Source organism: Homo sapiens, chromosome 12 (assembly GCF_000001405.40).
Source record: "Homo sapiens chromosome 12, GRCh38.p14 Primary Assembly".
NCBI classification, from domain to species: Eukaryota; Metazoa; Chordata; class Mammalia; order Primates; family Hominidae; genus Homo; species Homo sapiens.
This window is the reverse complement of record NC_000012.12, coordinates 128,776,405-129,013,078: the sequence shown is the minus strand read 5'-3', so window position 1 is coordinate 129,013,078 and position 236,674 is coordinate 128,776,405. Positions and strand designations below refer to the sequence as shown.

General features: G+C 46.4%; 2 protein-coding genes, 3 long non-coding RNA genes and 2 pseudogenes across 22 annotated transcripts, besides 29 other annotated features; 5 read left to right on the top strand and 2 right to left on the bottom strand.

The window, feature by feature from the left end:
- Positions 1-28,110: 28,110 nt before the first annotated feature.
- GLT1D1 (glycosyltransferase 1 domain containing 1) lies at positions 28,111-159,601 on the bottom strand. 12 transcript variants are annotated; one of them, NM_001366889.1, is made up of 13 exons: positions 159,430-159,601; positions 137,017-137,165; positions 124,335-124,440; positions 113,792-113,843; positions 106,125-106,172; positions 100,619-100,655; positions 98,090-98,146; positions 86,625-86,720; positions 85,925-85,974; positions 67,710-67,753; positions 65,621-65,741; positions 55,436-55,534; positions 28,111-30,150 (listed from the first exon to the last, which is right to left on the bottom strand). In NM_001366889.1, exons 1-13 carry the CDS (start codon positions 159,495-159,497, stop codon positions 29,989-29,991), a joined length of 1,089 nt encoding a protein of 362 aa, NP_001353818.1. In that variant the 5' UTR covers positions 159,498-159,601; the 3' UTR covers positions 28,111-29,988. The 12 variants fall into 12 exon arrangements, 9 of the variants coding, with proteins under 9 accessions (NP_001353818.1, NP_001353815.1, XP_011536259.1 ...); XM_047428371.1 differs by lacking the exon at positions 28,111-30,150 and adding an exon at positions 35,421-35,554; XR_001748588.2 differs by lacking the exon at positions 28,111-30,150 and adding an exon at positions 57,937-58,027 and having other exon boundaries at positions 55,448-55,534.
- Positions 36,018-36,522: an enhancer, noted in NCBI's record as "H3K4me1 hESC enhancer chr12:129461102-129461606 (GRCh37/hg19 assembly coordinates)". NCBI's record gives its function as "activates a minimal SCP1, AML or CMV promoter by ChIP-STARR-seq in primed H9 embryonic stem cells {active_cell/tissue: H9 hESC(primed)}" and the evidence as "EXISTENCE:reporter gene assay evidence [ECO:0000049][PMID:30033119]".
- Positions 40,356-40,855: an enhancer, noted in NCBI's record as "H3K4me1 hESC enhancer chr12:129456769-129457268 (GRCh37/hg19 assembly coordinates)". NCBI's record gives its function as "activates a minimal SCP1, AML or CMV promoter by ChIP-STARR-seq in primed H9 embryonic stem cells {active_cell/tissue: H9 hESC(primed)}" and the evidence as "EXISTENCE:reporter gene assay evidence [ECO:0000049][PMID:30033119]".
- Positions 40,856-41,357: an enhancer, noted in NCBI's record as "H3K4me1 hESC enhancer chr12:129456267-129456768 (GRCh37/hg19 assembly coordinates)". NCBI's record gives its function as "activates a minimal SCP1, AML or CMV promoter by ChIP-STARR-seq in primed H9 embryonic stem cells {active_cell/tissue: H9 hESC(primed)}" and the evidence as "EXISTENCE:reporter gene assay evidence [ECO:0000049][PMID:30033119]".
- Positions 55,252-56,451: an enhancer, noted in NCBI's record as "BRD4-independent group 4 enhancer chr12:129441173-129442372 (GRCh37/hg19 assembly coordinates)". NCBI's record gives its function as "activates an origin of replication core promoter dependent on BRD2, P300/CBP, MED14 and CDK7 cofactors, and independent of BRD4, by STARR-seq in HCT116 cells {active_cell/tissue: HCT116}" and the evidence as "EXISTENCE:reporter gene assay evidence [ECO:0000049][PMID:35650434]".
- Positions 67,783-70,980, top strand: AK3P6 (AK3 pseudogene 6; annotated as a pseudogene).
- Positions 96,464-96,583: an enhancer, noted in NCBI's record as "active region_7342". NCBI's record gives its function as "activates an Ori minimal core promoter by ATAC-STARR-seq in GM12878 lymphoblastoid cells {active_cell/tissue: GM12878}" and the evidence as "EXISTENCE:reporter gene assay evidence [ECO:0000049][PMID:35858748]".
- LOC124903084 (uncharacterized) lies at positions 141,364-145,481 on the top strand. Its single transcript, XR_007063603.1, has 3 exons — positions 141,364-141,481; positions 144,328-144,473; positions 145,341-145,481. It is a non-coding gene; the product is annotated as an uncharacterized LOC124903084 (long non-coding RNA).
- Positions 158,620-159,271: an enhancer, noted in NCBI's record as "H3K27ac-H3K4me1 hESC enhancer chr12:129338353-129339004 (GRCh37/hg19 assembly coordinates)". NCBI's record gives its function as "activates a minimal SCP1, AML or CMV promoter by ChIP-STARR-seq in naive H9 embryonic stem cells {active_cell/tissue: H9 hESC(naive)}" and the evidence as "EXISTENCE:reporter gene assay evidence [ECO:0000049][PMID:30033119]".
- Positions 158,620-159,332: a biological region, named in NCBI's record as "H3K27ac-H3K4me1 hESC enhancer GRCh37_chr12:129338353-129339004".
- Positions 159,133-159,332: a silencer, noted in NCBI's record as "silent region_5089". NCBI's record gives its function as "represses an Ori minimal core promoter by ATAC-STARR-seq in GM12878 lymphoblastoid cells {active_cell/tissue: GM12878}" and the evidence as "EXISTENCE:reporter gene assay evidence [ECO:0000049][PMID:35858748]".
- Positions 159,523-159,622: a silencer, noted in NCBI's record as "silent region_5088". NCBI's record gives its function as "represses an Ori minimal core promoter by ATAC-STARR-seq in GM12878 lymphoblastoid cells {active_cell/tissue: GM12878}" and the evidence as "EXISTENCE:reporter gene assay evidence [ECO:0000049][PMID:35858748]".
- Positions 159,984-163,908, top strand: LOC100128276 (uncharacterized). The gene is made up of 3 exons (NR_148996.1): positions 159,984-160,003; positions 160,727-160,886; positions 163,619-163,908. It is a non-coding gene; the product is annotated as an uncharacterized LOC100128276 (long non-coding RNA).
- A 696-nt stretch (positions 163,909-164,604) lies between these two features.
- LOC124903089 (uncharacterized) lies at positions 164,605-168,701 on the top strand (annotated as a pseudogene).
- Positions 182,559-182,668: an enhancer, noted in NCBI's record as "active region_7341". NCBI's record gives its function as "activates an Ori minimal core promoter by ATAC-STARR-seq in GM12878 lymphoblastoid cells {active_cell/tissue: GM12878}" and the evidence as "EXISTENCE:reporter gene assay evidence [ECO:0000049][PMID:35858748]".
- Positions 183,239-183,308: an enhancer, noted in NCBI's record as "active region_7340". NCBI's record gives its function as "activates an Ori minimal core promoter by ATAC-STARR-seq in GM12878 lymphoblastoid cells {active_cell/tissue: GM12878}" and the evidence as "EXISTENCE:reporter gene assay evidence [ECO:0000049][PMID:35858748]".
- LOC124903083 (uncharacterized) lies at positions 183,633-189,135 on the bottom strand. The gene is made up of 2 exons (XR_007063602.1): positions 187,189-189,135; positions 183,633-185,410 (listed from the first exon to the last, which is right to left on the bottom strand). It is a non-coding gene; the product is annotated as an uncharacterized LOC124903083 (long non-coding RNA).
- SLC15A4 (solute carrier family 15 member 4) lies at positions 189,121-219,885 on the top strand. 7 transcript variants are annotated; one of them, XR_007063044.1, is made up of 9 exons: positions 189,121-189,681; positions 198,009-198,304; positions 202,968-203,136; positions 203,606-203,683; positions 204,123-204,291; positions 212,070-212,225; positions 213,662-213,820; positions 214,045-218,212; positions 218,723-219,885. XR_007063044.1 is itself a non-coding variant. In NM_145648.4 (8 exons), exons 1-8 carry the CDS (start codon positions 189,136-189,138, stop codon positions 218,881-218,883), a joined length of 1,734 nt encoding a protein of 577 aa, NP_663623.1. In that variant the 5' UTR covers positions 189,121-189,135; the 3' UTR covers positions 218,884-219,885. The 7 variants fall into 7 exon arrangements, 3 of the variants coding, with proteins under 3 accessions (NP_663623.1, XP_011536197.1, XP_047284239.1); XR_007063043.1 differs by having other exon boundaries at positions 214,015-218,212; XR_007063045.1 differs by lacking the exon at positions 189,121-189,681 and adding an exon at positions 193,072-197,701 and having other exon boundaries at positions 214,015-218,212.
- Positions 189,211-189,370: an enhancer, noted in NCBI's record as "active region_7339". NCBI's record gives its function as "activates an Ori minimal core promoter by ATAC-STARR-seq in GM12878 lymphoblastoid cells {active_cell/tissue: GM12878}" and the evidence as "EXISTENCE:reporter gene assay evidence [ECO:0000049][PMID:35858748]".
- Positions 190,851-190,930: an enhancer, noted in NCBI's record as "active region_7338". NCBI's record gives its function as "activates an Ori minimal core promoter by ATAC-STARR-seq in GM12878 lymphoblastoid cells {active_cell/tissue: GM12878}" and the evidence as "EXISTENCE:reporter gene assay evidence [ECO:0000049][PMID:35858748]".
- Positions 190,991-191,110: an enhancer, noted in NCBI's record as "active region_7337". NCBI's record gives its function as "activates an Ori minimal core promoter by ATAC-STARR-seq in GM12878 lymphoblastoid cells {active_cell/tissue: GM12878}" and the evidence as "EXISTENCE:reporter gene assay evidence [ECO:0000049][PMID:35858748]".
- Positions 194,326-194,435: an enhancer, noted in NCBI's record as "active region_7336". NCBI's record gives its function as "activates an Ori minimal core promoter by ATAC-STARR-seq in GM12878 lymphoblastoid cells {active_cell/tissue: GM12878}" and the evidence as "EXISTENCE:reporter gene assay evidence [ECO:0000049][PMID:35858748]".
- Positions 195,076-195,155: an enhancer, noted in NCBI's record as "active region_7335". NCBI's record gives its function as "activates an Ori minimal core promoter by ATAC-STARR-seq in GM12878 lymphoblastoid cells {active_cell/tissue: GM12878}" and the evidence as "EXISTENCE:reporter gene assay evidence [ECO:0000049][PMID:35858748]".
- Positions 200,874-200,943: an enhancer, noted in NCBI's record as "active region_7334". NCBI's record gives its function as "activates an Ori minimal core promoter by ATAC-STARR-seq in GM12878 lymphoblastoid cells {active_cell/tissue: GM12878}" and the evidence as "EXISTENCE:reporter gene assay evidence [ECO:0000049][PMID:35858748]".
- Positions 202,178-202,277: an enhancer, noted in NCBI's record as "active region_7333". NCBI's record gives its function as "activates an Ori minimal core promoter by ATAC-STARR-seq in GM12878 lymphoblastoid cells {active_cell/tissue: GM12878}" and the evidence as "EXISTENCE:reporter gene assay evidence [ECO:0000049][PMID:35858748]".
- Positions 209,646-210,145: an enhancer, noted in NCBI's record as "H3K4me1 hESC enhancer chr12:129287479-129287978 (GRCh37/hg19 assembly coordinates)". NCBI's record gives its function as "activates a minimal SCP1, AML or CMV promoter by ChIP-STARR-seq in naive H9 embryonic stem cells {active_cell/tissue: H9 hESC(naive)}" and the evidence as "EXISTENCE:reporter gene assay evidence [ECO:0000049][PMID:30033119]".
- Positions 210,146-210,647: an enhancer, noted in NCBI's record as "H3K4me1 hESC enhancer chr12:129286977-129287478 (GRCh37/hg19 assembly coordinates)". NCBI's record gives its function as "activates a minimal SCP1, AML or CMV promoter by ChIP-STARR-seq in naive H9 embryonic stem cells {active_cell/tissue: H9 hESC(naive)}" and the evidence as "EXISTENCE:reporter gene assay evidence [ECO:0000049][PMID:30033119]".
- Positions 214,716-215,915: an enhancer, noted in NCBI's record as "BRD4-independent group 4 enhancer chr12:129281709-129282908 (GRCh37/hg19 assembly coordinates)". NCBI's record gives its function as "activates an origin of replication core promoter dependent on BRD2, P300/CBP, MED14 and CDK7 cofactors, and independent of BRD4, by STARR-seq in HCT116 cells {active_cell/tissue: HCT116}" and the evidence as "EXISTENCE:reporter gene assay evidence [ECO:0000049][PMID:35650434]".
- Positions 215,281-215,575: an enhancer, noted in NCBI's record as "tiled region #7648; HepG2 Activating non-DNase unmatched - State 15:Elon, and K562 Activating non-DNase unmatched - State 15:Elon". NCBI's record gives its function as "activates a minimal TATA promoter and a strong SV40 promoter by Sharpr-MPRA in HepG2 cells, with weaker activity in K562 cells {active_cell/tissue: HepG2 | K562}" and the evidence as "EXISTENCE:reporter gene assay evidence [ECO:0000049][PMID:27701403]".
- Positions 215,569-215,798: an enhancer, noted in NCBI's record as "active region_7332". NCBI's record gives its function as "activates an Ori minimal core promoter by ATAC-STARR-seq in GM12878 lymphoblastoid cells {active_cell/tissue: GM12878}" and the evidence as "EXISTENCE:reporter gene assay evidence [ECO:0000049][PMID:35858748]".
- Positions 217,796-217,935: an enhancer, noted in NCBI's record as "active region_7331". NCBI's record gives its function as "activates an Ori minimal core promoter by ATAC-STARR-seq in GM12878 lymphoblastoid cells {active_cell/tissue: GM12878}" and the evidence as "EXISTENCE:reporter gene assay evidence [ECO:0000049][PMID:35858748]".
- Positions 220,711-221,211: an enhancer, noted in NCBI's record as "H3K4me1 hESC enhancer chr12:129276413-129276913 (GRCh37/hg19 assembly coordinates)". NCBI's record gives its function as "activates a minimal SCP1, AML or CMV promoter by ChIP-STARR-seq in naive H9 embryonic stem cells {active_cell/tissue: H9 hESC(naive)}" and the evidence as "EXISTENCE:reporter gene assay evidence [ECO:0000049][PMID:30033119]".
- Positions 221,000-221,159: an enhancer, noted in NCBI's record as "active region_7330". NCBI's record gives its function as "activates an Ori minimal core promoter by ATAC-STARR-seq in GM12878 lymphoblastoid cells {active_cell/tissue: GM12878}" and the evidence as "EXISTENCE:reporter gene assay evidence [ECO:0000049][PMID:35858748]".
- Positions 221,210-221,299: an enhancer, noted in NCBI's record as "active region_7329". NCBI's record gives its function as "activates an Ori minimal core promoter by ATAC-STARR-seq in GM12878 lymphoblastoid cells {active_cell/tissue: GM12878}" and the evidence as "EXISTENCE:reporter gene assay evidence [ECO:0000049][PMID:35858748]".
- Positions 223,364-223,463: an enhancer, noted in NCBI's record as "active region_7328". NCBI's record gives its function as "activates an Ori minimal core promoter by ATAC-STARR-seq in GM12878 lymphoblastoid cells {active_cell/tissue: GM12878}" and the evidence as "EXISTENCE:reporter gene assay evidence [ECO:0000049][PMID:35858748]".
- Positions 225,757-226,257: an enhancer, noted in NCBI's record as "H3K4me1 hESC enhancer chr12:129271367-129271867 (GRCh37/hg19 assembly coordinates)". NCBI's record gives its function as "activates a minimal SCP1, AML or CMV promoter by ChIP-STARR-seq in naive H9 embryonic stem cells {active_cell/tissue: H9 hESC(naive)}" and the evidence as "EXISTENCE:reporter gene assay evidence [ECO:0000049][PMID:30033119]".

Genomic DNA, 236,674 nt, shown 5'->3' with positions numbered 1-236,674 from the left:
AATAATAATAGACAATCTCAAAAGGTTATGTACCATATGATTCCATTTCTATGATATCCTCAAAAAAAAAAAAAAAAACTATAGTGATGGAGAACAGATCACAAGGGCCAGAGGTAAGGGGTGGGGGAAGGAGTGTGTTACTACAAAAGGTTAATGTGAGGAAATTTCCAGTGCCCTGATGGTGGTGCCAGTTACACCAATCTATACCTGTGTAAATGTCATGGAACTACACAGAGACAAGATGTCAATTTTGATAAGTGGTAATTTTTTTAAAGTAAATTGATTTTTAAAAGTAATCATATATGTACAATGCTGCTGTGACCATCCATATGACACCCAACACAAGGAGATTGCTCTAGGGCAGCCTATAGGAAGAGAGATACCAAGTCACAGGTTATCACATCTTTGATTTCAATATTTTCTGCCAATCCCCTTGAAAGCAGCTACACAGATGGGCTTTTTTTTTTTTAATTAGCAAATTTTGTTTCATATATTTGAGGTTCACAATGTGATGTTTTGGGGTACATATAGATGTTAAAAATGGTTACTGCAAAAGAAATAAAACAAAAAAAGAGACAGAAAATAAAATAAAACAATTACTATGGTGAAGCAGATTGACATGACCGTCGTCTCACATGGTTCCTTTTTTGTGACAAGAGCAGCTAAAATCTACGTATTTAACAAAACCCCTAATACAACTTTGTTAACTTTCGTCCGCCTAATGCACCCTGGACCTCTAGACCTGTTTATTTGGCATATCTGCTCATTTGTATCCTTTGACCCACATTGCGGCATTGTAACATAGTCACAATAACCAAGACACAGAAACAACCTGAATGCCCATGAGCGGACGAATGGATAAAGACAATGTGGTTCCGTAGAGGGAGAGAATGGAATAGTATTCAGCCTTTAAAAAAGGGGCTGGGCGTGGTGGCTCAAGTGTGTAATCCCAGCACTTTGGGAGGCCAAGGCAGGCGGATCATGAGGTCAAGAGATCGAGACCATCATGGCCAACATGGTGAAACCCCGTCTCTACTAAAAATACAAAAATTAGCTGGGCGTGGTGACACATGCCTGTAGTTCCAGCTACTTGGGAGGCTGAGGCAGGAGAATCGCTTGAACCAGGAGGCTGAGGTTGTGGTGAGCCAAGATCACGCCACTGCACTCCAGCCTGGGTGACAGAGTGAGACTCCATCTCAGAAAAAAAAAAAAAAAAGGAGATCCTGCCGTGTGCCACAACATGAATGAACCTGGTGGACATCATGCTAAGTGAGATCCAGACACAGAAAGACAAATCCTGCATCATCTCACTTATATGTGGAATATTTTCTAAAGAGCTCAAATATGCAGACACAAAGAATGAAACAGTCATTACCACAGGTGGGGTCTGGGGAAACGGGGAGATGTGGGTTAGGGGATACAAAGCAGAGACGTAGCATGGGCTTTTCTTAAAGGCAACATGGCCTCAGGGATAGTTCCTGCTATGGACTCTATGGGGGACCTCAACAGAGAAGTGAAAATCTATATATTAAAAATCCTCAATATCCCCAATCTATTTTCCAAACTGCTGTCCTTTCTTTTTACTGGGGTAGATTCACAATGCAGGTACAGAATGAGAAATAAAGCAGAAAAAGAGGAAATCAGAGGAGGAGTTGAGAACTCAAGTACCTACAGGGCCCAGCTGGTAACATTAAAAAACAATTATTATCATAAGTGTAGCAAACATTGACAGAGCTCTTTCAAGACGTCAGGCACTGGCTGATATGGTTTGCCTCTGTGTCCCCACCCAAATCTCATCTTGAATTGTAATCTCCACATGTCAAAGGAGGGACTGACGGGAGGTGATTTGATCATGGGGGTGTTTTCCCCCATGCTGTTCTCATGATAGTGAATTCTCAGGAAATCTGATGGTTTAAAAGCGTGTGGCTTCCTTCACTCTCTCTCTCTCCCTCCTGCCACCATGTAGACTGCCTTGCTTCCCCTTCACCCTCCGCCGTGATGGTAAGTTTCCTGAGGTCTCCCCAGCCATGCAGAACTGTGAGCCAATTCAACCTCTTCTTTATAAATTACCCGGTCTCAGGTAGTATTCTTTATAGCAGTGTGAGAACAGACTAATTCACTGGCCAAATGACTTTCCACATCACAATGTATTTGATCCTCACAACACACCTCTAAAGTAGGTTACCTTCATATCCCCCATATTACAGGTGAGGAAACTGAGGCACAAAGAGAGTGAGCAAAATACCTGATATTACAGCTAGAAAATAGCAGAACTCAATACAAGGCAGTTCAGAATGCATAACCGTAAGTGGATGAAATCAGCCAGGAGTTAGAATCCTGACATTCCATATTGCATTTTCAACACCGCACCTGACAACCAGAGTGAGGATCAAGGACGTGAGGGCAGATGTGGCAGGCAGCAGCTCCACGCGTGGCTGTCCTTGGAAAACACACCCTCAGCATCAACAGATATTTCATCTTTTTGTGGAAAGAGCTCAAACTTGGGATTTCTTTATAAAGTGTCTCAATTTTAAAATATGGACTCGGCTTATTGTAATAACTGTAGATCATCTTATGATCTGTGAATTAGAACTAGATAATGTTGTGTTGACACAAATTGCCAGCCCTCTGTGATTCATTTAGACCAGCTTGAGGAGCTCACCCAAGGATACCCTCTCTTTATCTATGATTGCATCACAAAACTAAATAACACACTAAATCTTAGTGACTTACAATGAAAACAGTTTGCTTATTATTATGGTTTATTGATTGTAATTTATTATGATGGTTTATTAATTACTATAACTATTGCTCATGAGTCTGCAGTTCTGCTGACCTAAGTCATGCTCGGCTGGTTGTGACTGGACTCACTCATATATCTGTGGTCAGATGCCTGGTCGGCTGGGGGCTGGCTGGTCTAGAATGGCACACAAGACACTGGTTCTACTGCATGCTGTTAACAAAAGCAAGTCAAGCGACCAGGCTGTGTTTTCCACTTAGGCATGAGGAAATAGACAACGAAGTCCTAGGCATGGAGCCCAGGCAGGGGAGGTGATAAGGCTGCAAAAATAACCTCACTTCCTTGCCACTGCACTCATTTTGTGGCCTTACCCCCTCCTCTGCCCCAGCTTTGCACCTAGGACTTTGTTGATTGCTTCAATAAAAGCCAAAGGCTAGAAAGGAACAATTAAACTTTCACCAGTGCTATTAAGTGAAATTATTCATTGACATCTGATAAATTCAAACTATTCAGGTCCAATTTTATTGTTTGCTCTTATTCCCATTGAAACAGTCATCAAAGGAAGCTGAAGTTAGAAGTTGAACCCTGTCAGGAGTTAATTCTATGGATTGCATACCTTAAAGGTAATAGGAAAAAAGTGAATAAATAGCCTTAGCTGAGGCGGAAGTTCGGCACTATATGAAGACCATCACCCTCTCAGAAGGCTTTTCCCACCTTCCTCCTAGAATGTGTGGAGTTGTGTGAATCTAACATGTTAACATGCAGAACAGTGCTTAGAACAAAGGGAGGACAATGTAAGTGTAAACTATTACTCTTATCATTTCTAAGTCCCACCATGTTTTACTAAGAACCTACTTAGTGCATGATGTTGTGATAAATGTGTGTTGTGGGATTTAATAAATGCTCCCTGAATTGAGAGCAGCCTGTCACTTTTGTTTGCTACTTGACTTTCTTTCCTTCCTTCCTTCCTTCCTTCCTTCCTCCCTCCCTTCCTTTCTCTCTCTCTCTCTCTTTCTCTCTTTCTTTCACAGAGTCAGGCTCTATCACCCAGGCTGGAGTGCAATGGTGCCCAGCTCTCTGCAACCTCTGCCTCTGGGGTTCAAGCGATTCTCGTGCCTTAGCCACTCGAGTAGCTGGGATTACAGGCACGCACCACCAAGCCCGGATAATTTTTGTATTTTTAGTGGAGACAGGGTTTCGCCATATTGGCCAGGCTGGACTCGAACTCCTGACCTCAAGTGATCCACCCACCTTGGCCTCCCAAAGTACTGGTATTATGGGCATGAGTCACCACCCCGGCCACTGCTTGACTTTCTAAGTGAGACATTCACATTCTGGACCTGCAGTAAACAGATTTGCAAAAGCCAGGAATGCAGATGAATAAGGTTAGTTCCATGTTCTTCTCCCCCTCCACACACACACTCTTTAGATTATGTGGTAAATATACAATGACACCCCGGAGATGTCCACATCTTAATCCCTGGAACCTGTGGAGGTGTTACTGACATGGCCAAATGGATTTTGTAGGGGTGACGTATTAGTCTGTTCTTGCACTGCTATAAGGAAATAACTGAGGGTGGGTAATTTACAAAGAAAAGAGGTTTAAATGGCGCACAGTTCTGCAGGCTGCACAGGAAGCCTGGTAGCATCTGCTCCTGGGGAGGCCTCAGGGAGCTTTGATTCATAGCAGAAGGTGAAGTGGAAGCAGATATCTTACATGGCAGGAGCAGGGCCAAAGGTGGGTGGAGGTGCCACACACCTAACCGGATCTCATAGGAACTCACGCACTCACCCTCCTGAGAACAGCATGGAGACAATGGTGCTGAACCATTGATGAGAACTCCGCCCCCATGATCCAATCCCCTCCCACCAGGCCCCGCCTCCAACCCTGGGGATAACAATGCAGCAGGAGATTTGGGTGGAGACACAGATCCAAACCACATCAGGTGATTATGTGAGCAGATCATCTGGGATTATCCCAAGAATCAAAATGTTTATAATAGGGAGACAGAGTCCCAGAACAATAGGAGATGCAAGGACACGCAGAGGTCAGAGAGACCTGAAGACGCTGTCCTGCTGGCAGTAAAGATGGAAGAAGGGGCTGTATGAGTCCATTCTCGCACTGCTATGAAGACATACCTGGGACTGGGTAATGTCTAAAGAAGCGAGGTGTCATTGGCTCATGGTTCTGCAGATGGTACAGGAAGCAGAGTGGCTTTGGCTTGGCTTCTGGAAAGGCCTCAGGGAGCTTTCAATCATGGTGGAAAGCAAAGGGAGAGCAAGCACTTCCCGTGGGTGGAGCAGGAGGAAGGGGGGAGGCGCTGCACACTTAAATCACCAGATCTCAAAAGAACTCACTATCACCAGGACAGCACCAAAGGCGATGGGGCTAAACCATTCATGGAGGATCCAAACCCATGACCCAATCACCTCCCACCAGGCCCCACCTCCAACATCGGGTATAACCATTCTACATGAGATTTGGGCAGGGACATGGATCCAAACCACGTCAGCGGCCACGAGGCAGGGAATTGGGCAGCCTTTAGGAGCTGTAAGAGGCAAGAAACTGATTCTCCCCGAGTCCTCAGCAGGAAGGGAGCTCTGCCAACACCTTGATGTTAGGACTTCTGACCTCGGAACTGTCTGATAATAAATGCATGCTGTTTACAGTCACCAGATTTGTGGTGATTTATCACTGCAGCAGTAAGATACTAATACAGAGGGATATGGGGGCAGCATACCCTCATCAGTTCTCAGCCTCCCCACTCCCGTCAAGAAAGAGCCCAGCACAGGGGCTGTCCTCAGGGTCTCTGGGACCAGCCTGCCTGTGTGAATCCCAGCTCTCACACAAGCCATTTGAATCCCCTGTGTCTCAGTTTCCTTACCTACACAATGGGCATAATACAAACTCATGCCTCATAGCGCTGATAGAAGGATTTACCCAATTAATACATGAAACGCGTTTCCAGTTTCCAGCACATATAAAAAATATGTCCTGATTTCTAGGGATTGGAAAACCAGTTTGAGAAGAAAGACAGTTCTTGGTGTTAATATTATGTATCTCCATTTCTAATTAAATTCAAGGAGAGAAGAAAAGAAACAACTGCTTCTGCAAACCTGGGTTTGCAGCGTTTCTCCGTGCAAGCCTTAGAGATCTGTGCACAAGTGTGTGTTGTGTGGGCCTGTTAGCATGTGTAACTTTTGACGGATCACTTATCTTAGTTATTGCTTTCTATTTTATTTCCCCTGGACCCCAGTAATAACTTGGGCCCTTCTATGGTATGAAAGATCTCTGAAAATAATTCAGACCCTGTTGGATGCCTACTAAAACATGATTGAATTAAGCTTAAACTTCAGATGGCCTTTATCTAGAGGGGTAACACAAGTAAAAGATTTTTTCATGTAAAAGGCTAGACATCACATTGGTTGCCATCTCCCTAAAGCCCTTGTAGACCTAGAAACATTAAAAAATAAATAAATAAATAAAATAAAAACACCTCGTGCATCTCGTTGATGCCCATCCTTCTCTATGGAGAAACATGCATTTGCTGGAATCCAGGAAGAGCCCACCATAGTGTCCCCCTGTGTTGCCCTCTGGCGCTTTTCTCCTCACCCCCACCCGGGTTCAGGTGCTCTGTGGTCAGTGCTGTGTGGAAGGCTGGAATGGAAATCGCCCAGATATTGTACCTATGCAAATGGAGTGACCAGTTGATTTGTAATGGTCGTTATGGTACAAATACATTTCGTCTGGAACATTTCTTGAAGGACAGTCCTTGTTATTTGGCTTTGCAAGCTCATGAGGAAAGTAATTTGTAGGACATGAAAAAGAGATTTGTTTCTTATTGTGTGGCAACAGGATTAATAATTAATCAATGAGTTAGCCCTAAGCTCCATTCATGTGTATGTAAGTATCTATTCCACACCTCTGGATGGGTACCTAAAAGGCACCTGTAACTCATTCTAACCACACGGGTTCTTGGTTTTTGTTCTACTGTTCATTCCTCCCCCTAAGAGTAGACTCAGCAGCACAGAACGGAAATCACAAAATAACAGCTGCATAAACATAACGGGCCTTATTCTCCCACATAAAAGGCATTGAAAGATGGACAGCTCAGGCCTGACACAGAGACCCCATGAAGTAATCAGGGACCAAGGCTTTTTCTACCCAAAGGTCACAAAGTGGCCCCTGAAGCTCCAACTACCATATAGCCATTCCAGGTAGCCGGAAGGAGAGGTAAGAGGTGGGCCCCTCTCGGCTGAGCCAGAACTTTTAAAGGCCCTTCCTGGAAGTTCCTTCCGAAGATGCCACTTTTATCTGATTGGCCAGGACTTAGTCACATGCCTAAACCAAACTGCCAGGAAAGCCAGAAGGTGCAGACTTTTTGATCTCAGCAAGTTGCCACCCCTGAGAAAGGCCGGGCTCTGAGGCCGAGAGAGGACAAGGGAACACCAGTGGGGCAACAGCAGTACCAGCTACCCCTCCAAACCGCTCTCTCAGCTACCTCCTCCAAACTGCTCCTCCCTCAGCTACCTCCTCCAAGCTGCTCCTCTCTCAGTTACCCCCTCGAAACTGCTCCTCTCTCAGCTACCCACTCCAAACCGCTCCTACCTCACCTACCCCCTCCAAACCGCTACTCTCTCACCTACCTCCTCCAAACTGCTCCTCCCTCAGCTTCCCCCTCCAAGCCACTCTTCTCTTAGCCACCCCCTCCAACTGCTTCTCTCTCAGCTCCCCGCTCCAAGCCACTCCTCTCTCAGCTACCCACTCCAAGCCACTCCTACCTCACCTACCCCCTGCAAACTGCTCCTGTCTCAGCTACCTCCTCCAAACTGCTCCTCCCTCAGCTACCCCCTCGAAACCGCTCCTATGTCACCTACCCCCTCCAAACCGCTCCTCTCAGCTACCCCCTCCAACCCGCTCCTCTCAGCTACCCCCTCCAACCCGCTCCTCTCAGCTACCCCCTCCAAACCGCTCCTCTCTCAGCTACCTCCTCCAAACCACTCCTACCTCACCTACCCCCTCCAAACCGCTCCTCTCTCAGCTACCCCCTCCAAACCACTCCTCTCTCAGCTACCCCCTCCAACCCGCTCCTCTCTCAGCTACCTCCTCCAAACCACTCCTACCTCACCTACCCCCTCCAAACCGCTCCTCTCTCAGCTACCCCCTCCAAACCGCTCCTACCTCAGCTACCCCCTCCAAACCGCTCCTACCTCAGCTACCCCCTCCAAACCACTCCTACCTCAGCTATCCCCTCCAAACCGCTCCTCTCTCAGCTACCTCCTCCAAACCACTCCTACCTCACCTACCCCCTCCAAACCGCTCCTCTCTCAGCTACCCCCTCCAAACCACTCCTCTCTCAGCTACCCCCTCCAACCCGCTCCTCTCTCAGCTACCTCCTCCAAACCACTCCTACCTCACCTACCCCCTCCAAACCGCTCCTCTCTCAGCTACCCCCTCCAAACCACTCCTACCTCAGCTACCCCCTCCAAACCGCTCCTCTCTCAGCTACCTCCTCCAAACCGCTCCTCTCTCAGCTACCTCCTCCAAACCACTCCTACCTCACCTACCCCCTCCAAACCGCTCCTCTCTCAGCTACCTCCTATAAGCCACCTCTCCCCAGACTTGCCCACCTCATGAACGGCACCCCCAGCTGCTCCAGCCAAAACCACAGCAGCACCTCTGGCTCACTTGCCTGCATCCTCCACACCTCATTGAACAGCAGGATGCACCAATTTTCCACACCCAAAATACATCTATTCCTGCCCACGTCTCTCTGCATCCCCGCTGCTACCCTACCCCCGAGACGTTACAGTAAGTGTAAACTATTGCTATTATCATTCCTAAGTTCCACCGTGTTTTGTTAAGAACCTACTGACCGGATGTGGTGGCTCACGCCTCTAATCCCAGCACTTTGGGAGGCCGAGGTGGGCAGATCACAAGGTCAGGAGATCACGACCATCCTGGCCAACATGGTGAAACCCCATCTCTACTAAAATACAAAAAAAAAATTAGCCAGGTGTGATGACACGCACCTGTAGTCCCAGCTACTTGGGAGGCTAAGGCAGGGGAATCGCTTGAACCTGAGAGGCGGAGGTTGCAGTAAGCAGAGATCGCGCCATTACACTCTAGCCTGGCGACAGAGTGAGACTGTCTCAAAAAAAAAAAAAAAAAAAAGAACCTACTTAGTGCACGACGTTGTGATAAATGTGTGTTGTCAGATCTAATAAATGCTCCCTGAATAGAGAGCAGCTGGTTACTTTCGTTTGCTGCTTGACTTGAGACCCAGCTGCTCTCACTTTCCTATAACCCACTGTCCACAGAGCAGCCACTCCCCTACTTAGACCTCTCCTATGGCGTCCCACGACAGGTAAGTTAGAAACACAAACTGGCCACTGCCATCCAGAGCCCCCATGGTCTCAGCTCCATAAGCCCTGAGCACTTGTCCTGCCTCCACACCGCTCACTCCTGTCACAGGGCAGGCCCTTCTTCTCCTGTTCCTCCAACAGCCCAAGCCCTTCCTGCCTGGGGCTTCTGCACTTCCTCTTGCCTGTGTCTGGACAGCTTCATCTCAGCTGTGCGCATGCGACCTCATGACAATTCCACCTCAAAGCGATGCCCCTCCTCACAAGCACCCGCTCCCATCACCTGAGACCAAGTCTCACCCCACTCTTACACGCCCGTCACTCTGTAGCCCTGTTTTGTGTTTTTAATTATTATTTATTATTATTTATTTTCGAGACGGAGTCTCGCTCTGTCGCCCAGGCTGGAGTGCAGTTGCACGATCTCGGCTCACTGCAAGCTCCGCCTCCCGGGTTCATGCCATTCTCCTGCCTCAGCCTCCCGAGTAGCTGGGACTAGAGGCGCCCGCCACCACGCCCGGCTAATTTTTTGAATTTTTAGTAGAGACGGGGTTTCACCGTGTTAGCCAAGATGGTCTCGATCTCCTGACCTCGTGATCCGCCCGCCTCGGCCTCCCAAAGTGCTGGGATTGCAGGCGTGAGCCACCGCGCCCGGCCAGCCCTGTTTTATCTTCTTTACAACATGGCCGGGTGCAGTGGCTCACATCTATAATCCAGCACTTTGGGAGTCCAAAGCAGGAGGATCACTTGAGCCCAGGAGTTCTAGACCTGCCTGGCTAACACAGCGAGACTCTGTCTCTACAACACAGAAAAAAAAAAAATTAGCTGGGTATGGTGGCGTGTGCCTGTGGTCCCCAGCTACTTGAGAGGCTGGGGTGGGAGGATCGCTTGAGCCCAGGAGTTTGAGTCTGCAGTCAGCCATGGTCACCATGGCACTCCAGCCTGGGTGACAGAGCAAGATGCTATCCCAAAATAAATAAATAAAACCTATCATTACCTGCAATTATCTTTTTTTAAATGTACTGGCTTACCGGTTCATAGTTCGACTCTACCTGTTAAAACACAACCCCCCATGAGGACAGGGAGCCTGCGTTTCTTGATGTCAGATTCCTTAATGTGCAGAAGTGCATTTGATGCATAATAGGTGCTCAAAAGCTGTTAAATAAACAAATGACTGGAGGAGTGAACCCTTCTGAGGCAAGCATGCATGAGATCAGAAAGGATGGGCGCTGGAGAGGTGGAATGGGCCTGGGGATAATAACCCACCTCCCTGGGAAAGAACAAACCATGAAAACACCGACAAGTCAACCAAGACCAAAGCAGGAGACAACGAATGCTCAGAGTTCACGCCAAGAAAGCTGCCCGGCCACTCAGCAGGACACCAGATAGAGCTGTTGACTTTCTCGTGACTTTGCATCTGACCTGAAAGAACAGGAGAAAGAGGGATACTTCCTGGAATGATGAAATTACACCGGACAAGTTAATGAAAAATTCTCAGTTCCCACTGAGGCATTAAATAGTTGATTTCCACATGGAAGCCTCCATCGCTTGTGACAAACTGTTTCTTTATTTTTTCCACAGAAATGTTAGAGACGAAAAAGATGAACCAAGAAGACCTCCCTTGACTGCAGCCTTGCCAGTGAGCTTCATTGCTCACCAGTGAAGATTCAGCCAGCGGAGGAAGAACAGGAACATCCAAAGATGGATTATGCTTTCGCTTCCAATTAGAATGGGCTGTTAATTACATGTTTTGAATTGACTTGAGTTATAAATTGCTCATAGAGAAAGAGAGCTGTTTTCCTTTTCCCAAGTAATTCAGCATTGCCACCTTCCATCGGCAAAAAATAAAGTCCTCTCTTGAGAGATTTTCAAATTTCAGTAACTGAGGTTGTTAAACAAGAAAAGGCAAGTTTAGCTCTGAGAGCTCAGAAGTAATTCACATTTGGTTAATTTGGGACTCTCAGGCTGGCCATTATGTCTTTAGATCACTCGGGTTGACTCTGAATTAAAGCTGGCATCCCAAATCGCTGCAATTAATCTGCTGAGTACACTCGCCACCGAATGTCAGGATTTCACTCTGTAGGGCCTTCAAAAAACTTGGCATGGCTGATACACTGACAGCCGCAAAACAGCTAATTTCAACTGAGTTAAGAACTGCAATGGCCATATTGATCCGTTAAACACCATGCCATATTTGAGTGGGAGGTTACTCCCGATCTCCCTCTTAAAACCCTCACAGATTAAAGTCATGTGCCCGTCTGTGTATGAAATGAACATTTCAACGTTTAATCCTGGAGCACTGTATTTGAAGTGTGCCCGACCTTTATGTCCAACTCTTTCTTTCTGCCATTTCATTAAGTACTGGCTAGAAGACCAAAACACAGCCTTAAGCCAGAAGCCCAGGAAATACCTACACAACACATGTTTTGAGCTTTGGATCAAGATTTCATGAGGTTTTAGGATGAAATATCTCCAGTGAGACGCCGGGGAAGAAGATGGAAAGGTGCCCTTCATGTTATGCCATGCCTTCAGCTAGTTCACTCCAGAAATGACACATTCGCCCCTCCTGTTGGCATTTGGACCTGGTAGGAACCAGAGACACAGTCACTGAGGGATGAGTCAGAACTTAGTAATTATGTTTTCTGCTTCATTCCCTTAATTCATTTTAAAATATCATGTTTTAATCTACCAAAAAATGCTCACTTTGGAAAACCTGAAAAACTACAAAAAAAATGCATAAGAAAATAAAAATTACTCATAACCTTATCACCCAAATACACACGTGCATACCACTACAAGCTCTGGTTTATGCATATGTATGCATCATTTCAATAAATATATATACATGTTTACCTATTCTATATAATAAATATAAAATATATATATGTGTGTGTATGTGTGTATATATATATATATATGTATATATATATATATGTATATATATATATATATATACCAAGTAGTTCTAAAGAAAGCTTGTGCCAAACTACCAATGACAATCCCTCTAGCAGCACGTGAGAGCTTGGTGATTTTAAGGTGTTTGCGTCTTTAGCCGGCACTTTGATGTCTTCCTTTCTTCCACCAACCTGCCTTCTAATTCCACAGGGCAGAGAGCAAATGCTCTGACTGATTTCATCAGTATTCGGTGTAAAATGTCCCCGCTTCCCATCCTCTCGCCCCCACCCCTGCTATAGCAGTGGCTAATTGCCTAAGCAATCCACATAGTGGACAGCTTATTCGTGCAGGGGGCCCAGGTGCGTTGAGAAGCTCTGGAGGGTGACATGCACATTTTATTCTGGAAACATGGAGGTCCTGGGTTGGCACATAAATGGATGGTCTTAGCTTGGCTAAAATGTATCTGCACTGGTGTAGTGGGTTGAATCGTGGCCCTCCAAAGATATGTCTACCCAAAACCTAAGCATGAGATCTTATCTGGAGCACGTATCTTTGCAAATATAATGAAGGCAAGAATTTTTTTTTTGAGACAGAGTCTTGCTCTGTCACCCAGGCTGGAGTGCAATGGCACGATCTCAGCTCACTGCAACCTCCGCCTCCTGGGTTCAAGAAATTATCATGCCTCAACCTCCGGAGTAGCTGGGATTACAGGCACCCACCACCATGCCAGACTAATTTTTGTATTTTTAGTAGGGACAGGGTTTCCCCATGTTGACCAGGCTGGTCTCGAACTCCTGGCCTCAAGTGATCAACCTCAGCCTCCCATAGTGCTGGGATTACAGGCGTGAGCCACTGCACCCAGCCAAGGTGAGGATCTTGAGATGAGGTCATCCTGGATTTGGTCCTAAGGCTGAGAATGAGGATCCTGACAAGAGAGAGAAGAGGAGAAGACAGAGAGACACAGGGAGGAGGCCACGTGAACACAGAAGCAGAGATAGTAGCAATGCGGCCTCAGGCCAAAGAACATCTGGAGTCAGCAGGAGCTAGAAGAGGCAGGAGGGAGCCTCCCCTAGAGCCTCTGAAGGGAGCACAGCCCTGGCCATCCCTGATTTCAGATTCCAGCCACCAGACTGTGGGGTGACAATCTCTGTTGTTTTAAGCTTCCAAGTTGTGATGACCTCTTTTTTTTTTCTTTTTTCTTTTTTTTTAAGACAGAGTTTTGCTCTTGTCGCCCAGGCTGGAGGGCCGTGGTGCGATCTTGGCTCACTGCAACCTCTGCCTCCTGGGTTCAAGTGATTCTCCTGCCTCAGCCTCCTGAGTACACTCCACCTTCTCTGTCCCTCAATGAGCCTGTGGCCCCTGCAGACGCCTGTCCCACCTTCCCTGTCCTGCATGCTGCGCCAGGGACTCGCTTGTAAGGATGGATGAGCCGCTTGCTCATCCAGTGGCTTCTAGGTATGGGGAGTATCAACAGCCAAGCAGAAGGGGGAGGAGAGTGGGTGTCCCTCCCTGCAGGGGCCCCACTGGGGCTGGGACCGGAGAGGCTGCACCCCTCCACACAAGGCTGCAGCTCCTATCAAAGCGCCCTCTCCACACAGCTTTCTCTCTCCAGGTATGGGAACCACTCCCACCCCTGCTCTTTGGGTCTGTAGATTTGAAGCTTCCCCCTCTATTAGTCCCAGAGATGCACCAACCCATGCGATGTTCCTAGACTCTGCTGCACCTGTGTAAGTAATCCTTGTATGAAACTCTTCTCAAAGTTGGATGGGGGCACCTATTTCTGTGGCATGGTTACATGAGTATATCATGATATTATTGCATGCTTTATGTATGTTCAGAATTCTCCATGACAAAAAGTTTAGAAAAATGTAACAGACTTTTTTTTAAAAAGAAGGCTGAGGCAGCAAACTGCTCCAATCTCCTGCAAGATGGTCCAGCTGCCACCTCCCTACCTCCTCATGCTTGCAAGATGGCTGTTGGAGCTCCAGCCATCACACCTGAGTTCTGGACAGGAAGAAGGGATAGGCAAAGGGTAAAAGGCATCTGTTTCTGGTAATGTCACATCTAGTAAATTCTGTTTATAACATATATGCTGGGACTGTGACTCATGGCCACAGGCAGACTGGAGGGATGTAGTATTGTTACCTGAACACATCGCCTTCTTTGAACAAAACTGGGGTTTAGTTGGTAAGAAAAAAGGAGACAGTAGGTACTAGGTATGCAATTAGCATTCTCTGCCACTGAGGGTGAATTCACGCAGAGGAAGCAAAAAGATTACCAGTGAGAAAACGTCACCAGTGAGAAGATCTCACAGCAGGTTCAGAGAGGCATGAGAGCACCCTCAGTCACAGCCAGAGCAAAACTCACGGATTTAGTGAACAGGATTCACCAAACCCTAAGCTTGACTGCACTCAGATGGAAGCTTTTACCTTTGACCTGTCAGTGCCTTGGACTAATCCCATTCCAGACTTCCAAATAGCCTCATTCACCAACAGCTTTCAAGTAATTATAAGCTGCTTTCATTGCAGTCCAACCCATACTAACGTAAGCAAAAAGCGTAATTTATTTTAAAGGTAAGAGGGGTCAGTTGGAACCAAAAGATAAGAACTATCTCAGGAACGACCAGAATCAGGGACTGGAGTGCCTTTGGATCTCTCCCTCTCTCACATTCTGCTTTTTTCTGTACCCTTTATTATATTTTCCTCTCTCCTTTGTGGCTCCAAATTGTCAGGGAAAGATTCCAATTGCCTGTTATCTTGAAACAAGCATTTACTCCTGGTCCAACAAACTGTGACCAGAGGAAGGGTTCTGAGGAAGAGGCTGTATATGATATATTATTAATAACCATATTAGTCCATTCTCACAGGCTATAAAGAACTGCCTGACACTGAGTAATTTACAAAGAAAAGAGGTTTAATTGACTCACAGTTCCACATGGCTGGGGAGGCCACAGGAAACTTGCAATCATGGTGGAAGGGGAAGCAGGCACGTCTTACATGGCGGCAGGTGAGAGAGAGTGTATAGGAGGAACTGTCAAACAACACTCATAAAATCATCAGATCTTGTGAGAACTCACTGTCACAAGAACAGCACGGGGGAAACCACCACCATGATCCAATCACCTCCCACCAGGCCCTGCCCTCAACATGTGGGGATTATGGGAATTATAATTTGAGATGAGATTTGGGTGGGGTCACAGAGCCAAACCATATCAATAACTAAATATATATATATACATATATTCTTGATTATAATTCAGACATTTTAAACATTTGCAACATTAGATATTAAAAATGATCTTAGTCAAATGGTGATGCAAATGATTTAGACCAGTCAACCACAAAGATTATGGCTTTGATTGGTCTTATCTGACCGTTTTTGAAAACTTCACTGAGCATATAGACATTGGTGTCTCAATCTTCTTCAAACTGACTTTGTTTTCCACTGATCCCCTCATTAAGGTGTTAAATGAAACTTAACATAGTTTCATTGGTAGAATTATATTTTTAACATTTTGAAATTTCTATTTGTAACATTGCTTATGTGGTAATCTTCTACCTTCTGTAAAATTCATGCTTTAACATCTGCCCTCTAAGCATATGCTGGGCACTCCTGGTTCTGGACAGGACGTCTAAGGTGCTTAGGTTACCTCGCCTTGTCTTGCCTCCCTCATTCCCTAACCCTCACCACCACTCCCCACCACTTAGGAGCACTTTTCAAATACAAACCAACCAATCCAGAGTCCACATCTACAACTACCTTCCTTATCAGGCTTTCATACCCTAGAGGTCAGTATCCACCTGCCCAATCACCCCAAAGCCAGGTACCAGACAACTAGAGGCAGCCCCTATGCTCAGAGCCCACTGAAACTATTCAAGCGAGTCAATACTAAGCCTTACTTGTTCCTGCCCATGGAAACCATAATAAAGGGTCTTCCCTGCATATTCCTCTCTCTGTGTCTCCTGAGCAACCCTGGTGCATCACGTGGGGTGAGAAGTGTCCCCTCCTCTTGGGAACTGTGAGTGACAGATATCATTTGAATGGCAGTCATCTCAGATCTGTTGGTCTTGCCAGAACCAAAATTTCCTATTAATTCTCTGTACTTGAGAACAGACAGCACCAAGATCATCTCTTCCTCTCTTGCCACAAGGTCACTGGGCCCAACACCTCCCCCAGCTGTGTCCTCTACTCTCAGATCACTGTGTTTAGTTGATCTCAGGGAGGGTGACAGAGGGGATGTGGCACACACCCTGCCCCTCCTGCATCCCACTCCCGGCTCCCACCCTCGCCCCTATCCCAGCCTGGGCCACCTTCTCATAGACCCAGGGGACCTGATTCATCTATTTTCTTTCCAATCTGGTAATTAAGGCACAGACGTTAAGCCTGAGTCCTTCAGGATTTTGAGTCCAATACCCATCTAGACCTTGCATTTTGAACATTAAAATCATTCTCTCTCAAAAAAACCCTGCTTTGCCATTCAATAGCTTTGTTTCTCAAGACTATTGTTTCCTCTCTCATAACATTCAAAAGCCTCCTCAGGCACTCAGAGCCAAGAATTTGACTCTTGATGACCTGAATTTGGTTGTGTTGATGGCCACCTCCACCCTCAAACGCAGTAAGCTCAGAATGGTCTAATTTTCATAATGAATTATACATGCATGTATGTGTGTATGTGTGCAAAACAAAATACTTACCAGTTAATATCTGAGTTTATTATTCTGCCACTAAAAAACAGAACAAACGTTTACATACAGGCAGTATCATAGCTTATGAGGTTTATCCAAAGAATAGTTATTTCTAGACTACTAAAGACATTCTAAAACCAATAAAGTCTCATTGTGTTTAGAACCCAATAATCAAAATTCCCTCTCCGTGCCTCTTATCAACAAATAACAATCCTTAGGTCAGAGGCGTTTGAACCAGTGCAACTCCATCTTGAACAGGGGCTGGGTAAAATGAGGCTGAGTCCTACTGGGCTGTATTCCCAGGAGGTTAAGGCATTCTAAGTCACAGGATGAGATAGGAGGTCAGCACAAGATACAGATAATAATGACCTTGCTGATAAAACAGATTGCATAAAGAAGTCAGCCAAATCCCACCAAAACCAAGGTGGTGACGAGAGTGACCCCTGGTCGTCCTCACACGGCTCATTATACGCTAACTATAATGCATTAGAAGGCTAAAAGACCCTCCCACCAGCGCCATGACAGTTTACAAATGTCATGGCAATATCAGGTAACTTCCTGACATTACCCTATATGGTCTGAAAGGGGGAGGATCCCTTAGTTCTAGGAATTGCCCCCCCGCTTTCCTAGAAAACTCATGAACAGTCCACCCCTTATTTAGCATATAATCAAGAAATAACCATAAAATAGCCAACGAGTAGCCCATGGTGCTGCTCTGCCTATGGAGTAGCCGTTCTTTATTCCTTTACTTTTTTTTTTTTTTTTTTTTTGAGATGGAGTCTTGCTCTGTCGCCAGGCTGGAGTGCAGTGGCATGATCTCAGCTCACTGCAACCTCCACCTCCCAGGTTCAAGTGATTCTCCTGCCTCAGCCTCCCCAGTAGCTGGGACTACAGGCACGCACCACCACTCCTGGCTAATTTTTTGTATTTTAGTAGAGATGGGGTTTCACCATGTTGGCCAGGATGGTCTCAATCTGCTGACCTTGTGATCCACCCGCCTCGGCCTCCCAAAGTGCTGGGATTACGGGCATAATCTGTGAGCCACCCAGCCCGGCCTATTCCTTTGCTTTCTTAATAAACTTGCTTTTGTTGCAGGACTTTTCCTTAGTTCAGCTAAAGACAGGGTCCTTGTCACATGGCCATGAAAATTTAGGCTCACAGACTATTTGAAGGGTGAGTAGGGCAGGGTTTTATTGGGTGAAAAGGAAGAAAAGAGGAAACAGGGACCCTCCACAAAGCCAGAGTCCCTGCTGGGGCTCATTACAGAAGAGGAGCCAGGCTCTTCCCTGCTGCAAACAGCGCAGACTTCGATGGCTCCACCCCAGTGTGCACTCCTCCCAGTATGCAGGCCAGCTGGAGTTTTGCCAGGGAGGCCTTCCCACCTGTCTGTCTCACTGTATTTCTTGTGCAAGAAGAAATAATTTGTGCTCCAAATTATTTCTTGTGCAAGATCCAACAACCCTCTCTTGGGGTCTGGATCAGGACCCCTTTCTGGTAACACTTATACTATGCACCTCATTCAAAGTAAATGTGAGAATATTAAAACTAATGGTTTCCTTTGGCCTGACTTGGACATTTGTCTAGCCCATGTGCAAACTGGATATCATAGGGTACAGCTGGCAACTGTATGAGGGAGGAGAGTTGCGGGAGAAAGAGACAGAGACAGAGAGAACCAGAGAGAGAATGAGAGAGCACAGTAGGCTGGGGGCCATGGCTCACGCCTGTAATTTCAACACTGGGAGGCCGAGGTGGGTGGGTCGCTTGAGGTCAGGAGATCAGCCTGGCCAACGTGGTGAAACCCCATCTCTACTAAAAATACAAAAATTAGCCAGGCATGGTGGCGCACACCTGTAATCCCAGCTACTCAGGAGGCTGAGGCAGGAGAATCACTTGAACCCAGGAGGCGGAGGTTCCAGTGAGCAGAGATTGTGTCATTGTACTCTAGCCTGGGCAGTAGAGTGAGACTCCGTCTCAAAAAAAAAAAAAAAAAAAAAAAAAGAGAGAGAGAGAGAGAGGCTTCCCAGCTCCCGCCCTTCCTCCCCCTGTCTCAGGTGCTTCCCAGCTCCCGCCCTTCCTCCTCCTGTCTCAGGTGCTTCCCAGCTCCTGCCCTTCCTCCCCCTGTCTCAGTGCTTCCTAGCTCCCACTCTTCCTCCCCCTGTCTCAGGACCAGGTTCAGGGCCTTGGCTTTCTCACTTGTAAATGTATGGGGTGGTTTGAGGATTAACTGAACTATTGTGGATAAGACACTGTCCAATAAGAAGCAAATCTGGACTCTGGAAGGGACTTTATTCTAACGGATCCCTAAGGGGGCAGGAAGGGAAGATGGCAATGTGGAGAGAGGGCTCTAACTGTGAGCTCTGCCAGTATCCAGGGTCAGGCAGCCTGGACTTTCCTTTTTTGGGGGGAGGCAAAAACAAGCTAGGAAGAGCCAGTACAGTGTGAGGAGCTGGGGCGAGGGTGGCAAAAACCAGACAGCAGATCCAGAGTTTTGCCTTGGAGCCATCTGCTCCCAGGAGGATCTGCTGGGGGCCATCTGCAGCTCAGGCTGGGGAGTGGCGCAGGCCTGGGAGATGGAGAGGAGCTTTAATAAAGTTTGGTTCACATGCCTTTTTTTTTTTTTTTTTTGAGACGGAGTCTTCACTCTGTCGCTCAGGCTGGAGTCCAGTGGAGCGATCTTGGCTCACTGCAAGCTCCGCCTCCTGGGTTCACACCATTCTCCTGCCTCAGCCTCCCGAGTAGCTGGGACTACAGGCGTCCACCACCACGCCCGGCTAATTTTTTGTATTTTTTAGTAGAGATGGAGTTTCACCGCATTAGCCGGGATGGTCTCAATCTCCTGACCTCATGATCTGCCCGCCTCAGCCTCCCAAAGTGCTGGGATTACAGGCATGAGCCACTGTGCCTGGCTAGTTCACATGCATTTTATTCTGGTCCACCATGGGGGTACAGTTCAGCTCAGTCACTGATGAGGCAAAGATTGAGATTTTGAAGGGGCTGTATCTGGCCTTGTCACAGGTAAACATAAGGGTATCTGTGAGTCTCCTCCCATTCGGGGAAGGGGCTCTTTGCAGTGAGGGGTGTCCTGACCTTTGCTGTCTTCCAGGTGTCAGCAGACAGGGAATATCTCCAGGGACTGTGGGAAATTAATCCACTTGAGCATCAGCCAGTTTTACAGTCTCCTGCCCCACAGCCTGTTCTTCCCCAAACCCTGGGTGGAATGCGGACACCTTGTTGGTTGGAACCCTCTCCTGACAGCCCCAGTAACTTATAGATGAGCCTGACTGAGCCTTCCTCAGTGCCACGCTAGAGCCTCCATCCCAGGGGCAGCTACAGCTTCATTACCATCACATGTGACCTGTGCTGACATGAGACTCACTGTGTCTTTGCAGCTGGGGCCCAAGCTCTACATGCAATGACATACCATCTCCCCTCTCCCCGACCCCATAAGCCCTCCTGTCACTTCCCCCCACGGAGACGCTGCTTTGAGGAACCCTCCCAGGGCTCTCCTTACTTCAGTCAAGTAGTAAAACTCCTATTGATCAAAACCCACATTGTGATGGAGTCATTTGTAACTCGCCAGGTGAATGAACCCAGGTATTTTTCAGGCAACACAGAGCTCGGGAAGTTCAATGTTGTCAGCACTGAGCACTGCCTGGCACAGAGTAGCTGTTCAGTTAATGTTTGCTGTGGTGGACAGAAGTGGAGCACTGTCCCCATCTGACGGTGTCTAATTCATAAACACGGCTTTGTTCCAAATCCTCTCATGACTGGCAGTTGTTTACAGAATGGCTGAGCCCTTGAGTGCATTTAGACGTCGGGAGAGACACGACAGAGAATCACAGAGAGGGACACTTTCTTCACAGAATCCAAATCCAGCAGGTCATTAGACTCTGTAAGCTATTTTTCCATATATTTTTAAAATCAAGGAATTTACACCAAATACTGAGTCAGAAACCTATTATAGTTGACTGTACTATCAATGACCGGCCTGTGGCCTGTTAGGAACGGGGCTGTGCAGCAGCAGGCGAGTGAGCAAAGCTCCGTCTGTATTTATAGCCGCTCCCCATTGTTCACATTACCACGATCCACCTCCAGTCAGATCAGCAGCAGTATTAGATTCTCACAGAAGCATGGACCTCATTGTGAACTACACATGTGAGGGATCTAGGTTGTGTGCTCCTTATGAGAATCTAATGCCTGATCATCTGTCACTGTCTCCCGTCACACCCAGATAGGACCATCTAGTTGCAGGAAAACAAGCTCAGCACTCCCAACGATTCTACATTATGGTGAGTTGTAGAATTATTTCATCATATGTTACAATGTAATAATAATAAAGTGGACGATAAATGCAATGCACTTGAATCATCCCCAAACCACATCCACCCCCAACCCCAGTCCATGGGAAAGTTATCTTCCATGAAACCGGTCCCTGCTGCCAAAAAGTTTGGGGACCGCTGAATTATACTTCTTGGCACCCCGATCTCTGGATTCTTGTAAACGTCTGGCTATTAACCTTTCTACCATATTTTTATATTAGATGGTAAAATGAAAATACAGATGCTAAAGACAACAATCTGTTTTCAACGAAGCATGACTGTTCTACTAGTTGAAGCTTTCCAAAGTGCTTAGGGTGATTTTAAAGGCCTCTAATGAAAAAGGCATGACTATGGTTGTTTTTTTTTTCTTCTTCTTTTCTAAGGAGAAAGCTTTTGAAGCTTTTGTAATTTAGCAGAATGATGTTATATTTTAGGAGGACAATTCTCTCAGCCTAAATTTTTAAGGACTATTTATGAGTCTGAAAGAAGTAAATTATAAAATAATCTCTTTAAAATAGATTGTGGCCGCAGAGGCAGATGAAGTCATTCCTTTCAATAAACCCCTCCCCCTTTTTTGTATTCATTTTTCCCAGAAATTCCTTTACTCTACAAAGATTCTCTTAGAAATTACTTGCAGCCTCTTGGATGTGGTTTTTATCCTGAAAAATTGTTGAGGCTGAATAGCTCTTAGGTCATGTTCTCAATGACTTTTGATCCTACCTTCTTCATTAGAGATGACTCTGTAACATTATGGAACACTTTCCATGAGAATGCATTAATGCTCAACCTGTAATCTCAGCACTTGGGGAGGCCAAGGCAGGTGGATCACAAGGTCAGGAGTTTGAGACCAGCCTGGCCAAGATGGTGAAACCCCATCTCTACTAAAAATACAAAAATTAGCTGGCATGGTGGCAGGCACCTGTAATCCCAGCTACTCAGGAGGCTGAGGCAGGAGAATCGCTTGAATCTGGGAGGCAGAGGTTGCAGTAAGCCAAGATCATGCCACTGCACTGTAGCCTGGGTGACAGAGCAAGACTCTGTCTCAAAAAAAAAAAAAAAAAAAAAAAAAGGAGAATGCATTCTAACACGATTTAATTAATACTAATTGTGAAGCACCCCTGCAAGGTAACCCCAGCCCCCAAAACACAGCCTGAGCCAATTATTCTAATAAAAATTTGTAGAATGAATGAATGAATGGTTATATAGCCACTGTCAAACAGGATAAAATAAACCCCACAGGAAAATGGGAATATTTCCACATTTCCTGCTGGAGACTCAGTTCTGTACCTCAAAACAGAATGGCTTGGAGAGTCAGACAGTCAGAGGTTGACTTTCTTCCACTGAGCTCAGGGGCTGAAAATCTTGACTGTGCATAGGATATGATGTGCAGGGCTGTACATATGCGATCAGACGTGCCGTGCGTGTGGGGAGTTTTCAAGGAGAATGTTGACTATACGAGATTTTGGTTTTAAATGCTACCTCTAGAACCTACACTCTGCACAAGATGGAATTCCATTTTATCTCATTTTTAATGTCAATTCTTGATTTGTTTTAGTCAAGCTCTGACTCATGGATCCCTTCAGAAGAGATTTCTATTTCCCAAGACCCTCCAACAGGAACAACAATGTACTTAGTCATTCAGGGTAGTCATAAAAACATTTACAAGGGCCAAAATTAGGCCGGGTTCAGTGGCTCACACCTGTAATCCCAGCAATTTGGAAGGCCAAGGCAGGAGGATCATTTGAGGTCAGGAGTTCGAGGTCAGCTTGGCCAACACAGTGAAACCCTGTCTCTACCAAAAAACACACAAAAATTAGCTGAGCATGGTGGTGCCCACCTGTAGTCGCAGCTACTTGGGAGGCTGAGGCAGGAGAATCACTTAAACTCAGGAGGTGGAGGTTGCAGTGAGCTGAGATCATGCCATTGAACTCCAGCCTGGGTGACAGAGTGAGACTCTGTATAAAAAATAAAAATAAATAAATAAATAAAAGCCAAAATTATATATAGTCGATACATTTAATTGTGTTGTGTTTTCCAGGATTGTGTCTCACTTAACACGGAGGGACATCTGAGGAGATTCAGATGAAAACCCCTGCACTCTTTCACTCTGAGTTTTTAATTTAGGAGCTGCAGGGTTTGAAGCACTAATCAGTAGAAGCAGTTGGCTGAGGACTCATTTTACAAATGAGGATCTTGGGGAAGAAAGGTGAGCTGTGTCACAGTGGACTCAAAGGCTAAATTAAAACCTGCTGGAAAACAGTTTTCTTGGCATTAAAAGGTATTTAGTGATTAATAAAAAGTAGGATGCCTGTAACTGCTGCAGACACTAAAACCAGTTTGTCTCAATAGCAGCTGCAACTTCAAGCTGCCCCTAAAGTATGCATTCTCCCTTTTTTTGTCATAGATCCCAGCTTTTCAACCAGGCACATGGCTGCTCAGAATACCCTGCATTTCCAAAATTCCCTTGCAGCTAGGTGTGGCCATGGGATGTAAGTGGAGGTGGAGATTGTCCTGGAAGGAAGGAGAGAGATGTCTTCATTCCTGCCTTCCATTTTCCTGCAGCCTGGAATTCAGGCATGATGCTGGAGCATGGGCAGCCACCTTGCACCATGAGGTAGAGACAGCCACAAACTGAGGATGGAAGAACAGGATGGAAAGAGCCTGGATCTTTGCCCCATACCTGCTCGGTGAATCTCTTGAGAGAGAGAAAATATGCATCCTCTTTTGCTTAAGCCACTGTTTATTATGGATCTTATGTCTGTTTTAACCAAATGTCATCCTGATACCCTCCCACTCCATAGCAGTGTCAAGTCGGTCCCTCCTCCTGACTCTTAGGTGTGTAAAATGTTTAAAATACTAACAGGATGTAAATACACTGAAAAGTAAAATTGCAAAGGTTGCAAAAGATGCAGGATTTGCTGAAATTGGTGAAATCGATGTTGGAGAATTACTTGGACCACAGGCACGTGAGGCTCTGGCAGTGCTGGAAACCGGCTAACAATTGAAGAAAAACCCAGAAGGAGGATAAGGGGGACAGGACTCGCGGAAGAAAACTTCAATTTCAAAGGAAGGAGAGAATCTCTGGGGGGTATCGATGAGGTACTGGCATGTTGTTTCTTACTTAGTTGTATGAAATATCTCTTGGCCTGGCTGGGCACAGTGGCTCATGCCTGAAATCCCAGCACTTTGGGCAGCCGAGGTGAGCAGATCACTTGAGGCCAGGAGTTTAAGACCAGCCTGGCCAACATGACAAAATCCTGTCTCTGCTAAAATACAAAAATTAGCCAGGCATGGTGGTGCTTGTCTGCAGTCCCAGCTACTTGAGAGGCTGAGGCAGGAGAATCGCTTGAACCCAGGAGTCAGAGGTTCAGTGAGTCGAGATCACACCACTGCATTCTAGCCTGGGCGACGGGGCGAGACTCCGTCTCAAAAAAAAAAAAAAAAAAAAAAAAGAGAGAAAGAAAAGAAAAGGAAAAAGAAGTATCTCTCAGCCTTATAAGGTCTTTAATGTCTTTTTCTTTTCTTTTCTTTTCTTTTCTTTTTAAATAAAGACAGAGTCTGGCTCTGTCACCCAGGCTGAAGTGTAATGGGGCCATTATAGCTCACTGCAACCTCAAACTCCTGGATTGGAGCAATCCTCCCTCCTCAGCCTCTGGAGTAGCTGGGACTACAGGCACGCGCTGCCATGTCTGGCTAATTTTTTGCTATTTTTTATAGAGATGGGGTCTCACTATGTTGCTCAGGCTGGTCTCAAACTCCTGGGCTCAAGCGATCCTCTCACCTTGGCCTCCCAAAGCACTGGGATTACAGGCATGAGCCCCTGTATACTCAGTTTCTATTATGCCTGCGTAAATAAATTTTATTCAACATAGGACAGATTTAACCTATTTTCATAATTTTGGGCTTCATTTTTCAGTATGAAGTCACAATCCAACCTTTTCTTAGACTGTCCTTGTTTTCCATGAAACTCTGGTCCGTATTCGAAGGGATGAGGTAAGTCAGCAGTTGTCAGCTTCTGCTGCACACTGGGTCACTGGGGTGTTTCGGGCCTGGGTCTCCCCTGAGAGTCTGATGCCTTTGGTCAGGGACACCACCTGAGCATCCAGATTTCTCAAAGACAAGGCTGGGAGCCACTGTTTCAAGTGGTCCTGCCAGGTACGGCTGATCCCAGGTACGGGGATCTCTGCTCACAGCATTCCCACATCAGCTCCTACCAATGACTGACCCTTTAAAGTGACATTAGAATCAGAGAGGGGAAGTGAGGGTGGGGACTGGGAAGATGCAAGGAAACAAAGAAAGAAGGAGAGAGGGAGGGAGGTGAGGAAGGAGAAGACAAACGTTTCTTCATCAGAAAATGGATAAGAAGAGCTAGCTCTCCCGTCTCATAAGAAGCTCCAGATAAATGCTAAAGAAGACAAGTTCAACCACCAGGGACCCTTCAAGGGAAGAGGTCCTGTAGCTCCATGCAAAGTACTACTGCAGAGGCCAAAAGAGGAAGGCAATTAACACGACACCAAGACACCTGCTGTGAGCTCAAATGTTTTCAAAATTCCATCCTTAACCGTACACAGGGAGTGCAGTCTTCACCACATTTTCCAGATCTGTGGGGCTGGCAAGGGGTCTGGCTGTGCCCGTGTAATCCCATTGACAAGGGGAGCCTATGCAGTCTGGTTTTTTAAACTTTAAGATGCACGATGAACCTTTGAAGGTGGAAAAGGTACTCTGTCTTACTGCTTTACTGTGAGAGTGTGGGAAAGGGCTGAACACTGGTATTTAAGGAGAAGCTGTAAGCCTCAACTCATCACTCGGACCTTCAGCCGAGTGTCAGCAATGCCTCTCTGCTACACGACACTAAGTTATTAGAGATATATATATACACACACGTGTATATATAATATAAACACACGTGTAATATACACACATGTACATATACACACATGTGTAATAGACACACGTATATACACACATCTATATATACACACATGTATATACACACATCTATATATACGCACATGTATATACACACATCTATATATACGCACATGTATATGTGTATATATCTCTATATACGCACATGTATGTGTATATATCTCTACGCACATGTATGTGTATATATCTATATATACGCACATGTATGTGTATATATCTATATATGTGTATATATACATATATGCATATCTTATATTGTGTGTATATAGTGTGTATATATGTATACTTACAAATACATATATGTATATATACATATGTGTATTTATATATACACACACACATATGTATATATAGTTTGTGTTTTGTTTTTGTTTTTGTTTGAGGCAGTCTTGCTCTGTCACCCAGGCTGGAGTGATGTGGCATGATCTTGGCTCACTGCAATCTCTGCCTCCCAGGTTCAAGCAATTCTCCTTCCTCAGCCTCCCTAGTAGCTGGTATTACAGGCATGTGCCTCCATGCCTGGCTAATTTTTGTGTTTTTAGTACAGACAGCGTTTTGAACCATGTTGGCTAGGCTGGTCTTGAACTCCTGGCCTCAAGTGATCCGCCTGCCTCAGCCTCCCAAAGTGCTGGGATTACAAGCATGAGCCACTGCACCTGGCTTAGTGTTATTTTTATTGAAAGTATTTCCCTCAATATGTAAAGGTTATAGTATCTCAATTTTATCCTGAAATGTATTTTTGAGTCATTCAAACCTGTACGTCAGCAAACTAAAAACTACACACAAAATGTCTGAACATTTTACCCAAAGGAAATCATTATACCCAAAAGACACCTGTGCTCATATGTTTATTACAGCACTATTCACAATAGCAAAGATCCAGAATCAACCTAAGTGTCCATCAATGGAGGACTCAATAAAGAAAATGTGGGGGCCATGCGCGGTGGCTCACGCCTGTAATCCCAACACTTTGGGAGGTCGAGGTGGGTGGATCACCTGAGGTCGGGAGTTCAAGACCATCCTGGCCAACATGGAGAAACCCCATCTCTACTAAAAATACAAAATTAGCCAGGCATGGTGGCATGTGCCTGTAGTCCCAGCTCCTTGGGAGGCTGAGGCAGGAGAATCGCTTGAAGCCGGGAGGCAGAGATTGAGGTGAGCCGAGATTGTGCCATTGCACTCCAGCATGGGCAACAAGAGCAAAACTCTGTCCTCCCCCGCCAAAAAATGTGGAATATATACACACAATGAATACTATTCTGCCATGAAAAGGAATGAAATCATGTCTTTTACAGCTACATGGATGGAAGTGGAGGTCATTATCATATTCACTGATACAACTTAGAAACAGAAAGACAAATATTGCAAATTTTGCCTTGTAAGTGGGAGCTAAATTATGTGTACACGTGGATGCAGAGTGTGGAACGCTGGGCCTTCGAGGGCTCAGAGGGAGGAGGGGAGGATGAAGGTTGCTTGGTGGGTACGATGTGCATTGCCCAGTGATAGATGCCCCGAAGACCCTGACCTCACCACCGTGCAATATATCAACAGAGCACAACTGCATGTGTGCCCCATGAATATATACAAATAAAAATAAATACATGTTTAGGCTGGGCGTGGTGGCTCACACATGTAATCTCAGCATTTTGGGAGGCCAAGGCGGGTGGACCACTTGAGGTCAGGAGTTCGAGACCAGCCTGGCCGACATGGTGAAACTCCATCTCTACTAAAAATACAAATAAAAATACAAATACTATATATAAATAAAAATAAATAAATGTTTAGGCCATGTGTGGTGGCAGGCGCCTGTAATCCCAACTACTCAGGAGGCTGAGGCAGGAGAATCACTTGAACCCAGGAAGCAGAGGCTGCAGTGAGCTGAGATCGCACCACTGCACTCCGGCCTGGGTGACAGAGCGAGACTCTGTCTCAAAAATAATAAAAATAAATAAATGTTTAAACATAAAGTGAACCAAGTATGAAACTAACACCTGTAGAACCCTCATGGAAAAGCCCTGGTTTTACATCTATACTTGGGTATTAAAATAGTGGCTGCATTTTAACCCCCTCTTAACTAGATGCTTGAGTGTCTGTACTTCCTTTGAAGACGCGGGGCCTGGCGGGTGGGGAAGGGGCCTGCTCCTTGCAGAACACTGCTCACCGTGGGAAGAAAGAGAGGCTATTTTCGTATGGCTAATGGTGACACACTTTATTAATTTAAAAACACGCCCTTCCCACATAGTGCGTGAGGCATGTGCACATTTTCCTAGAAGGACATGAATAGTGATGTGGAGGTACGGTGGAGGTCAGGCATCTACAGGGTCATTCGAGGAGGAACAGATTCAAGCTTTCGGACGATCAGTGTTTTGTAAATAGCAGCATCATCAGATCTAAGACAACATTGGACCTGGCAGGGCCTTTTCTTTGGGTGGCATTAATTACTCCAGATTCAGACCAGGCCATCCTCTCCCGGCCCAGGATCTGCCTCTCCCTCCTCTGTCCCCACACCTAGACATGAAAGCCATAACCCTTGGGCCCCTCAGAGGGAAAACACAAGGGGTGCGAGGGGTGGGGGGGCGGCGATGGGGGGCATTGTTGAGCAGTCCTCTCACGGCTGGGAGCCTCTGCTGCTTCCAGTTAACTGCCTTTCTGGAAAGCGATTCTATTACATGATGGAGGCAGCGGAATGAAACATTGAATTACACGGCACGAGATCCAAGCTAGTTGTTCTCATCCCCAGGGCATCAGAGTTTAAGGAGTTTAATTTGAGGCTACTTCTTTTAAAAACAAGATGTAGGTTGTGCCATTAAAAAAATGATGGTTGAAAACATGAAAGCTGAAAGTTCAGACATCCTAAAACTTGAAGCAAGGACAATGCTGGTGGAATCTTCTCCCTCGGCCCTCCTAAGCGTCGAAACCCGCTTTCACCGAACGCTTCCCACAGCAACGCCCTGCCCTGGCTTTGCCTTCTCGCCTCCTCAAAGCAGACTGCTTTCTACCCACAAGAGGTGGGAAACACCGCGTTCCCCATTGTCGTAAGGAATCCACAGGCATGCAACAATTTCAGTATTCAGTGGAGGTTCTCCCAGGCAAATTCCACTAGGAGAGGACAAGGAAGACTGCACGTCCTCATGTGACATGGATGACATGGATGGGGCGAGGCCACCATTACCATGATGGCGCGGCTGGCCCCGGACTGACCTCGCTGTGTGGCTGCAAAGCCCTGCAGACCCAAGCTCCATCCTGCCAAAGGCTGGAGGCTGGTGACCCTTCCGACATCCATCCCCGGGTCCCTGATGTGGGAAGGGGAAGAGCCCACCCTGGACCCAAAGCCTCAGGCCTCCATCTCAGGGTCACGCGGGCGATTTGCAGGCTATGCGTGACGTGGCGCTTGTTCCTTCCTGGTTTTCCACTCAAATTCAGCCAAGAGGTGGGCGGGGCCTGCGGGCAGCCTGGCCACTTTTCTAAAAAGCACAACTTTCAATTCCACCATTGAAAAGTGAGCTGTGCCGGGCGTGAGCTCACTCACAGCGCTTTCTAGTGTTCAGAGAAGCCTCGGGTCACCCACGTGCCTGTCAGAGTCCTGAGATCACAACAAAAATCCTGCGAGGACTCGGCTCAGCTGACACGTCTGTTTTGCTTTTGCCTTTCAAACTGGCAACGATGGGGAGAGGTTGGTCAGAAGGCAGGCGGGAGGAGTCTGAACCATGACTGCTTGAAAATAAGCCTCTATTGTCCACACCAAAGCCCTAAGGCAGGTAATCAAATTCTCTCCCAAATTCCCTGAAAACCAGTTCCCCTTTCCCTGTCCCAGTCAACCCAGTCACTCATGCACCTCCATCAGGACTGGCTGGTGAACACGCCTGGGACAGCATCTGAACGCACAGAAGGATATGGGATGAATGCAGTGGCTCTGGGGACTCACGACTAACATTTTCTAGGATTCCGCTGAGGCTGGTTTTATTTGAACTGCACTGGGCCCACGTGATCCAGAACTCTGTCTCTGAGTGTGCACCCAGAGCTGTGTGTCAGAGAGCAGGTGTCTGATGAGGCGGGGCCCTCAATCTTCAGTGCTTCCTTCCAGCTTCCTGATGAGCTGTTGGTAGGTGTCTCTTTCCACCTGCCATGAATGATACATTCTCACGTATTCCCTTCCGTTCACTACGATTTCCTTTTCTAATGCAGGATCACTAACCAGTCTCTTTGCCAGATGAACAAACTCCTGCAAAAAAGGAAGGAGAAGTAGACATAAATCACTGATGAAGGGAGATTTTGCAAATGCACCCAAGATCCTGTGTCTGCATTGGCTGCTGGCCTTGCCCTTGTCTGCCTCCTGGGCCTGGAGAGAGTGACTTTTAGGAGGGATGGGAGTTAATGCAAACACTGAGACTGAGTAGGAAATAATATATATGCACACACACACACACGCACACATACATGCACACACACATATGCACACACATGCACACACACGCACACATATGCTGGGATGAACATCACGAAAAATACTGGAGCCATCAACTCCCTTCCCTCAATCAACAAGACCAGCTGTCTTCCCAAGGACTCTCAGATCCACAATGTCTTCCCTCTCATGAGTGGAGCCTCAGATGTGAAATTAGGTGTTACCCCAGAGTCTGAGCCCCATACAATATGACCCCCAGCCCATTTCTTTTCCTTTGTGTTGTTCTGTCCTCTTCCCTGGGTGCAGAGCCAAGCCTGTCTTCACAATACGGGTGGTATCTGCTTTAGTGGAAAGCACTAGTGCTTCAGAGCCAGACCTGGGTTCAATTTCTTCTGAACGACCTCACTTTGCTGTGTGGCCTTGGGCAAGCTAGTGAGCCTCTCTGAGCACCACATTTCCCATCTGTAGAGGAGTGATGCATACTTAATCGGTAAACCCAGCCCTACCCCAAGTCCCAGGGGCTCCCAGCATGAAGAAGGGAGGGAGGGGGGTTTATCAGCTCTTTGCTTTTCTGGCCTTTCCTCCCGCGGCTCAGCTTCGGGCTGTGTTTCCGTTTATGCTCATTACTGAAGAAGGCTTGCAGACCCTTGGTGCAGCAATGAAAGAGTGCTCCTGCTGACCTGGTTTTAATATCAAAGCCCTTCAGGATTGGAAAAAAAATTAGAAGTATTTTCACTGTTAAAGGGTATTCAGGGAGAGGAGGGGACCAGTCGTTACTCTCCATGCGCGTGTGTAAGTCAACAGCAGAGTTCTTGACACGGGAGGCGTGGGTTTAAATCCACACCCTACCCTTCACGTGAGCGGCAGTGGGTCAATTTCTTACCCTCCCCAAGCCTCAGCTCCTCAACTGTCAATCAGGGGTAATCACATACCTCTTTCCTAGGGTGTTGAGAGGATAGCAAATGAGTTACTGCAAACAAAGAATTTTGAGCAAAGCCCGGCACATACTTAGCTCTCATTACCATGGTTATTCCCCCACAGCCCATGTAAATTCCAAGAAGGCAGCAATGCCTAAGATCAACATAGAGTGCTTTTGCTGTTTAAAAGGCACATAAACATATTCTCAAAATTATTGTTAATTAAATGTTGAGTGCCTTTTATAGCTGGCAATATAAATAGCAATATTTATCGTACAGTAGAATTATATGTTTATAGATTACGTTTATACTTCATAGTAAATTGGTGGTCGTTTTATAATAAAAATATGTTTATTCCCGTTTCAGGGTAGAACAACATTCTTATTAAAATCATTTGAGATGCTTATAGCTGGGTATATTATTTTATGATGCTGGTCATATCTTTGATTTATCTGACGTGGAGACTTTGGTGGAAACCCAACCCCCTCCTTCCCCGCTCTGCTTACTATTCCTACAGAATGCATGGCCCTTTTACAACCAAATCCTCAATAAAAGAGTTTCTAGGAACAGATTGTGATAAAACACACTCTTCTTTTCTCTCCGCATGGAAAAGTGAACGAAAAAACATAGACTTAAATAAAGCAAGAGAGAGGGGGGTTATGAGTAAGCAACGTCTTGGCTGCTGGCTTAAAACCCTGGATGAGTGGCAGAAAGAAAGGAAAGGAAAACCATTAGCAAAAGCAAAAATCTCTCTTGAATCCTAAGTCACTCCCTGAGGCTCTGGGATTTTCTTCTGGACTAAAAGCTCCTGTGTGGCTGCATCGGGAATCTGCTGGACACGCGCCTGTAGACGTGAGAAATCCATGTGGACACAGACTGTCGTGTGCTTACCAGCGAAGATGGTTTGCAAAGATGGCCACACCCTCTATCCCTGTATGCACATCTCTTTGCGATATGACACTGCCACTGTCCCCGTTGAGTGGGTGTGGTCTATTCCCCACCCCGCCCCCGATGAATCTGACTTGTTCGGGTAATTTGCTTTGACTGACAGGATATATCGGAAGTGATGCCGTCTGCCTTCCACACAAAGCTTCAAAAGCCCTTATAGCTTCCATGCGCCCCGGCCCTGGAGACCACCAGGTAAAGCAAAGCCTGGGCTAGTCTCCTGGGGGAAGGGAGGCCATGTGAACAGGGACACTGAGCAGTGACCAACACCATGAGTGAGGCCGTCTCGGAACATCCAGCTCCAGGCCAGCCGCCAGAAGACTCTTGCTGGACCAGTGGCCCCAGGCCACTCACCAGATCAGCAGAAGCACCACCCCGCGAATCCAGCTCAAACTGCAGACTCGGAAAACTGCAAACAAATCAAATGGCGGTAGTTGTAAGGCACTGACTTTTGGGATTCTTAGTTACACAGTGATGTATAACTGACACTCTTGCCAGGCACTCAGCTCCTCCTCTTCAACAAGAGAACCGTGAATGTTTGAAGTTCTACCCCTTTACAACATGGTCTGGGAAGAAGACCCTGTCTCCACTTCCAAAAGTTGGTCCTGATTTGTCCGAGCCTGTTGTGGGGTCGCAGACACACCCTGGGCTGACCCCAGCCACCCCCACCTGTGACGTGAGTGTGGGTGGACTTGCCTCCAACCAACAGAATATGGCAAAGGTCCCGGGATGTGGCTCCCTCGACAGGGTGGTGTCACACAGGACTTCATCTCAGCAAAGCAGAGCAGGGGACACCCTATGTTGCCAGGCCGTGGGGCAAGAAACCACAAACAGTCCCGACTTATGATGGTTCAGCTTAAGGTTTTTCAGTTTTTCAATGGTGTGAGAGTGAGATGCATTTGGTAGAAACTGTACTTCAGGCACCCATACAACCGTTCTATTTTTACTCTCAGTACAGTAGTTGATAAATTATATGAGATATGCAAAACCGTACTGTAATACAGTCTTTGTGTTGGATGACAGCCCAACTATAGGTTAGTGTAAGTGTTCTGAGCACTGATGAGGTAGGCTGGGCTAAGCCGGGATGCTCCGGAGGTTGGTGTATTAAGTGCATTTTCTCATCTTTTTTTTTTTGAGACAGAGTCTCGCAGTGTTACCCAGGCTGGAGTAGAGTGGTGCAACCACAGCTCACTGCAGCCTCAGCCTCCTGGGCTCAAGAGATCCTCCCACCTCAGCCTCCCAAGTAGCTGGAAATATAGGCACATGCCCCTTATCTGGCTAATTTTTGTATTTTTTCTGGAGACGGGGTTTCACTGTGTTGCCCAGGCTGTTAAGTGCATTTTCAGCTTCCAGTGGGTTTATTGAGATGTAGCCCATCACACATCCAGGGGCATCTGTCCTGGCAGCTTCTAAGAGCTGAGGGTGGCCCCTGGCCAACAACCAGCGAGAGAACAATGGCCTTAGTCCCACAGTCACAAGAAACTGAACCCCGCCACCAACCGTGCCCTAGAGGAGAATGTGGCCCAGCCACCGAGAGGGACTGGTGGGACATGAGGCCCCAAGCCGAGGACCCACCTGGGCTGTGCCCAGAGCCTGGACCTGTAGAAACTGCCAGACAGCAGGCAGGTGTGGCTTCAAGCTGCTGAGTTTGTGGTGATTTGTTACATGCAGTAGAGAATGAACACTGTTACCCTGTTCTCCCCTGCCAACGTTTGACCCAAGTCTGGCCACTGAGATTGTCAGAGGCGTTTGAACCAGAGGAACTCCATCTTGAATAGCAGCTGGGTAAACTGAGGCTGAGACCTGCTGGGCTGCATTCCCAGGAGGCTAAGGCATTCTAAGTCACAGGATGAGATAGGAGGTCGGCACAAGACACAGGTCACAGAGACCTTGCTGATGAAACAGTTTGCAGTAAAGCAGCCAGCGGAAACCCACCAAAACCAAGAGGACGATGAGCATGACCTCCGGTTGTCCTCACTGCTACACTCCCGCCAGCCCCATGACAGTTTACAAATGCTATGGCAACGTCAGGAAATTGCCCTATATGGTCTAAACAGGGGAGACATGAATAATCCACCCCTTGTTTAGCATATCATCAAGAAATACCATAAAAATGGGCAAACAGCGGCCCTCACGGTGCTCTGTCTACGGAGTAGCCATTCTTCTACTCCCTCACTTTCCTAATAAACTCGCTTTCACTTTACGGACTCACCCTGAATTCTTCCTTGCGACAGATCCAAGAACCCTCTCTTGGGGTCTGGATCGGGACCCCTTTCCCGTAACAAGATGGGAGGGAGAGATCAGCAGTCAGTGTCTTCTGGAAAAAGTGGTTTCCTCCTTCTAAGAAGAGAACACTAGGAACGACTGCCCCCTCCAGCCTCTGAGGCCACCCAGGTCGCATGGGGAGCCCGGATCCACTGCAGCAATTCCCACCGACCTCAGGACGATGCCGCACACAGGAAGGCAGGGCCAGACACTCACACGGAGGAGGAGAGCCGTGCCCGCCCTGACATGCCATGCCGGACATCAGCCATGGCTCTGGAATCTGACACCGGGCACCTTATCAAATGCACTGGAGAGCTACACAGCAGGACTTGCAGACCTGAGTGTCCCTGAGGCAGATCCTTCCAGCCCAGGTGCTGCAGGTTTCACACAGGTTTCAGCTGGGAGCTGCGGAAAAGCCGATTGGCTGACAGCCACACACACGCACTGTAACCCCGGAGGAGGGGGTGTCCACTCAGGATCTTCTGCTTGGCTATGCAGTGATCTACTCTTGAAAATTATTTATGAAAATAACTCACAGGCCGGGTGCGGGGACTCATGCCTGTAAACCCAGCATTTTGGGAGGCTGAAGTGGGCAGATTACCTGAGGTCAGGAGTTCCAGACCAACCTGGCCAACATGGTTAAACCCTGTCTCTACCAAAAATACAAAAAAATTAGCTAGTCATGGTGGCACACACCTGTAATCCCAGCTACTCAGGAGGCTGAGGTAGGAGGATCGCTTGAACCTGAGAGGCAGAGGTTGCAGTGAGCTGAGATAGCGCCATTCATTGCACCCCAGCCTGGGCGACAAGAGTGAAACTCTGTTTCAAAAAAAAAAAAAAAAGAAAAAAGAAAAAAGAAAAGAACTCACAAGGCATTATAGAGGGCAGACGCTAAAAACTCAAAGCAAAACCAAGTACAGAAATTCCATCTCTCAAGAGAGTTTAAAACAAGCCTCACCTGTTCCTGATCAGCGGTGGGAAACGCAAATGCCTTCCGGGGCCCAGCAGGTGAAGTGGGAGGTGCACACAGCCACATGGTAAATACAGGCCTATGCTGGTTGCCGCATTTCTTTTCTTTTCCAAGAGAGGTCTAAATTCTGGATATTTATGTAAAAGTGTTCCATGTTAAATATCAACAGGTAATTCAATATTTTAAGAATACAGCAAAGTAAACAAAACACATGTGCAGACCAGATGTAGGTCCAGGGCCACAGGTGTGCCAACGCTGGCTCAGGTAATGCACTTGTGATGTTAAATAATAATAATAATCATGCAAAAGAGCATGGTTTTGTCTTTAGAGAGTAATTACTCAATTAGTTGATGACCGTCCTCAGAGCTTCTTCCTTTCTGAGGAGTCTGGAGCTGCTGGTGGAGCATTTCTCATTGAATCCTTTTGACCTGCTCCATCCCCCTGAGGTTTCACCAAGATCCAGAGGAAAAGAAGTGGTGGCCATTTTGTTTTCTTGTTTTGCTTTTGAGATGGAGTCTCTCTCTGTCGCCCAGGCTGGAGTGCAGCGGCGCGATCTCGGCTCACTGCAACCTCTGCCTCCCGGGGTCAAGCGATTCACCTGCCTCAGCCTCCCAAGCAGCTGGGATTACAGGCTTGTGCCACCACGCCCGACTAATTTTTGTTTTTTCAGTAGAGACAGGGTTTTGCCATGTTGGCTAGGCTGGTCTTGAACTCCTGGCCTCAAGTGATCCACCTTCATTGGTCTCCCAAAGTGCTGGGATTACAGGTGTGAGCCACTGCGCCCAGCCAGTACCCATTTTATAAAATGAATATTAGAACCTCATTACAATCCTTCTCATGATGATGTCACCTCAAAGCCATAGAACAGAAGGGGAAAAAAACTCCTCCACGAGAAGCAAAAGCCTTGAGCAGGATGCATGCTGGGGCTGGCAGATTTAAAACGTTACGGTTTTAAAGAGCATTACATTCTGACAACCTTCAGCAAGTGATATATACTTATTTTTCCAAGATGAGCTACAGTCAATCACAGGAAAACTCTTGAATTTCAGGCTTGGTGTGTTAAACTAAACAGCCCCGAAGCTCCTCTCCCGCTGCTTCAAATACGACAGCTTGTCGATGGGAGACGTTGACGAGGAAGTGTCTCAAGGCTGGCGCAGGCCGCCGTCGTTAAAGATCTCGGGTTTTCCTCGGGCTTTTCTGGTTGGAGGCTTTGAGTTAATTAAGGCTTCGACGGTGGCTTTGCTTCTCAAACCTTGCTGTAAGACTCTCTAAGGGAGCTTGTAAAACACACACGCCCCACATACCCGCCCTCAGTCCCCGAGATACTGATTGGGTGGGTGGAGGGTGGGGTTCAGGAATGAGCGTTTTCTAACAGTGTCCAACAGCGCCCCCAGGGGATTGCAGGAAGCCTGACAGGTCTAAGGCAACCTGCCGTGCCTGCCTCATTTTCCAAAAATTATTTGGTCATGGGACAGATTTATTTTGTTGAAAACTGCAAGTTGTGAGGCTCCTCCTTCAAGACCTCAATGCCTAGAAGAGGAACGTGCATCTGACTGTGGTACTTTTCTTGTACACGGCACCATCCCTCTGGTCACATTTTATGGCACTATCCAAACTGTCAAACTGTCGCCGCTGACGACACATCAATGTGACCATGTCATCACCCCGACTGCCAGCGTACGTTGATTGTTCTCCCAGTAGCTCCTGCATCGGGTAAAGTCAGGACCATGCAAAAGAACACGAAGCTCTTCTCTAAACTCTTCAGCATGAACCTTCCACCCACCTCTTAAAACACAGAGTAGTCATTGATTTATAGGAGAATTGAAGTTATTTCACCCTGAACATCATGGTTACAGTTAGGGGCTCACTTTAAAATAAGTATCAAAAACAGCCATTAGGGGGCCGGGAGCTGTGGCTCACACATGTAATCTCTGCACTTTGGGAGCCCAAGGCGGGTGGATCACTTGAGGTCAGGAGTTCAAGCCCAGCCTGGCCAACATGGTGAAACCCTGTCTCTACTAAAAAACACAAAAATCAGCCTGGCGTGGTGGCACGCGCCTGTAGTCCCAGCTACTCCAGAGGCTGAGGCAGGATGATTGCTTGAACCAGGGACCTGGAGGTTGCAGTGAGCTGAGATAGCGCCACTGCACTCCAGCTTGGGTGACAGAGTGAGACCCCGTCTCAAAAGAAAAAAATAAAAAACAAAAAAACAGCTATGGGAATCTTCTGCAGATGGAAACTGAGCAAGCCAACTGGGTAGGGTCAGAAATAACCTCTCAGTCAATGAGCCCTGTGCATAGCAATTACTCAATACAGAGCCAGAGGACAAGGTGGTAGGGTGGGGACTCTGACCCCTACTCACGATGCTTGACTTCCCCCCGCCCCCAGTCATGATGCCTGAGTCTGACGTCCATTCCAAGACTGACCCCCAGTGAATCTGCCAGTGGGCCCTGTGTAAGCACGCTGAGCCAGGGAGGCTCCGTGCTCAGACCCTTTGCCGGGACAATGCCTGAGCGTGTATCTAACAGGCCACCCACAGACATGGTGGGTGCTCAGGAGTGACGGAGCGTGGGAGTCTGTAGCATGAGGAAGGAGGTTTGCAGGTGCAGGTGCGGGGGGGCACTAAACAAAGGAAAGCCAGCAGGTGAGAAAGCTAATTCCCATCCGATTCATCTTCACTGCTGGTGGAGGGGAGAACAGCCTCAATGAGGGGCAAATGCTTCTTTCTTCAACACTTCTTTAGCGAAGAGAGAGCTGGCCTCTGGCCAAGGGCCTCCAGTGGAGGTCAGGATCCAGCCAGAAATTAACAACAGCAGCCAACATGCATCCAGTGCTCAAAAACGTACACGGAATGAGGCTTCAGAATTCAGGACCTGGGGGATTTTAGTAATTCAGCTGCTATAGCCTTCTATTACATATCATCTCCAGCGAGGTCTAAGGCCATGCCCATCAACAACAGATCAGTGTTTCTTAATCAAAATGTATGAATAGTCCCGTGACGCAGGACAAACAGCCCTAGGTGACTTCACATCAGTTCAGACAGGAGTTTTGGCACCAAACTCACGAAAAAGAGTGGTCTTATGGATGGTGAGACAGTAAAACTCCTCTTTCCCTTCTGGCGTTTGCACAGCAGAGGTCGATTGTGCTGGTCAAAGGACAGCTGTTATTTGAGGAGGGAAAACAGTGCAAGACCTGGGTAGCTAACAGCAGGGTCACTGACCGTCGGAGAACCTGTGTTTTATTCCTGCCATTCCCGGGGCTCTGTGGCTCATGAAATGCACGATGCAGGGTTAGTGTGGCTCAAAGGCATTGCTGTGGCTGGGGTAGGAGGGAGCAAGAGCCCTTGCCATCTGTGAGCCGGGTGGGTCCGTAGATGTCCGTGTGAACAAGGACTCCGGCCATCAGCCAGGTACCTGCTAGTAAAAACGCACAGAGCTGGCAGGTGGGTCCCGACTGCATGTTTTCCAAGCGCTTTTTGGATTTTGAAATTGCAGAAAAGGAACTAGGAATTTGGACTATTCCTATGCGCCCTCTCCCCCTCCACACGCACAGATCAAGAGATGGGAGCCCAGGTCACCTGGGAACCTGCCTGAGGTTAACACATCACTGAGTGGCAGAAAAGGCATCTAGACCCAGACTGTCCCCCTCTGAGCACCGCTGCTGCATGTGGTGTGGAGCACAGATCACCAAGCGCCCCCCCCACACACACACACCCTACACACACACACACACCCCCTACACACACCCCCTACACACACACCCCCTACACACACACACGGGAAACCTGGGAGCCACCGATGAAGCTAAAAACAACTTCAGGAATATTTTCTGTGCTTCTCATTCGCTCACTTTCCAGACGATGGGCCGAGTAGAACACTAGCCATTTCAACACACACCCGGCTGGCTGAAAGGTGCTTCTGCTGCTCTGGTGTGCTTTGGGGGTTGGTGGGGAGAAGGTGGGCATCTTGAAGGAAAGAAGAAGGTGAGAGGCAGAAAAGGGAGGGAAGAGGGGGACCGGGAGACCTTCCTCTGGGCTTGTGTGACGGCTTGGCGGGTTAGAGCAGGAGGAAGTTGGAGGGAAAGAGCAGCCCATTAAAGTGCGGCGGTAAATCTGCCATTCGTTCTGGTTATGCCTGGGGGAGAGGAAAGAAACACAAGCAGGCTGGGGTGGTGGCTCACGCTTGTCATCCCAACACTCTGGGAGGCCGAGGTGGGTGGATCACTTGAGGTCAGGAGTTCAAGACCAGCCTGGCCAACACAGTGAAACCCCGTCTCTACAAAAATACAAAAAAAAAAAAAAAAATAGCCAGGTGTGGTGGCACATGCCTGTAATCCCAGCTACTGGGGAGGCTGAGGCAGGAGAATTGCTTGAACCCAGGAGGCGGAGGTTACAATGAGCCAATATCGTGTCACTGGACTCCAGCCCGGGCAACAGAGCGAGTCTCAAAAAAAAAAAAAAAAAAAAAAAAAAACCAAGCAAACAAACAAAACAGAAAAGACAAATACTTCATAATTTTACCTATATGTGGATTCTTAAAAAGTCAAGTTCATAGAAACAGAGTAGGAGGTTGGTTACCAGGGGCTGGCAGGCTGCAGGAGAGGAAATAAGGAAACACTGGTCAATGGTTCCGAAGTTTCAGTTAGGAGGGTCACATTCTGGAGACCTATGGGGCAGCCTGGTGACTCTAGTATACTTGAAAGTTGCTAAGTCAGTGGATCTTAAATATTCTCATTACAAAGAAAAGGTATGTGTGGGGATGGAAATGTTAATTAGCTCGATTTCATCATTGCACAATGGATGCACACAGCGAAACACTAAGTGATACACCATACATGTATACAATCTTTAAATTTGTCAAGCAGACCTTAATAAAGCTGGAAAGCAGAGTATGAACCTCAGCTGCACCTTTTACCAGGTTCTGGGCCTTGAGGAAGTTAACTCCTCTGTGCCTAGTTTGCTCATCTAGGAAATGGGGCTGATAAGAGCACATTTGTCATTGTGCAGGTTAAACGAGATAATCCACATTTGTATCTGCAGAGCAAGCATTCAACAGATGCTAGCCATCTTCCTTATGATGGGTCTTGTTTTCTGTGTTTTTTTCCTCCCAGAACATGTTAGCCTCAGTCTTTGGGGTGAAAGGAGGAGCACCCAGTCACACAGTTGCTCCCCGGTTCTTCCCGGGCCACAATTCCCAGCCTCCCTAGCAGCAGGTGTGATGTAACTGGGTTCCAGCCAAGGGAGCATGAGCAGAGAGGGGCGTGTGCTCCCTCCAGCCCAAGTCACACATACCTCCCATGGTGGACCCTGTCTTCTCTCTCCCGCAGCTACCTACACGTGGAGCTGGAGCCAGGCCATGGAAGGAGCCTGGGCTCTGAGTGACCGCATGGGCGGTGGTCACAGACCAAAACAACCAGCTCTGGCCTCCAGAAGAGCGAGAAATAATGTCTCCCAATGCTGCCCTCCTGAAGTGATGGGGCCCATTAGAGCAGCTGCCACTTCCTGTTGGCACCCTGGTCGTCTCATGGCTTTGCCCCGCATGCAGCCCAGTTCCGCTGCAGCCCAAGATCCCCAAGGGACAGCTTGCTCATTCAGACATGTGGCAGCGACCCTGGAGAGGGAGCCTTGACGTGTGCGACAGAGAGTCAGGGAAAACCACAGAGACCATTCTCCCGTATAAAGTGCAAACAATGGATTCTCCCGGCAAAACTCAAAAGAAGGCTGAGCTCACTAATGCGGAACGATGAGGTCAATGGCGCACAGAAAGGGAGAGAGGAGGGAGGGAGGAGGGAGGGGGGAAGGGAGAGAGGAAGGGAGGGAGCAAAGAAGGGAGGAAGGGAGGGAGCAAAGAAGGGAGGAAGGGAGGAGGGAGGGAGGAAGGGAGGGGGGAAGGGAGGAGGGAGGGGGGAAGGGAGGATGGAGGGGGGAAGGGAGGAGGGAGGGGGGAAGGGAGGAGGGAGGGGGGAAGGGAGGAGGGAGGGGGGAAGGGAGGAGGGAGGGGGGAAGGGAGGAGGGAGGGGGGAAGGGAGGAGGGAGGGGGGAAGGGAGAGAGGAAAGGAGGGAAGAAGGGAGGGAGGTAGGGAGGGAGGGAGAAAGACAGGAAGAGAGAGAAGGAGAGAGAAAGGGACAGAAGGAGAGAGGAAGGGAGAGAGGGAGGGAGGTAGAGAGAGGGAGGGAGGGAGGCAGAGGGAGGGATGGAGGGAGAGAGGAAGGGAGGGAGGAGGAGAGGAAGGGAGGAGGGAAGAAGGGAGAAAGGAAGGAGGGAGGGAGAAGAAATCAAAGAAAATGGGAGCAAAGAACAGATGAAGAAAAGGAGGGAGGAAGAAAGGAGGGAGATGAAGGAAGGAAGGAGGGAGGGAGGAAGGGAGGGCAAAAGAAAGACAATTTCTAAGCCAAAAGCATTTACATGGGATCTAAGCACCCAGGCAGGAGTAGGCGATCCTGTCGTTTTGCCGCGTGGCACTCAGCACCAGAACCTGTGACTGGCATGAAACTGTCAGAGACTACTTGCTAGGCATGGGGACAAAATCCGACAGGTGCCAATGATTGGGCGGGATGACTGCTGTCATCTGCGACTTTGAAAAGAAAAAGAAATGAGAGCAGTTAAAGTACAAGTGTGTGGCGTGCTGCATCGCTCACTATCAGATGAAAATAAAAAAACACGCCCTCTGGAAGGGTTGCGCCTTGTACGCCGGGGCATAATCATCCCTTCCAGTACTCACTGAGCACCCAGTCCATATCAGAGTCCCTGCGAGGGACAGCTGATGAGTAAACATGCCTGACTGCTGCCCTCGGGAAGCTTCCAGGCTGGGGACTGGTGTTTATAGATGGCAAAGAGTGCAGTGTACACAGACACAGGTGCGGGGACAGAGGAAACCCAAATGGGAACCCCAGTCACAGTGGGTGGCCACGAAAAGTCCTTCCAAGGTGATTTCAACCAAGAAACATTTGAGGAGGTGCCAGCCGTGGGCGCAGCTCGGTTAGAGACAGAGGGTGAGCAAAGCTCAGGTGCCGGACAGAGAAGCCTGGAACGAGGAGGGGGCAGCGCAAGCTGTGCAAGGCCTCAGAAGCCAGGCCAGCAGTGGCATTTTCTTCTAGGTGCAAAGGGGAAGCCACCAGAGGGTCCTCAGCTGCAGTGGATAGAAGCGGACTTTGACTTGGTGCCTGTGGCTGCGGGGAGGGAGTGGGCGGGCTGGAAGGAGGAGGCTGCTGGAACAGCCCAGGCAAGACCCTACAGCCCCTCGGTCCGGGAGTGCAGTGGAGATGGGGTCCAGCTGCGTTTGCAGACAGAGCTCAGGAGAAGTGGGACAGATGGGAAGTGGGGCTCAGGGGAGAGGGCGCGGCGGGCTTGGGAGCCCAGGACCCAGGACGGTGTGCCCAGCTGCTTGTGCACGCACCTGCAACAGGCAGGGGCTGAGGCTCCAAGCAGGCCTTCCCCTGCAGCATTACCCCTAAGGCTGCAGCCCACCGGGGTCCTCCACAGACCCTGGCCCGGCTTCTACCAGTGCCAACATGTCACCATCCTCTTCCTTCTGAATTCCAGGATACCCCAGAAACGGCCTTCGGAGCTGATTCCTACAGCAGCGTTGTTTTGATGTGAGGCAAGCACCCCGCTGACTGGGGACTGCATTTGTCAGGGCTGACACAGATCACCAGGAGGCCTCCAGGAAGCGCACACAGGCAGAGGCAGGGGGAGGGGAGGGTCTCTCCATGCCTGGCCCCTCCCCTAATCACAGTCCCCAGCTGGAGCCTGCGGGCTCACACTCCTGGCAGGTGCCCAGCAGGCTTTGCAGAGCAACAGGTGCACCCACGCGAGGGCCCAGGAGATGGTGGAGAGCCAAGTGTCAGGATGACGCAGAGATGCCTCCTCCTGTTCTCAGAGGTGGGGACTGAGCTCACAGCGGGAAGGAAGCTCTTCTCTCTCTGCCTCTTCCCTCTCTGTATTTTCAGAGAATTCCAGACGCGATGCAAGCAGGATGCTCCCTGCTTGGTCAGGAGTGAGGCGGCCAGGAGGAGCCCCGAGTGCCTCCGCACCTTGGTGATGGCCCAGCCTCTGTGCCTGAGCAGTGAGCCCCACCTTGTGGCTCACCCGCGTCCTGGCCCTGCTTGCCGCGCAGCAGCTCAGTGCACACTCAGCTCGGTGCACACCCAGCTCGGGGCAAACCTGCCCTAGGGGCTGCACAGTCAGCCAGGGGCTTCTCTTCCCACCTCTGGCTGCATCCAGGGGCATCTACACCCAGGGTGGGGCTCAGAAATGGTCCCTTCTCCCCAAGAATACAGAGAGAATCAGGGTGAGAAGAACCACTTTAGAAAAGGGTTAGGTGTAAAACAGGAGAGGAGGGGAGGGAGGGAGACAGGGAGAGAGAGAGAGAGTGAGAGAGAGAGCTAGAGACTGAGATAGAGGTAGAAACAGAGACAGAGGAAGAGACAATGAGAGAAACAGAGACTGAGAGGAAGGAAGGCTACAGAAACAGAGACAGAGGAAGAGACAATCAGAGAAACAGAGACTGAGAGGGAGGAAGGCTACAGAAACAGAGACAGAGAGAGACACAGACAGAGAGGAGGACGAGGGCTACAGAGACTGAGAGAGTGACTATGAGAGACAGAAAAAGACAGAGGGAGAGAGGAGCTACAGAGACAGACAAGGAGATGACGAGACAGAGGCAGAGGGAGAGAAAAAGGGAGGCACAGCAGGAAAGACGGGGCCGAGTGAGGAGGAGTTGCCACGGCAGCAGCAGGGAAGGGGGAGAGCAGGGCCATTTGTGCTCCTGGCGCTGCCCGAGCTCAGGCTCTGCAGTCAGACCCAGTCCTCACCCAGCTCTTCACCCCACCCAAGTGGCCCGAGGCAAGGGACCCACCCTCTCTAGCTCACTGGAGAATCTGTGTCCCTAACAATACACCAGCCCAGGCACCCAATCACAACCCCCAGGCAGGCTGTCCCTATGCTGCTCGGGTGAGGTTTACATCTGTTGTCCTAGTATTATTATTATTGAGACGATGTCTCGCACTGTCACCCAGGCTGGAGTGCAGTGACATGATCTCGGCTCACTGCAACCCCCACCCTCCGGGTTCAAGTGATTCTCATGCCTCAGCCTCCTGAGTAGCTAGGATTATAGGCACCTGCGACCCTGCTCAGCTGATTTTTTGTATTTTTAGTAGAGATGGGGTTTGGCCATGTTGGCCTCGAACTCCTGACCTCAAGTGATCCACCTGCCTCAGCCTCCCAAAGTGCTGGGATGACAGGCGTGAGCCACTGTGCCCAGCCTGGTGTCCTTGTATTATTATTAGTCCACTCTCAAATGCTTCCCAGTATCGTACAATAAGCCACCAGGTCACACTACTTGGAAATCCACATAAGTGACCGGGCGCAGTGGCTCACGCCTGTAATCCCAGCACTTTGGGAGGCCGAGGCAGGCGGATCACGAGGTCAGGAGATGGAGACCATCTTGGCTAACACTGTGAAACCCCATCTCTACTGAAAATACAAAAAATTAGCCAGGTGTGGTGGCAGGCGCCTGCAGTCCTAGCTACTCGGGAGGCTGAGGCAGGAGAATGATGTGAACCGGGAGGCGGAGCTTGCAGTGAGCTGAGTTTGCGCCACTGCACTCCAGCCTGGGCGACAGAGCGAGACTCTGTCTCAAAAAAAACAAAGCAAAACAAAATCCACATAAGTTTTGCATTAACCTCCAATGTAGTTCACACATGCTTTGTCCCGAGTTTCCTCTGGGCTTAACTGGAAATCCAATCAACGCAGCAGGATCTGCATCTCGGATTTCATGCTGAGGACCTACTGTGTGCTGTGCACGGGCTGGTGCTTACACATCCTGGATGCGTTGAACTTCCAAGAATTATAGATGTTACGTTAAAACACTTTTAAAACATAAGAGAGAAGTAATATGTTACATAATGTTGGCCAGTGGCCTCCCCAAATCCGTAAGTAGAACGTAACTCGAAGTAAGAGTGAGACGGGAATTTCTCCCTGGGTTCTCAGTGCTCTGCACCGGGTGGGAATCCTGCTGTGGGCTGATCCCAGCACTTAAACATAAGTGCTTTCCATATTCCACGGCTTCCCCTAGTGCACAGCGCTGCAAGCTGTGAACGCGGTTGAGTATTGGCAGGTTTTTTTCCAGGGGAAGGGAGAGGCAATAGTGCATGTGCCCTCCCTCAGCTATTCCCCAAAGAGAGGTCATGATCTCCACTCTCCCGAAGAAGCATCGAGCAGAGGGCAGGAGAGGTGTCCAGGATCACTCAGCTTCCAAGAGCAAAACTTGAGATCTCAGCGCAGCCCTGCCTGAATGAAAGTTTGGAGGCTGATGTTTTCTACCGGGCCTCACATTTCCCAAACATTAAACCGTTGACTGACTATTAAAGCCATTAGCGTTTGAAGAAAAATAAGCTATCTTTAGTGAAAATGCAAGTCACATAGAACACTATGGCCAGAGCCCAGCCCATTCTGGATAAATGCTAGCTCTGGTCAATGTCATTATTCCAGAACTTATGTTTTTCTATAGCTGTGCACCATACAAACAGAACCTCCAAGCAAAATAGGTTTGAGCTACACTTTAAAAGTCTGACCCTGGGACAGTGTATAGATTCACAGCTTCTATTAAATGTCAAATGGATTTTAATTTCGAAGCTATAAAACAGAGCAATAAAATACCTAGGAAAATAGCTCAACCCTTTTCTACTTCTTAAAAGGAGAAATAACAGGATTGTGGCGGTAAAGAAAAAATCAATCTTTAGTAGGTTTGGAAAGCTTTGCTTAAATTGAAGTTTTCCAGGGGTGAGGTATATAGAAATAGAGATTATTCTGTTCCTACCAGGGCTGAATATGTTTAATCGTCATTTTTTAAAAAAAAATTAAAAATGGCTTTTTATTCAGTTCAGTAGGCTGTCCTCATAAGCTCCCTAAAGCAAACTTCCCTCCAGATTCCCATTATCTTTGTGCCAACAGCTGCCACCCCCACCCCGGGACCCTGTGCTCACCATTCACCTGTCAACACACATTTAGTGCCAGGTGCTGCCCAAGTGCTGGGGCTGCGTGCAGAAGAGCACAAAACCCCCCAGATGAGGCCTCACTTCCCCATTTTACAGTTGGAGAAACTGCTCTCCTGGATCTAACAGTCTGAGGAGGTTGGGGAGGAGGGTGTGGGGAGCAAGCAGTGTGGCACCGTGACACATGCCAGGAATGAAATAAGATAGGGAAGGGTGGTGAAAAGAGGCTGGGGACTCAAGTTACCTGTGAGGGAGGAGCAGAGATGCCCACGTGGCCGCAGAGCAGCAAAGGCAGAGTGGTAGGCAGTGGTTAGCTCAGGGACAGCTTGGTGGCCATCAGAAAAAGTTTGGACTTTCTTCCAAGTGCAGCCAGCCACCCCTGGGGCATTTCAGGCAGGGATGCTGGCTGGTATGCACGCCCTCTCAGCTCAGCCCTGGCTCCCAGGAGCATTCTGCTGTCTCCTTCTCTCCAATTGCACCAGGGACTCCTACTCCCAGCCGCTCATTGAATACAGAAAGATGCAGTGGTTGCAGGGGGAAAGAGAAACGTAAGGTTTTCTCCAGTAAGACCCTATGAATCCCCTTGAATGATCTTCCATCATCTCAAATGTGATGCATTAATTACCTGAAACAGTCCTCTTTTTGGAGGTCCCATCTCTGCCACTGTGAACACATTCTTTCCTCCTCTGCAGCCAGCTGCATTGGCATCACTGGAAACTCTTCCCTTGCCTTCTTCCTGGAGCTAGTTCTCTTTTTCTTTATTTTTGAGACAGGGTCTTGCTGTTATCCAGGGTGGAGTGCAGTGGCAAGATCTCAGCTCACGGCAACTTCCATCACCCAGGCTAAAGCGGTCCTCCCGCCTCAGCCTCCCCAGTAGCTGGGACTACAGGCATGAGCCACCACATCTGGCTTTTTACTTTTTCTTTTTTTTTTTTTTTTTTTTTTTTTAAGCAGAGACAAGACTTTGCCATGTTGCCCAGGATGGTCTTGAACTCCTGAGCTCAAGCAATCTGCTTGCCTTAGCCTTCCAAAGTGCTAGGATTACAGGTGTGAGCCACCATGCCCAGCCTCTGGGACTAGTTTTCTATTGCTGCATAACAAATAGCCACAAACTTGGGACTTAGAATGACATCCATGTATTGTCTCATGGTTTCTGCAAGTCAAAGTCCAGGCACAGACATAGCAGAGCTGACTTTTCAGCTCAGCATCCCACGAGCCTGAGATCAAAGTTTGGGCTGGGCTGGGCTCCTGTCTGGAGCTTGGGGTCTTCCTTGAACCTCACACAGTTGTTGGCAGAATTCAGTTTCTGTGGTTGTAGGGCCCAAGCCATCTTTCTCCCACTGGCTGTCAACCAGGGGTCGCCCCCAGCTCCTAGAGGCTGCCCAAAGTTCCTTGCCATGTGGATCCCTCCACAGGTCCCAGTCTCTCTGAATTCTTCTGTCCTTGACCTCTAGATCTAAATTTAAAGGGCTCTGATGACGAGGTCAGGCCCACACAGTTCATATCTTTGATTAACTCAAAGTCAACTGATTAGTTACCTTAATCACATCTGCAAAATCCCTCTTGCCACGTAGCCTACCATAACAGCCGAACACCAGGAGGCAGAGGCCACAGGCCATCTCAGAACTCTGCTCACCACACTCCTCTATGTCCCATGCTCCTTACATCTGAGTTCCCTTTCATTTAGGCCATTCCTTCCCTCACACCTTTCACACTGCACTACGCCTAACTCTTCCAATGCATTGCACACTCTCACGCCCCTAAACTTTTGCCCAGGTGATTCCCTCTACTGTGAATGCCTTTCCCTGCCTGGGGAATCTTGTCCTTTGAAGCCCAGCTCAACGTCCCTTCCTTCCTTAAACCTCACCCTGCACAGGTAAACCTGCAGGCTTCTCGCCAGTGGTCCTTAGCAATCTCTTCACACTAATAACACAACATGCCAGGGTGACGAGTCTCCAGGTCTGGCTCTGACACTTACAAACTAGTTAACTGGGTTTCTCCATGCTTCAGTTCTCCCACAGGTCCAACGGTGATTATGAAGGTGTTGACGTCCTGGAATTGTTGTGAGAGTTCATGGAGTCCATCCATGTAAAGCAGAGGGAACCATGTCCATCACAGGGTGAACATTTGACAAGGGGTCATATTGTGGGGTGAATGTTTGTGTCTCCTCAAATTCATACACTGAGCTGCTCACCCCCAAGGGGACGGCAGGAGGTGAGGTCTTTGGGAGGTGACTGGGTCATGAGGATGGAAAGATTGGTGTCTTTGTTGTTTTGAGACAGGGTCTCACTCTGTCACCCAGGCTGGAGTGCAGCCACGCCAACATGGCTCCCTTGCAGCCTCTACCTCTCAGGCTCAAGTGATCCTCCCATCTCAGCCTCTCGAGTAGCTGGGACTACAGGCATCTGTCACCACCCCCAGATAATATTTTACTTTTTTTGTAGAGACAGGGTTTCTCCATGTTGGCCAGGCTGGCCCTGAACTCCTGGGCTCAAGCAATCTGGCCTCCCAAAGTGCTGGGATTACAGGCATGAGCCAGCGCAACTGGCCAAGTTTAGTGTCCTTATAAAAGGGACCCCAGAGAGCTGTCTCGGCCCTTCCACCATGAGGACACAGGGAGAAGACAGCTGTCTATGAGGTGCCCATCTTGGACTTGCAGCCTCTAGGACTGTGAGAGAGAAATGTTTGTTGCTTAAGCCCCCAGTCTATAGTATTCTGTTACTGCAGCCGGAACAGACTAAGACAGGTGTCGCTCATGATGGGCCGATGATGCAGAGGGCATGCTACCTGCTGCCGTGCTCTGCCATCTGCGCACCACCCACAGCCAACTGTGCATTCCCGAGGGCCTTGCAGCCTTTCTGTTTCATTCCTTCACCTTCAGGACCTGGCTCCGTGCTGGGCACATAGTAAGAACTCCATAAAAGCTCTCTGCCTAACATGACTGTGCGTGATAGGAGCCAGCACACGTTAATTTTCATGTAGAGAGAGAAAAAAACACCTTTTTGTTTTTGTTTTGAGACGGAGTCTCACTCTCACCCAGGCTGGAGTGCAATGGCGTAATCTCAGCTTACTGCAACCTCCACCCCCCGGGTTTAAGCAATTCTCCTGCCTCAGCCTCCCAAGTAGCTGGGATTACAGGCGCCCACCACTATGCCTGGCTAATTTTTGTATTTTAGTAGAGATGGGGATTCACCATGTCACTCAGGATGGTCTCGAACTCCTGACCTCAAGTGATTCACCCACCTCGGCCTCCCAAAGTGCTGGGATAACAGGTGTGAGCCACTGCGCCCAGCATCCCACTGTTGTTTTATCACATCAAGTCCTTTCTATTTTCTGGCCCATACGACCCTGGAATCAACCCCACTCCACTCCCAAACCCACAGCAGGCCCTCCTGGGACAGCTGACACCTCTTCTGTCAGGAGCGAGGAGGACACTGATGGCCAGAGGCAGCCTGGACTCTGGGACCAGACGTCACCTTTGATGTGTCCTCCTCAGGTAACCCACTGTCGTTGGTGTGCACAGTGTGCTCCGGCTGAGTTACAGTTCTCATTTTCAGCGGAAAGGGGTATCCCTGATCCAGAGCAGAGGTCACAGGCTGGCAGCAAATCTCCCCACGAATGTGTAAGTAGGTCCCCATCATGTTTAAAAGAATCATTTTGGCTGGGCGCGGTGGCTCATGCCTGTAATCCCAGCACTTTGGGAGGCCAAGGCAGGCAGATCACAAGATCAGGAGTTCCAGACCAGCCTGGCCAATATGGTGAAACCCGTCTCTACTGATAAAATACAAAACTTAGAGGGCATGGTGGCGCACACCTGTAGTCCCAGCTACTCGGGAGGCTGAGACAGGATAATCACTTGAACCCGGGAGGCAGAGGTTGCAGCAAGCCGAGATCACATCACTGCACTCCAGCCTGGGCAACAGAGGGAGACTCAATCTCAAGAAAAAAAAGGAATTATTTTAGAATCTGACTGAGTTGTCTGCATTTATAAATCGGTAATACCCACATAAGAATCGACTTTCAGCCGCTCTTCAACAGCAGCAAGGGCTGTATGTCTGACCCCAAGGTCCCTAGGGTTGCACCTGACCAGGCCACCTCACCCCCTGCATACCTGGGTGCCCTCCAGACACCTGAGCTTGAACCTCCTGCCCAGCACAGGCCACACTGTGTTCTACTCCCTCCACTCATTCCTTGCCCACACCTGTTTGCCAGGAAGTCTTTCCCTAAAGACCTCATTGCTGCTGCCCAGGCTAATCCATGCACTGCTATAGCCATTGCTGATATCTTAGTCCTGTCCCTTCTTAGATGAGATGTGAATATTCATTCAAAGACTCTGGACATTGTGTCTAGACCCAGAGCTAGCCCTGCAGGTCTGCAACAGGCAGCTAGGAGAACAGTTGACTGCCCCAATCCCACTATACACTGCAGCTCACTCCGCCCTTGAAGGCATGACGTGTTCAACCCCTCACTGGAGCACGCACACGGGGCCGCCATAGGACACAAGTGCCAGGAGGCCGAGGGGGACAGGGGCACACACACGGGGCTGCCATAGGACACAAGTGGCGGGAGGTGGAGGGGGACGGGGCACAGACATGGGGCCGCCATAGGACACAAGTGCTGGGAAGGGTGGAGGGGGACAGGGGCACACACACAAGGCCACCGTAGGACACAAGTGTCAGGAAGGGAGAGGGGGACAGAGTTCGGGTTACCAGAAAAACTGCCTGACTCACAGAGTGAGTGTTATGGTTTCAAAAAAAAAGGTCACATTTCTGTTCCTTTTGTTGGTTTAGTCTTTACGATGGTTAATTTTATGTGTCAGTGTGCCTGGGCTAAGGGATGTCCAGATAGCTGGTGACGCCTTATCTCTGGGTGTGTCTATGAGGCTGTTTCTGGAAGAGATTAGCATTTGAATCTGTGAACTGAAGAGGGAAGATGCACCCTCAGCAATGTGGGCCAGCACCATCCAATCCGAATAGAACAAAAAGGGGAATCTTCCTGCTTCTTGAGCTGGGACATCCATCTTCTCCTGCACAGAGACATCTAAGCTCCTGAATCTCAGCCTTTCAGACTCCAAGAATGTGCGATAGTCATCGTTCTTTGCCTACCGTATTTCACTTAATATAATGACCTCCAGTTCCAACCACGTTGCCATAAATGACATGACTCCTTCTTTTTTATGGCTGAATAGTACTCCACTGGCCATATGTACCACATCTTCCTTATGCATTCATCTGTTGATGGACACTTAGGTTGATTCCATACCTTGGTGATTGTGAGTGGCGCTTTGATAAACATGGGGGTGCAGGTCCATATGCTGACCTCCTTTCTTTTGGATTCACAACCCTGATTCTTGGGCTTTTAGCCTCGGACTGAATTGCACCACTGGCTTTCCTGCATCTCCAGCTTGCAGACAACAGATGATGGAACTTCCTGGCTTCCATAATCATGTCAGCCAATTGCTATAATCTCCTCACATATTTATATCTGTCTCCTACTGGTTCTGTTTCTCTGGGGAACCCTGACTAATACTGTTTTATAAAAGATTCACAAAATGAAAAGAATAGGGAATGCCCTTTAACAGTCACCCACATCCTTTACTGTATGTAAAATCAGTTTTCTGTTTTGAAAAATAGGTAACTGGGGTATTAAACATACAATCTAACCTGTTGAACTTCATCTTTTTATATCGGGTTTCTTTACATTCTCAATTAGAAAATAAAAGCGAATGCAGAACTACTAACTGCACATTTAGCATTGATTTGAATAGCATACATGGTAATATATACTCCATATATGTACATAACTAAGGCTGACGCTCTGACATGGACATTCCTTCTTAAAAAATGGAATGCTGGTTCTAACGCATATTGAAATATATATTTAATTTTTTTTTTTAGATACCCAGCTCTGTCACCCAGGCTGGAGTGCACTGGTGCAATCTCGGTGCAGTCTCGGCTCACTGCAACCTCCCCCTCCTAGGTTCAAGTGATTCTCCTGCCTCACCCTCCCATGTAGCCAGGATTACATGCACCCACCACCACACCTGGCTCATTTTCATATTTTTAGTAGAGACAGGGTTTTGCATGTTTGCCAGGCTTGTCTCGAACTCCTAACCTCTGGCAATCCACCCACCTCAGCTTCCCAAAGTACTGGGATTACAGGCACGAGCCACTGTGCCCGGCCTCATATTTAAAATTAATCTTGCCAACACTGGCAACCCACTAGTGGTTCCTTTCATCTGAGTTTCTTAGTCAAGATTCATAGAACCATAGTCCCTGACTTATTTAAAATGCATGTTGTTGTTTAAAACAACAGCTCCTACCCCATGCTAGGTAAAATTGGAAGAAGACCGTAAAGAAAACCAAACCAGACTGAACCAGGTGCGACATCCACGTCTAGCACACTCTTTCAACGTGTGTTAAGAATCGCAGCCTCCCCCAACATAAAACCAGAAGAGTTCTATTTTTTTTAACATCCTTTGTGAAATGAACACGAAAGCGCTGGAATCAAAATAAGTCTGCAACGAGACTCCGTGAGTGCCGCAGAGTCGTGTCTGATGGCTCACAGGAAGCCGGTAACTCGCAGAAATGACCTGAATACATCGGCGGCACGATAATGATTTGCAGACATTAAAAGGAGTATCTTACAAGAGGCTGTATGAAATTGGAAGAGCCAAACAGCTCTCATTCTTTTGTTCAGCCTAATAGATCCACTTATAAGGAATTGCTATTCAGACGTTCACTGATAAAGTTGGAGTGCTTTCTTTGGTCCTCTGAAATTGAGCTATAAAGTAAATAGACGTTGCCTTTTGGGAGATGGAAAAAAAAAATCCCAGAACACTTTGCCAGAGCGGATATTAATATTCACTGACCTGAAGCTTGGCTGGCGTTGATTTTGAGAGACATGGAATATGGTAAAAAGCAATAAGCCTTTGTTTGGAGAATCAACAAGTAACTACTGAAAACTCTTCCTATTCTGATATTATTTAGGTTTTTAGGTATTACTATCAAAAGAGAAGCCTTTAGTGCTACCTACACCTTTTGTAGACAATAACAGAGAAACTCCTGGGTCCCACCTTTGCTATTTCCCTCCGCTTCCCAGGATGGTCAGTGCATTTATTCATGACCTGCTGATACCTTGCGACTTGCAATCTCCACCCCCACCCCCTGCCAGCCCCCACTCCCTTGCTGCCCCCCCACCACCCGCCGTTCCCCACCCCGCTGCCACCTCCCCACCCGTCCCCCCCCACTGCCTCATGAAGCTGGCTTTCATCTTGTTTGTGCTGGAATTTGTTTACGACTCTGTGAGAAGCAGGCAGTGAAAAGCATGACACGTCACCACACTATAGAAAGGGAAAGTTGAACTTGAATTAAACATCTGCTGTAGGAAATCTTAAAAACTGAATATTCAAGTATTTGAGTTTTTAGTTTTTAAGCATAACTTTCTGGATTTTGGAATATCATATGTGCTTTAATAAAGATGGTTAGGCGTAAAACCTAATATTTTTTTAAGAAGCTAATTTTTGCTGAAGGTGGTGCTCATGCCTGTAATCCCAGTACTTCAGGAGACCAAGCAGATGGATCGCTTGAGGCCAGGAGTTCGAGACCAGCCTGGGCAAAAAGGCAAGCTCCTGTCTCTAAAAAAATAAACAAAATTAGCCAGGCGTGGTGGTGCATGCCTGTAGTCCCAGCTACTTAGGAGGCTGAGGTGGGAGGATCGCTTGAGCCCAGGAGGTCAAGGCTGTAGTAAGCCATGATCACACCACTGCACTGCAGCCTGGGCTACACAGTGAGACCCTGTCTCATAAAAAAAAAAAAAAAAAAAAAAAGATTTTTATTTACTACTGCCTAACAAGAGGCATACGTAGTGACAATGCCTTCCTTTTTTTTTTTTTTTTTTTTTTTTTTTTTGAGGCAGAGTCCCACTCTGTTGCCTATACACAGTGCAGTGGCGTGATCTTGGTTCATTGTAACCTCCATCTCCCGAGTTCAAGTGATTATCCTGCCTTGGCCTCCTGAGTAGCTGGAATTACAGGCATGCACCATTCCCAGCTTTTTTTTTTTTTTTTTTTTGTCTTTTTAATAGAGACGGGGTTTCACCATGTTGCCCAGGCTGGTCTCAAACTCCTGACCTCAAATGATCCTACCACCTCAGCCTCCCAAAGTGCTGGGATTACAGGCGTGAGCCACTGAACCACTGCACCCAGCCAACACCTTCCCTTTTGATAATATCCGTGTTTACTGAGCTCTGAGCATGTTTCATGTGCACCTCTAAGCTCTGCCATCAACTCATTCAGCGCATGTCACAACTCTAAGAGGCAAGTATTACTATGAGCTCCACTTATCCAGAAGAGAAAGTGGGGCTTGGAGACTCGGCCAGGGTCACTCTCTGCAGGAGGCACTCAGGGCGTCGGATGCAGGCAAACCCTGGACCGCAAATCCCCAGAACTGTCTGTGGCCCCCTACACTGGGCAACACCTTTCCATGCTCCTGGGAGGTGATGGCACACATGTGTGCCCCAGAAGTTACTGGATAACCAGCTGGACCGATGGACAGGTACATGGCCCTTTCTTCTATTTCCCGACATTCACACGTGTTTCTGTATTTACACAAGAACCCTGCATACTTTGTGCGTTTGTTTCAAGGAATGAAAAGTGATCGCATAGGCGCCCGTCCTTTGAAAGCCAGCAGATGTTCCATAAATACAAGGTTGTGTCTGAGAGTGCACGTTTCAGAAATCAGAAATCCGAATATCTCAGAGGTGATTATCTTTCCCAGCCCCTTAGAGCAACTTGGCAACAGAATCAGGAATGGAACTCAATGCTCCTGTTCCCTAGGCTTCTGCTAGTGGTACACCCAGGCAGCTGCCCAGGTGATAACAGAAGACAGCATGCTCTCCGCAGGGCTCCGGGTAGGACAGGAATACTAAGCGCTAACAGAAAGAATCTCTCCATTAAACATAGAGGAAAACTATTCAGATAAGGTGAGTGAATGGAGGGAAAGAACTTTTCTTTACCTGAGGATTGGAAAACAGTAGCCCTGTGACTTCATGCTTCACCACGGCAGCATTCCCGGGGATGTTCCTGGCCAATACCGGTACTTCTAAATCCATTGCCTGGAGGAGACAGGAGAAAAGGGGGTGGAAGGCAGTCATTTCAAGAGCCTCTGCGGCAAGATGAGTCAGGGCGGGGCAGAATAACTTCTTGGGTTAACTGGACCTCTGGCACCTCACAAAAAATACGCCTTTCCAAAACGATATCCCAATCTCAACAGCATGTTTTCAAAATACATCTGAGTTTTAATTACTTAGTATGTTTGGAAGCTCTGAAACACTATACGCTGTAATCGTTTGTCTGACATAATTATTGCAGTGTCACAAAGAACCCCCTCTCTCTGAATGCTCATTTGACACCTCTTCACCGACCGACCGCATGGAGCATGCATTTTTAATTACCATCATCACTTTCCCTGAGGAGCCATTTCCTTCCAGCACAGGCAAGGGAGTATGAATGCCACAAAAACCAAACTCAGCTCTCTGACATGCAGACAAAAGTAAAAGGAAAATGATTTATCATTCTGATTATTCACGAAGCCGACTTTCCATTTCCGAAGGTCTGGAGATATGTGCCTGATGCCCCACAGCCTGGCAGCACCTAGCAGCTGTGCCACAAGAAGATGGCCTGACAGCACAGTGTGCAGCCCTGGCCTCGCCTGCCCGGAAAGGAGGCATTTTGCGGGTTCTCTTTCTACAGTGTTCTAAGTTCAGTGATGTCAGGTTGAAAGGAAACAGAAGCCAACTTCAAGGGGATCCCACTGACCACAGCGGGACAATTTTGCAACTTCAAAAAGAATAATGATTGTAACAGATGGTAACACACTAAATTTCAAAAATACCTGATTCCCTAGTCATGAGAGGGAAATGAAAGGAAAGAGGAGGAGGAGGAGGAAAAGTAGGAGGAAGAAAAGGGAAAGCTCATCTCTGCAGAAGGGTCTGCACATATAATAAGTGTAGATAGAAGAGCGGAATTAGAAAATCATCACTTTGTAACCCCCAGTGTAATAAGTGATTCAGGTGAGGATCGGGGATGAACAGTTGATCCTAGTGGATCCCGATCAAATCCATTGAGTAAAAGGTCATCGGGAAACAGGATACAGATGGTCTCTGACTTATAATGATTCGACTTAGGATTTTTTGACTTCATGATGCTGCAAAAGCAATACATGTTCAGTAAAAACCATATTTCAGCAACAATATAACCATTCTGGTTTTCACTTTGAGTACAGTATCCAATAATATCTTCCGTGAGATATTCAACACTTTATTATAAAATAGGTTCGTGTTAGATGATTTTGCCCAACTGTAGGCAAATGCAAGTCTTTTGAGCATATTTAAGGTCAGCTAGGCTGAGCTATGATACTTGGTAGGTTAGGGGTATTTAACGCATTTTTAACTCACAGTATTTTCTTTCTTTCTTTCTCTCTTTCTCTTTTTTTTTTTTTTGAGATGGAGTCTCGCTCTGTCACCCAAGCTGGAGGGCAGTGGCGCGATCTCGGCTCACTGTAAGCTCCGCCTCTCGGGTTCACGCCATTCTCCTGCCTCAGCCTCCCGAGTAGCTGGGACTACAGGCGCCCGCCATCACGCCCGGCTAATTTTTTGTACTTTTAGTAGAGATGGGGTTTCACTGTGTTAGCCAACTCACAGTATTTTCAACTTGTGATGGGTTTATTGGGATGCAGTCCCATCATAACTCGAGGAGCATCTGTGTCCCCAAATCCCAAAGCACCACTCCACAGATGACTTATCAATCACAGAGGAGAGGTGAGGGACAGGTGAGCCCTCACAATGGAGCCATCTGTCACCAACAGTCAGAAGAGCTGACCAGATGTGTCTCCCGTTTGACGTGGTGGGAAGTACACATCACCTGCGTGGAGTCCCAGCTGGAAATAGGATGTAAATCCAACCCTGAGGAATGCGTCAGCCAAATCTATCAGTATGTTCTCAAGGACAACTGACCAGGACCTTTCAGAGGGTTCAGTGTCATGAAGAGCTATGGGGAGCTGGGTTGGGGGACACTAAAGAGACACAAAGCCAAATGCAATGCATGAATGGTGTGTGGATCCTGCCTGAAAAAAAAAAAAAATACAACACCGAGGGAATTATGTATGGAGTGCACATCCAGTGATGTAATTTAACTAACACTGAACTTTCTCAGGCATGCTCATGTCTTCTCAGGTGCAGGAGAAGACACCTATCTGCAAAGTTTCAGAGAGAAATATTAGCAGTGCCTTGATCAACCTCAACCACCTTCTTTCAGATGATTTGGCAAAAGAAAAGAGAGAGAAAGAGACTGTATGTGTACACAGAGAGATGAGGGAGAGGGAGAGGAAGCAGGAGGATGAACGTGGGTGAAGGGTACACAGGTATTTGCTGTACCATTCTTTCAGTTCTTCTACAGATTTTACACTTTTTAAAAGTAAACAGATAATCACATTTGTAAGGGAAGCTCTGAAACTGACCTGCCTGGGTGTGAATCCTGGTTCCACTAGATACTAGTTGTACCATCTTGGGTCAACATCTCAACCTTCCCCAGCTGTTTGACTGTTTCCCCTGAGGTAAACAGAGACAATAAAATCTCTTTCAAAAGGGTAGTGGGAAGATTAAATAACCTTTTTGCAGGGGAAGACGGGACAGGGTCCCAGGAAGAGGGGACAGGGTCTCACTCTGTTGCCCGGGCTGGAATGCCGTGGCTCAATCTCAGCTCACTGCAACATTCACCTCCTGGGCTCAAGCAATCCTCCCACCTCAGCCTCTCTAGTAGCTGGGACTACAGGCACATGCCACCATCCTCAGCTAATGTTTTTAAAAATGTTTTGTAGCAATGGGGTCTTGCTATGTTTTCCACACTCATCTGAAACTCCTGGGATCAAGCAATCCATCCACCTTGGCCTCCCAAACTGTTGGGATTACAGGTGTGAGCTACCGTGCTTGTCCAGATTAAATGGCTTAATACTACAGAATTTACATCTGTCCCTGGGAATTGTTATAACTGCAAATGAGATTACAGTAGCAGATGGGCTTCCTACCTGACTCAGTAAGTTTTATAGAGCATAGTGACCTGTCCCAGGTCTTGAGAACGCACTCCACACCCATAAATCCCAAGTGAAAAACAGGTGACCTTAGAACCAGACCTCGAGATAAAGCAAATTAAAATTATATTAAAGCTATATTAGCCTGGGCACAGTGGCTCACGCCTGTAATCCCAGCACTTTGGGAGGCTGAGGCGGGAGGATCACAAGGTCAGGAGATCGAGACCATCCTGGCTAACATGGTGAAACACCATCTCTACTAAAAATACAAAAAAAAAAAAAAATTAGCCGGGTGTGGTGGTGGGTGCCTGTAGTCCCAGCTACTCAGGAGGCTGAGGCAGGAGAATGGCGAACCTGGGAGGTGGAGCTTGCAGTGAGCCGAGATCGCGCCATTGCACTCCAGCCTGGGCGACAGAGTGAGACTCCATCTCAAAAAACAAAAACAAAAACAAAAACAAAAAAAAACAGGTGACCTTAGGACCAGATCTCGAGATAAAGTAAAGTAAAATTATATTAAAGCTATATTAGACTGGGCGCAGTGGCTCACACCTGTAATCCCAGAACTTTGGGAGGCCAAGGCAGGCAAATCACCTGAGGTCAGGAGTTCAAGACCAGCCTGGCCAACGTGGTGAAAGCCCGTCTCTACTAAAAAGACAAAAATTAGCCAGGCATGGTGGCTTGTGCCTGCAATACCAGCTACTCAGGAGGCTGAGGCAGGAGAATCGCTTGATCCCGGGAGGCGGAGGTTGCAGTGAGCCGAGATTGCGTCACTGCACTCCAGCCTGGGCAACAGAGTGAGACTCTGTTTCGGAGACAAAAAAAAAAAAAAGCTATTTTAGTCATTGTTAGTGCGCACAGGCCAAAGAAGGAAGGAATTTGGAATCTGGCCCCTTCCTCACTCCACACACACAAAATTCACTCAAAATGGATCACAGACATAATGGACAAATTAAAACCATAAAATTCTTAGAGAGAAATACACAAGTTAAGTCTTTAAGACTGTGGGTTAGGCAAAGCCTTCTTAGACATGGCATCAAAAACACAAGCAACAACAAGAAAATAGGAAGATTGGACTTCCTCAAAAGTAAAAACTTTCAACGAGGTGCAGTGGCTCATGCCTATAATTCCAGCACTTTGGGAGATTGAGGCAGGAAAATTGCTTGAGGCCAGGAGTTTGAGGCCAGCTTGGGCAATATTGTGAGCTCCTTTTTCTACAAAAAAATAAAATAATAAAAATAAAATTAAAAACTTTTGAGCTTCAATGGAAACCATTAAGAAAGTGAAAAGACAATCTACAGAATGGGAGGAAATATTTAGGAAATAAATATCTGATAGGCTGATAGGAGATTTGTATCTATAATATATAAAGAACTCTTACAACTCAACAACAAAAGGAGAACACAGTGAAAAAGTGGGCAAGGGGTTTGACTAGATAGTTCTTCAGAGAAGGTATAAATGGGGCGATAAGCACGTGAAAAGATGCTCAACATGGGCCAGGCGTGGTGGCTCACGCCTGTAATCCCAGCACTTTGTGAGGCTGAGGTGGGAGGATCACTTGAGGCCAGGAGTTCAAGACCAGCTAGGCCAACATGGTGAAACCCAGTCTCTACTAAAAATAGAAACAAAATTAGCTGGGCATGGTGGTGCATGCCTGTGGTTCCAGCTACTCGGGAGGCTAAGGCACAAGAATCACTTGAACCGGGGAGGTGGAAGCTTCAGTGAGCCAAGAATGTGCCACTGCACTCCAGCCTGGGTGACAGAGCAAGAGTACGTCAAAAAAAAAAAAAAAAAAAAAAAAAGCCAGTCACGGTGGCTCACACCTGTAATCCCAGAACTTTGGGAGGCCGAGGCAGGCGGCTCACCTGAAGTCGGGAGTTCAAGACCAGACTGACCAACATGGAGAAACCCCATCTCTACTAAAAAAAAAAAAAATACAAAATTAGCCAAGCGTGGTGGCGCAGGCCTGTCATCCCAGTTACCTGGGAGACTGAGGCAGGAGAATCACTTGAACCTGGGAGGTGGAGGTTGGGGTGAGCCGAGATCGGCTATTGCCCTTCAGCCTGGGCAACAAGAGCGAAACTTCATCTCAAAAAAAAAAAAAAAGAAAGAAATTTCCCTTTTCAGCCCCACCCCCCCCCACCCCCACCCTACACCCCTGCCCAGGGACCTCATTCTAACTTGATTACCTCTATCTCCAAATACGTTCCCATTCTGAGACGCCAGGGGTGAGGACTTCAACACAGGCATTTGGGGAGGGGCCACAGTTCAGCCCATGACAGCATGGAGCCTCCCTGAGCACATCCCCGCCACCCACTGTCACGTCGTGCTGCTGCGCTTCCTCCTCAGCACTTACTACGTCCTAAAGTTCTCTGTTCACTCTTCCATTTGCCTGCTTCCTGCCCATCTCCCAGTCCTTCTTTCCGTCCCTCACAAGGACACGGCTTCCATGATAACAAGGCCCTTTAGCGTCTGTCCGCTGCGGCATCTCCAGGGCCTGGCAGACCTGGCACTCTACACATTTCTGCTGAATGACAGAAGGCATGAACTCACTCATCCCATTTGATGGTCCACAGTGCACGGGGAGACGCAGGGGAGGATTCCACACCATGGCGGGCACGGCCCTGCCTCCAAGGAAAACCGCAGTTCAGCAGAAAAGATGCAACACAACCCACTCACGACGTGAAATGAACAGAGGGCGAAGAGACTTCAGTGTAATCTGAGGGTTTCACATTTACAGAAAACTAGTTCCGAAGTCAACTCTCGGAAAACCAACAAAATGTACCTTTAACAAAGGAAACGTCTTAAGGAGAGAAGAACTCCTGGACGATGATGACGTTGTGCAGCTGGTCCTGAGGGAGACGGGCGGTGCCTGGGCGGACAGTGCACAGAGGTGAGTGTGCTCGACCTCAGAACATGCCCCATGAGTCCACAGGAGGGCACCGTGCATGACTCACAGGCTTGGGACGGAAAGCGGTTCAGAGCCAGCGTCAGGCACCCCACTCTGGGACTAAGACAAGTGAAATGTCAGGATCCAAGATGCACCTGACACCTTTGTGTTTGAACTCACTTGATTAGAAAAACAAACAAACAAACAAAAAAACTGGCAAGCAAAAATTGCCTACATTTACAGTGTACAACATGATGTGTTTTTGTTTTCTTTTGTTTTGTTTGAGATGGAGTCTCGCTCTGTCACCCAGGCTGGAGTACAGTGGTGTGATCTCAGTTTACTGCAACCTTCGCCTACCAGGTTCCAGCAATTCTCCTGCCTCTGCCACCCTAGTAGCTGGGATTACAGGTGCACGTCATCACACCTGGCTCATTTTTGTATTTTTAGTAGAGACAGGGTTTCATCATGTTGGCCAGGCTGGTCTCGAACTCCTGACCTCAGGTGATCCACCCACCTCAGCCTCCCAAAGTGCTGGGATTATAGACGTGAGCCACCGCGCCCGGCCACAACATGATGTTTCGATACACATCTACCCCGTGGGATGGCTAAAGCAAGCTAATTAACATATGCATTACTTCATACTTGTTTTGTGTGGTGAGAACACTTAAGATCTACTCTTAGCAATTTTCAAGGATATCGTTATTAACTGTAGTCGCCATGACGTGCAATACAGATCTTTTGAACTTATTCCTCCTAATTGGAAGTTCAGGTCCTTCAACCAACATCTCCCCACTCCCCACACTCCCAGTCTCTGCTACACACCATTCTACTCTCTGCTCCTATGAGAACTCACTTGATTTCTTATTTACCCCAGATGAGCTCTCCAAGCTCTTAGCAGGCAGAAGGAAACTTCATTTGAGACTCTTTGTAAAAGCCTTTGTGGCTAGGATGCCATTTTCAGCAGAGCTGATAAAGGTTTACAGAGACAGTGCCTCTGTTCTACCCTGCAGAACAGTCATAAGACACTCAGCAGCCAGGCCCCTCCCCAAAACAAGTGAAGCTGATCTGTGAGGGGGGGGCACCATCACCTGTATTTATGGTTTTTTAAGCTTCAAGGTCATTCTGGTGTATACCTGGGGCTGGAAACCACCATGTCTAGATTTTCTTGCAGAGAGGTCGGCTTGCATTTTAATGGTTTTTACTAAGCGTCTGTCAAGTCAAACAAGCATTGCTTGTCATGTGGCGATGGAGTTGGGCTACACGTGCCCACAGCACATTCGGATCTTACATAATTGGGGTTACGGTGATTCTCAATGAGGGTGCCAATGGCATTTGGGTACAACTCTGATGCAATGAATTGATTAGAATCAATTCAGATAGCTGAAGTGTTCAATCATGGAATAAGTGTCTATCACTTTTGAAGGAAGTGATCTTTTGACCTTTCAGAATTAGCTATATTCTGGCACCTTGAACCGGCACCCCACCTCCCTGCAGCTGCTCCATCCCAAATACATGCCAGTAGCATCTTCCTAATGATGAAAACTCAAAAGGCCCTTCGCTTTTCAAAGTGGGAAAGGCCTCGCACTGCCGTATCCACACACACACTTACAAACACTTACAGACACACACACACACTCAGAAACTAGTCAAGGTTAAAGTGACACAGAGTCGCAGCTGCCTTTGAATGCCTTCACATCCCACTTCAATCACTAGGGCTGGAGTCTGGAAGCCAAGAGGCCAGGAATCCCCTCCTTCCTGCAGGTGCTCGTCTCTGCTTTAGAAGATGGGCTTCCTCTCTCTCAGGCAGAGCGTGTGTGTGTGCGTACACGTGTGTGTACGTGCGTGTGCATGTGCGTGTGTACATGTGTGTGCATGCATGCATCTGTAGGTGCATGTGTGTGAGCGTGTGTGTGTGTGCCTGTGTGTGTGCGTGTGTGTGTGAGCCTAATCATGATGGCTGGGATAAGCAAATAACTGTTTATATACTTTTAATGTAATTCTCTGCAGGATTCAACTCCGTCAAAAAGCTCAAAAGTGGAAACAACTGATTAGTTGTAGAATTGTTCACCCCGCTGCCCACGAATCCAGCTAAAGTTTGATTTTTGGAGTTTATCAGTAAGAAACGTGTTTCTGCAAATGGGACGTTTCTATGCTTCCATGGGAAAATACAGCTAATTCTGAAAGGTCAAAAGGTCACTTCCTTCAAAAGTGATAGGCACTTATTCCATGATTAAACACTGTGGCTATCTGAATTGAATTCTAATGAAATGCACCCTTACCACTCCTCTAAAATCAGTTTCATTCAAAACACTTCGCCCAAAGGTTATTTTGGAGTTTTCAAAAGGAACACAACATCAAGATTTTAAGGCAGTCAGAGTTGCTAACAGCTGCCTTTGCTTTGAAGTAAATGAGGTTTGACAGCGATTCATCCGCAGTGAAGTGCTGTGTGTGCTAGTTATAAAATCATTCCCGAATTTCACTCTACCTTTCCTTAAGAAGTTGAAAAAAAATGTATATTTACCTACAAAGGAGCAGTTCACAATAGTTCAAATACTGGTACCATAAGCATATACACTTTTAAAGCCTACATGACGAATAAAATGTATTGCCCCGAGGACTGCAGTTGGGAGGTAATTTGAAAGGACAATGGAGATTAATACTAGTGACAACCCCTAAGCAGAGGTGCTGACATCTGGCTGAGGATGATCACGTTACAAACTCACACTTTGTGCTCTGAAAGCACCTAACAGCAGATTCATGGGCACGGACACACAGCTTCTGCCATCTCCCTCTGTGTTTTTTTCTTTGGGGTCTTTTTTTTCTTTTATAAATGATGCCAAATTAAGAGCAAATATTATGCATACAACGTCAGTCATTTCTTAAATGTAAGGAGAGGATTTTTTTCCTAGTTTATTTACCATGTTCTCTCTGGACCCCAAAGGTTTGCAGATCTTAACTTTTGTCAGTAAGTTCAGTACATTCACCTGGTATCCAAGGGGATACATGGATATCCCAAAGACTTATGATAAAGTAACAGCGTGAACCTAAGTAGACACTGACATAAGAAATCTACGTATTCAGAAAGAACACATGAAACCTGGATCAAAGACCTCAGGAAGCAGTGGCCACATGTTTCCTTTCGACAGGAAAACAGGCTTTATCACGTGCCCATCAATGCTTGTTTACGCCATGTCTGTCGTGTGCAGTGTGTGTGCTGAGAACCACCAAGGGAATCAGGCTTGTGGTCCTGGGTGCTTTAATCGCATGAGGAAAACCCAGTGCTAAAGGCTGGCGTTGGTGTGAGTGAGCCCAGCCTGCCCTTTTCTGGGTTCATTCTTCAGGAGCCCCCAGGGCAATGAACTAACAACGAAACAAGAGAAGGAACATCTTTTTCTGTGAGACACATGCTGGTGATTCTCTCTAGGACCTAATATCAAGCACCGAAGATAATGGTTAAATACCCCAGTCAAAAACCTCTCAAGGAGGAGAAGAGATGTAGGTGGTCCCATTGCAAAGGGAATGCGAGGATTGCCAGGATCTTTTACAGAAGAGGGGACACAGCCCAGCCAGGGCCTGCCTGGGTTTCACGAGCACGGCCTTCCCACTCCAGCCTCGGTCCTGAAAACACAGATATGCTGGTGGGGAATTGCAGAGTGGTGCTGGGATAGACACATTTTGTCAAAAAAGATGAAGCGATTTTATAGAGCTGACTGCTAGATGAAGAGATCAGATCCACCCTGGCCCCCACGCCACCCCGTCATCTACGAACACTACCCTGCCCCTGTCTCCTGCCACCTGCAAAGTCCAGCCCTTTCTTCCCCTCCCTTAAATTCTGGAATTACAGAACATATGGAAAAGAAAGAGAAAAGATCAAGTAAAGGGAGGCTTCCTGCAAAAATACCTTCAATCTGTTTCCTGTCTCAATCTTTTGTAACCTTAGCTGCCTTCCTGTCAGAGATATTTAGAAGGTCAGAGAGGCAATGCTATCCCAGTTTTATTTTACATCGTAGCTGGCTAGGAGAGATAGCAATGAGAAATGAAATGATATTTTTAAACTCCCAGATAGAACTTCAAAAGTACTTTTGAACTCCAACAGGTATGCTGCTTGGCCTTTTTAGCTTTGAGAAGTGCAGAATGTTATTGACAAAGACGTCACCTCCGTAAATAGGAGAAGGAGTGATGGACAATTTCACACTCCCACTTTCAGTACTCGAGTTACATAATTACCTCCAAAATTGCAGCTGACATGCCTTCAGAGACAGAGCTATTCACCACCGCGAAGCAATTCTTCACCACCGCGTGCAGATCTTCTTGAGGCATCTCTCCAATCAATCGTACCCCAGCGGCTCTGAAACACAAAGCAGGAAGAGTGGCTCTGATTCCAAGAATCTCATGGGTAGGCAGCTGGGAGGAGGAGAGATGACAATTTGGGTGTAATACTCTAGATCAGCAAGTAAGCATTGTTGACCAAGCGTTCAGCCAGGAGAACTATACTGGGGTGGAAATCCTTACAGCTCATGTCCCTGACAAGGGAGGGAGGGAGTTGCTTAACATGTCTGCTTTTGTTTTCCATATGCTCCATAAAGACACCTGCTCTCAAGGACTAGAAGAGTCAGAGACAAGGTTCATGCCATTTTCTCTGCATGATTTAGAGAACATTTTTCTAATAATTCAACTTTTTTTCAAATAATTCTTTAAAATACTAATGAGACAATAAGAATAGAAATAATAGAAATAGGCCGGGTGCAGTGGCTCACACCTGTAATCCCAGCATTTTGGGAGGCTGAGGCGGGCAGATCACCTGAGATCAGAAGTTGGAGACCAGCCTGGCGAACATGGCGAAACCCCGTCTCTACTAAAAATACAAATATTAGCCAGGCGTGGTGGTGCGCACCTGTAATCCCAGCTACTTGGGAGGCTGAGGCAGGAGAATTGCTCGAACCCGGGAGGCGGAGATTGCAGTGAGCTGAGATTGTGCCATTGCACTCCAGCCTGGATGACAGAGCAAGACTAGGTCTCAAAAAAAAAAAAAAAAAAAAAAAAAAAAAAAGGAGGCCGGGCGCAGTGGCTCACGCCTGTAATCCCAGCACTTTAGGAGGCCAAAGCGGGTGATCACGAGGTCAGGAGATCGAGACCATGGTGAAACCCTGTCTCTATTAAAAATACAAAAGATTAGCCGGGCGCAGCGGCGGGTGCCTGTAGTCCCAGCTACTCAGGAGGCTGAGGCAGGAGAATGGCGTGAACCCAGGAGGTGGAGCTTGCAGTGAGCTGAGATCACGCCACTGCACTCCAGCCTGAGCGACAGAGCGAAACTCTGTCTCAACAACAACAACAACAAAAAAGAATGGAAATAGAAATACTAGAGACGATAATGTCACAAAAGCCCTGTTCCCAGCACACAGCGCTGACAGCTATTTTGTCATAGACATTTTGCCTTGTTCTATTTTTTTCACCAGACAATGTAAATCTTCGCCTTTCTTCGATCTTCCCCGTCCCCACCGCTGGCCACCACTCTCATGGCTCTGCCAGGCCTCCCTTCCCCGAGCAGGTGATACTTTTGCACACACGCGTCTGCACCTAGGAGCAATCTAAAGATCCCTGATTATAGATGGGGAAAAAACAGTCTTTGTCAGTGCCCTTTGTGGTTGGTGTGGCCAATGAGTCTGGCTGGAATCCTGGGGGGCTGTGAAGACACCACTTTACAGGGGGCTGACCCAAATAAGACCCACATCCTTCTGGTCTGCTCATTCCCATCACCCCACTTAAAATGCAGACTGATGACACAGCTCTATAGCTACCATGTCACCTTCAGGATGGGAGCCACAGGCTGAGGAAGTCAGGACAGAGACAGGAGCCAAATCCCTGAGGTCTCAGGGAAGCCTCCGTTTTGCTCCTTGAATGACCACCCTCAGACTTGTTGATGTGAGCAATGAAAGTTCAATCTGTTCAAGCCTGTGCTGTTGGGTTCCTGGCCGACAAATGCAACTTATAACCAACACACCAACAAATTGCCCTCCAGGCAGGCTGTGACAAAGGGCAATACCCCTCCATTCTTCCAAATCCTTGAGAGTTTAAATCTTTCCATTCTGGCCAATGTGATCCATTAAAAATTATAATCACAAAGTGATTTTTATTGGCCTTTCCCTGGGCAAATAATAGTGCCTAGGATGCCACGGGCTCGCCGGGAAGATGCATGAGGAAACAGTTGGAAACTGCTTGGAATAGTGCCTGGGACTGGATAAATGTGAGTTCAGGTAACCCAGGGGCCACTCAGGCTTCCCGTTCTGCAAAATGACTGGTCTCCACCAACTCTTACCTTTTCACTTTGGCTTTCACTTCCCTTGTAAACACTGGATCGACCTGAAAAGAGACAAAGATAAATGTCAGCGGTCGCCGCCTGCTAGTGGCGCTGCCAGCCGGCCAGCACGGGCCAGGCCAAAGCCCTGGTGCCAGCGCGGCGTGGGCCTCGGTCTGCGGCCACGGGGGTGTCCTCGCGGCTGCTGCGTGTGGTGATCATGGGGGCCCCCGGCTCGGGCAAGGGCACTGTGTCGTCGCGTATCACTCAATACTTCGAGCTAAAGCACCTTTCCAGCGGGGACCTGCTCCGGGACAACATGCTGCGGGGCGCAGAAATTGGCCTGTTACATGTTCTCACTCATAGGTGGGAATTGAACAATGAGAACACATGGACACAGGGAGGGGAACATCACACACCGGGGCCTGTTGGGGGTCGGGGGCTGGAGGAGGGATAGCGTTACGAGAAATACCTAATGTAAATGACGAGTTGATGGGTGCAGCAAACCACCATGGCACATGTATACCTATGTAACAAACCTGCACATTGTGCACATGTACCCCAGAACTTTATATATATATATACATATATATATAAATTGACGTGTTAGCCAAGGCTTTCATTGACCAAGGGAAACTCATCCCAAATGATGTCATCTTGGCGTGGCCCTTCAGGAACTGCAAAATCTCACCCAGTCTAGCTGTTGGATAGTTTTCCAAGGACACTTCCACAGGCAGAAGCCCTAGATAAAGCTGATCAGACCGACACAGTGATTAACCTGAATATGTCCTTTGAGGTCATTAAACAACGCCTTACTGCTCACTGGATTCATCTCACCAATGGCCAAGTCTACAACATTGGATTCAACCCTCCCACAACTGTGGGCATTGATGCTCTGACAGGGGAGCCGCTCATTCAGCGTGAGGATGATAAACCAGAGATGGTTATCAAGAGACTAAAGGCTTATGAAGCCAAACAAAGCCAGTCCTGGACTATTACCAGAAAAAAAGCGGTGTTGGAAACATTCTCCAGAACAGAAACCAACAAGATTTGGCCCTGTGGATATGCTTTCCTCCAAACTGACGTTCCTCAAACAAGCCAGGAAGCTTCAGTTACTCTATAAGGAGAAATGTGTGGAACTATTAGTAGTAAGATGGGCAAACCTCATAGTCCTTGCATTTAGAAGCTGCTTTTCCTAAGAATTCCAGTATGTATGAATTCTTTGAAAATTATATGACTTTTATTTCTACTGATTTGATTCTAGATACTAAGGATGTGCCAAATGAGTCAGATACTAAGATTCATCCTTTGAAATCATCTAGTGTGTTTTACGCAGCTATCCTCAAAAACATCAGTGATGTCTGAACTTTTAAAACATCTGTTGGAGCAAAATTAAAAGAGCATTTGGTAGTAATCTAAGTTTTTGTTCAGTTAATAAGTGGTTGATAAAGCTTCCGTATTTTCCCGGAAAAGTTAAAAAAAAGTTACATGTCATTGGGGGAAAATATGTGATCAGAAATGTTTGCACAGATCGATGCCACAAAAGACATCTCCAGCGTTGTGGAACATGGGGAGACACTATATAAAATACCAGAAAGAAAGCAAGTGGGTTTACAGATTTGTTGTAAGACACAAATCCTCTGCTACTAAGAAATGTGTATGCTAACCATATATGCTGTATTTATTTTGTTGTTAAGCATACTTTCAGTTTACTCAGAATTTTCAATTTGCTACAACAATGTATCCATTCGCATATAGAAAAATATTACTTTAAGATGACTTGTTTCCTTTGAAAATACATATGTACTGAGGGTTATGATTTATGTCAGAAATTAACATTATAAGTTCTTGGACAAGCACCGAAGTTGAATGAATTTTCAACAAAATGTAATTAAAATCTATATGTTTTCAGATGTGACTCAGGTTGAGAAATGTGTTTTAGGATCTACTTGCCGGTTCCTCTTTTTGATCCAAATGTATGATCCGCCCTGATAAATAACAAGTTATAGTGCCACTCCCTGCCAAAAAAAAAAAAGAGAGAAAAGAGAAAACCTGTGGCACTATGTAAATAAAGTAAGCACACTTTGTCGTTAGTAAATAGATGAGATATGCCTGGGAAACGCTCCCTTGGCATAAATAGCAATCAATCATAATTAGTAAACAGGTGTGCCAATAAAAAGACTTTACACAATAGGTTAACCAGGACCAGTAAGTGAGTTTCCTGAAGGAGTTCTTTGTTCCTGATCCAAGAAATCGATACCTGTTAGCATTCACTGCCACCTTATTTTAAAGGGAAAGAACTCTGTTGGTGTCATCTGAGAAGCCATTTAAAAACTGGAATCTAGGCCGGGCGTGGTGGCTCACGCCTATAATCCCAGCACTCTGGGAGGCCGAGGCGGGTGGATCATGAGGTCAGGAGATCGAGACTATCCTGGCCAACATGGTGAAACCCCGTCTCTACTAAAATACAAAAAATTACTCGGGCTGGATGGCGCGCCTGTAGCCCCAGCTAATCAGGAGGCTGAGGCAGGGGAATCACTTGAACCCGGAAGGTGGATGTTGCAGTGAGCCTAGATCGTGCCACCGCACTCCAGCCTGGGGGGCAGAGCGAGACTCTGTCTCAAAAAAAAAAAACAAAAAACAAAAACAAACAAACAAAGAAAATTGGAATCTAAAGTGATTCCTGAGTGGGGCAGCAAGGATGGCTGCTGATGTGCTGTGTGGTCTGGGAGAAGTGGGGCAGTAGGAGAGGTGGACGGAAAACCTGATGGCGTCTTCCATGGCGTATTTACTCTTTACTTGGTGCCAGAACAAATGAAACAAGCCCTCGTACAAGCTGTTATTAATTGCCTTTAAAAATCTTTTCCATTTTTTCCCCAGGTACTTAAAATACAAGTGCCAGTAAGCAGTTCTTATGTATTTTTGGGGAAAAAAATTTATTTTCCTTTTCTTCTGATATTTTAAAAATTCATTGATCTTTCAAGATGAACCAAAGTTTCTTAAAAGAATTATAGTACACACTTCATTCTTTATAAAACTTTCTATAATGCCTTATTTAAATGTTAATCGTACGTGCTTTCTAAAAATGTTGTGAACTACCAAACTTGTGGATTATCACTAGGTTATCAGGCATACATTAGTCTTTATCAGAATAAAATGAAATTTCATAACTGAGGCTATTACTTTGTCCTTGGTCCTTCACAGGGCCTGCTCCACCCCACCTTCCTTCCTGCTGCCTGATGTCTCAGTGGCTTCTGAATGACTGTGTTCTAATAAATGACCTTAAAACAGTGGAAAAAAAAAAAAGAAGACACATGTTAGCAAAAGCCTGAAATGAAGCTAAGTCTCCAGGAATTACATCAAATGGCAGCAGAGCCAGACTCAACAATTCAGAGAGGGAAAAAAATAAGTAGGAAATGGTACTATGAGCCCAGCTATTAAATAATAAAAACAATAATAGTAAAAAAAAAAAAAAAAAAAAAAAAGAGAGAGAGAGAGAGACCAGGCACGGTGGCTCATGCTGGTGGCTCATGCCTGGAATCCCAGCATTTTAGGAGGCTGAGGAGGGGGGATCATGTGATCAAGAGTTCGAGACCCGCCTGCTGGCCAACATGGTGAAAGCCTGTCTCTACTAAAAACACAAAAATTGACTGGGCGTGGGGGTAGAGTGAGCACCTGTAATCCCAGCTACTTGGGAAGCTGAAGCGGAAGAATCGCTTGAACCCGGGGTGCGGAGGTTGCAGTGAGCCGAGATGACCGCATTGCACTCCAGCCTAGGTAACAGAGTGAGACTCTGTCTCAAAAAAAAAAAAAAAAAAAAAGAGAAAGAGAGAGAGAAAGAAGAGACAGAATGTTCCAAAGAATACATATAGACTCTGGTTAGGAGCCTGTATGGCTACACCTGAGTGTGGTGAGTGAGAACCCTTCAGCCAACTTAAGGTCTTGAGACAGAGTCGTTTCCAGAAATGGGACAATTTGACAACCACCCAATATTGCAGTGGAAGTGTTGCTTAAATGATGCAGAAGGATTTTGTCATAAAATCATTCAGGCAGAATAGGTTGGAATCCTTAGTAAGTCTATGACCAAAGGTCTGACCATATCAAAATATTTTTTAACAGGATGACTTCGCAGAAACAGTTTGAAAGGCCAGGACCTGATCATCAGCTGATGAATGAGTAGACGTGATGTGCCAATCCATACAAAGGAGTGCCACTCAGCCGTGACAAGGAAGTGCCAACTTAGGCAGCAACAAGGGTGAGCTTGGAAAACACGATGCCACGTGAGTTACACCAGACAGGAAAGACCACAGAGTGTATGATTCCATGTCTATGAAATGGCCAAAGCAGGCAAATCACAGAGACAGAAAGTAGATTGGTGGTTACCCAGGGGTCACTCAGGATCTAATTAGGGGTTATTGGGGTGAGGCGGAAATGGGAAGTGACTGCTTAGTGGATAGAGGGTATCCTCTTGGGGAGAGAAAAAATATTCAGGAATGAGATAGGTGTGATGGTTGCACAACTTTGTGAATAGACTAAAACCCACTGGCTTGTACCCTCTAAAATGGTGAATTTCGTGGCATGTGAATTCCACCTCAACTTTTTAAAGGCCAGGGGCAGCCTTTTCATTAGTCACAACCTAACATCCTCCAGTCCCGACTTGACTCCTGCTTTGCATCTGGAAGGAACAGGTGCTTTGGGGCAGGGACTATTTCCGTCCTGTTGCATTCCTGAAGGCTAATAACACACTTGTTGAATTCATGCAAAAATTAATAGCAACATGTTCAAACTTATCGCTCCTCAAAGACAGGCCAGAAGTTTTTAAGCAAACTCGTAGTGGATGTGTGGAGGCCAGAAAGAGGCAGCACCAGACTGAGGGGACTCCGGATACAGAGGGCCAGGGTCAGGCCACCCAGGCACCAAACTAGCCTCATGCACATTAACGGACCTCTCTGCGTGTCAGTTTGCTCGTCTGTCCAATGAGAACTCTAGCACCTTGGGATTGCTCGGAGGAGTAAATGACTGAGAAGACATGAAGCGCTGAGCCTGTATTCACATTCAGCCTGACCCCAGGGGCTGAATTCGTAAAACTATGCTCTGCTGCCTCTCTGGTTGCTGTTAGAACTGTGCCTGGGACACAGTAACTGCTATATGTGTTGCAGAAGAAAAAAGTCAAATGTCGAAGTCTTATTAGAAAAATGCTAGAAGAAAATAACGATGAGAGCTACAGACGACACCACCAATACAAAATACCAATACAATACCAATACAGATCCCACCACCAATACAAAATACATCTGTTGAGAGCTACAATACAATACAAAATACATCTATTGAGAGCTACAGACGGCACCACCAATACAAAATAATCTATAAGCTTAATCTTATATATGCACACATATGTGTGTACATATATAAGATATATATATATATATTAAAAATGGGGTCTGATATGGTTTGGATCTGTGTCCCCACCCAAATCTCCTGTTAAATTGTAATCCCCATTGTTGGAGGTGGGGCCTGGTAGGAGGTGATTGGATCGGCGGTGGGGGGGGGTTTCTAACAATTTGGCAACATCCCCCAGTGTTGTCTCGCGATGGAGTTCTCAGGAGATTTGGCTGTTTAAATGTGTGTGGCACCTCCAGCCTCGCGCTTTTCCTCCTGACCCAGACATGTAAGACGCGCCTACTTCCCCTTCGCCTTCCACTGTGATTGAAAGTTTCCTGAGGCATTCCCTGGCTGTGCTTCTTATACAGCCTGAGGAACTTGAGCCAATTAAACCTGTTTTCTTTATAAATTCTCCAGTCTCAGGTAGTTCTTTATAGCAGTGGGAGAACTAACACAGGGTCTCACAATGTGGCCCAGGCTGGTCTCGAACTCCTGGGCTCAAGTGATCCTCCTGCCTCGGCCTCCCAAAGTGCTGGGATTACAAGCATGAGCCACTGTGCCCGGCTGAGCTTAATCTCAAATGTGTACTTTTTTTTTTTTTTTTTTAGTAGAGACAGGGTTTCGCCATATTGGCCAGGCTGGTCTCGAACTCCTGACCTTAAGTGATCCGCCCACCTTGGCCTCCCAAAGTGCTAGGATTACAGGTATGAGCTGCTGCACCCGGCCTCAAATGTGTACTTTTGAGATTAAGTACACATCTGAGATTAAGTGACACTGCCACACTTCTGAAAACTCCAGAACTGGGAGGTAGAGAGAAGCTCCCTGATTGCCTGAAAGGAACCCCTGGATTCCCAGGGGCAGCAGCCACACTCCTCACCAGCAGAAACCTCACCGTGACACGACATCATCTTATGCAACCTCGTCTTGTGCAATGATCTCGTCTTGTGCAACAACCTGGCCTCAGGTAAGTTTGCTTACTGAGGTGCTGAGAGGACCTTCCTAGGGTGCTGTTTCACCTTTTCCAGCCCACTCAGGACAAAGCTGCAGAATACAGTTATCATATCTGGCTCATCCAACAGCAAAGTCTTCAACAAAACAACCAACACCCATGCCTCTCCTGGTCTTATCGACAATGAATAGAATTTTAAAATACTGAAAAAAATTCCTAAATATATGCAAGTGTAACACAAAATTCTAAGCATTTATTCAAAGATACAGGCAGAGGGTCTAAACACATTTTGCTAATGCTATGCCTGCAGTTTCTTCCCAGCTGCTACTCCTGATGAGCCGGGAGTGAAGGCATATTCAATTTCTATTCTCATTTACACTTTACCAGTAGGCATTATGAGTTACAAACCAAGTTGGTTTGAAGAATATGATGATATCCCAACAGTTTATAACACTAACTGAAATAACGCTGCTTTCTAGAAACTTTATTTCCATTTCTTCTGGCAAGGAGATGTTTCACGTGTGTATTAAACCCCAGCTCCTTCAGATGACCAGAAAGCCTGAGATTTAACGCAAAGGATTGGTAATGTTAAGCTCGTTGACATCCCTGAGGTCACTAAGTCACTGAAAATTTGCTGTTAGCCTTCAGCCAATTTGGATGCATAAGAAAATTTAAAAGAATTCCTAGAAATCTATTTCAAGAGAAAAATTATAGCCATACACAATTTTTTTGTTTATTGCTGTTGTTGCCATTAATAGTTAATACTTCTCGGCCACCTACTCTGTGCAGAACATATGCTAAGTCCTTTACATGCATTAGCTTATTTCTTCCAACAACCTGGTTATCATTACCCGCCTTTTACAAATGAAGACACTGAAGCTCAGAGAGTTCTATAACTTAACCAGGATCACACAGCTAGAAAGTTGCTGAGCCAGTATTCACATTCAGGCTGACTCCTGGGGCTGAATTTGTAAAACTATGCTCTGCTGCCTCTCTAGTTTCTGTCCAAAGTATTTCCTCAGATATAGTTCATAAGCTTACGTCGATTCTGGAAAGCCTACCTACTTATTAATTTATCCACTATACCCCAACCGTGTCCGTATTCGTCTGTTCTCGCACTGTTAATAAAGACACATCCAAGACTGCATCATTTACAAAGGAAAGAGGTTTACTTGACTCACAGCTCCAAAGGGCTGGGGAGGCCTCTGGAAACTTACAATCATGGTGGAAGGGAAGCAAACACGTCTTTCTTCACATGGCAGCAGCAAGGAGAAGTGCAGAGTGAAGGGGGAAGCCCCTTATAAAACCATCAGATCCCGAGAACTTACTATCACAAAAACCAGCGTGAGGGTAACCACCCCCATGATTAAACTACCTCCCATGACACGTGGAGATCACGGGATTGCAACTGAAGATGAGATTTGGGTGGGGACACAGCCAAACCATATCAGTGTCTATCTGTGTCCCTGCATTCTCTCTACCAGGAATGTCATCCTCTGTCCCCAAAACCTATTCATCCTCTGAGATGCAGGCAATGCCCCCTCTCTGAGACACTTTCCCATCACCCTGTCCAGAAGTAACATCTCCACCCCACGCTATGGTAACACCTCCTACCACAGGGGCCAACGTCTTTTGATACTTGCCCACCTTCTCCTCCTATCTCCATGTCCCTCCCAAGGCCATGCACAGGGCCCTGCATATAGTTCTATGCTCATAAGATCTGCAAAAAGAATGATTTCCAGCAGACCCCACCTTTCCATTTCCCATTTCTGATGCCTTTTGCTCGAATTATCCTAAACAACTGAATTATCCTTTAACCCTAACATCTTATCATGAAAAAGTACACAGTCCAATGAAAGCCTTTTTTGGGCTCTACATATTAATTTTCAAAATCACATTTTATGAGTATTTTTAGTTAGGAATTTCTCTTACTTTTAATTTTATTAGCATGCCTCTGCTCTCATGAATAACTAAGGAAAAATAATTTATCAAGGAAAGAAATCAAATTTTATAAGACCACAAAAACACTTTATCTAAAACTTAAGGCATAACAGCAACTTTCAAGTTGAAACTAAAAACTGCATTAAATTTTTCTGGATTTACCTTCCACATCAGTTCACTTTCAAATCTCTTAGTGAAGCCACGTGGAACAAAGTGCAAGATAAAGAGAAAAAGAAGGGGGGATATTTTTATTTAATGAAAGCACATGTCATGAAATTTTAAAGGGCAAAAGCATCGCAAGCCACAATGAAAATTCTCATTTCCTCCTTCCAAGCTTATTTATTTTCTAGCAAAATACCTTGTTACAACTCCTAGGCTTAAGGGAAGTAATCTTCGATATAAGAAGTTATTGTGGAAAGTCATTAAGCTGTCATGCTCAAACCAAATGTGCATACCCCACTCCTTATCAAAGAGCACCAGAAAATGCACCCACATATGATCGCCTGCAAGCAGAGACCATATGCTTCGTTGAAACGGTTGAGCTAAGAGATCAAAGAAGCTTTAATAGAAAACCAAAGCCACGCTCAAACCATCCTGCAGCTAAAACAGAATCTCAGCATGTCAAAGCAGAAAGGTAACATCAGCATGAAAAGATATTTTATGGCCGGGTGCGGTGGCTCACGCCTGTCATCCCAGCACTTTGGGAGGCCGAGACAGGCGGATCACCAGTTCAGGGGATCGAGACCATCCTGGCTAACACGGTGAAACCCCATCTCTACTAAAAATACAAAAAATTAGCTGGGTGTGGTGGCGGGTGCCTGTAGTCCCAGCTACTCGGGAGGCTGAGGCAGGAGAATGGCGTGAACCCGGGAGGCGGAGCTTGCAGTGAGCCGAGATCAGGCCACTGCACTCCAGCCTGGGCAACAGAGTGAGACTCCGTCTCAAAAAAAAAAAAAAAAGATATTTTATTTAACACTCACAGGATGCTGCCTAGGAACCAGGCACTATTCCAGGCACCGTCCAAGTGTTCACTCATCGAATCCCCGCTGCAAACTGTGAGGCAGGTAGTATTAGCTCAGTCGTCCCCATTTTATAGATGGGGAAACTGAGGGACAGAGCAGTTAAGTCCTGCGCACCCAGGTAGCTGGATCCAGAATCCACGACATGCGTGTGACCACTCTACTACAAAGCCATGTGGTTGTGGTCTAGGGGTGTTAACTAACTTGCCAGCGGTTAGCATTGAATGATTGCGTGGATTTCGTACGGGACTACAACCCATCTTTTTAAAAAGTTCTTGCTAAGAATTACCACAAAAATGAGCATGTGTACGGCACCTAAAAACTAAAACAGTGCTAGGCATGGTGGCACAAGCCTGCAGTCCCAGTGACTTGGGAGGCTAAGGTGGGAGGATTGTTTGAGGCCGGGACTTCCAGACCAGCCTGAGAAACATAGTGGGATCCCATCTCTACAAATAAATACATAAACAAATAAATATAAATAAAACATATGCAGCCTCAGCGACATTTTAGGCAATCTAAGAACATCTCTACTCTATTGTTCTTTTTTTTTTTTTTTTTGAGACAGAGTCACTCTGTCACCCAGGCTGGAGTGCAATGGCACAATCTTGGCTCACTGCAACCTCTGCCTCCCGGGTTCAAGCGATTTCCTTGCCTCAGCCTCCTGAGTAGCTGGGATTACAGGCATGTGCCACCACACCCAGTGAATTTTGTGATTTTAGTAGAGATGGGTTTTCACCATGTTGGCCAGCCTGGTCTCGAACACCTGACCTCAAGCGATCCGCCCACCTCAGCCTCCCAAAAGGATTACAGACGTGAGCCACCGCGCCCGGCTACTCTACTATTTCATAAAGCTCTGGTAGAGTAGAAAATGCAAATTAAAAAGCAGAGAGATGATATTCAAAGAAAACTGCTTTGAATATCAACTGCCTCCTGGCTGCGCCCAGAAATGGCCAGTGCAAAAGTCCACACAGCCCGCACCCCGCCTGTACTTGCTTCTGCTGAAGCATTTCCAGCCTGTCCTGTTCCAGGCTCACAAAAGGGTGGGCTATGACCCAGGCGGGGACAATTCAGTGCCCTCTTCCTGGACCCCGTCCTTGAAGAGAATGACAGAGACTTCCAGGACCCTGTCCTGGACCCCGTCCTTGAAGAGAATGACAGAGACTTCCAGGACCCTGACCTGGACCCCATCCTTGAAGAGAATGACAGAGACTTCCAGGACCCTGTCCTGGACCCCGTCCTTGAAGAGAATGACAGAGACTGAGGCATGGGTGGGGCTCATTTTCTCAGGTGTGAAGCCTTGAATGAAGGGCTTCTTGACGCGACATCCTGGCCTCTGGAATGTCTTGGTTCTGCCTAAATCCAAGCTGGCTCGCCAGCCTGCCCAGGAATTCTCTTAGTGAGACCTTGTCTTCTTCTAATCAATAACTTTTGGCTGGCGTTGGGCCAGAGGTGGTTTCTGATGCCTGGGGTGGAGGCTCAGGACTGAGCTGGTGTGGTTTCTTCATTGGGACCTCCTGCGAACTAGGGCTTCAAGGAGAGAAATGGACAAGAGGGAAACACTGCATAGATGCACTGCCATTGCCTCCTAAAAATAGACTGAGCTGGCCGGGCGCAGTGGCTCACGCCTGTAATCCTAACACTTTGGGAGGCCGAGGCGGGTGGATCACCTGAAGTCAGGAGTTCGAGACCAGCCTGGCCAACATGGCAAAACCCCGTCTCTACTAAAAATACAAATATTAGCCAGGTGTGGTGGCACGTGCCTATAATCCCAGCTACTTGGAAGGAGAATCGTTTGAACCCAGGGGGTGGAGGTTGCAGTGAGCCGAGATCGTGCCACTTCAATCCAGCCTGGGCAACAGAGCAACACTCCATCTAAAAAAAAAAAAAAAAAAAAAAAAGACTGTCTCTTTGAAGACACAGTAAGTCAATGTGGTTTTGTACTAAGAGGCACTGAACGTGACCTAGAAAAGCTCCAGCCCTCCAAAGTGTCTAGCTGATACCTAAAGGGTGTGTTCATTCATTGAGCTTTGCAGTTAACAGAGAAAGACATGGGCTGAAGCAGAGTGCACTCCCGTCGGATGTCACGAATAGTGGTGAGATTCAGGGTGTTAAATCTGTTGTATGCCATAGTCTTTCCAATAAGAATTTTAATGTGTCCCAAGACTTGACCTCTCGCCCACTTCTCAGATCCATCTCCCAATCTTCAGCACGTGCCCTAGTCACACTGCAGGAAATAGTCAACTTCAAGCATGAAATCGCCTTAGTCCCCTCCTAGTTCTGTATTCAGAAGTGTAATTAAATTGAATACTTGACTCTGAAAAGCAGTCGATGTTTGGAAATGTTATAATGATGATGGAAGAGAGGGAGTTTCAGTTGGGTGGTCAGGGGAAGGGTGTCTGAGAGGGTGGCATCTGAGCCAGACTGAGGTCTGCAGAGAGAGAATTTCACCCCAAGGAAGCAGTAAGTGCACTGGCCCTAACCAGAGTCCAACACACCCACGGACCCACACACAGACCCTCCATCCGGGGTCACCCAAGTCACAGCTTTTCAAACTACACCCTAAGTAGCAAATTATAAAATCAATTTTGGGGTAAAATAAAAAACAAGCATTTCTCAAAATGACGTAGAATAGAACAGCATATCATCCCAAAGGGCAGCCCGGGACAGTTTTTAAAAAATCAGAATGCATGAACTGCATGAAGTAAAAGAAAGCGTATTGTTCAATAGAGCTTGTTTCTGACGTGCGCATGCGTGTGCGCCTATGGCGGCTTCCCGTGTGAAATGCGCGGGACTCGGCTCCGCCTGCGCACGGGCGCCGCCTGCGTCTACCCGCATCGCTTCCGCACCCTGTGTTCAGTGACGTCGGCTGAGGAACTAGAAACTGGCCTTGGTAAAGCATTGACACATGGACACTGATAAACAGGGCTTTTAGGAAACAGGGCTTCCCCACGTCCTAAAAAGCTCTCTCTCCCGGAGAGGAGTGGTTTCCTGCTTACGGTTAAAAAACAAACAACAAGCGAAGACACCAGCCTATCTGCAGCACGAGGCACTGAAACACCTGCCCAGAGGCCCCCCACGCTGTGAGGCTTCAGTGGGACCGGGGGAGTCCAGAATAAATAAGTTGTTGGAAGGGGCTTGTAATTTCTTAGACTCCGCGAGACCTTAGAAACGTAGAAACTCAAATTATTTCATCCACTGAGATGGCGTCAAGGTTTTGTGGCGGTGGCTATTGCTTTTCCCTTAGATATGGAGGACCTTCGACGAGGCAGGGATCTTAAACCAGGGTCGTGCCCAGAGCCGGATCTTAAACCAGGGTCGTGCCCAGAGCCTTCGCCTCTGCTAAAGGCCCCCCGAGGCTGAAGACCGGCGGCCTCGCTGCAAACCGCGATTGGATGTGGGAGCCGCGGTTTCAGCAAATCCCAGGACAGCTCGGGGCTGCGTGTCAACAGGCACAGACCTGGCGCTCATGACCTGTTTGCTGAAACAACAAATCCATAACCAAAGGGTGCACTTTTCCATTGCCTAGGGCTGCTTTAATTATAGACAGCAAAGTGCCTCGTGAAAGAGGTGCTTTAGAATTCTTAATAATTGATGGCGACGAATTTAAAAAACTCTCAGACCACAGTCCTTCCCACCAGGGTCCCGGACACTCTGCTGCAGGGCCGCCTCTCCCAGCTACCCTTTCCTCTCATTACTTTGTGTTCTCTGCTCCACCCAAGCCAACTAACGTGCTGGGCTGGACGTGCAGCTCCAGACGGGGACATGGGGGTTTCAGGGACGGCGATCCAGTTGGGGTGTGAGCTCTAGGGGACTCATCTGGGACCCGTACTTGCCTACCACGTATGTTGTCATCAGGTATGTTACAGATGTGTTGGACTAGCTTGGAAATGGAGAGGGGGGATCTCTGGAAATCAAGGAGGAGCTAAAGCTTCCCCAGACGGGGCTTTCCATCGCGGCCAGGAGCCGGCAGCACCTTCATGCAGCCCCACGCCCCCGACTGTTCCCTAATCCTGCAATGTCAAGTCCTAGTCAACTCCTCAACAGGCAAAGCCATGGCGATCCTTGCTCAAACCCATTTCGCGATGACCTCCTTCCAGAATTAGGAAAGCAAAGAAAATACAGAGATGCATTTTGTAGGACATACAAGGCCAACGTTGTGTGTGTGTGTGTGTGTGTGTGCGTGCGTGTGTGTGCACATATCCTCACATGAACACAGTGTTTAGTTCCCAGCACTTAAAACTAAAGGCATTTCACTGACATTATTTTTAATTAAAAAACCACACACATTCACCCCTTCAAATAAAAAGAGGAGGCCTCTGGACTTGTGGCTTCTCCTGCAGAGTCAGCTCCCGGCCCTGCAGGGACAAGATTCCTAACAGACACTTTAGGAGGGAAGACAAACACTTTTTACACTCACTGTGCTTTCAGAAGCAGGCAAACGAAAGTTAGAGGGGAGGTGCCGTGTTCCATAGAGAAGTAGTAAAAGGGGGGCCAGGCGCGGTGGCTTACACCTGTAATCCCAGCACTTTGGGAGGCCGAGGCAGGCGGATCACCGGAGGTCAGGAGTTCGAGACCAGCCTGGCCAACATGGTGAAACCCCCGTCTCTACTAAAAATACAAAATTTGCCGGACGTAGTGGTAGGCGCTTGTAATCCCAGCTACTCGGGAGGCTGAGACAGGAGAGTCGCTTGAACCCAGGAGGCGGAGGTTGCAGTGAGCCGAGATCGCACCACTGCACTCCAGCCTGGGTGGCAGAGTGAGACTCCATATCAAAAAAAAAAAAAAAATTAAAAAGTGGCCAGGTGCAGTGGCTCAAGCCTGTAATCCCAGGATTTTGGGAGGCCGAGGCAGGCAGATCACGAGGTCAGGAGATTGAGACCATCCTGGCCAACATGGCGAAAGCCCGTCTCTACTAAAAATACAAAAAATTAGCCAGGCGTGGTAGCACGTGCCTGTAGTCCCGGCTACTAAGGAGTCTGAGGCAGGAGAATTGCTTGAACCCATGAGGCGGAGGTTGCTGTGAGCCAAGATCACGCCATTGCGCTCCAGCCTGGGCGGCAGAGCAAGACTCCGTCTCATTTTAAAAAAAAAAAAAAAAGGGTGGTAGAAGAGACGTATTTCCTCCGGGAGGTGAAAAACATTTCTGATTGCTTCATATGAAAACAACAGCAGCAACAACGGTCGTCTCTCCTAAAAGACTATTACTTAAGAAGCCATTAAGAAACAAATGGCACCTGCTCCCTCACCGGCAGGCAGCTGAGTTAAAGAGGACAGATCAATCCAGGCAGCGTCCTTTGTTCTAGCAGCTCTCTCTTCTCCCGCCTCTGCAATCAGCTTACACGCGCCCAGAGTCTTTACTTCTCTGGAAGAGGGCTCTGTCACATACCTAGTGCTATCTGTGTGCCCCTGCGTTTGCCCCCCGTACCAGCTTCCTGATCCAGAAAAAGCCAGACATTGCGACCAGATGATCGTCAGTTCAGTGTTTGTGGATGATCATCTCCAGCAGGGGTTCTTTTTAAGTATTTCTTCCATCCCACACGCTAATGCTGTACAGAACTCTTTCCCAAACTTTGGCTAGTCGCATGCACTTGCACCGTTTTTCATATCTGCATGCCATCTGCACCACTGCTTATACTTTTTGTGAAGTCAATTTATTTTGAAAGGCAATTTTCATAATTGGAAAGCTGGTATCAAGCACTGTACCTGAGATGTGATCATCAGAATGAAAACAATGAAAAAGAAAACCACATTATTAAATGCCTTCTAGATACTGTTGTTGCCTGCTCATGGCTCCCAGTCTGAGGCCTTCTCTCTTGATTAGCCAGAATTTTAGCATCAAACTAGAAGTTTTTCTTTCAATGTTCTTCAAACAGAAAAATGACAAGATAATTTTAAAAAGTAATAATAATAACCATACCTCTATGGGACTTAACATGAATTAGCACACTGGGAATTATCTTGTTACTACTACAATGCTAGCACTTAAGGTGTGTGTGTGCATGCATATATGTGGGTGTATGTTAACAAACTGCCACATTTAAGCGTAATTTATCTTCCATATGGTATTCAATGTGGTCACACAGATTCTAGCCCTTGATGTTTTTATTTGTTTGTTTGTTTTGAAACAGAATCTTGCTCTGTCACCCAGGCTGGAGTGCAGTGGCGCAATCTTGGCTCACTGCAACCTCCGCTTCCCAGGTTCAAGTGATTCTCGTGCCTCAGCCTCCCGAGGAGCTGGGATTACAGGTGCAGGCCACCATGCCTGGCTAATTTTTATATTTTTAATTTTTGTACTTTTAGTAGAGACGGGGTTTCACCTTGTTGGCCAGGCTGGTGTCAAACTCCTGACCTCAGGTGATCGCCCCTCTTGGCATTCCAAAGTGCTGGGATTACAGGCCTGAGCCACCACACCTGGCCTAGCCCTTGACATTTTTAATACCTTTTGTGGCCCTTTCCAGGTAAATATTTCCAAAAGCCTTTGAAAATACTGAGAAAAGCTTGTAACTCCCATGTCATGCTTTTTTGGGGTCCCTAGGGAACTACAAAAAACTATATAAGAAAGAACCACAAAACAGACAAGGTGCCTGGCAGTTGTGTAGAGTTCGCTTCACTCAGATTTTCAGGGACACTGCTGCTTTAGGGACCGGAAACAGAACACCCCTGAAGAAACGGAGTCATCACTGCCAATGGTACACCCCATCTGGCTGGAAACGCTAAGTGCGTTTTGTTTTCCAAACTGCTTGGAGTCAGTGCAAGCTCTTTCTCATGAGATGACCAGTGCAGCCACACAGACTTTATTTAACGCTGCAGACCAGGCAGCTTAGTCCATGTGAGCTGCTATTGCAAAATACCATAAAGCAGAGGCTGACGAACAACAGAAATGTGCTGCTCATGGTTCCAGAGGGTGGAAGCCAACACTGAGGTGCGGGAAAGATGGGTGTCTGCGAGGCCTGCTTCCCATCCAGATGCTCGCCAGGTCCTCGCTTGGTGGAAGGGGCGAGGCAGCTCTCCGGGGCCTCCCTAATGGGCACAAATCTGCCCTCATATCTGAATCACCCCCAAAGGCCCCACCTCCTAATACCCTCACACTGGGGAACAGGTTTCAACATAGGAATCTGGAGGGATGCACACACTCAGGCCATAGCAGCAACCCTGGAACAAAAACCCCACAAAGAGGCCGGGTGCGGTGGCTCATGCCTGGAATCCCAGCACTTTGTGAGGTCGAGGCAGGTGGATCACCTGAGGTCGGGAGTTTGAGACCAGCCTGCCCAACGTGGTAAAACCCCCGTCCCTACTAAAAATACAAAAATTAGCCAGGTGTGGTGGCAGGCGCCTATAATCCCAGCTGCTAGGAAGACTGAGGCTGGAGAATCGCTTGAACCCAGGAGGCAGAGGTTGCAGTGAGCCGAGATCACACCATTGTACTCTAGCCTGGGTGACAGGAGCGAAACTCCATCTCAAAAAGAAAGAAAGAAAAAAAAAAACCACAAACACGCGGAGCTGTCACTGGCAGCGGTCCACCCTGTCTGGCTGGAAACACTAGGTGTATTCTGTTTTCCAAACCGCTTGGAGTAAAGACGAGCTCATTCTCATGAGATGACCAGTGCAGCCACAGATTCTATGAATCCTAAGCCCTTGGGACTTCTATTAGGACTGGCGTGGAACACAGCACGTGTTTGGTCCTGATCTGGTGAGGGACGAGTGAATATCCCAGAGTCCCCATGGAATGGGAGGCGGCATCTGCAAGTGGCTCTCAGGGGCTCCATCCCTCGGTCACGGCCACCATAGTCACGGCCACCAGAACGTCTCCCATCCCAGCGTGTTTCTCGGATTTACAGATACTCATTTTCCACACAACAAGGCTCCCAAAGGTGTCACCTGCCATCTGATGCTGGGTGGAAGGAACCGTGCCAAGTTTGTTGAGCAATTTAAGGAAATTTCAAAGACAATTTGGATCACACATAATATTTGCCTTATGCACCAAATTAGACTAATTTTCACTTTATATAACTTTAATTTTCTTTTTATAGGACTCCTATGTATTTCTTTTCTTTTTTTCTATTCTTTTTTGTTTTTTTTTTTTTTTTTTTTTTTTTTGAGACAGAGTCTTGCTCTGTCGGCCAGGCTGGAGTACAGCGGTGCGACCTTGGCTCACTGCAGCTTCCACCTCTCGGGTTCAAGCGATTCTCCTGCCTCAGCCTCCTGAGTAGCTGGGATTATAGGCACCCACCACGATGCCCAGCTAAATTTTGTATTTTTAGTAGAGATGGGGGTTTCACCATGTTGTCCAGGCTGGTCTCCGACTCCTGCCCTCAGGTGATCTGCCCGCCTCAGCCTCCCGAAGTTGCCAGGATTACAGGCGTGAGCCAGTGCGCCCAGCCGGACTCCTCTGTATTTCCGTAGAAGTTATTAGTTATCCTTTGTAGCAATAAATTAGTCGTCAAGATTCATTGCCGTTGTAATGATCTTTAACCTTGGTCTAGTTTTCATTTTTAAGAGGCAAATTGACTTCATTTACTTAAAAAGAGGAAAACTCCACTTGGTTAGAAGAGCAATGTAAGCTGGGCGCGGTGGCTCACGCCTGTAATCCCAGCACTTTGGGAGGCCGAGGCGTGTGGATCACAAGGTCAGGAGATGGAGACCATCCTGGCTAACACGGTGAAACCCTGTCTCTACTAAAAATACAAAAAGTTAGCCAGGCATGGTGGTGGGCACCTGTAGTCCCAGCTATTCGGGAGGCTGAGGCAGGAGAATTGCTTGAACCCGGGAGGTAGAGGTTGCAGTGAGCCGAGATCACGCCACTGCACTCCAGCCTGGGGGACAGAGCAAGACTCCGTCTCAAAAAAATAAAGAAGAGCAATGTAAACTGATTGTAGAAAATACATAAAAAGTATATAGAGGAAAACAGAGATGAGATAAGTGTTTACTGCACATCAACTTACTTCAGGACCCACAATCACCAGGTGCACATTGGGCTCCTCCTGATGCCAGGCTTGGGAAGAAAAAAGAAGACAAAAAAACACTTCAAATGGGTTTAAGTCACAGCTGCAAGCACAACTAACTTCAATATAAATTTCTCAATAACATAAATTATTTCATATCATTTGGCTTTCATTCATAATATTAGGCAATTTAAATTATATTTATTTAGAATTTCTGTATTTGACATTTTATGATTTTAAGTGAATTTCTACAATATTATCCATTGTCCAGATTTCTAATTTACTGGATAACTAGGACTAGTCTCCAATATCACCCCAATTCAATGTGGACTTTGGAATATACCAAGACTGTATCGATTACCTTAAACAATAACCAAAACTCCAAATGCATCACACAAATCAGCATGTGTGAAATATTTTCAGGTAAAATTATTTTAGTCCTATCATTATTTGCTATTTTTATGATTTTCTCAGAACCTGAGGGCACAGGACAGTGGAAAACTAAACAGAAATTCCTCCAAAGAGCTGCTGATCCCATGCATTATTTTTCTGTTCTTTTCCAAAGTAGCAATCTAGAAACAGTTCTGCTCACGTGCAAAGAATGAGGAAAGAAAACTCAGGGCCCTGAAGAGAGAAATGCTGAGATGGGCGCCCACAAGGAATTCTATAAACAGTGGAGGAAGGTAGCCAGCAAACACACCTGAAAATGCGTCCACCAGATAGAGAGGATCCTTAACTTGTCGAAGTCCACATATCAGAAGAAATATGTGCAAATTATCAGCACTTTGGTTAATCTCTGTAAGAGAAGAGTTCAGAATGTTTTCAGTGGGGAGGGCTCTGGATGCTGCAGTAGCAATGACATCACAGATGCATTCAGAAGTGGAGGCCTCTGACTTCGAGGCCAGCTTCTCCTACTCTTATTATTATTATTATTATTATTATTATTATTATTATTATTATTGAGACAGAGTCTTGCTCTGTTGTCCAGGCTGAGTGCAGTGGTGCAATCTCGGCTCGGCTCACTGCAACCTCCTCCTCCTGGGTTCAAGCAATTCTCCTGCCTCAGCCTCCTGAGTAGCTGGGATTATAGGCATGCACCACCACACCTGGCTAATTTTTGTATTTTTAGTAGACATGGGGTTTCACCATGTTGGCCAGGTTGGTCTCAAACTCTGACCTCAGGTGATCTGCCCGCCTTGGGCTCCCAAAGTGCTGGGATTACAGGCGTGAGCCACCACACCCCGCCCCTACTCTTACTTTTATATTAATTTCCTTGCTGTAAACTAATGATTTCTGGTGGGAAAAAATGGAGCTGAGCTCAGGCTGTAAAATGCAACTTTTGCTGCAAAGAAAAAGGATGAGGCACGGGGGAACTGACTCAACTATGACTGAAATAGGAGCCAGACGTTCTAGAAAAGATTTAGATGCAATTCTAGATAGGAAGAATAATGTCTTGATGAAACTAGAAAAATGGTTTATATATTAATGTCCTCATGAACTCATATATGCATAGAGAGATCCACACACCTAAATGAATGCATGTCCTGGAATCAACCCAAACGCCCATCAATGATAGACTGGATCAAGAAAACATGGTACATATACACCATGGAATACTATGCAGCCATAAAAAGGAACGAGATCATGTCCTTTGCAGGGACATGGATAGAGTTGGGAGCCATTATCCTCAGCAAACTAATGCAGGCAGAGAAAACTAAAAACCGAATGTTCTCACTTATCAGTGGGAGCTGAATGATGAGAGCACATGGACACATGGGGGAAGGACACACTGGGGCCTGTCGGAGGGTTGGGGTCGCAGGAGGCAGAGCATCAGGAAGAATAGCTAATGGATGCTTGGGCTTAACACCTAAGTGATTGGATAATCTGTGTAGCAAACCACCATGGCACATTGTTAACCTACATAATAAACCTGCACATCCTGCACATGTACCCAGAACTTAAAATAAAAGTTGAAGAAAAGATAAACAAACACATGTCCATAGGTATATAAAGGAAAATGTATACAGATACCAAACCATCACATTGTACACCTCACATACATATAATTTCATTAATTGTACCTCAATAAATATGGAAAAAGTAAAAAAAAAAAACAAAAAACAATTTATTTATGAAGAAAAGAAAGAAGCAGCATTGTTTCCCAGGTTGGAAGCTGTCACTAAGACTGCTTGTGGTGGATGGCCACAGTCTTTGCAGCCCTTCCCATCTGAAGTGGAACAGATCACTGTACCCCAAGACCCGGGGCTGGCCTGGGACTTCCAATGGCTGTCAGTGGCAGTGGCCATATGTGATTTCCAAGCCTGGGCGGGGGAAGACTTTGTGCTTCCCACTCTCCCCACTGCCCCGTTCACACCGGTACCCTCTAATCTGGCCCCGCGATCTCTGTTCTCATTCTTAAGAATGAGGCTTTTTGGCTGGGCATGGTGGCTCACCAGGATCACTTGAGGTCAGGAGTTCAACATCAGCCAGGCCAAGATGGTGAAACCCCATCTCTACCAAAAATACAAAAATTAACTGGGCGTGGTGGCGGGGGCCTGTAATCCCAGCAATTCAGGAGGCTGAGGCAGGAGAATCACTTGAACCCGGGAGGCGGAGGTTGCAGTGAGCCAAGGTCACTGCACTCTAGTCTGGGTGACAGAGCAAGATGTCTCAAAAAAATAAATAAATAAATAAAAGAGGCTTTTTCTTTTTTTTTCTTTTTTTTTTTGAGACCAAGTCTCACTCTGTCAACTATGCTGGAGTGCAGCAGCACGATCTCGGCTCAGTGCAACCTCCACCTCCCCGGTTCAAGCAATTCTCATCCCTCAGCCTCCCAAGTAGCTGGGATTACAGGCACACACCACCACCCCGAGCTACTTTTTGTATTTTTAGTGGAGATGGGGTTTCGCCATGTTGGCCAGGCTGGTCTCGAACTCCTGACCTCAAGTGATCCGCCCACCTTGGCCTCCCAAAGTGTTAGGATTACAGGCATGAGCCAGTGCTCCAGGCCAAGAATGAGGCTTTAGTCTGGAGACTCCCGGCTGCATGAGGCCCTGGACACATTATGAGCTCATGCAGGACCCAGTGAGGGTTGGGCCGTCTGTAAGTGTCCAAGTGAGCCCAGCGGACACACATGAAGCAGCCCTCGCAGGGCCAAACCCCAGCATCAGGAGAAATGCAGGGGTGGCTGCTTTCAGCTGGTGCATTTTTTTTTTAATGAGAAAATATGTTTAATTTTGTAATAAAAGTTTCTGAAAAAGAGGCGTAAATTTAGACACATTTGCTTCACAGTCCAAATTCCTATAGTGAATCTGCTCTCTAAAGTGAGGGATCCTGGCCAGACGCAGTGGCTCACGCCTGTAATCCCAACATTGTGGGAGGCGGGAGGGCAGATCACCTGAGGTCAGGAGTTCGAGACCAGCCTGACCAACGTGGTGAAATCCCGTCTCTACTAAAAATACAAAAATTAGCTGGCTGTGGTAGCAGGCACTTGTAATCCCAGCTACTGGGGAGGCTGAGGCAGGATAATCGCTTAAACCCGGGAGGCGGAGGTTGCAGTAAGCAGAGATGGTGCACTGCACTCCCAGCCTGGGTAACAGAGTGAGACTCCATCTCAAAAAAAAAAAGAAAAGAAAAAAAGTGAGGGATCCAGACCAAGACATCTGCAGATACAGGAAAAAGCTGAGCCTTATTAGCAAAGACTTTGGAGGCATTAGAAGGTCCAAACCCCCCACCACAGAACAAATGGGAGCAGGTGGTGCATCCTGCGGTGGCTTATTACAGCTCAGTACACGACGCATGCAATAGAAATTGCTAATATATTTTACACAAGCCGACCTAAAACTTCAGCATTTATAACCTGTATAATTGGCCATAAAATTATGCAGGTTCAAGGTTTTCTTTCCCAGCACAGGCATTCGTCCATTATTTAATTCAAGCACTTTCATTTTCTCTATGCTATTCCAAATCTTGAACAAGAATACAACTAGTGTGAATATAATGACTTATGGCGACACCACTTTAATGCAATCACAAAAGCTTCAAAAAATTAATACCCAACGGGAGCAAATCTTACTGAAATGTTAAGATCGAGATGTCGCTCTTAGAAAAGCCTTGGAAAATTGTCACAGCCTCTGAATAAGCCGCTGACAATCTGCATTGTCAATTTTCATTGAATATGTAGAGTTTTTAATATTTCCTTAATACTCTTTTTTTTTTTTTTTTTTTTTTTTGAGATGGAGTCTCAGCCTGTAGCCCAGGCTGGAGTGCAGTGGTGCGTTCTCGGCTCACTGCAACCTCTGCCTCTTGGGTTCAAGCGATTCTCCTGCCTCAGCTCCCTGAGTAGCTGAGACTACAGGCACAGGCCATCATGCCCGGCTCTTTTTGGTATTTTTGGTACAGATGAGGTTTCACCATGTTGGCCAGGCTGGGCTCAAACTCCTGACCTCAGGTGATCCACTGGCTTCATCCTCCCAAAACGCTGGGATTACAGGCATGAGCCACCGCACCTGGCCCTTTCCTTAATATTCTAAGTATCCTGAAGCTAACTTTAGAAATGCAAACCTTAGTGAGTCCTTGTTTGACCAAAAGTCTAAGCTAGACGCTACATGCAGAATTTGAATTGTAGGTCAGAAGAATTTGAGGTTAGGCATTTGAATATGAGGTCAAGAGTCAAGCTATTCATTTTAATAAATGATTGTTAAAAATGGAGAAAACTTTTCAAGATTGAGAGGTCAGGTAGGAGAAACAGTCCAAGCCTACATTACTAGGCAAAAGCCACTAATGAATGCTAAAATTTGCAAGTGAAAGTTTGATGAGGATAGAGATTAAGAGCACCCTCTCAAAAATTACTTACTAATTACAAAGGAAATATAATACCTGTACAGTACACGGAGAAACCAGGGAATACCAGTTTAACTAGGGGAGGAAGCCTTAGCCCAGCACACATAGCTGGTGTGTATACACACACACACACACACACACACACACACAGAGTTTACATAGTCAGAAAAAGATCTCCAGTATTGGGACAAGCTGACGCTGTACACATCCATATGTGACACACTGAGAAGGGAGAAACATCACTTCCCCCATATTCTTGATGTGCATGGAATGTCTATTCATATACACAGAAGGGGGAAGAGGGAAAGAAGGAAGGTACAAGGAGAATCACAAAGGTACCAAAAAGAGGGGGAAGTCAAGAATCAGTATTACCGAATTGGAAAAAAAAAAAAAAGTAAATGTCAAACAAACAAACAATCTACAAAGATGGCATCCAGAGATGGTATTGAAAGCACTGTGTGAAGAACGCAGGTGACGTCAAGATGAAGAGACTCTGTTTAATTCTTCATTTTTGCTATGTGAGAAGTATGAGTGCTGGAAACCTATGTTGTTCCTCTACTCTGACACACTTAGCTACTGAGAACTCGAGGCTCTGAAGACGCATTGGCATTTTGGTCACACAGGCTGTAAAAAAGTGGCCCTCCAACTACCCCCGTCCTGGGATCCCTTGGAAAGATGGCCCTGAGAAGAGAATAATCCATAAGATACAATATTGATTTTCAGAGTTTTTTGACTATGACATACGGTAAGATAAACATATTATGTTGCAACTCAGTCACACGAGATATATAAATACACACATACACATACATAGACATAGAGTTTATATATGATTAAAAACATACTTTAGGCTGACTACATGCAAGCCACTTCGATGTTTTCTATTTGATTTCACTTCAATGTTTAAAAGTGCTGGTCCCTAACTTACTCAATTCATTATGAGACCCCTGACCTGCAAGACGCTGCAGGGAGATGGAGTGAATCCTATATTCCTTTCCTCTCCCCTCATCTTCTTCCTGGGTTGGAGATTAAGTGTAATGGGAATATAGGAAACTAAATTAGAAAATGATAGAATAAAGGGCTATAGACTTGTCTTACTCTAGGTTAAAAAAAAAAAACTAAAAGAAAGAGACAGCATTTGGATTTGAGTAGCTTATGTGCACTTTCCACATACCAAAATATCATTCACCAAAAATAAAGATTATAGAGGAAAAATCCTGATCAAGTGTTCAAGGGCTCAGGCTCATCACACGTAAGCATCAACTCTGATGAATTACACTTCGGGCTCCCTAAAGCCCCTGACAGCTTTAAGGTGGTATAAATTCTTAGCTTTTAACAAAGAACTATTAAATAAGGTTGGCCTGCTGATGCTCAGAGACAGGGCACATACCTGACTAATTTTTTTAATAAATGTTGTCTCCTCCTTTTAATGCCAAACTTATTTTTATTACCTTTGCTTTTCCTCTAATATCTAGGTTATCCATGAGTCAAGATTTGAACTCGTCACTTAACAAATGTCTTTCCGATAGAACCATTTCCTGGAGAACGGTATTTTTATCTTCAAAACAAAATGTGTTGTTTTCACGATCTGGCATATTGCTGCCAACAGCTACACTCCACATTGCTTAATCTCCCAAGTATGAGTCATGAGCGGGCTCAGGAACAGAAACCCAATCCACGCTGAGGCAGTCTCTATGCCCTGTATTCTATTCTAGAAGCTGTCTTTATTATTTTCTTTTTTCTTTCTTTCTTTTTTTTGAGACAAAGTTTCACTCTTGTTGTCCAGGCTGGAGTGCAATGCCGCAATCTCACCTCACTGCAACCTCCGCCTCCCAGGTCCAAGCAATTCTCCTGTCTCAGCCTCCCAAGTAGCTGGGATTACAGACATGCACTACCACACCTGGCTAATTTTTGTATTTTTAATAGAGACAGGACTTCACCATGTTGGTCAAGCTGGTCTTGAACTCCTGACCCTCAAGTGATCCGCTGCCTCGGCCTCCGGCCTCCCGAAGTGCTGGGATTACAGGCGTGAGCCACTGCGCCAGGACACACTCTTCATTATTTTTCACTTGTTATTACAAAAAAAAAGTACTTCAGTCGAACACATTAGACTTACTAAATTATAGCTGAAAAAGCTGATTTGGGGGCTATGCAAGAATAAAGGCTTCTACTAACACTAGTTTTCCATACAAAAAACAAGTGAGTTTTCCTAGGACTAGCCTGAGGAAGAAAAGTGCTACAATCTGAGTTAGGCAAATTTGAGTTTCCATTATAGAAATACAAATAGAGTTGACAGAGAGATAGAGAGAGAGATGGAGGGGGAGAGAGAGAGAGAGAGAGAGAGAGAGAGAGAGAGAGAGAGAGAGAGAAATAAGCAATAAAACTAGAAATACAATAAAACAGAAATCAGAAAAACAGGAAGGAGTTACCCAGTCAATTTAAGCTTTCATACGTTTTAGGTTTGATAGCCTGAAAGGAATCATGACTTTAGATGTGTTGGTTATTGAAATTTAAAGGCAAAATTCATAGAACATGGAATCATCACATTTAAAATGTATCTAGAAATGCACAGAAAAACTCAAAGACCAGGTAACTAATTTGATGTCTACACATCTATCTTCCAATCAGAATAGCTATTGTCAATATCGTGTGAAAAAATTACAACCATGCCATTTACTACACTTAACCTGCTTTATTATTTATTTGTTCTTAGTTGACCTGTTTGTATGTGAGATAATGGTAAGCATAAGAGGGGTTTGATGTTTTAAATTAAGGAGACTTACTCATTCTTTAGCTGGGGCTTAGAGATAGAATTGAGTATGGTCAGAAAACCTGTGACATGCCGGAAGAGGAGAATGCATCGCCACGTGGACATCAGACATTTAAGAAGCACACTACACACCCTGGTGACTAATCAATCACTCAACTGTTTATATGCAGTGTTAAATGAAGCCCTTCCCACCCACTCCCCCTGATTTCAAGGTTAATAGTTGGTGAGAAGGCAGATGGTATCTGATCACTAATAGTGTCTACCAACTTCACTCTACCTTCTGTTTTCACTGTCTGAAGCTCCAAGTGGGAGGGACAAATCACAGTCACAGGTTTCCAATGCTCCAGAGGCCAAGGGAAGATAGAGTAAGGTTGATGAGGACGGCCCATCCCCAGAGCCTGAGAGACGACAAAGACAAACGATGGCACAAATGCGAACAGATGCCTGATCATAAAACCCAGAGACGCAGATTAATCCTACATCTACCCTTAAGCCGTTATCTGCCACTGTCAGCTATCAGAGCCACAACCAGTCTCTCTAAGCCCATATATTCTGAATACATTTACAACTTCTAATTGCACACATTAAGATTAAGCAGCAGCCAAGTAGGTCTCCAGAGGAAAACGCTTTGTAAGGAGTGTTTAAAATCTCCTGGCTGTTCCCTTAATCATTCAATAGCAAGACCAACGAAACAGTCAACCCTGAGACTATGGAATGTGATGACAAATCATTCTCCTACTGGAAATTATGAATCTTAGTTACAACGCCATTGCGTCCTGTGATAGATTGAAGACAGACTAACCTTACAACAGGAAATTGAAAATGGGCCCACTCGTTCTGAATAATGGTACATGTAACTGACATGACAAAGCAGCTGAGGTCGTGTGGGTTCATCTGTAATACTGAGAACAGCCATGCTAGTGTGGCTGAGATTGATGAATACACTACGAAAATTATTTCTGATAAAATGCTTGGAAATTTTTCTTTTCAATAGAACTTAATACTGACATAGAGTATGTGGTAGAGGCTTTGTTTCAAGTCTTTTTTGTTTCATTTTATCTTATTTTATTTTAAGTTCCAGGATACGTGTGCAGGATGTGCAGGTGTGTTACACAGGTAAACGTGTGCCATGGTGGTTTGCTGCATCTATCAACCCATCACCTAGGTATTAAGCCCAGCATGCATTAGCTATTTTTCCTGATGCTCTCCTGATGCCCCCAGCCCTACCCTCTCCTGACAGGTCCCAGTGTGTGTTATTCCCCTCCCTGTGTCCACATGTTCTCATTGTTCAGCTCCCACTTATAAGTTGAGAACATGCGGTGTTTGGTTTTCTGTTCCTGCCTTAGTTTGCTGAGGATAACGGCTTCCAGCTTCATCCATGTTCCTGCAAAGGACATGATCTTGTTCGTTTTTATGGCTGCATAGTATTCCACGGTGTCTATGTACCACATTTTCTTTATCCAGTCTATCACTGATGGGCATTTGGGTTGATTCCATGTCTTTGCTATTGTGAATAGTGCTGCAATGAACATACACGTGCATGTATCTTTATAACAGAATGATATATATTCCTTTGGGTATATACCCAGTAATGGGATTGCTGGGTCAAATAGTATCTTTGTGGAATTGCCACACTGTCTTCCAAAACGGTTGAACTAATTTACATCCCCACTAACAGGGTAAAAGCGTTCTTATTTCTCCACAAGCTCGCCAGCATCTGTTGTTTTTTGGCCTCTTAATAATCGCCATTCTGACTGATGTGCGATGTTATCTCATTGTGGTTTCGATTTGCATTTCTCTAATGATCAGTGGATGATGAACTTTTTTCATATGTTTTTTGGCTGCATGTATGTCTTCTTGTTTCAAGTCTTTAGCATGAAAACAGACTTGGGGTGTCTTTCTGTTTGCTGAGGGCAGAGAATTGATTTTGCATCTTCAGTCTCTTCTTAGAAGTTTGCAGCAGGAGGCTAGGCGAGGTGGCTCATGCCTGTAATCCCGGCACTTTGGGAAGCTGAGGCAGATGGCTTACTTGAGCTCAGGAGTTGAAGACCAGCCTGGCCAACATGGTGAAAACCCTCTCTCTCCAAAAAATACAGAAAATTAGCCAGGTGTGGTGGGGCGTGCCTGTAATCCCAGCTACTTGAGAGGCTAAGGCAGGAGAATCGCTTGAAGCCAGGAGGTGGAGGTTCAATGTAACAGGATTTTACAGAAATTGATGAGTTGAGCCCCAAATTTAAATTGATATGCAAAAAACCTAGAATAGCTAAAATAATTCTGAAACAAAGTTATTGACTAACACTACTTGGTTTCTAGACTTACTATTACCCTATACCAACAAAACAGCATGATATTGGAATAAAGATAGGCATAGATAATGGAAGGCCACATACAGTAAACTGACTTTCAACGAAGGCACCAGAGCAATTCAATGGGCAAAGAAAAACATTTCCAATAAATGACGCCGGAACCATCTGGATATTGTTAAGAAAAAAAAACAGATCCCTACCTCATACAACACACAAATAGTAATTTCAGATGGATTTATAATCTTAAATGAAAGAGCTACAGCACTAAAACTTCTAAAGACATTTTAAAAAGAAAGAAAAACATCTTTGTGACCCTAGGGTAGGTAAAGATTTTGTAGACAGGACTCAAAAGCACTAACCATCAAAGAAAAAGTTTGATAAACTCGACTTCAATAAAATTTAAGCCTCTTCTGCTCTTCAAAAGACATGGTTAAGCAAACAAAAATATAAACCAGATAATGGGAGAAAATATTAACAATATATTTATCTGACAAAAGGCTTGTACCTAGAATATAAGGAAGTTCTACAAACCAATAATTAGAAGACACACACACACAATTGGCTAGACACTCACGAAACAAGATACATGAATGGCCAACGCGCACATAAAAAGGTGCTGAACAAAATTAATCATCAGGGAAATGAAACTTAGAAGAATGACAATGAGACACCATTTCATTATCTCCCTAGAACAACTAAAATTGAAAAGACTGTCTACTCCACCGGTGGGCAAGAATGTGGAGTAACTGAAGCTCTTGTCAGCTTCTGTGGAAGTGTAAGATGGCACACCTTGGAGAACTGTTTGGATATTTTTTATAATGTTAATCATATAGTCAAGCTATTTGACTTAGAGGCATTTATCCAAGAGAAGTGAAAACATAGGTCACCAAAAAACCTTGCACAAGGATATTCATAGTAAATGTATTTGTAACGGTTAAAAATGGAAAACAAGCTAAAAGTTCATCAATAGAAGAAGAGATAAACAATTTGTGATATATGGAATGAAATACACCATTCCAAAATAGAATACTAAGAAAAAAGGTCTACAGATACACACAATAGGGATAAATCTCAAACACATTAGTTGAACAAAGAAAGCCAGATACAAAAAATTATTCAATGCATGACTCCACTTAGATGAAGTTCAAGAACAGGTAAAACTAATCTAAGATAAGAAAAATTAGACTAGGAATCGCCTATAAAGAGACAGAAATTAAATATGGAAGAGGGCATGAGAGAACTTTCTTGAGTGGTGGAAATGTTATCTATCTTGATTGGGGTATTTGTCACATGGGTATATACATTTGTCAAACATTTGCCTAATTTTACACTTGAGATCTCTGCATTTCACTGCATACAAACTATAGAATTATTTTAAAAAAAGGATGAGTTCACTCTATTCTACTGACATAATGAGCAAAGAAGGCAGGTTAGAGTAGTAAGTGAAGCTTGACTTTGTCTTTTAAACATCATTATTTACATGTAAATTGTTGAGAAAGATCACATCAAACATTAATAGCAGTTTCTTTTTGGTGATGAAATTTCAAGTGATTAAAATTTTTGTTGCATTTTTTGGCCAGGCCCAGTGGCTCATGCCTGGATTCCCAGCACTTTGGGAGGCTGAGGTGGGTGGATCACCTGATCAGGAGTTCGAGACCAGCCTGGCCAATACGGCAAAACCCCGTCTCCATTAAAAATACAAAAATTAGCCAGGCATGGTGGCGCATGCATGTAGTACCAGCTACTTAGGAGGCTGAGGCAGGAGAATCACTTGAACCCGGGAGGTAGAGGCTGCAGTGAGTCTAGATCACACCACTGCACTCCAGCCTGGGCAACAGAACGAGACTCCATCTCAAAAAAAAAAAAAAATGTGTTGCATATTCTGATATTTTCTCATTTTTCTACAATGGTAATTTAACTACGTGTATAATTAGTAAAGTAAAATAAAATGAACACATGAGGTTGTTATTCTTATAAAGAACAAATGTCACAGGAAATGATACTGAAAATTTGGAAAGCAGGTGCTAAAAACAGCATCAGAAAGGGCCAGAGCCCCTGTCTCTCTGGCTTTCTAGCCCTGCTGTTCCTCAAAAGGATAAAACTACTCATGAAGCCGCAGACAGAGGGAAATGAACCTTGTTCTCTCTGACAACCACTTTTTCAAAACCGCATGAACGTCACAAGCTCCTGAAAGTAACTGACAAGATGCACTTCATCAAAATCCTCTAAGAAGATCTCATGTCTCACCAGAGCGTTGAAGAAAGGTATTCCAGTTAAAAGCGGCGTTTGGTGTTGTTGCAATTCCTGGGTCAAAGAAACAAAAAAAGGGCAAGTTCACTTTGAAGCGACTGCTGAAATACAATGAGTTATTTTGTGTTGAGGCTTATTATTATTATTACTATTATTCTTATTATTTTGAGACAGAGTCTCGCTCTGTCACCCAGGCTGCAGTGCAGTGCCACGATCTCTGCTCACTGCAACCTCCTCTTCCCGGTTTGAAGCGATTCTCCTGCCTCAGCCTCCCGAGTAGCTGGGAGTATAGGCGCCCGCTGCCACACCCGGCTAATTTTTGTATTTTTAGTAGAGACAGGGTTTCACCATGTTGGCCAGGCTGGTCTCGAACTCCTGACTTCAAGTGATCCTCCCGCCTCAGCCTCCCAAAGTGCTGGGATTACAGGTGTAAGCCACCACACACGGCCCACTTGTGTTGAAGTTTAAATAACAGTAGCACCTGGTTTTTATAAAGCCGCTCGATGCTCTGAGTGTGTCACTGAAGTCCCATGAATCCTTCAGCACAGGAGGGTTAAAAAGAGCCCATGGATTCCACATGAGAAAAGACGCACCCCTTTCAGCCCCAGGATCCATGACAGGCCCAAACGGGGTTAGGGGTTAGACAAACCTTGAGTTCCTTAAAAATGCCAGGAAGTAACAGGTTTCAAAAACACTGTCAGCTAAGCCCCATGTGAAAATTATACCTCCCTGTAAAATTCCCACTCTCAACCCTCACCAACTCATGCCTGATGGTCTGTTGGCTATTACTTCTTCAGAGAGAGAAGTTACATTTAATTTTTGCTGAAAAAAAAAATGACTATTTTACAATTTAGAAATTCAGAGGCAACGTCTAACACGTTATCTTGGTAACAGAAACATTTTGAAATTTTATAAAATGTAAGTAAATCAAGTCATCTAACCACCTCCAAAATCCACCTGCATAATCGTTATTCACACTGAATCATACTGACAGCGGCTATTTAACAAGCGCCCATTTCAAGCCAGCCCTGGGCTCCGACTGCATGTAGGCGCTTTCCATACTCCACTGTAACCCTTAAAGGCCCACTGAGCAGACTGCTTCCTCCAGTTTATCCAGCTGGACACTGATGTTCAAAGAGGTTAAACGCACTTCAAAATGCGCAGGGTGGAGGTGGTAGACGCTGTGTTCAAACCTACGCGCTGCCTCAGAGCCCAGGTTTTTCCTGCTGCACCAGCTAAAAATGTCACTGAAGCCAATGCAGCAAGGACACGGTGATGACAGGATGCCGTGCCTCACTAAGGTGCGCCTGAGCACCATGGAAGTCCTCAGGAGGCCCGAACGCCTGGCCTCAGCCTCTGCACTCGTTCTAACCTGAGCTTGGGGCCAATTACATGTTCTTCCTTGGATCTAGTCTTTCCATTATTTCTATCATGTAGTACAGTGGTTTACAAACTGTGTTTAGAGAGGCCGGGCACGGTGGCTCACACCTGGAACCCCAGCAATCTGGGAGGCCAAGGCGGACAGATCACCTGAGGTCAGGAGTTCAAGATCAGCCTAGCCAACACAGTAAAACCCTGTCTCTACAAAATACACAAAAATTAGCTGGGCGTGGTGGGGGGGCACCTGTAATCCCAGCTACTCGGGAGGCTGAGGCAGGAGAATTGCTTGAACCCAGGAGGCGGAGGTTGACGTGAACCAAGATTGCGCCACTGCACTCCAGCCTGGGCGACAGAGCAAGACTTCATCTCAAAACAAAAACAAAAAACTGTGTTTAAACCTCAGAGGGTTTGATGAAGGGCCTCAGATGCCACCATAGGGGCAGAATTGGGCAGGGAGGAAGGAGGAGTATGAAGGGAGAAGAGTTCCAGTTCCCCCAACTCAAGTCAGCTGAAACAGAAGCTCCGCATTTGGTTTGGTTTGTTTTTTCCAAACATACTGCTGATGGAGTATATCGTACTTCTACTGGCAGAAAATGTTAAGTGATCCGCATTTTAAATCATTATTTTATAATTTCTCCTATTTATCTTTTATTCTAATGTTAGAAAAATCTTAACAATGTAGCCATTCTCAGGCAGATTGCTTGAGCCCAGGAGTTCAAGACCAACCTGGGCAACATGGCGAAACCCCATTTCTACAAGGAATACAAAAAAAATCAGCTGGGCATGGCGGCTCATGCCTGCCTATAGTCCCAGCTACTGGGGGGGCTGAGGCTAGAGAAACGCTTTAACCCAGGAGGCAGAGGTTGCAGTAAGCCGAGATCGCACAACCGCACTCCAGCCTAGGCGACAGAGCCAGACCTTGTCTCAAAAAAGAAAAAAAAAAGTAGCCATTTCACTGATTATTTTTAAGTAAATCTGAGAAATCATATTATCTCCTTCATAAACATCTCAATATGTGTCTCTTAAGGATGCAAACTTATTCTTTTAAATATATATATATATTTATCACATATAAATATGCATCTATTTTGATATATTCATTCTCTATCCCTGTACATAAGTAAATAAATATTTTAAAAATCTTACCTTGACTCTGGACATAGACCTTACCCTTAGCATGCGGCTTTTGAAAGGAGGGGAGAGAGAAAAGAAAAGTACATTGGACAGTGCATGACAACTGCTTTTTAGAAATAAAATGAAGGTCATTAACAAAAAAAGCCGTCCTGGAAAACATCACTGAGAATCATCTACACAGCTGCTCATAGACTTATTACTCTGTAAGAGCAAAGCATTACTTCTGCTTTTTAATAGGTTTTGCCATTAAAAATACAGCATCTATAAGGTAAGAAGCACACACACAAAAAGTCTCTTAAATGAGGCCTAATGCAATTTTGCAATTTTACACTTGCTATATTAGTGGAGACATTACTGAAGTTCAGCCAGAGAGCATGCCAGTGCCGGCCCAGCTGATGCAGCTCCCGCCCCTGCGTGGAGGTGGAGGTTTGGGGAAGCATGTTATGGCTTATGCATCCCTGAGGGGAAGACTGCTTCCACCACCCCCAGAAAAAAAGAAGAAAGGAGCAGGAGGAGAAGGAGGAGCTGCCAATATGTTGGGAAACCAAAGACAGGCCCCAGGAGGCAGATCCTTCCAGGCAAGGGAGGACAGCCGGGTGGAAAGCGTCTGGTAAGTTACCTCCCTGGCACCAAGCAAAAGGCGGCCCTTGCATGACGGATATGGATATTTGTACCAAGATATCAACTTACTATTCCTTGCCATGTTTTCTGGTGGAATGTCACAAAACTACTAGAGAGAAATTGAATCCATTTCTCCAGTTCATTTTGAAACAGTGGCAGGAATATTTTTAAGGTGACGTTTAGATGGAAAGGTGGAGGCAGGAGCAGAGTGATGGAGCAAGTCCATGCCAAGGACGGTTTCTCTCAAGTGATCAAAACAGGCCGTCATTTTGGTGAAAGAGTCCAAAAATGGATGTCTTTTTGTCATGTGACCTAAGCCTGATCAATGCATTAAGTGACTGAACTAGCTAGATCCCTGGAGGTCACAGAAGACACACCCCTGTCCTTCCTCGGTGTAGGGATACAGTGTGGTCTTTAGGGCACCAGGGAGCCCTCGGCACTGCATGGGGTATGCTGATCCACGTTGGACGTTGTCCCCACTTCAGTTTTATATTTTGGGACACAAGCTAAAGTGAAGTAGCCCTGCCAAGGGCGAGACAATCAACAGGAAGAAGGAGACTGGCCCTCCCCAAGCCTGGGAAGGTTTGGTAGAGGCAGCATCCAGGCAGAAGGTGGGTGGCACGGCCAGGCATGGTGGCTCACCCATATGATCCCAGCACTTTGGGAGGCCGAGGCAGGCAAATCATTTGAGGTCAGGAGGTCAAAACCAGTCTGGGCAACATGGTGAAACCCTGTCTCTACTAAAAATACAAAAATTAGCCGGGTGTGGCGGCATGCGCCTGTAATCCCAGCTGCTTGGGAGGCTGAGGCAGGACAATCGCTTGAACCCGGGAGGCGGAGGTTGCAGTGAGCCGACATTGCGCCACTGCACTCCAGACTAAGCGACAGAGTGAGACTCTGCCTGAAAAATAAAAAAAATAAAGAAGGTGGTGGGTACACACGAGGCTCGGTATGGTGTTGGTTTTGTCCTTAGCATCGCATTTTGTATTTCACTACAGGAAGCATCTCAAGCCTCCAGAAGTCTTGCCTCTCCTCCCCACTTCATCGTGCAAGCAGGTATGTGTGGTATTCCAAATGCCCTTAAAATAGTAAACCTTTAAGAGAGAGTTTCAAAGACCTCTTCTCTACCAGTTAAAAAAGACATTAACTTTAATGAAAAAAAAAAAAAGGCTAAAGGCGACCATTGAAATTAGAAATTGCAGTTCAGAGCCCTAAACTACTCCTTATGCTGAATTATAATTTCCCTGGAAAGCTGGAAGAGCTGTTACTGGAGTGTAGTGGAGGCTTGGAGTGTTTCTTCCTAAAACAACCCTGTGTCCAAAACACTCGCCTGGCAACATCTTGAAGATGGATGGTAAAGCACTCACAATAGAACACCATGGCATTTAACTTAATATAACTTAATATAAGTGTTTGACAATAACAGATTCAGCATAATCCTAGATAAATATAAGGTGAGGCAACATAGAGTTTATAGTTTTTGTCACTATTTTCATTGGAAATAGGCTCTGCAATTAGCAATACATAAACTCAAAATGTTCCTGTCAAGAAACTCCTTTTTCCACCAAAAAAAAAAAAAAAAAAAAAGAGTTAAACTTGTATCTCAGCTCTGTCAGCAGAAGGAATTGACTGAAAGTGAAGATTTCTGGACTTATCTGCTGATCTTCCCACATCTCTGAGCATCATTTTTCTAATCATTTGAAAAGCGTTGCATAAATGGTATTTTCAGATCTCATCCAGGCAAACAGAGGAAATAAAGTTGCAGTATAAAGGAAGTCTGGACCTGAGTTATTTGTAATCATTGCAATAAAAGAAATCTGGCAAAAGCCAATTGGCTTATATTGATTTTGAAAAACATTTTCTATATGAAAGTGTAACAAATACAAATTAGCTTTCTTTGCTCAATATTTATTATTGTTCTCTCTGCCTTGAAATAACATGAGTCAAAGTCCTTGTGTACGGCCTGCCTTGCAGATTAGCTCATCAGTGCACACAATGGCAAACACTGAGGTGTGTCTATCAGCAACTGTTACCTCTTTGGCTCATTACTGGATATAAAAAGCCAGGATCCTATTGGATAGATACCTATAAATAGATGGACTTCTAACAGACCCAAGGACTAACTGATACCTTTTCATGCTGGAAATAACATCAACCAAAGAACTTCCCATTCTTTGACTAAACATAAGCCAGAGATTCACCTTCTAAAATTAAACTTTCTGCAAATGGAAACCACAATAGATTATTTTTGAAATACAGGCACAATTTTATGCTCTACAGATGACAAAAATAATAGTTTTTGTTCTGAAATTATAATACAACTTCAGACTGTGGCTTTGTAAAAACTACTTGTAAAACGATTACAAACTGCTTAAAAGAAATGATGGCCCATACATATAAAGTTGCAAAATATATTTATGCCACAAAACACAAAGAAATTGGGCACTTTTCAAGGTCACAGTGTCTTTTTTCCTCCCTCTACTCTTTTCCCTTAGAAATCTGTTATCGTGCATAAAAAAAAAGAAAGTAATATTCAAAAGGAAGGCGAGGTGTGGGGAGATTCAGCCTTGCCACTGAACTCCTGCAATGGAACCAACCACACAAAGAACAATTTTTCTTTTCTTTTCTTTTCTTTTTTTACTAGGAAGTACTTTAATCATTTTTCATAGAAAAAAAATGTCCAGACACTAACACTTCACAACATTTTAACAACAAAGAAAGAGGTTTTCAAGAGTTGGGATTCTGGAATATGAGGAAGAAGCGTTGGTGTCCTGCTTCATTATAGATGGATGGCACAGGTCAGAAACGGGAGACTAGCTGCGAAGCCAATATCAAAACCCAGTGGAATGACGCTTGGACCTATCGTGTTTATTTTTTATTTATTTATTTATTTATTTATTTTTGAGACGGAGTCTCGCTCTGTCGCCCAGGCTGGAGTGCAGGGGCGCGATCTCGGCTCACTGCAAGCTCTGCCTCCCGGGTTCACGCCATTCTCCTGCCTCAGCCTCCCGAGTAGCTGGGACTACAGGCGCCCGTCACCACGCCCGGCTAATTTTTTGTATTTTTAGTAGAGACGGGGTTTCACCGTGTTAGCCAAGATGGTCTCGATCTCCTGACCTCGTGATCCGCCCTCCTCGGCCTCCCAAAGTGCTGGGATTACAGGCGTGAGCCACCGCGCCCGGCCTGTCGTGTTTATTTTCCTTCCTGCTGCCCTCCGTGTCCCACAGAAACGCCAGCCACCATACAGAGCCCAGCACCTAGCTGAGCTGCCAGTCTTCCGCCTTGGGTAGGAGAACAATTAAAAAAAAAAGAAGAAGAAAGAAGGAAAGAAAGAAAGAAGGAAGGATGGAAGGAAAGAAGGAAAGAAAAAAAGAAAGAAGGAAAGAAAGAAGGAAAGAGGGAAAGAAGGAAAGAAAGGAAGAAAGGAAAGAAAAAGAAAGAAAGAAAGAGAGAGAGAGAGAAAGAAAGAGAAAGAAAAGAAAGAAAGAAAAGAAAGAAAGAAAGGGAAAGAAAGAAAGAAAGAAAGAAGGAAAGTAAAAGAAAATACGTGGGTGAGATGAGAAAGAAATGTTGAAACTAGACTGGGGTAGGATTCTGTCAGGTCCAATATGGAGCAGCAATAGAGATGAAGTTAACACAATCCGGCCAGGCGCGGGGACTCACACCTGTAATCCCAGCACTTTCGGAGGCTGCAGTGAGCTGAGATCGCACCACTGCACTCCAGCGTGGGGGACAGAACAAGACTCGTCTAAAAAATAAATAGTTAAATAAATTTAAAAGAACAACCCGTGACCCTTCACAAAATAAAAGGATGAGAGTGTGGCACCCCATCTACTGGGGCGACTCAAGAAACAGGAACATCAACAGGAAATTTCCAGAGAAGATTTTTGTTTTTTTAAACAATTAAATGTATGGAGTAAACAACTCAGAATGATTGTTCATTTTATTCAGAAGATTCCCCTACCATGCTCTGCCTGGGCAATTTAATGAATTACAAACAATACTTGTGATGGTACCACACATTTGAGCCCCGGGTCATGGAAAAAGTAAACTCAAGATCTATGCTCTGGAATGGATGCGTTTTTCATACTTCTGAGTTCCTTTCAAACTTCTCAATTCCCAGGGATCTCACATGGGGGCAAACAAACAAACAAAAAAACCCACACAGACATAAAGAACATTTGCAGTTCCATCCAGAAATCTCCAATGAGGGCTCACCTTCATAGAAGCTATTAAAAATGATTAGTGGCGGGGCACGGTGGCTTACGCCTGTAATCCCAGCACTTTGGGAGGCTGAGGCGGGTGGATCACAAGATCAGGAGATCAAGACCAGCCTGGCTAACACGGTGAAACCTCGTCTCTACTAAATATACAAAAAATTAGCTGGGTGTGGTGGCGGGCACCTGTAGTCCCAGCTACTCGGGAGGCTGAGGCAGGAGAATGGCGTGAACCCGGGAGGCAGAGCTTGCAGTGAGCCGAGATCACGCCACTGTGCTCCAGCCTGGGCAACAAAGCGAGACTCGGTCTCAAAAAAAAAAAAAAAAAAAAGATTAGCTTCCTGGGACATGATCAATCCCTGGAGCTTCTCCTGCAGAGGTGAGAGGGTTGGCACAGAAAAGAGGTAGTCTAGAGGTGAAACCCACGTGTTCAATGCATTTTTATGTTTCCAGGAGGGTGGGAACTCTAATAAAAGGTATGGTCTGTGTAGTTTCAGCTGCTGCCAAGATGACTTTCCGAGGTAATCAGACATAAAGCAATGGGGCCATGCAGGAAGAGGGAGAAGTAATAAGTAGCTCAAAAGACAGCATGCTTCTACTGCAGACTTTAGGGATAAGGAGACACGCAGCTCATTCCGATTAGGCCAGCGCTAACATCTGCACTGACTTGTGGAGCTCACCTGTACAGGAACTGCACTTGTGACAGCCAATGAGATCTGTCTTGCTTTCTATATTTTAATTTCCAAAAGAATTTTGATGAGTAAATGTACACAAAGTAAAATTACACTTTAGGTTTTGCCTAACACAGCAACTTGAAGAAGTTACTTTTCTTTCACAAGTGCCAAGGCAAAGTAGATAAATTAGGCCCCAGAAGGGGGTGACTCAAAGTTTCCAGAAAAAAAAAAGAAAAAAAAAAAAAGAAAAACCTCACTCTAAAGATAACACCTGAAAACTTAGCCTTTGCAAAGCATATTGATGGGCCATTATGAATGACACTGTGCTTTTTTTTGTTTGAATTTGATAACTGCTTCAAGCAATATTTACTCAAACAGGATTTTTTAAATATAGCTCATAAATAAATATTTGAGTTTAGATAATGTCCTCTTAGAAGAATGCTTATTAGGAAAAGAGTGTGAAAACAGGCATGAGGGGTTTTGAGCCCAATGGAGACATATTAAACCATAACCATTGCTTCTCCTGGTAGAAGCGTCCATTAAGATACACATTTAATTTGTTCGTGGGTGTTTTTTTCTTCTTGGTGAAATTTTTACATTTTCTGGTGAAATTCTGATGAATTTAGACAAAGCGCTCTAAACGTGGACTAGAACTAGAAGTACTCAAGTTTGCATCCTGAATATCTATTACATATTGTAGCAAGAAATCAAAATCCTACATAAAATATTTTCAAACTTCCCACAACATATATTTCAGGATCAGAAATGTGAAATGAATCAAATTCTTGAAAATGTCAAATCAATATTATAATATCAGAAACTGGCCAGCACAGACGCTCACGCCTGTAATTCTAGCATTTTAGGAGGTTGATGCAGGAGAACTACTTGAGGCCAGGAGTTCAAGAGTAGCCTGGGCAACGCAGTGAGACCTTATCTCCACAAAAAAAAAAAAGTCAAAATTTCAGCCAGGTGTGGTGGCATGGGCCTGTAGTCCCAGCTACCCAGGAGGCTGAGGGGGAGAGGATCGTCTGAGCCCACGAGTTTGAGGCTGCAGTGAGCCACGATCACGCCACTGCACTCCATCCAGCCTGGGCAACAGAGTGAGACTCCTTTAATAAAGAAAAAAAAAAAACACTTAAAAGATATATTATAATATCACAAACCAACATAGTAATGCCATCCCAAAACATAACCTACGTTGATCACGCGTGCTAGGCATTAACAGCCTAGCATGCTGACCTGGTGAGGAGCCCACTAGGATTGTATATTTTACAAAGTAGGTACAATGTCAAATTAAGGCTGATATAAACAACACTAAAAAATAATGACTTGAGCATAAACAAAGGCATTTCAAATTAAAAGAGATAAAACCGTCTTTACTGAAATCCAATCAAACTAACTTGTGAAGGTCAGCCAGAGATAGGTAGGCGATCATAAACCCAGCTCCCAAGACAACATTTCCACAAGAGCAGCCCTGGGGGCTGAAGTTCACTCACCGGTTACAAACTAACCCTCACTGGGCACATGTCCGTTCATGTGTCCTCCAGGATCAGATATCGTGTGAGTAAGTTTCAGAAATCCTGAAACAGAGCTGCCCTGAGCACACAACAGCCCTCGCCACACGTGGCCACGTGGCTGATCCAGGGCACGTCTAAGGCCCTGTTTGAATTAAGATGTGCTGTGAGTGTAAAATACACACAGGATTTCAAAGACTTCACACACAAAAAGGTAAAATATGATGTCACTAGTAACTTTCATATTGATGACATATAGTGGGTGTGTACTAGGAAATTCGGCCTTGACCAAACAGAGGCATGACCTGCACCCTTAGCTTCTGGGAAACGGCGTAAGTGGTGTAATACCTGACAGCTGAGTGTTTAGGGTGGGAAATGGGCCAGGCGCGGTGGCTCATGCCTGTAATCCCAGCCTTTTGGGAGGATGAGGTGGGCAGATCACTTGAGGTCAGGAGTTCGAGACCAGCCTGGCCAACATGGTGAAACCCAGTCTCTATTAAAAATACAAAAATTAGCCAGGCATAGTGGCAGTCACCTGTAATCCCAGCACTTTGGGAGGCCGAGGCAGGTGGATCGCCTGAGGTTGGGAGTTCAAGACCAGCCTGGCCAACATGGTGAAACCCCATCTCTATTCAAAATACAGAAATTAGTTGGGTGTGGTGGTGGGCATCTGTAATCCCAGCTACTTGGGAAGCTGAGGCAGGAGAATCGCTTGAATCCGGGAGCCGCAGGTTGCGGTGAGCCGAGATCGCACTACTGCACTCCAGCATGGGCAACAGAGAAAGACTCTGTCTCAAAAAAAAAAAAAAAAAAAAAAAAAAAAGACTGTTTTCATGCTTTAACCATCACCTGGACACCAGTGACTCACATGGCTGTGTCCCCAACTGTGCCCTCCTCTGAGGACAGTCCTACATTCTCAGCTCTATTCTGGATATTTACCCGAGTCCAATATTTGTCACTAAGTCAATACATCCAGAACCAAATGATTCAGTTCCTCTCTTTTTCCCCCTCCAAATTCTATTCCTTGATTTCTTCCAAACTGTATTGATAAAAATGTTAGGTTGTATGAACGCTCTTAAACCCCTCTTTATTTCTTCCTTACTGACTGTGGTCTGCCAATACAAAAGTTACCTGTACCACTGTGTTTATGTTTTTTAAAAAAAGTCTTTATCAAAGTACATTTGCAGGTAAAATGGCACATAATTATAGGTGAAATGGCATGATATTGGTAATTTTTGAAATTATTCTCGAAAACATTGTATGTGTGTGTGTGAGTGTAGGTGTGTGTGTGTATTCAGGAGGAAGTAGAGTAAATAAGAATTGAGGAACAATAAACTGGGTCATGGGCACATAAAGGGCTCACTCTACTATTCTTGCTACTTCTACACATGCCTGAAAATTTCTTTAATTAAAAGTTCTGGCCGGGCACAGTGGCTCATGCCTGTATCCCAGCACTTTGGGAGGCCAAGGCGGGCGGATCACATGGTCAGGAGTTCGAGACCAGCCTGGCCAACATGGTGAAACCCCGTCTCTACCAAAAATACAAAAATTAGCTGGGCATGATGGCGGGAGCCTGTAATCCCAGCTACTCAGGAGGCTGAGGCAGGAGAATAGCTTGAACTTGGGAGGCAGAGGTTGCAGTGAGCTGAGATTGCGCCACTGTACTTCACCTTGGGTGACAGAGCAAGATTCCATCTCAAAAAATAAAAATAAAAATATTTAAAAAAACCAAAAGGTTCTAAAGGAGGAGTCGTTCCTAATCAATCAATTTAAAGGATATTCACCGGGCCTGAGACAGTATATACTATTCTCCAGGGATGCACGAGTGACTACCTCATGTCCCTTTCTCAAGAAGCTCACCACTTGAGAAGCACGGGGAAGAAAGTAAAACATGTTATACTCATTAGAGACAAGCATGAAGTGTGGCAGATGGTTACAGAGGCCATCAATTCTCCCCCTCCCTGCATCCGTGCCCTTGTAAGGCAGCATTAAAGATCCTCTCATTATGAGGTGGGGACCGTATCTCCACCCGCTGAGTTGCTTTGGTCAATGGGAAGGAGGCAAGCTTATCACAGGCAGAGGCCTGGAATGTGCTTGTGAGTTGAGGCCCGTTCTCTCTTCCTGCCGAGCCTAAAACAGGATGACAGACCCCATGGAGACAGGCCTCAGGGGTCCCCACCATCCCAGCTAAGGTCCAGGCATGGAAGTGAGGCCACCCTGCGTGTTTAAGGCAACTGGTTTGTTAAGCAGCAAAAGGTAACTGACAGAGGAAGGGAACTCATCTATGCCAATTCTGGAGGGTCAAGGAAGGATTTATGGTGGAGGATGATATTGAAGGCTGACAAGTTAGAGAAAAGGGCAATGAATTCATGGAAAAGGAGCATGCTTCCACAGGTAAAATATTTCTTTCTTTTTTTTTTTTTTTGAGACGGAGTCTTGCAGTGGCACCATCTCTGTTCACTTCAACCTCGGCCTCCTGGGTTCAAGCAATTCTCTTGCCTCAGCCTCCTGAGTAGCTGGGACTACAGGTGCACACCACCATGCCCGGCTAATTTTTTGCATTTTCAGTAGAGACAGGGTTTCGTCATGTTGGCCAGGCTGGTCTTGAACTCTTGACCTCAGGTGATCTGCCCGCCTCAGCCTCCCAAAGTGCTGGGATTACAGGTTGAGCCACTGCGCCTGGCAATTATTTCTTTAATGTCTGTCTTAACCAACACAGTTGGGTTCCCACGTTTGCTGTTTCATTTAATTTGTTGCAATATGTTGTTTTGGTTGAGGTCTATAAAGAAAATCCTGCCTCTTGCAGACAGGTAGTAGGAAAAGAAAGAGTATTTTAATGGCCTTTCCGATCACTGTAGGCATTGTTCTTGGACACTGCACCCAAACTCAGCAAGTGGCAATTTCTTAAAGTTTAGCTGCATCAGGGAACTTTTCTTTTTTTCTTTCTTTTTTTTTTTTTTGAGACAGAATTTTTGCTCTTCTTGCCCTGGCTGGAGTGCAATGGTACAATCTCGGCTCACTGCAACCTCCACCTTCTGGGTTCAAGCGATTCTCCTGCCTCAGCCTCCCGAAAGTAGCTGGGATTACAGGCACGCACCACCATGCCTGGCTAATTTTGTATTTTTAGTAGAGTCGGGGTTTCTCCATGTTGGTCAGGCTGGTCTCGAACTCCTGACCTCAGGTGATCCGCCCACCTCGGCCTCCCAAAGTGCTGGGATTACAGGCATGAGCCACTGCACCTGGCCGAACTTTTCATACTCAGTTATATTAAAGTCCATTGGTCTACCTGGTACTATGAACTGATCTTTCATCTGTACTTGATTCTATAGGTCACATATTGATCATTGAAAACCTACTGGTTCACTGAGTCATGAAGATCTTTCAAATGTTTAAACGTTTCATTATACAACATCCAAAAAACTCAGATTTGTTAGTAGAGCCACCAATTTCATCAGGAAAGCCTTCAGATATTGGGAAACTGACAACCTCATGCTGGCTTTCCAAAATTCTAATTTTACTTGAAAATTCAAATTTGGCCACACATAGTGGCTCATGCCTGTCATCCCAGCACTTTGGGAGGCCGAGGTGGGAGGATGGCTTGAGCCTAGGTGTTCGAGGCTCCAGTGAGCCATGATTGCACCACTGCAATCTAGCCTGGGTAACAGAATGAGAGCCCGTCTCAAAAAAAATAATAATAATAAAAAAAAAGAGGGACCAGGCATGGTGGCTCACGCCTGTAATCCCATCACTTTGGGAGGCCAAGGTGGGTGGATCACAAGGTCGGGAGTTCGAGACCAGCCTGGCCAACATGGTGAAACCCCGTTTCTACTAAAAATGCAAAAATTAGCAGGGCGTTGTGGTGGGCGCCTGTAGTCCCAGCTACTTGGGAGGCTGAGGTAGGAGAATAGCTTGAAACCGGGAGGCAGAGGTTGCAGTGAGCCGAGATCGCGCCACTGCACTCCAGCCTGGGCGACAGAGCGAGACTCCATCTCAGAAAAAAAAAAAAATGAGAGAGAGAGAGAGAAAAGGTCAGGCGCGGTGGCTCACGCCTGTAATCCTAGCACTTTGGGAGGCTGAGGAGGGCAGATCACTTGAGGTCAGGAGTTCAAGACTGGCCTGGCCAACAAGGCAAAACCCCATCTCTACTAAAAAAAAAATAACAACATGTATTCAAAAGTTAATATTTGAAAAGCTAGTAATTTGTATTTCTTCATCAGGGACATTTTTAAGTGAAACTGGCTTAAGTGGGTGGTGGTGACTAATCAGCGAATATTAGCACAGATGGGGCCACTGCCTTCGTTAGTATTAAGGCAGCTGCATTTTACTCATCACTGCATTTTAAACCATGAGAAAAGCCAAAAGAAAAGGCTTTGCATTATTATTTAGAAAAAGCTTGACTTGGCGGAGGCCCTGAAAGAGTCCCAGGGAATCTCAGAGGTCCAGGGACCCCATTTTGGTAACCACTGGTTTGAAAACTACCTTAAGAAGGCAGATAGATAGTCCAACAGGTAGGCCAGGTGCAGTGGCTCACACCTGTAGCCCCAACACTTTGGGAGGCTGAGGTGGGTGGATCACTTGAGGTCAGGCATTTGAGACCAGCCTGGCCAACATGGTGAAACCACGTCCCTACTAAAAATACAAAAATTAGCCGGGTGTGGTGGCACATGCCTGTCGTCCCAGCTACTCAGGAGGCTGAGGCAACAGAATCGCTTGAACCTGGGGGGCAGAGGTTGCAGTGAGCTGAGATAGCACCATTACACTCTAGCCTGGGTGACAGAGTGAGACTCTGTCTCAAAAAAAAAAAAAAAAAGTTTGGTATTACAATAAAACTGGAAACCAGGATGCCTGTTGGGTTTTCTAATACTGAGATTGACAAGTCATTAAACTGCACTAGGAAATACAACCTCCATGCTCTGCCTGGGAAAAGTCTGATATAAAGAGTAAGACTATGGGCCGTCAGGGCGTGTGCAACTTCACATTCACATATGTCTAGCATCCCGAGCTTTCGGAAGAGACCACAGATGACTGGGTTCTGCCCTTGTCCCAGTGCAGCAGTTTTCAAGTACCACCATTTTGCAAATTGCAATTCCATAAAGAATGGGCAGAGCCTACAAATGATCAGGGCATAAGCCCTGTTCCTTGATCCTCCCAACCAACAGGAATAACGCCTGCAAATGATCAGGGCATGCACATTGTGCACAGCGGATGAACGCTGGTGGAGCAGGCTCAATGCAGTTCCCACCGCCAGAGACAGCAGCCTCACTCACCAAAGGGAAACTGACCTTTGGTTTTTTTCTTTAGTTTTGCAGGCACCAGCTCTATGGTGCGTTCACATAGCTCCTTACTGGGAATTCAGTTAAGTTCCCACCAGCTCATACACCAGCCCTCTAAGTCATCATGAATACAAAGTCAATAAATGAACTAACTTGTGGATCTACAAACTCTTGACTGTTTAAAGCTCTTCTAATAAACGGTCCAACCCAGGAAACTACCTCTGTCACCTAAGAGATTGTTACTCTCATGTATACAAGGTTGCTGCAACATTTATAGCGCAGCTGATAAATCACCCGATCTGAGAACATAGAAAGAAAACAGGGCCAGGTTCGGTGGCTCATGCCTGTAATCCCGGCACTTTGGGATGCTGAGGCGGGCAGATCATTTGAGGCCAGTAGTTCGAGACCAGCCTGACCAACGTGGTGAAATCCCATCTCTACTAAAAATACAAAAAAATTAGCTGGGTATGGTGGTGTGCACCTGAAATCCCAGCTACTCAGGAGGCTCAGGCAGGAGAATTGCTTGAACCCGGGAGGTGGAAGTTGCAGTGAGCTGAGATCACGCCATTGCACTCCAGCCTAGGTGACAGAGCAAGACTCCGTCTCAAAAAAAAAAAAAAAAAAAAACAGCAACAAAACAACAACAACAACATACAACCATTACTGGGCTACTTTTGTCATTCAATAACAACATCAAAAAATATCAGGGACGTTTTAGGTGCATCTACACATACAAAATCAATCTATGGGAAACATAATACACTATTGTGGCCGCAACAGGCACCGTCCATGGGAACACTGTCAGCTCAGTAAGGCTGCCTTTCGGTTCTCGAATTCTGCAATTTCATCAGCACAACCAAAATAACAACACCAGATAAACACATACCCACTGCGCTTGTGCCATTTCCTTCATTGACTCTGTGAAAGCGACAGCAAATCTAGTAAATGAACAAAAATAATAGAAACAATTAGGCCAGAATTCAATTAAAAGAACTATGAAACAGCTCTTTGGAACAAATTATGAGAGACAACGTGAGACACTAAATTTAAAATGCAATCAATCTTTATTACTTGTGGTCATTGGCCATTAGGTTTAATCTCAACTCACATCAAAAAAAAGTTTTATATGCAAGAAGTAAACCAAACGAAGCTCAAAACTCCTATTTTTTCTCTTCCTTCCACGCAAGTTCAGAGAGGCAGGGATAAAATCAAAAGCAAGAAATGAAGATGCAGGAGAGAAGCAAGGAACTTGCTGGGTTAATCCACCCTGACCATTCAAGGGCAGCCTGTCCACTCCACTAGCTCTGCCAAGGGAAGACTATGGGGACACAATCACAATTTACTGAATGCACATGGGTGCTCACTGTTATCATCTCCCTCCTTTCAATTGCTTCTTTAGGAAATGCACAAGGGATCTCAAAACTAAGAAAACAAGGTAATCTATTTATTAACATTATGTTTGCCATGAAGTGCAGGAATATTAAGAGATACTTTTTCATGGAAATGTGGAGCACATTCTTAGATGGGAAGCTCCAATACTATCAAAACGTCCATTTTTACCAAATTACGTGACAAAATCAATAATTCAAATAAAATCCAGAAGTGGATTTCTATTGAAATTTGACAAAATAATTTTAAAGTTTACCTATACATATAATTGGGTGACAAACAATCAGAAAATTTTGATAAAGAATTCAGGCCAGGCACAGTGGCTCACACTTGTAATCCCAATACTTTGGGAGGCTGAGGCAGGAAGATCACTTGAGCCCAGGCATTCAAGACCAGCCTGGGCAACATAGGGAGACCCCCATCTCTACAGGAAACATTTTTGTAATCAGCTGGGCATAGTTGAGCACACTTGTAGTCCCAGCTACTCAGGAGGCTGAGGCAGGAGGATCGCTTGAGCCTGGGATGTCAAGGCTGCAGTGAGCCATGATTGTGCCACTGCACTCCAGCTTGGGTGACAGAGGAAGAAGAAAGAAGAAAGGAAGAAGGAAAAGGAAGAAGAAGGAGGAGGAGGAGGAGGAAGAAGAGGAAGAGGAAGAAGAAGAAGAATTCAAAGATGAGATGTGTATTAACAGATATCAAAACATATTAAAAATATAACAATTAAAACAGTGTTGGCAGTGAAAAAAAGATAGAAAGATCAAAACCAAATACAAGGCCAGAAACAGACCCAAATACATTTAAGAATTTGACATAGCATAGGCCAGGCCTGGTGGCTCACACCTGTAATCCCAGCACTTTGGGAGTCCAAGGCGGGCGGATCACAAGGTCAGGAGATCGAGACCACCTGGCTAACACCGTGAAACCCCGTCTCTACTAAAAATACAAAAAATTAGCCGGGCATGGTGGCGGGCGCCTGTAGTCCCAGCTACTCGGGAGGCTGAGGCAGGAGGATGGTGTGAACCCGGGAGGCGGAGCTTGCAGTGAGCCGAGATCGTGCCACTGCACTCCAGCCTGGGCAACAGAGCGAGACTCTGTCTCAAAAAAAGAAAAAAAAAGAATTTGACATAGCATAAGGTTAGAGAAGTGGTTAAATACATGGAAAAAGTTAGTTTCCTACCTTATATCATATATCTCAAAAGATGGTTCAGGAGCTAAGTAAAAAAAGGTAAGACTACAAGAGAAGTCTGGAATGATATAAGAGAACAAGCAGCTGGCCTCAGCCTGGGAAAGGTTTTCTGAGCATAAAAAGCTATGACATTATTGGATACCACAGGCAGGGTATGAAAAGGAGAAAGAAAAAAAGCTATGAAATTAATTCTAAAGATAAAAAAGCTTTGATTATATTAAAATTTAAAAACTACTGAAATACCACAAATTAAAACAAAAATAACAATTTGGAAGAAACATGTGCAATTGACATGGAGAAAAGAGGAATAATATCCTTACTCAGGAGCTCTTCAAAATTAACAAGGAAGCCAAACATCCCAAGGGGCAAAAAGGGATGGGAAAAATGGGATGTTCACGTGAGAGCAAATATAAGGGACCATAAAATGTGAGGAAAAGTGAAATTTCTCTAATAACAAAATAAATCTAATTGGAACAATAGGAAAGAATTGCATCACATATAAGATTGGCAGTTTTAAAAATAAAAATGCCCAATGTTGACAAAGGTGAGAAAAATGAAAACATACACCCACTTGGTGAATTAAAATGCAAATATTCTTTCTGAAGAGAAATTTGAGAAACTGCATCAATATATTCACATGTTCGTAGCGTTAGACCTTGCAATTCTACCTCTATGAATTCAACCCAAAGACACAATCAGACAAGTACACAAAGACAGAAACAGATTTTTCCCTGTGGTGTTGTTTATGATAAAGATATAAATGCCCAATCTCAAAGAATCATTTACAGAATTTATGATAGAATTCTATGCAGCCATTAAAACCATGTTTGGCACCTTAAAATTATCAAAACTGTAGCTGGGCATGGTGGTGCATGCCTGTAATCCCAGCTACTCGGTACGCTGAGGCAGGGGGACCGCTTGAACCTGGGAGGCGGAGGTTGCAGTGAGCCAAGATCATGCCACTGCACTCCAGCCTGGCAACAGAGCAAGACTCTGTCTCAAAAAAAAAAAAAAAAAAAAAAAGTATGTGTCATTCAGCCCAAATTTTCAAAAATAATAACAATGAAAATATAGTCACAGACATACAAATGTAAGTAATTAAAAGATCACCTACCAAAAAGCTAGTCATGGTTAAAGCACGCATGAAGTACAAAAAAAAAATTGGTAATTTGCTTTTCCCTGGCTTCTTCAGTACTTTTCAAAATTTCTACATTGCATTGGGACAGCCATTTTTTTTAGTTAGAAAGAAAATTCTTAACAAAATATTTTATAAAGTCAGGACTTACAATCTTTCAAGACTTCCTGTAGATAATATATATCCTCCTATCTTTCTCCCACATCATTATTTTCTCCTCTACTCATTATAAAAACTACTCCCTTAATCCCACAGTCCCTGCTTCAATTATTGTCCTTTTTCTCTTTTCTCCTTGACAAAAAAAGCCCTGGTGTTACCTTGACTCAACACCTCCAATGCCTCTCTTCTCATTTAAACCACTCCAGGCAGCTCCCCTGACTGCACCATTGAAACTGTGCTCAAGGTCACTAAGGACCTCCATGTTGGTAAGCTGAATGGTCCGGTCCTCAGTCTTCATCTTACTTAACCTATCAATAGCAACAGGCACATACGCTCTCTCCTTCCTCCTTGAAATGCTTCTTCATTGGTTTCCACCATACCATTCCGTTTCATCGAACTGGCCACTCAATCTCAGTCTCACTAATTTCTCTCTCTGATTTCTCAAAAATGGGCTGCTCCAAGACTCAGTTCTTGGGCTTCTCTTCTCTATCTGCACTTACTCCTTTGGTGATCTCACCAGTTTCCAGGTTTCAATAGCATCTGTAAGGCCGGAAGCGGTGGTTCACGCCTGTAATCTCAGCACTTTGGGAGGCCGAGGGGGGAGGATCACCTGAGGTTAGGAGTTTGAGAGACCAGCCTGACCAACATTGAGAAACCCCGTTCTCTACTAAAATTACAAAATTAGCCCGGCGTGGTGGTGCATGCCTGTAATCCCAGCTACTCAGAAGGCTGAGGCAGGAGAATAGCTTGAACCCAGGAGGCGGAGGTTGCGATGAGTCAAGATTGTGCCATTGCACTCCAGCCTGGGTGACAGAGCGAGACTCTGCCTCAAAAAAAAAAAAAAAATAGCTTCTGTATATTGACCAACAAACTCCCGACCCCTCCCCTAACTTGCCCAGACTTCTACCTACTTCATACCTCCATTCGGATGCCTAATACAAACCCTAAGCTTCATACCAATGTCAAATAATGAGAACCATACTTCTAGTGATGAAATAAAAATACATATAGTTGTATATGTGCATATATACATACATACATTTCCAAGCTCTAAGAGGGCTTACAAGCAAGGACACTGAGTAAGCAATAAGCACAGATCTTAGTTTCTAAATAATATTCTCTAAAAGGACAAAAAAAAATTATAAAGGAACCAGGACTCCTTTGAGAAATAGCCATTTCCAGAAGTAGGACAAGGTAGACAGGAGATGAATCAGGGACATTTTACGATGCCAGAAAGTAGAAAAGTGCTCAGAAAACGATGAATGATGAGAGCATGTCAAAAGAACACAGGCATCAGCTCAAAGCATCTCCTGTGGGCAAATCTGGGGCAATTTGAGCAACCGAATAAACAAAAATAGTAACAGATAATCTGTAAAGGGAAATAAAATAAATATCTATGAGTCCATGTTATATATATATATATAATTTTTAATATATTTATTTATTATTTATTTTGAGATGGAGTCTTGCTCTGTTACCCAGGTTGGAGTGCAGTGGCACAGTCTCAGCTCACTGTAACCTCCGCCTCCTGGGTTCAAGCAACTCTCCTGCCTCAGCCTCCTGAGTAGCTAGGATTACAGGCACGCACCACCATGCTCGGCTAATTTTTTTTTCTGTATTTTTAGTAGAGATGAGGGTTCACCATGTTGGCCAGGCTGGTCTCGAACTCCTGGCCTCAAGTGATCCACCCAACTCAGCCTCCCAAAGTGCTGGGATTACAGCCATGAGCCACCATGCCCGGCCCCCACGAGTCCATACTGAATAACAAATAAATAATCAAATAAGTAAATGGGATCAAAGAGGAAAGTCTTCCGTAAGGTAGAATTCCAGTTAATAAACAAGACGCAGTGCAAATGGAAAAATCACCATCAGGCAAACACCACAGGAATAATTACTGCAGATGAGAACCAGGAAAGGATGATTCCTTCCCTGCAGCAGGACCCAAAAATGGCAGATTCTTCCTCCAGAAGGCCCCACTTCCCCTGTCTGTGCCTGCCCCGAGCTTTCCTTTCTGCCTCCTCTAAAACCCTGTCACCAGTCGAGGCACATTCCATCACAGGTCCCCTACTGAAGGGAAAAGTAAGGAAAGACGGACGGAGAGGATCTCACGCTGGACTTCCCACCAAGGCCCACTTTCATAATCCAAGCACCATACAGTGCTGACGCGGAAGGAGGCTCGAGCCCAGCATGGGTTGTTCTGCTGGCCTCAGTTATGAGAAGCTCTCCATTTGCTCTGAAAACTAACAAGAGGTGCAAGGAAACTGTATCTGGGGGAATAGACTTTATCCTGTGAAAATAAGATAAAAAAGAAAGAAAAGTAGCTAAATAACAATTGCCTGACAATGGGCCCTTCAGGAGAGTGTGTAAACCTTCCTTTGCTGGGAAACTTCAAAACTGAGAAACTTAAGAATTGAACAATTAGTGGGGCGTGATGGCTCACACCTGTAATCCCAACACTTTGGGAGGCCGAGGAAGGTGGATCACTGTGGTCAGGAGTTCGAGACCAGCCTGGCCAACACAGAGAAACTCCATCTTCACTAAAAATACAAAAATTAGCCAGGCGTGGTGGTGCACCCCTGTAGTCCCAGCTACTGACGAGGCTGAGGCAGGTGAATCGCCTGAACCCAGGAGGTGGAAGTTGCAGTGAGCTCAGACTGCACCACTGCACTCCAGCCTGGGCGACAGAGTAAGACTCTGTGTCCAAAAAAAAACAATAAAATTCAATTAAATTAAAAAACCACATTTCTTATGAAAAATATAAAGCTACCATTTTTGCATTTTTAGTTGAACATTGCCATTTTGAAATAGATTTACTCACTTTCACATGTGATTTTTTTTGTAAAAAAAATCTTTGGGCTTAAATATCTATAGCTTAAAACTTATGAAACTACCAATATTCAGCCATTTTATGCCTACAAAACAGCAAATTCACCTCGTTTAACCTATCGTGTGCTATAGATTTCCTATTTATGAGGCTATTTTTGAGGTGTTTCATTTTATACAAACTCTCTTTTGCTCATTTGCTTGACGATAATTTTTTCTTTTCTTTCTTTTGTTTTTGAGACAGAGTCTCCCTCTTTCACCCAGGCTGCAGTGCAATGGCGAGATCTCAGCTCACTTCAACCTCTGCCTCTCAGGTTCAAGCGATTCTCTTGCCTCAGCCTCCTGAGTAGCTGGGATTACAGGCATGTGTCACCATGCCCAGCTAATTTTTGTATTTTTAGTGAAGACGGAGTTTCCCCATGTTGGCCAGGCTGGTCTCAAACTCCTGACCTCAGTGATCCACCCGCTTCGGCCTCTCAAAGTGCTGGGATTACAGGCATTAGCCATCATGCCTGGCCAAGAATATTTTCTTCTAATATGTACCTGGATGATCCTTCACCAAATAATTTCCATAGGTTTCACATACTCTTCATTTAGTTTTGATATTGATAATGTAATTATCAAGTACTTATTACATTATAATATTTATAAGCCAAAAAGCTGAAGCTAAGGTAAGTTTGAATACTATATAATATAGAAAAAAAATTTAAATACTAAAAAAACTTCAAAAATAGACCCTATAGGAAAAATATAACTATTTAAAAACATTTGATTAAAAATGAAATACTCATTATAAAGCTAGACAAGTTCAATACTTTCTTTTACAGAAACGTGTGCTATGTTGTACTGGACAAAGAATCTGATCCATGCAGCTTTCCTGCCCACTAACCTCGATCAATAACCCCCCAAAATAGAAATCCGTGTTTGCTTTAATAACAATGAAATAAATAATACTAATAATAATACTGTAAGATGGATTCATTCAATGTTGTTTCTAGTAAACAGAATTGTTTTTCTTCCGTAAGGCAGTGCATTACCAACTACAGGAATCTAAAGGTAATGAATTTGCAGAGTGAAAGAACAACAGCAATAAGAAAACCTGTAATAAAAGATCCCCTTTCAAGGTAACCCCAACGTGTTTTAATGTCTTTTTTTATTGTAACACACACACGCACACACATGCACACTCACACGTGTGCTCTCTATTATGATAAGGTGGTGTGAAAGGAAAATATCTTGGGCCCCCAAATCACAAAGCTAAAGGGAAAAGTCAAGCTGGGAACTGCTAAGGGCAAACCTCCCTCCCATTCTATTCAAAGTCACCCCTCTGCTCACTGAGATAAATGTATATCTGATTGCTTCCTTGGGAAAGGCCAATCAGAAATGCAAAAGAATGCGACCTTTTGTCTGTCACCTACCAGTGACCTGGAAAACCCCTCCCTGCTTTGAGTCTTCCTGCCTCGCTTCCAGTTGTCCCGCCTTTCCAGACCGAACCAGTGTACCTCCTACATATATTGATTGATGTCTCACATCTCCCTAAGATGTAGAAAACCAACCTGTGCCTGACCACCTTGGGCACGTGTCATCAGGACCTCTTGAGGCTGGGTCATGAGTGCGTGTCTTCAACGTTGGCAAAATAAACTTTCTAAATAGTAACTGAGACCTGTCTCAGGTTTTTTGGGTCCACATTTGCATTGCCACAACATACGATCGGGGTCCTCAGGAAGGACTAGGGTCCTAAATGCAGTGATACCTCTCAGTAACCCTGGTTTTCAGAAGCGAGACTGACACCTACATTACCAAACAAGGAATCTGAGGCTCCCGACAGAACTTTGAATGCTGTCCCCTGTATGGAATAGGGTGATCCAGCTACATAAAGACTTGAAGTGTCCCAAATTCCCTGGCCAGAGCTTCCCAGCCATGAGGTGAGCCACAGAAAATTAATGGCTGGTGATTTATTGGGATAAAATCAATTACCAGTTTTGCTTTGTTTTGTTCTCTACAATGATTCAAAGATTTAAAAGGGTCGAAGGGATAGTTAGGCAGTACTTGTTGGACCAACTGTAAACTGTGGTTTCAGGGTTATTCTAGACACAGGTGAAGCTTTCTTCTAACACCAGCAGCCAGTGAACATGTGGGAGGACAAACTGCACAGAACCCCCTTGACTGTCCAGCCAAACCCCGAGGAAGCCCACTGAGCACCTCATGACTGATCAGAAAAGTTCTTTGTTTTGGGTATGCATGTATAGGTAGTTCTTTTGATTTAATTTCCGCTTTTTTTCACAATTTTCATATGATCATGGAAGATTCATATTGCTTTTATCATTATTTTATTTAATTTTTTATTTTTTTAATTAATTAAATTTTTTTTTTTTTGAGACAGTGTCGCTCTGTCACCCAGGCTAGAGTGCAATGGCAACATCTTGCTTACTGCAACCAACACCTCCCGGGTTCTTTTGTTGTTGTTGCTGTTGTTTGTTTTTGAGATGGAGTCATGCTCTGTCTCCCAGGCTGGAGTGCAATGGCACGATCTCAGCTCACTGCAACCTCTGCCTCCCGAGTTCAAGCAAGTCTTCTGCCTCAGCCTCTCAAGTAGCTGGAACTACAGGCACAGGCCACCATGTCCGGCTAATTTTTGTATTTTTAGTAGAGATGGAGTTTCACCCTGTTGTCCAGGCTGGTCTCGAACTCCTGACCTCAGGTGATCCACCTGCCTCAGTCTCCCAAAATGCTGGGATTACATGTGTGAGCCACCGCACCTGGCCACCTCCTGGGTTAAAGTGATTCTTCTGCCTCAGCCTCCCAAGTAGCCGGAATTACAGGTACCCACCACCACACCCAGCTAATTTTTGTATTTTTAATAGAGATGGGGTTTCTCCGTGTTGGCCAGGCTGGTCTCGAACTCCTGACCTCAAGTGATCCACCTGCCTCAGGCCTCCCAAAGTGCTGGGATTACAGGCCTGAGTCACCGTGCCCGGCCTGATTTTATCATTATTTTAATTCTTATTATTGTTATTCGTTAGACAAAGAAATGGGAGTGATTTTTTTAATCAAGGCTTTTAATCCACTTTAAATTGCTATACAAATATGATAATTTTCTAAGTATGCCTTGTCAAAAGACACAATGACAACAAATTGAGTTCAAAGATTATAATGGGCCTTTATCAGCAATTCTAGAATTGGGCAGCACCTCATTCTACAAAACAGAATGAGTGTTCTGATGAGCTGCGCAGAGAAGGCGTGTTTTACAGACAGACAAGGGCTGAAGAAAGCAGACACAGGAAACAAAAAGCAGATGGGGCATTTCAGAGTTACTTTCCCTACAGGGTTAAAGCAGAGAAGACTTCCCTATTCTGCTGACTGAAGTTGCCTGGAATTTCTTGCCTTTTAGAAAACTGGCCCATTTCAGGCTGGGCACGGTATCTCATGCCCGTAATCCCAGCACTTTGGGAGGCCGAGGCAGGTGGATCGCTTGAGGCCAGGAGTTTGAGACCAGCCTGGCAAAATGGTGAAACCCCGTCTCTACTAAAAATACAAAAATTAGCCGACTGTGGTGGCAGGCGCCCATAATCCCAGTTACTCGGGAGCCTGAGGCACAAGAATCGCCTGAACCCGGGAGGCTGAGGTTGCAGTGAGCCAAGATCGCGCCATTGCGCTCCAGCCTGGGCAACGGAATGAGACTCTGTCAGGAAAAGAGAAGAGAAGAGAGAAAGAAGGCTGACCCATTTCAAAGTTCAGTTTGATTACATAGCGCTCAGCACAAGTGACTCCTTTCTGTCTTGGGCTAGTCCGCTGGGGGACAGTGCGGGGGCTGGTCCAGAACAACAGCCTCCGATGAACCTCCTTTCACCGTATTGACATGGAAAAGTTGGGAAGTACAGCGCTGGAAGGAATTCTCAACTGGGGATAATAACTTCCCCCACCCTGGGGGCATTAGAATTATAGGGAGACATACTAAGGTAGTTGTGGTACCTGGAGGCTGCTGCCCATGATCAGTATCTGGGATCAGAGACGTGCAGGGCAGCCCCCAGGATTATCACAGTGACCCCTGTAAGAAGCCCCACTTAGAGCATGTAGAGCTGTTCTCACAGCAGCTACCTCTCAGGTCCCTGGGACAGCTAGAGGGCCATACCCAAGGAAAAGGCCTAAGCCACAGTTTAGAAATCCTGTTGGTGACCCTTCTTGCAAATGGCATATATAGCTCAGAAAGCTACATAGATAAGACCCATGCCAAAGATAGTCTACTTGGGCAAACCTGATGCAAACTAGATCCTAATTTGTGTGCTGCTAAGGCTGGAGTTTGCCTGTGATTCGTGTTTTCTACATCCAGAACACTTGTTTTTTTGAAAAGAGGGCTTTGCTCTACCACTCAGGCTGGATTGCAACCATAGCACACTGTAGCCTTGGGCTCCTGGGCTCCAGCAATCCTCCTGCCTCAGCCTCCCAAGCAGCTGGGACCACAGGCGTGCCTCACTATGCCTGGCTCCATGCAGACCATTCTAAAGAGGCTTATCTAATATTAACTGTAGTTGAAGACTTAAGTGCAATAACCTGTTAGCAATGACTATTTGTGGCCAAATAAAAATGTACCAAATGAAAGAAAAGGTTACATGAAATTGGTTTTAAGTGCTAAGATGTAAACCTTCCCGGCAATTGGTGCCCTCGGTCTTTGGTTTCAATTAATTCAATTCACACAGTTTAAATGTTTGGCATGGATGAAATTCTCGCAGGTATTACCTGGCTTCCTCAAGAACTCTGCCCATGACTGTGTTTTTTTCCGCCTGGTTGGCATCTTCATTTACATCAGTTCCACCAAAGATGACTCCAAAAGGGATTCGGTGGCCTGCAAAACGATGACAGTCACAAAGCAGAATTTAGCCCTAAAAACAGCCTTCACCAACCATTCCCAAGCAAGGATCTTAAACACTGAAGTTCCCAGATCGCCGGAGCTGTTTGTTGCTGTACATTTAGCTGCATCCACCTCTCCTGGATAGCAGAATAGGTATCACTACAATAAACACAACACCAAGAGGAATCACGGGAGGCCCCAACCACTGTCGTCAGGGCTATCTTTCAATTAATTCATTTTAAACTTTAGCAAATAAAAAATATTGTTAGCCTCATCTATCAATCAAAGCCAAGCTTATCATTCCTAGGAAATGGGCTAATCTGCCATCATCAAAATTCATGACAAAAAAAGGGCTCTCCAAACTGAGTCCTATTGTTCATCAACACCAACAGGCACCGTGCTAGCTTGGGACAACAACAGGGGAGAGAGAGGTACAGACAACCTTGATAATATCCTCAAGAACTGTTCAGTACAGCAGGGGTGATAAATTATGACAGGCTCAACTAGGATAAGGGCCAAAATAACACAAGATGCTGAGCGCATAAAGTGGGAAAGAATTTGCAAAGGGAGTATGTATATTCCGAGTGACGCGTCCTGTGCGGATGGGAGGCAGTGTGTGAGTCCACTCCCTGCTTCCTTGATGAACATTTCATGAGCGCAGATGGGCAGGACAGGGCATTAGCCCTGCCCATCTCAGGCTGAATGATGTGCTTATCAAAAGCGACTCCCCGAAAGGACTCCCAAAGGTCACCTAAAAATTTCAGAGAGACTATGGCCTACAAATCACCCAACAGACCAGATCTAACTGGAGTTCACCCAGTTAGATTTCTCAAACAAGCTATTTCTATCAAGATATTTAAAGGAGAAGATACTGATCTTTCCTTTTACTGGCCTTTGAATTGTTTTTGTCATGTAAATTAGCAGATCTCATCTTCTTTCTCTCTATCTAGGTCACTCTCACCCTAGAATTCCACTGCTATGAATTCAGCCTCCAGATATTAAGCTCAACAATAATACACATGGCTCCAGCAAGGCTGCTAAAAGTAGCACAGTTTGAGAAGCAACTTACTTGTGCATTGGTGAAGACCAACTCTTTTTTTTTGGAGCTCTGTGTGTGTGTGTGTGTGTGTGTGTGTGTACTCACATAGAAAGACTGGCCAAAAAAAAAACGCATATTGGTGAACAAAAGATGCTTGCACAAAAACAAAAGCCATAAACACACATTTCTATATGCACAGAGCATCTGTGATAGTACACAAAATAATAACTGTTGTCACCTCTGGGAAAGAGACCTGGAAGACTACAGATCTGGGATGGGCCAGGTGCGGTGGCTCACACCTGTAATGCCAGCACTTTGGAAGGCCAAGGAGGGCAGATCACCTGAGGCCGGGAGTTTGAGATCAGCCTGGGCAACACGGCAAAATTCTGTCTCTATTTTTGTAAAAATACGAAAATTAGCCAGGTGTGGTGGGGCACACCTGTAATCCGACCTACTCCGAAGGCTGAGGCATGAGAATCACTTGAACCCGGGAGGCAGAGGTTGGAGTGAGCTGAGATCACGCCACCGCACTGCAGCCTGGGTGATAGAGCGAGACTCCGCCTCAAAAAAAAAAAAAAATCTGGGTTGGGAGTGAGACTTACTTTTCACTCTGTAACATTTTATATTGTTTGAATTTCTTACTACAGACCTGTAAGAACTTTTCCAAAAACACAGAGAGACATAGAAACGCCCGCCCAGTAGAGGTGGTTCACCAGGGGTTTAGGCTTTGGGAGATGTTGAGACAGAGTGAAGATTTTTCTCATATGGTAAGGACATGAATCTGTGGTAGGGAGAATAATTGCTCCCAGAGATGTCCACATCCTAATTCCCAGGACCCATGAGGCTGGGACAGGGGAGGGGTATTACGGTAGACTATCGAGGCAGGCTCAACATAACCACAGGGGTCGTTACAAGTGGAAGAGGGAGGCCAGAGAATCAAGTTCAGAGTGAGGAAGACCTCACCAGCCTGATGGCTCTGGACATGGAGGAAGGGCCATGAGCCAAGACATGTGGATGCCCCTCAAGGCTGGAAAAGACAAGAAAACAGATTCTCCCCAAGAGCCTCCAGGAAGAAGCGCAGCTGCTGACACCTGAATTTCAGCCTGGGAGATCCGCTTCAGCTTTCCAACCTCCAGAACAGGCTCCCCTGTCACCGCCTCAGGGGTCTTGGGAAGTAGGATGTGGACATCTCTGGGAGCAATTATTCTCCAGAACTGGAGGTCAGGTGATGAATTTGTGTTGTCTGAAGCCACTGGGTTTGTGGTAAATTATTACAGCAGCAGTGGGAAACTGATACACCCTATTGCCACAAAGGGACTGTATTAGTCCATTTTCAAGCTGTTGATAACGACATACCCAACTGGCATGGCAATTGGATATGTCTGGGCAATTTACAAAAGAAAGAGGTTTAATGGACTCACAGTTCCATGTGGCTGGGGAGACCTCCCAATCATGGCAAAAGGTGAAAGGCACATCTCACATGGTAGCAGACAAGAGAAGACAGCGTGTGCAGGGAAACTCCCCTTTATAAAACCATCAGATCATGAGAGACTTATTCACTGTCATGAGAACAGCACAGGAAAGGCCCACCTCCATGATTCAATTACTTCCCACCAGGTCCTTCCCACAACACACGGGAATTGTGGGAGCTATAATTCAAGAAGAGATTTGGATGGGGACACAGCCAAACCATATCTGGGATATTCCCCCAATAAAAACTGCTACTAAAGGAGGCTAAGTAAAACAGTGGGAGAGTCGTTTTCAGTGAAATTCCCAAAGACAGAAAAATAGACACCTAAAAGATACACACTATCAACGAGGTTGTTTAAAAGGTGTGAACATATTTAGTACTTAAGATGACAGCCCTTTCTTACTCAATCAGACCAGCAGCAATAACTCATATATGTCAAAGCTAATTTGACCTATCTGGAGAAATCACAGGACTTTCACTCCAGACAGCCCCAGGTTAGAATTCTGCTTCTCCGCCTAGAACAGGCATGCCTTTGGCCAAGCTACTCAGTGACTGTAGTAAATAACAATGTATTGTACACTTGAAAATTGCTAAGAGAGGGGCCAGGCATGGTGGCTCATACCTGTAATCTCAGCACTTTGGAAGGCCGAGGCGGGTGGATCACTTGAGGTATGGAGTTTGAGACCAGCCTGGCTAACATGGTGAAACCCCATCTCTACTAAAAATACAAAAATTAGCTGGGTGTGGTAGCACATGCCTTTAATCCCAGCTACTCGGGAGGCTGAGGCAGGAGAATCGCTTGAACCTGGAAGGCAGAGGTTGCAGTGAGCCAAGATTGTGCCACTGCACTCCAGCCTGGGCGAAAGAGTCTCGACTCTGTCTCAAAAAAATAAGACTTATAAATTCACCCATGATTACAATTGAAAAATTCTGGAAGTCCTCTGCTATAACATGATGTAGATAAAATATTTTTGCAAACTCTCTTTTTATTATTGTATATATATATGGTGTACAACATGATGTTTTAAAATATGTATACATTGTGGAATAGCTAAATCAAGCTAATTAGGCCAAGCACAGTAGCTCACACCTGTCATCTCAGCACTTTGGGAGGCCAAGGCAGGAGGATTGCTCCACCCCAGGAGTTTGAGACCAGCCTGGGAAACACAGCAAGATCCCATTTCTTAAAAAAAAAAAAAAAAAAATCAAGCTAATTAATATATGTATTACCTCACATATTTATCATTTATTTGGTGATGAGAACACTTAAAACCTACTACTGTCTTAGCAATTTTTTTTTCTATTTTTTGAGACAGAGTCTCACTTGGTCACCCAGGCTAGAGTGCAGCGGTGCTATCTTGGCTCACTCCAGCCTCCGCATCCCAGGTTCAAGTGATGCTCCTGCCTCAGCCTCCCAAGTAGCTGGGATTACAGGCAGTGCCACCATGCCCAGCTAATTTTTATATTTTTAACAGAGACAGGGTTTCACTATGTTGGCCAGGCAGCTCTCGAACTCGTGACCTCAAGTGATCCACCCGCCTCAGCCTTCCAAAGTGCTGGGATTACAGGTATGAGCCACCATGCCTGGCCCCTCTCTTAGCAATTTTCAAGTATACAATACATTGTTATTCACTACAGTCACCATGCTGTACAATAAATCTTGAATGTATTCCTCCTAGCTGAAATTTTGTGCTTTTTGACCAACGTTTCCCTAATCTCCTCACAATCCTGAGCACCTGGTAACCATCCTACTACTCTCTGCTTCTATGAATTTGACTTTCTGGATTTCACATACAAGTGAGAACCATGTGGTATTTGTATTTCTGTGACTGGCTTATTGTATTTCGCATTATGTCCTCCAGGCTCATCCATGTTGTTACAAACGACAGAATATCCTTCGTTTTCCATTACATATATATATACCCCATTTTCTGTATCCATTTAACATCAATGGGCACAGGTTGATTCCCCGTCCTGCCTGTTTTGAATAGTGCTGCAGTGAACATGGGGTTGCAGATATCTCTTCCACACACTGATTTCATTTCCTTTGCACATATACCCAGAAGTGGGATTGCTGGATCCTACGGTAGTTCTATTTTTCATTTTTCGAGGATATATTTATAAACTCTTATTCACTCTTCAAAACCCTATTCAGTCATCCCTTGTTTCTGAAATCTTCTCCAGGTCTCTCAGAAGTAAATCCTTTCCCTTCTATGTCATGCCATGTATCATAAGGTCTTGGGTTTTATTTATAGACTAGAAGATTCTCTTATTTATGTCTGCACCCCTTGCTCTAATATGATGGCACTCAAAGTTAGGTCCTCAAAGAGCATTTGCTGAAATGCACTGAGAATGAAGAGTAGCACACAAGCTATTTTCCAAGTGAGTTGACTCGGAGCCACCCACGTAAGGGTCTTATTCCTAAATCAGTACTTGTGCTAGAGGTTTGTCTCTCCCAGTAATCGGCTGAGAAAAACAGAAAATCATAGCTTCCTAAACTTGGCTTCTTCTACTTTTTTTTTTTTTTTTTTTTGAGATGGAGTCTAGCTCTGTCGCCCAGGCTAGAGTGCAGTGGCGCGATCTCAGCTCACTGCAAGCTCCGTCTCCCGGGTTCAAGCTATTCTCCTGCCTCAGGCTCCCGAGTAGCTGGGATTACAGGCATCCACCACCATGCCCAGCTAATTTTTGTATTTTTAGTAGAGACGGGGTTTCACCGTGTTGGCCAGGCTGGTCTCGAACTCCTGACCTTGTGATCCCCCCGCCTCAGCCTCCCAAAGTGCTGGGATTACAAGCATGAGCCACTACGCCCGGCCCTAAACTTGGCTTCTCAATCAGCCACCCGACCTTATCTGCTTCCTTATTAGGCTCAAGCCTAAAGCATATTCTTAAAAAGAAAGAAGGCTGGGCGTGGTGGCTCACGCCTCTAATCCCAGCACTTTGGGAGGCCCAGGCGGGCAGATAACGAGGTCAGGAGATGGAGACCATCCTGGCCAACATGATGAAACCCGTCTCCACTAAAAATACAAAAATTAGCTGGGCGTGGTGGCGCGTGCTCGTAATCCCAGCTACTCAAGAGGCTGAGGCAGGAGAATTGCTTGAACCAGGGGAGTCAGAGGTTGCGGTGAGCCGAGATCCCACCACTACACTACAGCCTGGCGACAGAGTGAGACTCCGTCTCAAAAAAAAAAATTAAAAATATAAATAAATAAATAAATAAATAAATAAATAGAAAGAGGAGGAGCTTGATTAACACACTCTTGGCCAGCATCAAGTTAAGTTTTTCCTTGTGTGCCATTTAGGGTGTATAGGAAAGAGTCCAGAAAGCACACTACCTGGGAACAGGTTCCATTCCATCTAAGTTAAGGATACCTGTAAAGTTCTGTTCACACACACTTGAAACGATGGATCGGTATGCATGCCAAAAATATCTTACAGACATGCCCAAGAGGGAGAAACAAATATAATGTGTTACTTTGACGTTCATATAATAATTGGTCCATACCTTAAGGAATGAAAGTTGATATTGTTCTTTAAAACATTTGCAGGCTGGGTGTGGTGGCTCACACCTGTAATCCCAGCATTTTGGGAGGCCAAGGTAGGTGGTGGGTCACCTGAGGTCAGGATTCGAGACTAGCCTCGCCAACATAGTGAAATCCCATCTCTACTAAAAATACAAAAATTAGCAGGGCATGGTGGTGGGCGCCTATAATCCCAGCTACTCGAGAGGCTGAGACAGGAGAACTGCTTGAACCCGGGAGGTGGAGGTTCAGTGAGCCAAGATCTCACCATTGTACTCCAGCCTGGGCAACAAGAGCCAGACTCTGTCTCAAAAAAAAAAAAAAAAAAAATTGCGTTATACCTGCAATATATCCGTAATGTGTATTAATGTTGTTAATGTGCTATTTTCCATTATTTGCATATTCTACTTAGCTATTTTATATAATTATTTTCTCAGCAAATACTAATTTTAAACAGAAAAGCAAACTTCCACTTCTCCAAGCTGTTAAGGTTTTACTTAGCAATATTTAATATACACAGTTATATAAATGTGACTAGTTATAACTTGGCAATATGTATGAAAAGCTTTAAAAATGCATATACCCTTTGATCCTGCAAGGTTATTTCTGGAAAATCCTAAAGGAAATGGGCTCCAAAGGTTTATGCAGAAGGCTGTTCATCATGATATTGTTTAAAACTGAGGGGAGAAATGGAAATAGGACGGGACCATTCATAACTTGCTGCAAAAGAACATTCAATGACAGAGGAAATATAGACCATCTATTTCTAACATATTGTAAAATAGGTTACGCAATTAAAAGTATAATATGATTGCAATTTTTAAAATATACACACAAACTACAGAGCAAGAGTCAGATACAGCAGTATCTCTGCATCCAAAGCATTTATCAAAGTGCTTAGCACATACTAAATACTCCATAAAAAATATATATTTTTATATATTATATATAATATATATTTATATAGGTATATAAATATATTTATTTTATGTATCTATATCTATAAATTTTATATATATATATATATATATATATATATATATTTTTTTTTTTTTTTTTTTTTTTTTTTTCGATACAGAGTCTCACTCTGTTGCCCGGACTGGAGTGCAGGGGCATGATCTCAGCTCACTGCAACGTTCACCTCCTGGGTTCAAGAGATTCTCCTGCCTCGGCCTCCCAAGTAGCTGGGATTACAGGCACTCGCCACCATGGTCAGCTAATTTTTTTTGTATTTTTAGTAGAGACGGGGCTTCACCATGCGGGCCAGGCTAATCTCGAAATCTTAACTTCAAGTGATCTGCCTGCCTCAGCCTTCAAAATGCTGGGATTACAGGTGTGAGGCACCGCGCCTGGACTATAGTTTTTTTTTTTTTTTTTTTTTGAAACGGAGTCTCGCTCTGTCGCCCAGGCTGGAGTGCAGTGGCAGGATCTCGGCTCACTGCAAGCTCCGCCTCCCGGGTTCACGCCACTCGCCTTCCTCAACCTCCCCAGTAGCTGGAACTACAGGCGCCCGCCAACACGCCCGGCTAAATTTTTGTATTTTTAGTAGAGACGGGGTTTCACCGTGTTAGCCAAGATGGTCTCGATCTCCTGACCTCGTGATCCGCCCGTCTCCACCACCCAAAGTGCTGGGATTACAGGCGTGAGCCACCGCGCCCGGCCGACTACAAATATTTTTTAAAAGAAGTTGCAAGCTTAATTGTAAAATTATATCTTTTTTGCAAACTTAATTTTGAATAAAAACATAAATAAAACCAAAAACACACACACAAACAGTGGTCGTTTCTGGGTGGCGAAACTGCAGGTGCCATATTTTCTTCTTTGTATTTTTACATAGTTTCCAAATCACCTCTATAAGTAATTTAAAAATCAATAAGAACTATATATTTTTAAATACAGTTTAATCAATAGAAGGCTGTCTAAGAAATGTGTAGTGTATGCACAGAATGAAATATCACACAGCCAGTTAATGACAGGGTAGGGCAACTCAATGTCTGCAACTGGTGCAGAGAAGGTCCCCAGATACTTTGCTAAGTGAAAACCTCACGGTGCACAGGGACAGCTCTTCTTACTGACAATGGTTCTGGTGCTTTTTACACATGATGCTACACAGAGAGACTTTAACCTTCAAAAACATAACCCTGAGGAATAAATACAGTTTAATTTCCATATGGACAACAACTAGGAATGAACAAGTAAAAGTTTAACCACATTTACTAAGAGTAAGCATGGCTTCAGTTCTCGATATTTATTAGATTGAGCAATGTAATTGATTTTTTTCCTCTGGGCAATAGGTTGGTTTTGCAGAGGGCTCCTCTCCTCCTTCAACTCTTAAAAGAAGCAAACCTAACTTCAGATGACTTTGTTTATTTGAAGCAGAGGTCAAGCATGGTAAAATTGAGAACTGTAAGTTTGAAGGAAAAAACAAAAATCCAGCAATCTGACTAGAGGAGAAATAAGTCCTTGCCCATCTGTTAGTAGAATACGAACTGGAATAACCTTTCCATATAGCATTTTGTCACTGTCAATCAAAACAAAAGTTACACAGCCCTTTGACCCACAGGCTTTCCTAGGAATTTATATTTCCAACATCCACATACAATGGTGTAAAGAAATGTAATCGAAAACACTTCAGCCTTGCTTGGAATAGCAAAAAAACAAGAGAGACTTTTAATAAGTATGGTGCATTGTCACAGTGGAATACCTCACAGCCAATAAAAAGAATGTAGCTTTGTGGATTTGGAAAAGTAGCTAAGATATGAGTTAAATATACAGACCTAATCCCACTTGTGGGAATAAAATGTTCCACATATGTGTGTAAAACCTTTAAAAAGAAATAACAGGGGCCGGCTGCACTTGGTGGCTCCCGCCTGTAATCCCAGCACTTTGGGAGGCCGAGGCGGGCAAACAACTTTAAGCCAGGAGATGGAGACCAGCCTGGCCAACACAGTGAAAGCCCGTTTCTACTAAAAACACAAAAAGTAGCTGGGCATGGTGGTGCACACCTGTTAATCCCAGCTATTCTGGAGGCTGAGGCACAAGAATTACTTAAGCCTGCTAGGCAGAGGCTGCAGTGAGCCAAGATCATGCCACTGCACTCCAGCCTGGGCCACAGAGTGAGACTCTGCCCACCCCCCCAAAAAAAAGAAAGAAAGAAAGAAAGAAAGAAAGAAAGAAAGAAAGAAAGAAAGAAAGAAAGAAAGAAAGAAAGAAAGAAAGAAAGAAAAAGAAAAAAATAATAAGTATCACTTTACAGAAAATGACACAACTTGACAACTTGTTGGGGGTGGGGTGGGGGAAGAGGGAGAACATCAGGAAGAATAGCTAATGGATTCTGGTCTTAATACCTAAGTGATGGGATGATCTGTACAGCAAACCACCATGGCACACGTTTACCTATGTAACAAATCTGCACATCCTGCACATGTACTGCTGAACTTAAAAGCTGAAGAAAAAAAGAAAAGAAAACAACACAACTCACTGTCAACAGAATCACTAAACTCAGGGCTGAGGCTTTGTGACTGCATGAAAGAGTTGCAACAGTCAGTGACAACCTTACAAAGGTTCCTACTGAGCTATCAGGGATTCCGAACTTCATCTTGGCCTATAAGGAAAGTTAAACTCTACACTTCTTTCACATTCAGAGACAAAGCTCAGACTGTGTTTCACTACACTTAAAACTGAATTCAAGGCTGGGTGCAGTGGCTCATGCCTTTAATCTCAGCACTTTAGGAGGCCAAGGTGGGTGGATTGGTTGAGTCCAGGAGTTCAAGACCAGCCTGGGCAACATGGCAAGACCTTGTCTCTAAAAATATACCAAAAAAATAGCCGGGCATGGTGGCACATGCCTGCAGTCCCACATGCCTGTACTTGGGAGGCTGAGGTGGGAGGGTTATTTCAGCCCATGAAATGGAGGTTGCAGTGAGCCAAGATTGTATCACTGCACTCCAGCCTGGGTAACAGAGTGAGACCCTGTGTCAAAAAAAAAGAAAAAAAAAATTCAAAGTCATATACTTGTTCAGCAGAAAATAACTCTCTAGAAATAATACTTTCAGAAACACTCTCCGCATATACAGAAAACAGTTCATTTAGATTGTTCAGGCACGGATGCAAAAATATGGAAGCACAAATATATTCTCCCAAGTTGGTATGCTATGATGTCTGTACAGAGACAAGCATTCTAAAAGGTGAAATAGAAAAATTAAAGACAATGTAAACATTTATTTATTGAAGACTTTAAATGATGGCACCTCTGCACAATGGATGAGACAGATCTATGTATGTGCCACTATGGGAGAAAGTTCCCAGATGTGTGGCTGAGCGGTGAAAAGGAAGATGCTGAATATATATTCAGCGGTGGGCTTCCATTTGTGTGTGTGTGTTTAAGATGGGGGAGGAGGTACATATAAATACATGCATGGGTGTACATGAACCTCCTCATATGCATGCTCTGTGTAGTGCCCTCTCACACTGAATAGTGCTGACCTGTGTAATCAGAAGGATATTGTGGGATTCATGTTGTATTGACTTCTGAGCCTGGGTCATGAAAAATAAGGCAAATTCCAACTTGCTTTTCTTTTGATGGTTCTCTCAGGGAGAAGCTGGCCATCACATCGTGAGGACACTCAAGAGGGCCATGGAGAGGACCATGTGGTAAGGAACTGAGACCTCCCACCAACGGCCTTGTGAGTGCACTATAATGGATGCACATCAGCAAGCCCCAGTCAAGCCACCAGATAAGACTGCAGCCTCATGGGAAACCCTGAGACAGACCACCCAGCTAAGCTGCTTTTGAATGCCCACAGGAACCATTAGATAACAAATGTACTGCGATAAGCAACTAAGTTGGGGCAGGGGGTAATTTGTTATGTAATAATAGATAATCAATACAGTACATATATTTCTAGGAGAATATCCACAAGAAAATGTTAACTGTGGTTACCTCTGGAAATGAGAAATAATACAGTGGGGATAAGAGGTGGGAGACAGGCTTACTTTTCATACTATACCACTCAGTTACATTTTACACCGGGGCAATTTTTCATGTATTACCTGAAAAAATAAAAAAGAACACATAGTAAGATGTGCCCATATATGAAGAGAGTGTTCAGAGAGGGCTCAACTTCCTGTGGAACAGGAGGCAGGAAAAAGAGCTGGAGCTTAAATAAGGTTTGATACAGTGTGGAAAAATGAAAAAATCACCTTCAGTAAAAAACCTCTAAAATTTTTGAAAGTGTGACACATTTTGCTGACCAAAATTTAATCCTGATGTGATGATGACTAGAGCAAATTTTGATCCTCCAATGACATGCTATTACTATCCCTTAAAATGGTGCAGCACAAATGATACCACTACTATGTCATTTAATTCATGTTTGAGGAAATCACTCAGGCCAGACAATAACAAAAATATCTGTCTTGCCTTTATTTGGTGGCTGCTATACTCTCAGTAAAGTCAGATGGGTCTTGTGAGTGTTAAGAAAAATTTTCCACAACCTGAAAATAAGGTCAAGAATAATAAGAATAAATAAGGTCCACATGCATTTTCTTGCAATGTTCTAGGAAGCCATAATTAAAAGGGTCCTCTAAAGACTCATTTTCTGAGAGAGTGTATTGTTGTTTGACTTCACTATTTACTATTAATTGAAAGCTCATACTCTGTGAAGTTACATTAAGCCATTTGTAGCTTTGTGTCAGGGAGAGACGTAAATCATTTCTGTCCAGTAGAAGAGATACTTCCAAAGCTTGGGGCCCATTGCCTTGTTGGATGTTAATCAGTTCTGCAACTAACCTCGTGAATTTACTCTGATATTCTTTATTAAATTGCTTATTTAAACTCCAGTTGCTCAAATGTGCTTTAAACTGGTTTTAACATCTTAGTAGTTTCCTCATAAATTGATGGGTTGAACAACATCTTTCATAAGTGCTCTATTTGTAAAAGAATTCTTTTGAAAAAAATATATTTTGAAAGATGAAATATGCATTGAAAAAATTCAGGGCCAGGCTCATGCCTGCAATCCCAGCACTTTGGGAGGCTGAGGAGGATGGATTGCTTGAGCCCAGGAATTCAAGACCAGCCTGGGCAACAAGGGTGAAACCCTATCCCTGAAAAAAAAAACAAAAATTTAAATTAGGGGACATGGTGGCATGCACCCATAGTTCCAGCTACTTGGGAGGCTGAAGTGGGAGGATTGCTTGAGCCCAGGAAGCGGAGGTTGCAGCGAGCCGAGATTGTATCACTGCACTCCAGCCTGGGTGAGAGTCAGAGAGACCCTGTCCCAAAAAAACAAATAAATAAACAAACAAAAATTAAGGATGATACTTTTAATATGGTAAAAACAGTTTCAATACACATCCATTCTTGACTGTTATAACATTTAAGAAAATTGTGCATTAAGAAAGCAAACCAAAGAGATTATTGCATGTCTCCCATTTCTGAACTGGATAAAAAGGAGACACTGTTTCCCGTGTTATTGGACATTACAGGCACTTCCGGTTTTCAGAATTTCTAGTGTTTTACTTTTGAAGAAAAAGAGGATTACCTTGCAAAAGCCTGCCTCCCCTATAGAGATGAAGAGCCAGGGCAGCCTCGCAGTTCTCAGCCAAGATGAGGTTTGCAATCTCAGATCGGCTTTCAAAGTCAAAGGCATCCTTCAAAACGCACACGTGCCCTGCAGCCTCTAGATGGGCCCTTTATCAAAAAATACAGAGAAAGGAGAAGATGAGGGGAAAATGTTAATATGTAACAGGTTGCTGCTACAGTTAAGACTTTTTTTTTTTTTGGTTGTTGTTGTTGTTGTTGTTGAGACAGAGTTTCACTCATGTTGCCCAGGCTGGGGAGCAATGGTGCAGTCTCAGCTCACTGCAACCTCCGCCTCCTGGGTCTCCAAGCGATTCTCCTGCCTCAGTCTCCCAAGTAGCTGAGACTACACGTGTGCACCACTACGCCTGGCTAATTTTTTGTATTTTTAGTAGAAACGGGGTTTCACCATGTTGGCCAAGCTGGTCTCAAACTCTTGACCTCAGGTAATCCACCTGCTTTGGCCTCCCAAAGTGCTGGGATTACAGGCATGAGCCACTGTGCTCAGCTACTATGATTAAGATTTTAAATGAATTCCACAAGATGACTTATTTACTGAATCACCCTTTGTAAGCACCCTGCCTTAAAATACAAAAGAAGGCCTAGAATCAATGACATTAGCCATTCATCTGCCAGTCTCAGATACCCAGGACTGTGGCTGGAACCGAGGCCATTGGAAGGAAGATTGACCCAGGAGGCCCTGACAGCCTTCAGACATGGGGCACACACTGCCACCTCCAGTGGCATTTGCCATACCAGACAGCAGCTCCTTTTCTATTTCCTTAATTCCACATTTTCTCTCCTGTCCCTGAATTGTGGTATCTAAAGATTGTTTTTGGGCCTCTGTTGCTCGGTTCTTTGAAAAGACTTCAAAAGTCACCTATTATCATAGCTTCAAAAAAAATACTTCCTGGTTTTTCCATTCTACCTGCTACACACACACACACACACACACACACACACACACACAATATTTATGTCTTTCAAACATGTCTCTTCTCTTTGTCTCCACCTTAGTTTCAGCTCCTGGTAACATAAATATAAAATACCTCATAAACAAAAAAGAAATTTTTTCAATAGTGACAACAACATGAACAAAATCAGAAGACAAATGAGAAACTGGGGAAAAAACTATTTACGACTGTTACTATAGAAAAAGGCTCATCTGCTTAATATATAAAGAGCATTCGTAAATCAATAAAGAAAAAAGGCTAACAACACAATAGGAAAACGGACATGAGGGCTGGGTGAGGTGGCTCACGCCTGTAATCCCAGCACTTTGAGAGTTCGAGGCAGACAGATTGCTTGAGCCCAGGAGTTTGAGACCAGCCTGGTCAATATGGTGAAACCCTGTCTCTATAAAAAATATTTTTTAATGCACTGGGCATGGTGACACATACCTGTAGTCCTAGCTACTTGGGAGACTGAGATGGGACTACTGCTTGAGCCTATGAGGTCGAGGCTGAGTGAGCTACGACTGTGCCACTGTACTCCAGCCTAGGTGACAGAGCAAGACCCTGTCTCAAAAAAAAAAAAAAAAAAAAGCCAGCCACAGTGGCTCAAGCCTGTAATCCCAGCACTCTGGGAGGCTGAGGCAGGCAGATCACTTGAGGTCAGGAGTTCAAGACCAGCCTGGCCAACAGGGTGAAATCCTGTCTCTACTAAAAATACAAAAATTAGCCAGGTGTGGTGGTGCATGCCTGTAATCCTAGCTACTGGGGAGGCTGAGGCACGAGAATTGCTTGAACCCGGGAGGCAAACGTTGCAGTGAGCCAAGATCGTGCCACTGCACTCCAGCCTGGGCAACAGAGTGAGGGAAAGAGAGAAAGAGAGAAAGAAAGAGAAAAAAAGAAAGAAAGAAAGAAAGAAAGAAAGAAAGAAAGAAAGAAAGAAAGAAAGAGAGAGAGAGAGAGAGAGAGAGAGAGAAAGAAAGAAAGAAAGAAAGAAAGAAAGAAAGAAAGAAAGGAGGGAGGGAGGGAGGCAGGGAGGGAGGGAGGGAGGAAGGGGAAGGGGAAGGGAAGGGAAGAAGGAAGGAAGGAAGGAGAAAAGAAAAGAAAAAGACAGAAACAGAAGGAAAGAAAGAAAGAAAAAGAAAGAAAGAAAAAGAAAGAGAGAAAGAAAGAGAAAGGGAGCAAGAGAGAGGAAGGAAGGAAGGAGGGAGGGAGGGAGGGAGGGAAGGAGGGAAGGAAGGAAGGGGGAAAGAAAGAAAAGAGAAAAAGAAAAATAAAGATGGGCACAAAATTGCAGTCCATAGAAAAAGAAATACAACTGGACTCTTGAACAAAGAAAATGATGCTCAATATCAGCCATCTTTTTAATCCAGAAAATCTGTAAAGATTAAAATGTTGACCTGAGGCCTCCTGAAATAAACACTCCTATACATTATCTGTGAGAGAGCAAATTGGTACAACCTCTCTAGTGGGCAATGCAACAGCAGCTAGAAAATTTTAAATGCACAAACCCTGTGACCAAATAACTCCACTTCTAGATATTTATTCCAAAGATGGACTTGGATATATGTGCAAAAGCATGCACCCAGGAATACGCACTGCAGCTGTGAAGTAGCAAAAAGACCAAAAAACTACCTCACCGTGCATCCGCAGGGCCCTCGTTATATTATGGTAGATGGACCTAATCATGTTCTTTTGCCATCAAAAGAATGCAATAGATCACTATGAAGTATTAAGAATGAATTCCAAGATTCACTATTAATGAAAACAGAGCACAGTGAAGAATACTTTTGGGTATATACACTGTGTGGGCATAGAATATCTCTAGAAGGATACATTAAAAAGAGATAACAATGATTGTGTCCAAAGAGGAGAGTCAGGCCAGGTGCAGTGGCTCCCACCTGTAATCACAGCACTTTGGGAGGCAGAGGTCGGAGGATCATTTGGGCTCAGGAGTTCGAGACCAGCCTAGACAACATGATGAAACTCTGTCTCTACAAAAAATTTAAAAAATTACCTGGGTGTGGTGACATGCACCCGTCATCCCAGCTGTTTGGGAGGCTGAGATGGGAGGATCGATGAGTCCAGGAATTCAAGGCTGCAGTGAGCCATGATCATGCGACTACACTTCAGCCTGGGTCTCAACAGAGCGAGACCCTGTCTCAAAATGAAAGAAAGAAACAGAGAGCAAGAGAGAGAGAGAGACAGAGAAAGAGAAAGAAAGAAAGAGACACACGAGCTTTTGTATTGTTGGATAGTTTTTACCACATGCATATATTATCTTTTTAAATTGTTTGAGGTGTGTATGTGTGTGAGTGTGAGCGTGCGTGTGTATGTAGATACACAACAAATGGGACCAGGTCTCTTTTCTGATTAAAACCTGCAAAGAGCTCACCGTATTCAGCTCAACTGTCAGTGGCATGAGAATGGGGACCATTTCTATCCTGCTTAGGGAATCAACTAATGGCTGAGCGTGTCTCTGGGATAAATGCCTCAGCCCAGAACACAGCTCACCCTGCATGGCAGAAGTGCACTCCACTCCAACCACCCTCCCACAGCAGGACCTCTGGCACATCACGCTTCCTTCTTGAGTCTCCACGCCGCTGACATGACACTTCCTAGTGCCAGCTCCTTCCAGAGAACTCTCCTGACAGCCCCAGTTCCTACACACCACAGTCTCTCAAAATTCCCATTTTGTTTTGAGCCTATCTCTGTTATAACCCCTCTGCACTGCATTTATAGGGAAGATGGAGTCACATCTTACTTGGGGCACTGATTACAAAATCAGCACATACATGAAAATCAAGTACACTTAAAAGTACCCTTGAATCGGCCAGGCGCGGTGGCTCACGCCTGTAATCCCAGCACTTTGGGAGGCCGAGGTAGGCGGATCAGGAGTTCGAGACCAGCCTGACCAACATGGTGAAACCCTGTCTCTACTAAAAATACAAAAAAATTAGCTGGGCATGGTGGCATATGCCTGTAATCCCAGCTACTTGGGAGGCTGAGGCAGGAGAATCGCTTGAACCCGGGAGGCGGAGACTGCAGTGAGCCGAGATCGCGCCACTGCACTCCAGCCTGGGCGACAGAGCGAGACTCCGTCTCAAAAATAAATAAATAAATAAAAATAAAAAATAAATTAAAAAAAAATTACCCTTGAAAATCTCTTAAATCATCCAGACAGTACTATAGAACAAAGTTCAAGTCCAACCTAGCCCTTTTTTCTTTTGTAATTCCAGCAATGAAATAGTTATTTATTCAGCTGAACACCAGGTGAATTAACTGGTGTGCATTTAGGAGCAATATTGCACAAAATCATGAGTAAAACAAAGAAGAGGAGGACAAAGATCAGAGGAGGAGGAAGTAGGGGGAGGTCTAGAGCCTTTAAACACTGTGTTCATAAAATGACCAAGTTGCTAGGACTGTGGGAGCCACAGAGAAACATGAGGTTCAAATCGTCTGACCCTGGGGCATATGGTGAGATTCTACACTGTACTAATATGTGGATGATATTTTTCTCTCTCTCTTTCTGTTTCTTTTTCATAACGTAAAGTGTCACAACATCACTGTGCAAATAAAGAATAACTAGGGTCTTGAGACTTAGGTTGGTTTAACTTACTGAAGTGCATCGTGTATCTTGAGCCTACCATTTTCACTGTTAATTTTGATCCAGTCATTGTGGGTCAGTAACATTCCTTCTCTCCCCACCAAACCTAGTATCCTTTGGAAATGCTGAAGGTAACTGACCAGCAGGATCAGGAAAGATGCCTGCAGCAGTCAAGCTATCAGCTCGCTTCAGCCTAAAAAAATATAAAATACATCACACAAAAATAAGGATTCAACATGCTTCTGACCATGGTTGAATAATTGCTATTTTATGTTCTTCGTAAAGCTCTAAGAAATGAGAAGCCAAAAATAAACACTGATAGATGGAAAAGGGGCTGAATTCTACTTGGAGAGTCCATTCCTGAGGGACTCATGACTTATGCAGAATCGATACAGCAGAGTGCGTGGAATGCAGGTGGTTACATAGAGACAATCGGTAGTTTCTGATTTATTAAGGTGTTTTTGTTTGTTTGTTTTTGAGATACGGTCTTGCTCTGTGGGCCAGGCTGGAGTGCAGTGGCATAATCTCAGCTCGTTGCAACCTCTGCCTCACGGGTTCAAGCGATTCTTGTGTCTCAGCCTCCAGAATAGCTGGGATTACAGGCACGTGCCACCACACATAGCTAATTTTTGTATTTTTAGTAGAGATGGAGTTTCACCATGTTGGCAGGCTGGTCTCGAACTCCCAACCTCAGGTGATCCGCCTGCCTCAGCCTCCCAAAGTGCTGAGATTACATGCGTGTGCCGCCGTGCCCAGCCTATTAAGCATATTTTTAAATGGCATTTTGACACTAACTTTGCAATCTCATAAATATTCTAAATAAATTTGTCTAATCTAAATTATTCATGAACTAAAATTGTACCCTTGTTTCTGGCTGACTTGCAACACCTTTAAATCGATCTATGTTCTCTCCTTCTGTCAAGTAATAATTCAATTCAACTAATAAATTCACTAAGCACCTATTATTCCCAAATAATTCTGATTTGATTTAAAAAGGCTTTCTTGAAAACAAAAGCATCTCCCATAGAGATTTTGGGCACTTGGCAGGTCCACAAAGAGAAGAAGCCTATGTGTGCGCGCCTGACTCAAGATTCACAGACGCTCTGTGGCTCCCCGGCCAGCAACCAGACTCTTTACTTGAGTGTACAGTAGAGTTTGGTCATTTCTGTGTTTTGGTTTTGTTTTTTTGTTGTTGTTGTTTTGAGACAGTCTCAAAAATATTTGCTGGAGTGCAAATTTATTTACTTTTTGAGATGGAGTCTCACTCTGTCGCCCAGGCTGGAGTGACCGTAATCCCAACAGGCTGAGGCAGGTGGATCACATGAGGTCAGGAGTTTGAGACCAGCCTGGCCAACATGGTGAAACCCCGTCTCTACTAAAAATACAAAAAGTAGCTGGGTATGGTGGTGCATGCCTGTAATGCCAGCTATTCAGGAGGCTGAGGCAGGAGAATTGCTTGAACCTGGGACACAGAGGTTGCAGTAAGCCATGACAGAGCAAGACTCTGCCTCAAAAAAAAAAAAAAAAATAGAATACACACAGGAACTCTTTTTTAAAAGACTGCAAAAATTCAATCACCTAACAGGCAAAGTGACTAGATCAGGAAGTGTCTTGAACTCAAATGTCAATTGAGATCAGGTGAAATTCAATGAACTGGAGGTGAGGATGGTGAAATCATAAGACAGGATGAGCTCTGCACCGAACAGGAGGGGACGCCCATCTGCAGGGTCAGGCCCCCATAGTCCAGTAAGATAAAGAAAGCCACCTGGGGCAGCTGAGCACTAAAACTGTGCCTAATCCAAATAGAAAGGCACTCAGTGTGAAAGACACACGCAGCTCGGTTAGACATGCACACGTATAATATATATTACTACTTATACGTAAATATATAAATTATATGTATACACATATTTATAATGTGTATTTCAAATATGTTTTATAAATATTCTATTTATATCATAAATATTTCAAATATATAATTTATTTCAAAATAGATGGGGCTGGGCATGGTGACTCACAACTATAATCCCAGCACTTTAGGAGGCCAAGACGGGTGAATGGGTTGAGCCCAGGAGTTTGAGACCAGCCCGGGCAACATGGCGAGACCCTGTCTCCACAAAAAATACAAAAAGTAGCCAGGCGTGGTGGTTCACGCCTGTAGTAGTCCCAGCTACTCGGGAAGCTGAGGTGGGAGGATGGCTTTAGCCCTGGAAGACAAGGCTGCAGTGAGTCAAGACGGTGCCACTGCACTCCAGCCTGGACGACCGAGTGAGACCCTGTCAAAGAAAAAAATAAACGAGGCTGGGTGCGGTGGCTCACGCCTGTATTCCCAGCACTCTGGGAGGCCAAGGCGGGCGGATCAACTGAGGTCAGGAGTTCGAGACCAGCCTAATCAACATGGAGAAACCCCGTCTCTACTAAAAATATAAAATTAGCTGGGCGTGGTAGTGCATGCCTATAATCCCAGCTACTCGGGAGGCTGAGGCAGGAGAATCACTTGAACCCGGCAGGCGGTGGTTGCAGTGAGCTAAGATCGTGCCATTGCACTCCAGCCTAGGCAACAGAGCGAGACTCCATCTCAAAAAAAAGAAAGAAAACAAACAAAATAGATCAAAATCATGTTTAGACATGTTGAGTGAAAGAGAATATAATATTAAAGTTGATTTTATCTGTTTCTTTTTGCTATGTTTAATGTGACTACTGGAAAATCTGACAGGACCCATGGGGCTCACATTATGCTTCTAGGCGAGAGTGCAAGGTCAGACCCCACTGGCTCTGGCAGTCGGCACCCAGCTGATCGAGGAGCTACTCACTGCTACAAGGTCACCAATCTACCCAGAGAAGCCAGGCATTTCAACATCTGTGAGAATCTCCCCAATTCCAACCTCCCTAATGGTATTTCTCACTCCTTCAAGATCCACAACACCTGTTAGTCCTCTACATCTTCAGAAGTTCCCGGAGGCCTGCGTTTCCCATTTCCCTTCTCCATACGGACGAGTGACGCTTTTGGGCGGGGTGTTGCCTCTAGTGTCTGTTCCCACACGCTCCTTCCTAATACCTCGACCCTCCCTGGCACTTACTTGAGGAGGACGAGCCCCATCTCCAGATCCAAGGGTGCTCCTGCAGGCTCATGCCAATCAAAACATCCGGCTCTCCACACACCCACCCCTAGACGTTCAATTCTGGGACCTGGGTCGTGTTTTCAGAGACTCAACCTCAGAGGTTCTCCATGGGCCTGACCTGGGATTCAGGGAGACCCAGGAGGGGCTGGCGAGAAGATTCTGCCAGGAGAGGGAAGCAGATGCAGGAGACGGAGATAAGTGGACTCCTGTCCCTGTCCTCTGCTGGAAAACCACCCTGAGGAGGCCCTGCCTCCAGCCTTCTTATGGCAAAAGCCATTACATTCCCTTTATTGTCCAAGACAATTTAGGTTGGGTTTTCAATTCAACTTAGCTTTCAATTCAATTACTCAAGGCTGAAGATCTCTAAGCCACACCACAGTAATAGCTTAGCGCCCTTATTGTTAGTTTATACACAATCCATCGCAGTCTCTCATCCCCTCAATCCTTCCATTATGAGTCCTTTGGCCTCCTCGGAATTCCAGACCATTGACCTCTGCCCCCTCGGACCCACAGTCCCTCCGAGCTTTTCTCCCAGTTCTGGGGAGATTCCATGCTCCGCCATTTCAATTACTTTCTTGTCAACACCTTAACCACTCCCGTCCCCCAGTCTTTCTGTAGTAAGCGTGTGAGCATCTGGAACAACGCCAGCCCTGGAGAGTCTCCAGGTCAGCTTTCTCCATGGCAGCCCCAGGCACTGGCGCCTGCTGGGGGACCCCCGAGGCAGAGGGTAAGTGGAGATCTGTGAGATGGGATCCCAAGTTGCTCACTACTGCGTCGGAACCTCTCATGCATTTTCAGTGACCAAGCGCACCTGCTGTATGCCCAGCACCGCTGGGGCAACGAGGGTTCAGTAAAGAACAAAACATGCACAAATCCCTGCCCTCCAGGTGCCAACTCTCTTTTTTTTCTTTTCCTTTTTTTTTTTTCTGTTTTTTTTTTTTTTTTTTTGAGAAGGAGTTTCACTCTTGTTGCCCAGGCTGGAGTGCAATGGTGCGATCTCGGCTCACTGCAACCTCTGCCTCCCGGGTTCAAGCATTTCTCCTGTGTCAGCCTCCCGAGTACATGCCTGGGATTACAGGCATTCGCCACCACGCCCGGCTAATTTTGTATTTTTAGTAGAGACGGGGTTTCACCATGTTGTTCAGGCTGGTCTCAAACTCCTGACCTCAGGTGATCCGCCCGCCTCGGCCTCCCAAAGTGCTGGGATTACAGGCGTGAGCCACTGCGCCCAAGGGCCAACTTTCTAGAGCAGGGAAAAGGTCAATGAGCCAGAAAATTGCAAATCTCCTCTATGTCAGAGGCAGGTTTTTGCTCGGGAGGAAAACCACCAGCCCCAGGGAGACGGGGAGACAGTGTGTGGTGGAAGGGGCTGCCATTTGAGAAGGGTGGGCAGGGGAGTTCCCGCTAAAGAAGGTGACCTGAAGGTGGCTGGCGCAGTGGCTCATGCCTGTAATCCCAGCACTTTGGGAGGCCGAATTGGGTGGATGACCTGAGGTCAGGAGTTCAAGACCAGCCTGGCCAACAAGGTGAAACCCTGTCTCTACTAAAAATATAAGAATTAGCCAGGTGTGGTGGCGCACGCCTGTAATTTCTGCTACACAGGAGGCTGAGGCAGGAGAATCGCTTGAACCAGGGAAATGGAGGTTGCAATGAGCTAAGATCGTGCCACTATACTCCAGCCTGGGTGACAGAGAGAGACTTGGTCTCAAGAAAAAAAAAAAAAAAAAGCCTGAAGGTGATGAGGCAGCGAACCACGTGGATACTGTGGGGGAAAAGATGAAGAGCTAACAAAGTCCAGCACACAGAAGTAGAGAGCAGAATGGTGGTTCCCAGAGGCTGTTGGGGGGCTTGGTGGGGGGCAGGAGGAGGAATAGCTTGTACAGCATGGTGACCATCATCAATAATAACATACTGTATATTTCAATTGCTTAAAAAAAGATTTTAAATGTTTTCACTACAAAAAATAATAAGTACAATTGCCGGGCGCAGTGCCTCACACCTGTAATCCCAGCACTTTGGGAGACTGAGGCGGGTGGATCACGAGGTCAGGAGATCGAGAGCATCCTGGCTAACATGGTGAAACCAGGTTGCTACTAAAAAATATAAAAAATTAGCCACGCATGGTGGCAGGCACCTGTAGTCCCAGCTACTCGGGAGGTTGAGGCAAGAGAATGGCATGAACCCGGCAGGCAGAGCTTGCAGTGAGCCAAGATCATGCCACTGCACTCCAGCCTGGGCAACAGAGCCAAGACTCTGTCTCAAAAAAAAAAAAAAAAAAGGTACAATCACCCCTGGGAATCTGTGGATAACAAAATCCAAGGATGCTTAAGTCCCAGATATAAAATGGCACAGCATTTGCATATCACCTTCACACATCCTCCTGTATACTTTAAATCATCTCTAGATTACTTATAATACCTAATACAATGGAAATGCTATTCAATAGTTGTTCTGCTGTATTGTTTGGGGTTTTGGGGGGGTTTTTGGTTTTTTGGGTTTTTTTGTTTTGTTTTGTTTTGTTTTCGTGGCAGAGTCTCGCCCTGTCACCCAGGCTGGCGTGCAGTGGTGCGATCTTGGCTCACTGAAACCTCTGTCTCCCAGGTTCAAGCGATTCTCCTGCCTCCGCCTCCCGAGTAGCTGGGATTATAGGCGCATGCCACCACGCCTGGCTAATTTTTGTATTTTTAATAGAGATGGATTTTGCCATGTTGGCCAGGCTGATCTCAAACTCCTGACCTCAGGTGATCTGCCCAATTCGGCCTCCCAAAGTGCTGGGATTACAGGCGTGAGCCACCGGGCCCGGCCTGTGTTGTTTTTTATTTCTATATATTTTTTAACATTTTGATCTGTAGTTGCTTGGAACTGCAGACATGGAACCCACAGATACGGAATACTGACTGTCTTCAAGGTGATAGACATGTTCATTACCGTGATATAATCATTCCACAATGTATTCATAGTCCAAAACATCACATGGTATCCCATAAATATATATAATTACTAGTTGTCAAACTAAAAGTAACAATGTAAATTTTAAAAATAAATTCAAATAAACAAAAAATAACATCAGTGGGTATTATATCAGAATATCAGAAAAGCAGGTGCTATGGGCCTGACGTGGGATGTGCTGGGCTTTGGGAGTTCACAGGGGTCTGGGAAGGTTATGTCACTGAGGGGCCCACAGCGCAGAGGATAGCAGGTCCTGGCAGAAGCCTCGGCGTGTGTTGGATGTGAAGCAGAGAAGAGATGCAATCTGGCTGAGCATTTCACCAGACTCAGCCTGACTGCTGTGTTGAAAGTGAAAAGAGACAAGCTAAGAGGCTTTGGCAATGAACCAGGGAGGGCTGGGGTGGTGACACCTTCCCTCTCCTCCAGCCTCTGAGGTCCTTATCTGTCCTGCTACCAGCAGCTCATGGCCTTGCCTCCTCTACAGAGAAAGTCACAGCTGCAAGACAGGCACACCGTCAAGTGCCCCCCACCATGCCCACCCCTCTGGCACATGCAGGCCTCTGGGCCTCTCCCTGAGGTCCCAGCAGAGGCCACACTCCTTCTCCAGCTCACCCCTCCCCAACAGCTCAGGAGTTAACCACCCCCACAGTCATGCCTCTCCCTGTTTCCTCTTCCCACTCACATTCAGGCAGCATCAAATATGCCCGAGCCCCTTAGAAGGTTTCCCCAGCAACCCAGCATCCTCCCCGAATCAGGCTCTACTCTCTCCTCCCCTGCTCATCGCAAAAGGACTTCTGGAAATGAAAGTGTGGCACACATTCACCGTCTCCATCTCCCATGGCTGCCCACTCCTGGGCTTCCACCTGCCACTACTCCTGCGGAACAAGATCAGACAAGATCTCCACGGACCTTCAGGTGCCAACCCTCACTGCCCCTTTGGCGTCTTGAGCAGATGGGCCTGTTAGCAACATCCAGCCTCGCTAACCAGCCCTTCTGCTTGGGAAATTCCTCTTCTTCGGCTTCCCTAAGTTTTCTGGATTTCCGGGGCCCTCTGCCTTCCCAGCCTGTCTCCTTTCTGATCATGTTATATCCCAGTTTGCCCCACCCCTAGTGCAGGACTAAGCAAACTTCATCCCACACTCAGCTTCTCATCTTCAGCCCGGAAGCCTCTCGGAGTGCCCGTGGGTTGCAACTGCCCTAATTCAACAAAAACTTACAGTGTGTCGTCTGACAGGCACCTCGCAGTCAGCATGTTAAGACTCTCCTGCCCCAGCCGAGCTGGCATCAGCCAGCATTCCACGTGCAGGGACCTGCCCACAGTGCACACAGCGGCACAAGCCAGGCCCCTGGAAGTCCCCCTAGTGCTCTTCTCTCCCCGCTGCCACAGCATCGCAGGGTCCTTCCAGATAGTATTCAGATCTATACACTTTTTTTTTTTTTTTTTTTTTTTTGAGATGGAGTCTTGCTCTGTCGCCCAGGCTGGAGTGCAGTGGCACGATATTGGCTCACTGCAAGTTCCACCTCCCGGGTTCACGCCATTCTCCTACCTCAGCCTCCCGAGTAGCTGGGATTGCAGGTGCCCGCCACCACGTGTGGCTACTTTTTTTGTATTTTTAGTAGAGACGGGGTTTCACTGCGTTAGCCAGTGAAACCCAAAATTATTACTCTAACTTTCCCCTGCCTTCCTGTGTAAAACCTGACCATAAAGAAATTATCCCAGGCCAGGTGCGGTGGCTCACGCCTGTAATCCCAGCACTTTGGAAGGCCGAGGCGAGTGAATCGCCTGAGGTCAGGAGTTCAAGACCAGCCTGACCAACATGGTGAAACCCCGTCTCTATTTACTAAAAAAATACCAAATTAGCTGGGTGCGGTGGCACATGCCTGTAATCCCAGCTACTTGGGAGGCTGAGGCAGGAGAATCACTTGAATCCAGGAGGCAGAGGTTGCAGTGAGCCGAGATCACGCCACTGCACTCCAGCCTGGGCAACAAGAGCAAAACTCCATTTCAAAAAAAAAAATAATAAATTATCCAAACTACCTTGTTTGATTGCAAGTCACAAAGCTCCCATTCCAGAGCGGGCCTGCCTTGTACCAGAAGGAAAGAAGGCTGCACAGAGGGGCGAAGATGAATCCAGACAGACTCGCCTTGCTGGGCCTCCCCAAGCAGTCTATCGGTGTTCGATCAGACCCTTTTCATCCCATCCTATTCCCATGTGGCTGTCCGTACCTTGTTGAACCTAAGCATAAACTGGCCAGTCTCTCGTGTCTCTGGGTCTTCATTCTGAAGGCTCCCATGTCATGTAAAACTATGACCAACACAGGTGTGTGCCGTGTCTCCTATGAGTCTGTCTTTGCCCAGCTGGTTTTCAGTGAACCCTCAGAGGGGGAAAGGGAAGCTCTTCCTTGGACCCTACGCCCTCTGGAACTAGGTCGGCTCTATTCAGAGTCCTCTCTCTGTCATCACCCTACACTTCTCTGTCATAGCACTGATCGTATCACAATCAGACAAATGTTTGGGTAATTACGTGCTTGTGTCTGTCTTCCATGCTAGAATGCTAGACTTGTCTTCCAAGTGACAATGCTTAGCATCGAGCTGATGTGCGCAAGCTGTCTGTGGTTGAGCGGCTGCCTCCTGAGGACAGGGACTGCTGACGCCGGCTCTGTGTGTAGCGCCTACACAGCACTGTACCCATGGGAGACGCTCAAAAAATATCTGCTGAATGAAGATATTAACAACTTTCTTTTTGTGTGATACAGGGTCTCATTCTGTTGCTGCCCAAGCTGGAGTGCAGTGGTGCCATCATGGCTCATCACAGCCTCAACTTCCCTGGGCTCAAGTGATCCTCCTGCCTCAGCCTTCTGAGTAGCTGGGACCACTATGCTCAGCTAATTGGTGTATGTTTTGTAGAGATGGGGTTTCACCATGTAGCCCAGGCTGGTCTCAAACTTCGGAACTCAAGCAATCTGCCTGCCTCAGCCTCCCAACGTGTTGGGATTACAAGAGTGAGCCACAGCGCCCAGCAACAACTTTCAATGGCTATCTTTGTGGTTTTTTTTTTTTTTTTTTTGAGACAGAGTCTCACTCTGTCACCCAGGCTGGACTGCAGTGGCGCAATCTTGGCTCATTGCAGCCTCCACCTCCCAGGCTCAAGCAGTTCTCCTGTGTCAGCCTCCTGAGTAGCTGAGATTACAGGCATGCACCACTATGCCCAGCTAATTTTTGTATTTTTAGTAGAGACAGGGTTTCACCATGTTAGCCAGGCTGGTCTCAAACTCCTGACCTCAAGTGACCTGCCTGCCTCAGCCTCCCAAAATGCTGGGATCAAAGGCGTGAGCCACCGCGGCTGGCCTCAATGGCTATCTTTGGACGTGGAAAAATTAGTAACAAGATCTTCAAAAAACAAACAAAACCAAGGAAGGCAGAAAAAATAAAATAGCCTCCTTGTCTGAACTTCATCTGCATTCACACTTTCCTTTGACTCCTCAAAAGAAAATCTAGAAAACCTGAAAACTTTTCCTCATACTTTTTTTTTCTTCCCAAATGCTTGACACAGAGAATTCAGAATGATGCGGCCAGAAAGTAGCCGGGCCTGGAAGGGAAAGTACTGCCTTGGATGCAAAGGATGTTTGCATTTCTTCCTTCGCTTTCTCTCCTTTCTGGTCCGTGTCCTGTAGTGCTCCGATCTGCCCCCATTATCTAAAATGCTTCCCATTCCGACAAACACACCTTTGCACTCTCCGTTCCAGATGGAGAAACACAACAAACACACAGTCACCACCCCGCTGCACCAAGTCCAGCTATGAGTGTGACAACATTTGCCATCATTCTGATGTCAACACACTCCTGGCTGGACTGAACTGCCCCTTGGGCTTCCCTGCTCTGGGCCGAGGAGGACCAAATGCTCTATTTTGTTCTCTTCCCGAGACCATCTTCACGCATTTCCCCAGTACCCTTGGCAGCTCTGCAGACAATACCCTAGGCATGCAACTCAGTTATCTAGTGAATATCTGATATCAAGATGTAGAGCACGGGTCAGAAGGCCTTTCCTGGAAGCAGACAGAGAGGAAATACCTTTGGGTTCGTGGGTCAGAGGGCCTCTGTTCTAACTACTCCATTCTGCCCCTGAGAAGCAAAAGCAGAAATGTGAACAACACGTAAGCGTATAATAGTATAGCTGGGGCCACTACAACTTTATTTACAAAACTGGCAGGGAGGCTGCGTTTCACCCCGGGCAGGCAGCAGTTTGTCGCCCTGGTTTTAGAAGATGATTTCAGTGTTTCCAAGGACTAGCCTCCTGTTTTAGCATAACGGGGGGCACCCTTTGAAACAACTCCACAACTTACTCTCGGCGTGAATATTTTTTACATCCACTCCTTGTGCAGTTTATCCCCCTCCACAGGTGACATGAACTTGGTTCTCTAGGTGTCAGACTCTATTTTTTCACTTACCAGAGCTGCTTTTAATTTTGAACTTCACCGTTAGAAACTGACCTAGACCAATTTCCCCGGTTCCGTGAGGACGGCCTGGCTCTCCTGGCAAATGTTCATTCTCAGGGGATCAGAGGGGGGTGGGGACCCTTCTGACCTCTTCCTTCCAACCTCACCACCAGGTGTGCCCTACAATGAGAGGAACTCTCACTCCAGATTCAGCCACACACACACAAAACGGTCTATTCTGCTGGGCTGCAGAACTCTCTGTGTTCTCCAAGCACCCTGCCCGAAGGATCGAGTCCACACTGGACCATACTGGCAGCCACACTAGCCAATCTAGTTAAGCCAGATGACAGAGGGTTATGGCAGGGATGCAAGACCAAATAGAGCTGGCAACCCCTCAAGGGCTGCCCAGCAGGTGAGGGCTCCCTGACTTCTTGGTCAAAAGCCTGTGTCGTCTTCCCAGTGAACCACATATCTTAGACACTACTAATTTCTTTTTGTTGAGACGGAGTCTCACTCTGTCACCCAGGCTGGAGTGCAGTGGTACAATCTCGGCTCACTGCAACCTCTGCCACCTGGGTTCAAGCGATTCTCCTGCCTCAGCCTCCCGAGTAGCTGGGACTACAGGTGCCAGCCAACACGCCTGGCTAATTTTTGTATTTTCAGTAGAGATGGGGTTTTACCATGTTGGCCAGGCTGGTCTTGAACTCCTGACCTCAGGTGATCTGCCCGCCTCGGCCTCCCAAAGTGTTGGGATTACAGGCGTGAGCCACCGCGCCAGCCTAATTTCTGAAATGCTTTATGCTAATGAACAAATCTTCTGACGTGGGTTGCTAATGTTACATTGCTTAGGAGACATCTCTAGAGTGTAGGTGCCACATTAGGGTATTCAGAATACTCGCTAGCAGCTCACAGGTTATACTTAAAGGAAACTTACACACCCTGAACACTTTATACTGAAGAATATTTAACGTGACACACAGACAATACGACATCAATTCTCAAGTTATTGATCCCCCAGATTTTTTGCCCAAGAAACACATTATTCCATTCTGTCACCTACATCTTCTAAAAAACTACTAGACAGCAGAAGCTTTAGATTTTCCTGTCTTTTTTTCCCAGTATTTTCCCTCTATCATGAAGGAAATCACAGGTTTTTCTCTCCTTCATTCCCCACACTCAACTGCCAAGTCCTGTTCATTTTACTTCTTAAATATGCCAAACCCAAATACATACATGATTTTCAACTACACACAAATCTCATGGCCTTTCATGGTGCAATCCTGTTTTTGGCACAAAACTGAAGGTGTCGCGTGGCCCTGTCTCCCTCTCCAGCCACATCTCCTGACCCCACCTAGAGAAGGGTTCATCAGCAAAGCCCTGTTCACATGTGGAGCAGGGTCACTCTTGGGGAGGGGCTGCCCTGTGCACTACAGGGTGTGGAGTGGCGTCCCACTCAATGCCAGTAGCCCCCAACACTAGTGGTGACAGCGAAGTATGTCTCCAGACCTTGCCCAACGGCCCTGGGGGCAAAATGGCTCCCCCTCCTCGGCACATCCTCTGTGCCCCATGCTCTTCCGGAGGCAGAGTCGCTGATCTACAGGATTCTGTGCTGTGAAGGCTGCGTGACTCTCAGCTCTGGAAGAGATGGTCTCTTCCCATCCCATTGGTTGACGCTCTGCCTAAGACGCCTCCCCCTCCGTTCTCCCACCTTGCTAACTAAGGCCCATTATGCTGATTAATAGCTCACAACTGTTGTTGATGAAAAGAGTCAAACTCTGTAAAATATTAAGAGATTTATTCTGAGCCAAATATGAGTGACCATGGCCTGTGACACAGCCCTCAGGAGGTCCTGAGAACATGTGCCCAAGGAGGTCGAGGTACAGCTTGGTTTTACACATTTTAGGGAGGCATGAGACATCAATCAAATACATTTAAGAAATACATTGGTTTGGTTCAGAAAGGCAGGACAACTCAAAGCATGGGGGTTGCGGGGAGGAAGGGCAGTTCCAAGCTATAGGTCAATTTAAACATTTTCTGGCTGACAATTGGTTGAGGCTTGTCTTAAGACCTGGGATCCATAGAAAGGAAATGTTCAAGTTAAGATAAAAGACTGTGGAGACCAACGTTCCTTTGAAGTCTTACGGTGGCTGCCCTTAGAAACAATAAATGACAAATTTTTCCTCTTCAGATCTTTAAAAGGTGCTAGACTTTTAGTTAATCTCTTCAGGATTGGGAGGGCATGGAAGAAAAAGATCTAGCTATGTTAATGGAGATTTTTTTTTTTTTTTTGAGACTGAGTCCCCCTCTGTTGCCCAGGCTGGAGTGCAATGGTGTGATCTCAGCTCACTGCAACCTCTGCTTCTGGGTTCAAGCAATTCTCCTTCCTCAGCCACCCAAGTAGCTGGGATTACAGGTGTGTGCCACCACGCCCAGCTAATTTTGGTATTTTTAGTAGAGACGGGGTTTCACCATGTTGGCCAGGATGGTCTCCAATGCCTGACCTCAAGTGATCCACCTGCCTTGGCCTCCCAAAGTGTTGTGATTACAGACGTGAGCCACCAGGCCCGGCAGAAATTCTTTACAGATGCAGATTTTCCTCCCACAAAGGATGGCTCTGCAGGGCCATTTCAAGATATGGCACAGAAGCATGTTTTGGGGTTAAATATTTTGATTTTTTTTCTTGTCTCATAATGTTATGCCAGAGTCAGACTGGAAGGTAAGTCACGATATACAGTGTCAAATAAAACCCATCTGATGGGATTTTATGGTTTGTAGGGCATGACTCCCAGACCCCTTAGACAGGAATTTGGGCAAGATAAAAAAATCAGAGCTTAGTCCTCACTATGTTCCAGACACTGCTTTAAAAACGCTGAAAGTGTATTAACTCTTTTAATTCCATTCACAACCCATATTGGCATCCTCATTATGAAAAAGAACACTGAGCCACAAAGCAAACTTGGTCTGGACCTTGCCATTTTTCAACAGGGAATGGGCTTGGAAGGCACGAGAAGGCTTTCCCTGACCTCTGATCTGGGATCGGTCCCCACCTATATGTCCCCAGAGGATTCTGTGCTTCCCAGGCCAATACATTCATGAGGATTTAGCACCCTTACTTATAGATGGGGTGTTGCTTTACAATGACCAACTTGTGCAAGAATAGAACCCCTTCTTTTTTTCTTTAAATTCAGTCTTACCTAATTCTGACCTCCTATTCTGCCAGGCTGATGGGAACTCCAGATTTACGTATTTGGGGAACTCCTTCACCAAGTGTCCAGGGTCAGTTGAAGGTGGTCTCCGGGGTCTTTGGCAGAGATTTTGGAGGAGAACATCCAGTCCTCACTGCTCATTGCTGATTAGATCACAGGGACTCTCAGTCACCAAGGGAACCTCCCTCCCCGCCCGTCCAGGACACCAGCATCATTTCCTCAAGGAGACTAAGCTTTCACAAGGCAGAAGATGTCTTCAAGCAACTTCTGCTTTTTTCTTTTTCTTCCCCCAGCAATCCTTCCTGAGGTGAAGGACAACAAACGCCTGGTCTGAATAAACATCAAAGCCTGAATAGCAGCCTTTATTCTGCTTCTGCACAGCCAGGAAAAGAAAGAACGAAGTGACTAAATGGCCCTCCACTCCAGTTTAGCTGAAGTCAACCTTCTGCATAAACCCTGCCCGCCTCCTTCCCCTTTGTAGCCCCAAGGCCTAGCAAGACAGGCACTTTCAAAAGTGCACCACCAACAGAATGATGGGGGAGTGAATCTCAGGACGGCAGCTAACATAGTTATTTTTTCTATTAATTCACCTCTGAGTTGGGACAAAAGTAACGTGACCTTGTGGGTGGATGTGAGTTTGGGCCCTTGGAAGATGTGGGTTTACAGCTCAAGTTAGGAGCAAAATATTAAATAACAGGTAATATTTCCTTTTTGCCTGAAGCTTCTAACTCTGTGCCCGTTCAGGTTCTTCGGTCACTCAACATTGTTTTTGATTTTCTTTTCTGTTTTTGAAACGGAGTCTTCTCTGTCTCCCAGGCTGTTGTGCAGTGGCGCCATCTTGGCTCATGCAACCTCCGCCTTGCAGGTCAAGCGATTCTTGAGCCTCTGCCTCCCGAGAAGCTGGGATTACAGGTCTGTGCCACCACAGCTGGCTAATTTTTTTATTTTTAGCAGAGATGGGGTTTCACCATCTTTTTTTGTTTTCTTGTTTTTTTTAGTGGTAATTACTTCTTAAGCACAAAGTGTTTTCCCCACCACATGTACAAGCCAGATTTGGCCTCTCTCTCTGACTCATTTCCTAGCACTGGCCCCAAACTCTCTATAGTCCAGTGACCCTGGCTGCCTTTCTGCTTCTCACACAGCTCAGGACCTGTGTTCTCACCATTATTCCTTCCTGGGACCATCCCTCCAGATCTCAGTGACAGCCTCTTTTCGGTCTTAGCTTCAATGTCATCTCCGGAGACAGCCTCCCAGACCACATTCTCTAAAGCATCTCAGCCATCATCATGCCTCTCAATCACTTTATCTAGTTTTGTCAGAGGCGTCTGAACCAGAGTAACTCAGTCTTGAATAAGGGCTGGGTAAAATGAGGTTAAGACCTACTGGGCTGCAATCACAGATGGTTAAGGCATTCTAAGTCACAGAATGAGATAGGAGGTCGGCACAAGATACAAGGTGATAAAGACCTTGCTGATAAAACAGGATGCAGTAAAGAAGCCAGCCAAGACCGACCAAAACCAAGATGGCAACGAGAGCGACCTCTGGCTGTCCTCACTGCTACACTCCCATCGGCACCATGACAGTTTGCAAATGCATGGAAATGCCAGGAAGTTACCCTATATGTTCTGGAAAGGGGAGGTGTGAATAATCCACTCCTTGTTTAGCATATCATCAAGAAATAACCATAAAAATGGACAACCAAGGCCAGGCGAAGTTGCTCATGCCTGTAATCCTAGCACTTTGGGAGGCCAAGACCAAAGGATCACGTGAGGTCAGGAGTTCGAGACCAGCCTGGCCAACATGGTGAAACCCTGTCTCTACTAAAAATACAAAAATCAGCTGGGTGTGGTGGCAGGCGCCTGTAATCCCAGCTACTCCGGAAGGTAAGGCAGGAGAATCGCTGGAACCGGGGGGCAGAGGTTGCAGTGAGCTGAGACCCCGCCATTGCACTCCAGCCTGGGCGAAAGAATGAAGCTTTGTCTCAAAAAAAAAAAAAAAAAAAAAAAAGGCAACCAGCAGCCCTTGGGGCTGCTCTGTCTATGGAGTAGCCAGTCTTTTATTTTTTTACTTTCTTAATAAACTTGCTTTCACTTTAAGGACTCGCCCTGAATTCTTGCTTGTGCAAGATCCAAGAACCCTCTATCGGGTTCTGGATCAGGACCTCTTTCCGTTAACAGTTTTGTTTTATTTTTTAGAGTTTTGATCTGCCACCCAGGCTGGAGTTCAGTGGTGCAATGTCACTTCGCTGCAGCCTCAACCTCCTGGGCTCAACTGATCCTCCTGCCTCAGCCTCCTGAGTAGCTAGGACCACAGGCATGCACACACCACATCAGCTAATTTTTAAATTTTTTTTTGTAGAGATGAGGGTTTCACCATGTTGCCCATGCTGGTCTTTAACTCCTGGGCTCAAGCAATCCTCCCATCTCAGCCTCCCAAAGTGCTGGGATTACAGGCTTGAGCCGCCATGAAAGCCTGCCCTAGGTTTTTTGTTTTTTTTGTTGTTGTTGTTGTTTTTTTTTTTTTTTTTTTTAGATGGAGTCTGGCTCTGTCACCCAGGCTAGAGTGCAGTGGCGTGATCCCAGATCAATTGGCTCACTGCAACAGCTGCCTCCCAGGTTCAAGCGATTCTCCTGCCTCAGCCTCCTAGTTTTGCTTTCTTAATAGCACTAATCCCTATGTGAAATCACCTCCTTCATTCCTCTCCCATACTGGGATGCTGGTTCATCCAACAGAGCCAGGAACACAAAGGGCTCCTCACTGCTAAACCCAAGCAGAGCATCACTGACCTATTTAATAGAAACCTGCACCATGAAACCTGAGTGTAAATTTTCCAGCAAATTTCAGAAAACTGATGGATCCTCTCTTGGTCATTTCTGCTTATGATCTTTAGGAGAAATTAGCTGAAAGGGACATGAAAGTGTTGGTGGAGTCTCAATTGCTCATTTTAATGATGAGGAGGCCGGGCACAGTGGCTCATACCTGTAAACCCAGCACTGTGGGAGGCCGAGGCAGGCGGATCACCTGAGGGCAGGAGTTCGAGACCAACCTGGCCAACATGGTGAAACCCTGTCTCTATTAAAAATACAAAAATCAGCCGGGCGTGGTGGTGCACACCTGTAATCCCAACTACTTGGGAGGCTGAGGCAGGAGAATGCTTGAATCCAGGAGGCGGAGGTTGCAGTGAGCCCAGATTGCGCCACTGCACTCCAGCCTGGGTGACACAGCGAGACTCCATTTCAAAAAAATAAATTGATGGGGAAACAGGCCCACAGAAGGGAAGTAAATCGGGAAATTTCATGAAGCAAGTCCGCTTTTACACACACACACACACACACACACACACACACACACACACACACGGCTTCTGTTAAGCTGCAGGCTCTAATCCTGGCACTTCCCAGGCTTCGCCTCAAGGAATATGTTTATCCGGCTAATACAGGCCGAGCGCCCGCTGTGCGGGTGGGAGGCGGCGGGATTAACGCGGCGGCCCCTCCCCGGGCCCCCGCCGGGCTTGCGTTCCAGCGACCAGAACACAGACCAACAAGTAAACAAATAAGACAAAGGCAGAAAAAGATGAGTGTGAAGGAGCTAACCAGCCAGGAAGACGAGAATAGACAGGGCAGAGGGGAGGTGGGAAAGGGACTTCGGGGACAGGACCCCGGACGCCGGCACACAGCCGAGACCCGATCCGCGAGGGCAGGGCTGGCACCGCGGTCCCCGGCCTGGAAACGCGCCCCCGCCGGGAGCTCCGCGGACCCCGCTGCGCATCCCTGCGGATCCTGCTCCCATCCTGCTTCTGCAGCGAGGCCTTCCCGGGCCCCTCCACGACAGGCTCCGGGCCTGTTCACCTGCTCAGTCCCCTCCGGAGAGCGCGAGGCCAATGCGCCGGCCGCACGGAGACCCGGGGACACGCGCGCCACGCAGAAGGCACCGACCCCCGCGCGCCCGGCAGGCGGCACCGGCCCATCCGTTTGTGCGCGCGGCTCGGGACGGCCCCGGCGCGGCTGGAGGGGGCCTGGCTGAGCGCCCCGCGTCCCCGGGTCCCGCGTCCCCGCCCCCCGGCCCCCGGCCCAGGCTTCGTAGGCCCCGGCGCCCTGCACCTACCGAACGCGCTGGGCCGTGACCGCGTTGCCGGTGTGTGGCCGCAGCACCGCCAGGAACAGGAGCCGCATGCCGCCGCCGCCGCCCGGGCCATCGACCGGCCCCGCCGCCGCCGACCAGGCCCCGGGGCCGGCGCAGACGCGGACGGCGGGGGAGCCGGGGCGGCTGGGTCTGTCCCGCCCGCCCCTCCCCGAGGCCGCGCCCCAGCTCGCAGGTTCCGGCGCCAGGCGGGGAGGGGGACAGGAACCGGGGGCCTCGGGCGGCGCGAGCCCTGGGTGCGGGGTGGCGCGGGTGTGCCCCGTGGGGTCCATCACCAGGGTAGCCGCGGTCTGTTTCCACCTGGACCAGGACCAGCGGTGACCACAGTCCCTTCCACGGGGACCAGGACCATCGGTGACCACAGTCCCTCACACGGGGACCAGGACCAGCGGTGACCACAGTCCCTCCCAAGAGGACTAGGACCAGCAGTGACCACGTTCCCTTCCACAGGGAACAGGCAGCGGTGACCACAGACCATTCTCACGGGGACCAGGACCAGCGGTGACCACAGTCCCTCCCAAGGGGACCAGGACCAGCGGTGACCACAGTCCCTTCCCACAGTGACCAGGACCAGGGGCGGCCTTGGTCCTTTCCCACAGGGAACAGGAGCAGGGGTGGCCATGGTCCGCTCCCATGGAAACCAGTGATGGCTTCCATGGGCTTCATTGGGAAATCAGGGCTTCACGGAACACCGGGTTGGCTGCAGGTCTGTGCCCACCGGGACCAGCAGAGACCTCGGGTTCCGTCCCACAGGGTGCTGCAGAGAGGGGCTCTCAGCCTCATTTTCCATGACAACCTGAGTGGGGCCTTGGTCCGCACGAAGCCCAGGATTCCTTTCTAGTCCCATTCCAGGGAACGTGGCATGATCAGTCCCAAATTCCTTCCCAGGCTAGACTACCCTAAAACTAACCCGAGGAGGGGAACATGGGGACTGTGTGAGGAGACAGTAGAAACCCATTTCAGGGCCGCACCTGTCGGGTGAGAAAGATGTTGGAGAGGGGAACCTGGGGTTCATCAGGGTACATGGGCTGCACCTGGTCTGGATCTCCAAACTAGGATACCTTGAGTGAGAGAAATAGGGAACTGAAGGAGGCCTCTGGCAAAATGCCATCTGTGGATTTAAACAAGCACTCCCCAAAACAGCTGTTAAGTGTTTACAAAGATGCACATGTATTTACAGATGTGGGACATTCTAGTGGGTGCCCAATATTTCCATTGACCTTCAAACTTGATTTTCTGTCATCCCCTAAATACCTTCCAGCCTCAAAAAGGTAAAGTGGGAATGAAGAAAGCCATGACATGGGATAACCACCGTCAGTGGCAGGTCTCCGGCCTCCCTACGCAGCATGGTGACCCCCAGGCTTATCAAGATATAAAAGTCCATCCTGGAGGGCACATTCGGCTCCGCAGGCTTCTCCCAGGTACGTCCACCACTCTGCCTCTCAGTGTGGCATGGAGTAGGGAAGAGTTGTATATCATTGTAGAACAATCAAAATCCTGTCCTCCTCTCACTCTCAAAAAAACACCCAGGATTTTGCTCTTCTTCCTGGTATTTCAGCTTCCCAGGCACCAGGCAGGCAGGCCACATCCTTTTTAAAGGACAAAAGCGATCTGAAAATATTATCATTCTGCTAAACAACTTAATACTTTCCAACAGAATTACATAAGCAAACAGGAAAGGGGACAAGTTGCACAGAGCTGTCACAACCCCCTTCTAACGACATTTTAGAAAAAGAGTTTTGACCCCGGGCACGGCGGCTGACTCCTATAATTCCAGCACTTTGGGAGGCCGAGGTGGGTGGATCACTTGAGGCCAGGAGTTCAAGACCAGTCTGGCCAACATGGCAAAACCCCGTCTCTACCAAAAATAGAAAAATAGATGGGCATGGTGGTACAAGCCTGTAGTCCTAGGTACTTGGGAGGCTGAGGCATGAGAATCATTTGAACCCAGGAGGCGGAGGTTGCAGTGAGCCGCGATCATGCCACTGCGCTCCAGCCTAGGCAGTAAAGCAAGACTCAGTGTTAAATAAATAAATAAGTTTTGAGTGGACTCCTGATATATTTGCTACACACCAAGAAGAGGCAATAAAACGCAGTGTCTGGTGTGGTATACAGAAGTAGAGGGGGGCACTTGCCCATGATCTTCCCCTATTTCACCTTGCCCATGGGATATTAAAAGCTAAATGTGAACAGATACATTTCTGATTTTACAAAGGCGACTTCAGCATGAGCCCAGAAAGGAACCTCCCTAAGGAGAGTTGAACTGGCAGCCTTGTGGGCTCAATATCATCCTTAGATGTATTTAGGCTACACCGTGTTTTTCATAAAAGCTGAGCTATTATTTTTTGTTTGTTTTGAGACAGTGTCACTCTGTCATCCAGGCTGGGGGTGCCGTGGTGTGATTATGGATCACTCCAGCTTCCACCTCCTGGGCTCAAGTGATCCTCCCATCTCAGCCTTCCAAAAAAGTAGCTGGAACCATAGATGTGCACCACCATGCTGGGCTAATTTTTTGTATTTTTTGTAGAAGTGGGGTCTCACTATGTTGTCCAGGCTGGTCTTGAGCTCCTGGGCTCAAGCAGTCAACTCACCTCAGCCTCCCAGAGTACTGGAATTACAGGCGTGAGCCACTATACCTGGCCAAGCCACCATTTTTTAATTGGGAGCTTTCATATAGAAGTTGGAATTTCTGATATCTGTTAAAAAATGAGAGATCTGATTAAATGAAGCCACCATCCTGTGGCTGACTGAAGCTGGGAAGCAGCTGCCTGCTTAAGATGAAATCTGAATGTGCCATTTCACACAGTGCTTGAAGGCTCACTTCAATTCCTTGATAACCTCGATCTGTATTCTTGTGTTTAGAAAAAATTTGAAGTTTATTTTTACGTAAATTAAGTTCAGAAGAAGGTGGCCCAAGCCTAATATAGTGGCTGTACCATCACCAGGAACCCAGACTTTCCTCTGTCTACTCCATCATGCTAGTGTTTAGCTTCTAGTCTCAAGATCACCTTATCAAGGAATTGATAAGGAGTAGGACTGCTACAGCTCCACCCATCACATCAACATTCCAGGCAGCAGGAAGGAAGGAAAGGCAAAAGTGGTGCACTCCAGATGGTGTATTTTATTTTAAAGTGTCTTCCTAAAAATGCAAACAGCCCTATGCCTTTATTGTGTTGGCCACGTGGCCATTTCTTGCATCCAAGGAGGCTAAGACATGCGGTCTATTAACTGGGTACACTGCCACCTAAATACAATCGTGGTTACTAAAGAAAAGTGGCAGAATAGGTTTGCAGTAAGTCACCTCTGCCATAGCAATCTAAATTAATAGATTAAAAGAGGAAATGGCAGAGGCATTTGAATCAGAGCAACTCCCTCTTGAATAGGGGCTGGGTAAAATGAGGCTGAGACCCGCTGGGCTGCCTCCCAGGAGGTTAAGGCATTCTAAGTGACAGGATGAGATAGGAGGTCGGTACAAGATACAGGCCACAAAGATCTTGCTGATAAAACAGTTTGCAGTAAAGAAGCCGGCCAAAACCCACCAAAACCAAGATGGCAATGAAAGTGACCTCTGGTTGTCCTCAACTGCTACACTCTCACTAGCGCCATGACAGTTTAGGAATGCCATGGCAACGTCAGGAAGTTACCCTATATGGTCTAAACAGGGGAGGCATGAATAATCCACCCCTTGTTTAGCATATCATCAAGAAATCACCATAAAAATGGGCAACCAGCAGCCCTCGGGCTGCTCTGTCTATGGAATAGCCATTCTTTATTCCTTTACTTTCTTAATAAACTTGCTTTCCCTTTACTGTATGGACTCGCCCTGAATTCTTTCTTGTGTGAGATCCAAGAACCTTCTCTTGGGGTCTGAAATAGGACCCCTTTCCGGTAACAGAAATACATATGACCCTCTCAATGGGTGGAATAAGAACATTCAGTAGGATTCAACACTCATTCTTGATGATACAAAAGAAGTAATAAAAGTAAGAAGAAAGAAAGGAACAAAGGAAGGAAGGAGGGATGGGGAGGGAGGCAGGGATGAAAGGAAGGAAGGAATTCAGTAATATAAGAAACTACGAAGAACTTTAAAAACTCTGTTTTTTAAAATCTTGCAGGTAAAAATTGCCTGACTCTGTGATTATCTCTTTTCTAGTCTCTCTACAGCTTATGAGTGGTTGAACCAGATTCAGAACTGCTCTCCAGAGGACTTTTGGAAATTTGGGGATGGAGAAGGAAATTTGTTGTCAGAATGATTAAGGAATGTCGTCAATATTTCACAACTAGGCCCAGAAGTTTTAACACCTTGCAACGTATAGGACATCCCTGCCTAAAGAAAAAATGCTTTTCCCCAAATGCCAGTAGATACCTGTATTAGTCAGGGTTCTCCAAGGAAACAGAACTAATGGGAAATTCATATTCGTAAATGGAGATTTATTATGAGGCATTGGCTCATGTAATCATGAAGGCTGAGAAGAACCCTGATCTGCTGTCTGCCATACGGAGAACCAGGAAAGCTGGTGGTGTAATTCAGTTCCAGTCTGAAGGCCTGAGCAATGGTGTAAATCCCAGTTTGAGGGAGGAGGGGGAATGGTGGGGGTGGTTGCTGAGAAGATGACATGAAATGTGCCCGCTCAAGCAGTGAGGCAGTGGGGAAAATGGAGGGGGGTGGGGAAGGGGGGGCAAATTCCTCTTTCCTCCTCCTTTTTTTCTTGAGAACAGGGTCTTACTCTGTCCCCCAGGTTGGAGTGCAGTGGTAGGATCTCCGCTCACTGCAAACTCCGCCTCCTGGGTTCAAGCAATTCTCTTGCCTCAGCCTCCTGAGTAGCTGGGATAACAGGCACACACCACTATACCCAGATAATTTTTCATTTTTAGTAGACACGGGGCTTCGCCATTTTGGCCAGGGCAGTCTCGAACTCCTGACCTCAAGTGATCCGCAGACCCTCCTCGCCTCCCAAGTGCTGGGATTACAGGCGTGAGCCACCGCACCCAGCCTCCTCCACCTTTTTCGCTCTACTCAGACCTTCAACAGATTGGATGAAGCCCAGCCACACCGGGGAGCGCACTTGCTCAACTCAGTTCACGGACGCAAATCTCATCTGGAAACACCTGCCCAGGTCCACCTTGAAACTACGTCCAATGTGGGCCCCTGATATGGGTTTGGATCTGTGTCCTCGCCCAAATCTCATGTGAAATTGTAGCCCCCAGTGTTGGAGGTGGGGCCTGGTGGGAGGTGGCTGGATCATGGGGGTGGATTTCTCATGAGTGGTTTAGTGCCATCCCCTTCGTTCTGTCTTCATGAGAGTAAGCAAGTTCTCACCAGCTCTGGTAGTTTACAAGTGTGAACTCGCCGCACTCTCTTGCTCCTGCTCCCACCATGTGAGACGCCTCACTGCCCATCTGCCTTCTGCCATGATTGGAAGCTTCCTGAGGCCTCCCCAGAAGCAGAAGCTGCAGTGCTTCCTGTACAGCCTGCAGAATCGCAAGCCAATTCAACCTCTTTTCTTTAAAAACTACCCAGTCTTAGGTATTTTTTTTCTTTTCTTTTTTTTTTTTTTCCTTTTGAGACAAGATCTCACTCAGATGCCCAGGCTGGAATGCAGTGGTACAGTCTCAGCTCACTGCAACCTCCACCTCCTGGGTTCAAGCGATTCTCCTGCCTCAGCGTCCTGAGTAGCTGTGCCACCATGCCCTGCTAATTTTTGTATTTTTAGTAGAGATCACATTTCACTGTGTTGGCCAGGCTGGTCTCGAACTCCCGCCTCAGCCTCCCAAAGTGCTGAGATTACAGGCGTGAGCCACGGCACACAGCTTTCAGGTATTTCTGGTTTTTTTGTTTGTTTGTTTGTTTGTTTGTTTTTGAGATGAGGTCTCGTTTTGTCGCACAGTCTGGAATGCAGTGGTGTGATCTCGGCTCACTGCAGCCTCCGCCTCCCAGGTACAAGTGATTCTCCTGCCTCAGCCTCCCAAGTAGCTGGGATTACAGGCGTGCACCACCACACCCAGCTAATTTAGTATTTTTAGTAGAGACAGGATTTTTTTTTTTTTTTTTTTTTTGAGACGGAGTCTCACTCTGTCGCCCAGGCTGGACTGCAGTGGCGCGATCTCGGCTCACTGCAAGCTCTGCCTCCCAGGTTCACACCATTCTCCTGCCTCAGCCTCCGGAGCAGGTGGGACTACAGGCACCCGCCACCACGCCCAGCTCATTTTTTGTATTTTTAGTAGAGATGGGGTTTCGCCGTGTTAGCCAGGATGATCTCTATCTCCTGACCTCGTGATCCGCCCATCTCAGCCTCCCAAAGTGCTGGGACTACAGGCACCCACCACCACGTCTGGCTATTTTTTAAATATTTTAGTACAGACGGGGTTTCACCATGTTAGCCAGGATGTCTCAATCTCCTGACCTCGTGATCCATCCACCTCGGCCTCCCAGAGTGCTTGGATTACAGGCGTGAGCCACTGTGTCCGGCCACTTTTTTGTTTTCTAAAATGGAAGTAGTTCTTCACCGCTGGGCATGGCCTCCTTCTTCTCCACACTGACCTTTCCCTCCCTCAAGGCTTCCTGGGGCTGCAAAGCAAAGAACCACGAACTTCTCTGTGGCCTAAGCCACGGAAGCTCTGGAAGACAGATGTCTGGGCTCCCGGTGTCACAGAGTGGCCCTTCCTCCGGCTCCGGAGGACAGACGTCCGGGCTCACGGTGTCACAGAGTGGCCCTTCCTCCGGCTCCGGAGGACAGACGTCCGGGCTCACGGTGTCACAAGTGGCCCTTCCTCCGGCTCCAGAGGACAGACGTCCGGCTCACGGTGTCACAGAGTGGCCCTTCCTCCGGCTCTGGAGGACAGACGTCCGGGCTCACGGTGTCACAAGTGGCCCTTCCTCCGGCTCCGGAGGACAGACGTCCGGCTCACGGTGTCACAGAGTGGCCCTTCCTCCGGCTCTGGAGGACAGACGTCCGGGCTCGCGGTGTCACAGAGGGGCCCTTCCTCCGGCTCTGGAGGACAGACGTCCGGGCTCGCGGTGTCACAGAGGGGCCCTTCCTCCGGCTCTGGAGGACAGACGTCCGGGCTCGCGGTGTCACAGAGTGGCCCTTCCTCCGGCTCTGGAGGACAGACGTCCGGGCTCGCGGTGTCAGCAGAGGGTCCCTTCCTCCGGCTCTGGAGGACAGACGTCCGGGCTCGCGGTGTCACAGAGGGGCCCTTCCTCCGGCTCTGGAGGACAGACGTCCGAGCTCGCGGTGTCAGCAGAGTGGCCCTTCCTCCGCCTCTGGAGGACAGACGTCCGAGCTCGCGGTGTCAGCAGAGTGGCCCTTCCTCCGCCTCTGGAGGACAGACGTCCGGGCTCGCGGTGTCAGCAGAGTGGCCCTTCCTCCGCCTCTGGAGGACAGACGTCCGGGCTCGCGGTGTCAGCAGAGTGGCCCTTCCTCCGGCTCTGGAGGACAGACGTCCGGGCTCGCGGTGTCAGCAGAGTGGCCCTTCCTCCGGCTCTGGAGGACAGACGTCCGGGCTCGCGGTGTCACAGAGGGGCCCTTCCTCCGGCTCTGGAGGACAGACGTCCGGGCTCGCGGTGTCACAGAGGGGCCCTTCCTCCGGCTCTGGAGGACAGACGTCCGGGCTCGCGGTGTCAGCAGAGGGGCCCTTCCTCCGGCTCTGGAGGACAGACGTCCGGGCTCGCGGTGTCAGCAGAGTGGCCCTTCCTCCGGCTCTGGAGGACACACGTCCGGGCTCGTGGTGTCACAGAGTGGCCCTTCCTCTGCCTCTGGAGGACAGACGTCCGGGATCGCGGTGTCACAGAGTGGCCCTTCCTCCGCCTCTGGAGGACAGACGTCCGGGATCCCGGTGTCAGCAGAGTGGCCCTTCCTCCGGCTCTGGAGGACAGACGTCCGGGCTCGCGGTGTCACAGAGGGGCCCTTCCTCCGGCTCTGGAGGACAGACGTCCGGGCTCACGGTGTCAGCAGAGGGGCCCTTCCTCCGGCTCTGGAGGACAGACGTCCGGGATCGCGGTGTCAGCAGAGTGGCCCTTCCTCCGGCTCTGGAGGACAGACGTCCGGGCTCGCTGTGTCACAGAGTGGCCCTTCCTCCGGCTCTGGAGGACAGACGTCCGGGCTCCCGGTGTCAGCAGAGTGGCCCTTCCTCCGCCTCTGGAGGACAGATGTCCGGGCTCACGGTGTCACAGAGTGGCCCTTCCTCCGGCTCTGGAGGACAGACTTCCGGGCTCGCGGTGTCACAGAGTGGCCCTTCCTCCGGCTCTGGAAGACAGACGTCCGGGCTCACGGTGTCAGCAGAGTGGCCCTTCCTCCGGCTCTGGAGGACAGACGTCTGGGCTCGCGGTGTCACAGAGTGGCCCTTCCTCCGGCTCTGGAGCACAGACGTCTGGGATCGCAGTGTCAGCAGAGTGGCCCTTCCTCCGGCTCTGGAGGACAGACGTCCGGGCTCGCGGTGTCACAGAGTGGCCCTTCCTCCGGCTCTGGAGGACAGACGTCCGGGCTCGCGGTGTCACAGAGTGGCCCTTCCTCCGGCTCTGGAGGACAGACGTCCGGGATCGCGGTGTCAGCAGAGTGGCCCTTCCTCCGGCTCTGGAGGACAGACGTCCGGGCTCGCGGTGTCACAGAGTGGCCCTTCCTCCGGCTCTGGAGGACAGACGTCCGGGATCGCGGTGTCAGCAGAGTGGCCCTTCCTCCGGCTCTGGAGGACAGACGTCCGGGCTCGCGGTGTCACAGAGTGGCCCTTCCTCCGGCTCTGGAGGACAGACGTCCGGGCTCGCGGTGTCAGCAGAGTGGCCCTTCCTCCGGCTCTGGAGGACAGACGTCCGGGCTCGCGGTGTCACAGAGTGGCCCTTCCTCCGGCTCTGGAGGACAGACGTCCGGGCTCGCGGTGTCAGCAGAGTGGCCCTTCCTCCAGCTCTGGAGGACAGAAGTCTGGGCTCGCGGTGTCACAGAGTGGCCCTTCCTCCGGCTCTGGAGGACAGAAGTCTGGGCTCGCGGTGTCAGCAGAGTGGCCCTTCCTCCGGCTCTGGAGGACAGACGTCTGGGCTCGCGGTGTCACAGAGTGGCCCTTCCTCCGGCTCTGGAAGACAGACATCTGGGATCACGGTGTCAGCAGAGTGGCCCTTCCTCTGGCTCTGGAGGACAGACGTCTGGGATCACGGTGTCAGTAGAGGGGCCCTTCCTCTGGAGCCTCTAGTGGGGAACCTGTTAGTTGCATCTTTTGGCTTCTGGTGGCTGGTGTTTCTTTTTTCTTTTTTCATCTTTTTTTTTTTTTAATTTAATTAGAGACAGGGTCTGCCTGTGTAGCCCAGGCTGGTCTCAAACTCCTGGCCTCAAGCAGTCCTCCTGCTCTGTCCTCACAAAGTGCTGTGGTTACAGGCGTGAGTCATGGGGCCCAGCCTGTTGGTGTTTCCTGACTTGTGGCCCCATCACTGCAGTCTCTGCCTTCAGGGTCACATGGCCTTCTCCTCTGCTGGAGCATCCCCTCCTGTAAGTTTCTTTTTTTTTTTTTTTTTTTTGAGATGGAGCCTAGCTCTGTCACCCAGGCTGGAATGCTGTGGCGGGATCTTGGCTCACTGCAACCTCCACCTCCAGGGTTCAAGCAACTCTCGTGCCTCAGCCCCCCAAGTAGCTGGGACTACCAGTGAGCACCACTACACCTGGCTAATTTTTGTATTTTTAGTAGAGATGAGGTTTCACCATGTTGGCCAGGCTGATCTCAAACTCCTAACCTTAGGTGATCTGCTTGCTTCAGCCTCTCAAAATGCTGGGATTACAGGCGTGGGCCAGCACGCCCAGCCTCCTGTAAGTTTATTGTAAAGGCACTCATCATGTGATTTCGGGCATGCTGGGCAATCTAGGATGATTTCCTCATCTTAAGATCCCTATTTTAGTTACAACAAAAATCACTTTTTCTCATAATGTCACTGTTGTGGTTTGAATGATGGTGTCCTCTCTAAAACTGATGCTGAAACTGAATCCTCAATGCAACAGCATTAAGAGGTGGGGCCTTTAGGTGGTGATTAGGCTATTAGAGCTCTGCCCTCATGGATATGGTTAGTGTCTTATCAAATGTCTTCGGGGGTGAGTTCATTCCTTCTACCTCCTCTGCTATGGAGGATGCAGCGTTCATCCCCTCAAAGGTCTTCGGGGGTGAGCTCATTCCTTCTACCTCCTCTGCTATGGAGGACACAGTGTTCCTCCCCTCTGGAAGATGCTGCAATAAGGCAACATTGTGGAAGCAGAGAGCAGCCTCACCTGCCCCCAGGTCTGCTGCTGCCTTGATCTTGAACTTCCCAGCCTCTAGAACTGTGAGAAATAAATTCCCATTGTTTGAAAATCACCCAGTCTACGGTATTTTGTTACAGCAGCACACATGGACTGAGCACATCCGATTTACAGGTTCTGGGGATTACAGTATGTACATTTCTTTCTTGGGGCCACCCTTCAGACCACCACAAAATCCCTCTTCAAAGATGACTGCATTTTGTTGTTGTTGTTGTTGTTTGTTTTGTTTGTTTGTTTTTTGAGATGACATCTTGCTCAGTCACCCAGTCTGGAGCGCAGTGGTGCAATCTTGGCTCACTGCAACTGTGCCTCCTAGTTTCAAGCAATTCTCCTGCCTCAGCTCCCCAGGTAGCTGGGACTACAGGTGCGCACCACCAGACCCGGCTAATTTTTGTATTTTTAGTAGAGATGAGGTGTCGCTATATTGGCCAGGCTAGTCTCGAACTCCTGGCCTCAAGTGATCCACCCACCTTCCTTGGCCTCCCAAGGTGCTGGGATTACAGGGATGAATCGCCACGCCCAGCCACATCACTGCATTGATGAAGGCCCCCAATCGCCTCATCTGGGACTATTCTTCACCTTCCCTAACCCTGAGGCTCTTTGGCCCTGTCTGCTGTCCTGATCCCGTTCTGCATTTAGCCACGGAGCAGTCAGCCCCTTCCCCTCAACTGGATAGTGACCTCCTCGACAGCCAAGTCATTTGTGCCTATAACCTCGGCTTGCCTGGGACAGTGACATGCCTGGGTAAAGGCAGTCAATCAATGTTTGTTGAGTTTCATCAAATCTTTAAATGTGCACTGTTACAAGATTTTATTCCTATAAGAATGTATTTCTGACTTTTTTGAGATGGCGTCTCACTCTCTCACCCAGGCTGGAGTGCAATGGCTCGATCTCGGCTCTCTGCAACCTCCCCCTCCCAGGTTCAAGCGATTCTCCTGCCTCAGCCTCCCAAGTAGCTGGGATTACAGGCACATGCCACCGTGCACAGCTAATTTTTTGTATTTTTAGTAGAGATGAGGTGTTACCATGTTGGCCAGGCTGGTCTCAAAGTCCTGACCTCAAGTGATCCACCTGTCTCAGCCTCTCAAAGTGCTGGGATTACAGGTGTGAGCCACTGCGCCTGGCCCATTTCTGACTTTTTAATGGGAGTCAGTGTTACAAGGGGATTTGCTGAACTGAAATTCACTTATATTTGGTTGTTCTGGAATACACCTGTTCCACAAGGTAAGATATTCTCACATCTCCTTTGGGACCCATTACTTTACACATTCATGGCTTCAGTTTACCCATTTGTAAAACAAGAAAAAACGATAAACAATATCATAGTTAATTAGTTCTTTTGATGGAGTCTTTTATGATTCTCTCAAGTAGGTAACATAAAAGGGTACAAATGCAATGTGTTATTATGGGATAATGTAGAAATAATTACCGAGGAGGAGAGCAGTAGAACAGAAAAAGTTGTAGACATCTCTCATAAGATTTCTCCAGATGCTTCTAACATAAGGGTCTTACAATAAATGTAAAGCAAAACCTGTTTTTTTCTTTGATCATAGTGTTTGCTCAGACTATTTTTCCAGTTCCTAGCACCAGGGAAAATAAAACTTTATTATCTACCCTGTACAAAAATGATAGCATTTTCAAGAGAAAGCATGGTGGGCATACTGACTTTAGAAGTGGCTCTGTGACAAAAATCAACACAACTTCTCTCCTTTTTTCCTTTAGAGCATTAACAGGAAAGGCACTCTGTTTCTTTGTTTCTATCAGAGTTTTTAGTTTTTGTACCATCATTTCTCCCCATGGTACAGCAAACTATGAATGCTGTGTGTGTGTGTGTGTGTGTGAGAGAGAGAGAGAGAGTGAGAGAGAGAGAGAGAGAGAGAGAGAGAGAGAAAGAGAGAGACAGAGAGAGACACACAGAGAGACAGAGACAGGGACAAGAGACAGAGAGGGGTAAGAAGAGAGGGAGAGAGAGAGAGAGGGAGAGAGAGATACAGGAGACAGACAATGACAGAGAGACAGAGAGGGGGAAAGAGAGGGAGGGTGAGAGATGGAGAGAGAGATAGAGATAGAGAGAGAGAAGAGGAAAAAGAGAGGGAGGAAAGAGAAATCCGCATTTGAATAAAGCAGGTGCATGTGGAATTGTGGTTTCTTTGCCCTAGTTATGTTTCCTTTTCCTGACTTTTATTAATAGCACTTGAAAGTGACCAACTGCAAAAAAAAAAAAATTCTGTTATTCTGGAAGTATCTAGTTCCTGCGAGGGTTGTTTAATGAACATGACGAAGTCAGTCAACCAGAATAAGTGGTTTCTTCCCTTTGAGCTTTTGGCAAGAAGTCGGGGTTTCAATTCCCACTGCTGTTCTGATGACAGTGCAGACCCAATTCTTAACTTTGCAGCACAAAGCCGCTCATCCCAAAGACGGTCGTCCCTGCAAAGGAGACAGTGAGCTTAACAGTGCATGGCACAGCCGTAAGGATCAGAGGTTTACTCAAGGGATGATGGGCTGCATTTGAACAGCTTTCAGTAGCAACCTGTTGTGGGCAGAGACTCGTATTTATTCTTTTAACATTTTAACTTATTTTTATTAAATAATAAGATATGTTTAAGAAATTCAGATAAGCAAAAAACAATTGTAAAAATCACAAGGTTGGGTGCAGTGGCTGACGCCTGTATTCCCAGCAATTTGGGAGGCTGAGGTGGGCGGATCACCTGAGGTTAGGAGTTTAAGACCAGCCTGAACATAGGGAAACCCCGTCTCTACTAAAAATACAAAATTACCTGGATGTGGTGGTGCATGCCTGTAATCCCAGCTACTTGGGAAGCTGAGGCAGGAGAATCATTTGAACCCAGGAGGCGGAGGCTGCAGTGAGCCGAGATCATGCCATTGCACTGCACTCTAGCCTGGGCGACAAGAGCAAAACTCCATTAAAAAAAAAAACTCACACAATTTCGTTTCCCTGAGATAACTACTATGAATATTTTGGCATCAAGTTTTTCCTGACTTGACATACAATCATCGTAATAGTCCACTTTACTGGGTGTGCACCGGGAGCCTAATATTTTTCTAAGCACTGTTCAGTGTCCTTCAATGAATCCTCCCGAATCCTAAACTCTGGGGACTGTTCTCACCATTTCACAGTCGAAGAGCTGGAGACACAGGAAGGTGCGATGCCTCCCAGAGGTAATACAAGCAGTGGAAACGCTACAGTGCTTCTTCAGCGGGGCTGTATGGACACAGCAGGTAATACAGGCAGTGGAAATGCTACGGTGTTTCCTTGGCTCTGCTGTATGGACACAGTAGGTAATACAGGCAGTGGAAACGCTACGGTGTTTCCTTGGCTCTGCTGTATGGACACAGTAGGTAATACAGGCAGTGGAAATGCTACGGTGTTTCCTTGGCTCTGCTGTATGGACACAGCAGGTAATACAGGCGGTGGAAACGCTACGGTGTTTCCTTGGCTCTGCTGTATGGACACAGTATTCTTGTCAGCTCTTGTTCTGTTTTGTTTGTGTTTTTCATTTTTGCTACAAGAAATAGAAACACCCTGTACATTTTGGTATTATGCTCTTTATTACTTAATAATTGTGGTAGGCAAAATTCTAACAGGGCCCGCTAGAGTTCCCAACAATGGTGTACACACACACCTCCTCCCAAATCCATCACATGTCAGTCCAGGGGCTGGCAGGGAGAGAACTTGCAGATGAGACTTGAATCCCCAAATGGGTTGACCTTAAAATAGGAAGGTTACGCAGGATGAGCCTCACTTAATAATTGTCTTCTTGAAAGGACTGAGCATTTCCTCAGGTCAGAAAGATTCAAAGGGTGACTTGATGTCAGGGAGATTCTCTACTGCTCCTCCAAAGATGAAGAGGACAGCGTGATGAGGGAGGCAGGCCGACTCCAGGAACTGAGAGCGGCCCCCAGCCATCAGGCAGCAAGGAAATGGCCCTTCAACCCATCTCCTCGAGGAACTACCTTCTACCACAACCACATGAGCACGAAAGAGAGCCCTGACCTCCCGATGAGATCTCAGCTGGCCAACACTTTGATTGCAGCTTTGTGAGACCCTGGACAGAGAGGCCAGCCATATCAACGCCTAGACTTCCAGCCTCCTGAAGCCTGTGAACTCATCAGTGGGCATTGTTTTAAGCTGCTAAAGTAGTGGTTATTTGCTACGCAGCAATAGAAAATGAATACAATAATATGTCATGAACACTTTTCCAACTCATAATCCTACCTCTGCAGTATCATTTGAATAACGACGTAGCATTCCAGTATATGCATACACTAGAACTGATTTGATCTCTGCCTTGTTGTTGTACGTCTTTGCCATTTCCAATCATTTTGTGATTTTTATGCAACATTGTAATGAACATTTTATTGGTAAGTCTGGGCACACATTCTTTAATTTCTAGAAGTGGAATTGCACATTCAAAGTGTAAGCCAGTAAGTTTTTGATACAAGTGACTAATTGCCCTCCAGAAGAGCTGTGCCGGTTTACTTTCCGTTGGTCATTTATGAGCATATTTATTTCCCAGAACATAGCCAACACGGGCTATTTTTCAGGTCAAGTGACAAACCATGTCTCCTCTTTTTGCATTTTAAAATTATTGGTGTAATTTGCCTTTTTTTTTTCATGAAAGGCATCTGTATTTTTTTCTGTGAGTGTGTATGCTTATATTGGTTCAAACTGTTTTTAAAATTTTTAAATTTTTTATTTTTAACTTGTATGGTACATAGTAGGTATACATATTTAAGGGGCATGTGAAATATTTTGATACAGGCAAGCAATGTGTAGTAATTACATGAGGGTAAATGGGGTCTCCATCACCTTAGGCATTTATCATTTCTTTGTGTTATTAACAATCCAATTATACTCTTTTAATTATTTTAAAATGTAAAATAAATTGTTGTTTATTGCTGTGCTATCAAATACTAGATTTGTTCATGAGTTATTTTCTTTTCTTTTCATTTCTTTTCTTTTTTGAGACGGAGTCTCACTCTGTCTCCCAGACTGGAGTATAGTGGCTCGATCTCGGCTCACTGCAACTTCTGCCTCCTGGGTTTAAGTGATTCTCCTGCCACAGCCTCCTGAGTAGCCGGGATTGCAGGCCCCTGCCACCATGCCCGGATAATTTTTCTATTTTCAGTAGAGACGGGGTTTCACCATGTTAGCCAGGCTGGTCTCAAACTCCTGACCTCAGGTGACCCACCTGCCTCGGCCTCCCACAGTGCTGGGATTACAGGTGTGAGCCATCCTGCCCAGCCAGATTCCTTTATTATCATACACTGAGATTTTTCTTTTTTGCTTTTATTTTTCTTTATTTTATTTTTTTTGAGACTGAGTCTCGCTCTGTCACCCAGGCTAGAGTGCAGTGGCATGATCTCGGCTCACTGCCAGCTCCACTTCTTGGGTTCAAGCCATTCTCCTGCCTCAGCCTCCCCAGTAGCTGGGACTACAGGTGCCCGCCACCACGCCCAGCTAATTTTTTTTTGTATTTTTAGTAGAGACGGGGGTTTCACCGTGTTAGCCAGGATGGTCTCATCTCCTGACCTCATGATCCACCTGCCTCGGCCTCCCAAAGTGCTGGGATTACAGGCGTGAGCCACCGCGCCCGGCCTATTTCTTTATTTTTTTAATTAATTATTATTTTTCTTTTGAGATGGAGTCTCACTCTGTTTCCCAGACTGGAGTACAGTGGCACAATCTTGGCTCACTACTACCTCTATCTCCCAGGCTCAAGCAATTCTCCTGCCTCAGCCTCCTAAGTAGCTGGGACTACAGATGCCTGCCACCCTGCTGTGCAATCAAATACTAGATCATATTCATTCTATCTAACTATATTTTTGTACCCATTAACCATCTCCATTCCTTCCTTTCCCCCTACTACCCTTCCCAGCCTTTGGTAACCATCTTTCTACTGTCTATCTCCATGAGTTCAATTGTTTTAATTTGTAGCCCCCACGAATGAGTGAGAACATGCAAAGTTTATCTTTCTGTGTCTGTCTTATTTCACTTAATATAATGTCCTCCAGTTCTATCCATGTTGTTGCAAATGACAAGATATCATTCTTTTTATGGCTGAACAGTACTCCAGTGTGTATATGTACCACATTATCTTTATACATTCATTTGTTGATGGACACTTAGGTTGATTCCAAATCTTGGCTATTGTGAGCAGTGCTGCAATAGATATGGGAGTGCAAATATCTCTTCGATATACTGATTGTCTTTCATTTGGCTATATATCTAGCAGTGGGATTGCTGGATTATATGATAGCTCTATTTTTAGTTTTGGGAGGAACCTCCAAACTGTTCTCCACACTGGCTGTACGTATCTACATTCCCACCAATGACATACAAGGGTTTCTTTTCCTCCACATTCTCACCAGCATTTGTTATTGCCTGACTTTTGGATAAAAGAAATTTTTTTTTCAAGAAGGAGTCTCACTCTGTCACCCAGGCTGGAATACAGTGGCGTGATCTCAGCTCACTGCAACCTCCACCTCCCGGGTTCAAGCGATTCTCCTGCCTCAGCCTCCTGAGTAGCTGGGACTACAGGCGTGCTCCACCACACCCAGCTAATTTTTTTTTTTTTTTTTTAGTAGAGACGGAGTTTCACCATATTGGCTGCCGAGACCAGCTTGGTTGGGGAGACCCTAACCCAGCAGCACTAGAGGAATTAAAGACACACACACAGGCATGTAGAGGTGTGAAGTGGGAAATCAGGGGTCTCACAGCCTTCAGAGCTGAGAGCCTCGAACAGACATTTACCCACGTATTTATTAACAGCAAGCCAGCCATTAGCATTGTTTCTATAGATATTAAATTCACTAAAAGTATCCCTTATGGGAAACGAAGGGATGGGCCGAATTAAAGGAATAGGTTAGGCTAGTTGACTGCAGCAGGAGCACGTTCTTAAGGCACAGATCGCTCATCCTATTGTTTGTGGCTTAAGAATGCCTTTAAGCGGTTTTCTGCCCTGGGCGGGCCAGGTTTTCCTTGCCCTCATTCCCATAAACCCACAACCTTCCAGCGTGGGCGTTAGGGCCATTGAGAACATGTTACAGTGCTGCAGAGATTTTGTTTATGGCCAGTTTTGGGGCCAGTTTATGGCCAGATTTTGGGGGGCTTGTTCCCAACAATTGGCCAGGCTGCTCTCGAACTCCTGACCTCGTGATCTACCCACCTCGGCCTCCCAAAGTGCTGTGATTACAGGTGTGAGCCACTGCGCTGGCCAAGATGAAAGCCATTTTAACTAGGGTGAGATGATATCTCATTGTAGTTTTGTTTTGTTTGAGACAGGGTCTCACTCTGTCGCCCAGGCTGGAGTGCAGTGGCACGATCTCAACTCACTACAACCTCGGTCTCCCAGGTTCAATCGATCCTCCCACCTCAGCCACCTGAGTGGCTAAAATGACAGGCGCCTGCCACCACGGCCAGCTAATTTTTGTATTTTTAGTAGAGACGGGGTTTCGCCATGTTGGCCAGGCTGGTCTCAAACTCCTGACCTCAAGTGATCTGGCTGCATCCGCCTCCCAAAGTGCCAGGATTACAGGCATGAGCTACCACACCCGGCCTCATTGTAGTTTTGATTTGCAGTTCTCTGAGGATCGATGATGTTGGGCACCTTTTTGTAACCTCTTCGCCATTTGTGTGTCTTCTCTTGAGAAGTGTCTATTCAGATCTTTTGCCCATTTTAAAAATGGGATTATTAGAATTTTTCCTATTGAGTCATTTGCGTTGTTTATATATTCTGGTTATTAATCTCTTGTCAGATGGGTGGTTTGTAAATATTTTCTCCCATTCTGTGGGTTGTCTCTTCACTTTGTTGATTGTTTCCTTTTCTGGGAAGAAGGCTTTTAATTTGATGTCATCCCATGTGTCTATTTTTGCTTTGGTTGCCTTTGCCTGTGGTGGAGTTTTACTCAAGAAATCGTTGCCCTGACCAATGTCCTGGAGCGTTCCCCCCACTTTTGGTATTTGTTCTGTTTTGTTTTTGAGACAGAGTCTCCCTCTGTCCCCTAGATTGGAGTGCAGTGGTGCGATCTTGGTTCACTGCAGTCTCTGCCTCCAGGGTTCAAGAGATTCTCTTGCCTAAACCTCCGGAGTAGCTGGGATTACAGGCACCCGCCACCATGGCCAGCTAATTTTTGTATTAGTAGAGATGGGGTTTCACCATGTTGGCCAGGCTGGTCTCGAACTTCTGACCTCAAGTGATTCGCCCGCCTCAGCCTCCCAAAGTGCTGGGATTATAGGCATGAGCCACCACACCTGGCCTGTCCTGTCTTTTCTTTTCTTTTTTTTTGAGATGGAGTTTCGCTCTTGTTGCCCAGGCTGGAGTACAATGGTGTGATCTCGGTTCACCGCAACCTCTGCCTCCCGGGTCCAAGCGATTCTCTTGCCTCAGCCTCCCAAGCAGCTGGGATTACAGGCATGCGCCACCACGCCCGGCTAATTTTGTATTTTTAGTAGAGACGAGGTTTCTCCATGTTGGTCAGGCTGGTCTTGAACTCCCGAACTTAGGTGATGTGCCGCCTCAGCCTCCCATACTGCTGGGATTACAGGCGTAAGCCACCGCGCCTGGCCCTCCCCAGTGTTTTCTTGTCATAGCTTCAGAGTTTTAGGTCTTAGATTTAAGTCTTTAATCCATTTTGATTTGATTTTTGTACAAAGCTGGTTGGGACTTTTTCTATTGCAATTGACAGAATGTCACATTTGCTTAACCAAAAGGAGAATTTATGGACTCACAATTAAAATGTCTAATTTTAAAGAAAAAGCTACTTTTAGCTATGATCAGAACCAAGATCTATAAACAGTCCTTTTTTCTTTTTTTTTTTTTCTTTTGCTCTGTTGTCCAGGTTGGAGCACACTGGCACCATCTCAGCTCACTGCAACCTTTACCTCCCGGGTTCAAGCGATTCTCCTGCTTCAGCCTCTCAAGTGGTTGAGACTACAGGCAGACCCCACAATTAGCCTGGCTAATTTTTGTATTTTAGTAGAGACGGGGTTTCACCATGTTGGCTAGGTTGGTCTTGAACTCCTGACCTCAGGTGATCCCCACCTGCCTCAGCCTCCAAAATTCTGGGATTTAAACTGTCTTTTTCAAACAAGTGTCTCTCTCATCTCTATCTCCTTCTGGGATGCTTACTTCTCTGGTTTCACAAGATGGCCTCTGGCAACTCCAAGCTTATATTTCCATGATCTCAAACTCAACAGAAAAGAGAATCACTTCTTCCTGCTCATTCGAGAGTAAATTCTGGGATTAGCTTTGACCAACTAGGATCACATGTCCATCTGTGAATCAATACTTTATTTTTGTTTATTCATTTATTTTTTTGAGACAGAATCTCACTCTGTTGCCCAGGCTGGAGTGCAGTGGCATGAACTCGGCTTACTGCAACCTCCGCCTCCAGCGTTCAAGCGATTCTCCTGCCTCAGTCTCTCAGGTAGCTGGGATTACAGGCGCGTGCCACCGTGGCCGGCTAATTTTTATATTTTTAGTAGAGACGGGGTTTTACCATGTTGGCCACGCTGGTCTCGAACTCCTGACCTCAGGTGATCTGCCTGCCTCGGCCTCCGAAAGTGCTGGGATTACAAGCGTGAGCCACCGTGCCCGGCCTGAACCAAGTACTTTAGCTCAATAGATGGGATACTGCTAATTGGATAGGCATAGGTCAACTGCCCACTCTTGGACTGGAGGGGTCAAGCCGCCAGACCTAAATCACAGCCGCCAGACCTAAATCACAGCGAGCATTGATTAGTTAAGGAAAATCAAGGTGCAGTTACCAGAAGGGAGAATGGATGCTGAATAGGACCCAACAATAGCTATCCTCTAAAGAGCCTGGCCACTCACTGTGCCAATTTTATGTGTTGGGTGTTTATCCTTTGATAATATTCTTTCTTTATTTATTTATTTATTTATTTATTTATATTTATTTATTTATTTATTTTGAGACGGAGTCTTGCTCTGTCACCCAGGCTGGAGTGCAGTGGCACAATCTCAGCTCACTGCAAGCTCCACCTCCCAGGTTCACGCCATTCTCCTGCCTCAGCCTCCTGAGTTGTTGGGACTACAGGCACCCGCCACCATGCCCGGCTAATTTTTTGTATTTTTAGTAGAGGCGGGGTTTCACCATGTTAGTCAGGATGGTCTCGATCTCCTGACCTCGTGATCCGCCCGCCTCGGCCTCCCAAAGGTGTGAGCCACCGCGCCCGGCCCATAATATTCTTTATAACTCTTTATAAAATAAGAACATTAACTTTTGGGAGGCTGAGGCAGGAGAATCACTTGAACCCGGGAGGTAGAGGTTGCAGCGAGCCGAGATTGCGCCACTGCACTCCAGCCTGGGTGGCAGAGCAAGACTCCATCTCAAAAATAAAATTAAATAAATAAAATAAAATAAAGGCATATTATAGAAAGATTGTCATTCTGTACATACTTATAATAGGATAAATAGGACTCAGGAATATGGAGATATAAAAAGTTCTGCTGAAAACAGAGTTTATAGAATGGGTGGCAAGACTCTGTCTCAAAAAAAAAAAAAGAACATTGTCTTATGTACTTCAATTTTTTTCTTAGTTTGTGTGCTCTCAACAGCAATTATTATTTTTTATACACATAAGTTTTAAATCTTCATGTAGTCAAACTAATTTTTTACTGCATGCCTTCTGCCTTTAGTGTTAGGCTTAGGAAGGCATTTTCTCTCGATTATCTATTTGCCAATATTTTCTCCTAGTGCTTTTATAGTTTTGGTTTCTTAATATTTAATCCATCTGAAATTTATGTTGGTGCAAAATATGAAGACTGTTTTCCCCTATGTTTCAACATTCATTCCAACATAATTTGTTTAACAATCCATCCTTTCCCCATGAATTGATGAATTACTGATTCTTTTTTTTTTTTTTTTTTTTTTTTGAGATGGAATCTCGCTCTGTCGCCCAGGCTGGGGTGCAGTGGCGCAATTTTGGCTCACTGCAAGTTCGGCCTCCAGGGTTCATGCCATTCTCCTGCCTCAGCCTCCCCAGTAGCTGGGACTACAGGCGCCCACCACCACGCCCGGCTAATTTTTAGTATTTTTAGTAGATACGGGGTTTCACCGTGTTAGCCAGGATGGCCTCGATCTCCTGGCCTCCTGATCTGCCCGTCTCGGCCTCCCAAAGTGCTGGGATTACAGGCGTGAGCCACAGCACCCGGCCCCACCTTTTTTTTTTTGGAGATGGAGTCTTGCTCGGTTGCCCAGGCTAGAGTGCAGTGGCGTGATCTTGGCTCACTGCAACCTCTGCCTCCCGAGTTCAAATGATTCTCTCACCTCAGCCTCCTGAATAGTAGCTGGGATTACAGGCTTGCGTTACCATGCCAGGCTAATTTTTGTATTTTTAGCAGAGGTTGGGTTTCACCATGTTGGCCAAGCTGGTCTCAAATTCCTGACCTCAGGTGATCTGCCTGCCTCGGCCTCCCAAAGTGTTGGGATTACAGGCATGAGCCACTGCACCCGACCAGATCCCTTTATTATCATACACTGAGATTTTTCTTTTTTGCTTTTATTATTATTATTTATTTATTTATTTGAGATGGAGTCTTGCTCTCTTGCCCAGGCTGTAGTGCAGTGGCACAATCTCAGCTCACTGCAACCTCCACAGGTTCAAGCATTTCTCCGGCCTCAGCCTACTCAGTAGCTGGGATTACAAGCACCTGCCACCATGCCCGGCTGAGTTTTGTATTTTTCATAGAGACAGGCTTTCACCACTTTGGTCAGGCTGGTCTGGAACTCCTGACCTCAAGTGATCTGCCCAGCTTGGCCTTCCAAAGTGCTGGGATTATAGGCATGAGCCACCATACCAGGCAGCCTTTCATTATTATTATTATTATTTTTGAGACTGAGTTGCACTCTTGTTGCCCAGACTGGGGTGCAATAGTGCAATGACGGCTTACTGCAACCTTGGCCTCCCGGGTTCAAGAGATTCTCCTGCCTCAGCCTCCGGAGTAGCTGGGATTACAGGCACCCGCCACCACGCCTGGCTAATTTTTTATATTTTTAGTAGAGACAGGGTTTCACCACGTTGTCCAGGCTGGTCGTAAACTCCTGACCTCAGGTGATCTACTGGCCTTGGTCTCCCAAAGTGCTGGGATTACAGACGTGAGCCACCACGCCTGGCCTCATTATTTTTAATTGATATAATAATTGTTCATAATTATGGGGCATAAGGTAGGATTTTGAAACATGTACTTCTATGAGATCAACTTTTTTAGCTTCTATATATGAGTGAGAGCACATGGTATGTATCTCTCTGTGCCTGGCTGATTTCACTTCATACAATCAGTTATTTTGTATTAGTGCTTCTGTTCTTGTTCTTTGTATTCATCTTCCTTGATCTTTCCTGTAAGGCCTAATCTAGAAAACAAATACACTTATAATTACCAACGAACTATTATATGATTACAGTTTAGGCTAAGGTTGCTTACAAGGAATTGTGAAAGTGGTGGTTAAAATAGGATCTTAGGTGTGGTCACACCATCTTGCGCTTCTTGCAATAGAAGGAAGCAGAAGTTCATTTTCTTTCACTTACTCTCTCTCTCTCTCTTCACCTCCCTGCTTCTATTGGCGAAGCCCAACTTTTGCACGTCTTGGGGGTTTTTTAAACACAGGTGGAAAAGTACGCAAGAAACAGACGTTGCTACTCGCAAGGGTCAAATAAAATGAGTGCCTGAAACAAGTCAAATCAAAATCAGCTTCCTGACCGTACACTCTCACATCCTCTGTTAAAATAAATGCAAGTCATTCTGGGAGCTGAATTAGTTCATACTAAAAGTAGATTAGTGTGGCTTTGGTTTAGGATCAAGGATTTAACACCTGATTCTATTCCGTTGGTTGCCTGTGTTTTTATTGATTTCACTTTTTATACCTTCTGCTTCTATCAAGAGTATTTGTAGCCAGAAAGAGTGGTTGCAACAGTGACTCCTTGAAGTAAATAGAATTTATGGCAACTCTCTGTACCCAAGGAGATTCAAAAGATGTGTGGCATGGCCTGTGGCTGTACTATGGCTAATGACTTATGCTATGGCCTGATGCACAAAGGTGAGGGGGCCTATCCGAGTCCCTCCCTAGGGATCTGGGAAATTGGAGAAGCTGAAGCACTGGCCGTGAGTGCTGAGGCTGAGCTGAGCTGAGGCTGAGCTGTCATGACTCAGGGGGCAGGTGTTCAACAGTTGTTTGTTGAGTGAGTTAGTGATGTACAGATGGCACAGAAAGGCTATGACAGCTGCTTCTAACCCGAAGTTTTGAGGAAGCTGAAACTGTCAGTAAGGAGAGGCAACTGTCTGGCGGTGAGGAGTGAGCAACTCAACAGAGATGTGAAACTACGGCAGAAATGTCATGAAACAGCCAGAGGAGTCAGGCAGTCCCCTGAATGTCCTGTCTGTGACGGTTTCTCAGTTCACTGCCTTAAATCACACCCACTCGAGCTCTGCACTGGGTGAGGCTCAGGAGACAAAGTGGTACCAGAGAAGGGAGAACCCTGTGTTTCCAAGTCTAGTCCACACCACAGGCACCTTTGCAAAGAGTGTCCTTGCCCCTTTTCTAGAGGGCCCTTGAGGTGAAGAGCCAATAGACAAAAATGTTATTTTGGAAGACACGGTTACCTATCCCTTAGATGCCTACTGTATGGGTTGGGTCATTTATTAATTTTAGCTGCAAAGGAGAGACTCATAGGATCACTTTTTGGGGCAGAAGTATATTGCGAGCATATCCAATAAAGTGGGAGGAATCACCTTACATCAATTCTTTAGCTATACCATCACTGGGGGCTCAGTACAGGGGCTGCAAACCCAATCATTACAGAAGCCCAGCAGAAAACTCATGGGTCAGGCATGAGAAAAAAATCAGGCTGGCCTCTCTTGTTCCTTAATTTTTTTATTTTTTATTTTTTGAGACGGAGTCTCACCCTGTCGCCCATGCTGAATGCAGTGGTGCGATCTCGGCTCTCTGCAACCTCTGCCTCCTGGGTTCAAGCAATTCTCCTGCCCTAGCCTTCCAGTTCTTTTATTTTTTCCATTTTTGATAGAATTATGATAGGTGGCTTGGGGCCACAAGTAATACAAATAACAGAAAACCCAACACAGTGGCTTAAACAATGTTAAGACTTATTATCTCACTTCTCCCTGAGTCTCCTGTGCCATCCCCCAAGTCAGTCTCATCCTAAGCTGGTTCATCTCATGGTTGTCAATAGCCATCAGGAGCTATTAGAGCTGCAGGTTTCCTAACTCACATCCAGTTTGGGAGCATGTGCCTCGCCCACAGTCAGCCAATAAGTGGCCTTGCCTCTAGTCTGACTGGGTCAACTTACCTCATTTGTCCACTGCTGGGTCAGTAACCGCAGGCACCAGGGAAATTTCGTGTCCTGAAAGGTTAGAGTCTGCGTTCCTGAACTGGTCACCATGAAGAGGCATGAGACTAGTACTGGTGTGGGCTAGTTCTATCTGGGAACAAGGATGAAGTCAGGTTCTCCTGAGCTACATGGGAAGCTGGTGGGGACAGGGGTGGGTTAAGGAAGACAAATATGTGAAGAGAATCAGGATTGTTTGGAAAAAGAAAGAGTATGGATGTTGGCTAATTAGTCAATCATATCCATTACATTTTAGTACGGAATGGAGTTGCTGGCCGGGCGTGGTGGCTCTAGCCTGTAATCCCAGCACTTTGGGAAGCCAAGGCAGGCAGATCACCTGACTTCAGGAGTTCAACACCAGCCTGGCCAACATGGTAAAACCCCACCTCTATAAAAAATATAAAAATTAGCTGGGTATGATGGCAGATGCCTGTAATCCCAGCTACTTGGGGGGCTGAGGCGGGAGAAGCACTTGAACCTGGGAGGTGGAGGTAATGGTGAGCCGAGATGGCACTATCGCACTTTAGCCTGGGCAACAGAGCAAGACTCCGTCTCAAAAAAAAAAAAAAAAAAAAAAAGAATGGGGTTGCTGATAGAAGTTACTGCAATGATGGTGTGAAATAGACTATGCTGTCCAATACGGTAGCCACTAGCCACAAACCACTTGCAATATGGCTAGTGTAACTGAGGAACAGAATTTTTCATTTTATTTAATTTTAACTAGTTTCAATAGCCACACATAGCTAGTGGCTCCTGCGCTGGACTATGCAGATATGGAGAATTTTCTCTATGATAACAAAAATAAGACAATAGTGAGTGGGGAGGGTTTAGGAAAGCTAGAAAGTGTCTGCCATCTAAAGACAGTGGCTGCTGCTGAGTGTCAGCAGATTGTGGCTACAGGGGGAAGCAAATGTGTTTCCATTACCTGTTGCTACATAATAAACTGCCCCAGAATTTAGTGGCTTAAAAGAACAACCATGTTATTTGTTTACAATTCTGCTATCTGGGTTGAGGCTCAGCTGTGTGGTTCTTCTGCTGGTCTTCACATGGCTGCATTCAGTAGGCAGGTCATCTGGAATGCTGAGAATCCCCTCTCCACATAGTTGCAGACTCCTCCTCAACATATGATGGAAGGCAGGTGGACGTCTAATATGATGGCTCCGGACACCCCAGTCATGAAAGTGGAAGGTGTCAGACTTTAAGCCTGTGCCCAGACCAGGCCCAGAGACACTTTTGATGTATTCTCTTGGTCAAAACAGGTCACAGGACAGGCCCTGTGGTGTGATCTCTGAGGAATACATAAAGGCTTGAATACTATGGGGCATGGTTCAAAGTGATGGGATCATACTAATGTAACAGGTAATCACAAGTCCAGCATTGCCAGAGCTCACATTTATTTTCCCCAAATAGCAAGGCATCCAAATTTATATGTGAAACCTTTCAAACTGTAACTATTAGTTCACTTTCTTTTGGTACCAGCTTTATGGAGACATATTCGCATACCATATAATTCACTTATATAAACTGTAGAATTCAGTGGTTTTTTAGTACATTCACAGAGATGTGCACCAATCTTCCCCTCCCCTCCCCCAGTATCAGGAAACTGTACTAATCTGCATTGTCTGTATGGATTTGCCTATTGCCTATTCTGGCCATTGCATATAAATGTGATCTTGCCAGATGTGGTCTTGGCTCACTTTTTTGTTTTTTTAAACTTAGCTTTAGTTTTCTCAAATGAGGCAATGCAATCGGATTAGTTTACTATCATTCAAAAATGGCAGAGTGTATTGAGCACTGTTTGGACACTGGGTTATCACATGATTCAAATCATTTGCTTTGCTTTCATTCCATGTTTAATGTTAATTTTACTCTAGACTTTGCCTGAGCGTCAAACCTATCAGTCTTAGAAAAAATACTCAAAGATTCTGTCTCCTCTACCAACTGCAAAGTGGAAGCAGCACTGGACTCATAATTAGATATAAGCCTTTCATTGAAGTCTGAGTTCTATTGCTTTCTTTTTTATTTTTTATTTTGAGACAGTTTCGCTCTATCACCCAGGCTGGAGTGCAGTGGCGTGATCTCGGCTCACTGCAACTCCACCTCCCAGGCTCAAGCGATTCTCCTGCCTGAGCCTCTTGAGTAGCTGGGATTACAGGTGCGCAACACTACCGCCTGGCTAATTTTTGTAATTTTAGTAGAGATGGGGTTTCACCATGTTGGCCCGGCTGGTCTTTAACTCCTGACTTCAAGTGATCTGCCTGCCTTGGCCTCCCAAAGTGCTGAGATTACAGGCATGAGCCACTGTGCCACTGCACTCCAGCCTGGGTTACAAGAGCGAAACTCCATCTCAAAAAGAAAAAAAAAAAATGGCACATATGTGTGTGTGTGTGTCTATATGTACATGTTCAAGGACATATATTAGTATCCAATAATAAGTTAAAATACTAATATATGCCCTTGAACATGTATAGACACATATATATACACATGTATACATGCACACATATACACACACTTATATACACACATATATACATATATACACACAGATATACATATGTGTATACACACACATATATGAGAACATAAGGTGACTTGCATCATTTACATTCAACAAATGGTCAGTCATTCACTCATCCAGTTCAATCTAATACCTATTTATCATTGGCAAGTGCTGTGCCAGCCTCTAGAACTACAATCGTGGTTAAAACAAAGATCCCGGCCATCCCAGCTTTGAAGACAGGCATTCAATAGTTGCACAAAATAAGTATAAATTATAACCGGTGCTGTGGGAAAAAAGTATAGGGAGTTCCAAGGCCATAAAAACGGGGAGCTAACCTAGTGTGGCAGGGTTAGGAAAGTGATATTTGAGCTGACAGCTGGAAATGACAAGCATCAACAGACAGGTGGCAAAGGTCCAATTCGGGCATTCAATTATTCTCTCCTTAGACATTGATTAAATATATATTGCCTGCTGTGTGGCAGCACTGTGCTGACCATCAGTCTATCTGTCGGACATTTAAAAAAGTTTTTTAAAAAGAGAATGCATGCAACTTCAAGACTTACTGGCAGGATTACTTCTCCAGATGACCTACTGGCAAGCCAACTTCCCAGCTACTGGCTCCACCCTCATCTTAGCTGGAGGGAATGATGAAGGAAGAGGAGGTGGTCTTACACTAATTGAATCATTGCAGCAGCTGTGGATCACGATTCCTTTCTTTCTTGCCTTTTTTTTTTTTTTTTTTTGAGACAGGGTCTCACTATGTCACCCAGGCTGGAGTGCAGTGATGCCCTCACTGCTGAATGCAGCCTCTACCTCCCGGGCTCAAGCAATCCTCTTGCCTCAGCCTCCCAAAGTGCTGAGATTATAGGCGTGAGCCATCATCCCAGGCCGGGGTCTCAATTTCTTTTTTTTTTGTCTTTTTTTTTTTTTTTGAGACGAAGTCTCACTCTGTCACCAGGCCGGAATGCAGTGGCACAATCTCGGCTCACTGCAACCTCTGCCTCCCTGGTTCAAGCGATTCTCCTGCCTCAGCCTCCTGAGTAGCTGGGACTACAGGCGCCTGCCACCACGCCCAGCTAATTTTTGTATTTTTAGTAGAGACGGGGTTTCACCATGTTGGCCAGGATGGTATCGATCTCTTGACCTCGTGATCCGTCCGCCTCGGCCTCCCAAAGTGCTGGGATTGTAGACGTGAGCCACCATCCCAGGCCGGGGTCTCAATTTCTGAAGCCATGCTGAGGGCCATTTTTGGGCGGCACTCTTTCACTCCACTATGTGCCAGGCGCTGTCCCAGAGGCAGGGGGCACAGTGAGGAACAAAACACAAGAGAATCCTGCCATCAGGAAGCTTACACCTGTTAACACATGCAGGTTGGGGAGATAAACGAATAAATTAAAAAATGTAACAGGTAATAAGGAGAAAAGAGTAACATGATGGAATGGGATACTCGGGCCTTGGACAGGCTAGTGAAAAAAATGTTTCTCTGAAGTCAACACTTCGGTGGAAGGTTGAAGGATGAGAAGCCAGCCATGCAACCATAGATGGTGTAGGGGCAGTCTCTGGGAAAGCCTGAAACAGGCTGGAGCTTGCCTTGTTCTAAGCCAGTGAGTCTCAATGGGGGCGTATTTGCCCCCAGGAGTCCTTCGGCAAAGTCTAGAAGACATTTTCGGTTGTTAACCTGAGGTGCTAGGGGGTGGAACTGGCCCCTAGTGGATAGCAGAGGCCAAAGCTGCTGCTGAACATCGTGCAACGCACAGGACAGTCCCGTCGCTCAAAGTGCCAACGATGCACGGGTTGAGAAACCGGGTCCTCTCCAGGACTGAAGCCCAGGGCAGGGAGCACGGGGGCAGCCTGAGCAAACCCGCCTGGAGAGCAGCCGCCGTCTCAGTGTGAGTTTTGGCTGCCTACTGGGCCCCACCGAAGCCCGAAGAGGGCCAGGCTCCGGCTTCTTTGTTTAAACTCCCTTAGTCCGACTGCCTGCAGTGGCTCATGCACGTAATTCCAACACTATGGGAGGCTGAGACGTGAGGAACGCTTGATGCCAGGAGTTCGAGACCAACCTGAGCAACAAAGCGAGACCCCATTTCAAAAAACTGTTTAAAAATTAGCCACAGGCAGCGGCGAGCGCCTGCGGTCCCAGCTACCCGGGAGGCTGAGGTGGGAGGGCCGCTTGATCCTGGGAAGCTGAGGCTGCAGTGAGGCGTAACCGCATGACTGCGCTCCAGCCTGGGCGAGAGAGGGAAACCCTGTCTCAAAAAGGCAAACAAAGGCTCTCGGCCGCCAAGCTGCGGAATCCCAAGCTCCCCAAGACACGCAGTGATCCAGAATACCGGCCACCTCCTCGCCTAGTGCCCGGGGCGGGGCCGGAAGTTCCGGCGAGTGGGGCGTTGAGCAGCGGCGAGCCCGCCCAATAGGGACATCTCAGGCCCGGCAGTCTCGCGAGAAGGGCGGCGGCCCTGGGTTCTGGGACAGGTGACCCGGCGGCGGGGCGAGGCAGCTGGCGGCGTCGCATGGAGGGCTCTGGGGGCGGTGCGGGCGAGCGGGCGCCGCTGCTGGGCGCGCGGCGGGCGGCGGCGGCCGCGGCGGCGGCTGGGGCGTTCGCGGGCCGGCGCGCGGCGTGCGGGGCCGTGCTGCTGACGGAGCTGCTGGAGCGCGCCGCTTTCTACGGCATCACGTCCAACCTGGTGCTATTCCTGAACGGGGCGCCGTTCTGCTGGGAGGGCGCGCAGGCCAGCGAGGCGCTGCTGCTCTTCATGGGCCTCACCTACCTGGGCTCGCCGTTCGGAGGCTGGCTGGCCGACGCGCGGCTGGGCCGGGCGCGCGCCATCCTGCTGAGCCTGGCGCTCTACCTGCTGGGCATGCTGGCCTTCCCGCTGCTGGCCGCGCCCGCCACGCGAGCCGCGCTCTGCGGTTCCGCGCGCCTGCTCAACTGCACGGCGCCTGGTCCCGACGCCGCCGCCCGCTGCTGCTCACCGGCCACCTTCGCGGGGCTGGTGCTGGTGGGCCTGGGCGTGGCCACCGTCAAGGCCAACATCACGCCCTTCGGCGCCGACCAGGTGAGCCGCGCCCCCGCGCGCTGTCCCTGTCCCTGTCCAGCCCCTGCCCAGCCCCAGCCTCTTCCCCTGCCCCAGTCCCTGCCTCTGACCGCGGAGGGAGCCCCTTGCCCCGGGGGGCTTCTGTCTAGTGCCGAGGAATCCCGCCAGCAGGTGGGCCAAGACTGGAGGTACCGGTGTGATGGGTGCTGGAAGGGGTTTGCCTGGGGCGGGGTGAGGTCTACACACACAGTGATGGCCACAGTGGCTTTAAAGAAAAGAGAGGCCGGGCGCGGTGGCTCACGCCTGTAATTCCAGCACTTTGGGAGGCCGAGGCGGGAGGATCTCTTGAGCCCAGGACTTTGAGACCAGGTTGGGCAACACAGTGAGACCTCATCTCTACCAAAATTTAAAAATTTGCCCTCCGTGGAGGCGCACACCTGTAGTCCTAGCAGAGAAAGGAGGATTCCTTGAGCCTACGAGTTTCGGAGGCTGCAGTGAGCTAGGGTCACACCAGTGCACTCTAGCTTGGGTAACAGAGTGAGACCCCACCTCAAAAAAATAAATAAATAAAATTTAAAAAATACGCTGAGCGCAGTGGCTCACGCCTGTAATCCCAACACTTTGGGAGGCCGAGGTGGGTGGATCACCTAAGGTCAGGAGTTCGAGACCAGCCTGACCAGCCTGGCTAAAAATACAAAAATTAGCCGAGCGTGGTGGCGGGCACCTGTTCTCTCAGCTAGTCGGGAGGCTGAGGCAGGAGAATCGCTTGCACCCGGGAGGCAGAGGTGCGATGAGCCGAGATCGCGCCACTCCACTCCTCCAGCCTGAGCGACAGAGCGAGACTCTGTCTCCAAATAAAAATAAATAAATAAATAAAAAATAAATGAACGGGACCCTTCTATGTTCAGGCCCTGTAAGTTCAGACCAGAAGGCTAGGAAAGAGCAGTTGTTTGAGGAGCTTTCCAGACATGGGGATTCGCAGGTGCAGGGCCCTGGGCCAGGAAGCTGAGGGAAGGGGAAGCCCCCGTTGTTGCCTTAGCTTCCTTTACAAAGAAGTGGGAAAACACTCATATTGCGTCTTCGTGGCTTTAAAGGAGTTACGGGCTAGGTTGGGTCGGAAAGCTCAGATGAAAATGAGTTTGAATCAAGTTAGCATCAAGCTGCTCCCCTGCAACTGTAACTGCCAAGAAGTGAGGGAGGAACCACTGCAGCTCTTCAGGAGGGGCAAGGACGTGGCCACCAAGTATTATATGCAGAATAGGCCGCCTTTAAGAGCAATAGCAAAGTCAGATCGTTTCAGAAAATATAAAAAAAAGTGGGAAGTGAGGTGGAAGGCTGGGGCCGGATCATGTGAGGAGTGTTAAAGCGTTGGGGATACAGTCGAGAGCTTTACTGGGTTCCAGCAGGGAGTGATTTGTGCAGAGCAGGCACTACAGCTGGGGTAGCAGGTCAGGTCTGCTTCTTATTTTCTGAGGATTCACAAGCTAAGAATGGTTCTTAATATTTTCTTTCTTTCTTTTTTTTTTTTTTTTTTGAGGCGGAGTCTCGCTCTGTTGCCAGGTTGGAGTGCAGTGGCGCGATCTCAGCTCACTGCAACCTTCACCTCCTGAGTTCAAGCGATTCTCCTGCCTCGGCCTCCTGAGTAGTTGAGACTACACGTGCACGCCACTGTGCCCAGCTAACTTTTGTATTTCTAGTAGAGACGGGGTTTCACCGTGTTGGCCAGGATGGTCTTGATCTCTTGACCTTGTGATCTGCCTGCCTCGGCCTCCCAAAGTGCTGGGGTTACAGGCATGAGCCACGGCGCCCAGCTAGTTCTTACATTTTTAAGTGGTCGGAAACGGGATCATTTGTGACCAGTGAAAATTTTATGAAAATCAAATTTCAATCTCCATAAATAAAGCGTTATTGGAACATAGCCCCACCTGTTTCTGCAACACAGCCACTACACTGGGGCTGCTTTCACTAAGCAGTGGCAGAATTGAGTAACTGTGATGGAGACGAGATGTCTCATAGAACTCAAAATGTGAACTGCCTGCCCCTTCACAGAAGTGTGCGGATGCTTGTAGAGAATGGGTTGTGTAGGAAGTGGTGACATTAGGGACATGAGGTGGGAGTCTCTCCTAACTAGAGTGGAGGCAGTGGAGGTGGGTGAAGTGGATGGATGGAGTTCAGCTATGGAAGTAGAATGGGCAGGAAGTACTGGCAGGTTGTCTCCCTGTTTGTGTTCCTATGTAGGAATACCTGAGGCTCAGTCATCTATAATGGAAAGATGTTTCTTTGGTTTAGGGTTCTGCAGGCTGTACAAGAAGCAGGGCGCCAGCATCTGCACTGCTGAGGGCCTTGTGAATGGGAGCCAGCTGTGTAGAGATCACATGCACTAGAGGAAGTGAGAGAGGGGAGGGAGGTGCCAGGCTTGTAAACGACCTCTCTCATAGGAGAGTTCACTCCTGTGACAGCCCCAAGCCTTTCTTCAGGGATCCGTCCCCATGACCCAAACACTAGGCCCCACGAGAAGCACTGGGGATCACATTTCTTCATGAGGTTTGGAGGGTCAGATATGGAAACCATGGCATGTGAGCAGTAGGGAAGGCGACTCTTAGGCTTTTGCCTAAGTATCTGTGAGTGCCTGTTTTTTAGGAACATTTACTGAGAGCTTACTGTGCACCAGGCACAGTGCTTGCTAAGTACCTAAGTACAGTATCTGGTTAGTCCACATGACACGTATGCTACATGTCTACATGTCTACACGACTACTTAGTCTACATGACACGTACGGTGCCCATTTTACTGATGAGGAAACTGAGGCTTGAGAGGTTTAATCATTGGCCCAAAGTTACACAGCTTGTATGTGACTGAGCCAGGATTCAAAAGCCTGTCCTTTGAATGTGAGCTTTCACTCTGCCTGTGTAAGGCTATCCGTTACAGTCAGGAGACACCTTAGAATGACGTTAGAAATGATAGTTTCTAATGTACTGAATTGGAACTGGGTTTTTTGTACAGTGGCGTATGCTTTACATATGTGACGAAATCTGAACCTCACAGGAGTCTTAGATCCACTTTACTGATGAGGAAACAGGCACAAAAACAGATCACTTTCTTACTGCCTGTAGGTAGTGAGTGGTCAAGCTGGACTTCTATCCCAGCTCTGGTTCTTTTTTAGCTACCACACTAAGATGGGCCCAGTGTGCGTGCGTTCCGTAATGGTTCTGCAGGGCTGGATCTCAAGGCCCAGGCTCTTGGCCTTGGGGTGCCATTGGCTCATGAAGGAACGGGGCTGGTAGCACAGTCAGCCTCTATCTTTTAAAGACTTGGCCACCCCACACAGGTGTACTGGAAAGCTTCTATTATGCCTCTTACTTGTGCCTTTCCCACGTGATCTTATTTAAGCCTCGCCACAGTTGCTGGTGTGTGTGCTGCAGTTAAGCCTGTTGTCCAGGGAACAGAGGCCTAGAGGGTTAGCTCCCAAGGCTGCACAGCAGGTGCCTAGGGGAGCTGGTTTGGGGCCCTGGCAGCCTGACTTAAAAGCTGGTGCTCTCCAGGATATAACAGGCGAGTAATTGATACTTCTTAAAATGAGGAGGAAATGGTGCTCGGTTATCTCAGATGAATCTGACAGAATATGCGCTCTTTCATCCATAATTAAATGTGGATGTTGAAAGGAGATGTGCCTTCTTCCGAAAGATAGCTGGCCTGATCTCTTCCGACGTAATGCTGTCATGTTAAAAGAGGACCTTGTGGATGAAAGGCTACTCGGGAGACCTGGCCGCCCCCTGCAGCGCGTGCTGAGTGATTGGATCCCAGCTGCTTTCATGGCCGTTCTTCTTGGATGCTTGGGATAGTTTGTAGACCGCCTATTAGCTAATAATGGACCAATGTTGCCTTTCTTAGGTGTGGTAATTTCACTGCCGTTAAAAGAATGTCCTTATTTCCAGGAGATTCATGATGAAATTTTGGGGGTGAAATTGGTTGCTGGAGCTTATTTGTATGTAGATCACCCAGAAGTATTTTTTTTTAAGACCAAGTCTTATTCTCTTGTCCAGGCTGGGGTGCAGCGGTATGATCTCAGCTCACTGCAACCTCTGCCTCCTGGTTCAAGCTATTTTCCTGCCTCAGCCTCCTGAGTAGCTGGGACTACAGGTGTGAGCCACCACGCCTGGCTAATTTTTGTATTTTTAATAGAGACGGGGTTTCACCATGTTGGCCAGGTTGGTCTCGAACTCCTGACCTCAGGTGATCCACCTGCCTCGGCCTCCCAAAGTTCTGGGATTACAGGCGTGAGCCACCGCGCTCGGCCAGTATTTTTTATGTATAGAAAAAAGTGCTGAGGCTCCAAGTGAAGGGTAGAGAGGTGTGCATTTTGCAATTCAACTTTTCTATACATTTGGAATTTTTTTAAATGAAAGATAAGAAAATGTTCACTGATGAATGTATAAACTAAATATAGTATATCCATACAATGGCATATTTTTCAGCCATTAAAAAAGAAATGAAGTACTGATGAGCCTTGAAAACATTCGGCTGCATGAAGGAAGCCAGACACATAAGGCCCCAGTTGTGTGATTCCATTGATGTGGAATGCCCGGAAGAGGCGAGTCCACAGAGACTGGAAGTAGATTAAGGGTTGCCACGGGCCAGGAGAGGGGCGTGGGACTGACTTAAAGGGAACAGGAGTTCCTGTTGGTGTGATGAGAATGTGGACTTGGATGGCAGTGATGGCTGTACATCTCTGAATATACTAGACACTACTGAATTGTACACTTTTGAAGGGTGAATTTTATGGTATGTGAATCATAGTGAAAAAACATTTGAAGGGAAAAGTACCCTTATGCCAGGGTGCTTGCCCGTGACCAGGTGGCAGGTCCCCCTCCAGGTGCGGCTGCTTCATGGCAGGAGGCCTGGCTGGGGACCCTGAGGTGTGCAGGCCTGAAGTACACTCTGTTGTGCCCCAGGCGAGGGTTAATTTGTCCTGGTTTGGTCCTTTTCATTTAGAGGAAACCTGTTTGTATTTTTAAGGTGCTTTTTATGGTTCTTTGTCACTTACCTCTTCATCTCCCAGGTAGAGCCTCTGGGAAACATTCTGATAGGAGAGACAATGGGGTGAGGCTGCATAGCTTTGAGAAGGAGGCCTAGTTGGCTTCTGAAAGAGGATGTGTGAGCTGTGAGTCCAAGGGAGACGTATGTTCGTGTAAATCATGTCAGGCCGTATCTTCCCCCAGTGTTTCACCTTTTTCAAAGGTCACAATCGTTCTTGGTGGATGGATTATTTGAAATAGTGACCTGAAAGACGAAAATCTTATGTTACAGATGAAAAGAGCAAATGATGCATTTTTTTTTTTTCTAGAGGAAAAACTGACACCCCATTTTAAGGAATTCTTCTGTCAGCCAACTGTTTGGTATGCTGTACACAATTCTATTCTTTTAGCTTTTCTTCTCCAAATTGATTTTGGTGGTATCTTTTGGCCAGTCATGTGAAAACCTTGTTTACCCTTGGTAGGGCACGTAGCTGCAGCTCACACAGTGATGTCATGCAAACGATGGGCAGGAGGTTGTGGCCTGCTCGCCAGGGGCTGGGAAGCATGTGATGTCCCTTCACAGCAGCCAGGTTCCCTTGGTACAGAAATGCCTGCTGTGTGGTTATTTAGGGCTTAGTAATTTTGGCTTATAAAGTAATTTTGATGGATTACTCTTGGAGTTGGAATAAATTGACCACCACAATTACACAGGAAATGAGGATGAATGGCATTTTAAGGTTAGGATTTTCCCAGAGTAATCAAATGCTGATATTTTCATGCTTCATCTGAAGAGGACATAAGTCTGAGACTGTGGGAAGATATGTGCAGTGTCACTGTGGGTAACGGGAAGGCCCGAGTGAGACCGTGGGAAGGTGTGTGCAGTGTCACTGTGGGTAATGGGAAGGTCCGAGTACATTTCAGTTAGGAAATCATTTGTGCCTCTATTAAGTTTATATACTATGTTTACTGGCCTCTTTTATGCTTGTCAAAAAATTACTTTTTGTTTGTTATTTTTTCGCACTTCTAGTTTTGTTTTCTCAGTAACCATTTCTCTGCTCACATTTTTCATTTTTCTTCCTGGTCCATGTCTAGTATAGCATGAGAATTGGTGTCCACTGTTGAGCAATATTTAAATGCATTGTGTCCTAGTGAAGAAGTGTCTTAGATGTCTGTGAAGTTCTCACCTCAAACTCTTTATTCAGTAGAGATGTCTGCATTTGGTCTAGGACCTCTGTTCAGTATTGTAATAGATAAGAGAAAAGTTTAAACTCTTGAGAATAAGTGATTTTCTTTTAAATTTAGATTTTTCGTTTGAAGTGGTGTTACTATATATAATTAATTACCTGCCACCATAGTGGCCATGCTTAATCATTTGGACTTCAAACAAATCTCTTTTTGAGGAGCACACAATTTTTTTTCTTTTGCTCTATTTCCTTTAGAGAGGAACACACAATTTTAACTATAAATTTTACTCCTCTGATTTAATCTTTAAAAAATAGAGTTTAAAATACCATATCAAATATATGACTGCTAAAAAGATGCATGTGCTTATTACATACCATATCTTTTTTTTTCTTTTGAGACAGGGCCTCTGTCGCTTAGGCAGGAGTGCAGTGGTGCCATCACAGCTCACTGCCACCTCCTCCCCAGTTCAAGGGATCCTCCCACCTCAGTCTCGCAGGTAGCTGGGACTGTAGGCGCACACCACCGCACCTGGCTGATGTTTGTAATTTTTTGTAGAGATGGGGGTCTGTCTGTGTTCCCAGGCTGCTCTCAAACTCCTAGACCCAAGCGGTCTGCCTGCCCTGGCTTCCCAAAGTGCTGGGATTCCAGACCTGAGCCACCATGCCCAACCGTAATTGGTTGTTTTGGCCCCATTGAGAATGTGTTATTCAGTAGAGCAGATTGTTCTATGGATCCAGAAACTAGATCTATTATTAGAATAAGAATTTTCTAACTCTTTCATAACCTGTGACTTAAGAATGAGACAGTAGAAGTTTTTAAGACAGCAAGAGAGTCTTTTTATGAGATCCAGTATCAGCCTCTCATAAGTTTGTTAAAAATAAATTTATGAAATGAAACTCACTAGAAATGTCTCTGTCTAGTACAGGGTTCATTTGCACAGTATCTTATTTAGACGTAAAAATCCAGGTGGGCAGAGAAGGCTTCTGGTGTGTCTGCCCCCAAATGACCTGTTCCCACCGCTTGGGCTCCATTGAAGTAGCCTCGTGAACTCCATAAGCCTAGATGTTGCGTTATTACCTCAGTGCTTTTGTTTGAGTCCAGGAAGTCAGTGATTTTTGAGCCTTTTGGAAATCCCACCCTTATCAGAATTTCTCCGATTCCATTGATAGCCTGTCTAATCTAAAAATAGCATGTGGTTTTATCTTTAGTCTATAATTTCCTCTTTGCTTCAAGTTTACTGAGATCTCTGATTCTCAGGAGACCAGATACAATTGGTGTGGGTGGTGACTTGGCCTCACTGAACAAATGTCTCTCTTTGGGGCCTAAGCATATTTGTGGGGTGCCTCATGGTACTTGCATGTAGCTCAGTAAGGCATGGAGCTTTATAACATTGGTTCTAAAACTTACCTGTGAGTAGAAGTCACCTGGGAAGTTGCTTGAAATGCAGATTCCTGGGCCTGGGCCCCAGAGACCGTGATTCAGTAGGTCTGGAGCGTGGGTCCTGTGACTGTGTTTGTTTTTTGTTTGTTTGTTTGTTTGAGATGGAGTTTCACTCTTGTCAACCAGGTACAGTGGCACAGTCTCGGTTCACTGCAACCTCCATGTCCTGGATTCAAGCGATTCTCCTGCCTCAGCCTCCCAAGTAGCTGGGATTACAGGTGCCCACCACCATGCCTGGCTAATTTTTGTATTTTTAGTAGAGACGGTGTTTCACCATGTTGGCCAGGCTGGTCTCGAACTCCATACCTCAAGTGATCCACACGCCTCAGCCTCCCAAAGTGCTAGGATTATAGGCGTGAGCCACCATGCCCAGCGGACTCTGTTTTTAAAGAGCATTCCAGGTAATTCCAAGGCAAGTGGTTCAGGTACTTAGAAAATTCTACAGCAGAATATACTTGGAAAAACTCTCTAGCATTTGTTGGAATTTAGTGTAATTAAGTGAAACCTACCTAGCAACTGTAGTAATTAAAAGCGTGGGGTGTGCTTTTTGTTGAGATCCGTGAATGTTTCTGTAAACACAATTTTGATTGTGTTGCGCTTCTTAAAGGTTGTGATGACAACGGTAATTTTAACCACTTGACCGTATATGGTTTTCATCCTTGAAGACTGTCATATATTTTCAAGTGTCTTTCCTCCCTGTTATTTTAGGTTAAAGATCGAGGTCCGGAAGCCACTAGGAGATTTTTTAATTGGTTTTATTGGAGCATTAACCTGGGAGCGATCCTGTCGTTAGGTGGCATTGCCTATATTCAGCAGAACGTCAGCTTTGTCACTGGTTATGCGATCCCCACTGTCTGCGTCGGCCTTGCTTTTGTGGTCTTCCTCTGTGGCCAGAGCGTTTTCATCACCAAGCCTCCTGATGGCAGTGCCTTCACCGACATGTTCAAGATACTGACGTATTCCTGCTGTTCCCAGAAGCGAAGTGGAGAGCGCCAGAGTAATGGGTAAGCACTTAGTTCTCATCTTGGGCTGTTTGAAAGGACTTTATCGATCTCTTTATTAACATCCTAGCTTCGGTTTGTTGTGTGCTTATTGTGTGCTGGGCCTGGGCTGAGTGGTTTACATGTCTTCTCTCCTTTAACACTGCATTTCCCCAAGGAGGCGGGTGCGGTCTTATTATCCCATCTTAAAGACAGGCCAGTGGCCTGATTCCAGAGCTCATGCTTTAACCCCACGTTGCACTTTCTCTCACTGCTAGTGTAGACGGAAGCTCCTTTGGTGCCAGATTATAAAGGTAGAAATTTGTGGAGGACATCGAGGAGACAGAAGACATGCTTTATACATGTTTCTTTTTATTTTAAAAAGCTTTGAAATACATTTGAATGAAAAACTAAGCAGTTGCTTATGCTGTCAGTACCTGTCTCTGCTCTTTAAAAAGTAAGCCACTGCCTCTTACCTAAAGGTCAGCATGGGCTCCATCATACAGCGGTCAGGTCCATCATACGGCGGTCAGGTCCATCATACAGCGGTCAGGTCCATCATACGGCGGTCAGGTCCATCATACGGCGGTCAGGTCCATCATACGGCGGTCAGGTCTGTAACTCTTGACAGGAAGGTGCAGTAGCAGAATGGCGAGATGCACTGAGGGTAACCAGATGATCTCATGGGACTTACCCAGTGTTAGCACCAAAGTCCCATGAACTGAGGTGTTAAAACAGAAAGGCCTGTGTCCTCAGAACCCCTCCAAGTCACTGGCCAACTATGACTCATGTTTGGTGATGTTGGATGCCAGTTAATAAAGTCCAGAACTTAAGCCCAAGAAGAGAGCTCAGAAGTGTTTGTGTTACTCTTTATTGAGGAATAATTTACAGATAGTAAAATTTACCCCTTATATCTGTACAGTTTTGTGAATTATGACAAACTTACTCAGGTTGTGTAACCACCAGTGCAGTCAAGGCATAGATTATTTCCATCCTTCCAGAGAAGTCTCTGGGACCTTTTGTAGTCAGTCCCCTCATGGAATGTTTTGATCAACGTAGAAATGCCTGGAGGCTGCTGGGTGGGAGGCTGATCACTCAGCCATCAGAGCGTCCTGTGTCTCTGAGCCGTGCACCCCATTGTGGCATGGCACTGGTTGCTGGACATTCTTCTGCGGGCCCACTCACACATCTGCCTGCCTGCGGCCTGTCTGTGTTTGTCTTACTCATGCTCTTGGAGCCGTAGCGAATGTGTCTAATATTCCTTCCACGTGGTAGATTGAAACTTCACCAAAATAGCCCTGTGCGCCTACTTTGCTCCTGAACATCTCTGATTTCTCCGGCTGTCCCTGTGTGGAGTTCTGGCAGATCTCACCAGTCTACATGACCTATTGGAAATGCCAGTGGGTCATTGTGGCATTCAGACACATAATTCAAAACTGCAAATGGTGGGACCGCACTAAAGAATTTTTAGTAATTAAAGTACAGGAGGCTGAGGTGGGAGGATCACTTCAGCCCAGGAGGTCAGGTCAAGGCTTCAGTGAGCCATGGTTGCACCACTACACTGTAGCCTGGGTGACAAAGTGAGACCCTGTCTCAAAAAAAAAAAAAAAAAATATAGCCCCATCTTAGCTGACACTAGTCTTTTGCCAGGGCCTTATTTGATCAGACAAAAGCAGTGTTTCGGATCCTAGAGGTCTTTTTCAGGAACAACCCTTAAAGTTTTAGTATCCGTGTGGGTGGTAGCCCATAGACATTTCTGCAAGAGAACAGCATTGTTCTGTGGACATATTTGGGTTTTAAAGCACAAATGGCAGTGTGGAGAGGGTTTGGAGTTACTTTTACTTAGGAAGCCGATTTCCTCTTAGGATAGTCTTTGAAAGTCTTCTTGGGCAAAAATAAGGGAAAAAAAAGCAGGGGCTAGCTTGCAGAAAAGTTGATGGTCTGAGGAATTCTCAGATTCTGCTGTTTGTATGAACTGGCTCTGTAACCTTGGGCAGGTTACTGATCTTGCGAAGCCCAGCTTTCCTTTTTTTACAGCGGAGATGGATTCATCTCATGGGCTCACGGTGGGGCCTGAGCACAGTGATGTGTGCAAGGCCCTCAGCAGGATGCCAGGTACATGATAAGGGCCCTGTCAGTGGTGACCACTGTGACGAGGGTGCCTTAAAAAAGGTGGGCCTCCAGGCTGGGCGTGGTGGCTCAAGCCCGTAATCCCAGCACTTTGGGAGGCCGAGGCGGGCGGATCACGAGGTCAGGAGATCGAGACCATCCTGGCGAATACGTGAAACCCCGTCTACTAAAAATACAAAAAATTAGCCGGGCGTGGTGGCGGGTGCCTGTAGTGCCAGTTACATGGGGGGCTGAGGCAGGAGAATGGCGTGAACCCGGGAGGCGGAGCTTGCAGTGAGCCGCGATCACACCACTGCACTCCAGCCTGGAAGGTAGCGAGACTCCGTCTCAAAAACGAAAAAATAAAATAAAAAAAAAAAGTTGGGCCTCCAAAGCCTGAGGAAGCATGACATACCCAACATTTTTACAGTTGTGACACTTAATTTCATCTGGCCCAATCTCAGTTTCAATCCAGGTTGATCTGTGTTTTGAAGATAATATAGTGCTTGATATTAAATGAGAAATGAAGGCGTATTTGTTCAACTCATCAGACCAGAGTAGAAATGGTTCTACAGCTTTTTGAGATACATACTTCTTTGGGAATCCGTGAGAACCAGTGGACTCTTTTCCTGGAGAATACACACACCTACATGCGGCCTTCACAGAGACTCAGGCACAGGCGTCCTGAAACTGGAGCTCGTCAACTTGTGTGGGAGGAGCAGAGGGCTCTTGTGGGTGTTCGGGTGTCACTTGTGACCGTGGCTTCGTGTTGGACCCTTGTATGTTGCAAAATAGTGCACCTAACAATATGTGTAACCCAGTAAAGCTTCAGATGCATGTTGATTTCACAGCTTTTAAATATTTTAATTACATAAAGCGAAAGTAATATAACCAGTAACCTGTGTGAATGATTCTTTGTGTGAAAATGGGTTTATTTGTTATTTAAATGTTTTTAGTGAAAGGTATTTAATATGATGTGGTAAACCACTGATAGTATCTGCATTAGGTACAAAAGGACTTTAATTTCCTTTTTGAAAAAAAGTAGTACTTGAAGAAGTTAATGTTTTCGAGTGAAAGTATTTATAATGTCTTTGGAATTTATTTTCACTTTTGGGTGTTTTTGTTTTTGATTATTTTCCCCCACTAGACTAAGTCCGTAAGGACAGGAGCCCTCCCCTTTAGCCCCCAGGTAGAGCAATGCAGGGCCTACAGCAGGTACTCGATCAGTATTTGTTGAATCGAACTTAGTTTTCTTGTCCAAAATTTGGCTAAAATATTCAGTTATAGTTTTCAGCGCTTCTATTTTTCCCCACTCTGAATGTCCAGACTTAAAATGTTGACTTTATAAGATAAAGAATTTAAAATACTGGCACCATAGTAAAATGGGACATGAGTTAATAAACTAGAAGGCTGACAGGTGCCATTTCTGTTGGCTTCCCACAGTTAAACACAATCTTATTGGGAATTAACTCTCTCCTGGTACTTCTGGCTTTAGAGAATAGTGTGCACTTTGTTTTCCCATTTTACCCCTGAGATCCTTGGAGCCCGTTCCCCATTAGAGTGTTTTGGAGCTGGGAGAGAGTGCGGAGCTGTCTAGTGGGGCCTGTTCATTTTCTAAATAATGAAGCAGGCCCAGAGCAAGGAAGTGAAACTCGTTAGTACAAGAGCTGGGGATGCCAGGTCCATGTTCCTGCTGTGACCGGCAGATGTGAGGGCAGTGGCAGGGAGTGGAGGGACAGTGGTGTCCTGCAGGGGTCAGGGCCTCAGGCTGTAAAGCCAAGACTGCCTGGGTCCAAGTCCTGGCCATACCTCAGGCACCCTTCACACTCTCTGTGCCCCGGCATCTTCCTCTGTGCAATAGGGCCCTGAAGAGTTTTAACACCACATGGTTAATGAGGGAGCACATGGGACGCGGTGCACTGGGCACTCCCTGTTTCCTACTGTCAGGGGACAGAGCCAGGGACATCCTCCTCTCATCACCACCAGCACCGCCCTCCCCCAACAGCTCTTCCTTAATCCAAGAGCTGACAGCTTTCCTCCGAGAATAGAAGCCTGCCTCAGTCCTGCCAGTGACTCAGTTTAAACCAGCAGGGTTTTATTAACAGCATGGGTATTGGCTGTCAGGTCTTGATGTTTGATAAATTAGCTGATTAAAAATTCACACAATCCAGTGCATTTTTTCATATGCTATCCAGTGGCATAGCTAGTGTCCCTCCCAGTGTCACGTAGAGCTGCAGACTCTCCCCACACGGAGATTGCCGAGCTGGCAGCTGCGCTGGGGCTCTCAGCTCAGCCGTGGTTCACACTGTCATCACAGATCTTCCAGCCACGCCAAAATTACAGTAGCCCAGTTTCACTTTGACTAGAAAGTCCCTTTGTCAGCTGTTTCAGTACATTCTGTGACATTTAGAAATAATTTAGGTAGCTGTGTTGGGTGTGTACAATTAGTAAGTGATGGAATGAGTTGAAGCAGATTCAATACAGTGAGCTGGTTTCTTACCTCCAAACTTAATTTGTGACCAAATAATTGATTGCTGGGAGGGGAAGAAAACTAATTCCTTCATTTTATTTCCCAAAGTGAAGGCATTGGAGTCTTTCAGCAATCTTCTAAACAAAGTCTGTTTGATTCATGTAAGATGTCTCATGGTGGGCCATTTACAGAAGAGAAAGTGGAAGATGTGAAAGCTCTGGTCAAGATTGTCCCTGTTTTCTTGGCTTTGATACCTTACTGGACAGTGTATTTCCAAGTGAGTGGTGACAAACAGGTTTAATTTCCTTTATCTTCCTATGAAGTCTTACCCTAGCACTTGTTTTGGCCATTTCTAAAGTAGGTAGGACTAGGTGATTTTTTTTCCCATGAGTCTACAGAATCTTGGAATTTTTGGTTTTAGTTATGGAGTCATTTTGGCTGCTTTAACTATGTCTAAAGCCTCTCTGAAAAAGAAGCTGAGAACAGGTACGCTTCTGGTTTTTCAGGCCCCTCTTGTTAATGTAATTTCTCCTTTGGATAACTGGCCATTCTTTTTCAAAATTGATCTCCAGAGGACTTTACGATGACCAAATCATTGACCTGTCTGTTTTCAAACTTGAGCCATTGTCTATTTCTGGGAGTCACTGTGTGTCGCATCTGAGTCTAGCTTAGGGGAGGGGCAGGATGCTTAGAGTGTTTGAGAGCACAGTTGGTCCACATATAATGATACTGTTTTTTATACCTAGATGCAGACAACATATGTTTTACAGAGTCTTCATTTGAGGATTCCAGAAATTTCAAATATTACAACCACTCCTCACACGGTAAGAACAATTGTAATGATCTGAACATTGTTATTTTGGACTTATGTAATAAATGGATTCCTTCTACCAACTGTAAATCTTTTATAAATGTTAACAGCACCGACACAAAAGCATTGTTATTGAAATAGAGTTTTTACTTATTTTAGAGAATATTTTTTCATTGGTTGTATCATTTGCTAGATTAGGTTGACTAACATCAATTCAACATTACTTAGTATTTTTCACCTGATTATTTTCCCCTCAAAACACAGAAAAGCAAATGCAGATTCATTTGGAAAGAAATCTTTTCCCAGTTCCGTTGTCTCTAAACTGAAGAGGTTGTACCTTGTGGAGAGGAACTGTTCTTTACGTGCATTTCTCCCATTGAGACGTTGGTTCTCTAGACAGGTGATGGCCTGTATTGCGGGGAGTAAACGCCTCCTCCTGTGTTTCACCCCAGCTCCCTGCAGCCTGGCTGACCATGTTTGATGCTGTGCTCATCCTCCTGCTCATCCCTCTGAAGGACAAACTGGTCGATCCCATTTTGAGAAGACATGGCCTGCTCCCATCCTCCCTGAAGAGGATCGCCGTGGGCATGTTCTTTGTCATGTGCTCGGCCTTTGCTGCAGGTAAGAGGCATTCTGCTCCGTTCCTCCTCAGGCCCGACTGCAGCAGTTGTGGATTCAGAATATAGTGCTCACACGCAGTCGTGCCCCAGGTTGTTCAGGAAGTGCATGTCTGTAAAAGAGGATGTGTATCAGTTATTTTACAGCACTAATCCTTTATTTTAAAGTTTAAGATTATTTTCCTAAGGATACGTCATTTTTCTGCTGGTACTAAAACCATTGGGTTGCTCTGAAAAGTGACATTTGGACTGAGTTAAAGGGAGGTTTTTCTCTACCTACTGATTTAGAATTAGGCTATTGAATGCTGAATAGATGAATTTTTGTAAATTAAAGGTACTGTATCATCCTCAAGGATGAGAATTCCACCTTCAGATTACTAACCTTAGGTTTATTAACAAGTGTCAGGGTGCCTGCGAGTCCTTTGAATTTTTTATGTAAAATTCTGTGTGCATTTTTCTGGTGACAAAAATGTTTCTAGATTGTTACAGGCTCCTGGGCAGCATCTCCTCCCGCTACAGATAAACCTGATAAGAACAAATGCCTAAGTCTCTAAACTCTGATGAGGAGAGTTATCCTTTTGAGGATTTCCATTCTGTTTTCATAATTTTTATGTGCTGAAATGAGTTGTTTATCTTTTGCTGATAAAGCTGGGTATTGCTGACTTTCTGAATTATTTTGGAGTTCTCCCTTCATTAATATTTGAAAATTATTGACTGATGAAACAGCTTAGTTACATAATAATAAAAGTTGATATTCTTGAACCAACTATGTATTATCTGCTGTCATGAGGAATTCAGTGTTAAGCATTGCTGAAATGGAATTTAATATTCTCAAACAATGCTGCCTTCATAGCAGCTTTCATCTACTTTTGCCAGACTGAATGTATTGATATAGTACTTAATAGATTTAAAGAAATTAGTCCCTGGGCTTAAGAAATCTCTGTTCTAGAGACTGGGACATTTTAGAAGACTATTGCATTTTCTTTTGTTCAAATAGATAATTAAAGTGAGGTCGTGTCTGAATGAAGTTTTTGCTGTGCCTTCTTTATAATTCAGCTTCTCTTCCAGAGCTGTGGCACATGGGGAAATAAGCATGGGCAGAGAAGAACTGAATCACCGCAGGGCTCTAGCTGCAGGCTGCGGTTCAGCAGAGTGCGCCTGCAGAAGGGCTGTCTGCAGGAAGTCTTTGCACTGGAGGCTGTGTCTGCCTGCCTGTCCTACCTCCCCAAAGCGCAGGCTCAGCTTTGGCCTCAGACCTCTCTCTCCCCCCGGGGCTGGAGTGCCTTCTCTGTGCCCCGTCACCACACTGGTTGATGCCAAGGAAGGGAGTCCTCGTTCCCTCCCTGTGGGAAAGGAGACGTCCTTGGTTTCCGGAGGCTTTTCCAGTAGATACTTGGTTTGGGCTCCTTTCCTAACATCCTCTCTTTCAGTTTCATAAATGGCTGAATCACTTCTGTGGGCTGCCTTGAGAGCCATGCAGTCCATTCTGGTGGTTTCGATATGTGTTTGTGCAGGATACAAGTGCCAGACCAGTCACTGTTGAGATTTCCCCATTGCACTCCGTCAGTTCTGTCTTTAAAAAGCGCTAGCAGGCCGGGCACGGTGGCTCACACCTGTCATCCCAGTACTTTGGGAGGCCAAGGCAGGTGGATCACAAGGTCAGGAGTTTGAGACCAGCCTGGCCAATGTGGTGAAACCCTGTCTTTACTAAAAATACAAAAATTAGCTGGCCATGGTGGCGGGCGCCTGTAGTCCCAGCTACTCGGGAGGTTGAGGCAGGAGAGTCGCTTGAACCGGGAGGTGGAGGTTGCAGTGAGCCGAGATCGCGCCACTGCACTCCAGCCTGGTGACAGAGCAAGATACCGTCTCAAAAAAAAAAAAAAAAAAAAGCGCTAGCAAAATCCACAGCACATCAAGTCCAGTATGTACTGACTGGAGTCAGGCAGCCTCTGCACAGTGCTTGCCTTCTTACTGAGTGTTGGCGCCTATGGGGAGGCATGCGCTCTGACCTAGTGTGACAGCAGCAGCTCCAGAGCCTCTGAATTGGTGACATGGAAGTGGAAAGTTCACAGCATGTGTGCGTCCTGAAACAGGCGTTCTTTCCTAAGTGACCCAGTGTTGGGAAGAAGCTTTACCCGCCAGTAGTTGGGAAGAGTTACATATATCTTATAACTTGACATGAGTACAATCTATTAAATTTAATAAAACACCTGCCCATGTTTGATGAGGTTTCATTCCTAGCTCTAGTGAGTATTATTTAGAGACATTAATGGTCTTTGAGTAGAGATTTGAAACCATCATAGCAAACCAAAATTTTAATGGGAAAGAAACTTGATTTTGCTTATAGCTTACCACCTACACCCATAATAAATCTACACCCATAATAAATGATTTTTTTTTCTGTTAATCTTTTCTTAGCTGAAGGGTTGAAAAATGGTATATTATTGTTTTAACACGTTATTAGTGACGTTTAAGATTCTTTCCCAAAATTTATCAAACTTGTCATCTTAGGTGGGTCATGGTTTACCTGGATCCCCATAGAATGTAACTGTACATGGTTATATTCTGTGTACAGTTTGTGTTGTACCCATTTTTGTAATAGGTTTTTCTTTTTTTTTTTTTTTTTGAGACAGAGTCTCTGTCGCCCAGGCTGGAGTGCAGTGGTGCAATCTCAGCTCACTGCAAGCTCTGCCTACCGGGTTCACGCCATTCTCCTGCCTCAGCCTCTCCGAGTAGCTGGGACTACAGGTGCCCACCACCATGCCCGGCTAATTTTTTGTATTTTTAGTAGAGACAGGGTTTCATCGTGGTCTCGATCTCCTGACCTCGTGATCTGCCCACCTCAGCCTCCCAAAGTGCTGGGATTATAAGCATGAGCCACCACACCCGGCCAGGTTTTTCTTTTTTTGTGTTGTTACGTAATAGATCATGATTATTTAAGGATTTCAAATTTTTATCTCTTAGCTTATGGATTTTTTCCCATTTAAAAGATTTTCCCTTGGGAGACCAAGGCGAGTAGATCACCTGAGGTTGGGAGTTTGAGACCAGCCTGGCCAACATGGTGAAACCCCATCTCTACCAAAAATACTAAAATTAGCCATGCGTGGTGGCGCATGCCTTTAATCCCAGCTACTCGGAGGCTGAGATATGAGAATCGCTTGAACTCAGGAGGTGGAGGTTGCAGTGAGCTGAGATCATGCCATTGCACTCCAGCCTGGGCAACAGAGTGAGACTCTGTCTCAAAAAGAAAAAAAATTTCCTATAATTTTATTTATGGAATCTTGGAAAGTTTTATACATTTCTTTAGGTTCTCTACCTTTTATGTTAGGTTTATTGGTAACTACTTTATGTATTTTCAGTTCCTCATATATGGGATTTTATAAAATTCTGTGAGTTTCAGTGAACTATTTTCAAATGGTCATTCTTTGTCTTCAAATAATATAGTTTCTTTTTCTGTCTTTGTAATAATTATATCTCTTTTTCTCTTTTTCTTTGATTCAACGTTAGTCTCATCCTTGATTTTAATGGGACTGCCACTAGTAGCTCACAGTTAAGTTGAAAGTTTATCATTGCTTGTTAAAGTAGGTATTTGTGATGACATTAAACATCTAGCCAGCATGAATGTTGGATTTTTTTGGGGGGGGTATCCAAGGATAATTGCATCTCCCCCCGGCTGCCTTTGGCTTCTCATGTATTTTATTTATATTATTGTATTAGCTTCCTGACATTTAACTATTCCTGCGTTTTAGAAGACAAACCCTGTCTGTTAAAAGAGGCTGATGTTGGTCCTCTGACCTGACTTTGCAGCTGTGTCATTGAGCACGTGTGCGTCTGTGTCTAGAATCGGCCTTCGTCTGCGGTTGTTTTTGGCGGTTTCAGTGAGGTGATACAGCTTCTTAAAAAGAGTTGGTGTACTCTCTTTTTCTCTGTAGGCAGGAGAATATTTTAAGGGGACAATAATTATCTTTCTGTTCTCAAGGAGTTCCAAGCATTTGCCTAGCTTGAAGTCATCTGGAGTCCATTACCTCTCTGAGAAGAAATTTGATAACTTTTTCATTTTCAAGACAGGGTCTCCCTCCCATCACCCAGGCTGGAGTGCAGTGGCGTGATCTCAGCTCACTGCAACGTCCGCCTCCCTGGTTCAAGCGATTCTCCTGCCTCAGCCTCCACAGTAGCTGGGATTACAGGCGCCTGCCACCATGCCCGGCTAATTTTTGTATTTTTAGTAGAGACGGGGTTTCACCATATTGGCCAAGTTGGTCTCGAACTCCTGACCTTGTGATCTGCCCACCTTGGCCTCCCAAAGTGCTGGGATTACAGGCGTGAGCCACTGGGCCTGGCTTTCATTCACTTTTACTTATTCTATTCTATTTAATAATGAAAAGATAATTTAATGCTATGAATTTGCTTGTTATTACTACTTTGGTCAGTTCTTGTGTGCTTTGATTTGTTTTAATGTTCTCTTTCTTGTTTTCTGTGAATATTGAAACTGGTTTTGGTTTTCTTTTTGATCTAAGACTAATTTCAGAGAATTTTTAAGTTTTACAATATTGATGTTTTTGTTTATACTTTTGTTAATGATGGCAAATTTTGTTGAGTCAGGAGAGATTATGGCTTTTATAATTCTTGCATTGGGGATTTCAAGGCTTCCGTTATGGCCAAATATCACTCTCTCAAAATGTTGTAGGTGAATAGCATGATTCATGTATTGTAATACTACCAACGGTATTAATTAGGTCTTTTACAGCAGGAGTCTTAAACTCCAGTACTGGCAGTGGGCCTGAGGCCATGGGGATGAGTGCATGGTCCAAGAATAACACAGTGGGTCTGTGGTGAATGGGAAGGCACAGACAGGTCCTGCCCGAACACTTTCTAAAACACCATGTGGGCTTAAAACATAAGTCTGTCAGAAGGGAGCCCCACGAGGACCCGGATCTTTGTGTCTGTCCAATTCGTCGTGTCGTCCCGGACATGTTGTAGGCCTCAAGAATTATTTGTTGTCATGAAGTCGGTCTGGGGCCTCGCTTTCTATTTGTGTCTGTAGTTTGTAAACTTTATGCCAAATAAAGCTGTATTTTTTTTTTCGTCTACCTGTTCTGACAAGGACAAAAAGAAGTGTATTCCTGTGAGATTCTAGCAGCCAGATGGTATTTTAATTCACAGTAAAGTTCATGATTTGTGTTGTGTCTGGATACTATGTGTCATCCATAGTGAAACAGCCGTTGGGTTGGAAGGTAGCGCATGTGGCATCGTTGAGAGCCGGGTGTGAAGCCTGGCCTCAGCTCTGCCAGTTGTCTCCAAGTCTCATTTTCCTCATCTTCAAATGAGCTTGGGTTATTTCTCCCCCCAGCTTACTGTGAATAATAAATGAGGTGCTGTCTGTGAATCCATCAACAAAAGCGGCTCATCACACAAGGAACAATTCATACATGGCACCTATTGGTTATTTTGGTTTTTGATTCTTTTTCTCTCTTCTTGGTATTTTTGTTGACACCTCTTCCCTTTATGATTGTTTGTCTGATACATCCTGGCCTGTCCTCTCCTTTATTTACAATCTTTGGGTTATATTATGCTTTAGTTCTGTGTATTAACCGTAATACTCAGTTTTGTTTATTTTTTGAACTGATACAAGTGGATGACTTTTATCTGAAGGATTTGGCTCATTTATCCTGACTGCTGTGTTGATTATCCAGCGTCGCATCCCATGCTTGTTTTTACTGGGTGCCCGCTTGCCATGTCACTGTCACTCAGCCTGAACCCTGCTGCTTTTCGGCCTGTCCCAGCCTCTCCAGGGCTCTCAGTTGTTCACAGGCAGGGTCATTTTCCCCATTGGCTTTGCCTCTCCGCCTCGCTCGTGACTGGGGGCACCCGTCCCGATCCTGGTTTCCGCAGTGTTGGCTGTGTGTGCGCCTTTGCCGCTGCTCATCTCTCTGCCAACAGCCTCACCAATAATCAGGCCTATTTATTTTCTCATTTTCTCTTCTCCTAATTCTTGATCTCATCATTTGTGTCTCTCTTAAGCCAACGTCCCCTTAATTTCTTTGTTACCTTTTTCATCCTTAGTCTTCAGAGTCTGTGTTTTCTTGAATAATAAGACAAGTTCTCTGGTAGAACTATGCCAGTAGCAATAGTAGTATCTTTCCCATTCAGGTTATAAAATCTACTTATTGTCCTCCGCATGAGTAACCTTCCCTTGTCCCGCCCCCTGCAGACACTTTGGTGTCATCCTTAGGCTCTCCTCCTCTCCTGTGAAGGAGAAAAGTGGTATTCAGCTTTCGTGTTTATTTCCAAAATAGACCTGAATTTCTGCTTGAGTTGCATAGGTTCTGTTCCCATTCAAGGAGTGGGGACCAGTGTAGTCAGCTATGGTCCCAGGGGAGCAGGTGGGAGCTGAGGACCTTGGGTGTCTAGGGGAAGCCATTGTCACACAGTTCATTCTTCGTGTTTGAAGGCGCTGATGCCAGGGCTAGGGGTGCAGTGCTATGGTTGCTGTCAGCTGCCCTGTCGGGAGGAAGGCTGTCATTTGGGGACAGTCCCTATTGTCACTACCAGCCTTGCCTGATTAAGATGCCCTCAGATGCCCTTTCCAGAACAACTAAGGGCTCTAAATAGTTTGCTGTCCTTGCCTGGGTCTGCGTTTATGTTTCTCCCGTGGAGGGCGGAGTGGAAGGATTGGGTTTCCCTTGACACTCTTCCAGGGTGGGGCTGCAGGTTTTCTGATGGAAGTAAGCTGTGGGTTGGCTCGAAGGTCTCTCTCTACTTTGATCCTGGAGAATGTTTTCACTTTGCTTGGCATTTCAGTTGAGATTTGAGGTGGAAATTCCAGAGTTTGTGTTCTCATCGCCCTATGGATCATATCCTGGTCCTTTCTCATGCTCAGGTTTTAGAAGGAACATTTTTAATATTTTCATTCCATTGCCCTCTGACCAGACCTTTCTTCATACTCATGTTTTAAAATAAACATATTTTACATACGCTTTAAATATTAGGGCCTGTGACCTAATTTGCAATAAGAATTCTTTATAAAATAAAACTTGGTGGTATCTTTAACCTAAGGACTTGGACCTGCGAATAGATGCTTTTACACTTTATTTCCAGTGGCTGATTTTTGTTTATAGAGTAGGAGCTGCTGCCCTTGCTTGTTTTTCTCATGTCTTTCTGTTACACTTGATAGGTGACCAGTAACTTAGCCTGCACCTGCAGTGAGATCTCAATGCTGCTGAGAGCACAGGTTGATTTGTGAAGTCAGCTTACTTTGTTGCAAAGATTAAGCCTACCCTATGCAGGGAAACCAACATCATCATCATCATTATTATCATCATTTGTTGTTATAATAATAAATCAGTAGATCACCTTCGATCCATCACTATGATTGGAAGAACATCTCAGTATTACCTGCTGTTGGGTAAAATAGCACTACTGTTAATTCTACAGTAGGACTTTTTAACTTTCTCCTACTCCCCTTTGTAAGAGACAAACGAGGTATGGGTGAGCAATCCAGATATTTGAGGATTAAATGAAACATGTTGAACATCTGATTTTATATAAGATGCTGTAAAAAGCCGAAGTGAAATAGGTGTGCTATGCCATGACCTCCACTCAGCCTGCTTAGGAGGCTGAAGGCTGGGGGCCTATTAGTCCTGGGGGAAGCTGTGATTAGACGTGGTCCTTTCACGCATCAGAATCACGTTTGCTACGAAGTCTCGTAGCCAACATCAGATTTTTAGATTAACTGTAAATGTTAATAAATGAATATTACACTAACCTACTTTTGAATTCTAGGAATTTTGGAGAGTAAAAGGCTGAACCTTGTTAAAGAGAAAACCATTAATCAGACCATCGGCAACGTCGTCTACCATGCTGCCGATCTGTCGCTGTGGTGGCAGGTGCCGCAGTACTTGCTGATTGGGATCAGCGAGATCTTTGCAAGTATCGCAGGTGAGGACCTTTAGTGCCGGAGGTGTCTGAGTCCAGGCACAAGCGTGAGCGCTCGGGCATTCTGACTGTGCTGTTGGAATATGTTGAGACAAGGATAGCACAGCACTTCTGTAGTTTTTGGCAGTGTGTGGTTTAGAATATGAATCGCTAGGTAAACACACCAGTGCTGAGGTTCTCCATTCTTTGTGTAAAAACAGTATCGCAAAATATTTTCATGAAAGTTTGTTAACTACCTTGTAAGTGCCACAGGACAGAGAAGAAGAAAGCAATCGTGGTTGGATAGTTCCCAGCGGAGCCCTCGGCCATGCTGCCGTGGTGGCTGGGCTGAGCTCACAGCTCTCAGTGCGCTTCGTTTAGATGTACGTAAAGAAGCAGATCTAATTTTTAGAAACGTGTTCTCACAGGCCTCCCTTTTCCTATTAGTGAGATCCTGCAGTGGTTGAACAAGTGTATTCTGGGCAGATCTGTCCGGCTGCTGAGAGTGAGAGAGAAGAGAAGATGAGTGATATGCAGAGGTGGATGGATGTGTGGGTAGTAGTCAGTGGTGGTTTTCACTGTAGAAAACTCATCCAGAATTGGCTAATGAATTTGTAAAGGGAATAAATCACAACGGAATGGACTTCTATTTAGAATACACTACAAATCTCCGTGTCTAGTTATAAAAATCTAAATTTATAGATGGGCCTGCCAAAATAGTTTTGAAGTCTATTGCCCTTGTCACGGTGGCTCATACCTGTAACCCCAGCACTTTAGGAATCCGAGGCGGGTGGATCACCTGAGGTCAGGAGTTCGAGACCAGCCTGGCCAACATGGTGAATCCCTGTCTCTACTAAAAATACAAAAAATTAGCCAGGCATGGTGGCACGCACCTGTAATCCCAGCTACTCGGGAGGCTGAGGCAGGAGAATCGCTTGAACCAGGGAGGCGGAAGTTGCGGTGAGCCAAGATCCTGCCATTGCACTCCAGCCTGGGCAACAAGAGCAAAACTCCGTCTCAACAAAAAAAAGATAAAGTATATTGCCTCTGAAATAGAATCCTTATGTAGATTTCCCAGTTTAGTGTGTGTACTTTGTTTTCAAACTCCCATTCCTTGACAATATAGGAAAATTTTTTCTCTAATCTCTTTAAGGAACACAAAAGTCTAAGAGCCAACAAATCACATTACCTTTAAGCTTGAGAGCAAGGAGTTTAACTTTCTGCTCATTGAATTTATTAGGAATTATCCTAATGGCTAGGAGAATGAACAGTTGGCCCATAGCCATTGATTCTTGGTCGCTAGTAAGCATCGTCCTCCTAATAGAAAAGAGGTTGTGCCTGTCTGCAGGACTCAGTCCCTAGGAGACCCCACGCTTCCTCTGCTATATTAGGTGAAAGCTTTGATCCCATGTGTTAAAGTGCCCCTTTCACAAAAACGACCCTCCCTTTTCTTTCCTCAGGCCTGGAATTTGCATACTCAGCTGCCCCCAAGTCCATGCAGAGTGCCATAATGGGCTTGTTCTTTTTCTTCTCTGGCGTCGGGTCGTTCGTGGGTTCTGGACTGCTGGCACTGGTGTCTATCAAAGCCATCGGATGGATGAGCAGTCACACAGACTTTGGTAAGAGCCAGCATCCTGTCCCTTTTGAAAATAGCCAGTGAGGGGGAGGCGCAGGCACTCAGGAGATGGCTGAGTGAGCGGAGGTGTTTTCACGTGGATGGCCTGTCCCGAGCTGCCTGTCCACCGCTCCTTCCACAGCACTGCTCTGTGCTGCTTGCATCACTGTGTTTCCTTACATCATGAACGGTTTTCAGGAGACAAGCAGGCCTCTCTTCTCATCCCAGGGGCCAAGCCTGCCCTGGCCACAGCCCAGCGAGCAGCTGCTGCAGCCACCGCTCCTTACGGGGACGTCCTTGACAGACAAGCACCTTCTCCACGCCCGTCCAGCTCAGTCTTCGTGAGGCAGCTGAATCTGTACCCCAAGCTTCCCTTTCTTTAACTTGGTGGTGTACTTTCGTTTTCTTTTCCTAACAGCACCTTTTCTGATACGAAAAAGACAAGATAGATAGTAAGTTACTTTTAAAAATAAACATATTACTTGTGATCAATCATAATGGGTTTTTACAATTAATACCAGTAGGTGGCATCTTGAGTGTTGAACAGAACCACTCATAAAAGCTGAGTTTTGCTTTCTCCAGGTTTACGATGCCTTTAAATGGACCCAGCAAGCGAAGGTTTCTTCTTTCTTTTCCTTTGTAAAAATATTTTATCTACAGAAACAACCTTGTTACTTTTTCTTGTATAATCATGTGGCATTTGCTCTGGTCCGGTAGTACTTAGCCACTTTTAGGTTACAAATCCCCTTGAGAATCTGGTGAACGTTTAGGGACTTTTCTGCAGAAATTGCAGAATTCCCAGAGCCCTTCCATGAGTATAGGCCTGTGGAGTCCTAATGTAAAGCCCAGAACTCCAAGCCACCAATGTCCCATGGACACTTGTCACTGATGTTTTCTGGCTGTGGGTGCCACCTCCATGGCCAGCTCAGGGCTGCTTGCTCTGAGGAGGACATGTGGATTTGGGGCTGGTGTTTCATTCCCACCTTCTCCTGAAGATGAACAGCCCGAGGAATAAGATCCTCTTGTGGTACATGGGACAGACTTCCTTCAAAGAAAGACCAAAGTCCATAGTTCTGAAGACGAAGATTCTGGTTCTTGGTTTTTGTTTTATCTTTAAATGTGTCATAAAGGATTGGCTGGTCATTCTCGTTGCTTTCTAGTCATTTAATCCTCATTCTTAATTTAATTTCACATCTCAGAGTTGACCTTTCATTCATCATTTCTGTCTGACAGGTTGTTTGTGGACTTCCCCTGCATTGGTGCTCTCAGGGCGTGTGTGCTGGGGATGGGCCAGGATCTGTCTGTTGTTTTCAAGAATGGGAAATGTTTCATGAAGGAGGCGTGTTTGCCAGCAGCCCCCAGGCTGTGCCCCCTGGCTGCATGGCAGCCTCCTTGGTTCACACCAGTAAGGAGAGTTGGAGCTCATCTGTCGAGCAGCCCTTGGCGTCCTGGGTAGAGAAATAAAGGCTGTGACATGGGAAATCCACAGGAAGCCCGCTCCTCAGAGAGAGTTCTCCCTGAATTTGTGTGGCCTTGGAAGGAGCAGCAGCTCTCAGGCCAGGTTCCGGGGGTGTCTGTGCCACCCTTATCCCTGGCCCTACCTCACCATCTCGTGACCGACACAGGAAATAGCTTTCTGTAAAGTCACAGCACTGTGAAGGGAGAGTCCCCAGAGTTTTGTTACATTGTGTTTTTCTTACCGACCTCCCAGCAGGCTCCTTTTATTAGTGTTATTTAAGCTGGGGAGAACGTGCATACCATAGTAAAGGTCTCTAATCTTAAGCACAGCTTGCTGTGTTTGCAGTCTGGATCTCAGTGGAGGAACTTTTGGAAGCCCTCCTTGCCTCTCTCCTTAGTTTACTGCCCCCCTCAGAAGGTAAACCTGTTCTATTCCAGCGTTGGTCCCCACAGGTTACCCTCGCCTGTCCTGTGCTGGGCTGTGGCTGTCTCCTTTCACTTAGCACTTCTGTCTGTGAGCATCTCCCCTGTACTTCTGAGTACTGCTCCTTCGTACGAGCCGTCACGAGGCATTTATCCATGCTGTTGTCGGTGGGTGCCCAGATGTTGGCAGTGTGGGGCTGTTGTGAATACCTGCCCTGCCTGTGAGCCTGGGGGGCGGGTGCGCTCATTCCTTGGGGACCCAAGAGTCTGTCTTGTCAAATGTCAAAACCCTAGTGTTTGCCATCTTCCTGTGTAATTATCCTTCTGTCTGTGAAGAGGCCCAGGAATGCACGGCAGGTTTTCTCCCAGGCGACTTAGGCGTTTCCGAATACCCTGTGTAATGCCACCCTGAGACAGACCCTGACGAGGCGTGGTGTGTCTGCCTGCGGGCTTGGACCGCACCTCCACTCCCGCAGGGCCGCGCAGCCTTCAGTTCATGTGGCCTCAGCCTTCAGTTCACGTGGCCTGCCAGCTTTAGCTCGGGAAGTTTTCAGTGACTGGTACATTTGGGGAGACTCGTATTTCAAAATAGGCACATAAAATGATGTCGTTTATATTTTGATGACAACCTCGTCTCAGTAGCGTCAAATGCCAGTGTTGGGACAGCAGTGACAGCTAGTGCCAGGCTCCAGGAAGCTGGGGTTTGCATTTCCACTGAGTGCCCAGGACAGAGCCTGGTAGGTCGTAAGGGTTGAACGAATAGTGTAAAACATCTGTTGAAAAAATAAAGCTTTAGTCTGGTAGAATTCAGGGTATTAGCAGCTGTCTTTCTAAATCAGTAGACACAGGAAATGATCTTCTTTAATTGGTGTGAATGAGCACTCTTTAAAAATGTGTGAGATCTCACCATACAGATGTGTGGGTTTTTTTTTTTTTTTTTTTTTTTTTTTTTGAGATGGAGTTTCACGTTTGTTGCCCGGGCTGGAGTGCAGTGGTACCATCTTGGCTCACTGCAGCCTTTCACCTCCCGGGTTCAAGTGACAATTCTCTGGCCTCAGCCTCCCAAGCAGCTGAGATTACAGGCGCCAGCCACCACGCCTGGCTAATTATTTGTATTTTTAGTAGAGACGGGGTTTCATCGTGTTGGCCAGGCTGATTCTGAATTCCTGACCTCAGTTGATCACCCACCTTGGCCTCCCAAAGTGCTGGGATTACAGTCATAAGCCACTGCGCCTGGCCCAGACGTGTATTATATTGTGTTTATTTGATAAATGCACTGTTGAACATGCAGTATATGTTCAGATAGAAAAAGGAAGTGCCAGAATAACCCAGCTTTAAAAAGGTCTTCAGAAGAAAGGAAGTCTCACTTTTTAAAATAAACAAATGAGAAAGTGTTTTTGAAGAGGAGCAGAAAATGGAGCAACTTGATTCCAGAGCACTCGCTCCCCTCGTGATGTTGCCGGCCACACGCACCTGCGACCTCGTGCAGAAACGTGCAGCAGTGCTTTCCAGCTGGTGGCAGGTGATGTACATGGTACGGAGACAGAGGGACGCCATGGTGGCAGGAGCAGCCGTGGTGGAGAGCACAGGGCGACACTCGGCTTGGCCTGGATGACCAGTCATGACGAGCTAAAAGTCCTGCCGTTTTCTGCTCACACGTCGTTCCCACGTCTGCACATTGAGTGGTGATGTTAGCCGGTGCTGGCTGAACTCTGTTCTCTGGCGGAGAGACTGCCAGTTTGCAGAGTGGACAGTTCCAGACCTCTGTGAAAGGGGGATCATGACCGTGGCACGTGTTGCTAGCACCCTCACCGCGTCCAGACTCCCTCTTGAGTGCCTTTCTGAAATGCTGCTCCTCGGCGCTTTCCCCATTTTACAGATGAGGAAACTGAGCACAGAGGTCTCAGAGGCCGGATTCAAGCCTTATAGCTTGAGCTGCATGGCCCATGATCTTATCCTCTGTGCTGTCCAGCCTGCTTGGGATGCAGACGTTGCGTGTAAAGTGCCTCCATAGTGCCCGGGACTCGGTTGGGTATTCAGTGTATGCTAACTCTTTGTATTAAAGTATGCAGAGGTATCTGCTTGTGTCAGTTTGAGGATGCTAAAACCTGAACATGTTTAAGACACATTCAGAAACCAGCTCATCTCTTCCTTTGATACATTGCCCAGCTGTCGGCCCTGGTGTGTTGGGTGTGTCAGTGACCCATGCAGTGAATCCAGAATTCACGATGTTCAGGCTGTGTCATAGTGCAATCTGTGATGCTAAAAAGTGCACAGGTTCCATAGCCAAGTTACAAAGACGCTCACCTCAGGATTCGATAAAGAGATAGTCAGGCGCTCTTTTGTTATCTTCGCATCTGCCTTCCTCAACAATGCAGTTCCAGGCCAATCATAACTATAAATGGAGGAAGTTCCCCTGAAGTAGTTGAGGAGAGGAACACTGCCTCAGAAAAGGCAGGAAGGAAATAACACCAGACCGGCTAACACTTGTTTCTGGTGGCAAGAACACAGGAAGGTAATTTTTTACTTTGCCCAGCTGTTCTGGTGTGGGGGGATTAGCAGTCACAGGAGGCTGGGTTGGCAGGTTTCCCCTTGCTCCTGATTTGCAGCCTTGTCGTGCGGCCTTAGGCACACTCTCCGTCGACACTGTCCCCTTCACCACCGCATGTGTGTCTGCAGGCCACGCAGGGATTTTCCTGAGTACTGGGGAGCTACCTTTTCTAGTTTCCTCAGGGAACCTCCTCCTTTTACCTTACAGAAGAGAGGGATGGGCTGCTAGGGGCAGGTGGGGGGCTGCAGACAGCCCACCTCCAGAGCCCCCGGTGGCGATGTATCTGACTTCAGGGAGCTTCTTCAGTGGTTTTGAAAGCAAGATGCTTGTGCATTTTGGACTACAGAGACAACATTTGTTACTTTTTTTATGACTCCAGTTAAACCTTAGTGGGAACCAGATTAAATAGTAAAGTCTTGAAAAAATACCTGTAGCAGCGCAGCTTACCTGCCGCTTTCCTTTTGTTTTCTCCAGGTAATATTAACGGCTGCTATTTGAACTATTACTTTTTTCTTCTGGCTGCTATTCAAGGAGCTACCCTCCTGCTTTTCCTCATTATTTCTGTGAAATATGACCATCATCGAGACCATCAGCGATCAAGAGCCAATGGCGTGCCCACCAGCAGGAGGGCCTGACCTTCCTGAGGCCATGTGCGGTTTCTGAGGCTGACATGTCAGTAACTGACTGGGGTGCACTGAGAACAGGCAAGACTTTAAATTCCCATAAAATGTCTGACTTCACTGAAACTTGCATGTTGCCTGGATTGATTTCTTCTTTCCCTCTATCCAAAGGAGCTTGGTAAGTGCCTTACTGCAGCGTGTCTCCTGGCACGCTGGGCCCTCCGGGAGGAGAGCTGCAGATTTCGAGTATGTCGCTTGTCATTCAAGGTCTCTGTGAATCCTCTAGCTGGGTTCCCTTTTTTACAGAAACTCACAAATGGAGATTGCAAAGTCTTGGGGAACTCCACGTGTTAGTTGGCATCCCAGTTTCTTAAACAAATAGTATCACCTGCTTCCCATAGCCATATCTCACTGTAAAAAAAAAATTAATAAACTGTTACTTATATTTAAGAAAGTGAGGATTTTTTTTTTTTTAAAGATAAAAGCATGGTCAGATGCTGCAAGGATTTTACATAAATGCCATATTTATGGTTTCCTTCCTGAGAACAATCTTGCTCTTGCCATGTTCTTTGATTTAGGCTGGTAGTAAACACATTTCATCTGCTGCTTCAAAAAGTACTTACTTTTTAAACCATCAACATTACTTTTCTTTCTTAAGGCAAGGCATGCATAAGAGTCATTTGAGACCATGTGTCCCATCTCAAGCCACAGAGCAACTCACGGGGTACTTCACACCTTACCTAGTCAGAGTGCTTATATATAGCTTTATTTTGGTACGATTGAGACTAAAGACTGATCATGGTTGTATGTAAGGAAAACATTCTTTTGAACAGAAATAGTGTAATTAAAAATAATTGAAAGTGTTAAATGTGAACTTGAGCTGTTTGACCAGTCACATTTTTGTATTGTTACTGTACGTGTATCTGGGGCTTCTCCGTTTGTTAATACTTTTTCTGTATTTGTTGCTGTATTTTTGGCATAACTTTATTATAAAAAGCATCTCAAATGCGAAATCCATGAGCCGGTTCTTTGCGTGGTTTGTCCTCAGTCGCTGCTGGTGTGGCGTGTGGATTCCTCCCCTGTCGTGTAGAAGGCGCAGAGCTTCCCGAGTCGGGAACTGAGGGGAGGGTGGGGAAGTGCGCTCCTGCACAGCCCTCGGATGCTCCGGCGCGTCTCCTGATTCTGCAGCCTCCTCTGCATGGAAGGGTAGTTTCAGCATTTGGAGAAGACAAAAAACAAACCAAAAAACCCTCACGTTGTTGTTCGTTGTGTAATAGAAAGTATAGAAAAACTATAGAAAAATACAAGACATTTCAACCAGTGGAAGTAGGATAGAGTGAATACAGATGACACTCATGGTATCACTGGATCTCAGAGGGGCCGGAGTTGTGAGCCCAGGTTAAAAAAAACGGGGCAGGTTTCGAAAAGCCTTGTGCTACGAAGGATACCACTTTCCGGAGACAGAACTCATGTCTTCAGGATATATCACATGTAAAAATAACCCATGGTGTCAAACAGATTTTCTTCATAAGGCCTTTGCACAAAAGGGGAAAGGCAGGTGGCGTCGGGAGAGCTCTCGGATCCTTCCTCCGGTGCGTTGTGCCCTTGATGCCCCGGGCTGTGTGAACGGTGAGTGAGTAACCACATCCATCCGCTCCGTCTGTCCCGCCAGCCCCTGCTCCTAGCTAGGTGCACCCTCGATGTTACGAGGGAAATTCTCTCCAGAAAGTCAGTTGGAGGGTTGACAGAGTCATCAGGGTACCAGCCTGTGATATTGTGATGAGATAAGAAACAGATGTGGTCTGGGCCCTAAATCCCTGGGACAGAACTCCTGCAACCCCTGTAGATAGGGCACGAGGAGAAGCCCACATTTTCATATTTGCTCTTTGACCCCTTGACCCCAGCTCCTGGCCTAGAGCTGCTAAGGCCTTTGTAATTTCCTGGGTGATGGGAGCATCTTTTGTTCTAATGAGGCCATCTGTGGTGGCTCCTGGACAGCCTCAGGAGAGGGGGTGCTTGCTCGGGGAACCAGTCTGGTGATTGGAGTGGGGGGACTTTCAGCCCTCCCCCTCCCCCACCTCCAGGAAGTTGGGGGGGTGGGGGTAGAAGGTGGAGTCGATCACCAGTGGCCAGTGGTGTGTCATCAGTCATGACTACGTAATGAAGCCTCCATAAAACCCCAGAGGCCTGGGGTTCTGAGAACTTCCTGGTTGCTGAACTCATGGGGGTTCCCCGAGGGTGGCACACCCAGCGGGCATGGGAGCTTCCCGGTCCCCTTCCCACACACCTCACCCTGCACACCTCCATCTGCCGTTCCTCTGTGCCCTTGTCACAGCCTTGATAATAAACGGGCACGCGTGAGTAAAGCGTTTCCCGAGCTCAGAGCTGCTCTGGCAAATCAGCTGAACCTGGAGAGGGAGTTCCTGCTCTGTAGTTGGTCAGAAGCGTAGGTGACAGCCCACTACTTGCGCCTGGCATCTGCCGGGGCGGGCAGCCTCGTGGGCCTGAGCCCTCAGCCCTGGGATCCTGATGCTGCCTCCAGGTGGGTGGTGGCAGGGCATATGCCAGGATATTATAGGATGCTCAGTGTCCGCCGGAGCATCGTGTGACGTGGGGAAGGAGAGCCACTTTCCCATCCTGCATCAGAAGTGTTCTGTGAGAGTAAAGACTGTTTTTTTATCAGACAACTTTTTACATTTTCTTCTGAATTTAGATAGTTGATCAGGTTCACCCTACAGCATGAAGCGGTGATTGAATAAATAAGCATGAAACATGTGCCTGCCCTGAAGACGTCGGTGTGTGTGTAACTGGCTTTTCTTGGCCTCATGAAGCAAACGTCTTCTCGCTCCATGTGAAGATGCTCAGCCAGACTTTCTTTTCGGGGAAGCTGGGCAGGACAGAGCTTTTCATTTCTCCACAGTGTCATGGGCAGATGGGGAGAAAAAGTTCTTAAGACTGACAGGGACCCACTGGGCCTGTGGTCAGTGATCCCAGGGTGAGACTGCGACCGCATGTCCTGCCTGAATTTGCGGACGGGCTGTACAAGTACAGGGTCCCTGGGGCCGGCCTCGTGCCCCCCACCCCCAGGGGCCGAGATGCTGCTTCCCGGAGGATTGGAGAGCGCACAGTACCACATCACATCACACTTCCCAACAGCCCATCATCTCAGAGTCACACCAGGCCCGTCCTGATCACTTCTGAATTCTAGGTAATAAAAAATGGATGATCCTCAATATTACCAATTATTTCACTTGGTGCAAAATCCCATCACCTGGAAAAAAAAGCACATTAAGCAGGAGCGGAATGCTGCAATAATGTGAAACTGCTGTGTGCCGCAGAGTGATACACACTGTTATTAACACGGGCCACATATGTTAATGGGGATTCTCAAACAATGAAGTCACTTGAGTAACTATTTTTAAATGTTCATTCTCACATGTTCTTCTTTTGGAAATAGGGCCTTTTAAAGGAGATAATGCCTACAAAGTGATTTGTTGGACTAGAATCTATTAAGCAAATGAAAAGTACAGAATGTAAAGGGTGAAAGAAAAAGCAGCCGAATGATGGAAAGCTGGATAGTAACAAGAAAACTCAGCATTTGCTGGTTTCCAAATGAGCTAAGCATGCTCAGGTTGTCAAAGGGCTGCATGGAGAGGAAGCCAGCCCAGTGCCAGGGACCTTGTTTTTTCTCTGTTTGACCGAATCCCAAACCAATGCATCGTGAGAGACGTGTCTTGAGACGAGATGAGCAGACACCCCCAGACGTTCAGGGACTAGGCCTGGTCACAGCCTCCCAGTGGTGAGGACGGCACAGAAACCTGTGTTCTGGTCTCTGTGCCGGGCTGTGTCTCTAGTGACATCAAAATTCAGCCACAGAACGCATAGGGAGTTGAGGAGGCCGACAGGTAGCACGGCATTTCCCAGAAACGCAGGATGAGCCCCTTGACCTCTAGGGCTTTGATGGTGGGAGTTGAAGTTGGGCAGGTCCATTGCATAACTCCCCTTACCCATCCCTAGCATCTCCCTGTTGCTTAATCAGAGCTGCTGTCAGGGCAGATTGCTGGAGGTCAGGAGTTTGGGACCAGCCTGGCCAACATGGTGAAACCCCGTCTCTATTAAAAATACAAAAAATTAGCCGGGCGTGGTGGTGCATGCCTGTAACCCCAGCTACTCAGGAGGCTGAGGCAGGAAAATCACTTGAACCTGCGAGGCGGAGATTGCAGTGAACCCAGATCGCGCCACTGCACTCCAACCTAGGTGACAGAGGGAGACTCCGTCTCAAAAAATAAATAAATAAAAACTGTATTGGTATATTAATCCTTTTCTGGAACTCTCAAGTCAATCACGAATCCCTTCTTTCAAGCCTAAAGGACTTCTCCAGACAGCTGTCCAAAAGCGGCTCTGCACGTCTGATTGCAGTGATTGGGGTTGGGAAGGATGCATTTGGAGTCACCTGCGGGTGCTCGGTGAGGGCCTGGATGTTGATGGAGTAGGGACCTGAGGTTCCCAGGCTAAGGAGGTGTCTTGGAAGCCAAGTGAAGGGAGTGTTTCCAGAGGATGGGGTGGTCCACGTGTCACAGGCTCCTGCCGGCAAGCTGAGCTCTGTGTGGGGTCCTGACAGGTTGCAGACAGCTGGAGGAGAGAGGAGACGCCCTCAAGGGACTCACAGAAAAGAGGAATGCAGGGCAAGGGAGGTTTCCACTTTTAAGAATGGAGAAGTGAAAATAAGCTTCTTCCTGAAAGTCTGGCATCGGAGTAAAGTGACTTTTTTTTTTTTTTGAGATGGAGTCTCACTCTGTCGCCCAGGCTGGAGTGAAGTGGCACGATCTTGGCTCAGTGCAACCTCTGCCTCCCGGGTTCAAGCTATTCTCCTGCCTCAGCCTCCCTAGTAGCTGGGATTACAAGTGCCCGCCACCAGGCTCAGCTAATTTTTGTATTTTTAGTAGAGATGGGGTTTCATCATGTTGGTCAGGCTGGTCTCAAACTCCTGACCTCAGGCGATCTGCCCACCTCGGCCTCCCAAAGTGTTGGGATTACAGGTGTGAGCCACTGCACCCGGCCTTTTTTTTTTTTTTTTGAGACGGAGTTTCGCTCTTGTTGCCCAGGCTGGAGTGCGATGGTGAGATCTTGGCTCACCGCAACCTCCGCCTCCTGGGTTCAAGCAATTCTCCTGCCTCAGCCTCCCGAGTAGCTGGGATTAGAGGCATGCGCCACCACCCCAGCTAATTTTGTATTTTTAGTAGAGACGGGGTTTCTCCATGTTGGTCAGGCTGGTCCTCAACTCCCGACCTCAGGTGATCTGCCCACCTCAGCCTCCCAGTGTGCTGGGATTACAGGCATGAGCCACCACGCCCGGCTTTTTTTTTTTTTTTTTTTTTGAGACAGGGTCTCTCTCTGTTTCCCAGGCCGGAGTGCAGTGGTGCAATCATGGCTGGCTGCAGCCTTAACCTCCTGGGATCAAGCAATCTTCCCACATCAGCCTCCAGAGTAGCTGGGACTACAGACACACATTACACCCAATTACTTTTTTATTTTATATTTTGTAGAGTCACGGTCTCACTATGTTGCCCAGGCTGGTTCAAATTCCTGGCCTCAAGTGATACTCCCGCCTCACCCTCCCAAAACACTGGGAATACAGGCATGAGCCACTGCACCTGGTCAGGAATTTAGTAGAGATGGGGTTTCACCACGTTGGCCAGGCTGGTCTCGAACTCCTGACCTCAAGTGATCCACTCGCCTCGGCCTCCCCAAGTGCTGGGATTAGAGGCGAGAGCCACCACACCCAGCCATGTGACTATTATTTTTGTGGGAAAGGGCTGGATTCCTGACCTAGCTCTCTGTGTTTGGTGAAGGCTGGGGTTTGGATTTAGTGAGTCAAAAGTGAGGTGTAAATGGTGCAGATGCTTTTACTGGCCCTTACACACAGCAGGATCCTGAGCCTGGCAAGAGGATGCCATTCAGGGAGAAAGAAGCCTCCAGGTCCTCACTGTTAGCAAAGCCTAAGGGGTAAACAGAGGGGGCTGTGAACTTGGAGGAGAAAAAGAGGGAGTGGAAAAAGCCATGCATCCACACGGCTCTGCAGGACTTAGGGCCAGGCAGGCCCAACCCAGCATGAATGTTCGAGGCCATGGGAGCCAGCCCTCCTGTGACATAGCCACCTCTCAGCATCAGAGAAGTAGATGGCTGCTGTACTGGGCTGACTAATAATAGCCCCAGCCTTCATGTCCATCCAGAACCTGTGACCTCATTTGGACAAAGTGTCTTTGCAGATGGAATCAAGTTAAGATGGGGCCACACTGGATTCATGTGGGGCCTAAATCCAATGTGACTGGTGTCCTTGGAGGAAGGGAATTGGGACCTCCTTAGGGGCTGTCATCCTGCCTGCTCCAGTGGCACAGAAACCAAACTTTGCTGCCTGGCAGCCAAATTCCAGGGTGTTGAAGCCACCTGCGTGAAGCCCTGGCATGTTGTCACAGGAGAAGCTCATCGTCAATCAACAATGCCTTCCTCACAAAGCTGGTAAGAATGCTAAAACTGCTCCCTCCAGGACCGGCAGTGCTAATAGCTTATAAAATTAAACTTCTTTCCTACAGATCTAGACATGAAATTTTATTCTTTATATTACTGCACAAATTTACTTCATGGGTACAGATACGGACATGAACAAAATTACCAACTTTAGAGAACTGAATTAAGAAAAGAGCCCTCCCCGCTCTGAAGTCATCCAAACTCCCCGAGCAGAGAAAACAAGCCCCAGCGGGCCACCTTATTTCCTTTTCATTTTTTGGTCTAGGACTTTAATTTTTCTACATCCTGAACACAAAAGTCGTATGTTCCTGAAGTCAGAAAAACCGCAATAGCCCATTTATACCCACCAGAAGTTAAACCTGTGCTCTGCGTGTTAAGGCTGATGAAGGAGCACTTCATTACGCCACTCAAACTGGAATCCCATCTCCGCCGGGCAGAAGCTCTTCTGGAGAGCTGCTTTTCATGCTCACACTGCAATTTCACATCCATCAGGGAAATGGGAAAGAGGCACTCGGAGCTGTCACTCAGGGATGGGCCACAGGATTTGGACCGAGAGTCCTTTCTGGAGGGGCATGGCCTTCTACACAGAAACCTACAGTAGGCGGGAAGACGCCGTGAGATGGGACGAGGGAGTGAGTGTGCGTGGGATGGGCACAACTTGCCTCGTGAGCAGGTGGACCCTTGAGGGCTGGTGCCCAGGACCACTCCTGCCCAGCACCAACCACTGAGCCCCACCCCTGGGCCCTCGCACCTCCCCATGCCCAGGCCAGGAAATCGTCCCCTCCACATAGGTTTCTTGGAGGGATTATGAGGTTGGTGGGCTGGGGAGGGGCGCCCATTTGTAGATGCCTGATCCTGCTCAGGCACTTTGCAGCATTTGACCACCAGTGTGGATGGTGACCAAAGTGAAAACACCTGCTCCAGGAGCCAGCTGTGCCCCCTCTCCAAGCTGGAGCAGTCTCCCTGGGCCAGGAGGACTCGCCTCTGGCGTTTTTTGCCAGCAGCCTCCGGGATCCCCTGATGATGCTGTCAGCATTCAATTTGGCGGATTTGTCACCCACTGAGAGCCCCTCATGTATTTATTTTATTTTATTATTTTTTGAGACGGAGTCTCGCTCTGTCACCCAGGCTGGAGTGCAGGGGCAAAATCTCAGTTCACTGCAACCTCCGCCTCCCGGGGTCAAGCGATTCTTGTGCCTCAGCCTCCGAAGTAGCTGGGATTACAGGCACCTGCCACCACGCCTGGCTAATTTTCATATTTTTAGTGGAGACAGGGTTTTGTCATGTTGTCCAGGCTGGTCTTGAACTCATGGCCTCAAGTGATCTGCCCACCTCGGCCTCCCAAAGTGCTGGGATTACAGGTGTGAGCCACCGTGCCCAGCCAGGAGCCCCTCATTTAAAATGACCTGCTGGCCAGTGCCAGGAGCCCTGCCCTAAGCAAGCGCCTCACAGGGTCCTTCACCCAAGGCAGCCTCTTAAAGTGAGTTAGTGTTGGGAGCAGGCATTAGATCATGAGCTTGTTCTCCATTAAAAAAACTTACTAAATTGACACAAATTGTATATATTAATATTTATTGTGTACCACACATTCGGAAACGTATACATGGTGGAATGGTTACATCGAGCTAATTAACGTGCATTACTGCACATATTTTACTTGTGATTAATAACACTTGAGACCTCTCATCAATTTCAAGAACATAATACCTTGCTATTAACTATAGCTGTGTTATGCAATAGATCTCTTGAATTTTTTCCATTTTAATTAACTTTGGGTTAGGATTCAGACCAGCTTTGCTGTGGGCTGAATAATTACCACCCCCGCCCCCAACCCAAGGTGTCCTGCCCTGATCCCGGAACCTGTGATTGTCACCTCACATGACAGAGGGCATCTTTCTTGTGCGATTATGTTGATGCTGTGGAGATGAGCAGATTGTCCTGGACTAGCCAGGTGGGCCCCAAGGTCACAAGGCTCATTATGAGTGAAAGACGGAGGCAGGAGGTCAGAATCAGAAGATGGGAGGACAAGATCCAGGTGGGAGTGACGTGCTCTGGAGGAGGGAGGGGCCACAAGCTCAGGGGCTTGAGCGCCTCAGGGGTTTGGGCGCCTCTGGAAGCTGGAAGAGGCCGGGAAATAGGTTCTCCCCCTGGAACCTGCAGGGGGAACACGGCTCTGTCAGCACGCTTGATTTTAGCCAGTGTGTTAATTCGTTCGGGCTGCTATGACCAGAATATTATTGGGACGGCTTCAACAACAGGAATAGATTCTTCAGAGTCCTGGGGGCTGCGGCGTCCAAGGTCAAGGCACTGGCTGATTGGATGGCTGGTGAGGCCCCTCCTGATTTGCCCACTGCCTGTTTCATGCTGTGTCCTCACGTGAGGCAGAGATCCTCTCCTTCCTATCCCTTCTCATAAGGGCACTAACCCCATCACGAGGGTGCCACCCTCCAGGCCTGATTGCCTCCCAAAGCCCCACCTCCTGATACCATCACCCTGGTGACTGGGCTGTCACATAGGAATTTTACCAGGCACAGTGTCTGGAGTGACCAGTGAGTCCCATTTCAGACTCTGACCTCCAGAACTGAAGAATAATACATCTGTGCTGTTTTAGGCCACCAGGTTTTCGATACTTCGTTGAAGCAGCAATAGGAAATGAATGGAGGATATTGGTTTGAATGTAGTAAAACTTCCAGGCCGCACTCACGTGCTTCGTCATGTTTTTGAAGCTACAGAAGTAAGTGATCATCTCACAGCCCTAAGGTAGTTCAGCATTCTCTCCTGGGTCTTTTGAATTTGGGGAAACCAGGGACTGGTTCCCTACCCCAGCTCCCCCGTAGGCAGCATGGTGAAGCTATCCTATGCCCCAGGGCTGAGATGGGGCATGAAGTTGAATGGAGTGCCAAAAATCTTGGTAGCCAGGATAAAAAATATTTAACTCAATATTTTAAAAACTCAAAATTAATGCAAAAAACTCCATGATGAAAAAAAGGCTGCAACAGTGAACACAGGCAGGACTGTTTCTGCCCTTTCAGACTCAGCCGCCCCCACCTCTCCTGCCAGGCCCTGCTGCACGTGGTCACTCCGTTTCTCAGCCCTTGGACTTGTCTATTTCAGACTGTAACATCCCTGGCACTCCCCCACGCGCAGCACAATCTCTGGCTACTCTGAAATGTAAATGGGTGACTTATCCAAAGCCACCTAAATGAGCCAGAATTTACAACTTCACTTCTATGTAAGTCATTTGTCTTTTCTAGAGGGAAGGAATGGACACAGTTCAGGGAGCATCAGAGAAGCTTCAGGGTGGATTTATGCTCAGCATTTAAAATCTTTAACCCAAACCAAGCCCGGTATACCCAAAGGACTTCCCGCTTACTGCTCTTTAGGGCTCAGATATTTCAAAGACATAAAGCAAACCACACAGGTCAGCATTTTTCTAATGTTCTGGACACCATGCTGAGTTCAAATCGACTCATTCACAATGAATCATAATAACATCGGAAGCAATGCCAAGAGAGTCAGAGAGGCCGGGCACAGAGGCTCACACCTGTAATCCCAGCACTTTGGGAGGGTGAGGCAGGCGGATCACTTGAGGTCACGAGTTCAAGGCCAACCTGGCCAACAGGGCAAAGTCCCGTCTCTACTAAAAAAACACAAAAATTAGCCAGGCGTGATGGTGAGTACCTGTAAGCCAAGCTACTCAGGAGATTCTCAAGTCTCCGCTGAGGCAGGAGAATCACTTGAACCCAGGAGGCGGAGGTTGCAGTGAGCCAAGATCACACCAGCGCACTCTAGCCTGGGTGACAGAGCAAGACTCCCTCTCAAAAAGAGGAAAAAAAAAATTAGCCAGACATGGTGGTGAGCACCTGTAAGCCAAGCTACTCGGGAGGCCGAAGCACGAGAATTACTTGAACCGGGGAAGTGGAGGTTGCAGTGAGCAGAGATCGTGCCTCTGCACTGCAGCCTTGGCCACAGAGAAAGACTCTATCTCAAAAAAAAGGAGAGTCAGAGAAGAAGATTCAGCCTGGTTATCATTGTGCATCAGAGGTCGTTCATTCATTCACTCCCATCATTCAGTCACTCAACAAATATCCCTCAGCCACCTGTATATTTATGCTGTAGCTCCATTTTAGACAGGGACACAGCAGTGAACTAAACAGGAACTCAGCTTTCCTGGAGCCCACATTTTCATGCAAGAGACAGAGAATAAACGTGTCATCAAACAGTCACATATCAGAAAGTGAAAGCGTTTTGAAGAAGCAATAGAAGATGATGTGATGCATGATGAAGATGGAGGAGGGGGTCTGCCTTAGGTTGGCTTGTCCAGGGACGCCGAGGGACCAGGAGCCAGCTTGCTAATATCGAAGGACAGAGTTTCAGGCCAGGAGAACTAAGGGAAAAGCCCAAAGTCAGGAGAAAGCTTGATGCATGCAGTGAACAGAAAGAAGGTCTGGGAGGGAGATGGGGGAGGCAGGGCTGACGTGTAGAGGCGGTGAGTAACTCCACACAGAGCAGGACTCCGGAGCAAACCACTTTCTTTTTTTTTTTTTTTTTTTTTTTTTTTGAGGTGGAATCTTGCTCTGTCACCCAGGCTGGAGTGCAGTGTCATGGTCTTGGCTCACTGCAACCTCCGCCTCCCGGGTTCAAACAATTCTCCTGCCTCAGCCTCCCAAGTAGCTGGGATTACAGGCGTGTGCCACCATGCACAGCTAATTTTTGTATTTTTAGTAGAGACCAGGTTTCACCATGTTGGTCAGGCTGGTCTTGAACTCCTGACCTCCAGAGATCTGCCTGCCTCAGCCTCCCAAAGCGCTGGGATTACAGGCATGAACCACCGTGCCCAGTGGCAAACCACTTTTTTTTTTTTTTTTTTGAGACAGAGTCTCACTCTCGCCCAGGCTGGAGTGCAGTGGCGCGATCTCAGCTCACTGCAACCTCTGCCTCCCGGGTTCAAGCGATTCTCCTGCCTCAGCCTCCCGAGTAGCTGGGATTAGAGGCGCCTGCCACCACACCCGGCTAATTTTTGTATTTTTAGTAAAGAGGGGAATTTGCCATGTTGGCCAGGCTGGTCTCAAACTCCCAACCTCAGGTGATCCGCCTCCCAGCAAACCATTTTTTAAGGATAGCCCCCACCTTCCGTCAAGCAGTTGGTGAGATTCCCATTAGATGTCCAGCATTTCTTATTCAGCCTGCTATCTAGTGGCCGAAACATAGAACTACAGGCTATTTTCAAAAACTGCAAAGAAATTTTCTTGAATGCCTCCAACAACGAAATTGTGCAGAGAAGAATACCGTTAGCTTTTGCCAGAATGTTCGTATGGAACCTGGTCACTCAAGTTGTTTTTCCAAAACCTCTTAGGTTCAAAGTCAATACGATTTTTGAACACACCAGTCGTCTGTCATGTACGGGGACATACGCCCTTGCAGATTTGCTCCCGCACTTTGAGAGAATGAACATGCCTCAAGCCTGGGCTTCCCTGGAAGACAGCCTGAGATGCGGCCTCAGGAGCAGGAGTGAGGAACAGGGAGTGAAACCGGGGAGAAAGGAGAGTAGGAGAAAGAGAAGTTCCGGAGCTGGTGGCCACCCTGGGTGCCTGGGGCCGGACTCCCTGGGTCCTTTGGAGGAGCCTTTTCAAATGCATCTCAGAGCTGTCTGCTTGGGCACAAGACAGGGTAGGCGGGGGAAGCTATCCATTGGTCTCATCCTCCCTCCACGAGCATGATTCCTTGAGCATAGCTGCCAGCTCCCGGGTTATCCAAGGGCCAGTGCTGAGCAGGTTTCCAGGCATCCCCACTGTGGAGTCAGAGGTGAGTTCTGGAAAGTCATCTAGGTGAACTGAGGGCACTCCTCGCATGGGAAGACCCGAACAGAGACGGCCAACTCAGAGGCGCTGACCTGGACAGACGCCTTGCACACACGCTGGAATTTTTCCCAAGACAGAAATGGTCTGGGAACCGCCAATGGGGCACTTCCCAGAGCGTTGGATCCAGACACCCTCCCCTCATTCACCCGGTTCTTCCAGGGACTAGTGTTGGCCCCTGTGAGTTCCAGGAGCCGGCGTTTCCAAAGCTGCTTGCTGTGCTGGAGGAGATTTTCATCCTGAGCCTTGGACCAGGTTGGGGCGGGTCAGATCCTGAGGCTACAGGAGGCCGAGATCACCAACAGGCACTCGCCGGCCGTGTGTGGCATTTGGGGACACTCTGCTCAGCTTGGAGATTATTTTCTTCAGTTGAACTAATAGCTCGGTGTCCTCGCTAGGGCTGCTGCAGGACCAGATTTCCACTGACTTCGTGGCTTACCCAACTGGAATTTATGCTCCCTGTTCTGGAGGCCAGAAATCTGAAATCACAGTATTGGCAGGTCTGGCTTCCTCCAGAGGCTCTATGCCTCTTCCATCTCCTGGTGGCTGCCAGCGTCCCTTGGCTTGTGGCGGCATCGCTCCCATCTCTGCCTCTGTCTTCACTTGGCCTCCTCTCTGTGTCTGTGTCCTTTCCTGTCTCTTAAAAGGACACTTGTCGTTGGATTTAGGGTCCACTCAATTACAAATGATCTCATCTCCATTCTCTTTTTGTTTTTTATTTTTATTTTTTTCTTTGAGATGGAGTCTTGATCTGTTGCCCAGGCTGGAGTGCAGTGGTGCCATCTTGGCTTACTGCAACCTCCGTCTCCTGTGTTCAAGCGATTCTCCTACCTCAGCCTCCCGAGTAGCTGGGATTACAGGCACCCGCCACCACGCCCGGCTAATTTTTGCATTTTTAGTAGAGGGGTTTTCACCAAGTTGGCCAGGATGGTCTTGAACTCCTGACCTCAGGTGATCCGCCCGCCTCGGCCTCCCAAAGTGCTGGGATTACAGGTGTGAGCCACCGTGCCCGGCCCTCATCTTCATTCTTCATGACACCTGCAAAGGCCCTGTTTGGGAATGAGACCACATTCTGAAGATCTGAGTGAGCATGAATTTTGGGGGAACACCATTCAAACCACTAAACACACTGGAGAAAGAATCAGGGGATTTTTTTACTTTAGAAAATCCAGACTTCTGGCCAGGTGTGGTGGGCTCACACCTGTAATCTCTGCACTTTGGGAGGCCAAGGCGAGTGGATCACCTAAGATTGGGAGTTCGAGACCAGCCTGGCCAACATGGTGAAACCCCATCTCTACTAAAATTACAAAAATTAACCGGGCATAGTGGTGGGCGCCTATAATTCCAGCTACTCAAGAGGCTTAGGCACGAGAATCACTTGAGCCCAGGAGGCAGAGGTTGCCATGAGCTGAGATTATGCCACTGCACTCCAGCCTGGGTGATAGAGTGAGACTCTGTCTCAAAAAGGAAAAAAAAAAGAAAAAGAAAAGAAAGAAAATCCAGACTTCCAAAGACATCAGAAAATTGGTCAAGATTGGATTCTAGGCCCTAGGCTGTCTCCTTTGGAAGGGGCATCTCTTCTGAATTGCTGCAGTTCTGGTGGCTCAGAAGAGGCACACCTATACCCTCTCCCTGGCTGGTTAGTGCATTGGCATCACCTACCTGGGCTGGGCAGGGTCTGAGTGTCTGGCCATTGATGTGAGAGAAGTTAATAGTTGGCAGAAAGTGCTGAGTAAGCTGCTGGCTTCACTATGGCCTTTCAAAATGAAACAAAATTGCTGTGCTTTGAAAAGTCCAGCATCAGGGGAGAATAGACCCTTCACTTCAGAACCTTTATAATGGTAGGTCACAGGTTAGAACAGAACACCTCCATGAATTTCTGTCTTGTGCAGACAATTCACATTACAGCAATTTATATCACTCCAATTAAGTAAAGCCATTACTTCCCTTACTCATTAGTTCAGATGGCTCTTATCTTGTTGAGAGAAGTTCATCCAAGACACAGAGACTTTATGTGGTCTAACCTTGCCTGAAGTAAAAAGAAAGTCTGTCTGCTGTTGCATGTAACCCTATAAAGGTTCATCAGTACTGGAGAGATAGATTTCTATATAAGGTTAGAAGCATCAGAAATCCAACACAGTCTGGCTTAAGCATGATAGGAAACTAATTGGTGCAAGTAAATGAAAGCCTACATGTGGATTTCAGGTATGGGTGGATCCAGCAGCTCACATCATGGTACCAGCACTCTGTCTCTTCCCATCTTTTGGGTATGGTTTTATCTGTGTTGACTTCACTCTCAATTTATTCTGCAAGGCTGCAAGAGCTTCTGATCCAGGAACTCCATGCTTTTATTCTACCAACATTGACCCCTGTGAAAATCAGGTTTCTCCTTCCCACAAGTTCCAATAAGAGTCTCAGAATTGATCTCGTTGGTTCTGACTGGAAAGGTTACAGACACATGCTCATCACCACAGCCAGGAATGTGCAAACCTCCCACTGGCCAGGACTGGTTCACACCACAGCCCTGGAAAGCAGATCAGGACCGGCTGTCCCAAACCACATGGATAAAGACTGGGGGACTGTGGCTCCCTGAGGAAATTCTGGGATACAGTTTTTTTTTGTTTCTAGGAATGGGGTCTTGCTCTGTTGCCCAGGCTGGAGTGCAGTGGTGCAATCGTGGCTCACTGTAACCTCAACCTCTCAGGTGCAAGCAATCCTCCCACTTCAGCCTCCAGAGTTGCTGGCACTACAGGCATGCATCACCATGCCCAGCTAATTTTTTAATTTTTATTCTTATTTTTGTGGAAATGGGGTCTCGCTATATTGTCAAGGCTGTCTTCGAACTCCTGGACTCAAGCAATTGTCTCGCCTCAGCCTCCCAAAGTGCTAGGATCACAGGTGTGAGCCATTGCACCCTGCCTTGGAATAGTGTTTCCAAAGTAACAGGAAGGAAACTTAAACAAATTAACAGATGTCTGTTACATATTGTGTTACCCATTGACATGGTTTGGCTGTGACCCCAACCAAATCTCATCTTGAATTGTAGCTCCCATAATTCCCACATGTCATGGGAGGGACTCTGTGGGAGGTAATTGAGTCATGGGGGCAGGTGTTTCCCATGCTGTTCTCGTGGTAGTGAATAAGTCTCACGAGATCTGATGGTTTTATAAAGGGCAGTTCCCCTGCACACACTCTTGCCTGCCACCATGAAAGATGTGCCTTTGCTCCTCCTTCACCTTCTGCCGTGATTGTGAGGCCTCCCCAGCCATGTGGAACTGTGAGTCCATTAAACCTCCTTTCCTTTATAAATTAGCCAGTCTCGGGTATGTCTTTATTGGCAGCGTGAGAACAGACTAATCCACCAATTTTACCTATTTGGACTTTTGTCTGGATCTCAGGCCTTCCTCCAAGTCCACAGCCCTCAACAGCCAAGCTCCCAGCACTCTGGGGAGTAGTTTACCAACTTAACACACAACCCTGCCCACATTGCTTTATCTCAACACCCATAGGTGGTCTCTGATCCAGGGAATGGTTCACGCCAGTCAGTTTCACCTAGACATGAATTTCAGGCAGGACCACTTTGCCAGAGGGTTGGTTTGATGGTGGCTTTTGAATGGAGGACTGACCAGATCCTGCCCAGAGATAGTCACAAGCTGATGTGGGGCACAAGCCTCAGACCCTCAGACAGTGGGGTGTGAGCTGGGTCATCAGAGGGGACCATGCAAAGAGGTGGTACAAGAAAGGGGACCCAGGGACCACCTGGAATGCAGCGTTTCTGAATCAGACCCATCCGTGCCACTATAATTGTTGCTATGTCTGCAAGTATGAGTTTACTGGGGCTTCCCTAACAAAGTACTGCCAGCTTCATGGCTCAATACCACAGAAATTCAATCTGTTCTGCAGGCAGACACGACTATTCTCATTTACACAGACAAGGTAACATGCATGGAGATATACAGCCCCTTGCCTGCATTGCTCATGTGGGAAGCAGGAGAGCAGGAATTTGACCCAAGAGAGTCTGCTCTGAAGACCATGTTTCTTCTTGTTTCTTCTTTTTTTCACTTTATATATCATTTTTATTCATTTTAAAAGTATACATTTAAGGCATACAACATGATGTTTTGATTACTACTGTCAAGCGTATTAACATACCCATTATCTCAAATAGTTACCTGTTTTTGAGTGTAAAAAGCACCTAAAATCTGTCATCCCATTTTTACTACAGAAAACACTATTATTGGCTGGCGCAGTGGCTCACGCCTGTAGTCCCAGCACTTTAGGAGGCTGAGGTAGGTGGATCACCTGAGGTCAGGAGTTTGAGACCAGCCTGGCCAACATGGTGAAACCCCGTCTCTACTAAAAATACAAAAATCAGCCAGGCATGGTGGCACACACCTGTAGTCCCAGCTACTTGGGAGGCTGAGGCAAGAGAATCGCTTGAGCCTGGGAGGCGGAGGTTGCAGTGAGCCAAGATCACACCACTGCACTCCAGCCTGGGTGACAGTGAGACTCTGTCTCAAAAATAACAATAATAACAAAGAGAAACATACCAAAGATGAAAAATAATTGTAACATTAAATACCATGAAAACAGCTAAACTCAGTTGCCTGCCTATTTCAAAATAGCTAAAAGAGAAGATTTGAAATGTTTCCAACACAAAGAAATGATGATGGAGATCCTAAATACCCTGATTTAATCACTGCACATTGTCTGCATGTATTAAAAGATCCCGTGTATTCCATAAACATGCATAATTATTAGGTATCAGTTAAAAAATTTTAAAGAGAAATTAGCCAGTGTTGAGGAGGTGTTAAACTATACGTGTACCTGAGTGAGACTTGATTTCCAAAACAGGATTGAAAAGAAGCTTTCTCATTATCTGGGTGGATGTTATTTCATGCCACAAATGTGCAGCTGTAAATCATTTCCCAATGATGGTGGCGTGCATCCCACCTGTGTGGAGACTGGAATCAGGCTTCATTCAGCTTCCAGTCTCCAATGGTTAGGGCTGTGGTGGAGGGTGGGGTGCTGTCTGAGTCCTCATTCCAGAGGTTATAAGAATGAAGACTGGCAGCCTCCTTCCAGCCAAGCTGGGTTAGCGGGTCCACATATCAAGGCCCGCTCAGCTGTCTCCTGGGGGACTTTTCAGGGCCTCAGGAAGAGGGGATCCTCACTGACCCTGGAGTGGGGCGGCTGAGGTCAGTCCACAGCCCCTCCAATGCCAGCTGCTGGAGCCTGTACAAAGACCCCCCTTTCGTCTCCCGATTCTGCAGCGAGTATAGGACCTGCCAGTGGCGCAACCTGGCAACCACCTCTTCGTGTGTATACACATGCATGCATATGCTTACACACATTTGTACACACACAAACTCACACAGGCATGCACACACACACACCACACACAGCATGTGTACACAAAC

What these genes read in the sequence shown, in the direction of transcription:
- SLC15A4 (XM_011537895.2), top strand. Translation starts at nt 189,136, where the DNA reads ATGGAGGGCTCTGGGGGCGGTGCGGGCGAGCGGGCGCCGCTGCTGGGC. An exon ending in GTGCTCGGCCTTTGCTGCAG is followed by an intron (nt 204,292 to 212,069) that starts GTAAGAGGCATT and finishes TTTGAATTCTAG; the next exon opens with GAATTTTGGAGAGTAAAAGG. An exon ending in GAGCAGTCACACAGACTTTG is followed by an intron (nt 213,821 to 218,722) that starts GTAAGAGCCAGC and finishes TGTTTTCTCCAG; the next exon opens with GTAATATTAACGGCTGCTAT.
- GLT1D1 (NM_001366889.1), bottom strand. Translation starts at nt 159,497, where the DNA reads ATGCGGCTCCTGTTCCTGGCGGTGCTGCGGCCACACACCGGCAACGCG. An exon ending in GGTCTATGTCCAGAGTCAAG is followed by an intron (nt 98,147 to 100,618) that starts GTAAGATTTTTA and finishes TCTTTGACCCAG; the next exon opens with GAATTGCAACAACACCAAAC. An exon ending in TACCTTTCTTCAACGCTCTG is followed by an intron (nt 86,721 to 98,089) that starts GTGAGACATGAG and finishes CTTCTCTTACAG; the next exon opens with AGATTAACCAAAGTGCTGAT.